The sequence below is a fragment of the Aquarana catesbeiana genome, linkage group LG04 (genome assembly GCF_042186555.1).
Source record: "Aquarana catesbeiana isolate 2022-GZ linkage group LG04, ASM4218655v1, whole genome shotgun sequence".
Lineage (NCBI taxonomy): Eukaryota > Metazoa > Chordata > Amphibia > Anura > Ranidae > Aquarana > Aquarana catesbeiana.
Window position 1 is genome coordinate 235,357,600 of NC_133327.1, and position 207,294 is coordinate 235,564,893.

The following is a 207,294-nucleotide window of genomic DNA, read 5'->3' on the forward strand; positions in this document are numbered from 1 at the left end:
TGTGAAGTACTTCACTAAACCTGTATTTAAATGAATGATTGGATTGAAACCCTCAGATGTGCTTCAATGGATCTTAGGAAGGGCGTAAGCTGACTAGCCCGAGACGTAATCCATCCATCCATCCATATCTGAATCTACTCATGTCTGAAACTGTGTAGGCATTTCTTGCCTGTGATACTGCTTGAAAGGATTATACTTGCTTTGTAAATCTCTCCTGAAGATGGGGGCGTGGCCTGGACGGCAATGGGATAAGACGTGTGTGAGCAACGTTCCGTCCGTGGTAGATCCTGACACACATATCCTGTGACCCCAAACGATATCCTGAGCTCCACATCAGAGTCACGGGGACCCGCTGTGCCTGCCGAGCCATGTCGCCACCAAAACGGAACACCGCAGCCTCCTCATCCCTGGAGCGATATCGTAGGACAGAGCGGGACGGAGAGGGACAAGATGGCGCCGCCTCCACTGCACACTCTGCCTCTCACACAGAGCATGAGGCGGCCGACACAGCGCGTGTCCTAGAGGCGATCTCCCTCTGCCAGTCCACACTTACTACTAAGCTAGAAGAGGTAAAGGTGGACATTTCACTCATAAGGCAAGACATGACTAAAATTCGAGAACGGGTCACTGAAACTGAGGCCAGAATTAGCCGGGCAGAGGACACCTTATACCCTCTCCAACACTCTCAAGAGGACCTTAAGCGACAAGTCCAACTATTGGCACAGAAACAAGACGACTTGGAGAATCGCGCCCGCAGATCTAACTTGCGCTTTATCGGCCTACCTGAAGGATCAGAAGGTACTGACCCAGCTACCTTTCTAGAAAAGCTCCTTATTGCAACCTATGGAAGAGAGGCTTTCTCCACCACGTTTGTGGTGGAGCGCGCACACCGCATGCCTGCTCGCCGACCACCGGAAGGAGCCCCACCACGCACCTTCATTGCGAAGATGCTGAACTTCAGAGACCGCGATGCAGTCCTTCGCTTGGCCAGAATTAAAGGCAATATCCCGTTCCAGACAGGATCTGTTGCAGCATTTCCCGACTTCTCTGCGGAGGTGCAGAGGCAACGCTCCAGATTCACGGAGGTCAAGCGACGCCTACGAGTACACCACATCAAGTATGCCATGTTGTTTCCGGCCCGTTTACGCGTGGTGGGAGAAGACCGCGCATATTTCTTTGATGACCCAACACTTGCATCGGAGTGGATCGACAGGCGGGATGAAGAGAGAAACAGACCAGCCTAAAGAGGATACCTCCATCTACAGAGGACTAGGTGAGACTTTGTGCCCCCACATATTCCATTATCGTTTTACACACATACAGTACCCCTAATTAAAGCCCCCGGCTTTACTGGAAGCGGTTCAGCAACACTTGATAATACCCTACAGAGACAGAGCCCCGCTGGGCGTCTCCCAGGTGCAGGCCTCACAACACACTTTGCACCTTCAATGCTGAGGAGACTTGTTTCTGCATACACTGCTCAGAATGCACTCCCTGAACCCCAATATATAACTCTGTGCCATCCTGCCCGAAGGTACACACGTTCCTATCTGTACCCTCATGCCTTTACCTCAACGAAGGAAGAGACTGTATCCCTCTATCTGGTCTTCCCATCCGGCCATTTGGGCCTCTAAAAGATGGTCACAGCCATGTTTGCACCAAGAGTGATGAGAGAGGAGGGCACGAGATCACCAGCTCAACTTAATAGCTATGTTCTACACTGTGTTTTATGGGGAATATGTTACCTATTACTATATACCACATATGGGCGTAAAAATGGAATTCATATTCCTAACAAGTGTTCTATAAACATACCGTCTAAAAGACCGTTGCTGGACTATCAACCAGCGAATTATTCGCCCTCACCACTAGAGTGGTATATTGGCACCGGCATAGTCAAATAGGCTTTAGCCGGTGTCAATACAGTTAGAGTGTGCCACTGGGTACCACGGTGCCTACTAGTGTTCACTCAGGTTATGGGTTTTATGCTCCAGCCAAGTTTGGGAGGCTGAGAGCAGGGAGGGGGGAATGGGAAATGTTATATATGCGTTCACAGAGCATGCATTTGGATATGTTGGATTATAACAGCACTGATTGTTTATGGTACTACCTGATTCTGAGATTGACTATAGGGCGGGACATGATGTACGTTGGAGCTGGGCCTGTCCTGGGAAGAATTGTCCAACCACACCCGTATACGCTCCCCTACGACACATATGACTAATGTAAGGTTCCTAACATGGAACGTTCGGGGAATCCGTGACAAAATTAAGCGTACGGCAATCTTCTGTTGCCTCAAGTCCTACCGTGCGGACATAATTGTGCTAGTTGAAACGCACATAACAGGCCAACTACAAGTGGCGCTGAAACGCCCATGGATAGGGTGGGCATATCATGCTACGCACTCCTCCTACTCCCGAGGGGTTTCTATACTCATTGCTAAAACTACCCCATTTGGCATAATTTCAGTGCGGACGGATCCTCAGGGCAGGTTCATCTTCCTACACTGTACTATCAGTGGTTCACAATACTTGATCCTTGCCTTTTACATACCCCCGCCTTATAACTCTGCTATGGTCACAGAAGGTTTATTGTACATGTCACAGCACCCTGCTATTCCAGCTATTTGGCTGGGGGATTTTAACATAGTTCTTAACCCTACCAGAGATAGATTGCAATCTTCCCAGAACGCTCAAACCTCAGACAGCACTAGATTTGGGCGACTAATGTCCGAATTCTCCTTAATAGACACATGGAGATCTAAATACCCGAATACCCGGGCCTTCTCTTGCTTTTCGGCAACGCACTCCACCATGTCCCGCATAGATCTCATTTTAATCTCAGAACTGCTCCTCCCACTCCTAATAGACTCAGGATACCACACTAGATCTCTCTCAGACCACGCTCCTTGTTGGGCTACTTTACGCCTCACCGTACATACGGGAACCCGCACATGGCGCCTCCATCCCTTCTGGCTGTCTGCCTTGAAAGATCAGGAGGATATCCAGGAGGAATGGCAATATTTTTTCAACCACAATAGGGACACCGCCTCGGTAAATATGGTATGGGAGACATTTAAAATACACGTCCGCACAATTCTTTCCTCACGCATAAACAGACTAAAGGCTTCATCTAAAGCTGCACTTCACATTGCCTCTGAAAAAGTGGAAATAGCAACTAAAGAATTCAATTTAGACCCCACCCCGGCTACGGTATCAATACTTAAACTACATACCCGAACTCTGAATCAGCTACACTTCGAGAAAGCTAAACAAAAACTTTTTTTCTCAAGACAACGGGTATTTGAAATGGGTGAAAGAGCGGGTAAACTATTAGCATACCTGGCCCATCAGGACACTAATCCACCGGTGGTGGTATCCTTGCTAGACCCACATAATGCTCCCTTGACAGACCCCATTTTGGTAGCATCAGCATTCCGAACATATTATGCCGACCTTTACTCCTCTAAAGTTAATGTCATCAGACAGGAGACACAGACATTCCTGCATGATATACCGTTCCCCCAGATCTCAGAACCCCAGATGGCAGAAATGGAGGCCCCTATCACTGCGGATGAGATTGCAATTGCGATCTCGTCCCTAGCCCCAGCAAAAGCCCCAGGCCAAGATGGCATACCCTTAGATTTTTATGCAGAATACTCTGAGATACTTGTCCCTGAGCTGCTCAAACTATACAACTACATTTTTGAATCTGGCTCCCTGCCTGAATCCCTCCGACGGGCAGTAATTATAGTGATCCCCAAGCCAGGAAAGAATCCCCAATATCCGGAATCATATCGCCCAATATCATTGCTCCAAGCAGATATCAAAATTCTAGCAAAAGTTTTGGCCATTAGACTTAACCAAATTATTCTCTCCATTATTCACCCTGACCAGACGGGATTCATGCCTGGAAAGAATACGGCCATGAACCTGCGTCGGTTATATATGAATATTCAAGCGACTCATGAAAACATAGGGGATCGTGCAGTGGTGGCGCTGGACGCCGCCAAGGCATTCGACTCCGTCGAGTGGGAGTATCTGTGGGAATGCCTTAGAAGGTTCGGGTTCGGGCCCCGATTTATTAAATGGGTACAACTACTATATTTCTTACCAGAAGCTAGTGTGCTTGTGAATGGAACTATATCAGACCCCTTCCCGCTGGAACGCGGCACCCGTCAGGGATGCCCACTATCCCCACTTCTGTATGCTCTAGCTGTCGAGCCCCTGGCCATCTCTCTCAGGGTGCACCCAGGAATTAGAGGACTCAGGGCTGGCAACCTGGTGGAGACGGTGAGCCTGTACGCTGATGATATGCTTTTATATCTGGAGGATACTGGCCCGTCCCTCCAGGCGGCCCTAAAGACCATAGAGGAGTTTGGGAAACACTCTGGACTTAGTATGAACTGGTCCAAGTCGCAAATTATGCCCCTAGATCTAACGGCACCCACGCGACAATCAGCCTCCCTCCCATTAATTAGAGTTGCTTCAATCAAATACCTAGGTATAATAATTACTAGAGAACCCAAGGAATTCATTGCCAACAACATAGAGCCTTTATTTATATATTTGAAATCCCGAACACAAGCCTGGACTAGACTCCCATTGGGTGTGATGGGGCGAATCAATCTTTTTAAAATGATTCTACTCCCAAAATTTCTTTATATACTATGGAACTCACCACTACTTATCCCCCTAAAAACTTTCAAAGCCCTAGATCAGATAGTCAATTCATTTATATGGGGATCCAATAGACACAAGCTAGCTTGGAACACCCTAAAAAACCCCACCTCCGATGGAGGAGCTGCCCTCCCGGATCTACATGCATACTACATAGCGGCACAGACCTCACATCTATTTCATCTACATAAAACAGACAAAGATAGATACCAAGCTCTAGTATGTAGGAAATCAAACAAAGATATAGATTCCCCCCTACAAGTAATTTTCAGAGGCAGGGAGGGTAAGGGAAGAGGCACGACACAGAACCCTCTGCTACACCAGCATAAAAGGGTTTGGGAGATCGCGCTTAAACTAACCGGAGCTGATTTTTATCACTCACATACACCCTTATGGTACAACCGCCAAATGCAAGAACTAATGCACCTACCTGGTGCTGCAACGTGGGCTACAAAGGGAATCACATACTTATTCCAGGTACTCACACCTCTAGGAGTAAGACATTTCCAAGCACTTAGGGAGGAATTTGACCTACCTGAAAGCATGCTGTTTAGCTATATGCAGATGAGACACGCTCTACGGGCCCAATTCATAGATGGTTTTCCCAACACACAGACACTGCCTATGGTTGAAGTGATCATAGGCGAAGAACCAGCTAAATTGACATCCAATCTTTATAGCATCATACGAGCGCGCTCAGTAGCAAGAATTATAGACAGTGCTAAAAATAGGTGGGTAGAGGACATTGGCCCAATAGAGGACTCGGAGTGGGAGGAAGCACTGGAGAATGTCAAGAAATCATCCCCAACACTCTCCGACCGGTTGACCCAGTTGTACATTATCCATAAAGCCTACCTTACCCCATCACGGTTGGCCAAATTCTCACGCGACCAGGATCCCAACTGTCCAGGGTGCTCAGCCAGTCCATGCACTTTTGTTCATCTAATATGGGAATGCCCAAACATCCAGCACTACTGGACACAGGTTATAAAATTTTTGTATGACCACATGGGCTCACCCTTACAACTTGATCCCAAGTCATGCCTTTTAGGCATTTTGCCTGACGCTGAAACCGAAAAGTATTTGGCAACTTTCCTCCACGAAACTCTGTTCTGTGCCAGAAAAGTGATTGCCAGACACTGGATGAGGTCTAGCCCCCCCACAGTCCGAGCTTGGATTGGGGAAATAAACAAAACATTGCCATATAAGCAAGTACTATACAGACACAGAGGGTGCCCAGCCAAGTATAATAGAATATGGGATAGGTGGCTCAACTCCGGTGAAACTTGTATTGAATAATCGCATAACCAAAGGTAACATTGACATTTACAGTACTCATACTATACTGACTACTTCGTAATGTTAAATGTATTACCCAAAAGAAAAAGTGGACGTGGTCTAGAAGACATAGGGAAGAATAGAATAATAATCCGTGCATGGTATCTAGGAACACTAATACCAATGTGAACCCCTGATATTTCCTTTTTTTTTTCTGTGTTTGCACTAATGTACCTTGAACAATCTGTATCTTGGAAACAACTGTATTCCATACATGTATGGCTGCTTTCTTACTTGTTTTTCACTGTTGACAATCAATAAACATGCTCTTGTTTAAAAAAAAAAAAAAAAATCTCTCCTGAAGATATTGTGAAATAAAGCAAAGAAGTTTTTAAGTGCAGCAACCTCTTGGACTTTTTTTCTATATACAAGGTTGGTGGGAAGACCTGATTGCTGGCACTAAACTGTAAGCAGAGTGAGGTTCTCCTCTACAAGTGAATATATTTTTCCCCTGGGAACAAGCACCAGCTACTATCAAGGAATCATTGCAAGGATGGCAACAGGTGGCTCATACTCATTCTCTGAAACAGAGGCTTCAAGGATCTTCACTGACACCATGGGATCCAGGGATTTTCTGATCCAGTCCTCCTCTATACAACTTACCAGAAAAATGGAGAAACTAATGCAAAGAGCCATCACTATGGAACTTCACGAGGTAACGTTAGCCGAATACTATAAGTTACAAATGATACCTAGAGGGCTGAGGGTTCGTCTGACTCCAACCCTCTTTTCACAGAACAAGGATTTTAAAATCAAATTTGCCCAGATTCTCAATAAATGTTCCTTTGATATCATGACATTAACTGTGCAATTCTTGCAACAAGAGAGGACTCTCGTACAGCAGGAGATTGCTGAACTTGAAAGACAGTTACAACAATCCTCTAATCAAGAGGAACTACAGGAATTCAAGAAAACTAATAATGATAAATTAGAAAGATTTCGCACCAATATTCAATTCCGTAAGCGTACAAAACTTGAACGAGATCGTGAAGATTATAAAAACGATCGTGTCTACAATTGGACTGATCCTACATATTACCATTCAAAGGGCTACAGAAAAATACAACAAAAAAATCTGGCTAGCTCAAACTCCTCTATGACATCTACTGGATCATCCACCAGTGTATCAACTACTTCTTTTTTACCAGGGAACCTGACCGAATCCGGACCAGGAGGGGCGGTCGGCGAACAAAGAAAAGACACAGCAGGGGGTGTAACCACCAGATGCCAGAACCGCCAGAGACATTAGATGAAAACCTGGTACATAACATTTCTTCTATTGTTTTGTCTAAAACTGAACTAAGTGTTTTGAATAAGGGTTTGGGCTTTTGCCCTAAAGAGAAAATAAATGATTTTGTACTTAAAAAGAATTTTTATAGATTTTTTAGACAATTAAGATTTAAAGCGTACTATTCTGGTGTGTCCACTGCTACAACTAAAGAATTATCAATATTATCAATCAAAAACATGGGTTTAAAACCAAAAAGCACTAAAGTACCACCCACTTCATGTACTGCTGTAGAGGTATATATAGAGAAAGTGGAAAATGACATAAAAAAATGTTTGTGTGATAGAGATAAGAGAGACCATATACCTCACAATCTAAATAGAGATGAGATTGCAGCGTTAAACTTCTTGTCAGTCCGGCATGATATCACTATCAAGCCGGCTGACAAGGGGGGAGCTATTGTGGTAATGGACACATCCATGTATGAAAATGAAGTAATGAAACATCTTAGTGATACTCTTACTTATAAAAGACTTGATTGCTGTCCTGTTTTTAAAGTACAAAAAAGGATAAAAACAACCTTAACTAAGGCAGTTAAACAAAAAATCATTGATGATGAAACTATGGAGTTTTTGATATGTGAATATCCGGTTACACCGGTACTGTATATGTTACCAAAAATCCACAAAGACCCCAAAAATCCCCCGGGACGTCCCATTGTATCAGGGATGGAATCTGTGATAACACATCTAGCACAATACCTGGATAAGTGTTTGACACCATTGCTATTAAACACTAAATCATTTATAAGAGATACTACTGATTTTTTGTCAAAAATTCAAGATATAAACTTGTCATCAGATTCCATCCTGATATCATGGGACGTCTCTAGTTTATTTACTATCATTCCACATGATTTAGGAATAGAGGCATGTCAGCGATTGTTAATTCAATCAGGCATCTACAAAACCGAATAAATTTCATTTCTGCTTGACCTTTTGAAAATTACTCTTGAGGAGAACTATTTTCTTTTCAGGGATACTCATTTCTTGCAACTGAACGGAGCAGCGATGGGTTCAAATGTTGCACCCCCATATGCGAACGCATTTATGAATATGATAGAGACGTCCTTTATTTATGTCAATGATTTATTTTTAAAACATTGCCAATGTTGGTACAGATTTGTGGACGATATTTTCGCTATATGGGATGGTAACATGGAAAGCCTATACGTATTTGATAAATACATTAACCATTTAGTACCTGGATTAAAGTTTAACATTGAAATTGGTAAAAATGAGATCTCCTTTCTTGATACTCTTCTTAAATTGAACAATGGGCAGATTACTACCGACTTATATGTGAAATCCACGGACCGTAACCAATTGCTACATGTTAATAGCTTTCATCCCCCAAACGTTTTTTCATCCATCCCAAAAAGTCAGATGATGAGCGTACAGCGGATCGTGAGTGACCTGCTGTTCCGTGATCAGAGACTTAATGAAATAAAAAACAAACTTACTAGTAGAAGATACCCGCAAGCTTTAGTTAATATCGATTATTCTAATACAGATTATAATCGATCACCCCGAAAGGAAAACAAGAGAATCCCCTTTATTATGCAGTATCATCCCTTCTCCAACAAAATCAACCAAATTGTCAAAAGACATTGGAATCTTTTAAGATCCAGTTACCCCATGGTACAGGAATTCTGGAATCCACCCATGTCCTCCTATAGAAAAGGTAGAACGATACGAGATCGATTGATTAAATCTGATCAACCTGTGGCTGCAGCAGCCAAACTAACCTTTCTGGGACCAAAAAATCTGGGATCGTATCCCTGCTTGTCATACATACAATGTAACTCTATGATTAAAGGTAAATACTTTACACATCCACATAGGGGTTTCAATATCCCCATATGGGGTTACTATACATGCCAATCCTCATATGTAATTTTTGCCATAAAGTGCCCGTGCGGTTTAGTTTATGTAGGGGAGACTACACAAAAAATAAAAGATAGGATAGCGAGACACAAATACTCAATACAAGATAAACTAACCCAATTACCGCTGGCGAGACACTTTTTGGAATTCGGCCACAATGTATCACAATTAAAATATATGGTCCTAGAAGGTATTGAAAAAAATAGGAGAGGGGGCAACCGTGAATTGATTCTAAGGAAAAGAGAAGTATACTGGATACATTTTTTAAATACGATTGCTCCATATGGCTTAAATGTTGATTCGGATCTTTATTTATTTGTTTAATTGTTGGAATAAGCATTTAAAAGTAGCCAGATAAAATAACTTTATGATGGGGATATCTTTTTGTTTTTACTCATGAATGCATCATTTCCCTGCATTTTTATAGGTATTCCGAATATATTAAAATGCGAGTGAGGAGAATGAGAGATTTGACACCTGTTGCTTATCCTTGCTCTAATGGCATGTTATAGATAAATATATGCATATATAGATGTTAAATGGTATGCGATTTGAACTAATTAGCCATATTGATTCCATATGTGAAGTACTTCCCTAAACCTGTATTTAAATGAATGATTGGATTGAAACCCTCAGATGTGCTTCAATGGATCTTAGGAAGGGCGTAAGCTGACTAGCCCGAGACGTAATCCATCCATATCTGAATCTACTCATGTCTGAAACTGTGTAGGCATTTCTTGCCTGTGATACTGCTTGAAAGGATTATACTTGCTTTGTAAATCTCTCCTGAAGATATTGTGAAATAAAGCAAAGAGGTTTTTAAGTACAGCAACCTCTTGGACTTTTTTTCTATATACAAGGTTGGTGGGAAGACCTGATTGCTATATATATATATATATATATTGTACCTTAACTTCAGTCCCTGTCCTCAAGGAGCTTACAATATAAGGTCCCTAACTCACATTCATACATACACATACTAGGGCCAATTTAGACAGGATCAAATTAAAGTGGAAGTAAAGTTCCACACATTACTTTTACCTATAGGTAAGCCAATAATAAGGCTGACCTATATATAGGTAGTGTAAATATCTCCTAAACAGGTACTGTTTAGAACAGGGATCGTCAACCCCCGGGCCGCGGCCCACTAACGGGTCGTGGCCCTTCTGCAGCCGGGCCGTGAGTGCGGGCAGCCAGCAAGAGACATGCTCCGCTGCTGGCATGAGAGAGCTGGGTGGACACTGGATAGAAGAAGCGAGCGGGCGGGCAAGCAGAGATGATATCATCTCTCTCCGCCCCTGCATCACTGCTCTTCCGTCCTCACAGCCAGTGTTCTATCTCAGTGTCGGAGGTGCGACGGGGAGCAGAGAGATGACATCATCTCTCACTGCCCACCCCACTGCTCTCCTGCAGCTTCTCGCTGTGAGAAAACTAACTGTTCAGCGGTGCAAATTCCCCACTCCCCGGACAGCTAATCAGGAATGGCCGAGTGCCAGAGAGTGACAGCCGAAGGAGTCCCGGACCCTCCCTCTGCCAGGTGAGACCCACTGTAGCATGAGGAGGGAGACACCCTGCTACATCCAGAGGGGCAATCCCGCAGTGAATTGATGTCATCAGTGACAGGTGAGCTGTGTGCTGGGACTTGTAGTTCACCCCCTCAGCTGTCTGCCTGACATACCACAAGGGGCGCTCCACTCACTCCGCATCTGGTGACAGACAACGTGGCAGGTGGCGTGGCAAGTGACATTCCACATCTGGTGGCAGGCAGCGTGGCAGGTGGCGTGGCAAGTGACATTCCACATCTGGTGACAGGCTAGGTGGCATGGCAAGTGACATTCCACATCTGGTGGCAGGCAGCGTGGCGTGGCAAGTGACATTCCACATCTTGTGGCAGGTGGCGTGGCAAGTGACATTCCACATCTGGTGACAGGCAATGTGGCAAGTGACAATCCACATCTTATGGCAGGCAGTGTGGCAGGTGATGTGGCAAGTGATATTCCGTATCTGGTGGCAGGCGACAGTGGCAAGTGACACGCTCAGGGCTCCCACTGATTCTACACTATGGTGAGTTGAACTATTTAATTTAGTACTACAATGTAATAATAGAAAGAATGAGCTTCAATCACCCTGACACCATATTAAGCATGGTGCCGTGATGATTGAAGCGCTAACACCAGCCATTGCCCGCGAAAAATCGCGACCCCCCTCCCCCCCGGTCCTTGGCACAATTTTCTTCCACGCAGCCGGTCCCCGGTGACAAAAAGGTTGGGGACCACTGGTTTAGAAGATATTTACATTGCATGCAACCAGTGACGTCACTGGCGCATGCATTCTGAAGTAACGGCCAGCCTTGCAGTTCCTTCCGAGGCCTGTGCCATAGTCTGCGGCTCCTGCAGGAGTGACGTCATTGTGGCTCTGGCTTGTCACAGAGCCTGGAACCCGCGAACCCAGAAGCAAGACAGGTGAAGATGGGAGCCTGCTGCAGCTCTGAGATCTCAGTGCGCGGGGGGGGGCTTCATTTTAAGGTAAGTTTAAAGCATTTGTTAACCTAAAAAAAATAAAAAATAAAGATCCTTTTCCTTTAACCATTTCCTGCCCGCCATATAGCAAAATGATGGCCGGGAAGTGGTTTCATTATCCTGACTGGGCGTCATATGACGTCCAGCGGGATATGGCGCGTGGCAATCGGTTGTGTGGTGTGTCAGTCTGACTCACCGCATCTCCAATCAAGGTAAAGAGCCTCTGTTGTAGGCTCTTTACCACGTGATCAGCTATATCCAATCACAGCTTATCACAGTGTTGTAAACAGAAAGAGCTGTATATCGGCTTTTCCTCCACTCGTGCTGACAAAAGCAAGTAGAGGAGTAGAGGAGAGCCGATCAGCTGTTCTCCTGACAGGGGGGGTCTGCGCTGATTCATTATCAGTGCAGCCCCCCCTGAGGATGTCCATACATGGCCACCAAGTAAGCCCATCAGGGATGGCACTCTGTGCCCATCAGTGATGTCTGCCAGCGCCTCTGATCAGTGCTGCCTATCATTGCCATCTATCAGTGCTGCCTATACGTGCCCTCCAGTGCCACCTATGAGTGCCCATCAGTGCTGTATATCAGTGCAGGCTCATCAGTGCCCATCAGTGAAGGAGAAAACTTACTTATTTACAAAGCTTTGTAACAGAAGCGAAGAAAAACTTTTTTTATTTTTCAAAATTTTTGGTCTTTTTTTTATTTGTAGTGCAAAAATAAAAACCCCAGGAGGTGATCAAATACCACCAAAAGAAAGCTCTATTTGTGGAGAAAAAATGAAAAAAATTGTTTGGGTACAGCGTCGCATGACCGCGCAATTGTCATTCAAAATGTGAGAGCTCTGAAATATGGTCTGGGCAGGAAGGTGTATAAGTGCCCTGTATTGAAGTGGTTAAAGCATGTTATACAGAGCACAGTGTGGTGTCATTTGGCCCCCTGTATATCCTGAAATACCTGGCTGATCCTGCCTGGTTCTTCCCTCCCCCCTGTAAACTGACCATGGTACATCATGGCTTTTGAGCCCTGACACCATGGTCAATTTTTTTTTTTTTTAATACAAACGTTTTTATTTAGGGATAGAGAGAAGACAAAACAATTCAGTTATATATATATAAAAAAAAAACATACATCACAAGTTGGGATGCAACCCAAGTGACAAACATAGATCGAATAAAGACTCCATTTTCAGATTTGGAGTCATACTTTGGTGTATCGCTTGTTCATAGTGGGGGGAAAAAAAAACAAAAACGTAGGAAATAAAACAGTATAAAACATCCGAACATCAAAAGAGAGAGAAAAAAAAAACACTCTGTATAATAGCAGTATGATGATGTAAACGGCCAGGGGACAAATGATTCCACTTGTCACCACTACAGTGGTTATATACTGGTGGGGCCTATGAGAGTCTTCAGGAATCGTATGGGCGTTGCATAAAGTCCTTTGGGGGGCCAAGAGTAATAGTGATGTAGATGGACGTAGGTTACAATGTATCACCGTAGGAAGTCCAAACGGACCATTTGTTATGATAAACATGCAAGGTGTCCAGTATAATGTGATGGATCCTGTACATTAGTTTAATGGATTCCATTCTCTGGAGCACCTGGGCCCAAAGTATTGTCGGGGAGCACCAATTCATGGCTATGGCCCACAGGATAGCAAAGAACAATGTATTTACCAATTTTTGAGTGGGGGGGGGGGCACATCTGAGATAGGTGTGAAGAGCAAACACATTGGGGCTGTCAAAGTGACCATGGTACCTGATATCTGTGCTACCCTGGAGGCCGCCTGACTCCTTATGTGCTTCAGCTGTGGGCAGCTCCAAAAAGTGTGGAGCAAAGTTCCTGAGACCTGGCATGCCCTAAAGCAAGTGGCTAGAACTCCAGGGTAAAATGTATGTACTCTAACTGGGGTGAGGTACCATCTCGTGAGTAGTTTAACTACTGTTTCTTTTATGTCCACGGAGCGAGAGCATTTGTGCATGTTACTCATCATGTCCGACAAGTCCTCCATAGAGAATACTTGGTCTACATCAGTTTCCCAACGGATCATAGCTGTTGATTTCTCCGGAAGTTTTATTTGATTGACATGTCTATATATCATAGAGATGGTCCCCCGTACTCTGGAAAAATTAAGGCATATATTTTTATATTGGGAGAATGTGGGATTACCATTCAACGAGAATAGAGATTCAAAGAAATGTCTTATTTGGAGATATCTATAGAACTCAGTTCTCCGGATATCAAACTATTCTTGTAGTTGCGTAAAGGAGCAAAACTGTGATCCGTTTGTTAAGGCTCTTAATGTGGTGAGGGTCCTAATTTCCCACCAGGGGAACTCATTGGGTAAATCATAGGCGAGGGGGAATCTCTTGTCTCCTAAGAATGAGGATAGGAGGGGTCTGTCTGATTGTAGCTTAAACTTCTGATGGTATAAATTCCATAGGTGGATAGTTTGACCTACAATGTTATTTAGTGCGCCGATCGCCGATTTCTCTGGGTTTTATTCCAGTTTGCCATAAGAGCCCTGGTATATAGAATGGGCGAGCTGAAATCATTTCAAACCATAACCAGGGATCATAGTGGGGGGGGGGGGCATGCCACTGGGCTGCTTGCGAGCTAGTTGCACTCCCAGGTATTGCAGGGAGTTAGCTGTAAGGGTGATACCAAATGAGTCTTTAATGCTAGTGGAGATATGAGGTGGGATGTTGATGGGGAGAGCAGAGCATTTTGTTAGATTCACTCCCAACCCAGAAATGGTGTGGAAGTCTTGTAGAGTAGACATTAGGTTAGGGAGGGAAACTAATGGATCTGGCAAGAACATGAGCACGTCGTCTGCATACAGACTCATTTTGAAATCTTCCTCCCCTTTTGTGTATCCTTTTATATTTGGGTTAGTGATGATTGCCCTGGACAACGGCTCTATGGCCAGGGCAAAAATCAATGGTTACAGTGGGCAGCCCAGTTTGGTTCCTCGGCTGAGCGGAAAGTACAGGGAGGAACAGCCAGGGAGTTTGATTCGAGTGTGTGGGTTATGGTATAGAAATTCCCCCAGGAAACCGAATTTAGTCAGGACAGCATCTATATAGGGCCAGAGGACGCTGGTGAAGGCTTTGTGTATATCTAAGCCTAGAATTAATACTTTGCGGGAACTGATATCTGCATCTTGTATTATATTAGCAACTAGGTGGATATTATTGGTGATCTTTCTTGTGGCGATAAAGCCGGTCTGTTCTGGGCCTATTAGTGTAGAGATAATGGGCGCTAGTCTATCAGCTAATACCTGGGCTAAAATCTTAGTGTCATTGTTAAGATCAGAAATCGGTCTGTAATTTTGTGGTAGGAAATGGTTCTTAGGTTTGGGACCATAATCAATTTATGTGCCTCTGTCATCTGCTCTCTCCTCTGTGCTCCTCTCTGTCCTATCCCCCCTCCCCTCCCTGCCTGTCAGCTCCATGTCTGTGCCCACCCCCCTCCCCTCCTGCTGTTTAAATTAGGGTTACATTTACAGTATCCTCTTGGTTTATTCAGATAATGTGTCTTGTGTCTGTGCCTTATAGAAATAATGCAGCTATATACCTGGTTAACAGCGCTGATCGGCGCTCACGTGACCGCAGCCTCTCTCCTCTATCCGCCTGACAGCTGCAGCAGGGGATTCTCTGCCCCGCCCGCTGCAGCTGGCAGGCCAGGAGAGGCGGCGGGTCATGTGAGCACTGATAAGCGCTGTGAAACAGGTATACACCAGCGTTTTTTTTTATAAGGCACAGACACAGGGGCACAATATATACATAAACAGAGAGGATACTGTAAAGTGTACTTAGTGGATTAACAACCACTTTAACATAATGTGCTAGTATGTGATCCATACTAGCACATTATGCCTTTACTTTGCAGGGTGTAAAAAAAAAAAGAAGTCCAACGCTTTCCAACCGCTTTACCCTAACAGTATGTCTTTGGAGTGTGGGAGGAAGCTGGAGTACCTGGAGGAAAACCATGCAAGAACAGGGAGAACAAGCAAACTCCAGGCAGATAGTGCCATGGTTGGGATTCAAACTGATGACTCTAGTGCTGCTACGCAGAGTGCAAACCACTTAGCCATTGTGCTGCCCACTATATTTGTATTGTATGGTATCTGAGCCACACAAGATGTAGATTTTGTTTTATATGTAGACTGTAAAAGTGTGGATATGTAAATGCACGCAAAAATCATGCTCCTTTGTGCGCTGTATGGCTCTCTGGAAACATGTGAATTAGATCATTCCAAAAGATTTTTTTTACATTTTGGTTAGAATGAATAAAGGTTAGAACCCCTGCCAAGTTTTACTACTATCCTCACTTCTGTGTCGGCTTGTTTACATTAGCTTCATCCTCTGAAGATTGATTTGTGGCAGATCACTTTTCAGAGAGTGTTTCACAGGCAGTGGGGAGGTGTTATGTGACCTCCTCACTGCTTGTTTTAACCCTTAAAAACCCACACAACAATGCAAAGCATCACAGCTGTGGCATGCATATACCCTCGCCTGCTTTCTTTGCATCTTAAAGTGGTTGTAAAACTCAGACATGAAATATGAAGAAAGCATATCCCTCTATAGTGTGTATTTGTCTCAATCAAGAGCATTGAGTGTCATTTCTGTCTGCTGCCTCATTCCTTTGCCATCTGCAGGAGTCAATTCTGACAAGTTTTTCTGACACCAAGAGAAAAAAGGTTACAGAGGAAGAACCTCCAGCTGATTGACAGCCTCAGCTCTGTTCCTGTGTTAAGAGGGGTGTATCCCTTCCCTCCAAGCAGCGATCAAGAGCTCTCCTCACTAAGCTCTGCAGAGTGTAACATCAGCTTTCTGCCCCTTTTTTTCTGACTGCTCAGAGAAGCTTTATAAATTCTGGAATTTAAACAGATGTAGAGAAGAATGCAGATAAACAAGTACAACTTATGTAGGAGGATTTGTTTAATCTCTGTGTATCAGCTGAGGCCAGTCACTTCACTAGGTATATGGAAAGGTTTACAACCATTTTAATGTCCAGGAGGCAGCGCAGCTTCTATATCATGTGACCGTTGTGATTGGCTGACACACTGGTCACATGATCAGGAGCCTGTGCCATTGGCTCCCAATCAGATGTCTTGACCAAAAACTGTCTGACAGTTTATTCAGTGTGCTAGGAGCGCATTCTCAGCACAAAACTTTATGCCGCCGTGGATGTATATGTGTGGTGGCTGAGTGTTAAAGCTTTTTTGCCGCCACATACATACAGTATCTCACAAAAGTGAGTACACCCCTCACATTTTTGTAAATATTTTATTCTATCTTTTCATGTGACAACACTGAAGAAATGACACTTTGCTACAATGTAAAGTAGTGAGTGTGCAGCTTGTACAATAGTGTAAATTTGCTGTCCCCTCAAAATAACGCAACACACAGCCATTAATGTCTAAACCGCTGGCAACAAAAGTGAGTACACCCCTAAGTGAAATTGTCCAAATTTGGCCCAGTGTCAATATTTTGTGGTGGCCACCTGTCATGAATTGGTATGACCAGACTGTGTGGATTGCACAGAGAGAACCAAAAACACATGTAAGTGAATAATTAAGTTTATTTAAGGATAAGTGATAACAAGATATAAACACCTCCAATATAAACAGTGAACAACCAACCAAACAGTGAACCACAAATAACAATAACTATATACAATATAAGGGAAGTACCGCAATCTTAAATGTAGCCAGGCCAGGGTCATTCACAAACATAAGGCAGGCCGTGGTCATACACAGGAAATCCGCAGATGGGGGAAGGTGTAAAGGGATCAGGCTACAGGGCAGGGATGCAAGGTAACAGGGGGGACAGGATCAGGATCAGATGCACAGGGTAAAAGGATCAGGTACACAGGTTACAGGTTGCAGAATCAGGTTCACAGGTCGCAGGTACGGATCAGGGAACGAGGAAGATGCTAGGGCGATGAGAGCAATCATCAGCTGGGTATTTATATGAATGCCTGTAATTAGCCTCAAGTGACACCTGAACGCAGGAGGTGCTGTCTGCTCCACAGTGCCCGGAAACACCCGCTGGTGGACACTGGTATTACAGCCAAAGGATCCAACAGTGCCACCAACAGGGGAATCCAGGGGCGGACTGACCATTCGGGCACACAGGCACTGACCAAGGGCCAGGGTCAGGGGGGCCCCATGAGTGGCTCAGTCTGCCCCTGGATGTGCCCACAGCTTATCATGCAGGATAGGGGAAATGTATGCACCATGGAGGCAGTGAGCTATGTCATCCCTGCCTGCAGTTGATGAGGCTATATGAGAGGACTCGGGTGCTGGCCGGATTACAGAGCGATCATGGAGCCATGAGGATGATAGCAGTGACAGGCGCTCCAGCCACCTCTCCTCCTGGGGAATTCAACAGAGAGGCGGGGCCACAGTATACATCCATGCCGCGGGGGAAAGCCAGTGAGAGACCTGGAGGCTGCAGAGTGAAGACAGAGTGGAGTCATGTCGGAGATGACAGCCACCTGACATGCCTTGTGTGCAGCAGCGGGTCAGTGTGTCTATAATCACCAGCCAGGCTAACTGAGAGTTCCCTCTTGCTCAGTGCCCATCTACCAGGTGCTATTCCCTAGTACACTGATATCTGTACACTGAGTGCCACTGAGTGTACAGATATCAGTGTTGCATATAAGGAATAGCTCTCAGTATATAGATATCAGTTTTAAGGAAAAGCACTCAGTATATAGATGTAAGTTATATATAGGGTATAGCACTTGGTGATATTCCCTATGTGTTACACTGACATCTATACACTGAGTGCTTTTCCCTAACACTGATATCTATATACTGAGAGCTATTCCTTATATGCAAAACTGATATCTGTACACTCAGTGGCACTCAGTGTACAGATATCAGTGTACTAGGGAATAGCACCTGGTAGATGGGCACTGGGCAAGAGGGAACTCTCAGTCAGCCTGGCTGGTGATTATAGAAGAACTGTCTCCTATGTCTCTTAACTCTGGTATGCTCTTACTGCTGCAACTCCAGCTAGAATTGCATTACTGAAAACTCTCTCCTATGTCTCTTAACTCTGGTATGCTCTTACTGCTGCAACTCCAGCTAGAATCGCATTACTGAAAACTGTCTCCTATGTCTCTTAACTCTGGTATGCTCTTACTTCTGCAAATCCACCCAAAAACTGAAACACTGCTGTCTGCTTTCTGCTTTTTTTATGTGTCTCTAATAATGCTGGTATGTTTTTCTTACTTAACTGTGTGTAGACCTGTCCACATTACAATGCTTTATTATCTCCCTTGTCTTACCCAAAATTATGGCCCGTTTAACTTTAGTGCCCTCTTGCTAGTTTGTTTTTGAATTAGGAATTTTGCCCTGTTAACCAGCCAGGCTTTATTACCTCCTGAGTGATAACTGAAATCCACCCACACCCCACCCCTATCAGTATAAGTATAAGCTTCTCATCTCTTCTCTTGGGAAGCATTTGCAGGGGGCACACATTTGCAACTTGGCTCTTTCTCAAAGTGGCGATTTCTATAAGTGGAGTGCACTTCTGACTCTGCACTTCAGCGAATGCACAAAGCGAAGGGACACAAGATAAACACTTTGAAAACCACCACACAGACATCAGGTGACCTTGTTTACTCCTTTAGCTCTTTCTCCATGTAACATGCATTCTCTACCACTCCTTTTGACAACTCTGTCCTCTATCCCAAGACTATCTCTCCTTCACCCCTCTTCTCCCCCCAACAGCATATATATATATATTACCATCACTTCTGTCCTCTCCTTATTACTGCACCCACCAACTCCTGCTAATTCTAAATCCACACACACTAAAAATCTCCAAGACCCTGGGGCATGTCCCTTCATATAAATCCCACTCCCATATTACCTCCCTCACCCTCTTGCTTCTCCTAACCTCTGGAGATATATCCCCAAACCCTGGGCCTCCATCATCATTTAACTGTACCCCATGCATTCAACATCCCTATTAATACTAACACTCCTGCCACTTCCAAACTTCTCAGCCTAACATCCTCCTTTGACCTGAAGCAGTGGATACATGCTCCTACTCACTCAGAAGGCAATATCCTTGACCTCATTTTCTCTCACCTTTGCACTCCATGCAACCTCTCTAACTATCCATTGCCTCTCTCTGATCACCACCTTATTAGTTTCACTCTCTCCCTTTCCTTCACCTCCTCTCCCTCCAACCGCCTTAAAGTTACCCGCAGAAACCTACGTCATCTCAACCCTTCTCTTCTCTACTCTATCAACAACCTCTACGACAAAATCTCACCCCTATCCTGCACCAACCTAGCCACTTCTGTCTACAACGCTTCACTTCTAGCCTCACTGGACTCACTGGCCCCCCTCACTACACACAGAATAAAGCCCCGACCCCTTCAACCTTGGCAAACAGATGATACTAGAAGTCTGAAAAAACGTAATCGTGCTCTTGAGCGCCTGTGGCATAAGACTAAGTCTCAGAGAGATTTCAACCAATATAAATCTGCCCTCCAAAAATATAATTCCAGCCTCCTCTCTGCCAAGCAGACCTATTTTACCACTCTCATTAGCAACTTATCATCCCGTCCAAGTCAACTCTTCTCCACCTTCAACTCTCTACTTCGTCCTTCACCGCCTCCACCCGCTAACTCACTCACTGCCCAGGAGATCGCCAATCACTTCAAACAGAAGATTGATACAATTTGCGCGGAGATCTCTACTGTCCCGATACCCTCCATGCTTTACACTTCATGCCCACAGGCACAGTCATTACTTTCCTCTTTCAATCCCACCACTACAGACGAAGTTGCTAAACTACTTGTTAATGTCCACCTTACCACCTGCCCTCTGGATCCCATTCCCTCACAAATGCTACATTCACCCTCTGGCCCTATGCTACACTCTCTAACCCACATCTTCAATCTCTCCCTCTCATCTGGCATCTTCCTCAACTCTTTAAAACATACACTTGTCAGACCCATACTTAAAAAGCCCTCACTGGACCCATCCAATCTTAACAACCTAAGCCCCATCTCCTTGCTCCCCTTCTTATCCAAACTGCTCGAACGTCTGGTCTACAACCGACTGAGCATCCACCTCGCTGATAATAACCTTCTTGATCCCCTTCAGTCTGGATTTCGTCCTCAACACTCCACAGAAACTGCTCTAACAAACGATCTACTAACGGCCAAAACCAATCGACACTATTCTGTACTCCTACTCCTGGACCTCTCTGCTGCCTTTGATACGGTTGACCACCCCCTCCTCCTCAAAAAACTACACGCCTTTGGTCTCCGTCACTGTACACTTCGCTGGTTCTCTTCCTACTTATCCAACCGCACCTTTAGTGTTTCTTACAACTCTACTTCTTCCTCTCCTCTTCCTTTCTCTGTTGGGGTCCCCCAGGGTTCTGTTCTTGGACCTCTGTTATTTTCAATCTACACCTCCCTGGGTCAACTGATAGCCTCCAATGGCTTCCAATACCACCTCTACGCTGACGACACCCAAATCTATTTCTCTACCCCTCAGCTCACTCCCTCTGTCTCCTCATGTATCACCAATTTACTATCAGATATACAATCTGGATGTCACACCACTTCCTCAAACTCAATCTATTCAAAACCGAACTTATAATTTTTCCTCCCCCATATTCCCCTTTCCCCTGATCTCTCTGTCACAATCGATGACACAACTATAAGCCCATCCCCACATGCCAAGGTTCTAGGTGTAGTCCTAGACTCTGAACTCTCCTTCAAGCAACACATCCAATCACTCGTCCAAATCCTGCCGCCTCAACCTCCGCAACATCTCCAAAATATGCCCCTTTCTAACCAATGACACAACAAAGCTCTTAATTCACTCACTGGTCATCTCTCACCTTGACTACTGCAACTCCCTTCTCATTGGCTTACCTCTACATAGTCTATAACCTCTTAAATCCATTATGAATGCTGCTGCCAGACTCATCCACCTTACCAATCGCTCTGTGTCTGCCCCTCCTCTCTGTCAATCCCTCCACAGGCTTCCACTCCGCCAAAGAATTAAATTCCAAATTCTAACAACTACGTACAAAGCCATCCACAATTTCGCCCCCAGCTACATCACTAGCTTAGTCTCTAAATACCAACCTACTCGTTCTCTTCGTTCTTCTCAAGACCTCCTGCTCTCTAGCTCCCGCGTCACCTCCTCCCATGCTCGCCTCCAGGACTTTTCCAAAGCCTCTCCAATCCTATGGAATGCCCTACTCCAATCTGTCCGCTTATCTCCTACTCTCTTAGCTTTTAGACGATCCCTGAAAACCCTTCTTTTCAGAGAAGCCTATCTTACCCACACTTAACAACAACTGTATTTTAATTTTTTCCATCAGCTCATCCCCCACAGTTATTACCTTTTGTTTCCACTTGACCCTCCCTTCTAGAGTGTAAGCTCTAACGAGCAGGGCCCTCTGATCCCTCCTGTATTGATTTGTATTGTAAGTGTACTGTCTGCCCTCATGTTGTAAAGCGCTGCGCAAACTGTTGGCGCTATATAAATCCTGTATAATAATAATAATAATAATATATGCTTTTTTTTTATTAACTGTGGTGGTGAAATCACCTCCGACAGCGCTGGAGTCACGGCTTTATGTATCGTGGAAGCAAACGCTGTTGTTGTCAAGATAAATAAACCCATGCTGCAGCTGAATGGCGTACCTGCTAAGCAAATGATGGTTAACAATAAAACAAGTAACATTACAGTGTAACAGTAAGACTTGCCATACCTGCAAAGCAAATACAATAAAACATAGTAAAAATAAAAATTGCAATCTGTGCCTAAAAAAATATATGCCGAAGCATGGGGCCAATCCACCCCTATTGTTAGGAGCGAATCGCTCCTCCATCCCTGCTGCCCCCATGCTTTGGCATATATGCTCTTTTTTTTAACTGTGGTGGGTAGGGATGAGCTTCGTGTTCGAGTCGAACCCATGTTCGACTCGAATATCGTCTGTTCGCCCGTTTGCCGAATTGCGAACGATATGGGCCGTTTGCGCCAAATTCGTGTGGCGCGTCACGGCCCATAATTCACTGTGGCATCGCAGTGCATTGCTGGCTGATGATTGGCCAAGCATGCACTATGACCCGCATGCTTGGCCAATCACAGCGCCGTCTGAACAGAGAGCCGTAATTGGCCAAAGCCAAGGAGGCTTTGGCCAATTATGGCCCAGGGGATTTAGCACACGCCCCACACTATATAAGGCCGCCTGCACGGCGGCCCTGTGTAGTGTGTGTTCCGGCGTTCATAGATAGAGAGAGAGAGAGACAGACAGTGTCATTTGATTTGAGTTAGATAGATTAGGCAGAACAGTCAGTCAGTTAGCTGCACATACAGTGTATTGTGTATAAATATATGCATCCCAGGTGTTGCATATATATATATATATATATATATATATATATATATATATATATATATATACACTGTATTCAGTTTAGCTAGATCCGTTCCTGTTATCTTCTTACTGACAGGCAGGCTTGTCTTGTTACAGTATTTACAGCTACCTGAAGAAAATTGCTGGTGTTCTTTTGATCCTATTAGTACCACAGTCAGGCAGCTAGACTATTTAGAGTTAGTGCAGTGCGTCCTGCTCACAGTGTTCAGCTAAAACTACAAGTTAGTGGGGTGCGTCCTGCTCATAGTGTTCAGCTAAACCTACAAGTTAGTGGGGTGCGTCCTGCTCACAGTGTTCAGCTAAACCTACAAGTTAGTGTGGTGCGTCCACCTCACAGTGTTCAGCTAAACCTACAAGTTAGTGTGGTGCGTCCTGCTCACAGTGTTCAGCTAAAACTACAAGTTAGTGGGGTGCGTCCTGCTCACAGTGTTCAGCTAAACCTACAAGCTAGTGGGGTGCGTCCTGCTCACAGTGTTCAGCTAAACCTACAAGTTAGTGTGGTGCGTCCACCTCACTGTGTTCAGCTAAACCAACAAGTTAGTGCGGTGCGTCCTGCTCACAGTGTTCAGCTAAAACTACAAGTTAGTGCGGTGCGTCCACCTCACAGTGTTCAGCTAAACCTAGAAGTTAGTGCGGCGCGTCCTGCTTACAGTGTTCAGCTAAAACTACAAGTTAGTGCTGTGCGTCCTCCTCACAGTGTTCAGCTAAACCTACAAGTTAGCGTAGTGAGACCTCTGCACAGTGTTCATCTAAAGCTACAAGTTAGTGCAGTGCGTCCTGCTCACAGTGTTCAGCTAAACCTACAAGTTAGTGTAGTGAGACCTCTGCACAGTGTTCATCTAAAGCTACAAGTTAGTGCAGTGCGTCCTGCTCACAGTGTTCAGCTAGATCCGTTCCTGTTATCTTCTTACTGACAGGCAGGCTTGTCTTGTTACAGTATTTACAGCTACCTGAAGAAAATTGCTGGTGTTCTTTTGATCCTATTAGTACCACAGTCAGGCAGCTAGACTATTTACAGTTAGTGCAGTGCGTCCTGCTCACAGTGTTCAGCTAAAACTACAAGTTAGTGCGGTGCGTCCTGCTCACAGTGTACAGCTAAAACTACAAGTTAGTGCTGTGCGTCCTGCTCACAGTGTTCAGCTAAAACTACAAGTTAATGTGGTGCGTCCTCCTCACAGTGTCCAGCTAAACCTACAAGTTATTTTTTTTCGAGCTCTGCACAGTGTTCAGCTAAAGCTACATGTAGAAGGTTGGTGGTGTTTTCCTGATACTATCACTACCGCAGGCAGCTAAAAAAGCTACAAGTTAGTTTTTTGCGAGCTCTGCACAGTGTTCAGCTAAAGCTACCTGTAGAAGGTTGGTGGTGTTCTCATACTACAGGCAGGCAGTTGATTTTGCTAGCTGCAGTATCAGTACATATATATATATATATATATATATATATATATATATCCCAGCTTAGTGCAGCTACAGGCCATTAGTATGTCTGGAAGGCCAAGAAGGAGAGGCAGACAGTCACAAGCCAATAAGAGAGGGCAAGCAGGCTCTGTGTCTAGTGCTGGTCATGGAGACGGTGCATCCTCATCAGCACGTGGCCGTGGGACACGCTTGGCCTTTTTTTCGGCAGCTGGCCGCGTTGAACCCCAACATGCGGAAGACTTGGTCGAGTGGATGACCAAGCCGTCCTCATCCTCCTCATCCTCTCTCACCCATGCCCAGGGTACTTTGTCTGGCAAAGCAGCGGCCTCTTCCCTTGGCTCAATGTCATCAGTGACTCCTTCCCTAGCCCCACCATGTCCTCCTGAGGAGTCCCTCGAACTGTTTGACCACAGTGTTGGGTACATGCTCCAGGAGGATGCCCAGCGTTTGGAAGGCTCTGATGATGATACTGAGCTCGATGAAGGCAGTAACGTGAGCACGGACAGAGGGGGTGCCCAAGAAGGACAGCAATCTGGCAGTCATGCTCCCCCTGCTGCAGCATACTGCCAGGTTTGCTCCAGTGATGAGGACGGAGGGGATGATGAGGTCACTGACTCAACGTGGGTGCCTGATAGGAGAGAGGAGGAGGAGGAGGCGGCACATCACCAACGAGGCAGGATGCCCTCCAGGGGCCAGCCTAAGGGCAGCACCTTGACTGCATCACACCCCAAAGCTCCACATGTGCAGGGCGCTGCAGTCTCTGCGCGTTATTCAAAAAGTTCTTTGGTGTGGGCCTTTTTTGAGACGAGTGCATCAGATCGCACGGCTGCTATTTGCAACATATGTCTCAAGCGTATCTCGCGTGGTCAAAACATCTCCCGCTTGGGTACCACATGCTTGACCAGACATATGTTGACCTGCCATGCAGTTCGTTGGCAAGCGTATCTAAAAGACCCACACCAAAGAACAAAGAGGACCTCTCCTTGCTTCTCATCAGCTGAGATCTCCAACCCCACTATACCTTCAGTCCTCTCTGAGACCTGCACTGAGAGGAATGAAGGTGTAGAATTAGGTGTGTCACAGCCAAGTACTTGTGGGCAATCTGCTTTTGGTACACTGACGTCAGATTGTACCAGGCAAATTTCCCTGCCCCAGCTGCTGCACCGCCAAAAGAAGTTTGCTCCCAGCCATCCACATGCCCAGCGATTGAATGCTAGCTTGGCAAAATTGCTAGCACTTCAACTGCTGCCTTTTCAGTTGGTAGACTCTGCCCCCTTCCGTGAGTTTGTGGAATGTGCGGTTCCTCAGTGGCAGGTACCCAAATGCCACTTTTTCTCATGGAAGGCGATTCCGGCTTTCTACCGGCATGTGGAAGGCAATGTCCATGCCTCGCTGGACATGGCGGTCAGCGGTAAGGTGCATATTACCGCTGACTCATGGTCCAGCAGGCATGGACAGGGGCGTTACCTAAGTTTCACGGCGCATTGGGTGACTCTGCTGGCAGCTGGGAAGGATGCAGGACAAGGTACAGTATTGTTGGAGGTTGTTCCGCCACCACGCCTCCAAAATGCTAATGATTGTGACACACCTCTCTCCTCCACCCCCTCCTCTTCTTCTTCCTCCATGGCCTCTTCCTGTGCTTTGTCCTTGGAACCAGCGGTGCTCCGTAGCCGTTCAAGGGGCTACGCAAGTACGCAGGCCAAAAGATGCCATGCGGTGCTTGAGCTGGTGTGCTTGGGGGACAGGAGCTACACTGGGGCAGAGGTTCTGTCAGCTCTGCAGGGGCAGGTTCAGAGGTGGTTGACGCCATGCCAACTTAAGGCAGGAATGGTGGTTTGTGACAATGGCACCAACCTCCTCTCTGCCCTCCGACAGGGACAAATGACCCATGTGCCCTGTTTGGCTCACGTTCTTAACTTGGTGGTGCAGCGGTTCTTGGGCAGGTACCCGGGCTTACAGGATGTCCTGAGGCAGGCCAGGAAAGTCTGTGTGCATTTCCGCCAGTCATATAATGCCAGTGCTCGGCTGACAGACCTCCAAAAGGAGTTTAACCTGCCCAAGAACCGCCTAATCTGTGACATGCCCACCAGGTGGAACTCAGCGTTGGCCATGCTGCAGCGGCTGCACACGCAGCAGAGGGCCATCAATGAGTACCTGTGCGACTATGGCACCAGAACAGGGTCGGGGGAGCTTGTTTTTTTTTCCCCACGCCAGTGGGCCATGATCAGGGATGCATGCACTGTCCTGTCACCATTTGAGGAGGCAACGAGGATGGTGAGCAGTGACAGTGCATGCATCAGTGACACTGTCCCCCTTGTCCACCTGTTGGAGCACACGCTGCATGGAATAATGGACAGGGCACTTGAGGCAGAACAGAGGCAGGAAGAGGAGGACTTCCTTAGCTCTCAAGGCCCCCTTTATCCAGACAGTGTTCCTGCGTGCCCGCCGATCACACAGGAAGAGGAGGAGGAGGAGGAGGAAGATTGTGTCAGTATGGAGGTGGAGCCTGACACTCAGCATCAGCAGCAGTCTTTAAGGGATCAGTCCCAAGAAACACATGGACTTGTACGTGGCTGGGAGGAGGTGGCTGCGGACCATGTCGTCCTTAGTGACCCAGAGGACTCCCGGACCGAATGCCTCAGCAAACCTACGCTGCATGGCCTCCCTGATCCTGCAAAGCCTGCGTAAGGATCCTTGTATTCGTGGTATCAAGGAGAAGGACCAATACTGGCTGGCAACCCTCCTTGATCCACGTTACAAGGGTAAGGTTGCGGACCTTATCTTGCCATCGCAGAGGGAGCAGAGGATGAAACATCTTCGGGAGGTCTTGCAGAAAGGTCTGTGCAACGCGTTCCCAGAGACTGGGAGGTTACAAACTCCTGTTTCTGGACAACGTGTTGCTGAGGCTTCGGTCAGTCAAAGAAGGAGCGGTGGAGTAGGTGGCCGTCTGACCGATGCGTTCAGACAATTTTTTGGTCCGCAGCCCCAAGGTATGATCGGCTCCAGTAACCATCGCCAGCGTCTGTTTTACATGGTGCAGGAATACCTAGGGGCAAGATCTGACTTGGACACCTTTCCCACCGAAAATCCTCTGGGTTACTGGGTCTTGAGGATGGATCACTGGCCAGAGCTTGCACAGTATGCAATTGAGCTACTGGCCTGTCCTGCATCCAGCGTTCTTTCGGAACGCACATTCAGTGCTGCTGGAGGCTTTGTAACCGATCACAGGGTGCGCCTGTCCACCCACTCGGTCGAACGACTGACCTTCATAAAAATGAATCAGTCTTGGATCACCACCAGCTACCAAGCACCTGATGCTGAGGTAACCGAATAATTTTTTTTGAAATCTCAGATCCCTTCAAAGACTGCCTATGCTGATGCTGAGTGACTATCCCTGAGTAATTATCCTCTTCCTCCTCAATCATCACGCTGATAGCTTGTAAGAACATTTTTGGTTCTGGGCGCCACCACCAGTGCCTAAGGCCCAATTTTTCAGCCCCTGTTTAACAGGGGCGTGTAATTACAATTTTTGATGCAATACTTTGCAGCAGGGCTCGTTTCTGCGTTACAACTAGAGTATCTGTGAGGGGTTGCAGTGTTGTGGCACCAGCACCAGTGCCTAAAGCCCAATTTTTCAGCCCCTGTTTAACAGGGGCGTGTTATTACAATTTTTGATGCAATACTTTGCAGCAGGGCTCATTTCTGCGTTCCAACTAGAGTATCTGTGAGGGGTTGCAGTGTTGTGGCACCAGCACCAGTGCCTAAGGCCTAATTTTTCAGCCCCTGTTCAACAGGGGCATGTAATTACAATTCTTGATCTAATATTTCACAGCAGGGCCCATTTCTGCACCCACCAAGAGCGAGTGAGGACTTACAGTGTTGTGGCACCACCACCACCAAAGGCCCAATTTTTCTGCCCTTGTTCAACAGGGGCATGTAATTACAATTCTTGATCTAATATTTCACAGCAGGGCCCATTTCTGCACCCACCAAGAGCGAGTGAGGACTTACAGTGTTGTGGCACCAGCACCACCAAAGGCCCAATTTTTATGCCCTTGTTCAACAGGGGCATGTTATTACAATTCTTGATCTAATATTTCACAGCAGGGCCCTGTGAGGGCTTACAGTGTTGTGGCCACAACAACACCTAAGGCCCAAATTTCTGCTGAGTATATAGGGCAGGCCCCTAATTTCAAACATCTAAGTTACAAACGACTCCTACTTGCAAACGGAAGGGGACAACAGGAAGTGAGATGAAATCTACCCCTAGGAAGGGAAATTCTCTCCTGTAAGAATTAATATGGGAAAAACATTTCTCCTTTCCACTGATGCTTTCCAATCCTTGTTCCACAAAAAAACCCAAATTTTCAAAAAACATTTGTCATTGGGACAAAAAGTGAGGTGAAATCTTCTGAAGAGGAGGAAAGACAGCAAAACAAATGTCACAGGGGTGATAACCCTTCCCTATGTTTTCCAAAAAGCTTAAAAAAGATTTTTTGGCTGGAGCTAAACACGTTAAAAATGTACCCGTTAAAAATTACAAACAGATTCTACTTAACAACAAACCTACAGTCCCTGTCTTGTTTGCACTGCCTGTATACTGCTGTTCAGAGTATATAGGGCCTGGTGGCCCCACACCTTTCCTTATTTTAATTTGGGTGCGGGGTTCCCCTTAATATCCATACAAGACCCAAAGGGCCTGGTAATGGTCTGGGGGGTACCCATGCCGTTTGTCTCACTGATTTTCATCCATATTGCCAGGACCCGACATTACATTAAACCCGCAAGCAGTTTTAAATGAGATTTTTTCCTTTAAAAATTACATTTTGTGCAGGGACTGTTCTAAACACGGGAAACACGTGCCACTTTACAGGCATACTATAGACACACCCCAGGTATGATATTTAAAGGAATATTTCACTTTTTTTTTTTTTACTTTAAGCATCATTAAAAGCACTGCTCCCGAAAAAACGGCCGTTTTTAAAAGTTTTTTTTGCATCGATAAGTCCCCTGGGGTAGGACCCGGGTCCCCAAACCCTTTTTAGGACAATACCATGCAAATTAGCCTTTAAAATGAGCACTTTTGATTTTCGAACGTTCGAGTCCCATAGACGTCAATGGGGTTCTAACGTTCGTGCGAATTTACGGTCCGTTCGAAGGTTCTGGTGCGAACCGAACCGGGGGGTGTTCGGCTCATCCCTAGTGGTGGGGAAATCGCCTCCGACAGTGCTGGAGTCACGGCTTTATCGTGGGAGCAAACGCTGTTGTTGTTAAGATAAATAAACCCATGCTGCAGCTGAATGGCGTACCTGCTAAGCAAATGATGGTTAACAATAAAACAAACATTACAGTATAACATACCTGCAAAGCAAATACAACTAGAAAATGCATTTCCTGGGGAAAATGCGTGGGAATGCTGAATAGCTAAATTGCTAAAATGGCCGCCATCAAAACTGCCCCATCATACTGCCATCAAAACTGCCCCATCATACTGCCATCAAAACTGCCCCATCAGAATTGCCCCATCAAAATTGTCCCCATTAAAACTGCCCCATCATATTGCCACCATCAAAACTGCCCCATCAGAATTGCCCCATCATATTGCCACCATCAAAACTGCCCCCATCAAAACTGCCCCATCATATTGCCACCTTTAAAACTGCTCCATTAAAATTGTCCCCATCAAAACTGCCCCATCATATTGCCACCATCAAAACTGCCCCATCAGAATTGCCCTATCAAAACTGCCCCATCATATTGCCACCATCAAAACTGACCCATCATAATTGCCACCAATAAAACTGCCCCATCATAATTGCCCCATCAAAACTGCCCCATCAGAATTGCCCTATCAAAACTGCCCCATCATATTCCTCTATTATAAATCAGTACATGGTGTGTCTGTCCCCTCCCCCGGGCTCTGTAATCAGAGCTGAGATGCTCCAGCCACCTCCCCCCCTGTGTATAACAGAAGCTTTGATAAACATGGCAACAAAACAAACACAGTACACTCTATTAATGGCTAAAATTTCCTGAAATGACCTCTAAACAAAAAGCTTTTTCTCAAAAACTGTAAAAGATATCAAACTGAAAAGATATAGCCAGATAGCTGAATATTTTGTGAACATTTTAAAGTTTGTTTGGTGTCTCTACGTGAAAGTATGAAGGAGCTGAAACTTTTGGGAGCGGAAGAAGAATTTAAGGATTTCAAGCATGCTCCCATTGACTTCAATGTTAAAAAAAAGTGATAAAAAGCTTAATATTTTAAAAAGTATAAATGGTAGAAAAAAAGTTGAAAAAGAGCACACCTCAGCTAAAAGAGACGAACATTTTGATAGTTGAATTGTTTTAATAGCTGAAAGTATGCAGAAGTTACGCAGAACCAAAAAACGAACGGAATAAAATTAAAATTAAAATTAAAAATAAATAAAATTGAATAACAATAGTGGGACTGCTAAAGCAGTCCCACTAATAAAACATAGTAAAAAATAAAACAGAGAGAGAACGATGGATATAGAACAATAGTGAGCGAACAGTAGAGCGGACAGTAGAGAGCGAACATAAGAAAGAGAACAATAGAACTTTCTGAATAAGGGTGACACCAAGTCCCACACAATCTTACCAGCGCTCCCTATGTAGCCAGGGCAGTTCTCCAGCTGTACGTGACTATCTTTTCCCTCGTAAACCATAAAACTATATGTATAGCCTGTTGCCCTGTCACAGAGCTTATACATCTTGACCCGGTATCTGGCACGCTTGCTGGGAGGATACTGTTTGATAGACAAGCGGCCAGAAAACTTAATCAGGGACTCGTCAACGCAGACAACTTGATCGGGAGTAAACAAGGCTCCAAACTGTTGGTTGAAGTGGTTTACGAGGGGCCGAATTGTGTAGAGGCGATCAAATCCAGGGTCACCTCGAGGACGACAAAGTTCATTGTCGCTGAAGTGCATGATCCGCAAGATCAGCTTGTATCGTGTCCTGGTCATGAAGGCAGAGAACACGGGCATATGATGAATTGGGTCAGTGGACCAATATGACCGCAACTCACTCTTTTACGTTATGCCCATGAGGAGGGATAGGCCCAGAAAGGTCTTAAATTCGGAAACCGTAATTGGTTTCCAATCTCTGGCAAGGGTCAGCTGGGGATTAGCGGCAATGAATTGACCAGCATACAAATTGCTTTGGTCCACAATAGATCTATAGAGATCTTTGGTGAAAAACAGCGAATAAAAATCAAGTGACGTAATATCAACTGTTTCCACCTGAATTCCGGGTTGGCCAGTGAATGGGGGAAGTACGGGTGCTGCAGAAGTGGTGGGCTCCCAATTAGGATTGGCTACTGCAGCAGGAAGGGCACTGTGACAAACCTAGCCGGGACAGAGGCTGTTGGAGAGGACTGAATGCAAGCCTGTTGCCTTTTGATTATGGGCCCTGGATTTTCAATGGAACAATACTCTTTGTGAAGTGAATTAGAAATCCCGTCTGAACTGTACTAATAGGACTCCGTCGTGTATATATGTATATATTGTATGTTGTTTGATTCTGTTGGGGACTCCTTACTGTAGATTTGTGTCCCTGAAGAGAGAGGGGGGATTCCTCCAGCAGCCCCCTGCTGATAAGAATGATTCATACTGTTGGGACACATCCTGTGAGGAGATGCTGGTGTCATCAATTCCAACTACCTGTGTTTATGTTAATTAAAGGAGCTGATCACATTGTCCTCTATACAATGTAGGAGACGGGACGACTCCTATTGGAGCTGCAGCTATTGTGTTTATACTCCTGTGTGAAGCTCGGTGCCCACAAGTCTGTCATCTGGTCTGGGTACATTTTTTAGTTAATTAGTTCATGTTAATTATGTTAATTAGGTTACAGTTGTATTGTTAGAGGAGGTTCCAACGGCATATAAAGTCTTGTAACTTTGATTCATAATAAACCAGTTCTGATGTACTCCAAGACTGGTGTTGTCTAGTTCTTGGGGGTTCCTATAGCCAGATCCATTGGGCTCGTGTTCCAGAACTTAGGAAGCGGTATACTGACGGAAGCACTCAAGCGGAGTGAGGGGACGTTCCGTGACATTGGTGGCAAGCAGCGGGAAAGCTTCCTGCAGCCTGGGAAATTTAAACCTCCACCTGGATCCAAGATTAGGATAGCAGACTTAAGTCACCCCAGCGGAGATATGGACCTGGCATCAGAATTCCCGGGGCTGCTGCGAATCATCCTTTCAACATACACCAGGACTGTGTCTGAGGATGAATACCTGGAGCTTAGGCAGCAAATTCGGGTGGAGCTCTGGATTGCAGCCCTCCATCTCGCTGGTATAAAACAGGGCAAGTGCTTTCCAACCCAAGAGCAACGGGCCAGTGACCAACGGGCATTGCGGATGGCATTCCTGGGAGAGCAGCCCCAGGAGCAATGGGTGACTGAGTTGGACAGGTTGGTCCAGCAGGAGATAGAGCTGGACAATCGTTATCGGGCTCTGCAATGGCACGCAGAGGAGGGATATTTAGGGGAGACGACAGAATGCTCTCCAGAGGGATATGACTTTGGCGGCCCTGGATTGCCGTGGGAGAACCTTACAGATCTTTTTATGTTTGGCGATGAAGGGGAACCTGACCTCGAGGATCTGAGAGAATATAGAGAGTCTATGCTCGGTCTTGCAGGGGTCTCAGAGCTCAAACCTGATCTGGACCATTTGCTAAGGAAGGAACAGCATCTGGAAAGGGCATACAGGAAACTGCTAGAACAAGTTCAGCAGCATGCCAGAGAATCGGCAGTGGAAAATCCGGAGATTGCCGTCCCTAAACCTGAAGTACTGACAACAGGGCAGAGCTCTGCTAACCTCTGCCCAGAAATGATAGCATCTTCTGGGTTCCATGGACAGGAGATGGTGAACCTCTATCCCCAGACATCAGTTGCAGAGACATAGGATTTGATAGACTTTTCTGCTGAGGAAGAAAAACCTGATGAGCCTCCAGCAGAAGATCTGCTATCAGGGCCAAAGTTCACTGTGCTCTGCCCAGAACCAACAGTGGCTTCGGCCTTCTTGAGAGAAGAGGTAGTCGGCCTTTCTCCCACAACACTGACAGGGACATGTGATTTTCTGCCAGCAGCATCTATGGAGTTAAAACAAACTTCTCCAGCTGAAGATCTGGTAACTGAACAGAGGGTCCAAGACCTCTGTCCCACACTTTTACCAATTCCAGAGACTGGGGATTTAATAGACGTTTCTGTAGAGGAGGAGCCACCTGGCAAACCCCCAGCAGAAGTGCTGGCAACCGGACAGAGGGTCCAAGACCTCTGCCCCACACCTGCAGCAATTGTGGAGGCCCAAGGTGAGGAGGTGGCAGTCTATCGCGAGCTGCAGATCAGGATCCAAGGAGAAAATGCAGTCATCACCTCACAACTGCAGCTTGATCTGGTGTCGGTTGATGGGGCTTCAGTCCCCACCTGTATACCCCAGGGATGCTGGGTAGTCGGCCCAGATCCCCAACAGCAGGATGGAGTGAGCCCAGTCCACCTGTCTTCTCTCCAGCGGCAGAAAGGACTCCAGGGAGAAGGGCCAGTCCGGGCCTCTCCCCAGCGGCAGATATGTTCTCTGAGAGAGGCAGAGGATGGCTGGGTGAGTAATACTCTGTTTGGAATAATTTATTTGGGGTACTGTGTGGGTACAGGCAGTAGAGGACTGGAACTATGGACTAACTTCGGAGTCAACCCGTCTGAGGTCTCCTCCTGTGTTAGTCTCCTGCCGAAAGGGGAGAAATGTGACAAACCTAGCCGGGACAGAGGCTGTTGGAGAGGACTGAATGCAAGCCTGTTGCCTTTTGATTATGGGCCCTGGATTTTCAATGGAACAATACTCTTTGTGAAGTGAATTAGAAATCCAGTCTGAACTGTACTAATAGGACTCCGTCGTGTATATATGTATATATTGTATGTTGTTTGATTCTGTTGGGGACTCCTTACTGTAGATTTGTGTCCCTGAAGAGAGAGGGGGGATTCCTCCAGCAGCCCCCTGCTGATAAGAATGATTCATACTGTTGGGACACATCCTGTGAGAAGATGCTGGTGTCATCAATTCCAACTACCTGTGTTTATGTTAATTAAAGGAGCTGATCACATTGTCCTCTATACAATGTAGGAGACGGGACGACTCCTATTGGAGCTGCAGCTATTGTGTTTATACTCCTGTGTGAAGCTCGGTGCCCACAAGTCTGTCATCTGGTCTGGGTAAATTTTTTAGTTAATTAGCTCATGTTAATTATGTTAATTAGGTTACAGTTGTATTGTTAGAGGAGGTTCCAACGGCATATAAAGTCTTGTAACTTTGATTCATAATAAACCAGTTCTGATGTACTCCAAGACTGGTGTTGTCTAGTTCTTGGGGGTTCCTATAGCCAGATCCATTGGGCTCGTGTTCCAGAACTTAGGAAGCGGTATACTGACGGAAGCACTCAAGCGGAGTGAGGGACGTTCCGTGACAGGCACTATGGGCTCAACGGGCCTGTCTTTGTCTTCTTCTTGGTGGCAGCGGGACACTACTCGTGCTTGCCACCTCGCCAGCTTGAACTGCACTTATGGGACTCGCCGCTTCACCAAGTGTTACTGCAGTGCTGGATGTACGACCAGGATGTACTAGGCCGCTGGTGCTTGCCAGTTCACCAGAAGGATGAGTGGCGCTAGTGCTGGCTCTCTGCTCCATACGAGAGCCCTGCAAGTTCTTGCACCTCAACGACAGCAGAAGAAGAACAGGGTCTGGTACGCCTGACCTTGGCAGGGACCTCAACTCCGTCGTCAGAGCTATCTGTCAGGGTGTCGCTGCTGTTTAACGGTTCGTATTCTGAGCCTGAATCTGACAGATGAGTGACTTCCTCTTCACTATCTGTCATGCTCAGAAACGTGTAGGCCTCTTCACTACTGTACCTTCGATTTGGCATTTTGGTCTCTAAATTTACTGGTACAGTAGTTAGACTCACAAGAAAAAAAGCACCTGACTGTCAGCAACTGCTTCAAATGCTGCAAAAAAAACTGTTAGCGTTCACAGGGATCAGGCCTGACTCTGCGAACGCTGCAGTTATGTGTTTTGTGTTTTTGTAAGTGACAGTGATCGATTGATACTGCACTTGGGTGGGCTGGGCGGGGGGGCTAAACGCAGGTGCTAGCAGGTATCTGGGCTGATCCCGCTAACACTGTGTTTTTGGGAACCTTAAACTGTTGGGTACGCTAGTATAGATCTGATCAGATCAGATATCGATCCGTTCAGACACTATACTACTAAGGGAGGCATATGGTGCATGTGTAGGTGTTAGCGCTACTGGCACTAATCTGACGCTGCCTCGGGCGACGCAGACCCTATCTGATGCTAAAACCTAACTTTGATCACCTGCCAGGTGATCAGGGGGTTAAACCTTTATTGTGTTAATTACGGCAGGGGACCTGATGCTATAAAAAATAAACTAGCTAAACTGTGTCACCCGTGACACTTATACAGTGATCACTGGTGACAGGGGATGATCAAGGGGGTTAAACCTTTATTAGGGGGGTTTGGGGGTCCCTAGACCTATCTGGGCCTAAGACTAATTACCCTAATGCTGATTTTTTGTCACTAATGACACCAGTACAGCGATCAAAAAAAAAAAACCCGGATTCCGGACTGGGTGACACAATGACAGGGGGGTGAAGGGGTTAACTGGGGGGGTGATCGGGGGGGGATATGTGCCTACGTGACCTGGTGTCAGTGTAGTGTTGGAGCACTTACTCTGGGATGTCTTCTCTCCTCGGTCTGGAACGGAAAAGACCGACACGAGGAGAGATGACATCACTTCCCCTGTCAGTGTTTACAGTTAGACAGGGGAAGGATCTCATTCGCCAGGACCGATCACCAGGTCTAGGCCAGATTTCACTGGAGATTAATCGGTTCTGGATCTAATCCGATCGCTGTGGCCGGCGGGGGGGTGCGCACGATGTATAGCTACGATGCTTCGCACAGCTGGGCCAACCTGCCTCAGTTGGTCAGGAACCGGTTAAAGTATCTGTAAACCCTCACCTTATATAACAACCCATACAGTTTAAAATAGAAATGAAAGGTAAAACATTTGTGTATAGATATAAAATATATATATATATATATATATATATATATATATATCTTTTTCCCTTTTTTTTATAAGTGATCACATTTCCTCTGTTCTCAGCTGCATAGAGAGGTGAGGGAGGAGAAACAGCAGCACACTGGTCTTCCCAGTGAATGGCTGTGCAGGGGAGTGTGCCTGATAATCTGCAAAGTGAAAGGGCACATATCTTTAAAAACTATCTGATACAGAGTAAATTACAAACTCTAAACTCTGACAGTGTGCAATCGCTGAACAACTTATCACAAAAGAAGAGTTACTAAAAACACTATTAAAAATGTAAAATCTGGCAAAAGCCCAGGACACCGATGGATTTACATCCTAGTACTATAAAACAATTTAATAAAAAGACCCCCCTTAGTGACAATCAATTCTTTAAGCGACTAATAAAATATACTGGATTCTTTCCTTTTGGCTTACATAACTGTTATACCAAAGCCCAGTAAATATCCCACAGAGTGCTCTAATTATAGACCAATTTCACTCTTAAATATTGATTTAAAACTTCTCGCTAAAATTGTAGCAAATCATTTAAGGCCACTACTAACAAAGTTAATTGGAGTGGAACAATTGGGCTTTATGCCAGAAAGTGAGGCCAGGGACAATATTACAAAAGTTTTGAATCGAATACATCTAATGATATCTCATTCATATAAGATAAAGGGCCTTCTCCTCTCAACTGATGCAAAGAAGGCCTTCAATAGGGTGGCTTGGGACTATATGTTTAAAACTTGTGAGCATAAGGCGTTTCTGCCACCAGCCAAATGAGATCTGTGAACCAAGCCCTGCATGGCCAATCCGGAGCCACTAGAATGACCAGAATACCTTCCCGCTGTATCCGTGATAACAACCAGGGAAGGAGCTTCAACGGTGGAAATACATAAATCAGGGAGTACTGGTGCCACCAGAGCATCCACCGCAACTGCCCATGGGTCCCTGGACTGGGCGAACAAACTTGGGAGCCTTCCAATTAAGTGAGATACAAAGAGGTCGACATGCAGGGTGCCCCAACACTGACAAATTTCAAGAAAAACCTCGGGGTGCGGGGACCACTCATTCTGATCCAGACTCTTGTGACTGAGATAGTCCACCTGCCAGTTGCCTACTCCTGGAATGTGGACAGCAGATAGGCCCAGAACATGCCGTTCCACCTATTCGAGGATTCGGGACACCTCCAGGGCCGCTGTAGAGCTCCTGGTGCGGCCCTGATGGTTGATATAAGCCACCGTGGTTTGATGGGAAGACTGGACTCTTCCAGAGCCCAGCAGCCCTGGATAGAGGAATGCTCCAACACACACCCCCACCTGAAGAGGCTGGCATCCATGGTGACAATCCACAAACTGAGGGGAGGAATGGACTTCCTGTACAGAAGTGGAGAGCGAATCCACCAAATCAATGATGCCTTGGTCAGGCGAGAAAACCGGTTGGGAAGGTCTAAGGACCCTGGAGCTCTGTTCCACTTGGTCAGGATCTCAATGGTCTGGCATGATGTTGGGCATAAGGAACTGCCTCGAAGGAAGCCACCATGAGACTCAGAATCCTCATGCAAAACCAAATGGACTTTGCCTGCAAGGAAAGAAAGGAAAGACGGTAATCATTAAAAATGCAACTTCTGAAGTTTTTCCAGAGGGAAGAAGAAGTTTGTCATGGACGTGTCCAGCGAAAGTCCCAGATAATCCAGACCTGGAGGGAAGCAAGACCAAGCAGGAAGGTTGGGGACCCATCCGAGATCCTGCAAGGTCTTAATTGTGACGGACAGATCTCTCTCCAAGTCCGATGGTGGCGACAAATGTGGATGTGAAAATAAGCATCCTTAATGTCAATCAAAGCCAGAAGTTCCCCCTGGTGCACGGAGGCTATGACTAAGTGCACCGACTCAATGCGAAACTTTCGCACCCTTAGGAAGGAATTTGGGTCCAGAATCGAATGAACCTCGCCCATCAATGAACGATAGAGAAAGTGGAAAGACATCTCAGAGAGGACAAAGACAGAAAATGTTGCTACTTCTAAGCTTACATATCATGCCAGTGACCAAAAGGAGCAGGTGCAGGCAGAATGGAACGTGTCCACGGTTCTGATAGAAGTCTGAATCACAAAGACCAGATGTCAACATTTTCATAAATCTTTATTGTTCCACCTCCACCTGTGCACACTAGAAGCCTCTTCCTGGGACCCCTCTCCTCTAGAACATTTTACCCATTTGGTGAGTCATACAATTCCTACCAGTCTCTTGCAATGTGTCAGAGGTGTGAGCTCCCAGGCAGTATGCACAACGGCACCAATAAGGTTTCATATCGGTTTTCAGCCGTTTTCAACAGTTTTTTAGCTACAGTACACTTCAAAGTGTATGTAGAGTCATAACTAAAGTTTTGAATACAGCAGGAGATCAGGATATTCACTTCTTGTGAGGAGAAATCTCTCCAAAGTGAAGGGAAATCTCCTTTTAGTTGTCACAAAACAGTTGCCCCCTTTGGAAAATTTCCCCTCACCTCTTTCAAATGGATTCCCCAACACTTGCTGTTTCACAGACAATGGTCACCAGGGCAAATATAAATTGTGAATCTCTCCAGCGGGGACAAACAGCAATATAAAAGTGACAGGGGTCCTAACCCTTCCCCACTCCATCCAAAACTAAAAAAGTTTTGTCTTTATTTACACAAAGTATCAGCGGGAAGTTATAATTTAGAGTTAAAAAAATAGAATCAGGTAATATTCCAGGGATGGGGTAACATCTGTGTTGTTTAGGACACACCCCCATCCAATCACAATCCAAACACACTGCAGAAAAATGGGGCATTTACATTGTATATTTTCAGGCAGTAATAGAAGGAGGGACATCCTCTGCAAAGCCAAATATGACAACCCTCACCATCAGGTGACAACACAAAACTAATAACCTCCTATATAACCTCTCGTCTAGAATGGAGTCCAGTAAACTGACATAGCACCCTGATACACAGAATTCAAATTTATTGAGAATTTCCAATGCCATCGAGGACGTCATCAGGCTGGCTGACCTTCTTCCTCTTCAGGCTGGGAAAGAGAGGCTGGATTTTAGTCATGGGGCTTTGGAAACGAGTTAAGGACATCATCTATAATACAAGTGTCTACCTAGCTATACCACAGAACCACACTATAAAGAGAACCTATACTATAAAAATGATGCAGAACTTATACCAGTGTTCAATAGATTAGAATTGCCCAGAATTTTCTTTTTGTTATGAGAGCATAATTATATTTGTCTAGGCCAGGGTCTACAAACTTCTCAGCAAGCACAAGGGCCACATCATATATTTTACAAATACCCTGTATGTGTGGGCTAAAAAAAAAAGGAATCAGGGTCCCCATCAGTCCCCTCTTAATCAGGGTTCATGGCAGAGTTGTCCTTCACATTTAAGGTCCCCATCAGAGTCACCCTTACCAAGACTCTCATCATGGCTGTAACAGTATGGTGGAGGCTGGAAGGCAGAGCAGGTATAAACCAAGGAAGTTTCATCGCCCTGGTAGTGTTGGGGCAAGCACGTCATTGGCTGCTAAGACACTGGTGTACCTAGCAACCAACAGGTATGATCACAGTTCAGCAGGAGAAACCTGGGCTTGAGATTGGGGTGGAGGTGGGGGGGGGGGGGGGCTGGATGGCTAAGGCCCTAAAGCAGAGACCATTGGTAACCTCTTCTGACTTGAATCCTCAGTTTGTGTACATTGGGGATGCCAGTGTCTAAGGTGTTTGTCACGAGTGAAGATGTACTCTGAGGAGCTCCACTGGAGGCATCCATGGGCTGAACTACCAAAAGCATTATGCTTTGTCATAGATGATATTAAAGATTCTATTCACCAGGTGTCCCACCTTACGCTTATGCTTGTGCATATGTGTAGAATCCTGTTGATAAAAAATTGGTCAGCTTAAGCACCATGTAAAAACCTTCTAACTGGGTTCCCTTTTCATGGGGAGCGACTATTTGGAGAAGACTTGGACAAATATATCCAAACCATTTCTAGTAAGAAAAGTACTCTTTTGCCAGTCAAAAGAAAGTATTAACGCCCTTCATTTAAACAGGCTCTTTCTCCTACGCCAGAGGCTACTGCCTCTAGGTGGTGGCGACGGCCTCCGCCGTCAGACTCTAGAGGAAAATCTCAGAGTCAGACCCAGGTTCAAAAGAAATCCTGGGGTTGGAAACCTGCAAAGCAGAATCCTAAAGCCTCATCATGAAGAGGCAACCCCCCTCACCAAGGTGCGGGGGAAGACTTCTGCAGTTTTCAAAAGTCTGGAAAGAGGAAATTCAGGACAGATGGGTCATCTCCACTGTAACGCTGGGGTACAAGCTGGAATTTCGAGACTTTCCACCGTCTCGCTTCCTGAGGTCAACCGTTCCCAAAGATCCAGAGAAAAGACAATCTCTGTTTCAGGCACTAGGCCGATTAATATCTCAAGGGGTGATCATATAGATCCCCACAAAAGAGCAAGGTTTGGGGTTTTATTCAAACCTTTTTATGGTACCGAAACCAAATGGAGATGTCAGACTCATTCTAGATCTAAAAAATCTAAATCAGTTCCTGAACATCTGCTCCTTTCGCATGGAGACGATCAGGTCAGTAGTTTCTATCCTTCTCGGAGGAGAACTTCTGGCATCAATCAACATCAGGGATGCATATCTGCATGTCCCTATATTTCCCGCTCACCAAAAGTTTCTACGGTTCGAGTTAGAACAGCAGCATTTTCAGTTTGTAGCCCTGCCCTTCGGGCTAGCCACAGAACCCCGGGTGTTCACCAAAGTGCTGGCCCCACCTCCGGCCAGGTTAAGGGCATAGGGCATAACAGTCGTAGCGTACCTAGACGATCTATTGCTAATAGATCAGTTGGGGGCTTGTTTGGAGCAAAGCATATGCACTACAACCAATTATCTGGTAAGTTTGTGTTGGATTCTTAACCTAGATTAATCTTCCTTAATACTGCTAAAACGGCTGGAGTACTTGGGTCTGATCACAGACACAGCCCAGGAAAAGGTGTTCTTGCCTCAGACAAAGATTAACTCCATAAGAGAGCTGGTGCAGATGGTCAGGTCAAATGGCGATCCCTCCATTCGCCTTTGCAGGAGGTTGCTAGGAACTATGGTGGTTTCATTCGAAGCAGTTCCCTACGCCCAGTTTCATTCAAGACTGTTGCAAAACAGTATCCTGTCTGCTTGGAACAAAACAATTCAAACTTTAGACTTGTCAATGCAGCTGTCCCCAAGAGTGTCCCAAAGCCTCACCTGGTGGTTACTAAACCCAGAATCTGCTGAAAGGAAAAATCCTTCAGACCAGTCATCTGGAAAGTGGTAACGACGGATGCCAGCCTTTTAGGCTGGGGAGCAGTACTAGAAAAGACAACTGTCCAGGGACAGTGGTCAAGAACCAAAAGAACCTTGCCCATTAATATCCTAGAGATTCGGGCAGTACGTCTGGCTCTAAAGGCCTGGACTTTCAGGTTACGGGATTGTCCTGTCAGGATTCAATCCGACAATGCCACAGCTGTGGCCTATATCAATCCGCAAGGGGGCACCAAAAGTCTCTCAGCACAGAGAGAGGTGAACCATATTCTAACTTGGGCAGAAAGGAATGTTCGGCAGTCTTCATTCCGGGAATAGAGAATTGGCAGGCGGACTACTTAAGTCGCCAGCAGTTATTCCCAGGGGAATGGTCTCTTCACCCCGACATATTTCGGGCTGTTTGCCAAAGATGGGGGACTCTGGACGTAGATCTTCTAGCGTCCAGGTTCAACATGAAGTTAGTCAACTTTGTGGACAGAACAAGGGATCCACTTGCATGCGGAACAGATGCATTGGTGACCCCATGAGATTAGTTCTCACTGATCTATGCATTCCTCCTATTCAGTTGCTGCCTCGACTTCTTTGCAGGATCAAGCTGGAAAGAAAGCCGGTAATTCTTATGTTACCAGTATGGCCCAGAAGGTCATGGTATGCAAAAATCGTAAAGATCGCAGTGGAGGGACCATGGTCCCTCCCCACCACGGCCAGATCTGCTCTCACAGGGACCGATATTCCATCCTTCCTTCCTAATGGCTTGGCTATTGAAACCCACATTCTAAAGAAACGTGGGCTTTCCCGGTCACTTATCTCTACCCTGATTAATGCAAGGAAGCCAGCTTCCAGAACTATATATTATAGAGTCTGGAGGGCTTATGTTACCTGGTGTGAATCCAAGGGTTGGCACCCTCAGGGATATATCATAGGCAGAATTCTTGCCTTTCTACAATTAGGGGTAGAAATGAAATTGGCCTTGAGTACTATTAAGGGCCAAGTCTCAGCTTTATCGGTCTTATTTCAAAGACCACTTGCTACACATTCTTTAGTCCGGGGTTTTATGCAAGGGGTAACGCGGCTTAATCCGCCCGTCAAACCTCCCTTGAACCCTTGGGACGGCCATTTGAACCAATACAACATATTCCCTTATGTCCTGTACACACGATCTGACATTGATCGGACATTCTGGCAACAAAATCCATGGATTTTTTCCAACGGATTTTGGCTCAAACTTATCTTGCATACACACGGTCACACAAAGTTGTCAGAAAATCCTATTGTTCTGAACGCGGTGACGTAAAACACGTACGTCGGGACTATAAACAGGGCAGTAGCCAATAGCTTTCGTCTCTTAATTCATTCTGAGCATGCGTGGCACTTTGTGCGTCGGATTTGAGTACACACGAATGGAATTTCCGACAACGGATTTTGTTGTCAGAAAATTTTATAGCAAGCTCTCAAACTTTGTGTGTCAGAAATTCCGATGGAAAATGTGTGATGGAGCCTACACACGGTCGGAATTTCCAACAACAAGGTCCTATCACACATTTTCCGTCTGAAAATTCGACCGTATGTACAGGGCATTAGTCCTTCGGACATGGAAGTTGGTATTTTTGGTTGCTATATCCTCAGCAAGGAGGGTTTCCGAATTGGCTGCTCTTTCTTGTAAAGAGCCATATTTGATTTGTCATGAGGACAGAGTGGTGTTACGCCCTCGTCCACACTTTTTGCCAAAAGTGGTCTCAGGTTTTCACCTGAACCAAGATATTGTCCTGCCATCGTTTTTTCCAAAACCATGTTCCAAGGAAGAAAAGTCACTACATTGTCTTGATGTGGTGAGAGCAGTGAAAAGCTATTTAAAGGCAACTGGTCAGATTCGTAAGACTGATGTCTTATTTATTCTGCCAGAGGGTCCCAAGAAAGGACAGGCAGCGTCAAAATCCACTGTCGCTAAGTGGATTCGGCAAGTGATAATTCAAACTTATGATTTAAGGGGTAAGATTCGCCCTTTTCAAGTTAAGGCGCACTCTACCAGGGCAGTTAGTGCTTCTTGGGCAGTGCATCATCAGGCTTCCATGGCTCAGATCTGGAAGGCCACAACTTGGTATTCAGTGCATACATTCACAAAATGTTATCAGCTGGATGTAAGGAGGTATGAGGAAATTACCTTCGAGCGCAGTGTGCTGCAGGCAGCAGTATAGATCCTGAAGTTTTGGGGTACCCTCCGGGTTGTGTCTCTCTCCCCTCAAGTAGCATTGCCATGGGACATCCCATTAAGTAATTACTTAAGGTTCTGTGTCCCATGATGTACAATATAGAAAATAGGATTTTTATAACAGCTTACTTGAAAAATCCTTTTCTTGGAGTACATCATGGGACACAGAGGTCCCTCCCCTCTTTTTTGGGATTTAAGTATATTGCTTTGCTACAAAAATTGATGTGCTCCTGGAAGGAGGAAGGGTTATATAGGGAGTGAACTTCTTGGATTGGGTATAACCAGTATCCATCACCTGAAGGTGGCCTATAACCCTTCTAATCTAACCCATGTAGCTTCTGTGTTCCCTGGACATGTCTGTGGGCCTCCATCCCTTTTAATCTTACAGTGCAAGGGGGAACTCTGCGAACCCTAATGTAAAGGGGAACACTGATGTAAAGGGCAATGCTGCAGACTCTGATATAAGTGGGAACTCTGATGTAAATGGGAATGCAGTGGACTCTGATATAAGGTGGTCTCTGGTGACCAGAGCACCCCTTACTTCAGAGTTCCTCCTTAGATCATGCTCTGCAGCCTTTTCCTTTATATCTGAGTTCCCATGCACCGCAAGGGAGAATCCTGCAGACTCTGATGTAAAGGGAAATGCCGGAAACTCTGATGTGGGGGTGGGAGACCCTGGTGACCAGAGACCACTTTCCGCAGAGTGAATACACTAAAGTAAGGGGGGTGTTTACTAATCTAAGGTGAAATCTTTATATCGGTGCCCCTTACATTATTGCATTTACTTCCCCCCATTACATCAGTGACCGCCCCCCCCCTTCAGACTGGCCTGACGGCGCTGTCACCAACCTCCTCTCAGGTGCATCGTGCAGGGCTCAGTTAGACGGCTCCAAGTTGGTGGCTCTGGTTTCATTCTATAGTCTCTTCTCCACAGTCCATACATGTCTGACTCCTCCAGTAATCCCCATCCCGGCGGCGTTCTCACTCTTGATTCCTCTCCAGACTTCCTTTCAGAGACTGCAGACATGATAAAAGACAAGAGATAGTCAGAGATTGCAGACATAGTACACAAGATGGTTAGAGGCTGCAGACATAGTACAGGAGGTGGTCAGAGGATGCGCACAGGATACAGGAGGCGGTCAAAGGATGTGGAAATGGTACAGGTGATGGTCAGAGGATGCGGACAGGATACAGGAGGCAGTCAGAGTAAGTGGAAATGGTACATGTGGTGGTCAGAGGATGTGGAAATGGTACAGGTGGTGGTCAAAGGATGTGGAAATGGTACAGGTGGTGGTGGTCAGAGGATGCGGACGGGATACAGGAGGTGGTCAGAGTATCGACTCTTCTGCGCCTGCGCCGTCTCGCTGTAAGAATAGCTGATGTTAAAATCAGCTGTTCTGCTGTTACGTACGGTGCATGCGTTGCGCATGCGCAGTTCAGGCCAGGCACTATCCGATGGGGAGCACTTCTCGACCGAACACCGGCATACTGCGCATTTCATTGATTCGCTCCACTCCGCTGAACGATCACTGCACACTAACACTCAGGCATGTACTGGCCAGTTTCCCGGTAGGCCGATGGCTCAGTGGGCTGGTTTTAGGGTGCCATTTGGCATGTCTGTCCCGGGTACCTTCATTCTGGAACAATACAGTGTCCCGGAATGAAACTAACACAGCCAGCCACCCTACCAGCTACATTGTACTAACTGGTTGCTGGCGTCTAGCAACCAGTGACATCACACACACACAGTGAGGCCCTGGCATTCATAGCAGAGGAGGCCCTGGGGACAGGGACCTCTTATCCCGTGGGGACAGGGACCTCTTCTCCCCTAGGGACAGGGACCTCTTCTCCCCTGAGGACAGGGACCCCCTTTTCCCCTCTGGACATGGGCCCCCTCTCACCTGGGGACAGGGACCCCCTTCTCTCCTGGGGACAGGGACCCCCCTCTCTCCTGGGGACAGGGACCCCCCTCTCTCCTGGGGACAGGCACCCCCTTCTCTCCTATGGACAGGGGCGCTCTGGGCCACTCATCTGGGGAAAGGGACCCCTTCTCTCCTGGGGACAGGGACCCCTTCTCTTCTGGGGACAGGGACTCCCTCCCTTCTCTCCTGGGGACAGGGACCTCTTCTCTCCTGGGGACAGAGTCCCCCCTTCTCCCCTACGGACAGGGGCCCTCTGGGTCACTCACCTGGGGACAGGGACTCCTCCTCTCCTGGGGACAGGGACCTCTTCTCCCCTGGGACAGGGACCCCTTCTCCCCTGGGGACAGGGACCTCTTCTCCCCTGGGGACATGGACACTACCTCCCCTGGGGACAGGGACCCCCCTTCTCCCCTGGGGACATGGACCCCCTTCTCTCCTGGGGACAGGGACTCCCTTCTCTCCTGGGGACAGGGACTCCCTTCTCTCCTGGGGACAGGGGCCCTCTGGGCCACTCACCTGGCGACAGGGACTCCTACTCTCTTTGGGACAGGGACCTCTTACCCCTGGGGACAGGGACCTCTTATCCCCTGGGGACAAAGACCTCTTCTCCCCTGGGGACAGAGACCTTTTCTCCCCTAGGGACAGGGGCCCTCTGGGCCACTCTCTTGGAGACAGGGACTCCTCCTCTCCTGGGGACAGGGACCTCTTGTCCCCTGGGGACAGGGACACTATCTCCCCTGGAGAGAGGGACTCCCTTCTCTCCTGGGGATAGGGACTCCCTTTTCTCCTGGGGATAGGGACTCCCTTTTCTCCTGGGGACAGGGGCCCTCTGGGCCACTCACCTGGGAACAGGGGCCTCTTCTTCCCTGGGGACAGGGACAGTATCTCCCCTGGGGACAGGGACCTCTTCTCCCCTGGGAACAGGGACACTATCTCCCCTGGGAACAGGGACCTCTTCTGCCCTGAGGTCAGGGGCCCTCTGGGCCACTCACTTGGGGACAGGGACTCCTTCTCTCCTGGGGACAGGGACCTCTTCTCCCCTTGGGACAGGGACCTCTTCTCCCCTTGGGACAGGGACCTCTTCTCCCCTGGGGACAGGGGCCCCTTCTTACCTGGGGACAGGGACCCCTTCTCACCTGGGGACAGGGACCCCCTTCTCACCTGGGGACAGGCACCCCCTTCTCTCCTGGGGACAGGCACTCCCTTCTCTCCTGGGGACAGGCACTCCCTTCTCTCCTAGGGACAGAGTCCCCCCTTCTCCCCTATGGACAGGCGCTCTCTGGGCCACTCACCTGGGGAAAGGGACCCCTTCTCTGCTGGGGACAGGGACCCCTTCTCTCCTGGGAACAGGGACTCCCTTCACTCCTGGGGACAGGGACTCCATTCTCTCCTGGGAACAGAGTCCCCCCTTCTCCCCTAGGGACAGGGGCCCTCTGGGCCACTCACCTGGGGACAGGGACTCCTCCTCTCCTGGGGACAGGGACCTCTTCTCCACAGGGGACAGGGACCCCTTCCCCCCTGGGGACATGGACACTATCTCCCCTGGGGACATGGACACTATCTCCCCTGGGGACAGGGACCCCCCTTCTCCCCTTGGGACAGGGACCCCCTTCTCTCCTGGGGACAGGGACCTCTTCTCCCCTGGGAACATGGACACTACCTCCCCTGGGGACAGGGACCCCCCTTCTCCCCTGGGGACATGGACCCCCTTCTCTCCTGGGGACAGGGACTCCCTTCTCTCCTGGGGACAGGGACTCCCTTCTCTCCTGGGGACAGGGGCCCTCTGGGCCACTCACCTGGGGACAGGGACTCCTACTCTCTTTGGGACAGGGACCTCTTACCCCTGGGGACAGGGACCTCTTATCCCCCGGGGACAAAGACCTCTTCTCCCCTGGGGACAGAGACCTTTTCTCCCCTGGGGACAGGGGCCCTCTGGGCCACTCTCTTGGAGACAGGGACTCCTCCTCTCCTGGGGACAGGGACCTCTTCTCCCCTGGGGACAGGGACACTATCTCCCCTGGAGAGAGAGACTCCCTTCTCTCCTGGGGATAGGGACTCCCTTTTCTCCTGGGGATAGGGACTCCCTTTTCTCCTGGGGATAGGGACTCCCTTTTCTCCTGGGGACAGGGGCCCTCTGGGCCACTCACCTGGGAACAGAGGCCTCTTCTTCCCTGGGGACAGGGACAGTATCTCCCCTGGGGACAGGGACCTCTTCTCCCCTGGGAACAGGGACACTATCTCCCCTGGGAACAGGGACCTCTTCTGCCCTGAGGTCAGGGGCCCTCTGGGCCACTCACTTGGGGACAGGGACTCCTTCTCTCCTGGGGACAGAGTCCCTCCTTCTCTCCTGGGGACAGAGTCCCTCCTTCTCCCCTGGAGACAGTGACCTCTTCTCCCCTAGGGACAGGGACCTCTTATCCCCTGGGGACAGAGACCTCTTCTTCCCTGTGGACAGGGGCCCTCTGGGCCACTCACCTGGGGACAGGGACTCCTTCTCTCCTGGGGACAGGGACCTCTTTTCCCCTGGGGACAGGGACCTCTTCTCCCCTGGGGACAGGGTCCTCTTCTCCCCTTGGGACAGGGACCTCTTCTCCCCTGGGGACAGGGGCCCCTTCTTACCTGGGGACAGGGACCCCTTCTCACCTGGAGACAGGGACCCCCTTCTCTCCTGGGGACAGGCACTCCCTTCTCTCCTGGGGGCAGGCACTCCCTTCTCTCCTGGGGACAGGCACTCCCTTCTCTCCTGGGGACAGGCACTCCCTTCTCTCCTAGGGACAGAGTCCCCCCTTCTCCCCTATGGACAGGCGCTCTCTGGGCCACTCACCTGGGGAAAGGGACCCCTTCTCTGCTGGGGACAGGGACCCCTTCTCTCATGGGAACAGGGACTCCCTTCTCTCCTGGGGACAGGGACTCCATTCTCTCCTGGGGACAGAGTCCCCCCTTCTCCCCTAGGGACAGGGGCCCTCTGGGCCACTCACCTGGGGACAGGGACTCCTCCTCTCCTGGGGACAGGGACCTCTTCTCCACAGGGGACAGGGACCCCTTCTCCCCTGGGGACATGGACACTATCTCCCCTGGGGACATGGACACTATCTCCCCTGGGGACAGGGACACTATCTCCCCTGGGGACAGGGACCCCCCTTCTCCCCTGGGGACAGGGACCCCCTTCTCTCCTGGGGACAGGGGACAGGGACTCCCTTCTCTCCTGGGGACAGGGACTCCTTCTCTCCTGGGGACAGGGACCTCTTCTCCCCTGGGCACAGGGACACTATCTCCCCTGGGACAGGGACCCCTTCTCCCCTGGGGACAGGGACCTCTTCTCCCCTGGGGACATGGATACTATCTCCCCTGGGGACAAGGACCCCCCTTCTCCCCTGGGGACATGGACCCCCTTCTCTCCTGGGGACAGGGACTCCCTTCTCGCCTGGGGACAGGGACTCCCTTCTCTCTTTGGGACAGGGACCTCTTACCTCTGGGGAGAGGGACCTCTTATCCCCTGGGGACAAAGACCTCTTCTCCCCTGGGGACAGAGACCTTTTCTCCCCTAGGGACAGGGGCCCTCTGGGCCACTCTCCTGGAGACAGGGACTCCTCCTCTCCTGGGGACAGGGACACTATCTCCCCTGGGGACAGGGACCTCTTCTCCCCTGGGAACAGGGACACTATCTCCCCTGGGAACAGGGACCTCTTCTGCCCTGAGGTCAGGGGCACTCTGGGCCACTCACTTGGGGACAGGGACTCCTTCTCTCCTGGGGACAGAGTCCCTCCTTCTCTCCTGGGGACAGAGTCCCTCCTTCTCCCCTGGAGACAGTGACCTCTTCTCCCTTAGGGACAGGGACCTCTTATCCCCTGGGGACAGAGACCTCTTATCCCCTGGGGACAGAGACCTCTTCTTCCCTGTGGACAGGGGCCCTCTGGGCCACTCACCTGGGGACATGGACTCCTTCTCTCCTGGGGACAGAGACCTCTTGTGACCTCTGTGGATAGGGGCCCTCTGGGCCACTCTCCCGGAGACAGGGACTCCTCCTTTCCTGGGGACAGGGACCTCTTCTCCCCTGGGGACAGCGACACTATCTCCCCCGGGGACATCAGTGACCCTCCCTCAGACTGGCCTAATGACGCTGTCACTGACCTCCTCTCAGGTGCACTGTGCAGGGCTCAGTTAGACGGCTCCAAGTTGGTGGCTCTGGTTTTATTCTTTAGTCTCTTCTCCACAGTCCATACACGTCTGACTTCTCCCATAATCCCCATCTTGGCAGTGCTCTCAATATTGATTCTTCTCCAGTCTTCCCCTCAGAGAATGCAGACATGATAAAAGACAAGAGATAGTCAGAGATTGCAGACAGGAGGTGGTTAGAGGCTGCAGACATGGTACAGGAGGTGGTTAGAGGCTGTGGACATGGTACAGGAGGTGGTTAGAGGCTGCGGACATGGTACAGGAGGTGGTTAGAGGCTGCGGACATGGTACAGGAGGTGGTTAGAGGCTGCGGACATGGTACAGGAGGTAGTCAGAACATGTGTACAGGATACAGAAGGTAGTGAGAGGATGTGCACAGGATACAGGAGGTGGTCAGAGTATGTGCACATGATACAGGAGGTGGTCAGAGTATGCAGACATCTAGAGGGAGCACACAGAGGGGTCAGTCATGTAGGAGGAGCACACAGACGGGTCAGTCTTGTAGTGGGAGCACATCCATGTATCCATGTAGGGGGAGCACACAGTGGGGTAAAGTCCTGATAAGAGCTGTCACAGGAGGGCTCTCACACAGGACACATTTCAGGCAGGGCGGTGAGGTTGGCACACTCAGGGTGATCAGGCAGGGTGGTGAGGTTGGCACACACAGGGTGATCAGGCAGGTCGGTGAGGTTGACACACACAGGGTGATCAGGTTCCTGTTCTTAGTGGAGGTGGGGTCCCTTTCCCCAAGGGGGATGGAGTCCCTGTCCCCGGGGAAATGGAGTTTCTGTCCCCAGGTGAGATAGGATCCAAGTCCCCAGGTGAGAAGGGGTCCCAGTCCCCAGGGGAGAAGGGAGTCTCTGTTCCCAGGGGAGAAGTGGTCCCAGTCCCCAGGGGAGATAGGATGCCAGTCCCCAGGGGAGATGGGTGTCCCTGTCCCCAGGAGAGAAGGGGTCCCAGTCCCCAGGGGAGATAATATTCCAGTCCCCAGGGGAGATAATATTCCAGTCCCCAGGGGAGAAGGGGGGTCCCTGTCCGGTGGGGAGAAGGGGGGTCCCTGTCCAGAGGAGAGATGGGGGGGTCCCTGTCCCCAGGGGAGAAGGGGGTCACTGTCCCCAGGGGAGAAGGGGTTCCTGTCCCCAGGAGAGAAGGGGTCCCAGTCCCCAGGGGATATAAGATTCCAGTACCCAGGGGAGAAGGGGGGTCCCTGTCTGGAGGGGAGAAGGGGGGTCCCTGTCCCCAGGGGGGAAGGGGGCCCTGTCCCCAGGGGAGATAGGATGCTAGTCCCCAGGGGAAAAGGAGGGTCCCTGTCCCCAGGGGAGAAGGTGGGTCCCTGTCCTTAGGTGAGTGGTCTAGAGGGTCCAGGGGAGATGGAGTGGGGTATGCAAGCTCTTGGGAACAGGGATCTCTGATGGGCTTTCTTAAACAGCAGTGTAGGTCACTTACACATACATAGCTATTCACGGCCCCACCCCCGTGTCAATCCAAGCTCCCCTGACAAATACGCTGCTTATGCAGGAGGCCCGCCTCCTTCCTCTAGAGCAGCCTAGGGGCAGGGCTGGATGCAGTGCTGCTCCTGACGTTATTAAGCCATCAGTGTTCCCAGAGGAGTTCTCCCTTACATCAGTGTTCTCAGAGGAGTTCTCCCTTACATCAGTGTTCTCAGAGGAGTTCTCCCTTACGTCAGTGTTCCCAGTGGAGTTCTCCCTTACATCAGTGTTCGTAGCGGAGATCTCCCTTACATCAGTGTTCCCAGCGGAGTTCTCCCTTACTTCAGTGTTCCCAGCAGAGTTATCCCTTACATCAGTGTTCCCAGCAGAGTTCTTCCTTACATCAGTGTTCCCAGCGGAGTTCTCCCTTACATCAGTGTTCCCACTGATGTAAGGTGGGTGCAATTCTGCCAGCACTCATATGCACTCATATGTCTATTTCCCAAAGACAACCTCTGGATATGACGCTGAGCATGTGCACTCAGTTTCTTTGGTCAACCATGGTGAGGCCTGTTCTGAGTGGAACCTGTCCTGTTAAACCGCTGTATGGTCTTGGCCACTGTGCTGCAGCTCAGTTTCAGGGTCTTGGCAATCTTCTTATATCTTAGGCCATCTTTATGTAGAGAAACAATTATTTTTTACAGATCCTCAGAGAGTTCTTTGCCATGAGATGCCATGTTGAACTTCCAGTGACCAGTATGAGAGACTGAGAGCGATAACACCAAATTTAACACACCTGCTCCCCATTCCCACCTGAGACCTTGTAACACGCAACTAGTCACATGACACCGGGGAGGGAAAATGGCTAATTGGTCCAATATGGACCTTTTCACTTAGGGGTGTACTCACTTTTGTTGCCAGCAGTTTAGACATTAATGGCTGTGTGATGAGTTATTTTGAGGGGACAGCAGATTTACACTGTTATACAAGCTGTACACTCACTACTTTACATTGTAGCAAAGTGTCATTTCTTCAGTGTTGTCACATAAAAAGGTAGAATTAAATATTTACAAAAATGTGAGGGGTGTACTCACTTTTGTGAGATACTGTGTGTTATATGGTCAGTGGGAGGTTAAAATGGCATTACCTATCAAAGATAGATGAGGTCAAAGTTCAGTGATATCTTTCATATATAATACCATTTGAAAATCTCTAACCTGGCAATTTGACAACAATTCACACCTTTAGCCACAAATGCAGACTTAAAGGGGCAGTGGTTGCGGAAGGGGTGATAAAAACATACCTCCTCTGTGTGTTTTTGCTGCCCCTCCACTGCAATCTAAACCTTGGGGCCTCTTTCATATGGGTGGCCTGAGAGTTGTAAAAGCATGCAGTTGAGCCATGGTTTTACCGCCCTCTGACCACACACTACCATACAAAGAGAGGGGGCTGTACACCGGCTGCAGCAAATTTAACACGGTTTGTTGAGCCACTGCCAGACTATGGTTGCCACCTCATCCCTTTAAACCCTAGCACATATTAATTACACAGGTTCTGAGGCTGATTAAGGTGGTAATTAAACTCACTTGGTGCCTTATCTACATTAAGCTAGCCTCAGAACCTGTGTAATTCATGTGTTCGGGTTTAAAGGGATGAGGTGGCAACCCTATGCCAGACAAACTATCCCATTTAAGTCAATGGGGCTGTAAACACAAGCCAAAGGCTTGGTTTGTGGTTGTGGTGCATTACTCCTATTAAAATTCGATAGCAAAAAAAAAAAAAAAAAGAAAAAAATACAGGCATTTAGGACAGGGCAGGATTGCCTCCTGAATATGTGGCAGCGGCTGTTTATCCACCCTCTTTAAAGTGACCCACCTTGGATTGCTTCTTAGAGGCTGCCCAAGTGTAAATTTGGCCTTCTATAGATTTCTCCTCACTTCCTGTTTTGGGGACAAAGTTTTACCAAACAGGAAATTAGGGAAAATCTGCAAAAGGACCTCGGATGGCAATACAGCGCTGGCCTTTCCCTTAGGACAGTGTTTGTTTTGCTGGTGGAGATCTGTCCTGACTTCCTGTACAGAGGACAATCTCCTCCCCAGACAGGAAGTGAAGGAATCTCTCCACTTGCCATGGGCCCCAATCTTTCCCCACTCCACCCATAACTAAGAAGTCCACTTATGTGTGTGACGATGATTTCCAGCCTGGTTATAGATGGGAAGACGGGCATTTGTGTCAGGTCTATAAAGAAAATAAAAGTTAGCCCTCTCTATAAATAGGCATTACTGGCAGAGTTAGCCCCCTCCCTCCCAGGACCCAGAGCTGGTGTGATCTGCTATTGGATTAAAATAGCATCATCTGTCCTGCCCTCCCATGCCGGGGCCGCTGGGTGTACAGTCACACAGCATTGTTTGGGAGCAGCAGGAATGTGAAGATGGCTGCAGACCTGGGAGAGCTGCTTGTCCCTTACATGCCCACCATCAGAGTGCCCAAGTCAGGGGACCGAGTCTACAAGACGGAGTGCGCCTTCTCCTATGAATGCCCTGTGAGTGCCTGTCCTCCATGCATTGCATGCCTTGTGTGCTCCTTCTCCCATCACCTACTTACCGCATGTCACATGTGGGCAGCTGTCACCTCTCCCCGGTGCCCGCACACCCCTACACGTGGGATGGGTACACCAACCTTCCCTGCTTCATAGCGATCGCTGTGTGCAACACTAGGACAGGTGAACAGGGGCCATGGACATGTTGTCAGCTCTCAGAATGTGTCCTATATGGATCCTGTACTGTGTACTGCATGGATCTTATACAAAGTCCTATATGGATCCTATACTGTGTACTGCATGGATCCTATACAAAGTCCTATATGGATCCTATACTGTGTACTGCATGGATCCTATACAAAGTCCTATATGGATCATATACTGTGTACTGCATGGATCTTATACAAAGTCCTATATGGATCATATACTGTGTACTGTATGGATCTTATACAGTGTCCTGTACAGGTACTATACTGTGTACTGTATGGATTTTATACAATGTCTTACATGGATCCTATCCTATACTGTGCACTGTATGGATCTTATACAATGTCCTACATGGATCATATCCTATACTGTGCACTGTATGGATCTTATACAATGTCCTACATGGATCCTATCCTATACTGTGCACTGTATGGATCTTATACAATGTCCTACATAGATCCTATCCTATACTGTGCACTGTATTGATGTTATACAATATCCTACATGGATCCTATACTGTTGTCTGTATGGATCTTATACTGCGTAGTGTATGGATCTTATACAATGTCCTACATGGATCCTATACTGTGTCCTGTACAGGTACTATGCTTGGTCCTGTATGGGTCCTATACAGGTCCTATACCATGTCCTAATTGGATCCTGTTTTGTGTTCTATGTGGATCTTATACTGTGTTCTGTATGAGTCCTATACAATGTCCTGTATGGGTGATATACCTTGTCCTGTATGGATCCTATACTGTGACCTGTGTGGATTTTATACGATGTTCTGTATGAGTCATATACAATGTCCTATATGGATTCTATACTGTGACCTGTGTGGATCTTATACCATGTCCTATATGGATCTTATACCGTGTCCTGTACGGGTCCTATACCATGTCCTATATTGATCCTATATTATGTCCTGTGTTGATCTTATACCATGTCCTATATGGATCTTCTACAATGTCCTATATGGATCCTATTCCGGATCCTATATTGGGGGTTATGTATGGGTCATATAAAATGTCCTATATCATGTCTTATACCGTGTCCTGCGTGGGTCCTATATCGTGTGCTGTATGGGTCCTATTCCTTGTCCTCTATGGATTTTTTTTACCATGGCTTGTCAGGATCCTAAATGGTGTCCTGTATGAATGCCATGCCAAGTCTTGTACAGACCCTATACGGTTTTCTGTATGTCTCCTATGCCGTGTCCTGTATGGGTTTGGAATTGTGTCATATATGGGTTCTGTACCCTACCTATATGGATGATATGTCCTGTATCTATCCTATACAGTGTTCTGTATGGGTCCTATACAATGTGCTATATCGTCTTATACTGTGTCCTGTATGGCTCCTATACTGTGTCCTGTATGGGTTCGGTATTGTGTCATATATGGGTTCTTTACCCTACCTATATGGATGCCATGCTATGTCCTATATGGATCCTATACAGTGTTTTGTATGGGTTCTATACAATGTCCTATATTGTGTCTTATACCTTCTCCTGTATGGATCCTATACAGTGTGCTGTATGGATGCCATGCCAAGACTTGTACGGACCCTATACTGTTTTCTGTATGTGTATGGCTCCTATTCTGTGTCCTGAATGTATCCTATACAGTGTCCTGTATGGATGCTTAGCCATGTCCTGTATGGACCCTATATTGTCCTGTATGGATCTTATGCTGCAGCCAGAAAGTCAGTACACAGCAATGACAGGCTGACTAGAGCCATAGCCGTTCACATGTGTCTGTGCATCTTGCGATTAGGAATAGATGATTGACCGTGAATGCAGACCGGCTTCCTGGGAGCGGCTGTTCACAACCACCTGTGATTCCATTCCGCTGAGGACCCTAATCGCAATTGTGAATGAGGCCTCAGAAATGTAAGAATTCCTTTTTTAATCATTAGAATGAATTCATGTGTGTACTCATATACATTTTATACATGTTTACATGCAAGTACAAGTATATCACGCAAAAATACTCATCTAGAAGGCAGGATTTGGGTAATTTTATGTCGCTGAATGCTACTCTATTCTCAGGTGTGAATGGGGCCTAATAGCTGCTTTAAGATCGGTAAAAAGCCATACGGTTATGAAAGCAGTGTGTTTTTTTATTTTTTGTTTTTTTGATATGTTTATTTTTTTACGCCATATGTAAGGTCATATTTCTCCTCTATTCCTGTTTTGGCAGCAACAAAAAATTGTGGATTTAACCTCACTTTCATTGCCAGTGACACTGGTGATCAGAGCAATTAGAGAGAGTGATACAGGCAGCAATAAAAACCTGAGAGGGGTACTAACCCCACCCACCCCTATCCAAATCTAAAAACAAAATTACCTTTTAGTTCTACTTTATACTGGGTGTGGTTTTACCCAATGCTGTTGCTTTTGGTTGTCAATAAGCTTTGAAAAATGCTGAATAATTATCACATCAGTTTTGGTGCTTCTGAGGTAATTCAGAATTCACTGCAGGTGTGGTTAACTTATCCTGTTATGTGGGAGACTGTCCTGTTATGTGGGAGACTGTCCTGTTATGTGGGAGACTGTCCTGTTATGTGGGAGACTGTCCTGTTATGTGGGAGACTGTCCTGTTATGTGGGAGACTGTCCTGTTATGTGGGAGACTGTCCTGTTATGTGGGCGACAGATGGTCACGTTATGTGGGAGACTGTCTTGTTATGTGGGAGACTGTCTTGTTATGTGGGAGACTGTCTTGTTATGTGGGAGACTGTCTTGTTATGTGGGAGACTGTCTTGTTATGTGGGAGACTGTCTTGTTATGTGGGAGACTGTCTTGTTATGTGGGAGACTGTCTTGTTATGTGGGAGACTGTCTTGTTATGTGGGAGACTGTCTTGTTATGTGGGAGACTGTCTTGTTATGTGGGAGACTGTCCTGTTATGTGGGAGACTGTCCTGTTATGTGGGAGACTGTCCTGTTATGTGGGAGACTGTCCTGTTATGTGGGCGACAGATGGTCACGTTATGTGGGAGACTGTCTTGTTATGTGGGAGACTGTCTTGTTATGTGGGAGACTGTCTTGTTATGTGGGAGACTGTCTTGTTATGTGGGAGACTGTCTTGTTATGTGGGAGACTGTCTTGTTATGTGGGAGACTGTCCTGTTATGTGGGAGACTGTCCTGTTATGTGGGAGACTGTCCTGTTATGTGGGAGACTGTCCTGTTATGTGGGAGACTGTCCTGTTATGTGGGAGACTGTCCTGTTATGTGGGAGACTGTCCTGTTATGTGGGAGACTGTCCTGTTATGTGGGAGACTGTCCTGTTATGTGGGAGACTGTCCTGTTATGTGGGCGACAGATGGTCACGTTATGTGGGAGACTGTCTTGTTATGTGGGAGACTGTCTTGTTATGTGGGAGACTGTCCTGTTATGTGGGAGACTGTCCTGTTATGTGGGAGACTGTCCTGTTATGTGGGAGACTGTCCTGTTATGTGGGAGACTGTCCTGTTATGTGGGAGACTGTCTTGTTATGTGGGAGACTGTCCTGTTATGTGGGAGACTGTCCTGTTATGTGGGAGACTGTCCTGTTATGTGGGAGACTGTCTTGTTATGTGGGAGACTGTCTTGTTATGTGGGAGACTGTCTTGTTATGTGGGAGACTGTCTTGTTATGTGGGAGACTGTCTTGTTATGTGGGAGACTGTCCTGTTATGTGGGAGACTGTCCTGTTATGTGGGAGACTGTCCTGTTATGTGGGAGACTGTCCTGTTATGTGGGAGACTGTCCTGTTATGTGGGAGACTGTCCTGTTATGTGGGAGACTGTCCTGTTATGTGGGAGACTGTCCTGTTATGTGGGCGACAGATGGTCACGTTATGTGGGAGACTGTCTTGTTATGTGGGAGACTGTCTTGTTATGTGGGAGACTGTCTTGTTATGTGGGAGACTGTCTTGTTATGTGGGAGACTGTCCTGTTATGTGGGAGACTGTCCTGTTATGTGGGAGACTGTCCTGTTATGTGGGAGACTGTCCTGTTATGTGGGAGACTGTCCTGTTATGTGGGAGACTGTCCTGTTATGTGGGCGACAGATGGTCACGTTATGTGGGAGACTGTCTTGTTATGTGGGAGACTGTCTTGTTATGTGGGAGACTGTCTTGTTATGTGGGAGACTGTCTTGTTATGTGGGAGACTGTCTTGTTATGTGGGAGACTGTCTTGTTATGTGGGAGACTGTCCTGTTATGTGGGAGACTGTCCTGTTATGTGGGCGACAGATGGTCACGTTATGTGGGAGACTGTCTTGTTATGTGGGAGACTGTCTTGTTATGTGGGAGACTGTCTTGTTATGTGGGAGACTGTCCTGTTATGTGGGAGACTGTCCTGTTATGTGGGAGACTGTCCTGTTATGTGGGAGACTGTCCTGTTATGTGGGCGACAGATGGTCACGTTATGTGGGAGACTGTCTTGTTATGTGGGAGACTGTCTTGTTATGTGGGAGACTGTCTTGTTATGTGGGAGACTGTCTTGTTATGTCGGAGACTGTCTTGTTATGTGGGAGACTGTCTTGTTATGTGGGAGACTGTCCTGTTATGTGGGCGACAGATGGTCACGTTATGTGGGAGACTGTCTTGTTATGTGGGAGACTGTCTTGTTATGTGGGAGACTGTCTTGTTATGTGGGAGACTGTCTTGTTATGTGGGAGACTGTCTTGTTATGTGGGAGACTGTCTTGTTATGTGGGAGACTGTCTTGTTATGTGGGAGACTGTCCTGTTATGTGGGCGACAGATGGTCACGTTATGTGGGAGACTGTCTTGTTATGTGGGAGACTGTCTTGTTATGTGGGAGACTGTCTTGTTATGTGGGAGACTGTCTTGTTATGTGGGAGACTGTCTTGTTATGTGGGAGACTGTCTTGTTATGTGGGAGACTGTCTTGTTATGTGGGAGACTGTCTTGTTATGTGGGAGACTGTCCTGTTATGTGGGAGACTGTCCTGTTATGTGGGCGACAGATGGTCACGTTATGTGGGAGACTGTCTTGTTATGTGGGAGACTGTCTTGTTATGTGGGAGACTGTCTTGTTATGTGGGAGACTGTCCTGTTATGTGGGAGACTGTCCTGTTATGTGGGCGACAGATGGTCACGTTATGTGGGAGACTGTCTTGTTATGTGGGAGACTGTCTTGTTATGTGGGAGACTGTCTTGTTATGTGGGAGACTGTCTTGTTATGTGGGAGACTGTCTTGTTATGTGGGAGACTGTCCTGTTATGTGGGCGACAGATGGTCACGTTATGTGGGAGACTGTCTTGTTATGTGGGAGACTGTCTTGTTATGTGGGAGACTGTCTTGTTATGTGGGAGACTGTCTTGTTATGTGGGAGACTGTCCTGTTATGTGGGAGACTGTCCTGTTATGTGGGAGACTGTCCTGTTATGTGGGAGACTGTCCTGTTATGTGGGAGACTGTCCTGTTATGTGGGAGACTGTCCTGTTATGTGGGAGACTGTCCTGTTATGTGGGAGACTGTCCTGTTATGTGGGAGACTGTCCTGTTATGTGGGAGACTGTCCTGTTATGTGGGAGACTGTCCTGTTATGTGGGAGACTGTCCTGTTATGTGGGAGACTGTCCTGTTATGTGGGAGACTGTCCTGTTATGTGGGAGACTGTCCTGTTATGTGGGAGACTGTCCTGTTATGTGGGCGACAGATGGTCACGTTATGTGGGAGACTGTCTTGTTATGTGGGAGACTGTCTTGTTATGTGGGAGACTGTCTTGTTATGTGGGAGACTGTCTTGTTATGTGGGAGACTGTCTTGTTATGTGGGAGACTGTCTTGTTATGTGGGAGACTGTCCTGTTATGTGGGAGACTGTCCTGTTATGTGGGCGACAGATGGTCACGTTATGTGGGAGACTGTCTTGTTATGTGGGAGACTGTCTTGTTATGTGGGAGACTGTCTTGTTATGTGGGAGACTGTCTTGTTATGTGGGAGACTGTCCTGTTATGTGGGAGACTGTCCTGTTATGTGGGAGACTGTCCTGTTATGTGGGAGACTGTCCTGTTATGTGGGCGACAGATGGTCACGTTATGTGGGAGACTGTCTTGTTATGTGGGAGACTGTCTTGTTATGTGGGAGACTGTCTTGTTATGTGGGAGACTGTCTTGTTATGTCGGAGACTGTCTTGTTATGTGGGAGACTGTCTTGTTATGTGGGAGACTGTCCTGTTATGTGGGCGACAGATGGTCACGTTATGTGGGAGACTGTCTTGTTATGTGGGAGACTGTCTTGTTATGTGGGAGACTGTCTTGTTATGTGGGAGACTGTCTTGTTATGTGGGAGACTGTCTTGTTATGTGGGAGACTGTCTTGTTATGTGGGAGACTGTCTTGTTATGTGGGAGACTGTCTTGTTATGTGGGAGACTGTCCTGTTATGTGGGCGACAGATGGTCACGTTATGTGGGAGACTGTCTTGTTATGTGGGAGACTGTCTTGTTATGTGGGAGACTGTCTTGTTATGTGGGAGACTGTCTTGTTATGTGGGAGACTGTCTTGTTATGTGGGAGACTGTCTTGTTATGTGGGAGACTGTCTTGTTATGTGGGAGACTGTCTTGTTATGTGGGAGACTGTCCTGTTATGTGGGAGACTGTCCTGTTATGTGGGCGACAGATGGTCACGTTATGTGGGAGACTGTCTTGTTATGTGGGAGACTGTCTTGTTATGTGGGAGACTGTCTTGTTATGTGGGAGACTGTCCTGTTATGTGGGAGACTGTCCTGTTATGTGGGCGACAGATGGTCACGTTATGTGGGAGACTGTCTTGTTATGTGGGAGACTGTCTTGTTATGTGGGAGACTGTCTTGTTATGTGGGAGACTGTCTTGTTATGTGGGAGACTGTCTTGTTATGTGGGAGACTGTCCTGTTATGTGGGAGACTGTCCTGTTATGTGGGAGACTGTCCTGTTATGTGGGAGACTGTCCTGTTATGTGGGAGACTGTCCTGTTATGTGGGCGACAGATGGTCACGTTATGTGGGAGACTGTCTTGTTATGTGGGAGACTGTCTTGTTATGTGGGAGACTGTCCTGTTATGTGGGAGACTGTCCTGTTATGTGGGAGACTGTCCTGTTATGTGGGAGACTGTCCTGTTATGTGGGAGACTGTCCTGTTATGTGGGAGACTGTCTTGTTATGTGGGAGACTGTCCTGTTATGTGGGAGACTGTCCTGTTATGTGGGAGACTGTCCTGTTATGTGGGAGACTGTCTTGTTATGTGGGAGACTGTCTTGTTATGTGGGAGACTGTCTTGTTATGTGGGAGACTGTCTTGTTATGTGGGAGACTGTCTTGTTATGTGGGAGACTGTCCTGTTATGTGGGAGACTGTCCTGTTATGTGGGAGACTGTCCTGTTATGTGGGAGACTGTCCTGTTATGTGGGAGACTGTCCTGTTATGTGGGAGACTGTCCTGTTATGTGGGAGACTGTCCTGTTATGTGGGCGACAGATGGTCACGTTATGTGGGAGACTGTCTTGTTATGTGGGAGACTGTCTTGTTATGTGGGAGACTGTCTTGTTATGTGGGAGACTGTCCTGTTATGTGGGAGACTGTCCTGTTATGTGGGAGACTGTCCTGTTATGTGGGAGACTGTCCTGTTATGTGGGAGACTGTCCTGTTATGTGGGAGACTGTCCTGTTATGTGGGAGACTGTCCTGTTATGTGGGAGACTGTCCTGTTATGTGGGCGACAGATGGTCACGTTATGTGGGAGACTGTCTTGTTATGTGGGAGACTGTCTTGTTATGTGGGAGACTGTCTTGTTATGTGGGAGACTGTCTTGTTATGTGGGAGACTGTCTTGTTATGTGGGAGACTGTCTTGTTATGTGGGAGACTGTCCTGTTATGTGGGAGACTGTCCTGTTATGTGGGAGACTGTCCTGTTATGTGGGAGACTGTCCTGTTATGTGGGAGACTGTCCTGTTATGTGGGAGACTGTCTTGTTATGTGGGAGACTGTCCTGTTATGTGGGAGACTGTCCTGTTATGTGGGAGACTGTCCTGTTATGTGGGAGACTGTCTTGTTATGTGGGAGACTGTCTTGTTATGTGGGAGACTGTCTTGTTATGTGGGAGACTGTCTTGTTATGTGGGAGACTGTCTTGTTATGTGGGAGACTGTCCTGTTATGTGGGAGACTGTCCTGTTATGTGGGAGACTGTCCTGTTATGTGGGAGACTGTCCTGTTATGTGGGAGACTGTCCTGTTATGTGGGAGACTGTCCTGTTATGTGGGAGACTGTCCTGTTATGTGGGAGACTGTCCTGTTATGTGGGCGACAGATGGTCACGTTATGTGGGAGACTGTCTTGTTATGTGGGAGACTGTCTTGTTATGTGGGAGACTGTCTTGTTATGTGGGAGACTGTCTTGTTATGTGGGAGACTGTCTTGTTATGTGGGAGACTGTCCTGTTATGTGGGAGACTGTCCTGTTATGTGGGAGACTGTCCTGTTATGTGGGAGACTGTCCTGTTATGTGGGAGACTGTCCTGTTATGTGGGAGACTGTCCTGTTATGTGGGAGACTGTCCTGTTATGTGGGCGACAGATGGTCACGTTATGTGGGAGACTGTCTTGTTATGTGGGAGACTGTCTTGTTATGTGGGAGACTGTCTTGTTATGTGGGAGACTGTCTTGTTATGTGGGAGACTGTCTTGTTATGTGGGAGACTGTCTTGTTATGTGGGAGACTGTCCTGTTATGTGGGAGACTGTCCTGTTATGTGGGCGACAGATGGTCACGTTATGTGGGAGACTGTCTTGTTATGTGGGAGACTGTCTTGTTATGTGGGAGACTGTCTTGTTATGTGGGAGACTGTCCTGTTATGTGGGAGACTGTCCTGTTATGTGGGAGACTGTCCTGTTATGTGGGAGACTGTCCTGTTATGTGGGCGACAGATGGTCACGTTATGTGGGAGACTGTCTTGTTATGTGGGAGACTGTCTTGTTATGTGGGAGACTGTCTTGTTATGTGGGAGACTGTCCTGTTATGTGGGAGACTGTCCTGTTATGTGGGAGACTGTCCTGTTATGTGGGAGACTGTCCTGTTATGTGGGAGACTGTCCTGTTATGTGGGAGACTGTCTTGTTATGTGGGAGACTGTCCTGTTATGTGGGAGACTGTCCTGTTATGTGGGAGACTGTCCTGTTATGTGGGAGACTGTCTTGTTATGTGGGAGACTGTCTTGTTATGTGGGAGACTGTCTTGTTATGTGGGAGACTGTCTTGTTATGTGGGAGACTGTCTTGTTATGTGGGAGACTGTCTTGTTATGTGGGAGACTGTCTTGTTATGTGGGAGACTGTCCTGTTATGTGGGAGACTGTCCTGTTATGTGGGCGACAGATGGTCACGTTATGTGGGAGACTGTCTTGTTATGTGGGAGACTGTCTTGTTATGTGGGAGACTGTCTTGTTATGTGGGAGACTGTCCTGTTATGTGGGAGACTGTCCTGTTATGTGGGCGACAGATGGTCACGTTATGTGGGAGACTGTCTTGTTATGTGGGAGACTGTCTTGTTATGTGGGAGACTGTCTTGTTATGTGGGAGACTGTCTTGTTATGTGGGAGACTGTCTTGTTATGTGGGAGACTGTCTTGTTATGTGGGAGACTGTCTTGTTATGTGGGAGACTGTCTTGTTATGTGGGAGACTGTCCTGTTATGTGGGAGACTGTCCTGTTATGTGGGAGACTGTCCTGTTATGTGGGAGACTGTCCTGTTATGTGGGAGACTGATGGTCACATTATGTGGGAGACTGTCCTGTTATGTGGGAGACTGTCCTGTTATGTGGGAGACTGTCCTGTCATGTGGGAGATGGTCCTGTCATGTGGGAGACTGTCCTGGTATAAAGGAGTTATGACAGAGATGATCACATTACGTAGGAGACTGTCCTGTTATGAGAGAGATTGTCACGTTATGTGGGAGACAGTCCTGTTAGGAGAGAGATGGCCATGTTATGAGGGAGACTGTCATGTTATAAGTGAGAGATGGTCATGGTATTTGGAGACTGTCCTGTTATGAGAGAGATGGTCACGTTACGTGGGAGACTGTCCTATCATGACAGAGATGGTCATATTATGAGGGAGACTGTCTTATTATCTCTGTTATGAGAGGGACTGCTCTGTTTACAAACAATGGTGGCCCCCAACAATACATGTGGTGATTTGTTCCCATAAATCCTTTTTGGCTGCCATGATCTGGGATGCCCATATCGGTATTGCTAAGCGATACATGAGAACCATTCCCTACACTCAGTGTGCTGAAGGGCAACCAGTGATTGTAGACTTTTCTCTGTGCCACCATCAAGCGACAAAATACACAACCTGGAAACAATTTTGGTGGTCCTCAAGTGGAGTTGCAACCCAGGATTTGAAAGCTTTGGGTTATGTAAAGAATACAGACTTTAATTGCACTTGAAGTTGCTTATGGAAAATGACCCTGCATTTGTGAATAATCATTGTGAAGCATCTAGAAGAATGCAGGCTTTCGCTGGCTATCAGATATATGGTAAATATGAGGTTCTGATCTGTTCAGAGATACTCATGGATGCCCTCTGAACTTGTATCTCCAGACTGGACAACTTGAGGAAAACAACGCTCATTTTAGCCCTGAGTTGTGGACCCAGTATTTACCATCTATCTGATAGCACATAAACCCATTAGAATGGGCCTATTGTAGTTTTTTGCATAGCCCATGGATTTTTTTTTTTTTATGTCAATCAGGAAACTTCATAGCAAGTTTTGTTATTACGGCCTCAGCTGTTACTGTATTGTCATAATGCTAATGGTTACTTGGCCTCCACGGCTGCACTTTAGATTGTATATAGGAAAGATGGAGTGTGTATTATGATTTGTATACCTAGACTTTGGCCATTACCATGTTAGATGTTCAGGCACCCCAACTTAGTACCTACATAAATATCGCCCACCCCCAGCAGGTTATATTGGCCCTCCTGCACAGTGAGGCCTCAAACCATGTTTGACAAAGTGCGATTTGCCCATGGAGTGGAAACACCTCCAGATAGCCGTACAATGAACAAATTGTTAGAGTACGTTTGACCTGAGTACAGTCCTATCTTGTTATAGAGGCAATTGGCAAATATTGTACTGGTTTTAAAGTAAGATATTAACCTCACCCTGTATTTGGCACACAAATCTAGATTTTTCTTATTCAGTGATGATTTTGTAATTCCCCAAGTAGGTAGACCTGTAATAGATTAGTGCCCATTTATATATTAGCGTTGTAACATATCCGTTCCATAAGTTGCGGACGCATGCATTTTTAAACAAAACACATGAATTGCAGCACACGCAGTGCACCAGTGTGTTGCATTACAAATTATGTGGCACATCTGATTTTCTGGACATTTTGGTGCATTGATTACAATAGGATGCCTTAACGCAACACAAGGATGTAAATGGGCTCTAACCACTATGGTTCTATTTTATGTTAGTTTATGTAATGAGGATATCAAAAGAACTGTGTATATCTTGTTTTTTATTTGGTACAAATGATAGGAGCTGCATTCCAAAGCACCATAGTGCAGAGCTGATGTCAGAGGCCAGATGAAAACTGTGAAGTCAATCTGTGATAGATTTGTTGAAGTTTTCCTCCAAGTGCTTTAGATGATTTTCCCAGCAAGTGCCTCCTCACTCCTGGTTTAGTTACTGGCTCCTACGTTAACAGTTTGTACTAGGAGTGATCCTAGAAAACCTGACACTGAAATATTATTATAAAACTATGTAAACCACACAACTGATGACATACTTTAATAGAGCGCACCATTCCAAATTAGCTGGTGTATTTTTTAATACGTGTCCTGCATTTTACATCCCAAGTCCATTTTAAAAGTGACTCAGCTGTCTGGCGTTCATCACGCATGCTGCACTAGTTATTTTTATCCCCACTCTTCAGGTCTCAAGTGTCAAGCAGCAGTTTACCCACCCAGTGGAAATCCAACAATTTCGAGAGGTCTGTAGGATGGGCCAACCCTCAATGACCATTTAACCTCATTTATAACAACGCAAAATACTGAATGATCTGTTTATGTCCAGGAAAAAAGCTCAGGGGCCGTTGTAGGAAAATCAGTCAATTTGTAAAGGCTGCATATACTTTTTTTTTCTTATTTATTTTAAGTGCATGCATTTTTTTCTGATGTGCCTATTATTTATATCCAACAATTGCATGAGTTTTAGGTTGTCACGTAAACAGTTACCAAACATCATATTGACAAACTATTTACAACACTCTTCTGGTGGTATATTTTCATTAGAAAGTCCTGCACCTGTTTTATGAATTTTTTTGTGATATTGCTATCAACAGTTTTAATGTATGCTATAAATTCAGGTACTTCTTTGTGCCACTCTTAACAGTGTGTCTCTATGGCTGTGACCAATTCAGAAAGAATTACCCTCAGTTCTTAGACAAGGAAACTAGAGGTAGTAATGACCAACCACAAGGCTCCATTCACACTTGTAACATCAAAGTCGCATGACAAGTCATTCCCCATGTTTTCTAATGATAAACATTCATGTACAGTGCATCCAGAAAGTATTTAGTGCTTCACTTTTTCCACATTTTGTTATGTTACAGCCTTATTCCAAAATTAATTAAATTAATTTTCCTCAAAAGGCTACAAACCATACCCCATAATGACAACGGGAAAGAGGTTTGTTTGAAATCTTTGCAGATTTATCAACAATAAAAAACAAAACAAAAAAATCCCATGTACATAGGTGTTCACAGCCTTTGCCATGACACATATAATCACACACATAGGTTGGACTTGATAGACTCGTGTCTTTTTTTTCAACCTCACCTACTATGTAACTCAAATTTAGCTCAAGTGCATCCTTTTTCCACTGATCATCCTTGAGATGTTTCTACAACTTGATTGGAGTCCGCCTGTGAGTAGTTCAGTTGATTGGACATGATTTGGAAAGGCACACACCTGTCTATATAAGGTCCAAGTTAACAGTGCATGTCAGAGCACAAACCAAGCCATAAAGTCCAAGGAGTTGTCTGTAGACCTCTGAGACAGGATTGTATTGAGGCACATATCGTGGGAAGGGTACAGAAAACTTTCTGCAGCATTGAAGGTCCCAATGAGCACACTGGCCTCCATCATCCATAAATGGAAGATGTTTTGAACCACCAGGACTCTTCCTAGAGCGGGCCACCCGGCCAAACTGAGCAATCGGAGAAGAAGAGCCTTGGTTAGGGAGGTGACCAAGAACCGGATTGTCACTCTGACAGAGCTCCAGCGTTTCTCTGTGGAGAGAGGAGAACCTTCTAGAAGAACAACCATCTCTGCAGCACTTCACCAATCAGGCCTGTATGGTAGAGTGGCCAGACGGAAGCCATTCCTCGGTAAAAGGCACATGACAGCCCACCTGGAGTTTGTCAAAAGGCACCTGAAGGACTCTCAGACCATGAGAAACAAAATTCTCTGGTCTGATGAAACAAAGATTGAACTCTTTGGCCTGAATGGCAAGCATCACGCTGGAGGAAATCAAGCACCGCTCATCACCTGGCCAATACCATCCCTTCAGTGAAGCATGGTGGTGGCAGCATCATGCTGTGGGGATGTTTTTCAGCAGCAGGAACTGGGAGACTAGTCAGGATCAAGGGAAAGATGAGTGCAGCAATGTACAAAGACATGCTTGATGAAAACCTGCTCCAGAGCGCTCTGGACCTCAGACTGGGGCGAAGGTTCATCTTCCAACAGGACTAAGACCCTAAGCACACAGCCAAGATAAGGAGTGGCAAAGGAATGGCTATGGGACAACTCTGTGAATGTCCTTGAGTGGCCCAGCCAGAGCCCAGACTTGAACCTGATTGAACATCTCTGAAGAGATCTGAAAATGGCCGTGCACTGATGTTGCCCATCCAACCTGATGGAGCTTGAGAGGTCCTGCAAAGAAGAGAGGGAGAAACTGCCCAAAAATAGGTGTGCCAAGCTTGTACCATCATACTCAAAAAGACTTGCGGCTGTAATTGCTGCCAAAGGTGCTTCAACAAAGTTTTGAGCAAAGGCTGTGAATACTTATGTACGTGTGATATTTTTATTTTTTCGTTTTTTATTTTTAATAAATTTGCAAATATTTCAAACAAACTTTTTCACATTGTCATTATGGGATATTGTTTGTAGAATTTTGAGGAAAATAATGAATTTAATTCATTTTGGAATAAAGTTGTAACTGAAAATGTGGAAAAAGTGAAGCTCTGTGAATTTTCCGGATGCACTGTATGTGCAACTTAAAGTTGCAGCGACTTCAAAGTAGTTCATGCACTACTTTAGTCTGACTTTCATGCAACTTGAGGGCCATAGACTTCAATGTTAAAGCGCAGTTCCAGGCTTTTTTTTTTTAGTTTATTAACAGTCAACAGCTACAAAAAGTGTAGCTGCTGACTTTTAATAAACAGACACTCGCCTGTCCAGCGAAACGACCGCACGGAGCCTCGCTCCTCTCCCCCTCCCCCCTAGCACCTAGCATGAAAGGCGTACCTGAATGTTATACAATGAAACAGTTGTCCATTATCACAGAGCCAAAGTTGTATCCAAGTTGCACCCCCCAAAGTCGGAGCAACTTTGGAGTTATACAAGTGTTAATGGAGTCTAAAGCTGGTCATCTACGGTTTGGTTTTAAATTTTTTTTTCCCGACTTTTTCCTTTTAAGGAAAGAAAAAAAAAAAACTAGCAGATTCCTCTATTTACACAAAGAGGTGGATGGAGGAATTCCCCCACCAGGACATTGTATTCTGACAGCGGGGATCACACCACTGATCGACAGGAGTTGATTAAATGGCCACACAATGTCCAAATTTGGCTTTTCTCTTCTGGACCTGATGAATTTTGATCAGTGTGTTGCGATCGTGCCAACCAATCAAGACCAAAGACCAGCATCCAGAAGAAGCTGGGTAGAAGATGCCGGTGAAGGACCTCACCTCCACTTTAAGTTGGTATACAGAGACAGGCCTGGAGTGTTCATAGCGCAGCTGTGTATTAAAGAGCAGGATATGAGAAATGTTTATGTGCACAAAATTCCTCAGCTGTTGCGCCCGTCTGACTGATAGGCACCGTGGCCAGGCAGGGAGCTCAGTGTTACTGAGCTGCACTGATGACGGAGTGTCAGGCCTCAATGAAACAAATTAAATTACCTGTTTCCAATAGATAGGTACATGAATCTTTTGCAGATCTTTAAGTGAATCTTTTAAAAGCACTGAAATGCGACAGTTTCAACCTTTTGTGAGTTGTCCCATTTTGTTTAGAAGCCAGTTTTTTTGAGCAGTAGTAAAGCCCGCTTTGTGATTTTTTTTTTTTTTTTTTTTTTTTTACCTACAGGTAAGCCTATAATGAGGCTTACCTATAGGTAGTGTAAATATCTCCTAAATGTGCACCGTTTAGGAGATATTCACCCTGCATGCAGCCGGTGACTTCACTGGCGCATGCACTCTGAAGGTCCGGCATACCATCCTGGACCTTCAGAGCTTGGTGTCGAAACCGAGGGTTTCTGTGCACATGTGGAAACGTTACCGCAGCTCCGGCCACTCACAGCGCCGGAGCCCACGAACCCTGAGGAAAGACTGGGGAAGATGGAAGCCCTCTCAACGGTGACAACACGTCGCCCGATGGCTTCGTTCTAAGGTAAGTATTTCATAATGTGCTAGTCTGCGATGCTTACTAGCACATTATGCAATTGCCTTACAGGTGTTTTTTTTTTTTTTAAACTCTGCTGCTGTTTTACTACTGCTTTAACCTCTTATTTAACTTGATTGAACTAAGCATAATGGGGTTGATTGAGGCCAGGTTCACACTGGTACGACACGACAGTCGAACGGCTGTGGATCCGACTTTGCCGTGCAACTTGAAGTCGCCACCCCCTTTCCTGACCTGCCGCTGCGTGCTTGGATAAGGGTCTGGTATGGATTTTGGGGGGGACCCCACACCGTTTTTTTTCGGCATGGGGGTTCCCCTTAATATAAATACCAGACTGAAGGGCCTGGTATGCTCTTGGAAGAGAACCCGTTTTTTTTTTTTTTTTAAACTGTGGAGTTCCCCTTTAGGATCATCAGAGTACAAGTCGCATGCCAAAGTTGGATCAGTTAAAACCACGATCCGACATTGACATGTGATATTCAATGGGCTGAAGTAGGATCAAAGTCGGACCAAAGAAGTGCAGGGAGCATTTTCAAAGTTGGACCAGTTAAGACGACTCCCATAGGGAAACGTTGATTTTCACACGTCATGTGACATCAGCTCCCAATGTCGGAGCGTTTGTCGTACCAGTGTGAACCTGGCCTTAGTAGTTTTTACAGATTGTTCACTTAGCTTAGTCAATGAGGAGAAGCTGTGCTCGCTTTGAATGCATGACTGTATGCAAGGAAAATAAGAAATGAAAAACAGGGTTTGTGCTTGCACATGATTGAATGAAATGAATGTGGCTTCGCCTCATTGACTGAGCTAAGTGAACATACACTTTACAAAGTGAACATGCTCTATTCCTTTAGTAAAGGAACCTTAAATGTGTTTTTATTTAAACTGTAAACGCACATCTGTGTTAGCCTGTGTGTCCATGCACATGTAGGCGTTTACAGGCATACTAGAAGAGGAGCACTTACAGGCAGTAAAAAAAAAAACATCACCAGTGTGTTCAGGAGAGGAGCTTTTAGGCAGAAAAAAACACTTGACGTGCCTAAACGCTTGTTAACACACCTAGACGCATTTCGTGCTTGAGCATGCATTCATTTATTCCAATGGCCAGAGTAAATTCATATTTTGGCCAATGGAATCCATAAACGCTTGACCCACCTAAATGCGTGTGCAAAGCGTGGCTTTAGCCACATTTTGTTATGCTGCCTTCTGCCAGGAGTAAGGCTCGGTTCACACTGGTGCAATGCGGGAAACTCTGAATCCAGTGCGGGTTCCCGCATCACACCGGAATCATAGGCGGTTCACACTGCCCTCTGCGAACCGATGCAGGTGTCAATACAAAGTTAATGATGCCCCCAGATAGGTTTGCAGATCGCAGTGTGAACTGGGAATTCGGACAGGCATCGGATGGCGTGGGTGTGAACACCCGTGCCGTTCGATTCCAGCGCGGACCAAAAAAAAGGATCCTGCATCGTTTTGGTCCGTATGCGATGCAAATTCAGCCATACAATCTGTATGATTGAATTTGCATTGCACAGACATCGCATGTGATCTGCTCAGTAGTGTGGAGCGAATCACATGTGATGTCTGACATCGCTATAGTGTGAACCGAGCCTAAAAGACGTTCACATGAGAAATTCAAACACCTTGTATGCGTGAGCCCATAAAGTACATTTCTACATCCTCTTTTCAGTGTGAATTAGCCAGGCTTGTAACCGGTTAGCAGTGACCAGAAGCAAACAATCACAGATTTGAGAACTGAACTGCATTTAAGCACCACAAACTGAAAACACTATTTGATTCATTTTTAATATTTAAAGCAAACTCATCCATCCATGTCTTCATGCTTTATTTTGGTGAGAAATCACTTTAAAGACACACTCCTAGCACTTCTAGCCACGTCCATCTTGAGTAAGGGCAGATGATTTATGTAGCTTTTGCTACCTGGAATCCATCTGCCCTTATTTCAGGCATGGAGGAAGGAGGGCATGTTTGTCTGTGAAAGCCCCTCCTCCAGATCAAAAAAAAAAAAATGTGTATAAAGTCTCCTGGGATGTATGACATCACTTTGGCCTAGGCCAGAAACCAAGAAGTAACTGAAGAAAAGTTTAAAGTGGAAGTAAACTCCCAAGCATGACTTTTACCTATAGGTAAGCCTATAGTAAGGCTTGCCTATAGGTACAGTAATTCTCTCCTAAACGTGCACTGATTAGTAGATATTTACTTTTGATGCAGCCGGTGATGTCACTAGCACATGCACTCTGAAGGAACGGCATACCGCGCTGTTTCTTCAGAGTTCTGTGCCGTGAGCTGTAGTTCCCGCGCACATGCATGGGAGTGACAGCATCGCGTCTCCAGCCACTCACATAGCCAGAGTCTGCGAAGCCGGAAGGAAGACCGGGTGAAAATAGAAGCACCTTTAGCGGTGACCGCCCGTTGCTGGTGGGCTTTGTTTTAAGGTAAGTTTCACATAATGTGCTAGTTTGTGATGCATACTAGCACATTCTGGCATTGCCTTGCAGGATTTAAAAAAAAAAAATAACAAACAAAAACAGCAGTTTACTACCGCTTTAAAACCAGTAAATATAACATACCTTCCTATCTATTTACTAATGCTGGCAGCATAAGGATTAAAAATAGTTAAAGCCCATCTCCGAGCACATTTTTAAATTTCTTTTGCACAGCCTGACTGCTTGATTTAACTGCTTGTTTTTTCTATGGGTGAGCACAAAGTTTATACTCTCCTGATCCGCCAATCCTCTGGAAAAGCATGCTTCCCCCCGCAGTCCAGTGGTGGACTGTTCCTGTTTATGGAACGTGCTGACATCAGGAACAGTCCATTTTTAAGACTGCTGGAGTACAGGGGTGCCAGACCAGTTTTGTGCAGGAAGGATCGACGGATCAGGTGAGTATATCTCCGCTGTCCTCTCCTCTAGAATAAAACAAGCAGTTAACCTGTTCAGTGCGGGCACAGCCCCACTACACAGGGGGAAAAAATTTGCCTGGAGTTCAGCTTTAACGTTGATTGAAAGTTTAGTTCTACTTTAATGTGTATTGTAAGTCAATGTTGGTCATACAATGTTACTATAATTTACTGAAAGTGAAATTCTTCTCTAAAAAGTTACAGTAATGAAGAAATTTCTGGATCTCTCTACTTGTTTGACTTTCTGTCCTGTTCCAGGCTTTAAGCCCAGGTTCACACTGATGTTAGAAATCGTGCGACTTCACGATTTTAAATCGGCATTGCAGTCCAACTTCAGGGGCGATTTGACAGACATCTGGGCGGGTTCATGCACAGGTGTCTATTCAAATGTCCCCCGAAGTCGCCAAAATTAATCCAGGAACTACTTTTGGGAATCAGGACGGTGCCATTGCCGGCAATAGCCTGCCGATTTGGCATGGGATTTGACATGCCAGATTGGCCCAATGTGAATGTGGGCTTACGATGAAGATTTCACTTGAGAACCAAGAGACTGAGTCATACACGACTTTATCTATCGGTTAAAGTTCCCTTATAGGGATTAAATGGCTACCAAATTCAGATCTGTTACTGGGATGTGTGGACTCCCACAGTCAATATCTGATCAGAATAATCAGGGATATGAAATTATCAGTTCATGTGATAAACAAATATCACTTCGCAAGATGGAAATTGGTCCAGTGCAGCTCATGAAAACTCAGAGTTTAGATAGTCAGTACATGTAATGACAGCAAGTCCCTATCTTTTGTTAAACGGGGTATACACTAATAGAATTTTGTTCGACATTTTTCGTTGTAAGAACACGTGTTTTCCTAATCATTAGTGGAGTTAAATCGATGTTCGTTTCCTAACACAGTGACCCGCAAATTGGAAACAGCAGGATGGAAAATTTTCTCGAATGTATGAATTTCTAACGGTGTATGTGGTTTTAGTTTGGTCCATTCCTTCCGAAATCGGATGTTAAAAGCAAATGAAACCTTGAATTACTTTCAAGTGACATTCAAATGTTCTGAGAATTTTCGTACAAATTGTGTGAATTTCCTTTCAAAATTCTGTAGTGTGGCAGAGAGTGATTGCAAAGATTTATTCATCTATCTCTGTATCCAGCTCCACATTAACCTGCCATTGCGCAGTTAGATTTCTACTTGCCCTTTAAATACAGTATAAGTAGCATAGGCTTGTAAGTCCATTCTGTCAGCACAAGTTGGATTGTACCATTGGCGGGTGTCAGTGTTTCTAAGCAGCTGTTGGTATGTTCCAATACAAGCCTGGTTACTGTGCCTCTGGAAGTTTGTTGCTTTGTTTACCAGGATATCCTTTGAAATACAAATGAATAACTACACATGTATAAATGCATGCCAGAGCCTTTATGTATAAATGTAACCTTTCCTGTAATGGCTCTTTCATATAACTGTGTAGGGTAGAACAATGGAAAGAAAGAGCATACTTGTGCCATGGGGTAGATTTGATTGGCTGTGGCAAGCAAGCCTGTACAAGCCAGTGACAGGCTAACCGATATCTACGGCCGTTTGCTTGTAATCAATTGATTACATCGTCATTAATTTGTACAAGTTTGCCGCCCGTGACTGATAACATCTACTTGTGGTTCCCACTGAACAAATATGCTAATCGCTTGCCGGTGTATGGCCTTCAATGGTCTAGCTTTCCTCTGTCTCCCTATTGGTCAACAATACTGCCCATCACAATAAATAACCAGTACAGGGACATAGGTGGGATGGAGCTAACCTTAAATGTTCTGTTTCCGGTCTTTTTATTTTTTTATTTTTTTTTTATTATTGAGCTTTCAATATTTAACAGGTAAGAAAACATTAGAAGAGAGAGTTTGCATAATCTTTTAATGTTGCATATGCTATAACATTACATATAGAAAGCAACACAAGACAATCATTTAATAAACTGAAGCACGTTTTTAATCGGTTACAGCATTCAGAAGGTGCACTAGAAATAACAATTCCAGGGCTATTTCATCCCGGATCTAAAGTTGGGGACGTGATTACTTGAAGCGGACACTCACTCAAAAGTGAAACAGCTGCTTATTCAACTCCCAAGCCGTGTTTTTTTTTTTTTTTTTTTTTTTTTTTCACAGGGAGCAGATACCGGCCACCACTTCCTTAATTTTTGCCTAGGCCTTGGGCAACCCCCTACATGCACCTCCCCCCCCTGTCCACAGCCTGCTGGGACATGTCACACATCCCAGGAGATTGCAGGATCAGTGCTGCAGCACTACACAATCTCCTGTATGTTCAATGGGGAGCCAGCTGTGATTCCTCAGGAAGTCACAGTTGGTTCCCATATCCAAAATGGCAGCACCAGGGTCCCATAGCAGTAAGAAGAACCAGCTGCTAGAAGACGGCACTGGACCCTCAACCCACTGGTAAGTACCCTTTTTTTAAAAAGCCAGCTGCTACAGGATTTGTAGCTGCTTACTTTTAATTTAAACAAGTGTTTTAAGAGATACTGTACAACCTCAATGGTAAGTGACCAGGAAACCAGAAAGAAATAATATCCAGGAAAGATCCGTGGAGAGGGGGCGGTAGTAGGAGAGACAACGAGTAACCAGTGCCTATTGAAATAGGTTCTTGATAACAAAGGCCTCATTAAAGGAGAAGTACAGCCAAAGCTCGTTTGGCTATACTACAGCCGTGGCCAAAAGTTTTGAGAATGACACAAATATTAATTTTCACAAAGTCTGCTGTTTTCAGTGTTTTTTGTTCTTTTTGTCAGATGCTACTATGGTATACAGAAGTATAATCACAATCATTTAATACGTGTCAAAGGCTTCTATTGACAATTACATTACGTTTATGCAAGGCGTCAATATTTGCAGTGTTGATCCTTCTTTTTCAAGACGTCTGCAATTCGCCCTGACATGCTGTCAATCAACTTCTGGGCCGCATTGACTGATGGCAGCCAATTCTTGCATAATTAATGCTTGGAGTTTGTCAGGATTTGTGGGGTTGTTTTTGTTCACCTGCTTCTTGAGGATTGACCACAAGTTCTCAATGGTATTAAGGTCTGGGGAGTTTCCTGGCCATGGGCCCAAAATGTAGATGTTTTGTTCCCCAAGCCACTTAGTTATCACTTTTGCCTTATGGCAAGGTGCTCCATCATGCTGGAAAATGCATTGTTCATCACCAAACTGTTCTTGGATGATTGGGAGAAGTTGCTCTCACAGGATGTTTTTGTACCATTCTTTATTCATGGCTGTGTTCTTGGGCAAAATTGTGAGTGAGCCCACTTCCTTGGCTGAGAAACAACCCCACACATAAATGATCTCCTGCTTTACTGTTGCCATGACACAGGACTGATGGTAGTGCTCACCTTTTCTTCTCCGGACAAGATTTTTTCCTGATGTCCCAAACAATAGTACAGGGGATTCATCAGAGGAAATTACTTTATCCCAGTCCTCCCACCCTTTGCAGAATATCAGTCTGTACCATTCTTTATTCATGGCTGTGTTCTTGGGCAAAATTGTGAGTGAGCCCACTTCCTTGGCTGAGAAACAACCCCACACATAAATGATCTCCTGCTTTACTGTTGCCATGACACAGGACTGATGGTAGTGCTCACCTTTTCTTCTCCGGACAAGATTTTTTCCTGATGTCCCAAACAATAGTACAGGGGATTCATCAGAGGAAATTACTTTATCCCAGTCCTCCCACCCTTTGCAGAATATCAGTCTGTCCCTGATGTTTTTCCTAGAGAGAAGTGACTTCTTTGCTGCCCTTCTTGACACCAGGTCATCCTCCAAAAGTCTTTGCCTCACTGTGTGTGCACTCACACCTGCCTGCTGCCATTCCTGAGCAAGCTCTGCACTGGTTGCCCAGATCCTGCAGCTGAATCAACTGTAGGAGACGGTCCTGACGCTTGCTGGACTTTCTTGGGTGCCCTGAAGCCTTCCTCACAAATGCAGTGGACATGTTTTTTATGGGATTAAGTTCATTTTCATGGCAAAGAGGGACTTTGCAATTTATTGCATTCATCCGATCACACTTCATAACATTCTGGAATATATGCAAATTGCCATCATAAAAACTGAGGCTGCAGACTTTGTTAAAATTAATATTTGTGTCATTCTCAAAACTTTGGGCCAAGGCTGTACTGTGGATCACAGGAGTGCAGTTCGTTCTGCACTCATGTGACCCGTTTTCAGCAGACAGCGAGCTAAAGCCTGGCACAGAGCTGGTCCAGGTTTGGTAAAGTTTGCGACCATATGGTCGGGACCAGCCCTCATACCTGAACTGACACCCGGCTCAGCCTCTCAACAAGTCGCTGAGAGCTTGAGCCAGCCGCTCCAATCCCCTCCACAGCCCAGCACTCTAGTGAGCACAGGGGGGCAGAGCAGAGAGCCAGTGATTGACGTTTAACAGCTTTCTGTTCATGGAGCTGTGAGAACCGAGCAATTGGTGTTTGATCGCTCGGTTCTCAGCCTTAGAGCCGGCGGGGGACAGATGCAACATCGGATCGATGCCACATCCACGAAGGTAAGTATAATTCTTAAAAAAAAAAAAAACAATTTGCATATTTCTCTTTTAAGAAGGGTACTGTCAGAGTCTACTGGTAAGCAGTGTCTTTTGTGAAATTTGGATAGCCTATTATCCAGTGTGGCCACCAATTTTTTTAAATGTTATGCACAAGTTAATATGAGATTTAAAGCCCAACTCCTGAGAAACGTAAAATTACCCCTTGCAATGGAGCTGCGCCTACACTGCAAGGGTTAACTGCTTGTTTTGTCTAGGGGAGGGGAATTTTTGCACTTTAATTTACCTGATCCTCTATACCCTCAGCAGATGGCACTCCTCCATGCTCAGGTGTTGGACTGACTCTCAGCGTCAACTCATGCTATGGTCTTCGCATGAGTCTTAATGACCTCAGGGACTAATGCCTGCCATAGATGGTTCGAATCTCTGCCTGGTTCAGCAGGAACCAGCCAGGATTCAAACCATGTATGGGCAGGCTGAATGTACCAAGTTGACCAATCAATCAACTTGTGTACAACCAGCTTGTGGGATTTTACGCGCGATTATATGGTATTGTATGGTATAGCTGCTAGCGATAATCGCTGTCTTATCCCAGCAGGAGAGGCTACCAATACAATGGCTCGGCAGAAGGGATTCCCACATCAACGCTGTCTGTGTTGATGGGGAAATCAAGCAAATTTCTTTCCTGCAACCAATGGTTGCGGGAAAGAAATTGGTACCCTTAGAGCACTGGAGCGGTGGTGGAGATTTTCCAGGAAAAGTCAAGATTTGCATATACCTTCAGCTGCCTAGACCTGGAAGTGCTGATTTAAATCGACATGCGCTTTTTACTGTAGGAGACCATTATGCGTAGTTTCATCCTGTGGTCAGCTTAACTTGGCCAGGCAAAACTTAAAAAAAAAAAGGTTTATATTTACCTACGTACCAAAAGTTGTCTTTTGTCTTCTGGTGGTTCCTACTGGCGCTGTCGGCTCCTCCCTCCTTCGGTTGCCTTCTGTAGCAAGCCAGGTGCTAAGGGGTCACCCACATATGTAGGATCCTGTTGGCTTCCAAGCCAGGCTGTGTTTCTGTAGTCAGTAAGCCATGCCCCCTCCTCCTTACAGGAGTCTGACCGCGGCGGGAGCCTATGTCTCCATTGTCCTCAGTTTCTCCTGTGAAGGCAGGAAGTGAGAGGAGCGGTGCTGGAACAGGAAGCCAGATAAGTATTTAGGGATAGGAGTGGAGAGGACAGATAGTGGGGTACTTTTTTAAAGTAATGCAGACAAAGCATTATAGTAAAAAGATTTAGCCTTAGCACTATTTTAATGTGCACACCTTGTCCCAAGTGGTCACCTGTCATGCTGCTTTTTGTGCTTCTATGACTGGTGGGATATTCTTATGATGCAGAGCCCGGCTGTGAGTCATAAGAGTAAATATAACAAGATCTCTAAGAAATCACAGCTGTAAACAGAATTCCCTGAACACTTCTCTTCTGACAATAGGACACATTAATACGTACTACCACATCTACCTCTTCTCTCCATTTTATTAGCCCACAGGAATGCCTAAAAAGGACTTCATCTGTGATGGGGGCTGTACAGACCAGGAATGGAAAAAAAAAATAGCGAAGCGACCTAAATAGGGACCTTACCAGTAAGGGGAAAACTGATAGGAGATCTATCTTCCTCTTTTATCTGCCAGATGGACAATCCCATGGTACTGGAAACTAAAGCTGGGCTATACACTGCTCAGATTTTGACCGAATGAGCCAAAAATCAAGCAATGGTTGGCACTGCCCAACACCACCCATCTTTCCAAACTTTAATTGAGAAATCTAAAGAGCTGGGCAAAAAAAAAGTTGACTGCAACCAATTAGCTGCAGTCACAGTTTGGGTATTCTGACAGCCGCGGGTGCCAGCTGTGAGGATACAGTAGCCAACAGCAAGAAGATTCATCCATCCACACTGTTTAGCATGGATTCTGAAATTATGAATTTTTCTTGTTTGGCCCACTGGGCTGAAAGAAAAAAATCTTTTGCTGCGTACACACGATCGGACTTTACGGCAGACTTTGCCCGGCGGACTTTTCGACGGACTTTACGACGGACTTTCTGAATGAACGGACTTGCCTACGCACAATCCACCAAAGTCCGTCGAATTCGTACGTGATGACGTACAACCGGACTAAAACAAGGAAGTTCATAGCCAGTAGCCAATAGCTGCCCTAGCGTGGCTTTTTGTCTGTCAAACTAGCATACAAACGAGCGGACTTTTCGACCGGACTCGATTTTGACGGATTGATTTAAAACATGTTTCAAATCTAAGTCCGTCCAACTTTTGAGAAAACAAAGTCCGCTGGAGCCCACACACGATCGAATTGTCCGACGAAATCCCGTCCGCCGGGCAAAGTCTGCCGTAAAGTCCGCTCGTGTGTACGCGGCATTTGTGTGTGCCAGTTTAAGGACTAGTGCTGTTTGAATGTCAGTTAAATCCTAATTAGTGCATTTTCTTTAAAAGATTACCCATCCCTTTAAGTTATTAAACACGTATCTGATATTGAATTATTATAGACAAGCTCCACCCAAAAGGGGAAGGTCCGCTTGTTTGCACCTTCTCCCCTCCACTACCACGTTGGCACTTTTTTTTTGGGGGGGGGGGGGGGAGCATGTACCTAGTTTTGACAGGTACTCGCTTTCACCTCTGGGTAAGATCTCCATGGCGATCTCTGAGTATTACTGACCCTCCTCCTACCCCCCCTGCCTTCTGAGACACACAGAAGTCCCAGAAAACGGCAGGACCATTAAGAAAGTGCAGCATGACTCACCCATGGCAGTAGGAAACCAGCTGTGAAGGCTGAATTGAAGATGCCAGCGCCTGCACCCGAAGCCAATTGAAGAATCAGCTTGTGTGTGGACATCGCTCAATCCCAGGACAGTTAAGTGTCCTTATATTAAAAGTCAGCAGCTACAGTATTTAGTAGCTGCTGACTTTTAACTTTTTTTGCCCAGACTGGAGCTCCTCTTTAACCAGTTGCCTCCCGCCCACCGTCAAATGACGGAGGGACGGTGTGGCTCTCCTTCTGGGTGGACGTCATATGACGGCGCACCAGAACGGCCGCTGCCGCACGCCTTTGTGGGCACACAGCATTGCGATCACGGCTGCACCATGTTGCTAGGACACGGCGCAACCCTGATCTCTATAAAGAGCCGCTGACGTGGCTCTTTAACCATGTGATTGGCTGTGTACAATCACAGCGGGTCACGTGTAAATACGGAAGTGCCGGTAATTGGCTCTCATCGCCTCACACTGACAGAGTGTGTGGCGAGGAGAGCCGAACAGCGGCATCTCCTCGCAGGGGATAGCAAGACAGGTAACCAAGACACTGATCATCAGTGCCCTGATTACAATAAAGCGCCACCAGTGCCACCAATCAGTGGCCATTAGTGATACCAGTCAGTGCTGGCTATCAGTGCCACATATCAGTACCAATAAGTGCGTCATATTAGTGTCTCCTAATCAGTGCCCATAAGTGCCACCTCATCAGTGCAGCCTCATCAGCACACATCAGTGAAGGAAAGAAAATAATTATTTAGAAAATTTGGTCACAAACTAAGAAAACTTTTTTTTTTTTTTTTTTTTTTTTCAAAAGTTTCGGTCTTATTTTTTTTTTTTGCAAAAAATAAAAAACCAGCAGTGATTAAATACCACCAAAAGAAAGCTCTATTTGTGTGAAGAAAATGATAAAAATGTCACATGGTTACAGTGTAGCATGACTGCGCAATTGTCATTCAAAATGTGACAGCTCTGAAAGCTGAAAAATAGTCTGGGCAGGAAGGGGGTGAAAGTGTCCTGTATTGAGGTGGTTAAGTTGGGATACAGGAGCACATATACTGCAGTGCTGTGTCATTACCTATTTTACATCTTTTCATTTTATTTTTAGTTTGGATAGAGCAGCGACAAATTACAACTCCTGTTTGGATTGAACTGCTACCTGGGGCTCTGTTAGAGAGATTTTGCCTCACTTAGTGCTCATTCACACCCGTAACGCAGGTGGTTGAGCTGTGGTTTAATTGCCCACCTAAAGGACATGCAGCTACGCAGGGCTGTAGAATAAACTGCACAAGTGTAAATTAAATCACATGCCCTATTCGGCAGGTGGTATGACATATGTCAGAACAAGCCATTGCTGTCATAGTGGCAAGTTTCTGCTGACAGGAAATGAAGGAAAATCTGCAGACACAGCAATAGAATGCTGACCTGAAAAAAAAAAAAAAAAAAAAAAAAAAAAAAAAAAGGGGATCTTGCCAGAAATTCAGTGATCTTGTAAATGTTTGTGGCCTCTACCTGTGCTGCACTGAAATCTTAAAGTATAACTAAAGGCAAAACTTTTTTTGTTTGGACAGAGTGGAGAGGGGTTAGAACACCTGTCAGGTTTTTATTGCTGTCTGTGCCCCCATTAAAGAGAGTCACCCTCTCTATTTGTCCTGTTTACCATTATCATTAACAGTGAAAGCAAAATAAAATTCCACATTTTGGATTGTTCTCATAAAAGTAATGGAGGGGAAATCTTTCCAAAGGGACACTAGTTCAAGTGACCTGGGGGTCCCCAATGGATTCCCTTATTTTGCAGAGATTTCCTCTCACTTCCTGTTTGGCTATGGGACAGGGAGTGAAGGTAAATATCCACAATAGGACACAGATGGCAAAAAAACCTAAATAAAAAAAATAGTTTTGCCTATAGTTCTACTTTTAATAATTGTTAGCCCTGCCACTGAACTGAAGAGCACCTCTGCACTGTGTTTTGGAGATGAGGTTAAGGCTTCATGCACACTGGCATATTAAAATACTCCTATCTATGCTCAAAATTTTTGCCAGGAGCTGGCAGAAAAAAACGAGCATTAGGGTCCAGTTCACACTACATGGAGTCCAGTGCCTTTTCTTTTTTTTCAAAAATGCATGAAAAGTAGGATATGTGGTTTTCAGTGACATAGTTCACACCAGTGTTTGCAGTTCCAGTGCGTTCCAGTTCCAGAAAAAAAGTAGAACATGCTGCATTTTTGCTGCACTGGACTGTACTGGAACGCTGTAAAACACATCAAAAACGCACTGGAATGTACCAAAACGCACTGAAACACATGTCCATATAGAAGGCCAGTTAACACCATATGTAGTCAGTGCATTTTTTTTCTATAGCAAAAAGGCATGGAAAGTAAGTTTTATGGTTTTTAATGGCATAGTTCACACCAGTGCTTGCAGTCCCAGTGCGTTCCAGTACCAGAATAAAAAGTAGAACATGCTGCATTTTTCCGCCACTGGACTGTACTGGAACGCTGTAAAACACACTGGAGCACACGTCCTTATTTGAGGTTAAGAAAAAAGAGGGGGACAAAGTACACTGGACTGCATAAATGACACAACAAACGCACTTGAACGTGTAAAAACGTGTCAAAATCGCACCCGGACTGCGTTTCTATGGTGTGAACTGGCCCTAAAAATGCTTTTATAGGTCGTAATTATGTGTGTTTATGTGCATTTACAGGCATTTGAATAGGTGATTAGAAGCATATGTGTGAACTCATTCTACTGGCCAGAATGGTTAATTATTATAGCTGTTTGAATGAATTTACATGCATATATGTTTTTCTCATATGTGTGTAAGTTATGCCAGTAAGCTCCTCTCCAAATGTAGGTTTGGGGCTTTTTTTTTTTTTTTTTTTTGTTCTAAAATAAGAATCTAAGTGCCACAATGTGCATGCACAGAGGCATTCAAAAATTGAAAAATGCCTTTAAAAAATGGTGTTTGTTTTTTTTCTGCCCATGTGCACAAGGCCTTAGAGGAGGTATTCTGTAGTCAAAACACACTTCCTGTTCTAAGTGACAACACTGCTCCTTCATGGACACAGCACAGAGAGCATTGTTAGTCTAGGACAGAAACTCTGCAATTCAGAAATCCTGGACACTCCTTAGAAATCTGTTTTGCAGTAGTGCAAGTTTTGACACATTCATATACATGTCGGTAAGGGGTATATAAATCTGTTTAAACTGACAGAAGTTTTGCAAGAATCTATTCTGCGAAGTGGAGGGAATTTACAGGCAGAGAAGCTATTTAGAGAAGTTAGGAATTAATTTGTATTGTATCAAATATCATTTCCAGAGGAACTTTAAGGCTAACTCCAACTTTTAGTGTGTGTCTGTGTGTGTATATACAGTGGGGACCAAAAGTATTCAGACCCCCTTACATTTTTCACTCTTTGTTATATTGCAGCCATTTGCTAAAATCATTTAAGTTCATTTTTTTCCTCATTAATGTACACACAGCACCCCATATTGACAGAAAAACACAGAATTGTTGACATTTTTGCAGATTTATTAAAAAAGAAAAACTGAAATATCACATGGTCCTAAGTATTCAGACCCTTTGCTCAGTATTTAGTAGAAGCCCCTTTTGATCTAATACAGCCATGAGTCTTTTTGGGAAAGATGCAACAAGTTTTTCACACCTGGATTTGGGGATCCTCTGCCATTCCTCCTTGCAGATCCTCTCCAGTTCTGTCAGGTTGGATGGTAAACGTTGGTGGACAGCCATTTTTAGGTCTCTCCAGAGATGCTCAATTGGGTTTAAGTCAGGGCTCCGGCTGGGCCATTCACGAACAGTCACGGAGTTGTTGTGAAGCCACTCCTTCGTTATTTTAGCTTTGTGCTTAGGGTCATTGTCTTGTTGGAAGGTAAACCTTCAGCCCAGTCTGAGGTCCTGAGTACTCTGGAGAAGGATTTCGTCCAGGATATCCCAGTACTTGGCCGCATTCATCTTTCCCTTGATTGCAACCAGTTGTCCTGTTCCTGCAGCTGAAAAACACCCCACAGCATGATGCTGCCACCACCATGCTTCACTGTTGGGACTGTATTGGACAGGTGATGAGCAGTGCCTGGTTTTCTCCACACATACCGCTTAGAATTAAGGCCAAAAAGTTCTATCTTGTTCTCATCAGACCAGAGAATCTTATTTCTCACCATCTTGGAGTCCTTCAGGTGTTTTTTTTTTACCAAACTCCATGCGCGCTTTCATGTGTCTTGCACTGAGGAGAGGCTTCCGTCAGGCCACTCTGCCATAAAGTCCCAACTGGAGGAGGGCTGCAGTAATGGTTGACATTCCACAATGATCTCCCGACTCCATCTCTGGAGCTCAGTCACAGTGATCTTTGGGTTCTTCTTTACCTCACTCACCAAGGCTCTTCTCCCCTGATAGCTCAGTTTGGCCGGACGACCAGCTCTAGGAAGGGTTCTGGTCGTCCCAAACTTCTTCCATTTAAGGATTATGGAGGCCACTGTGCTCTTGGGAACTTTAAGTGCAGCAGAAATGTTTTTGTAACCATGGCCAAATCTGTGCCTTGCCACAATTCTGTCTCTGAGCTCTTCAGGCAGTTCCTTTGACCTCATGATTCTCATTTGCTCTGACATGCACTGTGAGCTGTAAGGTCTTATATAGACAGGTGTGTGGCTTTCCTAATCATGTCCAATCAGTATAATCAAACACAGCTGGACTCAAATGAAGGTGTAGAACCATCTCAAGGATGATCAGAAGAAATGGACAGCACCTGAGTTAAATATGAGTGTCACAGCAAAGGGTCTGAATACTTAGGACCATGTGATATTTCAGTTTTTCTTTATTAATAAATCTGCAAAAATGTCAACAATTCTGTGTTTTTCTGTCAATATGGGGTGCTGTGTATACATTAATGAGGAAAAAAAATGAACTACGCCACACGTAGTGATTAGTTTGTGCCCAGGCACAACCCGGGTGGCAGTATGGTTTTTTTACATTTGTTGCATGTTGTAGTGCCATACTGTAAAAACGACTTAAAAAGGAACTACAGTAATAAGTTACAGGTGACTGTACTATTAATGAACATGTAGGGTTTTCGTGAATCTGGTGCATGGCTTCCAATTACATACTCTCTGCCAGAAATGTGGTTCAATGATTTATCTCCAGATTGTTCTACTAGTAAGATCACTGGGTGAAAATAGAAGGGGGGAAAAAAAAATCTTCAGTTTAAATACGTTTTTAGGCTAGGTTCACATATGTGCGGGTCAGGAACGCGTGGATAATAAAGTGCGTTCTCAACCTGCACAGAAATGTGCTGCTCTTTAGCAGACGGGGATGGCATTCATTTTTATGTGGTTCTGTGTTGGGCATTTAAAATGTTTCTTGTGGGTACAGCAGCTCATTCAAATGAATGGGCTGCTGGACCCGTGACATGCTCAGCCTTAACCAAGGCTAGATTCTTTCGCCCCTGCAGTTCCCGTTTTGTTCTGAGTGATGTACACAGACCATTCCTTTACTGCTGCTTCTCACCTTTCAGTTCCAAGTTGAATGTTATGGGAAGAATGGTAGGGGGGAACTAGGGAGGTTCTTTCCTACTGCCTGCAGCAAACTGATGACATTGTTTCATGTATGGCACCCCCAGCAAGTTTCTGGTGTTACTTTTTAATAAATATAGGATAGGCCTTTATGGTCTCTGTCAGGTATTCATGCAGGCTAGTAAACCTCTGATAGGTCCAGTTTAAAGAAAAAAAAAAAAAAAGATTTAAAAGAGAAAAACTGTGAGTGTATGTTTGTGTATACCTGAGCGCAGGAATCACATAAAAGACCTGGGAAGATTATGGAAAGTTTAACTCCTTAAAGCATTAGTAAACCGCAGCAAAAAAAAAAAAAAAAATTGGGCCCCAGCAATTTGTCATAATGTACCGCATACTAGCATAATATGACAGACTTACCTGGAAAAAAAAAGCTCTCCAGCAGCATGCTGTCACCACTGTAGGCGCTTCCATCTTCACCCAGTCTTCCTTCTGGGTTTGCGGGCTTTGGCAGTATGAATGACCGAGCTGCGATGATGTCACTCCCGTGCATACGCATGGGAGTCCCTGTTTATGGTACAGGGCTCTGAAGGAACGGCACTGGTCTGCCATTCCTTCAGAGCGCATGTGTCGGTGACGTCACTGGCTGCATCTAAAGTAAATATCTCCTAAACGGTGCATGTTAACAAAGTTTCCCATAGTCCCTTAGCTGGACATAAGGCTGGCACAATCTGGTTTCGATTTAAAGTAGATCCAGCATGCCCAGGCGGGGTAAGCTCATCCTGTGCTGTATAGATCAGCTTCTCCAGTTCCCAAGACCCTATCCAACCTCGTGAGCCACTCGTTTAGGGAGGACACTGAAGTATTACTCCAGTGTGTGGGGACACACATTCTGGAAGCGCTTGCCGTATGCATGGCCAGGGCTTTCAGGTAGTGTTTCAAGGTCAGGAAGGTATGGTGAAGCAGATATTGTGATGGAGAGAAATCCAGATTATAGGTCGTAATTTCTGTTATAGTCTGGTGTACCCTTTGCCAATATGTTTGAAGTATCAGGCATTGCCATGAGATATGCAGCAATGAACCATCATCAACCAGGCAACACCAGCAACAATTCGATACTGAAGGATAGAATTTGAAGGAGAAAGGGCATTCTGTACCAACAGGAGCAAAGTTCATATCCATTTTCTTGGATACTAACATTTAGTTTATGCGTTTCCAATCCTCATCTGAAGAATGTATCCCCAGTTCTGTTCTCTAGCTTTACATGCTTTTCTAGTATTGGTGGGAAGATCGGATGTCATGGAAGAGTGGGTGGCTAAGACAAGGTGTCACAGCGAGGATCCTCAGAGACATAGTCTTGAGGATCTTGAGGGGGTCAGTTCTCTCCTATAAAGTGGACGAAGGGCAGGTTGATTCAAGAAGTGGCTAATTTTAAAGTAAGCTCACAAAGAAAACGGGTTGTTTGGTGACCTGGTCAGTAAGTCTGTAAGTCTGTTCTGTCTCGAAACAGGCCCTGCTTGAGAAAGTGCTTTGCAAAAATGGTCAACTTCACCCATTGGTCCATCAAAAAAAAGAATCCAAGCGACCATGGGGGGGGATCCTTTGTTGTGTTGAAGCAGTGTCAAAATTCGTGTTTTTGCCCATTATTTTGATCAAAACATTTACGGTTCAATGTGTTTTTGCAAAATTACAGATTTTTATCCTTTTACATACCCTTTTTTATTGATGACCCTTGTGCTATTTTTTGCCCAGGGTAGAGCCACTCAAGGCCATCTTTAAGGCAGGGCAAAAGGGGCAGCTGCCCTGGGCCCTGTCATTGTTGTGGGGCCCAAAGCAGCTGCCTCATACTTACCAATTATCCTGGTTTAAATTCCCTCGTCCCTTGAGGTTTAAGTCCCTTGCTGTGTCCTGATATCTCAGTGTGAAGTCCTGCTACTAATGCTGCCCAGCTCTGCCCTATTGTTCTGTACAGATGACTCACCTGCAGACCCTGTGTTTACATGTAAATGACCGGCATTCATATGTAAATAGCAGCAGCATTCATATGTAAATAGCTGCATCCGGCGGCATAGACATGTAAATAAAGGTGGCTTTCATATGTATATCATGCCCCCTGCAGTGAGGAGATGATGTGCTGTAAACTCTAGCAACCAATCAGTGAGCAGTATTACTGTACAGTAATCTCTAGCAACCAATCAACAAGCAGAAATCATGTGCTGTAACATCTAGCAACTAATCAGTGAGCCGCAATGTGTGCTGTAACCTCTAGCAACCAGTCAGTAAGCGTTAATGATACACTGTAACCTCTGGCAACCAATCACAATCGCTGCCTGATCTGATACAGTAAACTGATTTTAAGTCTATCTGCTATTTAATGTATGTCTCAGAGCAGGTGGAGAGCGAAATTGTATGGGGGGGGGCCAAGAAAACGTTTGCCCAGGGTCCAATCAATATTATAGACGGCCCTGGAGCCACTAACCGTAATTCTGCCACTGAGCAGGCCTAACGGTTTATTTCCATACAACTGTGCAAACAGATGCGTTATTCGTAGACTGTGAGGAGGGTGTCTGTTCAGGTCAAAAGTTTGGACACCCCTGATATAGAGTATTAAATCACTTCAAAAAATCCTGATGCTTTTAGAAGGGAAAGTATAGTGTATGTACTAAAGGTTAAACATTTGTCATATTAGAAAGCCCAGAATGGTTTATAGTTTCATTGAAACACCCTTTACGTAAGCTGGTTGTGCATTTCAAAGTTGAATTTTCACTGCCACATATCTTTAACGTGTATTTCTAAATGAGGGTTTTAGAAAAGAAACTGTAAACCATTAAACTGAAAACGTGACATGTAAGTACAGTATATAAATTTGTAACTATTAAAAAAGTTAAATACATTTAGTGAAAGCCATTACAGTTTGCAGTGATAACCTATCACAGTTTAATATTGTGTTTGTGCTGGTAATGTTGTATTTGGTTTGCCCTTTCGGTGAAGTTTGTCTTTTTTTCTTCCACTTTCTATAGTTATCCGAAGGCGGTCTGTACGTGTGCATGAGCACATTCCTGGGGTTTGGAAGAGAACACGTGGAGCGACATTATAGAAAGACAGGGCAGTGTGTTTATATGCACTTGAAACGTCACATAAGACAGGTAAGATTACTACAATGATCTATGCCTTTAAATGAAAGACTATTATGAAGCAAAATACCTGTGTGGGAAGCCTCATGTGCTGCCATTGTTTGATTCCTGGTGTGTACTAGATTTAGGCAGTGATGTTGACTGTACTTAAAGTAAAGCAAACAACTCTTTTTTTTCATTTTAGATAAAGTAGGGAATATTTTATAGTTAAAACCCCACTCAGCTTTTTTTTTTTTTGCCCTCTCTGTTTTGTTGACAAGATTTTCCTTCGCTTCCTGTTCTGTGTAGTTTGGAGACTCTGATTGGCTACCTTAGCTTGAGCTCCCAAGAAGAGCTTTGCCCCACACAAATCCAGCCCGAAATTGTCTAACAGAGGAGGAAGTAAGGCAGTGGCCCAAGGCCTTCCAGCAGATCTTGCTCAAGGGCAGATGTGAGTTTTTAGAAGAGTCGGGGAACAGCACTGTAATGGTAGCCTCAAGTGGGACCAATGGACTAAAAGTCTACTTTTAACTTTAGTTCTGTTTTAAAGAGGAAGTAAACCCTGGTGGGTTTGCCTTCCTCTTTATTTCTCTGCAAAGGTTAAAGCATAATGGGCTACTATGCATCGCATAGTAGCCCATTATGTGTCACTTACCTGAAACCGAAGCCTGCGATGTCACCATTGTCCCCACTAGCAGGGAGCGCCCATCTCCGCCCCTCTTCCTTCCGGGGCCGCAAACTCCGGCTCTGTGACTGTCCGGAGTAATGTGACCTCACTCCCGTGCATGCGCGCGGGAGCCGCCAGTCACAGCATGACCCCTTTTAGAAACGGCACAATGTGCCCTTTCTAAAGTGCGCATGCGCCAATGTCATCTGCACTCGGCTTTTTCGTAAATATCTCCTAAACCGTGGAGGAGGATATTTCCAGCACCTACAGGTAAGCCTTAATATAGGCTTACCTGTAGGTAAAAGTGGTTGTACAGGGTGTACAACCACTTTAACTAATTTCAGTCCCCTCTTTTTGTTCATAAAGCTATTTGGCTCCAAATTCTATTTTATTTATGTTTTAGTGTGATTGATTTAGCTCTTGTAAATTCTAAGTTGTACAGATCTGCTTTAAAGCGGCCCTAATTATATTGCAGCTTACCAACTCTTAGATGTGATGGCTGTAGTAGTTTTCTTTTTTTTAGGCATTCTTTTCTTTATTCTCACCTGGTGATCCAGACAGTAAGCCTGTTGTTTTTTCAACAGAACAAGCTCTCCTGCAAATGTAGAAATTTGATTGTTGAGATAAACCATTTACCATTGACCGGGGTGCTTGCAATTATTAGCTTTTATTTATTCATGCAAAACCTTTATCCCAAAAGAAAAAACTGTTGCATTAACTGCTTGTGTAACTGCAGTGCATGTGGGAGTTTGGCTTCAGTTTGTTAGTGTATTTAATTCTGCTAGTCTATCTAACACTGTTGCTTCCAAAATTTCTCCTTCATCCATAGTGGGGGCACTCTGATACAGGAGGTGTGTTACTAGCAGATCACCAGGTGAAAACAGAGGGGAAAAGTCCACAAAAACACTAATGCAGCCACCATGTCTGAGGATTGATAAGATATAATATATAAAAATTTTTGTTTTTGGGTTTAATACTGCTTTAAATCATTTATCAGTCCCTACTCCTTTTGGTTTCTAAAAGTATTTGGTGCTCATCCCTAGTGTTTTTTTATGTATATTTTAGTGTCAATGTTTTATTCCCCTTAAATCCTTTTTTTTTTTCAGTAATGTGTAAAATGTTGACACCATATAAATGTATTTTAAAAAAAGTAGTTTGTTTTAGGTTGGCCATAGAATTTTGTTCAAAATTGTCATTGTAAGGCTTCATTCCCATGAGGCGGATCCGCTACCACGGAGTCCGCCTCTGTCCGCCAGTTCAGCGGGAGATCTCTCCGTTGATCTCCGCTGAGCCGGCGGATGACAGGTCCCTCTCTGCTCATTGAGCGAGGAGGGGCTTGTCGAGCGCTGCTGGTTGCTATGGAGAGATCGGACGAAAACTAACAGCATGTCCGTTTTTATCAGATCTCACCCGATCCAATCCGCCAGGGACGGATGCGAACGTATCGCTATCCGTCTGATTTTAGCGGATCAGACCGGGTCGGATGTCAGCGGACATGTCACCGCTGACATCCGTCGTTCCATAGGCCAACGTGGAGTGCCCGTTCAGGTCCGCCGACAAAACTGACAGGCAGACCTGAACGGTCCGACAGTGTGAAAGGGGCCTTATGCCCTGTACACACGGTCGGATTTTCCGATGGAAAATGTGTGATAGGACCTTGTTGTCGGAAATTCTGACCGTGTGTAGGCTCCATCACACATTTTCCATCGGATTTTCCGACACACAAAGTTTGAGAGCAGGATATAAAATTTTCCGACAACAAAATCCGTTGTCAGAAATTCCGATCGTGTGTACACAAATCCGACGCACAAAGTGCCACGCATGCTCAGAATAAATAAAGAGATGAAAGCTATTGGCCACTACCCCGTTTATAGTCCCGACGTACGTGTTTTACGTCACCGCGTTTAGAACGATCGGATTTTCCAACAACTTTGTGTGACCGTGTGTATGCAAGACAAGTTTGAGCCAACATCTGTCAGAAAAAATCCTAGGATTTAGTTGTCAGAATGTCCGAACAAAGTCCGACCGTGTGTACGGGGCATTAGAATGTTTGTTTGATTTTCTAACGATGAGTGGGGTCAAATCATCGTTCCTCTTTGACCACTGTGATGAAAATATTCGAAGGAGCAGGATGGAAATTTTTACTTGACTAAATTAATTCATTTCAGTGGATGTGGTTTTTGGTTGGGGAAGTCCATTTGAAAATAGAATGTTAAAAGCAAACTTTTTTGAAGTACTTGGGATTACATTTGCCAAGTCATTGAATGTACTAATCAGAATTTTCATATAGATGTTTTTATGACAATCTACTAATGCATGGCCAGTGTTACTTTGCTAATGACTTGGTAGGGGGTCTGTGCTGTCTTGGGACACTCAGTGCTTTTTTACAGTTGTAAATTAGTTAATTGGTTCTTCACATGTTTAAACCCTTATTTGATGTGTTTGGTTGGCCAGATTTAAAGTGTCATTAAAAACTATTAATAAATGCTGTATTACATACTCACTCAATCACAATGGGATTCATTTTCTGTACTCTGCAAAAAACCTGGTTGATCCTGCTGTTCTCTTTCTCCCCCTCCTGTCCGTGTCCCCACTGCAGTTGTGGATTTTGCAGAGCAGTGCTGACAGCTAGTGCACATGCTCAGTTTTCAGTGTATTTTCTATCCTGAGCATTTCCTCCTTGATCACATACAAGCAGCCCATGTGACTATAGAGTCACACATGTGGGCGTATACACAGTGGTAAATGACAAGTCAGTCCCTGCCTCCTCTTCCGTGCCCACTAACCAGCTAAACACAACGGGGTGGGATATTACATTTTGATTGATGGAGGCTTCACCTCCCTTTTATTCTAAGACACAGGCTGGATGTGTGTGAACACAGCCTGTGACTACCAGAAATCAGCCCACACCATGGTATTGCCAAAAGCAATAAAGATTTGATTTATATCGACAGTTTCTCAATATTAATTTATTTTTACTCCGCATCTTTTTATTTATTTATTTATTTTTAACATGTGAATGAATAGCAGCTCCTCCTGCTTATGTTTCCCTGCAGACTGCCTGGGAAGGAGTTGGGCCATGTGACCGCTGTATATCTTTTAGAGAAATAAAAGGGTTTCGATTAATAAGAAAAAAAATATATAATAATTAGTGTGCCATGATCCAGAAAAAAACAAATAATGTACATTTAAACAGTGTGTGATTAGTATCACTTTAAGCTAATAATTTATGGAATTATTTACATTTTGAAGCATGTCACATTGAAGTGACATACTCTGAAAACACTCTCTGATGTGCAGTTTGTTTGTGTCTGTAAAAAAGAACAGCTGCAGATGATGTATATAAGGCGCAGCAAATGGTTATACCATCAACAACAGTTGGGTTGTTTTTTTGTAACCCATTAGGGAGATTCTAAAATGGTATCCTAGTCCTGAAGGTGTTAACTTCAGCAAAACAAACCTGTGTTTGTGCTACTGAAACACCGGAAATCTAAGAACTGGAGACCAGTTGCAGTCTCTCCTGAACTTTCCACTTGCAGGCAGATTCTTGGCTTGTAGCAAAACCACCTGTCACAGTTTCATGTTATAAAAACAACTCCTAATCCTTCCTAACCTTATCATTATGAACTGCACAGGGCATCACAACACAAAGGTAGATTGAACTGTTATGTAGTGCACATGGGAACAAACAAAGAGTACCTTGGGATAAAGTGCCCTATACACAGAGGTTGATTTCCTAGAGGCAAATAGGCTGTTCGCTTTTCAATGGGATTTTCCCTTAGCTTAGTGAATGTGGCGAAAAATGACTTTGTGAAGAATACCCAATCACATGCAAGGAAGAATTTTTACAATAAAACTAAACAAAAAATTGGATTTTTGCTAGAACATGTTTGAATGATGGAAGTAAGCTACGTTTTAAAATTTCCTTGCAAAGCAAACAGCCTGTTTGTCTTTAGTAAATGAACCCCATTGTGTGATTCTGGAAAACAGAATGGATTCGTGCTCCAATACACAGAAAGGGGATAGCAGTGTTTTTGTGTTTTGTAAAAGAAGTAAAAACTTGTAGGACTTTAGGAGGGCACATATGAGTGATACAGGTCAATAGAGATGAGATGGCCTCTATTTTATTATTCCCAGTGGTGGCTGATGGAAACATTTTTTTTGGGGGGGGAGCAGCAAACAGTATGCCACTCCACCAACATCCGACCCCCCCCCCCCCCCCCAGGGGGTCGGTTGGTCGGTGGCACTTACCCCATCACCAGTGGCTTCCCCTGCTCGGCAGTCTCCCGTTCTCCTGCTCTCCAGGCGGCGGCTTCCCCCTGCTCAGCGGCTTCCCGTTCTCCTTCTCTCCACGGCGGTGGCTTCCGTTTCCTCCCTCTTCCTCGGTGGCCAATCGGGAGTCTTCTCTTTTCGGCCAATCGAAAAATGGGTCTCACACCTGCTTCTGATTGGCCGGATTGAGGATCAGTGTTTCAATAGTGAATATTCATTTGCTCTTGTAACACACCTGGGTGGGCTCCAGGTTGCATGCGCTGCGACCCGAGCCCATCCTATTTTGAAGCCCATTAGACCCTATTTGGCTCTAATCAAGTGCTTCAAAAAAATCCCCTGCAGCTGTAATTCATGCGTCCAGTGCCCCGAAAGGGGCCGGACGCATCAATAGGGGGTTGCCGCCACGGCAATGGATTTATGCTATGCATGAATATATCCATTATGCATAAAGGGGGGTGGCGTGAGAGAGGGGGCGGCGGTGCCCCTAATGGACGGGCCGCCACTGATTACTCCTTACAGGCGAGGGTTGATTATGAGGTGGTGCTCATTTCCCATTGTATTAGCTTCACTGGCAACTACTCATTTCTCTGCCAGACACTTTTTTTTTCTTGCAACACACTGGAACATGTAAAACTAGTGCACATGTAAATCTGGCAATAATTTGTCACTCCTTATGATAGGTGTATGAAACGCTCTAGAGCCGGTGCACGCTCATTGCTGGCATGTATGCTGGCAAACACTCTTTACCACCACAGACTGGTCATGACTCCCCTCACCAACCTAGACTGAAGTATTGCAATCTAAAGTGATTCAGTGCCACACTTGTGTTCCTCTATATAGACTCATAAATAAAGATACAAAAATCTGTTGTGCATTAAATGTATAAAGCAAAGTCCTCATATATAGTTCCAAAATTCAAAGAATAAAATAAAAAAGTCCACGTGTATGTGCTTCACCACACTATCTTCCTGAAAGTGCTCCTTTATGTTATACACCGTGTGTAACCACCACCATTAGCAGCTCACCTCCCATTATGACCTATGGGTAAGGCAAGGCTGAAGGCCATCCACCCAATTGTGACCCTCCACCAACTGATCAGCACATGAACATCCCTGAATATGTGATCAGCCATGATATCCAGCAACCAGATTTATCACTACCAACACCCCCTTCCCCAAGGTGATCAGTATTTCCAACTCACTCTGCCAACTTACGATCTCTCCCAAGTAAATTTGTTTCAAGAGGGCCAGGCCAGAACATGGAATATTGCAGACATTTTCAAATTCAGCGATTGTATGCAGTAACCTATGGCAACCAAATTATTATTCCCATGGCTAGTAGTAGTAGTTGGTCACATTCAACTGGAGTTACAGTATTCTGTTGATGTTTTGCAGCTTATCCACAATGCTCAATTTTAGCTCTAATGAGTGTTGGGAACATACCCCACCACAGAGCCCCACCCACAAAGATAGTCCATCAGATGGCACTGAGGTGCAGAGGATATGGAAAACGTGCATTAATGTATGAAATATTGTATGCCTGATAAACACCCTATCCTATATCATAGCCCATTTGATTGCAAGGAAAAGGGAAATTGTGACACATTGAGAGAGTTTTGGGACTTGAAATGAGGCATAAGACCTGTAAGTCAAATGTCTCCATCCCTTTCTCTTTTTTGCTATATTAATAGGGATGGAGACATTTGATTTACAGGTCTTATGCCTCATTTCAAGTCCCAAAACTCTCTCAATGTGTCACAATTTCCCTTTTCCTTGCAATCAAATGGGCTATGATATAGGATAGGGTGTTTATCAGGCATACAATATTTCAATATTAAAACTCTTTCTTAATAGATTAGGGATGGAAGCATGCATGGAGAGCAAACCCTGACACAGACACTTATGTGTCACAATTTTCAATTTTCCTTCCCACAAAAAAAAAAAATCACTTGTTTTTGGAGAGAGCTCAAAAACAATGTCTACTTACATTTCAAGTTGGGTATCCAGAATTATGCCATACCAGTTAGAAATCTCATTAATAAAAATGGTAGCATCACAAAAATGGTAGCATCACCCAATAAGCATTGAGGCTCGGTTCACACTGGGGCGACTTGGGATCCGACTTGTACGCCCTCAAGTCGCCCCAAGTCGCTCCAGAAATAGTTTCAATGGAAGTTAACGCTAGCGTCTTAATAGACACTACTGAAGTCGCTCCGACTTCAGAGCGTACTCCCTGTACTACTTTGATCCGACTTTGATCCGACTTCAGCCTATTGACTATCATTGAAGTCGGATCAAAGTCGGATCGCCGTCTCGCATGATCCGACTTCGGCATGCGACTTGTGCTCAGATGATCTTGAGGGGAACTCCGCGCCAAATTTTAAATAAAAATCCGGCATGGGTTCCCCCTCCAGGGGCATACCAGGCCCTTGGGTCTGGTATGGACCTTGAGGAGAACCCCCTACGCCGAAAAAAACGGCGTGGGGGGTCCCCCCCAATCCATACCAGACCCTTATCCGAGCACGCAGCCCGGCCGGACAGGAATGGGGGTGGGGACGAGCGAGCGCCCCCCCCCCCCCTCCTGAACCGTACCAGGCCGCATGCCCTCAACATGGGGGGTTTGGTGCCTTGGGGGAGGGGGGCGCGCTGCGGCCCCCCCACCCCAAAGCACCTTGTCCCCATGTTGATGAGGACAAGGGCCTCTTCCCGACAACCCTGGCCGTTGGTTGTCGGGGTCTGCGGGCGGGAGGCTTATCGGAATCTGGGAGCCCCCTTTAATAAGGGGGCCCCCAGATCCCGGCCCCCCACCCTATGTGAATAGGTATGGGGTACATGGTACCCCTACCCATTCACCTAGGGAAAAAAGCGTCAATAAAAAACACAGTACACAGGTATTTAAAATAATTTATTAGGCAGCTCCGGGATCTTCTTCCGACTTCGGGGGTCTCTCCGGCGTCTTCTGCCGGCTCCACCGCTATCTTCTGGCGCTCTTTTGCCAGCGGTGGTCCGGACCTCTGGATCATCTTCTTCCCTCTTCTCTTCCAGAGATGTTGACACGACACTCTCCCCAGCCAGAATGGTTTCTGTGCGCTCTGCAAGGGACTTATATAGGCGGTGACCCCGCCCCCTTATGCCGTCACAGTCCCTGGGCATGCTGGGTCTGTGACGTTTTAGGAGGCGTGGTCACCGGGTGATGACCACGCCCCCTTATGACGGCACAGCCCCAGCATGCCCTGGGACAGTGACCTCATAAGGGGGCGGGGTCACCGCCTATATAAGTCCGTTGCGGAGCGTTCAGAGACCATTCCAGCTGGAGAGAGCGTCGTGTCAACATCTCTGGAAGAAAAGAAGAAGGCAGAAGTCCGGACCACCGCTAGCAATTGAGCTGCAGAAGATAGCGGAGGAGCCGGCAGAAGATGCGGACACCGGGAGGAGACGGCGGAGAGACCCCCGAAGTCGGAAGAGGACCCCCGAAGTCGGAAGAAGATCCCGGAGCTGCCTAATAAATTATTTTAAAAACCTGTGTACTGTTTGTTTTATTGACGCTTTTTTTCCCTAGGTGAATGGGTAGGGGTACCATGTACCCCATACTCATTCACATAGGGTGGGGGGCCGGGATCTGGGGGCCCCCTTATTAAAGGGGGCTCCCAGATTCCGATAAGCCCCCCGCCCGCAGACCCCGACAACCAACGGCCAGGGTTGTCGGGAAGAGGCCCTTGTCCTCATCAACATGGGGACAAGGTGCTTTGGGGGGGGCGCGCACACTGCCCCCCCCATGCCCCAAAGCACCCCCCATGTTGAGGGCATGCGGCCTGGTACGGTGGGGGGGGGCCGCCAGCGAAGTCGCCCGTCATGGAGGCGACTTGAAGTCGCCTCGTAATTTGCCGAAGTCGTGCCAAAGTCGCGCTGAAGCCGCGTTGAAGTCGCGGTACAAAGTCGCGTTAAAGTCGTGTTGCCCATGTGTGAACCGACCCTAAAAGGGGAGAGGGAAAAAGAAAGGATACCACCTTTCTGAGCATTGTGCATGAGATGTGTTGGTGCAGTGGCGGAAGTGTCTACATGCACACCATGCCTTCTGCTGGGTGGTTACAAGCAGTTATCCCAGCATCCAAAACTAGGAGAAATTGTTAATCGTTTGTTTAGAGTGCTAAAGAGTTTTCCATTAAAAACTGTCTATCAGAGAGCAAGCTCAGGTCTTCTGTAGGTACAGCATATAGTGTAGAAAGTGCCAGACTAGTTTCAAAGACTTTCTATGCCAGACTTAAATTAAATGTGAGAACCTATTTCAGTTGAGTGCAGCTATAATTTCTTGTCCTGACATTGCTCCTTTATTTTCAGGTTGTTCATTTTAGAATTATTGTTCATTCGTGATGACATTTGAGCCTGTTAAAGAATAATTTTCTATCATGCTCCTTCAAGCTTTCTCATCATGGTGGTAAAAAATGAATGTCGATTTGACCCCACTAACCACTAGAAAATTGAACGAATGTTCAGAAAATACTAGTGTATGGCCAACTAAGTAACTTCCAGCACTGCACAGTCCTCAAAACAGTTTGCGTAGGGAACCCTTACATAGTTACATAGTAAGTGAGGTTGAAAAAAGACACAAGTTCATCAAGTCCAACCCATGTGTGTGATTATATGTCAGTATTACATTGTATATCCCTGTATGTTGTGGTCATTCAGGTGCTTATCTAATAGTTTTTTTAAACTATCAATGCCCCCCGCTGAGACCACCGCCTGTGGAAGGGAATTCCATATCCTTGCCGCTCTTACAGTAAAGAACCCTCTTCGTAGTTTAAGGTTAAACCTCTTTTCTTCTAATTTTAATGAGTGGCCACGAGTCTTATTAAACTCTCTTCTATGAAAAAGTTTTATTGCTATTGTGGGGTCACCAGTACGGTATTTGTATATTGAAATCATATCCCCTCTCAAGTGCCTCTTCTCCAGAGAGAATAAGTTCAGTGCTCGCAACCTTTCCTCATAACTAAGATCCTCCAGACCCTTTATTAGCTTGTCCTTATTTCTCCATTCAGGAAATCCTTTCCCATCATCATCTTTGTACAGGTAAAGGGGTTTCCCAACTGTGTGAACTTGTGCAAATAACTTCTTCCAAAAGGAGAAAGGTCTGAAAGGTGTAGGGTAGAAATAACTGCTCATTATGTGTTCTACTTTGATGTTTGTTAATCTCTTGATTTGTTACTTTTGCATTTGCAATATTTTGTAATTGAGACTTATAGTATTCTGTACTTGTATTTGAGAGGCTGGTTTACTAAGTGAGTTGAGAATCTCCACCCAAAAATCACATGAACATTCACTTCTTTTATCCAGTCATGTTAAAGCAGATTACTGTTCAGGTTGAATGCCCAATCATGTACACGTAGACTAGACTAAAATTGGCCAGAATATTTTAACAGCTTTGCTATGGCCAAGTGTGGAGAATTCTCACCATTAGGTGTCCTAGATGTACACGGGACGCTGTTAAACGTGCGTTCAGAGGCAGTTGGATGCTTTTTTTTTTTCTACTGCCCCTGAACTCATTCAATGTTATCCTATGTGACCATGTACACAGTCTCGCTTATTGCCGTTTTTTTGCAGTTGCGTTTAACAGCGTTTCTTTGGAAGCAAAATAATGGGTTCAGACGCAGAAGATTTCCACGTTTCAGATGTTAAACTCGGCTAAACGCGGGTACCCGCAATTAGATGCGTTTTCGTTTATAAGTGATGTGATTTTTTTTTTTTTTAAGCTTTTTTTTGTATAACTTTAACTTGTTTTTTGTAATTGGATCATGCCACTATTTGTTGTACAGTGTATGTTGTATTTGTATATTCCAAATTGCTGTATGTCTACTGTTGCAGTCATTTTGGTGTTGACGTTATACCTAGATTATGGTGTTTATGGTTATATGAAAATCAGAGTATTTTAAGCAGTAAGATCATAGGCAAGAATTTACATTTAATGATTGTCCACTTCAGTGTTTCGCAATACTAGTAAATAGCAACAGGTTATGTTTTTTTAGTTTGTTTTTGGAAAAACAGTTTAATCCACTGTTGGATTAATAGCTGTGCCCATCAAGGGTAATCCTCAAAATATGACGTGCTGGGTGCTCAAACACCCAGATGAGAAGCACAGGTTTAAATGCATACCAACCAAAATTATTGTAGGGCTTATATTATTTTGTTTTTTTAGAAAGCAACTGGAGCATCTGGTGGAGCACTACCGAGACAGATCAATAGCAAGCTATTTTTAGGTAAGCAGAATTATATTTCCGTAATTGCATTTTAGTACTGACTGTTCAAATACGTGGAACAATTTTTTGTGTATTTTTAGAGCTCACAGCAATCCAATATTCCTTCCCACCTTTACAACTTTCTATTGGGTAGAATGGGAATGTCCCACTGGCCAGTTTACAGTCCAGATGTGAAATACATTTATGGTTGGAGGGTGGTCCTGTGTAAACAGAGTGGAGGCAGGACAGAGCTCTGAAGGTACGGCACGGGTATACCATTCCTTCAGAGCGCATGCACCAGTGATGTCACCAGCTGCACACCAAACACTGCAAGTGTAGGAGATATTCACTGTACCTACAGCCTTATTATAGGCGTACCTGTAGGTACAAGTTAAAAAGTGGATTTTACTTCCACTTTAAAAGTAATTTACATTTTTTAAATATTTTTTAATGACATTCGCCAGGTTGTTGACTGTACCAAGAACATTTACTCTAAAATCTACTAGTGTATGCCCAGCTTAATTATGCATGAACCTTTTTCCAGCTGCCTGATACTTGTAGTTCCTAAATGTTTGGATGACTTTATGTGGGTCAGTAGGTGCAGAGAATAGTTGCATGATAATTGCTATAAAACGTATAGGAGCAATCTAAACATTAACTGTTACTAAACATGGGCCATGTTTACATCTGAACTCCAGATACGTTTTTTTTTTTTTTTTTGTGTAGATATGTTGGTCCAGCTTGGACAGTAAATATACATTGTCTTGTTGGAATATTAATAAAGTCTCTATGGATTTTACCTCAAGTTGTACCGAGCTGCCGGACCTTATATCTTTATACTTATTCCATGAGTGTGGGGCTGCTGTGGAAGTGAAAAATCACTATAGTAGTCACCACTGCTACTACAGTGATCACCGTGGTCTTTCAGGTCCTGAGCCGAACAGCTGCTCCTCTGCATAGTGAACACAGAGGTTCTCTCACTCTGCAAATGGTGCACAAGGTGTTTGGACAAGGTGGAGCTTGTGGCATTACCACCACACCTCTCTGCCTCGTTCAATCAGAGAATGCCTTGTATTATTGAAAAAAATACAAAGTGTTCTGTGAATGCCAGCCTTGCTGAGTGAGCTATCCCCTGTGTTCACTATGCCAAAGGTCAGCTGCTGAACATAGGACCTGGAAGACCCCCAATGATAATGCTATATTTGGTATACAGAATATGTACTTACTTTAGTCCAACCTGAACTAATGTACCTATGCAGTAAAAATAATACCTAGAGTTCAGCTTTGATTGAACCAGTACTTGGCTGAGCTGTTTTAATCATAGCTTTACATTTGAATGTTGAACCAGGTTTGAGGGCACCTCCAGATATTTATCATTTAAAACCAGCTTTCCACTTCCTCTCTACAGTAAATCCTTGTGATGTAAGGAGGCATTTTTCAGTAGAAGAACAACAGGAACCTTTCTTATCTTGAGTCCCATAAGAGAACTAATAATAGCTGCAATGATGGCCACTTGTTAGCTGATCTAAACCTGCTGCAGGCATGTCCAATTAGTCACTGCTCTTGTCTGCCTCTGTTGTGTTGTTTTTTCCCAGAGTTCACTATTACCTAGAAGTCTATCAGCTGTTCTACTTGGACAACAAATCCAAAAAGTGACAGTTGCTCATGTCAGTTTATAAATGGTGAAAGGTGCATGTGAACGCAATTAATGAAAAGTAATCCCGGCACTACATCCTGCTAGCTGGCATTGAAAACTTAAAGGGGTTGTATACCCTAGTGTTTTTTCACCTTAATGCATCCTATGCATTAAGGTGAAAAACCACCTGGCAGTCACCAGCCCCCTGTTTTACTTACCTGAGCCCCTTCATCTCCTCAGCGGGGAGCGATGTCCCTCTCTCCACAGGGTCCTGGCTCTTGATTGGATAGATCGATAGCAGCGCAGCCATTGGCTCCCGCTGCTGTCAATCAAATCCAATCAAGAGCCAGGATCCGCCCAAGTCCGGCATTCATGTCTGTGGACCCAAATGCTGGACTTGGGAGCGCGCCTGCAAGGTAACCCCCCTCGGCAGAGCGCTTCTCCTAGGGGGTTATCTGGTGCGGGGAGGAGCCGCAAGTGCCGCCGGGGGACCCCAGAATAGGATGTTCAGGGCCACTTTGTGCAAATTGAGCTGCACAGTGGAGGTAAGTATGATATGTTTGTTATTAAAAAAAATTAACTATCCTTTAATATCACTTTAACTATAAACTGTTTTCTAACATTTAGAGATTTTTATTGCCTATATTTGAAAATCTATATGATGCCACACTGCCATGATAATACACCTCTGTAAGGCCCCGTTCACACTTGAGTGTTTTGTAACTTGAAGCTAAAAAATGCTCAGCAAGCAAAAACCTATTTCCTGACGCATCATGGCAGCACACACATTGGGTTGTGACTTCGCCTCCACAACCTGATAGGACTGGTTAGCTATAAGTTTTGAAGAGGAGTCCACCTTTGCATTCTCCTTTTTTTTTCTCACCTGTACGGATCGACTGGTTAGAACTTGAAACCCCTTACCGATTCGCCCCAGCTAGGTTCAGCCTCTCCTAGTTGGAAGCCCTGACTGTACAGTCTCTAAACGAGCTTTATGCAGGGACCCCCACTCTGATGGTCTCAGGGGTGTGCTTTTTTAATCACATTTTACAAAGCCTTAAACAGGTTTTAATTATATGCAGCGGTCTCCACCTTTTACCTTCTAAGGTTTCTGTTTCCTGCCCCCTTGTAGGTTCTCCACTGACTTACTTTTACTTGTCATCCTTAGTTTTTTCTTTTTTTTTTTCCTCCCTTCCCCTCGTTTTGGGTCCGCTGGGCACTGTAGTTCCTCGCCTGCCATCTCCATCATGGCGGCCAACTTGGACTCACGGCACCAGGAAGTGAAACAGCCGGCATCCTCTTTTCGCCAGCATCCAAAATGGCGCCGGACGCCTCGGATCGCTACTGCGCATGCGCGGCCATGACATCAGCGCCGCGGCGACGGCGGTCTATTTAAAAACGGCATTTGGCATTCAGCATGTCGTTTTGAGGGTGACCACCCTCCACCCCAATCCTGCTCTTCATTTGCTGCCTTGTTGCCTCAACTCTGCCACCTGGATTCTGGTAAGACATACTCTCTCTCTTTTCCAGCACTGACTACCATTCATTCAAAAAAAAAAAAAAAAAAAAAAAAAAAAAAGGGGGAATTCTTTTCTTTTATTCCCTCTCTAGACACACTCTACTCTCTCCTATGGAGGCCGCTGCCCCAGCAGACCACTCACGGACTACAAGGTAAGGGGGGTATGATGGGTAAGTAATGAAGAGGAGAAAAGAGAGCATTGCCACTAATACCATCTTGTACTGGTAGTTCCGGCAGGTCATCAAGGTCATCGCATTCTAAAAGAAAAGAGCGTTCACCTTCAAGGCACTCTCATTCTCGGAGAAGTCATTCAAGATCCTCCCATCATAGAGATTCAACATCTTCTCACCAGCAATGAGATGAGCAGCGTACCCGTCCTGCGACCAATACCTGCTGGGTTTGCAGAACGCAAGCTCTACCTGGGAAACTGGTATGCCAAACATGCTTCAACGAGGCAACCCGTGACAAAGAAGCTGACGCAAGGGAAGCATCCAACAAAATAGGAGAATCAGTGAAAGAATCTATTATGCAGGTAGCAGCATCCGAATCAATTAGACAATCTACTTCGGCCTCAACTTCTTACGAACCTCAAGACCAAGAGGATTCACCAGAGGAGGATGAAGTCCTAACACCCACTTCCTTTGACTTCGCACTAATAGACCTTTTTGCGAGATCAGTAAAGGAGGCGATCGGATGGGAAGAAGAAAAGGATGCTCCTTGTAAACTAAGGAAATACTTTCCTAAACTGAAAAAAGATCCCGAAACTTTTCCATTTATTGATGAACTCGAAGAACTAATAAAGGACGAGTGGCAAAAGCCAGATAAAAAATCTGGTCAAAACAATAGGCTAGCCAAGTTTTACCCTCTAAGGGAACCACGGTAAAGCCTCTCATCTCAGCACCTGTGGTAGATTCTTCATTAATGCGCTTGGCGCGAAGTGTAACTCTACCAATCGAGGATGCTGTCACCTTCAGAGGCGTAATGGATCGAAAGATAGACCTCGAACTTAAAAAAGCCTATTCAGCAGCAGGAGGAGCCTGCAGGCCGGCAGTTACACTGGCAGCAGTCGGCAGAGCTATCACCAGCTGGACATCTAACATTGAAAAATTATTGCTAGAAGCAGCAGACCAGGAGAAAATCACATCCGCTCTACAGGAACTTAGCCTGGCAGGAGACTTTGTGGCAGAAGCATCGGTGGATATCAGAAGATCCTCAGCGAGAGCAATGTTGGCATCAGTAACATCCAGAAGAGAGTTGTGGCTAAAGCCTTGGGTCACCGATGCGACTTCAAAATCCAGTAGAATCCCATATGACCGTACAAACCTATTCGGGCCTAAGCTAGATTCTGCAATCTCGAAAGTTACGGGAGGTAAATCGGGTCTCATCCCTTCTGATAAAACAACAGAAAAACCCACCGTTTAGACGTCATCTGCCCGAAAGATATCGAGAAGCAAGGTCTTATAGGCCAGGGAAGCAATTTAAACAAAATTGGCAAACTCCACAACCATCTTTTGTGAGGGTGCAGAAACCCAAAGCCCCCAACTCAGGAGATCAACAAAAGTCATTTTGATGGCACGCAAGCCCAACCCGTAATAGTGGGAGCGAGGTTGAGGCTATTTGCTCACGTATGGATAGACCTTATAAGAGACCCCTGGACGATATCAACCATCAAAGAGGGTCACAGATGGACATTCAAACACAAGCCACCCAAAGAATACTACAGAGTTACCAGAATACCATCTTCCCTCCCGAAGCGAAAACTTCTAACCAAGTATATCCTGGAATTACTACAAAAATAGGCAATTGTAGAGGTTCCACGGGAACAGAAGGGCACAGGATTTTATTCTACTCTTTTTTTCAGTAACAAAAAAGACAGGAGACTTGAGGCCGGTACTCGACTTAAAAAGCCTCAACAAAACGATTCTAGTTGAATCTTTCAAGATGGAAAGCCTTCAATCAGTACTACTAGCAGTAGGGAAAAAAGATTGGATGCTCTTGGTCGATTTGTCCGACGCCTATTTGCATATTCCCGTGCACCAAACCTTCCAGAAGTACCTACGCTTCGCAATAGGCTGCCAGCACTTTCAGTTTGAGCCTCCCGTTTGGGATATCAATGGCCCTAGGGACCTTTACAAAGGTCTTGCTACCGGTAATAGCGCATCTGAGGGAGAAAGGATTGAGAGTCCTACACTATCTCGACGACATACTCCTCCTAGCTGACAGCCAACAAACTCTGCTGTTACATCGAACAATACTAATTTCCACACTCCAACAGTTTGGCTGGATAATAAATTGGAAGAAGAGCAACCTGGTTCCGGCACAAAAAATCATTTTCTTAGGTGCCGAGATAGACACCAGTTCCAACACGGTTGGACCTCCCCAAGCAAAAATCGAACCGCTGGTCCAAAAAATAAAGAAGCTTCTGGCAGCAGAGTACCTATCGGCCAGAACATGTCTAAGCATCCTGGGTTCAATGTCTTCCACCTTTCTAATGGTCCAATGGTCCCAATGGAACTCGAGAACATTCCAAAATTCGTTCCTAAGACAGTGGAACGGGTCATCAATGAACCAGCGGATCATGATCAACCCGGCAGTAAAGAAGTCTGCATGCTGGTGGACTCGAATCAGCAACCTAACACGCAGTCGTCTCATAGTACCGCCACTACCAGATATAATCACCACAGATGCCAGCCTCCAGGGGTGGGGAGCACATTCTCAACAACAAGGGGCACAGGGTCGTTGGTCCTTTCACCCACAAGGTATAGTTTCAAACATTCTGGAACTCAGGGCTGCCTGGCAAGCTCTCTTAACATTCGGACCACTCCTCGCAGGGAGAAACATTCTCCTACGCATGGACAACATGGTGGCTGTAAATTACGTTCACAGACAAGGATGTACCCGGAGTAACACGCTCATGGAAGAAGTTCGCCCTATAATCGAATGGGCTCAAGTTCATCTGACGGATTTGAAAGCAATATACGTCCCGGCAGTACAGAACCAACTCGCGGACGACCTGAGCCGAATATTTATATCAAACAACAAGTGGTCCCTCAATCTTCAATTTTTTGCTCTTCTTACTCGCAAATGGGGGATTCCCGATATGGATCTGGCAGCAACTCCACAGAACAGCAAATGTTCCCGGTTCCTAGCGAGAGCCACTTATCCAACGGCGGCAGGGATCGACTGTCTTCCCCACCCATGGAGTTTCCAATTGGGATATATTTTCCCTCCGATTCCCCTAATAGCCAGATTTCTGGCCAGGCTGAGGAGATCGACATCCATAGTCATAGCAGTGTTGCCGTTCTGGCCGAGGAGGCCATGGTTTGCGACCATCTTACAGCTAAACACAGAAGAGCCGTTTCCGCTCCCAGTGACCCCAGATCTGCTCTCACAAGGCCCATTCCTACATCCATCACCGGAACGGTTACACCTAACGGCCTGGGAGTTGAAAGGGAGAGGCTACTAGACCAAGGGTGTTCACTTAGAGTAGTGAACACACTTCAGCAGGCCAGGAAAGGGACAACGAACAACACATATAACAAAATCTGGGAAAAATTCACCGCATTTGCGCAGCAACAGTCTTGGGATCCACGATCTCCTTCAGTCTCTCAAGTCCTAGAGTTCCTACAACTAGGACTGGAGAGAGGACTAGCTTCAAGCACTCTCAAAGTATAAGTCTCTGCACTGTCTGCAATGACTGGAACCAAATGGGCACTGGATCCGCTCATAATTCAATTCCAGAAAGCATGCCTGAAAATAAGGCCACCAAGAAAACCAACCTTTCCGACTTGGGACCTATCGATTGTGCTAGAGGCTCTGTCAAGAGAACCATTCTTCTAGAATCCATATCCTTATGGGATCTAATGTTTAAATTATCTTTCTTGGTCGCAATAACGTCTGTCAAAAGAGTTTCAGAGTTGCAAGCTCTACTAATCAATCTTCCAGTTTTTCTTACTAGTGAAGGGGAACCACATTCATTGGACATTAAATCTGTTATCTCCACCTACTTAGAAACTACCAAGCAGTTCAGAAAGACTGAAAACCTTCTAGTTATACCACATGGTGCATAAAAGGTCAGGCGGCCTCCTCAAGAACAATAGCTTTTGGCTAGTAAAAACCATCCAAAGAGCATACCAAATTCGGCTACTCCCAATACCGGACGGATTAAAGGCCCACTCGACTAGAGCGGTAGCGACCTCCTGGGCAGCATACTGTAGAGTGTCCTCAGAGGCCATTTGTAAGGCAGCAACTTGGTCTTCCAGAAACACTTTCATATCACACAGAATAGACCCGACTCAATTAACTACGGTTGAGTTCGGAAGATCAATCATTCAGAATAATTCTTATATACCATGTACTTGAGTAAATAAAATCTTCTGAAAGCACCCACCCATGTAGCAAGTTATTTCCCAATGTGTGTGCTGCCATGATGTGTCAGGAAAACGGAAAATTGTATACTCACCTTTCCGTAATTTTCCTTTCCTGACGCATGCCATGACAGCACACAGAATCCCACCCTTCTAAGGTGATAGTTACTAAGAATGCAAAGGTGGACTCCTCTTCCAAACTTATAGCTAACCAGTCCTATCAGGTTGTGGAGGCAGAGTCACAACCCAATTTATGTGCTGCCATGGGATGCGTCAGAAAGGAAAATTACGGAAAGGTGAGTATACAATTTTTCGTTTTGTTTTCAATAGCCCTTATTCACATCTGAGTGTCCTGTCCTTTGTACCAAAACCTGTCTCTCAAAAAAAGTACATGAGCTACTTTACAGGCAGAATTGAGCATTTTTGTCCCCGTAGACTTCAATGGAAACACCTGAAAAGCAAAACATAAGCTTTTTTTTGTTGTGCATTTTCTGCTCAAACAGCAGCTCTCTGCCCCTCTTTCAGTAACACTCCACATGTTTTAGTTGAAAAACACCTGAAAACAAACAAATGACAAAAGCTGCAAAAACGTGCAATTCTGCTAAAAAGAAAAAAAAAAACGCTTGGAAAAAAAAAAACTTGAAAACGTGATGCTTAGGTGTGAATGTAGCCTAAACTGTGGTCCCTATTCATATATCTGAACACCCAAACTGGTACTGGATCAATAAATGCATTCAGTGTAGCGTTTCCTTGGAGGTGGCCAAAACATTTCTAAAACGCAATAGCACCCGAGGAGGCCTGCCTCAATCAAGGCAAATGACGACCCCCATGAAGACATGTTGTGTATGTCTGCACCAAATGCAACACGTGACAACCACTTATAATTATAACGAGCATGGTAAAGGTGTATATGGGTGAGGCAATTCAAAACAAGGTCGGGCTACCTTAAAAATGAGCCCGTTGTCAATTTATTCATTTTTGTATACACCGATCAGCCACAACATTATGACCACCCACTATCGGGAATTTATCCCCCTGTTTAGCTCAGGCACCAGTTGAAATCGGAGCTTAGCCAGGAGGACATCTCCTGAATGGGCAAAGGGACATATTGTATATTTAAAAACATTGGGAGTTAATGGAATGTTGCAGTTTTATCCTGTCATAGCTATCAATAGTGGGACAGGCACAGGAGTGCGTGAGAGAAGCTAAATCTGATGCTTTGCTGAGATTATGGTTTTCAGATTTCTTTTTTGGTCTTATGGTATATTAGAAATGTACCAGCAAATGGTAAGAGCATACTTGCCCTGGATGTCCACCTGACCTTAACCAATCATTTCACCCCCCCCCCCCCCCACCTCAACCCCCACCTCAGCCCCCACCTCAGCATACTCCACAATCTTGCAATCACGGCTAACTGCCCTGCCAAGCTGGAAGGTTTATCTTGCTGTCCGCGCTTGCGCAGAAGCTTCCTAAAGACTTTTTTAAGACCATATCTTGCCTTGGGAGAAAGACCCATAGACGCTCCCGGCTTCAGACAAAAGGTTACACCTTATATTTTTTATTATTTTTTTTGTGAAAAGAGGTTTAGATCTTCTTTTTTTTTTTGTTTGTGTTGGTGGCTGCACAGGAAGTGAGAAGTACCTCCACAAGGGAAACTTGTGGGAACTTGTGGGAACCGCAGTAAAAACATGTCATAGGTTTAGGTTTTGGGCTGCTAAAAATAAAGAATATTGGCTGGAGCTAGGTTTTAACTTGTTTTACTTTTAATTTACTTTTTGCAAAGAAAAAACTTTTTGTATCTTAGTTTTTCACCAAGTAATAGAAACGAATAGGCATTTTGATCAAAGGCCTAACCATAATAATATATTTGTGTTCACTGAATAACTGATTTGTATTTCAGACCTTGAAATTGATCCTGATTTCAACAGTGATGACTATGAGTACGAAGATGAAGCTAAACTTGTTATATTTCCAGACCATTTAGAAATTGCTTTGCCCAACATAGAGGAGCTGCCAGCACTGGTCAGTGAAAGTGTGCTGTTTGTTGAATTATGAAGTAAAGTTTATTAAGAACCTCTTCTGTTGTGCAAGAATACTTATAAACCCTAAAAACGTTGCAAGGCCCAAGGAGTGTCTGTATCCTTCTAAAAGGTTAGAATTACATTCATTGAAAGTTTAGAAAATTATCAGATTGTGTTATTAATAAAAAAAAAAACTATTGCAGTACATCTCTGCAATATGCACATTTACATATATAAGAATACGTATTGATCTGCCAGAAATGCATTCAGCTCCCCAGTTCCTGCTGTGGGCTGAAAACACAGCATTTTTGTGGACTGAATGGTGTCAGCCCTGTCTTGTTGTCCTTAGATACATAAATACATTTCGACCCTTCTTCTTTTTTTTACATCTCCAAAACATAAGGACTGATATTCCCAAGATAGGAACAGGGAGGGCTAATTGAGCTCCTTGAGATAACAGAGGAAATGTGGGCAAGACACATAGAAAAGAATCGCCTTTTAAAAAATAATTTAAAATTATTTGCTTTGCAGTGCAACTTATAACATCCAAGTAAAATATATAACACCAACATGTCTGAAAAAAAAAATGGAATCACTGGGTTGGAAAAAGGATCACCCCCTTATATCAGTATTTTGTTGGACCACATTTTGCTTTAATTACAGCCTTTAGTCTGTTGGGATTTGTCTCTACTAACTTTGCACATCTAGGCTTTGCAATATTTGCCCACTCTTTTTTGCAGAACTGATCAAGTTTGGTTAAATTTGATGGTGACCGTTTGTGGACTGCAGTCTTCAAGTTATTGTACAGAATTTCAATGTGGTTTAAGTCTGGGCTCTGATTAGGCCATGCAAGGACATTCACCTTTTTCTCCTTCAACCACTGTGTGGTCATTTTTGCTATGTGTTTTGGGCAGGGCCATCTTAAGAGCATTATAGGCCCCAGGGCAATACAGTGCACTGGGGCCCTGTCTACACAATCACGCACAAGAATAAAAATGCAAATTATCAATAAGGCTATATCTCTTGGTACTTCCAAAAAAATCAGTGTTTAAACATTAACACAACGTTTGGACAATATAACACGAGTTTGATGGGCACAGTGGCAGCGTTTGATGGGCACAGTGGCAGCTTTTGATGGGCACAGTGGCAGCTTTTGATGGGCACAGTGGCAGCTTTTGATGGGCACAGTGGCAGTGTTTAATGGGCACAGTGGATGCTTTTGATGGGCACAGTGGCTGCGTTTAATGGGCACAGTGGCTGCGTTTAATGGGCACAGTGGCAGCTTTGATGGGCACAGTGGCAGCTTTGATGAGCACAGTGGCAGCTTTGATGGGCACAGTGGCAGCTTTGATGGGCACAGTGGCAGCTTTGATGGGCACAGTGGCAGCTTTGATGGGCACAGTGGCTGTTTGATGGCCACAGTGGCTGTGTTTGATGGGCACAGTGGCTGTGTTTGATGGGCACAGTGGCTGTGTTTGATGGGCACAGTGGCTGTGTTTGATGGGCACAGTGGCTGTGTTTGATGGGCATAGTGGCAGCTTTTGAGGGGCACGGACAGTGGCTGTGTGATGCACAACTTGAACTTACTTAAGTAGACAGTGTTAGACTTACTTGAGGCCGCCGGCCTGGTGCAGTACAGTGTGTCACAGCAGCAAAGCAGTGCCAACTATCAAGGGCTGTCTTTCCGCTCTGCTCCCTCTCCATGCTGTCTGAAGAACATGGCGGAGGTGGGCGGAGATTGTTCACTAGCAGCTGGGGCGGCGTGCTATGAATGCTGGGGTGGCTGCGTCCTCTGACTGACATCACTGATTTCTAGCTAGACGGCGGGTGGCTGGCGATTCTAGCAAGTGAGCAACCAGTGCAGTCAGTCAACTAAAGCAGCAGATTGCAGAGCTGAGGATCGGCCCTGGATGGGGCCCTCCAGACAAGTGGGGCCCCCGAGCAACTGCCCAGCGTGCCCAGTGGAAAAAACAGCCCTGGCTTTTGGTCATTGTCATGTTGGAAGGTAAACCCTCTTCCCATTGACAACTTTCTGGCAGAGGGCAACAGATTTTCCCCAAGCATTTGATGGTATTTTGCCCCATCCATTTTTTCCTCTATCCCGACAAGTGCTCCAGTCCCTGCTGCGGAGAAACACTCCTATAACAGGATATTACCACCTCCATGCTTTATTGTAGGAATGGTGTTATTTGGATGGTGATCTGTATTGGATTTCCACCAGAAATATCATTTGGTGTTGAGGCCAAATAACTTAATTTTAGTCTCATCTAACCGTAACACCTTTTTCCTTGTGGCCTCAGAATCTTCAAGGTGTGTTTTGGCAAAGCTTAGTCATGACTGCATGTGGCCTTTCTTGAGAAGTGGCTTTTTTCTTGCAACTCTCCCATACAAGCCACATTTGTGGAGAATTGGTGATATTGTTTTCACATGTACACAAATGATCACTCTTTGTCATAATTTCCTTCAACTGCTTCAGAGTTGCTGTAGGCCCCTTGGTAGCCTCTCTGACCAGTTTCCTCCTGGCTTTTACATGCAGTTTGGAGTGACATCCTGATCCAGGAAGGGTTTGTGTTGTACCATATGCCTTCCACTTCTTAAAGCGGAGTTCCACCCAAAAGTGGAACTTTTGCTTTAACCACTTCAGCCCCGGAAGATTTTTCTGCTTAATAACCGTGTCATTTTTTGCTATGCGGCACTGCGTCGCTTTAACTGACAATTGCGCGGTCCTGCAACGTTGTGCCCAAACAAAATAGACGTCCGTTTTTTTCCCACAAACGGAGCTTTCTTTTGGTGGTATTTGATCACCTCTGGGGTTTTTATTTTTTGCGCTATAAACAAAAAAGAGTGACAATTTAAAAAAAAAACAATATTTTTTACTTTTTGCTATAATAAATATCCCCAAAAATGTTTTTTAAAAACAAATTTCTTCATCAGTTTAGGCCAATATTTATTCTTCAACATATTTCTGGTAAAAAAATCGCAATAAGCATATATTGATCGGTTTTCGCAAAAGTTATAGCGTCTACAAAATAGGGGATAGATTTATGGCATTTTTTTATTTTTATTTTTTTTTTACTAGAAATGGCGTTGATCTGTGATTTTTAGCAGTACTTCAACATTGCGGCGGACAGATCGGACACTTTTGACACCTTTTTGGGGCCATTGACATTTATACAGCGATCAGTGCTATAAAAATGCACCAATTACTGTGTAAATGTCACTGGCAGGGAAGGGGTCAATACTAGGGGGCGATCAAAGGGTTAAATGTGTTCCCTCTTGAGTGTTTCTTACTGTGGGGGGATGGGACTGATTGAAAGAGGAGACATATCGCGGTTTGTAATTACTACAAACAGCAGATCTGTCTCTTCCCTCCTGGCAGAAAGAGGATTTGTGTGTTCACACACACAGATCCCCATTCTGGCTCTCGTGCCTGTGATCATGGGTGGCCGATGGCGATCGCGCCCGCCGGTCACACGTATTGGGTCCCCAGCCTTGCAGCAGGCGCGTGCGCACCTGCTATGGCTCTTAAAGGAGCCGACGTACCCATACAGCGATTCGCAGGAACGTGCCACTTTGCCGACGTATATCGGCGTGAGCCGGTCGGTAAGTGGTTAGTGACTTCTGGCTCCCTGGCATGTAATTTTTTTTGGGGGGGGGGAGAGCGGGTACCTAGTTTTGACAGGTACCCAGCTCCTACTTTCGCTCGGCCTGCCTAGGTGACTCGAGCGGAAGTTTTCCTATTCCCCTCCCTCCCTGCAATCTTCTGGGACACGTCACAGGTCCCTGAAGATTGCCCAGCCATTAAGGAGGTGCAGCACATCTCGCGCATGTGCAGTGTGCACCAAGCTGTGAAGCCGCAAGCTGTGCCCACATTAGTGATGCCGGCGCGGGGGAGAGAACCGAGGCTTCGGGCGGCCGCATCGCTGGATTGTGGGACAGGTGAGTGTGTGTTTAATTCCAGAAAGGGCTGGAACTCCGTTTTACTAATAGACTTCACTGTGCTTCTAGGCATTGATAAAGCCTTTGAAATGTTTTTGTATCCATCTCCTGACATGTGCCTATCCACAACTTTATCCCGGAGATCTTTTGACAGTGCCTTGCCACCCATAGTTGATTGTTTGCTTCAGTTGCACTGCCAGGGACTGAAATGCTCCAGGAAAGCTCTTTTCATGCTAAGCTAATCAAAATGACCACAGCTAATCACAGTTGACAGTCAAATGGCTTTGTGTGCCATTGTTAAGGTGATTAGCTGCAGCTGATTGAGTTTGCAAGTCATTTTTAGGAGGGGGTTGATCCTTTTTCCAACTAAGTGATTCTGTTTTTTAACTTTTTTTTTTTTTTTTGACATTGGGTTATATTTTTCATTTGGATGTTGTAAGTTGCAGTAAATACAGCTGAATAAAACAAAAACTGTGTCTGTCCTAATTTCAGGCTGCAAAGCAACAAAATGTGATTATTTTAAAGGGGGTGTTTTTTTTTTTTTTTATACTCATCATAACAAAACCCTTCCAATAGCAAGTATTTCATATGCCGCTCCAGGCGATATCAGGCTCCACACTCTAGGCTCAGCTCATCTCCACCTAAGTAATCAATTGTACCCGCAACAGGAATGTCGTATATCAAAATGCAAAATAATACTCTTATTAAAATAGCCAGCAGGAGTCCTGTTCTGACATGTTTCACACTAGGCACATCGCTTTCTTCAAGAAAGTACTATGCCTAGTGCTAAACATGTCAAAATAGACCTTGTTCCTGCTGGCTATTTTAATAAGAGAAGAGCATTATTTTCATCTCAGTGTGTAGCATTCCTGTTGCTGGTACAATAAAACTTCTAATATTTACCAGAGCAAATGTAGCAATTAATAGAAGCTCATTTGTTAGCATTTGCATGCACTTTAACAAAGAACAAGCAAAAAAAGAACAATTGGGAAGAACAAAAAAACCTCTTTCTGCTGGTTCTCCTTTGTTGTAATGGGCAATATGGAGATACACAAACATACATTTTGTTACCCTATAATAGTTCTGCATAGGGTCTACTGTACTAGCTGATTGCTGAGTTTATCCTTGGCCTTTATTTGGAAGAAAGATGATATGGGGGTCATAATTGCTTGTTGCTGAACTATAATGCTGTTCCTCTAGCTTCAGTACTTAGAGTCAGTGACCAAACAAAATGCATCCAGTGAAGTAAGAACCTCCTCTGTCTGCTTGCTATAGGCAACAGACAAAGTTTGAATGATCTTTTTGTTAAGATAGGTGGAAACATCCTAGTAATTAAAGTGATTTGTAAACCTATATATTTTTTTTAAAATAACTAACTTGTTACACTACCTGCTCTGTGCAGTGGTTTTGCACAGAGCAGCCCCAATCCTTCTCCTCTTGGGTCCCTCGCTGGCGCACCTGGCTCCTAGCCCCTACTGAGTGCCTGCCTACCATAGCAAGTTGTTTGCTATGGGGACACTTGTGCAGGCTTGCTTCCAAGCTGCACTCTGTGTGACCATTGAAACGAAGAGCGCAGCTTGACTCTGCCGCCCACCCATTCCTCACTGACTGTGATTGACTGCATAGCAAGCCAATGGCTCTCACTGCTGTTTCTGAGCCTATGAGGAAGGAGAAAGCAGAAAGAGATGCTGCTTTCAGTCACAGTGCTGGATTGAGATCATGCTCAGGTAAGTATAAGAGGGGGGGCTGCACTCAGGTTTTTTACCTTTAATGTAGAGAATGCGTTAAGGTATAAAAAACATTTAGCCTTTAGAACCACCTTGAGTTAACCCACTTTTTGAAAAAAAAAAAAAAAAAAACATAAGAAATCATCATTTTTGTTATGTGATTATTACTTTTCTTTCCATTTCCATTTTTCTTGCCTCTTTGCACAGGTTACTATTGCCTGTGATGCTGTACTAAATTCCAAGTCCCCATATAGAAAGTTGGAACAAGAGTCATGGGAAGACGAACTACAAGTGTCAAAGTTTGCAAATAATCTTGTACAAATAGACAATGGAGTGAAGATTCCACCAAGGTGAGTTATGTAGATTATGTCTAACATTTAGCCCATGTTACCCAAGGTTGCTGACCATTGACCAATGTGATCACATTTTTTTTTCCCAACTAGTTCTATTGAAGCTGATAATAGAGGCTGATGAGAGAAGCTGGTGTTTTAGGTTGCAGAACCATTGTTCAGTCTGAACCTACCAACTTAATGGTGCACAGACAATGCATCTGTACTCTATTGATGTTCACTGTTGCTGACCCATATTATAACCATTAAGAACATGTCAGTGTGAGTTAGAAAAGTGCTATAGATGTATGTATAACTAGGCAGATTCTCTTCAGACCAAAAGTTGCTACATTTCTTACTGATAATCTGGCAATCTGATAATTGCCTAAACATATGTGGTCGCTGGTCTCATACGTTGTACATGAGCTAATAGTGCAGAACCATAAGCCTCGTACTGAGCTTTATCACATTGATTGAATAATGTTACAATTCTACCCTACTCATGGTTAATGCTTCTTTATAAAAAGAATGTTATGCATTAAACAGCTGAAATCGAATCTAGGTTCATTGTCTCATCAATGTGACTTTGGTGTTTTGAGGTCACATTTTTGAAACTCCGGGGGAGATTTACTAAAACTGGTGCACTCAGAATCTGGTGCCAATCATCTTCTAACTTCAGCTTGTTCAATTAAGCTTTGGCAATAAAACCTGCAACATGATTGGTTTCTAAGCAGAGCTGCACCAGATTGTGCCCGCTTCAGTTTTAGTTAGGGTTGTCCCGATACCACTTTTTTAGGACCGAGTACAATTACCGATACTTTTTTTCAAGTACTCGCCGATACCGATTATCGATACTTTTTTTTTAATGTCACGTGACAGTGTTTTTTTTTTTTAACAATGCTTTTTTTTTTTTTTTGTTAGGGGGGGGGGGGGTGGACGGTGTCTGTGTTTTTTATTTACATTTTTATTATTTTTTTACAATAATATTTTTTTTATTATTTATTGCAATATGTGTTTTTTTTTTTTTTTGTTTTTTTTTAATCAGCCCTGTTGGAGGGCTTTGGTGAGATATCAAGGGTCTTAACAAACCCCTGATATCTCCCCCTTGAGACAGAGAAAGAGACCAAGGATAGAGATTTCCTAGTCCCTTTCTCTGCAGCCTCAGTTGCACGGAAAATGAATGGAGAGAAGACAGCGGCTCCTCTCCATTCATAAACTGAGACATCATAATCACAGGAGGTTACAATGTTTCAGTTATGTGAATGGACAGAGTCAGCTGACTCTGTCCATACAGAAAAGGAAGAGTACATGGAGAGGGGCAGCAGAACGGAGGGGGAGAGCAGCAGAACGGAGGGGGAGAGCAGCAGAACGAAGGGGGCATGGAGGAAGAGGGGGACAGCAGAACGGCATGGAGGAGGATGCGGTGACAGTCAGCGGTGATCGTGTGTGGGAGAGTTACAAGCACCAATCACCACTGTATAAATTTCACTAAAGCAGCTGAAAGCCGCTGGGGGAGAAGCTTGTAACTCCCCCACGCACTTATCACCGCTGACTGTCCAGGTATCGGGTGAAGCATCAGGAGAATTTGCCCGAGTATAAGTACTCAGGCAAATGCTCGGTATTGGGACAACCCTAGTTTTAGTAAATGACTCCCACTGCTTGTTAACAAACGTAGACCACAAATATTTATATTTCCTGCAGTGGCTGGAAGTGTGCGAAATGTGATCTTCGAGAGAACCTGTGGCTAAACCTGACAGATGGCTCAGTGATGTGTGGACGATGGTTCTGCTCAGGCAGTGGAGGGAATGGTCACGCATTAGAGCACCACAAGCAAATGGGATATCCATTGGCTGTTAGGCTTGGATCAATTACACCTGACGGAGCAGGTATGTGTCAGTTGCCCTAAAATTTATCAGTGTTTGCTTTAAGATTCTGATAACAAGATTGGTTAAGGATATCGTCCACTTGAAGCAAGAGAAGTCACTATGACAACCAGGGAACACGCATTCTCTGGCATTTTCACAAGAAGAACTCATCAATGGCAGCCTCCATGTTCCTTTCATAGCAGGTTTGGTTTAATGCACGTTCATATGACTAGGAATGCAGACTGCCACTTGTATTTACTATTATATTTGACCACATGCCTGTAAAGCATACTGTACTTTTCCTGAAGAGGAAGTGGGTTTGCAGCTGTATACCACCTTTCTTGAAGAAAACACTTCACTAAGTTGTCTCTGGCGGTGGTCATCTGGGCTCTCAAAGTTAATATTTACTGAGAAAGTGTGGAGCCTGCTTCAAAAAATACTTATGAAATGGTCTGGGTACACCTGTATTATTCTATGCAGGATCATGTAGCAGGTTCTCCTATTGCTTACCCCCCCTCTCAACTTTCAATATTTGCCGTCACATCCCCTCTACTCTATTTGCATGCTGGGGCTCAATTAAAATGTTCTGTGTAAGCTCCACATCAATGCTGGGCTGTGCTTACACATAGTTTAGGACTTTATCCCTGCCCTTATGTGACAGTGCATGGACTTGGCAGTGTTCCAGTGTCACATGGTTCCTCATATCTAGAAGTACCGGTGATTTCACTGCTGTGGGTGAACAGGCCAATGGGGTAGCAAATAGTAGTTTAGTGCAGCATAAGCAGTATGGAAAGGGGCACCTTTTAAGTGAATCTGTTGCTTTTGCCTTGTGTTGGCCAAGTACAGGTTCACTTCAGTTCTTGCCAAATCACTGACCTTGCAGATTTAAAGTTCTGACTTTATTCCCTCCAGTGGGTGAATACGATGGTGTGGGAGTGAATTATACTTTTGCTTTGGTTCAGAGAACAGTTCAGGAGGGAGCAAGTGAAAGGACATTTTGTGCAAAAAATGGAAATTATCAGGGGCACCTGGCATAACGGTTCTGATTCTTAGTACAAGTATTGTAAATAATGTTTAGTGTTATGCCTTGCATGTCATTATGAATATCATACAGTGATATGAAAATGCAACCCATCATTGAGGAATCAAAGGGCTGTAACTCTGTCATGAATAGTAGGGGGGACTCCTGTCAGGTATAAAATTCAGGCCTATAGGTACCTGCCATTATACCCAAGTGTCAAGCCTGACAAGCAAAAGTCCAACACTTGCTATGATGGGTTGCCTCACTAACCAGCAGGTATAATGGGAATAATTTGAAGCTGTAAGGGGTATGTCCCTGACTGCAGTTTTTGTTTTTTCTGCTTTATTCTGCACATTACTGAGATATTATAACAGAAACAGTTATCTGCAACTGTAAATGTATGCATCCCAGATTCTCAATATTATCTGAGATACATTTTAAATATGTGCATTTTTCTTTCTTGTAGATGTGTACTCATTTGATGAAGAGGAAGCTGTGGTGGATCCCCACCTTGCCAAACACCTTGCTCATTTTGGCATCGATATGTTACAGATGCAGGGGGTATAAATCAGTACAGTGTTTTTTTTTCACATGTGTGTCTGACCTTTCCTGACATCTGTGTAACTTCGGCTTATATATGATATGAACTTTACATTCTGGTGATGAATTTGGGTCTTTGCTGTCTATTTTAACCATAATACTGCCTTTTTATCTAGGGAAAGGTAGAGCTAGCTTTTGTTCTTGAGATGTGGAAATAACACTATGATACCTAAAGTTTCTTTTTCATTCAAAACATTCATTATCCTTTAAATTTACATTCTATTAAATTCAAAAGCGCAAACAGGCATGATATCTTGAAAGCAGTCACCAAAATGTGCTGACATGCCCTATAAAGCAATCCAGGAGTTCTGAAATCCATGGCACTTGCTTTATTCAATTTTGGAACAGCTACCATGAGTAAGTGTGCAAGCCTACTCCCTCTTGTCTCTTGCATCTCAGAATTGGCCAATGAGGCTAGACCTCATAGTTTGGGGCCAATCATGATGCTTCCCTAGGTGGGTGTGTGTGGAGGGGATGCTTTTGACCACAGGGGCTGGATTTTCAATGTCCTTTGCCTGTTTAGCACTTGTAAGATGCCCATAGGGTCATTTGAAATGCTGTTGTTGAAAAAAGCCTCCCTCCCCTGGGGCATGCAAAAATGTGGCGGCAGATAGTTATACTGGCGATTGCTTAAAGTGGAACTTCTCTTCCTTTAATTTTTTGGGGGAAGGGTGGGGGCTGATTCAGATTGTGTTTTTTTGTTTTTTTTTGGGGGGGCTTTTTCCTGGTGGCTGCCACTGCGGGTTTTCTGATGTGTCCTTTTCCCAGAACCCCTTTTAAAACTCCAGTTACATCTCCCAGAAGACTGCAGATGCCCATTCAGAGTGGCTGGTGAGTGTGGCTAGATGCATGATTGGGGGCTGGTATGCCTGAACCTGAAAGAGGCAGCCAGCTGAGGGGGCTAATATGGCGGTGCAGGACAGCTTGTCACCCAAACAGCAGATTACTGCAGGAAAACGCTGGATTGGCTGAGCAGATGAGTGTGTTTTTTGAAGAGAACACAAAAGGTAGGAGGAGATGGGAGTTAAATTCCTTTTTAAGGTACAGTGTTAGTATTATTAAAGTCTTACATTGTACCATAAATATGCAGTAATATTTGGGCTGCATGTCTATCAGCGGGCGTTACTTTATTTCAGATATGTTTGACAAGTTTAAAGAGGTACACCTACCTGAAACAGGTCATTTTCTACTCCCTACAGAAGGGCAAAATCCGCTTTCAGGCAAAATCTCAATATATTCCTTTTAAAGGCAGATAATTTGGATCATCTTCATTCTCCACCCTCTCCACATAATAGTATGTTGATAATCAGCAGGCAAGAGACTGAAAATCTCCCCATGATCTATTAGGGGCCCAGTCACACTTCACTTGTCTGATTTTTTTTTTTAGAAGATGCATTTCACAATGAAACCAATGAAGACTAAAACAAATGATGATGCAGTTTGATGGATTTCAAAGAAAAATGCATCTGCCAAAACAACAATTGTGACTGGGCCCTTAGACCTGCTGGTTTTCTGAGAGCGCTGTAAAGTTTGTATGGATGGAAATCTTCTCCATTCCATTGTAAACCGAAAATCTATTTGGGATTCAGTTCTTCTTCAAACTAATATATCAGTAAAGATATTTAATGAAGACTGTGAATCCTTCCTTTTAATGGAGTCTTCCGTGTGTAAACTTGTACAAGGATCAAAACCTTGTAGACGTATTAATACTGTATGCGCTTTTCATTTTCTTTCTTTTAAATGTTTTGATTGTGTCTGAATGGTGCCTTGTCATTCGTAGACAGAGAATGGCGTTTTGGATAATGAAGTTAAACCAAGGGTCAGTGAGTGGGAAGTCATCCAAGAGACTGGGCTGAAGTTGAAGCTGATGTTTGGCTCTGGCTACACTGGTATTAAGAACCAGGGGAACAGCTCCTACCTCAGCACTGTGATGCAGGTTATCTTCAGCATACCAGAATTCCAGAGGGCGTAAGTGTCATCATTACTTTTTCCATAGATGTATGTGCAATCAAATTACCACGATAAAAATAAACCAGAAGCTCATGAGCTGAACATTTCTAGAAGAATAACTTTTCTGCTGTATAAACTATCTTTGCTAAACCAATTATCAACAAAAAAGTCTGTTGATAATTGTTCTGTGTATTATCAGTTGGATATTAAATGTCTGGTATAGTAGATGCGTTCATAAAAAGTGTGATGATGATGATGATAATAATATGGGAGTTTGACATCTATGATGTATGCCATATCTCAGGTTTGGCCAGAATGCTTCATTGTAGTTGGTCATATCTCTTTCAATTAGGGCTGCCTACAAAATAATGTGGAAAAGCAACACCTTAAGGCTGATTTTTGAAGTTGAGAATTTCCACACAGTAAATTGTGTTAAGATTCACTTCAATTATCACATCAAGTCAAAAGCAAATTCCTGTTTTCTTATTTCACGTGCACATGACTGAATAATTGAAGTGAATATTGAATTTATGCCAAATGAAGTGGATGAGGAGATATTTGTTGCAGCTCACTGGAAATGTGTTGCCATTCAAAATGCAACTTTTATTCTGACTCCTAAAATTTTAAGGAAATGGGAGCAATTCAATACCATTAGCACTTCTTCAGTTGTTTTCCGTACTTTTTTATTTTTACTTTAAAATGGGTAATGGGCTAATTTTAGTATCCTGTACCCCAGTCTGTGTTTGTTATATTTTATATATGTAGCTAATTGTTTGATTAAAGTAGATCTAATACCTAACTGGATGGCCTTTGCTTTGCTAAAGCACTCTGTTTAATAAAGCGTTGCTTTGTATTTTTCCATAAAAGTTTTCACATTTTCTACATCCCAATGCAAAAAATGCAATGTCAATCCTTTATTGCATCTCAGTTTGATCTTCAACCTCTTTCAGTGACTTCCTATATGCTTGCACTTGCTCTGTGTTTGCTGTACATCATTGCTCTGGGCTAGCTTCCTGACTGTGACATACCTGTGCAATGTGTGTCAGCATGGATGCTTTTAATCCTTCACCAGAAGTGGGTGTGACAGTGTGACAATGCATTTGGGACACGGTCGTCACACCATAACGGGAAAATGTATACAAAGACATTTATGGCAGGATCACCAAGTATTTTTTAATGAACGCTGCAAGTTTAAAACTAGTGAAAACAACTTTTGAAATGACATGCAATTTTAATGATATGGTTTAGGTCTACTTTAACGAAAACAATGAGTTCTTCCTCTGGACCTGTTTTTCCTGACATTGGTAGATGGATGGGTCCTGTAGGCAACTATGAGATCTATCTACCCCTAACATGATTGCTCAGGCTGACCATAGATTGAAATTCGGCTGGTTCAGCATCAGTACAACCAGCCTCTCAGGGGTTTTTTTTTCGTGTGATCACTGCCTGCGGCTATACCTGCCTGCAGTGATGATTGTATTCTGACGGCTGGAAAACACAATAGCACAGTGGGAGGGATTCTCAACTGTGTTGATGGAGGAATCATGCATTTTTCTTTCCTTCAACCTGTGGTTGAAGAAAAGAAAATTGTATAATGTATGGCCTGCTTAAAGAGGTTGTTCACTCTGGGGGAAAAAAAATTAAAAGTCAGCAGCTACATATTCTGTAGCTGCTGACTTTTAATAGAAGGACACTTACCTGTCCAAGGATCCAGCACCATCCTCACCTGGACTAGTCCTTCACCAACCTTCGGGATCCTGGCGCCGGCATTATAACTGTGGGCATCTGGCTATGCTGCTTGGGGCTTCACAATGCGCAAGCCATGCTGTGCTTTGTGAATGGCCCGTAGTCTTCTGGGACTTATGATGTGTCCTAGAAGACTGCGAGGAGGGAGGAGAACTGCTGCTCAGATCGCCTAGCTGGTCTGAGCGGAAGTGGGAGCGGGGACCTGTCAAAACTAGGTAACCCCTTCCCCCCAGAAGAAATGACATGCCAAATGAGAAGGGGGAGGACTAAAAGAGGAACTTCCCCTTTTGGGTTGAGTTCTGCTTTAAGCCTCACCTCCTGCTTTTACTGTTGCCATACCATTTCATGGGGTATGCACATTATTATAGCATCTTCCCATTTACTAAGGAAAAATGTAAAGATTGACCATCATTAAAAATATTTCAGAATGCTAAAAAAAAAAAAAACAATGACTTACCCTAAGCATTAGTTTCATCTCACTATATACCAAGATTAAGATGAAGGAATATTTTTTGGTGTTGGAGGGACACTACATCTACTTCACTGTTTAGGCGCAGTTTCCGCCATGTTATTTATATTCCTCACAATGTAATTAGAGGAATAGTCACACTACTGAAAGCTGACGTTGGTAAACATATGACTGTAGACTGACCTAAAGAAATAGTGTAACATTAGGATGACTGACCTACCATGACAAGATGCTTGGCAATGAAATATAGTATACAGTTGCAGCAAACAATCTTGAACCACCACATGCTGAACATCTCAGAGCAGATCATTGATCTTTCCATTGCTGTAGATCATTTAGATGAAAATTAATCTTCAATTATCTTCTATTGATGGCGATGCCTTGATTTCCTTCTGAGTTTCAGGATTTTTCATGACACTGAGTATCTTGTGGAGGTTTTTATGTGTGTGTGTTAGTTATGTTACTGCAGTGCAGAATTTGTGCGCAGAACGCAATTATTATTATTAGCTGTGTGTATGATGAGCAGTAGGTTGTCCAGGTATTGCTTGTGATGACATGCGATAATTTCATGATGCTGTGTGGAGCATTAACTGTAATACTTTATATGGTAAGGCTAGGCAGACACTTGTTGCTCCAGCTCCCTTACTCTGGCATGTAGCTTTTACCGGGTTTAATACAACTTGGGGAGCTGTGACAAGCATTCCTCAAGAGTTCCCGACTATGCCCACTGTCCACCCCCTTCATTCATAGAACCATACTACAGCATCTATGAATGAAATAGGATCTACCGTATAAATGAAGGAGGCAGATTTTTCATGCAGTTGTCCTCCATTCATAGAACACGCTTTAACTACTTCATCTCGCACACCTGTACACCCCATATAAATCAGAGCAATGTTTGCGTGCATTTCTGATATAAACCTGTTTGTTTGCAATAATTTTGTTATTACTTAAAAGAGCAGTATGAGTGTGTATGTATATATATATATATGTGTGTGTGTGTGTGTGTGTATGTGTGTATGTATATATATATATATATATATATATATATATATATATATATATATATATATATATATACACACACACAGGCAGTCCCCGAGAGTTACGAACGACTCCTACTTATGAACGGCCTCAAATGCCGGCCACTTGTGCTCCACGCTGGTCCTGGATACCTCCGGACACATCCCATACTGCAGTATTACATGTACTGCATGGCCAGAAGAGCCCCAGATAACATAACAATCTCCCGAAACATCTCACATCCATGCACAGGCAGAAGTTACACTTACAAATGCAGTGTTCCAACTTGCAAACAAATTCCACTTACGAACAAACCTACAGTCCTTATTGTGTTCGTTACTCAGGGACTGCCTGTATATGTATGTATATATATATATATATATATATATATATGTATGTATGTATGTATATGTATATATATATGTGTATATATATATATATATATATATATATATGTATATATATGTATGTAAATGTGTGTGTGTATATAATATAAATATATATATATATATATGTATGTATGTATTTTTAAGAAACATACTTACTTAGTTGGATGCTGCATCTGTCCCCCGTCGGAAGCTTTGGCTGTACTTCTCCTTTTAAAAGAGAAGTCCAGGATTTTTTTTTTTTTTTTTAGGAATCCTACTTACCTAGGTGAATGCAGCATTGGTTTGATGTTGAATCTGTCCCCCGGTGCCTCTACACTGAGAACCGAGCGATTGAATACGGCTGATTGCTCGGTTTTCAGAGCTCCATGAGCAGTCACAGCTCTCTGCTTTGCTCCTTCCTCGCTCATTGGAGCGCTGAGCTGTGGAGAGGGCGGGGGCGGCCGGCTCAGGCTCTCAGTGGCGCGCTGACAGCCTGAGCTGGGTGTTGGTCCAGGGATCTGGCGGTTCCCGACTCGTGATCGTGATGATGCTGAAAACGGGTCAAAGGAGCGCAGAATGAACTGCACTCCTGTGATTCAAAGGAGAAGTTCAGTCAAACTAGTTTTGGCTGGATTTCTCCTTTAAGATAACAAAGTAAGCATATTTTTTTTTTTCATAATGTCTTGCAAAATATTTATACAATCCTTCGACCAAAAAAGTAACAAAACTAAAAAAAAATCAATAACCGCAGGTTGTTAGGCAGCTGACACCCTGGGCGATGTTTGTGGGGTTTTGAGGGCGGGGGGCTGATCAGAATATGATAGAACCTGGCCCCTCATGTAAATGAGTATGGGCTACATAGTACGCCTACTCATTCACCGAAAAAGTAGATCCAACATCAGTCATGGTGAACGCTGGTTGCTGGCCCAAACGAAAAGAAAAAAACCCAACGCTTGGCTTCTGCTGAATCACAGCTCCACCTCTAAATAAACAAAAGGGCAGGGCCACCCGATAACGTCATTGGGCAACCCCCCACCACAATATGACGTCATCGACCCAGCATGCCCCAGTCAATGATGTCATAAAGGGTCGGAGTCACCCAGTGACATCATCGGATGGCCCTGTGCCTTAGTTTAGTTAGCGGCAGGAGACAGCAGAGCTGTAATTTCTACGGGAGCCAAGCCTTGGTGCGGGTTGGGGTTTTTTGTTCCATTAAGGTCAGCAGCCAGCGTTCATCATGATTGAAGTTGAATCTACTTTGGCGGCCATTTATTTTTGGTTGGGGGGGGTTTGAAGAAAGGACTTGTCATTCACATAGGTGAGGGGCAGGATCTGGGGGCCCCCTTATTAAAGGAGGCTTTCAGATTCCAATAAGCCCCTTGCCTGCATAGCCCCACAACCACCGCACAGGGCCCGTTATGGTTCTTTTTTTGGGGGGGGGGTTTGTTTTTCTTAATTATTAAATGCTGGCAATTCTTTTGCTTACATTCTGCTGTCGGCGGGTAAGTGCCCGCCTGCTCCTTAACAACCATGTCGTTTACTGGTTAGGGAGCCCGCTTCTGCCAGCGTTGCAATACTGTTCAGAGCAAGCAACAAGGAACATTGCATGTGATAATTTATCAAACATTCCTATTCGGCATTGAACTCTTTGTGAATTGAGTGATGGTCACTGGGGCCAGTTAACTCTGCAGTTAACACGTTAAACGCGCTAAACACACACACACACACACACACGCACGCACGCGCACACACACACACACACAACTGCTATATTTTTTCTAAAATGGGTATATAGATGATACATAAAAAAATATGTAATTATTTCCAACCTACTTCTTAGAACAAGTCCATGGTGTGATCCTCTGTTAAATTCTTCCACATTCCTTGTAAGGAAATCTCCCTCTGCCTTGCCCTTAAGAACCTTGCGTAACCTTGGGATGAGCAACATGGTCTTTTGGCCAAACTATTCCTATGATGCAGCAGGGAAGAATTGATACCAAAGAATGGTCACCCACAGCTGACTTGCTTGCGTACTGTATATAAACTAGTTATGTATTACACACACAGCATTATTATGATGTCTATGTAGTTCAATTGGAAATACTTTTTATGTATTTTAATTGCTGTCCTTCAATGTACTGTATATTAAGAAATAATATTTTTTTTAATGAATGTACTGTATATATGTTTCAAGGTATGTAATTACTTGTGTGACAGGTGGTAAATGGAAGAACAAAGTTTGCATTTAATTAAGTGATTTTCCAATTCTCATTATGCCAATGTTTGCTTTATTTTTCCAGTTATGTAGGGAGCTTAACACGAATATTTGACTATGCTCCTCTGGACCCAACCCAAGACTTCAACACTCAGATGTAAGTACCTTTTGGCTCCTCCTCATTGTTCTTGTTTCTCTCAGTTTTAATCAATGATGTGTGTAAACTGTGATCTTGTTATTGGGTATCATCCTTTGGCTCCTGGCCCTGGACAAACTGACGTGGGATCAAAGGAAGGGCAACTATTTGTTGGGGCTCAGGGCCTCCAGTAAGGGGGTATCACCGGCTCTCCTGTATGAGGCTGAATTGCAGGGGGCCCAATGTAAAAAAGAAAAAAAAAAAAAAGGGCTTTTTACCTCGGGGCATCTGAGTAATCTCCAGTCTGCAGCAATTACAAAAAACTTTCCCTCTTTGCTCAGCTGGGGGTCTGAGGATAGAATGGGACTATTTAATGTTTTTCAGGCACTGGCAGAGAAATCCTTGTGCCGCCTCCTGTATATCAATCCACTGGGACTTTAAAGGATTACGTCATCAGGACTATTTTACAGTTTTCAGGCACAGACAGAGTAATCCTTGTGCTGCGGTTCCTGACAATTACATTAAGGTCCTAGCCGGACTAGCGGATTGATATAGCAGAGGTGGCCAGAACTTTAATTTGTCGGAACCGCTGCATAAGGACTACTCCCCCATACCTGAAAATGATTAAATAGTCCCATTCTTTTCTTTATGTTGCCTCCTCACCACCTGTATTAACCCCTAAATACCCACAACACCATGCTGCAAGCATGTGCATTGCACACTGTTGCAGCGCAGCAGAATTCGATTGCATGGGTTGAGTTCAGCAAGTGGTATGGCTGCCGAATGCTACAGGGAAGAGAATTTTTGCCGCACCAGCCACAACATGGATACACCCTCAACCACTGCCTTTGCAGCTTAAGGGGGGCAGTTGGGCGGGGGTGTTGGTAAAAATGCAGCTTAACTACGTGTGTCTGCTGCCCACAAACAAAAGTGTAAACGTTGCCTTATTGCATGTGATATGATAATGTGCAAGATGCTGTAACCCCTGGCAACCACTCAGCAGGCTATTCTATGTACATTATCCACTCCTGACTCCTGCATTCTGTACATTTTGCACTTCTGACCACTACACTCAATTCATTACATACTCTTGACCCCTGCACTCTGTACCTTACACACTCCTGACCCCTAAACTATGCACATTCTAACTCCTGACCTGCTCTCTGTAAATTACACACTCTTTACTCCTGCACTCTGTACGTTACACACTCCTGACCATTGCACCCTATAAGGCACACACTCCTGCACCATGTACATTACACACTCCTGACTCCTGCACCATGTACATTACACACTCCTGACCCCAGCGCCCTATAAGGTACACACTCCTGACTCTTGTGCTCAGTACATTAAACATTGCTGACCCCTAAACCCTGACTCCTGAAGACTGTGCAGTACATGTTCCTGACACCTGCATTTTGTATGCTATATACACATATTTGATCCCTGTGCTCTGTAGAAGTTTTAAACCCCTACCACTGTTGAGCACAATTCCTTTTCTGCTGGCTGCCTACAGGCTGGGGGGCGGATCAGATAGACTGTCTGGGGCCCCATGATTTCTAATAGCAGCCCTACTGGAGATAAATGGTAAACTAAAGCTCACCTATTTACTTCATAGCTCAATTTGAGGTGGGAAGACTGCTGTAGCTTGCCACAGTGGCAAGTGCTCCCGCTATGCAATCTGACCTCCTAGTTCATCCTTCCCCATTGTTAACAGCTCTGTGTTCCCCTGTGCCACTGCTGCTATCTTTTCCTTCACTTTTTGATTGGCATCTTCTTTCTTTGGCTGCTGGGTGGCCATTACTTCTGCGCAGCATGCTGGACGCACCCGCCTCCATTGTCTGCATTTTACATCTCCATCTTGCAGACCGGTATTGAGTTTCTTTGGCAGATGAGAGCTACAAAGTTTCTTCTACCAAAAAAAAAAATCTACCTTCTGGCATTTTTACCCATTTTAGTTCTGCTTCCAGTGCAAAGGGTAAACTCACAAGTCAGAGCTGTATGAAATGGATTCTGATTCTTGTTGTAGTACTTTCACAGTTTTATCTCACATGGATATATTTTGTGTTAGATATTGTGTTTAAAATTAAGAAGGCAATATACAAAAACTTAAAGTCTCTTTCAATATTGCAGCAGCGCTCTAACTGCTCAAACAAAGGCAGGTTTAATAAGTTCAGTTCATGCATAGGATAATGTGGGCAGTGGAGAAGATCACTTTCACTGCATTCCGTGTAGGGTACTTCCACCATGTAATAACACCGCGTGAGGTATAACTTCCCCTATGGGGATGCACTCACCGGAGATATTGAGCCATAGGAGAGAAATGGAATGTCCACATAGTGTGATATTGTTTAAAACATAAAAACATTTATTCCAAAAAAGCCCCCCTTAACCATATATGCGTACCAAATTACAGTGACCGTAAAGCAAAAAAAGCACTGTGCCTGTATGTAGCTCCAAACGCCAGCTAAACGAAAAGGACCTCCGCTGTGTACAGCAGCGGTATGCTTCTTGGTTCCTCAGCTGACGCGCCCTCAGACGAAGTCCAGAAGTGAACGTGATCTATTGGAAGTGGCATATGCGCTCCACGAGCTGAGGAACCAGGAACCATACCGCTGCTGTTCACAGCGGAGGTCCTTTTCGTTTAGCTGGCGTTTGGAGCTACATACAGGCACATTTCTCCCCTATGGCTCAATCCGAGCGCCAAATAGCGTGACTGACACCTGGTGGACGTTCAAGTTGGAGCAGCGGAGAGGCTTTTTATAAACCAGGGCTCATTATAACTGTATTTCTGGTGAGTGCATCCCCATAGGGGAAGTTATCCCTCACGTGGTGTTATTACATGGTGGAAGTACCCTACACGGAATGCAGTGAAAGTGATCTTCTCCACTCCCCACATTATCTTATGCATGAACTGAACTTATTAAACCTGCCTTTGAGCAGTTAGAGCGCTGCTGCAATATTGAAAGAGACTTTACGTTTTTGTATATTGCCTTCTTGATTTTTTATGTGATTTTTAAGCAGCTGCTTTTAGTAATTTTATGACATATTTTTACATTTATATTGTTATAAATTATTTTATTACTATCATTAACAGTTTATCACAGGAATTACATATCCTTAGGCTCAGAGTGATGTTTTATTAGGTGGACATAATTTATAGAAAAAAACATCTTCACTTTTAGATATTGTGTTTAGTGAAGAAGTTCAACATTTTTTAAATTAAAGTTTTTTTTAAAAATAAAACCATCTTAAACTCTATTAAAAAATGGATATAATGCTATATGTTTAACAATAGTTAAACATAAATTATCCAAGCACTTCCGCACACATATTAAATGCACACTCAGTCAAGTATATTAGGCAACATTTTATGAGAACTTGAGCAAAATTGAATTTAATAAGGCGTTCAGTTATTCATTAGTTGTAACTTTCATATGAACAATATGCTAATACCATTTGTTCTTTAACTGTAACCGCATTTATTAAGATTTACAAAATTGAAGCTGAAGTTTATTGGGGGGGCAGGGATACAGCACCAAGCACATTGTAGACAACTATACTAGGACTTCTGTAACTGGCAGAGAGGGCAGTAGGGGGCGGGCGAGTGGTGCACCTTTCCTCAGCAGCAGAGGTTGCTATTGACCTTCACAGCTCCAGAAGCCATTTAGGGCAGTATCCGGTGGCTTTGAAGGACGCACTGAATAGAACATTTTTTTACAAAAAGCAGCAGTAGGATGCGGGCGAGCTGTGCAACTTTTTTCAGCAGCAGAAGCTGCTATTAACCTTCACATCGGTTCAAGACAGAATTTAGTGACTCTGAAGGAGGCTCTGATTAAAAAAAAAAAAACCTTTTTTACAAGAAGCAGCAGCCTACTGCCATACACTTCATTACATATAACTAAGATGCTGTTCACCCTCTTAAAAAAAAAAAAAAAAAAAAAAAAAAAAAGCTTCGGCTTTAAAGGATGGAAAAGGACCTGGGGGTCCTAGTAGATGATAGGCTCAGCAATAGCATGCAATGCCAAGCTGCTGCTAACAAAGCAAACAGAATATTGGCATGCATTAAACGGAAGCAACTGCAGAGATAAAGTGATATATCTCCCACTCTACAAGACTTTGGTCCGGCTGCACCTGGAGTATGCTGTCCAGTTCTGGGCACCAGTCCTCAGGAAGGATGTACTGGAAATGGAGGGAGTACAAAGAAGGGCAACTAAGCTAATAAAGGGTCTGGAGGATATTAGTAATGAGGAAAGGTTGCGAGCACTCAACTTATTCTGTGTGGAGAAGAGATGCTTATGGGGGGGATATGATTTCAATTTAAAATTTATAAATACCATACGGGTGACCCCACAATAGGAATAAAACTTTTTTTGCAGAAGGGAGTTTACCAAGACACATGGCCACTCATTACAATTAGAAGAAAAGAGGTTTATCCTTAAACTACGTAGAGGGTTCTTTACTGTAAGAGCGGCAAGAATGTGGAATTTCCTTCCACAGGAGGTGGTCTCAGAGGGGCGCATCGATGGTTTCAAAAAACTATTAGATAAGCGCCTGAAGGACCACAACATACTGGGATATACAATGTAATACAGGGGGTCCCCGACTTACGAACATCCGAGTTGCGAATGACTCCTACTTACGAATGGGGCCCGAATGACGTCACTGCCGGCTGAATCTTCCTCTCCTTGCTGGAGTGAGCCGTTCCTCCGTTCCTGGCCTGGCTGCGGGCCCCCCTCATCATCCTGCCTGCCCATCCACAGGCCTGATACAGTCCGGTGGCCTGCCAGGCCGCTAAAACTGCCTGTCGTGGCCAAGGCCCTGTCCTGCCTAGTGAAGCCTCCAGGATCCTCGGTCTTTTTTGTGCCGCTGCCCTGCGGAGGTGCACCGCGGCCGGCCGGCCTGCCTGGACTTGGACTGCTGCTTTCACCATCCATCTCCCTGCTGTGCCATACAGTGTACCTCTCTCTGCTGTCTCCTGTCCCTGCCGCCATGAAAACAGTGAGAGGGGAGAGCTGTACTCAGCTGTGCACAGTGCTAGGACTCCTGTTTTGGCGGTGACAGGGTCAGTAAAGAGAACCTGTCACCTCCAATTGCTATTACACAGGGAATTGTTTTCTCCTGTGTGATAGCAATAAAATTAAGTGAAAATTGATGATAAAAAAAACAAGAAATACAGTAATAAATAAAATAAAAAAAGTAATTAAAAATAGTTAAGAAAAATAATATTAAAAATAAGAAAATTGTACAAAAATAAAAAAAGTAAACGACAAGCTACAAATAAATAAAAATAAAAAAACTGATAAAAAAGTAAAAAAAAAAAAGAAAGAAACAAAACATATTTGAACTAACTGTGCCGCCCCTGCCATCTGGTTGCCTTTCTCTGTTGATTTGGGTTCACTTCCTGTCTCTGAGACTGGATTTGCACTTAAAAAAGGTACTGTTCCGACTTACAAACAAATACGACTTAAGAACAAACCTACAGTCCCTATCTTGTTCGTAACCGGGGACCCCCTGTACTGATATATAATCACACACATAGGTTGGACTTGATGGGCTTGTATCTTTTTTCAACCTCACCTACTATGTAACTATGTTAGAATTGTCATAGAATTGTAATAGTGTAAAATAATGACATTTATTAATTGGAATGAAAACTGAGTAGTTTTCCCTGGCTCTGCTGTGTACTCATTTGTTTGTGCATTCTATGCACTTTCTGCACTGATGTATACTTTATTCTTACTTGTTCCAGCAGCCTGCTCATATAAATAAGAGATTCATTCAGGAGCTAGCAGACTGGCATCAACATGATTACAGTGTATTTCTCCTGCAGCAATGGCTCCTGGCCTCCACTAGAGGGAGCAAAGGGGAAGAAGAGAGAAGGACTCCACATTGGGTTAATATATGAACAGTCCATCTCTTCCCTCAGCTCCTTATAGTGGAGGTCAGGAGATGCTGTAAACACACTAAGCTGGTGGCATTTCTGCTTTAAATTCTTGATGATTGGCAAAACAAGTAGCCCTTGTTGTTGACTTATTTAAGAAAGCTGCATGCACAAGTGAGAATAAAGCATATGTGTAGAAAGTGTACTTTTTCCTTTAACCAAAACCTCTTATTCACTGTAAAATGCAGAACTTCCCAGCATTCAATCTGCAGACCTTTTATAGATGCCCCACATATGTATTGCTTTGTTTTTCTACATTTTCAAAAGCATCTATTTTTATTAAAATAATTTGAACAGTGCAAGGACATGAAAAAAAAAAAAAAAAGACAAGTACTGTAATCTGTGGAAAGCATATGATCTAGGTTTCTCTGACTCGATGCACATACAATCACCATTTAACAGAGTATATGCAATCCCATACAATATGAGTGTGCACTGGACTATTGTTCTACAATCCGCTAATATATATGTATTTGTATTGATTGTAACGTAAAAACATGTGACCAAAAAAGTACCACCAGCCTCTGAGTTTAAAATTCTTTTCAATAACCATATTGGTTAGTAGTGTGTAGCGAAAGATAAGAAAAGAGAAGTTATACTGAGGAGAGTGGAGGAAGCAAAGGAACATACAAGACAAAAAGTGGAGGTGAAATCTATATTGAGCTTTCCTATACCCTTGGACACGGTCTGATTAAAAAAACAAAGAAATAAAAAATATCTCAAGATTTTTATACAATGTGATGGCCCTCACTAATGACCAATATTTCCATTTTTTGTGTTCCAAAATAGGGCCAAACTTGGCTATGGTCTTCTCTCTGGACAGTACTCCAAACCTCCAGCAAAATGTGAAATCATAGAACAAGTGATGAAGGAAGAACACAAGGTATTTTATGTGAAAACGGTAGTTGACATGATCTTCAGGAGAGTGGAAAATGTTGCACAATGTTATCATAGAGCCAGAGAGAATCTGTTATGTTTGTAACTATTTGCCCCTTGGAACCCATTCAGAGCTTTCCAGTGTATTGTGTTGCTGGAACACAGATGTTCACATTCTCTTTACCTGCATTAGACTGTTGCTGCGCCAGTCATTGTCAATGGCACCCCAAAGCATTAAATCAATGTATTTCAGACTACTGTATGTTGTAGTGCCCTGTGGTATTATAATGAAGTATGTTTCATTTTGGTTCATTCTGCTGTGTTGGCAGCTCATTCAGTTAAATTGTCTTAACCCAATATGTGCCATGTCCACTGCAAGGGTAGATTTTGTCTAATTTCCGGAGTTCAGCTTTAAGAAGATTGTGCAATTAGATGCATGTGACTAAATTTACAGTTGGGGTTTAAAGTGTATGTCTATTCCTGGAATGCAGTTCTAACTCTTTCCTACTCTATTCAGAAATTAAAAAAACAGTTTTGGTAGGGCATACTCCATAAATGAGTGGGCATAGCATTTGGCAGTTTAGTGGTAATTTAGCAAAATTACACACTAAAATAAGTTTTTGTTTTGACCATACTTATACTATACCATACTAGGTGGGTCATAGGAGTGCACTTATTTTTGCTCTCCTGTTACCCAGAGTCCATTAATTACTGGCTATTGCCCATTGTTAGCTGACATGACAAAGCCGCTCCAGGCACTGGAAGGATCCCGACCATATTCTCAGGATCCACCCAGCTGCCTGATTGACAGATGGCTCTGGCTCTCAGCTCAGAGCTGGAGCCAAAGCAAGCTGTGCCAGCCCCCTCTCGAGTCTAGTGCTCCAATGAGTGCAGGAGGAGCAGAGAGTCACAATCAATGCTCACCACCCTTAACATACTTAAAACAGTGTGATCACACTGATGCTGCAACATAGAGATGAGTGAGGATGTTTGTTTTTTATATACCCCAAGCTTCTCCTTTTAGGGTCCTTTCATTTGTGACGCCTGCAATCCGCTTGCTCAGCAGGAATCTGTATGATGATTTCCGCTGAGCAGGCAGGTGACAGGTCTGTGCATAAGTGGAGTGGACACGGACACAGCCTGCTCTCCTCTATGGGCAGTCCAATGTAAATGGCCCACCTATACCTTTAAATCCAACTGCCATCTGGGAACAGATCCCCATCTGTCTATTTTTAGTGAATCGGATTGGATGTAGGCGAGTGTAAATGGACGCAAGTCTGTTTATACCCGCAGCTCCATTGAGGACAATGGAGGTTCCCATTGAGCCTGCCTGAAAAATTTACAGGCGGACCTCGTTGAAGTGTTTGTGTAAAAGGGGCCTTAAAGTGGTTGTAAACTCTCAAAAAAAAAAAAACAACCTGCAAGACAAAGGCATAATGAGCTAGTATGCATCGCATACTAGCTCATTATGAAATACTTACCTTAGATCGAAGCTGTTGCAGAGGTCCCCGTACACCTCTGTGACCAGCGACATATCTCCCGGAGTTATTTCTGGGTTCGTGGGCTCCGGCCCAGTGATTGGCCAGAGCCACAATGATGTCACTCCCGCGTGCAGGAGCCGCGGGTCACGGCACAGCTCCTGAAGAAATGGCACAAGCGAGCTGTTACTTCAGTGCTCATGTGCCGATGACATCGACACATGCAGATACAGTGAATATATTCTAAACGGTGCAAGTTTAGAAGATATTCACAGTACCTACAGGTAAGCCTTGTTATAGGCTTACCTGTTGGTAAAAGTGGTTGTACAGGGTTTACAACCACTTTAATGTCAAAAGTACAGCATTGATGTTTGAGTGCGTCAGCCATACCATAGTCGTCATGCAGCTGCAATCATATTTATTAGGAAGATGGATCTTGGCCTTAATCCACATTCCATTGGCAAAAATTTGCTTAGTGAAGTGTTTCTAGGACGATTAGTGAAAACTAGCCTGGAGAATCTGGGTAATATTAGGAATGTTCACATCTTGCCACATGGCTAATTGATTTGTGCAGATCTTTGAGGGGGAGTTGTTGGTGCCCATAGGAATGAGCTTCATTATAGTGTAAGAGACTCGATATGCCTGCTCAAGAAGCTTCTCGGTCTGAGAAAAAGTCTCCAGGAATGATATTTCACAGAATGGGGGTGGGTAAGATTTCTTGGCAGCAGGAAGATAAACAAAAATAGCCTTTCTTATCTCTGGTTTCATTAATGCATAGATGGCTTATTTTATTACATTTTCCTTTCTTTGGGTTTGTGTCATGCCGTCCCATTTTCCCTGTTAGGTGCTTGTTAAATTATTTTCCTGTGCGTAACCTGTCAATTTTTAAATCACTGTTTGCTCTTTTCATATAACGAGAGGCCATTCTAGGACACAGTTGGTGAGTGATATGCCTTGCATTCCCCTTCTTCCTCCCTCAATGTGCTATTAATGTCTTTAGTATTGATAACACAACTGTGTTCTGTAGAAGGCAGGGAAAGTTCATTTAACCTGTTCATTTCAAGAGCAACTACAGCTAACAGATTCATAATCTTCACCTTTTACCCGCATTAGAGGAGCATGCATGAGTAGTTCTTATCAGGATCCATACACTTTATTGCTGATGTTTATATAGTGCTTTACATACTGTACATTTACATTTAGTGCCATTGCATACCATTTACATACATACCTTTTACATTACTATATTTACTTTACATACATTTTGTACCAGGTACATTTAGATTGTAAGCCCCCAAGGAGCTTACAATCTAAGGTCCCTAACTCCTGCCCCTACATGCTAAGACCAGTGTAGACAGAAGCCACTTAACCTACCAGCATGTCTTTGGTGTGTGGGAGGAAACTGGAGTACCCAGAGGAAAATCATGCAAGAAAAAGACACGAGCTCCATGCATTTAGTGCCCTGGCCGGGATTTAAACTGAGGACCCCAGTGCTGCAAGACTGATGTTTAAAGCTGGGTACACGCTATACAAATTTTGTCCATTTCCTGGGAACTGGATGAAATTCACTACATGGGTTGCCCTGTTGGTCCGCCCAACATCCTTTGATTGAAAAAAAAATCGAATATTGAGAGCCAAACGACTGTATCCAATCAGATGCAGCCGCTGTTGCGGTATTCTGACAGGTGCCGGCTGAAGCTGTTACAATACAATAGCTACAGCGGCAAGATTCTTCCATCTGTATGGTGTGCATGGGTGGAATCTGTTAGATCATTTTTGTTTGTGTGTGTGTGTGTGTGCCCGATTTTATTTCTGCATAGAATGTGGTGGGCTCAGTAACCCAGTCCAGAAGTAACATCTAGCTATATGAGTGCCTTCACCACAAATTCCAATTCCTCTTTAATGAGCAAAGTCTTGTTCATGTTGCTGCATCATTTTAAAATAAAAAAAATCGAAAATTGAGAGCAAGAACATGGCAGGTGGATGAAGCTGGGGATGAAGAGGTAGTGCTTCCCCTAGACCAGGGGTCTCAAACTGGTGGCCCTCCAGCTGTTGCAGAACTACAATTCCCATGAGGCATTGCAAGCCTGACAGTTACAAGCATGACTCCCATAGGCAGAGGCATGATGGGACTTGAAGTTTCACAACAGCTGGAGGGCCGCCAGTTTGAGACCCCTGCCCTAGACATTTGATGACAGAATGTAAAACTCAAATATTAGTTTTAAAGGAACTGACTTTTTCTATAAAATACTGTTAACAGTAATTACTGAAGGATCAGTCTTACTTATATCGTTTCAGATTCATTTGGATCAATTTAAACTAGTTGGAGACATTAACCATTTTTTCGTACAGCAGGGGCAGGGCTAAACAGGAGTAGCTAGACATATATAATGTACGTTAAAGGGGTTGGAAAATCAGAAGGTTTTTTATCTTAATGCGTTCTATGCATTATGATAAAAAACCTTCTGTGTGCAGCTGCCCCCCTAATACTTACCTGAGCCCCATCTCAATCCAGCGATGTTGCACGAGAGTCTTGGCCGTTCAGGACACTCCCTTCTCATCTCAATGAGGAGAGAAAGGGGGTGGGGCAGAACCGCAGCTCCGTGTCTGAATGGATACAGAGGAGCCTCTCGGCTCAGGCGCCCCCATAGCAAGCTGTTTGCTGTGGTGGCACTCGGCAGGAGGGAGGGACCAGGAGTACCTGCAAGGGACCTGAGAAGAGGAGGATCTGGGCTGCTCAGGTAAGTATAACTTGTTTGTTACTTTTAAACTAAAAAAAAAAAGACTTTAGTATCACTTTAAGAAATTGGCTTTATGCGTAATTCTCCAATCTGTGCTCTAGCAGCACAGTGACAGAATAAGACCTCATGCACACAGGGAGCCGTACAGTGTGCGGAGCACTTTCCCAGGACCCACTGCTGCCCGTTGAGATGACTTGAAGATGCAGCTGTACATGGTTATGCGCTGGGGGTTGCGTAAAGCACCTGCATGTGCACAGACATTTGCTTCCAATACACACTATCTTCATGGAGCATGCATCCATGTGGGTGATTTACACAACCCCCACTATATAACTGCATGCAGCCACATCTTGTAATTGATCTCAATGTGCGATTGTATGTGGCAACAGTGGGTCTGGGGACAGTGATTACGCAGGCTCTGCACACTGTACTCTCCTGTACGGCCATGTGCATAAAGCCTAAATCACTTAAAAACTGTCACATATACTTTGATAAATGAGAGGCAGCTGGATTTAAATCTAATTGTAGTCTCTCCCTGCGGCTTATCTTTAAAAATGAATTAGAAGGCAGTGGCAAGTGTTCTCAGCATGCAGCCAAATTCCTGTAGTCACTATTTAGGGGTAGATTAGATCATAAAAGGTATTGTGTTGTTGCTGGCAAATGTTTAGTCGATAGAGTTCTTCTATAGATTCTTTTAATTTGAAATGCATTATTTCCACTTAGAATGCTATGCTTTTACTTTATATTTGTTTTGTTTAGGTAGATAAGCTGCAACCATTTGTATGCTTAGAATAACCAAACCTAAAAATGTGCTTATTGTCAGCCTGTCCACCTAGTCTGTGGTTGGGATCATTTCCTATTAGGACCCCATGTACACAGGGCATTTTTACAGCTGCTTTTACCAGTGTTATGCCCTGTACACCCGGTCGGACATTGATCGGACATTCCGACAACAAAATCCATAGATTTTTTCCGACGGATGTTGGCTCAAACTTGTCTTGCATACACACGGTCACACAAAGTTGTCGGAAAATTCGATCGTTCTGAACGCGGTGACGTAAAACACGTACGACGGGACTATAAACGGGGCAATAGCCAATAGCTTTCATCTCTTAATTTATTCTGAGCATGCGTGGCACTTTGTGTGTCGGATTTGTGTACACACGATTGGAATTTCCGACAACGGATTTTGTTGTCGGAAAATTTTATAGCAAGCTCTCGAACTTTGTGTGTCGGAAATTCCGATGGAAAATGTGTGATGGAGCCTACACACAGTCGGAATTTCCGACAACAAGGTCCTATCACACATTTTCCGTCAGAAAATCCAACCGTGTGTACGGGGCATTAGACTTTTATTTTTTTTGCAACTTTTTTTGTTATTCAGTGTGTCCATGCACACACAGGCTTTTAGGAGCTGTAAGTGGCTTAGGTGTTTTCAAGCTGCAAGAAAAACCCCAGGGCCAGCGCCTTCTGAAGACCAGCGTTACAGCTGTAAAAACGTCTGACACTGCTAAACGCTGGGTACAGTGTTAAGCCACGTCAAGCATTTTTTTTGACATGCCAAAATCAATGGTCCCCTTTGAGAGCCGTCTTAACTGATCCAACTTTCAGCCCGTTGATTTAAATGGAAGTCGGATCATCATGATCCTACTTGTGGCATGCGACTTGTGCTCGAAGGATCTTGAAGGGGAACCGCACGCCCTTCAGTCTGGTATGGATTTCGAGGGTAAACCCCACATAAAAAAAAAAAAAAATGGCGTGGAGTCCCCCCCAAAAAATCCACACCAGACCCTTATCCGAGCATGCAGCTCAGCAGGTCAGAAAAGGGAGACGGACGAGCGAGTGGGCCCCCCCCTCCTGGATCGTACCAGGCCACACTCCCTCAACATAGGGGGGGTGGGTGCTTTGGGGCAGTGGGGCTCTGCGCCACCCACCCCAAAGCACCTTGTCTTCATGTGGGACAAGGGTCTCTTCTCAACCCTGGGCGGTGGTTGTGGGGGTCTTGCGGGCAGGGGGCTTATTGGAATCTGAAAGCCCCCTTTAACAGATCCTGCCCCCGCCATGTGAATGAGTATGGGAGGTACATTGTACCCCTACTCATTCACCCCAAAAAAAGGCAGTTTAGTATAAATAGCAAGAGACGATTTTGACAAGTCCTTCTTCAACATACCTTCTTCCTCCAGTCTTCTGCCTCCGGTGGTGAGTTTTTCCCTTGGTCTTCTTCCTCCAGGCTTCACCCTCTGCTGCTGTCTTTTCTCCGCAGCTGCTGTCTTCATTCTCTGCCAGTTCTTTTATAGCCATGGGGCGTGGCCATCCGGTGACATCACTGAGACCCCGCCCCTTGCAACGCCATGTTCCGTCACAAGGCATGGCGTTTCCCCTCAAAATCCATACCAGACTGAAGGAAACCATTGATTTTGACATGTCATGCTCTGTAGTAAGAGCGGAAAATAGAAGATGTAGAGAAACGTTGCTAAACGCTAACGCGAATAAACGCGCATTAACACCAATGCAAAAAGCTACTAAAAGCACATTTTTACAGGTGCTATTTCCTGGCGTCAGTAGTGGCTTTGCAGCTGTTTTTTTTTCTACCGCCCTGTGTGCAAGAGAATATATAGGGTTTTATATATACAGTATTTCTTAATCAGTTACTTTTTTTTATTTAGAATAATGGCTTACAACTATTATTAGTTTACATTTTCATCCAACTGGTGTATCTCTATGCTCTTTTCATGTATTGTTTAATATAATTTTAGCTGCTTTTCTACAAACAGCTTGTTTACTGAGCACTATAACTCAAATCTCCATACATATGATGGAGACCAGTCACTACTCTCTCTCCTTGTATCCACCCCCTCCTGTATTTATCTGTAGGCAGCCTGTAGTGGGAGGACCTGCTGGGTCCCACCCGTAACTCTACTCTCTACTATTTACTATCTACTACTACTCTACTATCCGCCCCTCCTGTATTTATCTGCAGGCAGCCTGTAGTGGGAGGACCTGCTGGGTCCCACCCGTCTCTATACAAGTTATGCGCAGCATAGTGATGCTGTCATTGCTACTTTTATATGATAATATCTGGATCTGCTAAAACTTTCGGTGCACATAAAAAGGAATTTAGTGAAATACATTTTTTGTGGTCACAGTTCAGCTTTAGGTGCTGTGGGAAAATTGTCTTTTGTTTGTTGAAATACTGGTTCTTAGAAGAAGAGCAAGGTGAAAAAATAGGGGGCAAATAGTGTTACTTGTCAGCTGGCACCCAATATGAATACTGGTGTTATATTTTTGATCTGTAATCCTTTTTTATGTCTATTCATTTTTTCTGTGTTGCTGAGTTTATTTTGTATGCATGGAGATAGCATTAGTACAGATTTGCTAGTATGACTTTACATTTTAGAACTTTAAGAGAACACGCACCACAGTTTTAGTACCCTGTGCAATAATAAATTCTGCTTGGATTATGTAAATGAAGAATATGTAGGCACAAAATGTTTTGCGTAGGTCCTTTGGGAGATGAATCAATGAAACTTTCTACAATATAGAATGCTGACCACATAGCAATTATCCATGTATTATGAAACATTTTTAAAGGTAAAACAACCTCCACATTGCAGTAGTAGTCAAATTCCTGTCCTCTCAGTATTTATTTATAGCACAGTAAGTTGGAAGTGCTCAAATGTCCTGATAATCTGATGCAGTTATGTTGACATTCGCAACACAATCCTTTGGAAAAAAAGATACTTATTCTTGTAGCAAGCTCCAGATGAAGCTACACAAAAACAAAATCTAATGGTACAAAGACCCAACAGGTTTCACCAAATGCCATGGCTTTATTGGGGAAAATACAACAATAAAGTGTTGCTCTTTGTGGGGCATGGGATTTACAAAGGTATCAACTTTGCATATTAGAACTGTTGTGTAGTCTAAAGCTTGGCCATACATTATACAATATTCTTATTTAATTCCTTTTAGATTTACCTTCAACTATGTAGTGCAAGGGCCTGCCTGATTGCAAACCAATTGAAAGTGTTTACTGTATGAAAAAAAAACGAAAGTGTTTAGGTTTGACCTCGTATTTATATGGTTTTGGTAAATCTAAAAATGGAAAATTGTATAATGTATGGCAAAATGTATCCTCTTTTAAGTGTGTGTTGCTTTATGTTATTCTTTTAGGTTATTATAATATTTATTGTACACACATGGTATTTTCACATGTATTTAAAGGGTAACTCCACTGTTGTGTGAAAAAAAATATAGCAAGTAAAAACATTTTTTATAGCATATGCAGTTGCTACACAAACCATTTAGTAATCTATATGTTATAAAAAATTACCTTTCCTTTTCAAACTAAAATTAATTAGTTACTCCCATTCAGTAGCAGTGTCCAAAAGACACAGTGGGACAAACTGCTTTTTATTCAGAGCAACAAAAGGTATGAATCTGAAATCTTTGAAATCTAAAAGTTTGGTAAAATCTGGAGGCTCACCCTGTACTGCAAGGGTTAAATGGTAGTTTTTGCCCAGTGCACCATTAAAATACAGTTTTATCATCTTATCCCTCCCTATCGCAGGCTTCTTCCTCTCCATGTGACTGGACCCTTGCGTTGATCTCAATTGTAAAGACATGGGGAGGGGATCAGGGAGGAGGAAATATTAGAAGCTCAGTTTCAGAAAGATTGAGTTTGAGGAAGTGGTGTGACATCCATACAGATATGTCATTCAGCAAGTTTGTGATCTGTGAGGAGATTGAGGGGGTAAGTTGAGGAGTCGAGAGATAGATCTGGGTGTCGTCTGCATAGAGGTGGTATTGGAAGCCATGGAAGGTTATCAACTGGCCCAGGGAAGAGGCATAGAAACAGAAAGAGGAAAAGGAGCGGATGAGATGGTGTCGTATGTGACACTGAAAGTGTGTTGAGATAGGTAAGAGGAGAACCAGGAAAGAGCAGTATTGTATTATGAATAATTAATATTGCATTAGAACAATATTGTATTATGAAAGAACAATATGGTATTATGTACAACAATGTGACCAACAGTCCTGCATTGTAAATGAGGACAGCCAGGGGTCGCCCACAACCAAGGGCATTGGAGGGAACAGGAAAGTGCCATCTGCTAGGGGAGCAATGGACAAGTTAAGTAAAATTGCTTTTTAATGATACCCGAGTTAAAAAACATGCATTTCACCCTTGCAGTGTGGGGTAATTTGAGTTGGGGGGTGGAGAAGATGCAGTGCAAGGGTAATTTTTTTTTTTTTTCATTACCTCACATTTTAGATTTGATTTTTTTTACTTTCTGGTATGGTCTAATATATTAATGTTTTTCTTTTTTTTTCCTTTATTTTTTTCTCTTCTATTTTTGTGCCTTATATTTTAAACCTCAGCCAAAGGGAATTACAACTCGTATGTTCAAAGCACTAATGAGTAAAGACCATCCAGAATTCTCTTCAAATAGACAACAAGATGCGCAAGAATTTTTCCTGCACCTTATTAATCTTGTAGAGGTATTTACAATGTTTTTCTTGAATTTACTTGTGGTACATTAATTTTCTAATGTAGAAAATTATATGAAAATAATAAAAGTACTATCACCTTTTATGGGGGTGTAAAAAAAAAAAGTACGATAAATGCATTTTACTTGAAATGGAATATTTATGCATACTGCATTTTCCCAGCCTGCTGTTTCTATATTCTGGTGGAGACTTCCTTCTTTCATATTGTGAATGACAATCTATGCTTACAAGAGTGTTTAGAAGTGTTAATAAACAAATTCTTACAGATGGTTCTATCCTTGTCTGCTGATGCATTTAGTGTTTCTCAGTTCCTTTTCACTACCAATTTGCCCATTAAATTTGTTTGAGTTGTATTTAGATGATGTGCTTATTTGCTTTATAGAGAAATAGCACAGGCTTGGAAAATCCCAGTGATGTCTTCAGGTTTCTGGTGGAAGAACGGACACAATGTTGTCAGTCACGGAAAGTGCGTTACACAGAGAGAGTCGATCATATAATGCAATTACCTGTGGCAATGGAGGCTGCAACAAATAAAGGTAGGAAAACCATAGACGGTTAATTTTCTTTAGAAGTAGGGTACTGTATATGATAAAGTTAGTTCAGAAAAGAAGGATCTCCAGGATACTTTGTTTCAGCATGCTTATAATTTCTGCAGAAAATGGGGACATACTTGTACCTTCCATATTTTTGATTATTCAAAAATGGAAATACTTTTTCCTCAGATGAACTGATTGCTTATGATTTAAAAAGAAGAGAAGCAGAAAGTGCAAAAAGGCCGCCACCTGAACTTGTACGTGCCAAGATTCCCTTCAGTGCCTGTCTTCAAGCCTTCACTGAGCCTGACAATGTGGATGACTTCTGGAGCAGCGCTCTCCAAGCCAAGTCTGCTGCCGTTAAGTGAGTCTTCACAACACAACCACTTAAGCCACTAATGCATTCCATTATCTTTTAGGGTGCATAAAACTCTTCTTTTTTTTTTTTTTTTTACAATTGGAATGCGTAAGGAAAGATTAAAAAACCCCTGTGAGGTTTTTATTGCAGTCTGTGTCCCCCACTAGAGAGTTGTTCATTGTTTCTAGAAGTGAGGGAAAATCCAAAATTTTGGGTTATCACCAGAACATGGAACACATTTCAGTGGGGGTGCTTGTACTTGTGACAACTGTCTGAGAAGGGATTTCCCTCACTTTTAGATTTTTTTTTTCCTCTCACTTTCTATTGTATCTATGGAACAGGAAGCGAAGAGAAGTCTCCACAGTAGGGTTGACATGGTTTTTAACTATTCTCTACTCTATCCAAAATTAACAAAAAGCATTTTAGTTGTTAAACTTTTATATGATTTTCATAATATAGTGCTGGGAAATTGAAACCTAATCATTTAGTACAAGAGACTCCATTCACTGATTTTGTATTGTATTTTTTTATTATAAACTGTATATGGCCTTTTATGGGTTAAGTCCAACGAGGTGCATGCCACCTCATGGACTTATCAGTTTAATTTACAGTTTAGATTTTTTCTGAGTGCTGGAACTATAGCTATACTTCCGGTGCTCCTGCGCTGGAACTTCTAGTCTGCAGAGCTGTGATGGACTGGCCAAGCATGTCTCCAGACTTAAACCCTATTAAGCATCTGTGGGACATCCTCAAACCGAAAGTGGAGGAGCACAAGGTCTCCAACATCCACCAGCTCCGTGATGTCATCATGGAGGAGTGGAAGAGGACTCCAGTGGCAACCTGTGAAGCTCTGGTGAACTCCATGCCCAAGAGGGTTAAGGCAGTGCTGGAAAATAATGGTAGCCACACAAAATATTGACACTTTGGGCCCAATTTGGACATTTTCACTTAGCGGTGTACTTACTTTTGTTGCCAGCGGTTCAGACATTATGGCTGTGTGTTGAGTTATTTTGAGGTGACAGCAAATTTACACTGTTATTCAAGCTGTACACTGACTACTTTACATTGTAGCAAATGACATTTCTTCAGTGTTGTCACATGAAAAGATATAATAAAAAATGTGAGGGGTGTGCCTCACTTTTGTCTTTTGTAAGATACTGTGTGTGTGTATATATAAAAGTATTGGGACGCCTGCTTTCACACACACAAGAACGTATGGCATCCCAGTCTTAGTCCGTAGGGTTCGATATTGAGTTGGCCCACTCTTTGCAGCTATAACAGCTTCAACTCTTCTGGGAAGGCTGTCCACAAGGTTTAGGAGTGTGTCTATGGGAATGTTTGACCATTTTTCCAGAAGCACATTTGTGAGGTCAGATGAGAAGGCCTGGCTCACAGTCTCTGCTCTAATTCATCCCAAGGGTGTTCTGTTGCATTGAGGTCAGGACTTTGTGCAGGCCAGTCAAGTTCCTCCACCCCACACTCGCTTATCCATGTCTTTATGGACCCTGCTTTGTGCACTGGTCCAAATCATTTGGTGGAGGGGGGATTATGGTGTGGGCTTGTTTTTCATAGGTTGGGTTTGGCCCCTTAGTTCTAGTGAAGGGAACTCTTAAGGCATCAGCATACCAAGACATTTTGAACAATTTCATGCTCCCAACTTTGTGGGAACAGTTTGGGGATGGCCCCTTCCTGTTCCAACATGACTGTGCACCAGTGCACAAAGCAAGGTCCATGGATGAGCGAGTTTGGAGGAACTTGACCAGCCTGCACAGTCCTGACCTCAACGCGATAGAACAACTTTGGGATGAATTAGAGTACAGACTGCGAGCCAGGCCTTCTTATCCACATCAGTGCCTGACTTCACAAATGCACTTCTGGAAGCATGGTCAAAAATTCCCATAGACACACTCCTAAACCTTGTGAACAGCCTTCCCAGAAGAGTTGAAGCTGTTATAGCTGCAAAAGGTGGGTCAACTCAATATTGAACACTACGGACTAAGACTGGGATGCCACTAAAATTCATGTGTGTGTAAAGGCAAGTGCCCCAATACTTTTGGTAATAGTGTGTGCGTATGTATGTATGTATATATATATATGTGTGTGTGTATGTGTATATATATATATATATATATATATATATATATATATATATATATATATATATATATATATATATATATATATACACATATATATATTTTCTAAGAGTAGTTTCACTGTAGGAGTTAAATATGGTATTTTAGCCTGGACTGGCTCCGTTTGCATTGGTTTCTCTCAGAATACTCAGAATACTGCAAAGTGGATGATTCAGCGGGCTTGTGATAAATTAATAGGGTCTATACTGATGGCTGTTCTCTCAAAAGTCAACTACATGGTAACGCGTTGTTTAATATAATTATAATATGGTTGCTCAAACCCTAACACCACCCTTTGGTCAACTTCTGTATTGTTGTCTGATCTTTTGTATTGGTTCTGAGCATGCGTGTTTGTACTTTGGATGAAAGTCCTATGGACTTGTGTACACACGATAGGATTTTGCACCATAGGACTTTTGTTGCCGGAAAGTTTGCACAGCCAACATTTGTTCGATGAAAACCGATAGAGCGTACACACGGTAGGATGTTGCCTTGAAACAGCTCATTTGCATGTTTGTTGTCAAAAAGTCCTATCGTGTGTATGGGTCTTAAGTCGTATTTTCGGAGGAGGTTGAGCAGTTTGGAGATGGAGACAGGCCATGGGGAGACAGACGTGAAATAACAAGTGCTGTTTTTGTACCCTGAATAAATGCTTTCAGAGTAGTATGTTTTGGACGTGAGAATATGACTATGCTATTGTAGGGTTGAATGTTTTCATTTATACATATTGTAACAGCATGTGACATGTTAAATAAGCATATTTTAAATCGTAATTCTTTGGAAATGGCTTTTCCTATTCGCACATTTCTTTCTTCTTATTTTGTGTTTGGTTGTGTGTATGTACAGTGGGGATGGAAAGTATTCAGACCCCCTTAAATTTTTCACTCTTTGTTATATTGCAGCCATTTGCTAAAAACATTTAAGTTCATTTTTTTCCTCATTAATGTACACACAGCACCCCATATTGACAGAAAAACACAGAATTGTTGACATTTTTGCAGATTTATTAAAAAAGAAAAACTGAAATATCACATGGTCCTAAGTATTCAGACCCTTTGCTCAGTATTTAGTAGAAGCATCCTTTTGATCTAATACAGCCATGAGTCTTTTGGGAAAGATGCAACAAGTTTTTCACACCTGGATTTGGGGATCCTTTACCATTCCTCCTTGCAGATCCTCTCCAGTTCTGTCAGGTTGGATGTTAAAGTTGGTGGACAGCTATTTTTAGGTCTCCCCAGAGATGCCCAATTGGGTTTAAGTCAGGGCTCTGGCTGGGCCATTCAAGAACAGTCACTGAGATGTTGTGAAGCCACTCCTTCGTTATTTTAGCTGCGTGCTTAGGGTCATTGTCTTGTTGGAAGGTAAACCTTCAGCCCAGTCTGAGGTCCTGAGTACTCTGGAGAAGGTTTTCGTCCAGGATATCCCTGTACTTGGCCGCATTCATCTTTCCCTCGATTGCAACCAGTCGTCCTGTCCCTGCAGCTGAAAAACACCCCACTGCATGATGCTGCCGCCACCATGCTTCACTGTTGGGACTGTATTGGAGAGGTCATGAGCATTGCCTGTTTTTCTCCACACATACCACTTAGAATTAATGGCCAAAAAGTTCTATCTTGGTCTCATCAGACCAGAGAATCTTATTTCCCACCATCTTGGAGTCCTTCAGGTGTTTTTTTTAGCATACTCCATGCAGGTTTTCATGTGTCTTGCACTGAGGAGAGGCTTGCGTCGGGCCACTCTGTCATAAAGCCCCGACTGGTGGAAGGCTGCAGTGATGGTTGACTTTCTACATCTTTCTCCCATCTCCCAACTGCATCTCTGGAGCTCAGCCACAGTCATCTTTGGGTTCTTCTTTACTTCTCTCACCAAGGCTCTTCTCCCCCGATAGCTCAGTTTGGCCGGACGACCAGCTCTAGGAAGGGTTCTGGTCATCCCAAACGTCTTCCATTTAAGGATTATGGAGGCCACTGTGCTCTTAGGAACCTTAAGTAAGCAGAAATTTTTTTGTAACCTTCTGTGCCTTGCCACAGTTCTGTTTTTGAGCTTTTCAGGCAGTTCCTTTTGACCTCATGATTCTCATTTGCTCTGACATGCACTGTGAGCTGTAAGGTCTTGTATAGAAAGGTGTGTGGCTTTCCTAATCAAGTCCAATCAGTATAATCTAACACAGCTGGACTCAAATGAAGGTGTAGAACCATCTCAAGGGTGATCAGAAGAAATGGACAGCACCTTAGTTAAATATGAGTGTCACAGCAAAGGGTCTGAATACTTAGGACCATGTGATATTTCAGTTTTTCTTTTTTAACCACTTAAGGACCGGACCATTATGCTGCCTAAGGACCAGAGGACTTTTTCCAATTTGGCACTGCGTCGCTTTAACTGCTAATTGCACGGTCATGCAATGCTGTACTCAAACGAAATTTGCGTCCTTTTCTTCCCACAAATAGAGCCTTCTTCTGATGGTATTTGATCACCTCTGCCGTTTTTATTTTTTGCGCTATAAACGGAAAAAGACCGAAAATTTTGAAAAAAAATGATATTTTCTACTGTTTGTTATAAAAAAAAATCCAATGAACTCAATTTTAGTCATACATTTAGGCCAAAATGTATTCGGCCACATGTCTTTGGTAAAAAAAATGTCAATAAGCGTATATTTATTGGTTTGCGCAAAAGTTATAGCGTCTACAAACTAGGGTACATTTTCTGGAATTTACACAGCTTTTAGTTTATGACTGCCTATGTCATTTCTTGAGGTGCTAAAATGGCAGGGCAGTACAAACCCCCCCAAATTACCCCATTTTGAAAAGTAGACACCCCAAGGAAATTGCTGAGAGGCATGTTGAACCCATTGAATATTTATTTTTTTTGTCCCAAGTGATTGAATAATGACAAAAAAAAAAAAATATTTACAAAAAGTTGTCACTAAATGATATATTGCCATGGGCCTATGTGGAATTGCACCCCAAAATACATTCAGCTGCTTCTCCTGAGTACGGGGATACCACATGTGTGGGACTTTTTGGGAGCCTAGCCGCGTACGGGGCCCCGAAAACCAATCACTGCCTTCAGGATTTCTAAGGGCATACATTTTTGATTTCACTCCTCACTACCTATCTCAGTTTTGAAGGCCATAAAATGCCCAGATGGCACAAACCCCCCCCAATTGACCCCATTTTGGAAAGTAGACACCCCAAGCTATTTGCTGAGAGGCATGTTGAGTCCATGGAATATTTTATTTTTTGACACAAGTTGCGGGAAAGTGACAACGTTTTTTTTTTGCACAAAGTTGTCACTAAATGATATATTGCTCACACAGGCCATGGGCATATGTGGAATTGCACCCCAAAATACATTTAGCTGCTTCTACTGAGTATAGGGATACCACATGTGTGGGACTTTTTGGGAGCCTAGCCGCGTACAGGGCTCCGAAAACCAAGCACCGCCTTCAGGATTTCTAAGGGCATAAAATTTTGATTTCACTCCTCACTACCTATCACAGTTTCGAAGGCCATAAAATGCCAAGATAGCACAAAACCCCCAAAAATGACCCCATTTTGGAAAGTAGACACCCCAAGCTATTTGCTGAGAGGCATGGTGAGTATTTTGCAGCTCTCATTTGTTTTTGAAAATGAAGAAAGACAAGAAAAATGTATTTTTTTTTCTTTTTTCAATTTTCAAAAGTTTGTGACAAAAAGTGAGGTCTGCAAAATACTCACTATACCTCTCAGCAAATAGCTTGGGGTGTCTATTTTCCAAAATGGGGTCATTTGGGGGTGGGGGGGGGGTTGTGCCATCTGGGCATTCCATGGCCTCCGAAACTGTGATAGGCAGTGAAGAGTAAAATCAAAAATTTACACCCTTAGAAAGCCTGAAGGCAGTGCTTGGTTTTCGGGGTCCCGTACGCGGCTAGGCTCCCAAAAAGTCTCACACATGTGGTATCCCCGTACTCAGGAGAAGCAACAGAATTTATTTTAGGGTGTAATTTCACATATTCCCATGGCATGTTTGAGCAATATATCATTTAGTGACAACTTTGTGCATAAAAAAAATTGTCTTTTTCCCGCAACTTGTGTCACAATATAAAATATTCCATGGACTCGACATGCCTCTCAGCAAATAGCTTGGGGTGTGTACTTTCCAAAATGGGGTCATTTGGGGGGGGTTTTGAACTGTCCTGGCATTTTATGCACAACATTTAGAAGCTTATGTCACACATCACCCACTCTTCTAACCACTTGAAGACAAAGCCCTTTCTGACACTTTTTGTTTACATGAAAAAAAATTTTTTCTTTGCAAGAAAATTACTTTGAACCCCCAAACATTATATATTTTTTTAAAGCAAATGCCCTACAGATTAAAATGGTGGGTGTTTCATTTTTTTTTTTTTCACACAGTAATTGCGCAGCGATTTTTCAAACGCATTTTTTGGGGAAAAAACACACTTTTTTTGCCCAAATGTTTGATGAAATAAAAAAGATGATCTTAGGCCGAGTACATGGATACCAAACATGACATGCTTTAAAATTGCACACAAACGTGCAGTGGCGACAAACTAAATACATTTTTAAAAGCCTTTAAAAGCCTTTACAGGTTACCACTTTAGATTTACAGAGGAGGTCTACTGCTAAAATTACTTGCCTTCTGACCTTCGCGGTGATACCTCCACATGCATGGTGCAATTGCTGTTTACATTTGACGCCAGACCGACGCTTGCGTTCGCCTTTGCGCGAGAGCAGGGGGGGACAGGGGTGCTTTCTTTTTTTTTTTTTTTTTTTCTTTATTATTTTTTTGATTTTTTTTATCTTATTTTTAAACTGTTCCTTTCATTTTTATGTTTTTTAATCATATTTATTGTTATCTCAGGGAATGTAAATATCCCCTTTGATAGCAATAGGTAGTGACAGGTACTCTGATCAGCTCTATGGTCAACTGGCTGAATCACCGGCTGCATTTTCAGGTTCCCTGTTGGGACAGGAGAGCCAGAGAAAAACATGGAAGTCGGTGGAGGGGGGGGGGCATTCTCTCCCACTGCTTGTAAAAGCAGTCTAGAGGCTAATTAGCCACTAGGATTGCTTTTACATGAAAGCCGACCGCTGGCTGAAAAGAATGATACCAAGATGATACCTAAACCTGCAGGCATCATTCTGGTATAACCATTCAAAGTCCAGCAACATACCAGTACGTTGCTGGTCCTTGTTGGGCATATATTGTAAACTTTTTTTTCATGCAGCCTGTGGGCTGAACGAAAAAAAGATATTGATTGGTGGGTATGCCCACCATTAGAATACCTCCCTTCATCCACCCACTTCTAATGATGGGCATACATGCACCGTTTTATATATGCCGAAGCATGGGGGCATCCTCCCGCAAAAGGCAGGAGAAAATCGCTCCTCCACCCACTGCTGCCCCCACACTTCGGCATACATGCTGAAGTATGTAACTGTGGTGGTGAAATAACCTCTGACAGCACTGGAGTCACGGCTTTATGTATCGTGGGAGCAAACGCTGTTGCTGTCAAGATAAATAAATCCGCGCTGCAACTGAATGGCGTACCTGCTAAGCAAATGATGGTTAACAAAAAACAAAGTAACCTTACAGTATAACAGTAAGACTTACCATACCTGCAAAGCAAATACAAAAAAAAACATAGTAAAAAATAAAACATTTAACGCAACCTGTGCCTACCTAAAATATATATATGCCGAAGCATGGGGGCATCCTCCCACAAAAGGCAGGAGCAAATCACTCCTCCACCTACTGCTGCCCCCACGCTTCGGCATATATGCTGAAGTAGGTAACTGTGGTGGTGAAATCACCTCCGACAGCGCTGGAGTCACGGCTTTATGTATCGTGGGAGCAAACGCTATTGCTGTCAAGATAAATAAATCCGCGCTGCAGCTGAATGGCGTACCTGAAAACAAAAAAATGGTTAAAACACAGTAAACTATAAAAAAAATTACATACCTGAAAAGCAAACATGATAAAACATAACAACAATAAAACATTGCAGAATAGAATACAGTAAAAAAGAGCAGAACAATAGAGAGAAAATAGAGAGAGAGAGAGAGAACAATAAAACGACAACTATTTTTGGTTTTTTTATTTTATATATTTTTTTTTTTTTATAACTGTAACTTTTAAAACTGTAACGGTTCCAGGTTTTGGTCTCTCAAAATGCGATTGCATCTTGGGAGACCCTGTGAAAGTGTGTCTTAGTCTGTGCAATGCTGTACCCTAGGGTAAAACTCAACTAGTGTATGGTAGTGCTCAAAACATTCACCAATGCAAAGACCAGGATTGCCAGGACAGGAGGGACAATAATACCGGGTGTCATGCCTAAATCCGCGCTTTCTGCAGACACAACATTTTCTTTGGGGGGCTCGTTGGGTAGGGGTACTCGGGAGGACATATTGAAAATGCCTCTCATGCAGCCGGCTTACTGCATTTGGTTGGGAAAGGTGAGGTGGAGCACCGTCTGGAAACAGAAGGGCTCTGACGATCTCTTCCTGGAATGTAAGGAAGGATCCAGTCCGTCCTGAAGCTCTGTATAGCACATGAGCGTTCAGCAAAGCCAATTGAAATAAACAGACACTTTTTTGTACCAGCGTCTGGCCTTACGGGCAACTAGGTATGGCGCCAACAACTGGTCGTTGAGGTCCACCCCTCCCATATTTTGGTTATATTCGTGGACACAGAGGGGTTTCTCCACAACACCGGTTGCCGTAGTAATTTGGACCGTCGTGTCTGCATGAAGGGAGGTGAGAAAGAAAACATTCTTCTTATCCCTCCACTTCATAGCGAGCAAACTATTACACTGCAAGCAGGCTCTCTCCCCCAGCCTAAGACGGGAATCTACAACCTGCTGGGGAAAGCCCCAGCGATTAGGTCGGACGGTGCCACGTGCTCCAATCTGCTGATCAAACAAGTGACTAAAAAGTGGCACGCTCGTGTAATAATTGTCCACGTACAAGTGGTACCCCTTTCCGAATAAGGGTGACACCAAGTCCCACACTATCTTGCCAGCACTTCCTATGTAGTCAGGGCAGTTTGTCGGCTCTACGTGACTATCTTTGCCCTCGTAAACCATAAAACTACATGTATAGCCTGTGGCCCTGTCACAGAGCTTATACATCTTGACCCCGTATCTGGCACGCTTGCTGGGATGGTACTGTTTGAATGACAAGCGGCCAGAAAATTTAATCAGGGACTCATCAACGCAGACAACTTGATGGGGAGTAAACAAGGCTGCAAAACATTGGTTGAAGTGGTTTACGAGGGGCCGAATTTTGTAGAGCCGATCGTATTCAAGGTCTCCACGAGGACGACAGAGTTCATTGATGTTGAAGTGCATGAACCGCAAAATCTGCTCGTATTGTGCCCTGGCCATGGAGGCAGAGAACACGGGCATATGGTAAATTGGGTCAGTGGACCAATATGACCGCAACTTACTCTTTTTATTCAAGCCCATGTTGAGGGAAAGGCCCAGAAAGAGCTTAAATTCGGAGACCGTAATTGGTCTCCAATCTCTGGCAAGGGAGGACTGGGGATTAGCGGCGATGTGTTGACCAGCGTATAAATTGCTTTGGTCCACAATAGATCTATAGAGATCTTCGGTGAAAAACAGTGAATAAAAATCCAGTGGCGTAAAATCAACTGTTTCCACCTGAATTCCGGGTTGGCCAGTGAATGGGGGAAGTACAGGTGCTGCAGAAGTGGTGGGTTCCCAATTCGGATTGGAGAATGCAGCAGGAAGGGCACTATGGGCACGACGGGCCTGTGTTTGTCTTCTTGGTGGCAGCGGGACACTACTTGTGCTTGCCACCTCACCAGCTTGAACTGCACTTATGGGACTCGCCACGTCACCAAGTGTTACTGCAGTGCTGGATGTACGACCAGGGTGTACTAGGCCGCTGGTGCTTGCCAGTTCACCAGAAGGAATAGCGGCGCTAGTGCTTCTCTGCTCCATACGAGAGCCCTGCGGTCCTTGCACTTCAAGGACAGAAGAATAAGATTGGGGTCTGGTACGCCTAACCTTGGCAGGGACCACAACTCCGTCGTCAGAGCTATCTGTCATGGAGCCGCTGTCCTCTACAGGATCGTATTCTGAGCCTGAATCTGACAGATGAGTGACTTCCTCTTCACTATCTGTCATGCTCAGAAACGTGTAGGCCTCTTCACTAGTGTAAAGGAATATATAAAACACACAGCGCTGTGATGCTAATTGTTGATAATTACACATAAAACCAAGTGAGGCTGCTATCAAAAGAGAGTGTTTTCAGAGTCACTTAAAAAGAATAAATAATGATATTTGAAGCGCTTCACAATGTGCAAAAAAATGAATATAGATGAATAAAAATAAATAAATATAAATAAATAAATCCAGCGGTGAGTAAAATTTCCTAAAAAATCCAGCAATCAAAATAGTGTAAAATTATAAAAAATTATTAAAAAATTAGTGCCACCAAATGTGTAAAAAAATCCACATAAAAAATCAACATAAAGATAAATATATAGGGATGTATTCAGAAGGATCAATTATACAAGTGTAGAATCCGATTGGTATAAAGCTTTGATCCGGTCCCACTAGCAAAGCTGTTTAAAAACACTTGCTTAATTAAGGTGCTCATTGACATTTATAGTAACAATGTTTCTTTTGCTTCTGTTCACAACCAATGTGAGAATCATAAACAGATCTCATTTAACAGGCAGATAAGAGAAAAAAAAAAAAAAAAAAACAATCATTGTGCAATAGTTAGGATACCAAGGTACACAGGCAAACTTCAATCCACTCACGTGTGCCTTATAATGATAAGACATATGCAGGTTTTGCTATAGCAGTCAGCCGCCTTAGACAGGAGCAGATTCACTGCAGTACACTGTGTGATACTGCTGATCTGCACAGAGCGTCCTTGGCTCCTCCCACGCATTGCATCACAGTCACGTGACTTTTTCAAGGATAATACAAGCTCTGACGGACTCAGCTTTATAGCCCAACAGCAGAGTGGTTGCCATGGCTACAGCGTGAGTTAATCATCATCCTGCTTCCTTCATAGACTTCAATCCTGTTAAAACCTACTTTTATTAGACATGTAATTCATATGAATATCGTTGGTTTATCAAAACCACGATTCCATGTGTAAAAAACGCAGTGTGTAAAGAATAAAAAATATATGTATTGATATCTCTAATCACGTTTACTTCTTCAGCTCCCTCCAGTGGTCACAATTGGTATAACATCTCACAGAGGGAATATATAGCAAAGCATTGTCTCTAATGGTTTTGATAATTGACCAGTGCCCCATAATATCACAAAAATGGGGTATCCACATGCTCTGCTCATAAATGTATGGAAAACGGAGTAAACAAGATGACATGATATATATGTATATAAAATACACATATAATAAATTAAAATAAGGTATGATATAAGAAATAGGGAAATAATATTAAAATGTAAAATTAAAATCTAAAAATTCCATGATAGAATATTGCAAAAATGGATGACCATTATTTATATGCTAGAACTGAACCAAATATTGCCACTCCAATACCAGTTTTTTCTGAGTGGCAATATTTGGTTCAGTTCTAGCATATAAATAATGGTCATCCATTTTTGCAATATTCTATCATGGAATTTTTAGATTTTAATTTGACATTTTAATATTATTTCCCTATTTCTTATATCATACCTTATTTTAATTTTATATATGTGTATTTTATATACATATATATCATGTCATCTTGTTTACTCCGTTTTCCATACATTTATGAGCAGAGCATGTGGATACCCCATTTTTGTGATATTATGGGGCACTGGTCAATTATCAAAACCATTAGAGACAATGCTTTGCTATATATTCCCTCTGTGAGATGTTATACCAATTGTGACCACTGGAGGGAGCTGAAGAAGTAAACGTGATTAGAGATATCAATACATATATTTTCTATTCTTTACACACTGCGTTTTTTACACATGGAATCGTGGTTTTGATAAACCAACGATATTCATATGAATTACATGTCTAATAAAAGTAGGTTTTAACAGGATTGAAGTCTATGCAGGAAGCAGGATGATGATTAACTCATGCTGTAGCCATGGCAACCACTCTGCTGTTGGGCTATAAAGCTGAGTCCGTCAGAGCTTGTATTATCCTTGAAAAAGTCACGTGACTGTGATGCAACGCGTGGGAGGAGCCAAGGACGCTCTGTGCAGATCAGCAGTATCACACATCTGCTCCTGTCTAAGGCGGCTGACTGCTATAGCAAAACCTGCATATGCCTTATCATTATAAGGCACACGTGAGTGGATTGAAGTTTGCCTGTGTACCTTGGTATCCTAACTATTGCACAATGATTGTTTTTTTTTTTTTTCTCTTATCTGCCTGTTAAATGAGATCTGTTTATGATTCTCACATTGGTTGTGAACAGAAGCAAAAGAAACATTGTTACTATAAATGTCAATGAGCACCTTAATTAAGCAAGTGTTTTTAAACAGCTTTGCTAGTGGGACCGGATCAAAGCTTTATACCAATCGGATTCTACACTTGTATAATTGATCCTTCTGAATACATCCCTATATATTTATCTTTATGTTGATTTTTTATGTGGATTTTTTTACACATTTGGTGGCACTCATTTTTTAATAATTTTTTATAATTTTACACTATTTTGATTGCTGGATTTTTTAGGAAATTTTACTCACCGCTGGATTTATTTGAGTATTTATATTTATTTATTTTTATTCATATATATTCATTTTTTTGCACATTGTGAAGCGCTTCAAATATCATTATTTACTCTTCACTAGTGTACCTTCGATTTGCCATTTTGGGCTCTAAATTTAGGGATACACTAGTGAGACTCACAGGCAAAAAAGCTCCTGACTGTCAGCGACTGTATCAAAACGCTACCAAAAAACTGTTAGCGATCGCAGGGATCAGGCCTGACTCTGCGAACGCTGCAGTTATGTGTGCTTAGTGTTTTGTAAGTGTCAGTGATCGATCGATACTGCACTTGGGTGGGCTGGGCAGGGCTGGGCCGAGGGGCAAAATGCAGGTGGTAGCAGGTATCTGGGCTGATCCCGCTAACACTGTGTTTATGGGAACCCTAAACTACTGGGGACGCTAGTATAGATCTGATCGGATCAGATCAGATATCGATCCGCTCAGATACTATAGCACTAAGGGAGGTGTATGCAGCGTGCGTGGGATAGATCTGATCGGATCAGATCAGATATCGATCCGCTCAGATACTATAGCACTAAGGGAGGTGTATGCAGCGTGCGTGGGTGTTAGCGGTACTGGCGCTAACCTGACGCTGCCTGGGGCGACGCAGACCTTGTCTGACCCTAAAAACTTAACTTATATCACCGCCAGGCAATTAGGGGGTTAAACCTTTATAAGGTAATAAACGGCGGGTGCCCTAAAACTATAAAAAACAAACTAACTAGCCAGTGTCACCCGTAACACTTATACGGTGATCGCTGTTGAAAGGGTTAACTAGGGGGCAATCAAGGGGTTAAAACCTTTAGTAGGTAGTATATGGGGGTCCCTGTCACTATAAAACACTGACAGCGAACCTATATACTTACCTCCCTAACTAGCGTCACCTGTGTTACTAATACAGCGATCACTTAGCGACACTGGCGACGGGGGGTGATCAAGGGGTTAACCTTTATTAGGGGGGTACCCCAGACCTAAAGGGGCTAACCTAACTGCCCTAACACTTATAACTGTCACAAACTGACACCAATGCAAAAAAAAAAAAACTGCTATTGGTGTCAGTGTGACAGGGGTGATCGGGGGGTGATGGGGGGGGTGAAAAGTGTGCCTGGCGTGTTCTACTGTAAGTGTAGTGTTTGTGCACTTACTTGGATGTCTTCTCTCCTCGGCGCCGGAACGAAAAGACCGGCTCGAGGAGGGATGACATCACTTCCTCTCCCTCTGTTTACATTACAGAGGCAGAGGAAGTCTGTCATTGGCCAGGAGCGATCGCGAGGGGGGAGCCACGAATGAGTGGCCTCCCCCTCACCTTTGATCCCTCCTGACCTGAATACAACCGCCGCAGGCCCCTGGGGGGGGGGGGGGGGGTCCAATCGCTCCCCCCACCCGCGGGAAGGCAAGGATGTATATGTATGTCCTTTTGCCTACCCGTGCCGCTCTGCCGACGTACATCGTCGTGCGGCGGTCGTCAAGTGGTTAATAAATCTGCAAAAATGTCAACAATTCTGTGTTTTTTTTTTTTTTGTCAATATTGGGTGCTGTGTGTACATTAATGAGGAAAAAAATGAACTTAAATGATTTTAGCAAATGGCTGCAATATAACAAAGAGTGAAAAATTTAAGGGGGTCTGAATACTTTCCATCCCCACTGTATATACAAAAAATTACAATATAAAACTATTGTTAAAAAAAAATAAAATAAGGTATTTTATGGATGATTATCAAGTGAAAGTTCTGTTACTGAGGCCATCATTGTCAGGATTTTTACTTTCTTTAGGGATTAATTGCTTGTCTCTTCTTTCTGGATTATTTATAAAAGACAGAGGTCTTATCTAGGCCACCACTTCATAGCAGTATCATGTGCTGAGATTCCAGTGTTCTGTGTGCTCTGATTGAAGACTGATCAAAAGTCTTTCAGAGATGTTTGACTTGATGTATTTTAGGCTTCTATAACTTTCGCTGACCCATGTTTTTGGCTGTCCGGTGAAGATAGAAGTAGAATGTTCTTTGATACCAAAAGTATTTTCAGAGAAAACAAAATTGTTGGTAAACGTTGTAGGCATTAATCATTTAGGAATGTATTTGATTTACTTATGTTTCTTATCTGCTATTTAAGGGAAAACTACCCCGTTTTGTACTTGCTTATACCTTATATATAAAGATTGCAACCACCCCAACCTATAACTAGCCTTTGCAGTAAGGTGCACATGGAAGGGCAACGCACATCAGAAGCAAACAAAATGTTCTCAGAACTCTTACCAGCTAGTCTGCAAACAAACCAAATTGACCCTGTCTAATAATCAGTGGTGGCTGGTGCTCAAAATTTTTTGGGGGGCGCAAACAAACTGAAATATGCTGAAAGCCCCCCCCATCAATTGCAGCCTCACTGTGCCCATCAAATGCAGTCATTGTGCCCATCAAATGCAGTCATTGTGCCCATCAAATGCAGTCATTGTGCCCATCAAATGCAGTCATTGTGCCCATCAAATGCAGTCATTGTGCCCATCAAATGCAGTCATTGTGCCCATCAAATGCAGCCACTTGTGCCCCATCATATGCAGCCACTTGTGCCCCATCATATGCAGCCACTTGTGCCCCATCATATGCAGCCACTTGTGCCCCATCATATGCAGCCACTTGTGCCCCATCATGTGCAGCCACTTGCGCCCCATCATGTGCAGCCACTTGCGCCCCATCATGTGCAGCCACTTGCGCCCCATCATGTGCAGCCACTTGCGCCCCATCATGTGCAGCCACTTGTGCCCCATCATGTGCAGCCACTTGTGCCCCATCATGTGCAGCCACTTGTGCCCATCATATGCAGCCACTTGTGCCAATCAAATACAGTGTGAAAATAGCGAAAATTCATTTGCTATGCCACACAACAGGATGGGATCGGAACGCAGTGCTCTGCACTCCGAGCCCACCCTTTTTTTGAAGCCTATTAGAGCCTCTGCCTCTGGGTCTGACCTAAGACCCTGCCTATCCCTGCCATAGTATTTAAATTTTCCGGCACCCTGAAAGGGGCCGGGCACATGAATAGGGAGGGCGGCGGAGGTGTCGGGGGGGTGGGGGGCGGTGCCTGTGCACCCACAATGCATGGGCCGCCACTGCTAATAATTCACGTTAAAAACAGAGGGTTTAATTTCACACATTTGCAAATATATGTGGGACCTGCAGTGCCAATGTCAACACTCTTCTGTATACTGTGGTCCTAACTCAAAATAGTTTTGAGAGTCTCCAAGTTGGAGCATATATAGCAGTGGATAAATTAATGGCAAGTTTGCCTGGAGCAGTGTTTCTCAACTCCAGTCCTCAAGGCGCCCCAACAGGTTATGTTTTCAGGATTTCCCTTAGAAGAAACAGATGTGGCAATTACTAAGGCAGTGAAACTGATCAAATCACCTGTGCAAAATAATGGAAAGCCTGAAAACATGACCTGTTGGGGCGCCTTGAGGACTGGAGTTGAGAAACATTGGCCTGGAGGGAGCCCACTCCTCAATAAAAGCATAGGGACACATTGGATGCCCAGCAAGCGCATAGTGGCAGCTAAAAGCTTCCAATGTCCTCACACCAAATCAGCACCACAAGCTACAGTATATATAAAAAAAATGGCAACCACACAAATTTATAACTAGACTTTGCAGTAAGGTGCACGTGGAAGGGCAATGCACATCACAAGCAAACAAAAATTTCCCAGCACACTTACCAGCTCCTCTGTAGTCTTGACATGGGCATTGCAGTTGACACATATTTGCAAATGTGAGCTACGAAACCCTCCTTTTTTTAACGTGAATTGTAAGACACGGTCAATTTGATTTGTTTGCAGGCTAACTGATAAGTGTACTGGGAAATTTGCGTTTGCTTACTTATAACATATACTCACTTGGAAATCTGGATTGTCACATACATTTCTGCTGTCATCCACTGCTGGTCAGTCCTGCAAAAATGTAATCTCTAGCAAACTAGAGTAACTAGGACTCACAGGGCCCCACAGCAAACTATAAGACCCCTCGCCATACAGAAAAAAAAAAAACATGATTGAACAACACTCAATTATCACAGTCATGCGGCACAAGCCCTGTGCTACAGCATGTATTTACAATAGCAAATCTTGTTGTAAATACCCTCTAATACTGGTGGCCACCAGGACAAAGTATGTTTCCTTGCATTGATGGTTAGTGTGAGGAAGAATTCCCCTTTACATTGGTGGTCAGTATGAGGAATAATTTTTTCTTTTGTTGGTACTCAGTAAAAGAAAACATGCCCCCTTAAGTTGATGGTAATTATGAGAAAGAATCCTCCATTACGTTGTTAGTATGAGGAATAATGCCCCCTTATGTTGATGGAGTGTAGGAATAAAAATGATTTCTTACATTGGTGGTCATTAGAAGGAAGAATGCTCCCTTACCTTGGTGGTCAGTAGAAGGAAGAATGCTCCCTTACCTTGGTGGTCAGTAGAAGGAGAATGCCTCCTTAAGTTGGTGGACAGTAGGAAAAAGTTTTCGCATTGGTGGCCAGTAGAAGAAAGAATGGCTCCCCATGTTGATGGTCAGTAGAAGGAAAAATGCTCCTTCATGTGTTTAATCAATAGAGAAGCACTCCCCATACCAGGGTCATCTTAATGACTGCCCTTCTTAAGCACTGTGCAGGAGTCCCAGGTACATGGGGGGGATCCATGATCAAGCTCAGGTAAAGGGGAGTGAGCGCTATGTTGGGGAGGGTGGGGGGGTGCACTGTCACTCCTGTCGGAAGAAGCAGTGGCTGGCTTCTTCTCACAGGAGAGGGTTCAGCTTTCTCCTCCCTCCTGCAGGGGGCAGGATAGAGACGGCACTGAGGCTAAGAACTCACCTCAGTCTCCGCACAGGAGAGGAAGGAGGAGCTGCCTTCATGCCCATGGGGGAACCTGATGTATAGGGGAACAGTGATGGGGAAACCTATTGTATGCTATTAAGATGGCACTGCCCCGTACATGGTTGGTAGGTAGGAGTAAGTAGGCTGTTTTAAAGAAAAAAATCATCAGCGACAGGATTACTGTATAACGTGCAAAATTGACTAGCACACCAATGGATAAGACCTCAAATTTTTACTGGTGTCCTAGTTGCAATAACAGCATATTAGGCCTATTGGAAACATTACAGAATCTTTTTCTATGTGCTAAATATACTGTTATTGAAAGTAAGACCTTCGTAAAAATGTAAGGTTTATACCTATTGGTGTGATGCCCATTTTTGCCATTTTGCAGCTGCAGGGAGGAGTGGGGGGAGGAGGAGGAGAAAATTTTCCATGACTGTGCAAATCACGGCTCACCCATCGCTAATCTACTATCCCTGATCACCGGCAGGCCATGGAGTACACAGAGATGAGGGGTGTGGAGATCTGTCCTGTCCATCCTGCCCAGTGATTGCTGTCAAAGACAGACCTGGCCTTCACACACCGGACTTTTAGCCCACAGCAAAATTCACTTTCTTCTAAATAAATGAAAATCCTTGCACTGGCCCTGCTGCCAGTGAATGTGACTCTGGCTATATTCCCTCTCTTGCTTCTGCAGATAATTGTGAACACCCTAGGTGCATCTGGTGTGTTTTATTTTGCCTTAACTATATTGAAGTATGTTGAATCCTATGCACAAAGGGGAATGGTCCTGGGGCCTCTCCAACTTGCGATCTTTAGCAGGTCAGGGTGGCCTGCAGAATTCCTCCTGGAGGACCTGTTGCCGACAGCCAGGATTGTTGTCCCCCTCTTGAGTTCAATCACTCCTTGATGTCTTCTTTAGTCCCCCAGGGTGTGGCTCCCTCTTCTGCTTTATCCAGGAAGAGATTTATTTCAGCTATGTTGAATTTCATGACCAATATCTGTCTTGATAGCGGATTTAGAGCGTAGGAGTCCCAAAAGTACTTATACGTCCTTGTCCTCCAGGGTCTTCCTCTGACATGCCTGCAGCAGCCACAGCATGGTCGACTGTGTGTGAGAAGCCACGCTTTTTTTTTTTTTTTTTTTTTTTTTTTTTTCCTTTTGTAAGAATTTGTGCCTAAGGAGCCTTAGGCACCGCAGGCTGCCTGTGACAGCTGGCATCCAGCATTGTGCAGGCTGCCTGTGACAGCTGGCATCCAGCATTGTGCCTAAGAGCTAAAATGGTCAGTTCCTGGGCTTGCAATGCTTTCACAGACCACTCCAAAGGAGCTCTTTGTGAATGTAAACACAACACTTGGGAGTGTGATGACACCACAAGTGAGGTCATTGCAAACCCATTCACTACGGAGGGTTGGGCAGAGCTGTCATAGCTTTTTCCAGCCTTCTACACAGCAACTGATCACTACTATAGTGATCTATTGTAGGCTGCTTGCAGCCAGCAAAAGATGACTGATGTCTGACCTTGTGCAGGCTCTCTGTCAGAGAATACAGGTGAAGCATGTTATGGCTAGTCCTTATCACTCACAAAAGAATGTCTTGTCCAAGTGTCTCAATGGGACCTTGAAGCAGATGTGGAGTATGCCATTTGATTTGCAGGAAAGGGACTGGGAATGATATTTGCCTCACCTGCTGTTTGTCTGAAGATGGGGTGCCCCAGGAGTCTACAGGCTTTTCATCATATGGCCAGTGAGAATATGCTTAGACCTAACTCAAGAAACTTGGAGAGGGCAACATTGCTGGCCCCAAGGTCTCTATAGTAGATTATGTGTAAAGGTTCCAGAAAAAATTGGCTACACTGGCTGGGATGGTAATGCTAGTGAGAGATGTATAAGGTGGGTCAGAAGATGCACTGTATGTTTGTTTATTTCTCTATACAGGAGAACAAACTGCAGACATCATGGGAGGGGCCATATCTAATCAAAAAGCACCAAAATCATTTTACTTATGTGGTTAGTTTGGGAGAGGAGGTGGAAGATAAAAAGCACTCTATGTGAACGTGCTTAAAGCAGATCTGTGGTAATAGTGTTCTAGGAGCACTCCTGTCATTGCTCCCAAACTGCTGCAATCTTAGATATCTGCACTTTGCTTTATGTCAATGATACAAAACCATATCCAAGGTGTGCAGTGTGCAGTTTTGCAGCCTCTGCATCTTTCTACATCTGTAGTTTTTTTTCTTCAATGTGAATAAAAGAATGTATTGAACACATTTTTGTCCCAGTACATAGTCTTTTACACAGTTCTTGCTCCCCAAAGGAGCTCACGATCTAATCACCCTTCCACACATAGCCCAATTTTGAAAGGAAACTTGTGGGAAGAAATCACCACAAGCATAAGGAGAACATACAGATTTTATGCACATAGCATACTTGGGGAACCCAGGACCCAGAGTTTGCACACAAGAGTGCTAACCTTTTAGTTGCTGTGATTTGGTGGGTGTCCACAAATAATTCACTACCAATTTATGCACCTGTCTCTTCGTAGTTTACTTTTTTCAAAATAAAATGAGAAATGTCCTCTCTGCCACAGGGCAGGCATTTGCTTTGGGCGACGGCGCCGCCCACAGCAGAAGGGCAGAGGTGGATCATTAACCGCTTTCGGTGGTTGTACCGCCCCCCCCCCACACCCCTTCCGTCTTCCATGGCTCTCTCGAGCTCTCCCATCCCACCGGGAGATTTGAGCGACCAGCCGGTGCATGTGCTGGCTGTCGGCCTCGCACGCACGCAAACAGCGATTGTCCTACACATGTGAGGTATCACCATGAATGTCAGTTCATGGGCAGTAATTCTATACATGGCACTTGGACTAATCATGTCTTGGGGTCTGATGAGGAAGCCACAGCTGTTCACTGTGAACAGCTGCAGCTTCCCCATCAGACCCTGAGACAAGAACGGTATACTGCGGCTGGGGTGGGACATTGGGGTGCCCGGTTTTAGTCTTGACTAGCGCAGCACAAAACCAAAATACACCACTGTTCTGCCAAATAATACCAGACTGGTATTACAAAGGGTTATCGCTAAGGGATAGGTGTGTTCCACATGGATAGCTCAGGGTCATGCACATTTAGGACCCTTGCTTTGTGTATATTATCTTGAATGCCCCCCAGCATCAGGCAGGTGCTTCAGAAGGGAGGCTCAAATTAGGTTGTGCCATCCAGATACCAATGGGGTTGAGGAAAGGGGGTTTAGAAGTGCAATATAGTTGATGTGTAAAGGATTTCTTTAGACTACCCCTTCGGAGGAAACTCCCTGCTAGCTTACCAGGTTTTTATAAATGGTTGAAAAATAAATATCAAGGATTTGTTCCCTACTGTACTAGATTTCATTTGAATCAAATATATAAAGTTGAGATGGTAAAGGTCTTCTAGATCTCTCTGGGTCCTCTAGCACTATAATCTAAATGAAAATTTTAGATCTTTAGAGATTCGTGTGCGAGGTCTTTACTAAAGCAGTACTAAGATTTGATGTAATCCTTACTTATTGTGCCATCCAGTTCTTGAACACAAATGTGGAAGTATGCCACTGTCAGTGGGCAACATCTGTTTTAAGGCCAGACACAAGGATTGTTTGTGTACCCGCAAATAATAAGTATCTAGGTACTTAGATTAGGTTATAAGAAAGGTGAAGGGATAAATAAATTAGGATTACTTTTATTTATTCAGTGGGAAGCTTTGCAGCTGTGGGGGTGCCAGCTCATATATGTGGTATGTAGGCCTGGTATTTTTAAGTGGAAGACATTTTTAGCTGTTTAAGTAAAAAAAAACATGCATAAAAATGTGCAGCTCTAGACATAGCAGAGTTATGCCCTGTACACACGATCGGAAAGTCCGCCAGCAAAAGTCCGATGTGAGCTTTTGGTTTGAAATTTCAATCGTGTGTATGCTCCATCAGACTTTTGCTGCCGGAGCAAAAGATTGAGAGCAGGTTCTCTATTTTTCCAACGGAAAAAGTTCCTATCTGAAATTCCAATCGTCTGTAGCAATTCCGACACGCCAAATTCCTACGCATGCTCGGAAACAATTCGAAGCATGCTCGGAAGCATTGAACTTCATTTTCTCGGCTCGTCGTAGTGTTGTACGTCACCGCGTTCTTGACGGTCAAAAGTTCAAAGAACTTTTGTGTGACCATGTGTATGCAAGGCAAGCTTGAGCGGAATTCCGTTGGAAAAAGCATCCAAGGTTTTTCCGACGGAAATTCCGATCGTGTGTACGGGGCATAAGATTGTGAATGCAAAATTAGTGATGGTGTTGATTTTAATCATTCATCCTTCTAACTAGCAACCATTTCATAGCCAGTTTTTTGTGTATGCTGTTACAGCTTGCATTATTTTGTTAACTGCGACTTCAGATACTATTCATGATTATATTTTAACATTGTGTTTTTTCTTTCTTCAGGACTTCTCGTTTTGCTTCATTCCCTGAATACTTGGTAATTCAAATTAAGAAGTTTACATTTGGCCTTGACTGGGTGCCCAAGAAACTTGGTAGGTAACACTTTCAGTTATGTAAACAGTGTGGGATATGCACTCATTTGGTTGGTATACATGTTTTACAGCATTTCTTTGATTTTAGATGTCACAGTGGATATGCCAGATATCCTGGACATTAACCACCTACGAGCAAAAGGTCTGCAGCCAGGTGAAGAAGAGCTGCCAGACATTGCCCCCCCTATTGTTATTCCAGAAGATCCAAAAGGTATGTGAACATATTTAGCGCTTTGTCTGCTGTCAACAGTGATGAAAGCATGTATTTAACATCTAAACCTATGCGCCTAAGATGAAAATTATACGTGGAGGCATTTCACTAAGCTGTATTGGCTATTTTAGTTGTGTTCTTTTTATTTAACAATAATTGTTTAATCAGATTTTTTTAAATTTTGCATACATTATTATATATGTGCATATTTTTTGGGGATGTTCTCCTCAATAGAAACCATATAGGACTTTGCTTTTGTATTTTTCTCTACATGTACATACGGACTAAGCTGTCCAGCAAACGTGAAAGAGAATGGAACAAGCTAAAATACTTACAGTATTTGCATGGTTTAAAACCTTACTTTAAAATGTTTGTGCTACTATTTATGCACCTTTGGCAGTGTTACATTTTATCCTAACCTCTGTCACTTTTTCTGGACAACTTGATCTGTATGTAGATGCAGATTTGAATAATTTAATGAGTCTTTTATGAATGTCATAAAAGTTTGTTCTGGACTTAATTTAATTCAAATATTACTTTATTTTATGTTTTTCAGATCGTTTTAGGAACCAATTCATGGAGCGTACGTATTTTTATCCTCTGACTTTTCTCTTTGTATTTACTTGCAATACACCATGTCATTTTATAAGTATAAGAAGGGTTGACTTTGCCAGGGTTCTCACCATCACACAGAACGACATAACAGGTCAGCCTTCTAGCACTGAAGTTGCTCATCTTGGGCAATACAAGCTTTCTGCCTATTTGGAGCACTGTCTCTCTCAGAAAGACAGTATCCTATTTACTTCTCATGCGATGACGGTCTGGTTATTGTATCTGTCTATAGGTCTGAAAGACCTTAACATCAGACCCCTATGTCTACACATGCTGCTCCTGCAGTAGTTAATTTCTATCAAAAGTTAGTCTGGTCAGTGCGCACCAGGACATATACTCTTCCAGTGTCTGCACACATATGTTGCTCCCTCACAGCACAGCTATCCCCCAGGGTGGGAGGAGCTCTGGCTGGAAAACACTCAACTAAGGCTTGTGGGTTCTCGTAGTTGTGGTGGATCTCCGTTACCAGGATTTTTCTTTTAAACTTGTGGTAGCTGTTGTGACTTTGGTCCATCACCCAGTAGAGATCGCCTGATACTTTTCCACCAGCAGGAGCAGTAGCAACTCTGACCAGTGTATGTAATGTAATTTATATGTTTAAATGTCAATGTGGACTTCTTTATATTATGGAAACCATCCAGCAGGTAAAGGAAAGAATCGATAGACCTAAGTATACCATCAAGAATAATCAGATGGATCTGCCATTATCGGGACACTTTGTAGAGAAATCGCATACATGGGGGGATTCAATAAATCCAATACGTTATTTTTCTGGTGCTGTGGCCATTTGAAATGGCCTGTGCCAGATTCAAAAAGCTCTGTAACCCATTTCGATAGCTTTAGCAACATGTGCGGCAGATTCAGGTACTTCTTAATAGTGCCAGTTTTACAAAGGGTGCTATTACTGCACCAAGTTCAAAGATGATTACTTTGTTGATAACGAACCTGGAGGTAATTAAGACCAACTGTAAGCTAGTGCCTGTCTCTGTATAGTGTATAGCAGGTGGCATATTTCTCTATGCTACCCTCTCCACAACTATCAGTGGTTAGGAAGGCTGGAGGCTCCATATCCAACAGCCTTCTAGTGACAATGACAGTGGCTGAAACCTGATGGGGAGCCTGAGACACTAGTTCCCCATCAGGTCCACTCTCTCCTTGTGGTTGACAGCAGGCAGTAGGCATATTTTATAGTCAATAGCAAGCTCTCCATTGACTAAGGATCTGCCTGCTTTCAATTACAAGGTAAGTGGACCTGATGGAAAACTAGTGTGTCTGGATTACCATCAGGTTCCACCCACCCAGCTTCAAATCTCTGCAGTGGCGAGGGGGGAGCTCAGTTGCACTGAGGACAGTGTATTAGTATGTACACTCCAGCCTCAGTGCACCTCCACATTCGGTGCATGCCCCAGATTCACGTACCTGTTTACTGCAGGTGAAGGAATCTGTTGCCTTCATCAACATTTGTCACATTCGAATTCTAAAGAGTACCTACACATATTCTGTACTGTAATCCCTGTTTAGACATCTTTTTAAATTTAGAAATGCACTACATTAACCTCCATGTCAGCAAGCTGCCACATTGTGGTTTGTAAAATATAAAGCTTTCAAATGAAATACTGTTTTACCTAAATATAAATAAATATACAAATAGTTTTACTGATTATTCACTCTAAAAAGTACTGTACTACAACACTGTATCCTTTCTCTTTATAGTCCTGTCAATATTTAGCCAGTGTCTACTTTTTCTCCTTTTTCTCTTTTCTGTTGCAAGTCTGCATTTAATCTTTCCATTTTGTCACTTCCACCAACAACTTGAAAATAGTTTATAACTTGTCTCTCTGGACAACAGTTCCAGTTTTGTGCAAGCATCTGTACAACAAAGAACAGATGAAAATTAAATTGAATTGCATAGTATTTACATTTCCTAAGAAAAAATTATGGTTGACAAACTGCCTCAATTTCCTTTAACAAAACCTTTTCTAAGCTCAATGATCCTTATATCAACAGCCATTTAAATTTTGATTACCCCTAACTATCACAACACAGCTTGGAGCAGAGTTCTTTAAAAATCATGTTGCTTATTTGTATTGTCATGAATAATGAAAAAATGCTGGACCAATATTTTGTTTTGTTTTTTTTTTTGTTTTTTTTTTTTTTACTTCATTGCATGTTTTTACTTAAAGTGGAACTGTGGCCTGGGCGTTTGGCAGCAGCTCTTACCATAATGTGCAAATATGCTATGCTTATTTGCCAAATATTGCTCGGGACCTGCCCTTTCCAGCATTGACAGCTCAATGAACCCTTATTGTTGCTCCATTTCTTCTGCATTTCAATGTTTCCCTCTTAGGTCTTTGGACTGCCACTGATGATGTAATTCCTCCCATGCATGTTGGAGTTACATAATCCCATCTCCTGGTGTTTGAGAGTGGGCCAGGAGTGTGCACTGCACATGAGCCACAGGCAGTGTACACCACACTAGGATAGTGAGAAAAGCGTTTACCGGCAACGGGATATGTAATGTATCTTCAGCCAAAAAACGCAACTCCTACAAACTCTTTTTGGCGGGGTTTGTTCCACTTTGTCGTTCTATTTTGCAGGAGGACAGAACTTGTATAGAAATACCATGTAGACTTACAAACAAAATCTGATGGTGACAGCATTGTAGATGTTACCCTTGCCCCATATGAATGCTTTGACAACACATCCCTTTATGTCTGCCTCAATAATGCTACATAAAAAGGACTTGGCAGCACTTTGTGGTTTTAGCACTAAAAATGTTCTAAAAGTATAGCAACTCTGGAAAAAAAAACCTTTCTTGTAATAAAGCAAAGTATGGAGTGTTGTATGACTTTCACACGTCTTTGTGTCATACAGTGCCTTGCAAAACTATTCACCCCCCTTGGCATTTTTCGTGTTTTCTTGCCTCACAACCTGGAATTAACATGGATTGTTTGAGGATTTGCATCATTTAATTTACAAAACATGCCCACAACTTTGAAGATTTTTTTTTTTTTTTTTTTTAATGTGAAGCAAACAGCAAATAGGACAAAATAACAGAAAAAGTCAATGTGCATAACTATTCACCCCTCTAAAGTCAATACTTTGTAGAGCCACCTTTTGCGGCTATCACAGCTCCAAGTCGCTTTGGATAACTCTCTATGAGCTTGCCACATCTTCTTACCACTGGGATTTTTGCCCATTCCTCCTTGCAAAACTATCACAGCTCCAAGTCACTTTGGATAAGTCTCTAAGAGCTTGCTACATCTTACCACTGGGATTTTTGCCCATTCCTCCTTGCAAAACTGCTCCAGCTCCTTCAAGTTGGATGGTTTGCGCTTGTGAACAGCAATCTGACCACAGATTTTCCATTGGATTGAGGTCTGGGCTTTGACTAAGCCATTCCAACACATTTACATGTTTCCCCATAAACCACTCAAGTGTTGCTTTAGCAGTGTGTTTGGGGTCATTGTCCTGCTGGAAGATGAACCTCCGTCCTAGCCTCAAATTCACAAACAGAGTAGTACAGGTTTTGCTCAAGAATATCCCTGTATTTAGCACCATCCATCTTTCCCCCAACCCTGACCAGTTTCCCAGTCCCGACTGCTGAAAAACATCCCCACAGCATGATGCTGCCACCACCATGTTTCACTGTGGGGATGGTGTTCTTTGGGTGCTGTGATGTGTTGGGTTTGCGCCAGACATAGCGTTTTGTTTGATGGCCAAAAAGTAAAATTTTAGTCTCATCAGACCAGAGCACCTTCGTCCATGCATTTTGGGAGTCTCCCACATGCCTTTTCGCAAACTCAAAACGTGCCATTTTGTTTTTTGCTGAAAGTAATGGCTTTCTTCTGGCCACTCTGCCAGAAAGCCCAACTCTATGGCTTATTGTCGTCCTATGTACGGATACTCCAGTCTCTGCTGTGGAACTCTGCAGCTCCTCCAGGGTTACCTTAGGTCTCTGTGCTGCCTCTCTGATTAATGTCCTCCTTGCCCGGTCCATGAGTTTTGGTGTGCGGCTGTCTCTTGGCAGGTTTGCTGTTGTGCCATGTTCTTTTCATTTGGTTATGATCGATTTGATGCTCCTAGGGATCATCAAAGATTTGGATATTTTTTTTTATAACCTAACTCTGACTTGTACTTCTCAACAACATTGTCCCTTACTTGTTTGGAGAGTTCCTTGGTCTTCATGGCATTGTTTGGTTAGTGGTGCCTCTTGCTTAGGTGTTGCAGCCTCTGGGGCCTTTCAAAAAGGTGTGTATATGTAATGACAGGTCATGTGACACTTAGATTGGACACAGGTGGACATCATTTCACTAATTATGTGACCTCTGAAGCTAATTGGTTGCACCAGAGCTTTTTATGGGCTTCATAACAAAGGGGGTGAATACGTACGCACACGCCAATTATCAGTTTTTTATTTCTGAAAAATAGTTTTATGTATATATTTTTCTAATTTTACTTCACCAACTTAGGCTATTGTGCTCTAATCCATCACATATAACTCAGATTAAAAAACCATTGAACTAAAGGCTGTAATGTAATAAAATAGATAAAAAGCCAAGGGGGGTGAAAACTTTTGCAAGGCACTGTAGTTGGCTGTCTGTAGTGAGTGAGCATCATAATACCTAGTTCAAATATACTTGCTCCGTTTACACTTCCTCTAGTTCTTTTAAGGTATTGAGTCAAATTTAAAGCCAAACTCTAGGAGTATATGCTCATAAAAGACTCTGTGGGTCAGCGATGCTTCACATCCCAAAATGGTCTGGCTGCAGGGGACAATGCAGTCCACTGTAATAGCATTGGCTACATACAGTAAGTAGTGTTGGCTTCTGGAGGGGCAGGAGTGACTTTGCTGTGCTGCTGGAAAAAAAAAAAAGCGTATCAAAACTTCCATTCCTCTGCTACTCAAGCGCTGCCTTATATTTTTGTCAGTGAATACTAGGCAGGCTATGATTTGCTAAGGTGGAGAGGGCCTGATGATGTCACGGTCTCCACCTCAGCCAATCAAAGACTGCCTAGTATTTACTGCCAAAAATACAAAGCGGTTCCTGAAAGGCGGAGGGACGGAAATCACGATGCTCTTTTGTTTTCAGCAGCACAGGGAAATCGCTCCTCCCTCTCCAGAAGTCATCATTGCTTACTGTATGTAGCCAATGCTAGTACAGTGCCTTTGTGGCATCCTCAACAATCAGACTATTTTAGCATGTGGAGCACTGGATTGAACTAAGCTGGCCTATACTGAGTCTTTTGTGTGCATATATTTTTCTTAGGAAGAAGCGGTGCAGTAATTTTTTTTTTTTTTTTTTTTTTTTTTTTAAGGCTTGTGTTTAATATAGATAATATTTTTTATTTACATAGTTAATTTAACTGTCCTCCTTTGCAGTAGTGACTTTGTTTGATGTTGTTGCCATTTAATTACCATCTATCAACTGTTTGTTTATTCAAATGCTCCTTTTTCTTGAATTCCTATTTAAGATAGATAAAGCCCACTTATTGAATACCCAGTCTAGTAAGAGAGATGCTAAATGGCCTTTCTGACACCTCCATGCAGCTCCTGACATAGATGAGTCTTCAGTGATGCAGCTAGCAGAGATGGGCTTCCCTCTGGAGGCATGTCGGAAGGCTGTGTATTACACTGGAAGCATGGGGGCAGAATTGGCGTTCAACTGGATAATCGCACACATGGAGGACCCCGGTCAGTATAATCAGTATATTGTGAGGGCTGCACTTTTGTTTACTGGTTAGTGTGAGCTTATTTTCTGTGGCATTATAGCTTTGGCTTAGACTGACCGAGTTGTAAAAAGATTTCATAGTGCTTCTAATAAAATGTACAAATGTTTTTTGATCTCTGATGTCATCAACATCATTAGCTACTATCTATACTTTGGTGGTTGTAAAGTGTTCAGCTGTTTCCTAATTCCTTTTCATTTCTTTACTAGATTTTGCAGAACCATTAACTATTCCTGGCGGTGCTGCTAATTCATCTGCACTGCCGTCATATGGACAAACTGCTTTGGCTAACCAACCTCCAGAAGAGATTGTTGCCTTGATCTCCTCTATGGGTTTCCAGAGAAATCAGGCAATTCAAGCACTAAGGGCAACGGTATGTTTTTAATATGAGCCTAAACAGAATATTTTCTTACTACTGTGAAAAACAACTAGATAACTAAAATTATATCTCTTTCCACTATAGTATAAATTTCAGAGTGTTTAGTAGAATGACTACTTCTTATATTTCAGTTAAGTTAAACTAAACCCTCTTATTCACCATCTTAACCTTTACTTAAATCTGCCATTGCCATAGTGTTTCACTGCCTTACCCCAGCCTATAACAGAGTGACAGTTTTTTTTTTTTTTTTATTGGGTCTGTGAGGGGAGAAGTACTGATTTTTATCGGTACTAGCTCCAGCTTCTGCAATCCTTGCAGAAGCGTGGATGATGCTGCTTGCCCCGCCCTCTCCCCTTCTGCAGCAGGAGGCTGCAGAACCATTCACAAAGTGCCCCCCAAAGTTGCCAGCTGTGGTTCCTCAGGAAGCCACAACTGACTTCTATATTCAAGATGGTGGCACTAGGGACCTGCAGTGGTAAGGAGAACCAGCTGCGGAAAGACAGTGCTCATCTCCAGAAACTGGTACAGTAAGTACTGTAGTAATCTAATTGCCACTTTTGCTGGATCACTTGGTCTGATAAAGGAAGTTTGAAAAATAACAGACTTACTGGCTGGATCACCAGGTGAAAAAATCAGGAAAAAAAAGGAAACCCTCAGCCACCACATCTAAGAATTGGTAAGTTGCAATATAGTTAATTTTTGTTATAGGTTTAAAATAACTTTAAGGGCCGTTGAAGCAGACATCACCACCTTATCATGCAACTGGATTTAAAGTATGGGGTATATAAAAAAAAAAAAACCCTTATACTCGACCTAGGTGGATGCAGAATCGATCCAATGCTACATCTGCTGCCTCTGCACTGAGAAGTGAGCGATCAAACACAGCTGATTGCTCAGTTCTCCTCTCTGCTCTGCCCATCCAACACTCACTGGAGCAATAGGCCGAGGAGGGGAGAAAGCAGCTGACTCTGTCTCCCAGATGCGCAGCTGAGAGGCTGAGCCAGCTGCCTGTCCAGACATCTGGGTAGATCCCAGCTGTAAGGTCAGGATCTTTCCCCAGTCAGCATTTTTCCAAGGACTGGCTGAGTGACTTCAGCTGACAGCGGGCTTTAGCTCAAAAAGAACGTTTATTTATTTCAGTTACAAAGATTTGTAAGAGAAATCAGAACTAATTTAGGAATACATTAGTATTAGGAATGTCTTGAGCCAGGTACATATAGTGCCAAGAGGCGCTGACAGTGCTTAAAGCAGAATTCTAGGTATATATATATCTTACATACACACTGTGTGTGTATATAACACATTAGGTTTCTTAGTAATCTTTTTTGCTGCAGGATTCAGATTGGGAGAGGGGCCTTCACTACTTTTAGCCAATCAATCTTGCTCTATGTACATGTGCTTTTAGAAGGGAGATTGTCATCAGTCTGTTGCTGCTCCTACACTGTCCAATCACTGGTTGTGGTCACGGAGATGTCTAAACCGTCTTACATAACTGCAGTAGAAAAAGGTCAGGTCATATACCTAGCTGTGATGGCTGATATGGTTGGTGATTAGCCATTCCAGCTGCCATCTTCGAATCGTGGGAGGAAGGGTAGGGACTTGTGCTCCCACTCTCCCATACTTGAAAGCACCTGGTATTGACAATGCAAGGGCTTGGTGATTGTCCACTTTGAGCAGCCAGTGCTGCATTATGTAAAGAAGGGAGGGGAGTCATAAACTCCCATCCCCTGAAATACCAGGTATTTTACTTTTCTCTGGTGGGAGCAAAAATAGGTTAGTGGGAGCAGTAACGGGTGCATATTTTAAGTGGCACTATCACTTTTCCCTGTAGTTTCACTTTAAACCTACATGCACATGGGTATATGAATAAATGCTCCAAGCACGCTGCCAGAAGTTGGCACACAAAAATGCCTCTAATGTCATGTTTTAACACACAAATTGTGTTTAGATGCATGTGAATGTAAACTCATTCTGTTGGCTAAAATATTAATTTGTTCTACCTGTTCTAACTGCATACCTGGGTACCTGCATAATGGTGTACTTAATTACCTGCGTGGTTGCATAGTGGTAGACCGACATGGTTTTCAGCCTGTATCCTTGGGGGACTGTGTATTCGGTTTTTGACAAATATAGGTACTACATTATTTACCTGTTATACAAGTTAAATGGCTCCAGAAAGGAAGAGGCAGCCAGGGGAGGCAGGTGTACCGCCCTCAGGTCCAGTGATCTGGTGGTGTTCACATCTCCCAATTTGACCAGTGGTATCAGGTGTATCTGAGCCACTGTGGTGTTTGGCATTTCAGTGATTTTTGACACGTTAGAATGTCATTCGAAAATTTTAGCGGAGCTGCAATGGACTGCGGCCGCATCACCCTGAACACGCCTATCCTCAGAGCCTAAGCAGGATCGAGCCTGGTTAGTACTTGGATGGAAGAATGCCTGGGAATACCAGGTGCTGTAAGCTTTTTCCCCTCCAGAATGAGGGAGGCATCTGAGGCTGCTGTGTTTTGAGAGTGTCTTGAGCCAGAGGATCTTAGGACAGTCTCTGAGGTGGTTTGCCCTTTTGCTTTGTGTTGGCTCTTTGAGCAGAAGTTGTGCCTCGTTATGGTAAACACTCAACTAGTAGTGGCCCCAAAACCAAACCAGGACATGATCTTAAGGCACTTGACAAAATTCTAAACATCCTTCTGTTCAGATGGGGTTGGTCCGATCAGTGATGGTCCCTCCACAGGAGGTAGATTTTGGGTGTCCATAGTCATCAATGGCGCATATCTTCATGTGGCACTTTTTTCCAGGCTCATCATTGGTTTCTGCGATTAGCAGTAGAAAGTTGCATATTTCATTTTGTGACACTGCCCTTCAGGCTGGCCACAGCCCCCCAGGGTTTTACAAAGCTCCTAGCCCCGGTACTGGACTTGCTGAAGATGCAGGGGGTGTTAATCTCCTCAATAATTGTGCCTTAATAATCATCCTCAGGGAGCAGTCGATTCCAGATTTAAAGCGAAATATAGGAAGCAAAGGGTATCCTTCGATACATCTCTACAGGAGGAAATTATATCTATGTTGAAGCAGTTCCCTACGTGCTGCTGTACTCCGTTTGTTTTGTAGAGGAACATTCTCCCTGTCTGGAACATGAAGGTCCAAGCATTGGATTGCCAGAGGGCTCTGTCCCCGAAGTATTGCAGAGCTCAAATTGGTGGTTGGTTGATTGGAATCTGGAGAAGGGGGAATTTTCCTTCCTGTGATATGGAGGATGATAACCACTCATGTAAAAAATTTTGTGAACCTTAAGCAAATATAATCAAGGTTGCTGCTTAACACCGACTGTGTTCCCACATATAAAAATCAAAAATAATCTCTAAGCATCAATGGCATGCCATGCCACATAAGCTCAAATGTGGGTTCCCCACACTCCTCAGACAATTGCTGGAGATGCGGGCAACCACAAGGCACAATGCTCCACATATGGTGGGAATGCCCCCTATATCACACCATACTGGACACATCAAGAAACTTGATCACTCAAATCACTGAAACGAAACTGCGTTTAACACCTGAATGCTGTCTACTTCATATAAATTCCAGAGCACTGAAGAAATACAAATGATCCCTTACCAAACACATGCTTAATGCAGCCAAATCTCTCATTCCCTTGCACTGGAAATCTGTCTCTGTGCCGACAATTAAAGACTGGCTTCTAAGAATGAATGATATTCATGATATGGAGAAATCAATTGCAATTGCACATGAATCTACCTCTCAATTTCATGCTACTTGGACAACTTGGTTCTTGTTCAAATTATCTAAAAAATATCTGAATCTTCTGAACAAATAAACCAGTTTTCTACCATAATCCACACTACGAACATTCTTTTACCCTTCCAGCTACTGTTCGCATTACTTTCGGATTGAATCAAACTATCGTTGACTAATTTTTATCTCTAAAGTCCACCGTCCTCTTCCACATGACTCAAACCTCTACCCTATTTTTCCTTTCACCTCTTTCTCCCACCTGGGACCTATCAGTTCCTATTTTGAGATAAGCAGAGGAGCTTAAACTCTGGCTCCTCCCACAACCTCAATATGCTGTTATAGACACCTTTCCTATATGTGTTCTATGTTGATTAATGGTTCCTAACTTGGTGGTCACATGATAATACATGTAATTGAAGTTAAGCTATTATATTATTTGACCCATAGTATTAATGTTTTTGCTTGCACCTACCCTCTGTCCCTCTGTAAAACTTGAACCAATATGTTTTATATTGTTCTATTTTGACAACAGTATAATTGTTGAATGTATCACTTATTTTCCTAATAAACCTCACTGATGCAAAAAAAAAAAGAAAAAATGTAAAGAGCTACCTATCCAGCTAGCTCAAATGATCACATGTAAGTCACTCACATGATACATTTTAATGACACAAACCGATATGAACGTGACGGTAATGGTGATGACACCTCAAAGGTCAACAAAAATCCAAAACAGCAATTGAAGTTTATAGTGACATATTACACTTGTGAACCATTAGATGTATGCTCAAAAATAACATGCAGTAGAAATAACCGTACCAACTAAACAATCTTAATTCGATAATATTGAACGTCCTTATATAGAAGTGATCATAAAGTCTATTCACTTAGTGCACCTGCTCATACACTCTCTGTGAATAATCAGAAATCCAATAATAAACTTCAGTGCAAATCTTGTGCTTCACTCGAAAAAAACAAAAAGGGCCCTCCACCGGTCAAACTATGTGCTCACGTCCAGGGGAGGTTCACAAGTGTGATATGTCACTAAATACTTCAATTGCTGTTTTAGATTTTTGTTGACCTATCATCACTACTACTGTCACATTCATATCTGTTTGTGTCATCAATATTTATCACATGAGTGCATGTACATGTGATCATTTGAGCTAGCTGGATAGGTAGCGCTTTACATTTTTTTTCTATTTTTAATAACCACTGATGCCAGTCTTTCCAGCTGGGGGGGCTGGTTTGGAGGTGGTTACAGTTCAGGGGACTTGGTCTCCACAGGATAGAATACTGCCCGTCAGTATCTTGAAACTTTGGGCTATACACCTGGCTCTGGATTGCTGGACGAACCAGTTGCACAGGTTTGGGGTCAGTGTTTATCCCGACAGTGCCACTACAGTGGCATATATCAAGCACCAGGGTGGCACCTGGAGTCGAGCGGCTCAGGAAGGTGAACCACATTCTGTCTGGGGCAGAATAGCATGTGCCATCTGTCGCCAGTACATATTGCAGGTATAGAAAACTGGCAGGGTTTTTTTTTCCGGTTGTGAGAGACTAATACTGGGACAGTGGTCCCTGCTTCTCGAGACGTTCTCTGCAATCTGCCAGTATTGGGGAACTCTACAAATGGATCTACTGAATTCCAGGTTCTACAACAAATCATACAGGTTGGGTCTGGGACAGGAGTCCCACTAGCAATAGGGGTAGATGCACTGGTAACACCTTAGGGACTAGTTATCCTTAGTCTATGACTTCCCACTGATTTAACTACTGCCGCTTCTTTTGTGAAGAATCCGGGAGTTTGTACACTGTTAATAGTGTTAGCTGGCCTAGCCCAGAATGGCTTGGCACACCGATATAATGGGGGATGCTCCTTGGACACTTCCAGTCTAGGCAGACCTAATGGTCTTGTGTCCTGTTATCTCCATGCTATTAAGCACCAGGAAGCTGATTTCAGGGAGCTTTTATTACAGGACTTGGAAATCCTATATGGCTGGTGTGAAGCCAGGAAGTGGCACCCATGGAAATATGTGAGTGAGATATTTTTTTTTTCTTTCTCCAATCGGGAAAGGAAAAGAGATTGGCCATAACTATCATTAAGGGTCAGATTTCATCTCTATCTAGAGACCATTGTTTTTCACTCCTTTCGTGCTTCATGCAGGGTGTAACGCAGAAAGTCTCACCTGTCAGGCCACCCTTGTATCCTCGGGACTTAAACTTGGTTTTGACTGTCCTTGCAGAAGCCACCTTTTAAACCAATTTGAGAAACTCTGTTAGTCCTTCGAATCGAAAGGTGACTTCTTTGGTTACTATCACTTCGGTAGAAGAGTGTCAGAGCTGGCGGCTCTTTCATGTAAGGAGCCGTTCTTGGTCTTGCATCGTAAGGTGATGTGGCATCCTCATCCATCTTTCTTTCCTAGAGTAGTTTCTGTTTCTCACTTGAATCAGGACAGTGTCTTGCCATTCTTTTTTTCAGAGGCAGAGGAAAGATTGCTGCATACTCTGGGTGTGGCTCAGGTGGTCAGGATGTACTTGAGTTGTCGGCGCAGGTCAGGAATCCTGGTTTGTGCTGCCAGAAGAACCCAGGAAGGGCAGGTGGCAACCAGGTTATCTATTTTTCATTGAATCCATCAGTTAATCAGTCAAGCCTATGGTTTGAAAGGGCAAGTTCCCCACCCCTTCTGGTGAGAGCACTCTCTACCAGATGTATGGGGACATCTTGAGCTCTTCGCCATCAGGAGTCAGTGGCTCAGGTTTCCAAGGCCGCTACATGATCTTTGGTTCATACATTCACAGGGTTTTTTCCATGTGGTTGTCAGAGCTGCGGAGGATACTGCCTTTGGCCACAGTATATTACGGGTGGCAGAATAGGTCCTTCTCGGGTGTCGGTTTCTGTGATTGTGTCTCCCTCTCCTCAAGTGTATTGCTTTGGGACGTCCCAGATAGTAATGATTATAACCTGCTCTGTATCCTGTGATGTACGATGAAGCAAATTGGATTTTTTTCTACATACTTACCTGTAAAATCCATTTTTTGGAGTACATCACATGACACAGAGGTCCCTCCCCTCGTTCTGGGAATTCATTGCTTGCTACAAACCTGAGGTACTTCCTGTATAGAAGGGGTTATATAGGGGAGGACTTCCTGTTTGGTTGAACTGCCATTGTCCATTCACCTATGGTTGGTGCATAACCCAGATAGTAATGTTTATAACCTGCTCTGTGTCCTGTGATGTACTCCAAGAAATGGATTTTACAGGAAAGTATGTATAAAAAAATAAAATAAATTTTATGCACCTGAATGCTGCAATTTGCCAAAATGACACAATGTGCCTAATGGCAATTTGATAACCTAGACCTGCTTTTAGAGATGTACAAAAAAAGAAGATAATAATAATATAATAATAAATCCTTAATTGCAGAATAATAATCTTGAGCGCGCTCTGGATTGGATTTTCTCCCATCCTGAAAGTGAAGAAGAATGTGCAAATACTTCACAAGCCATAGATTCTGAGATTAATCAAAATGGAATTCTCACCAACAATGATGAAGGTTCTCGAATTAAAGATGGAAATGGAAGTAAGTATAGTCCCAGTTGGCACTTTGGGCAAGAAGGGAGTAGAAACCTTGCTTCTCATATTGTGCGTTGTACTAAAAAGTGTTAAACAATTGATTGCATGTTCCATAAATTACTCCATACTCCTCAGTTTCTGATTGAAATTTGGCACTGGAGTGTAAAGGAATGAGTTTGTATATTTTTGCTCATTGCATGGGGAATAAACAAAAAGAAAATGTTTTTAGAACTTTTGTAAATACATTCTCTGTAAGTAGGAAATATTGCTCCTGACAGTACATAAGTGGAAGTCTGTTTAGTTTATATTGGCCCACCTCAGTAATCTGAAAGAACTACCTCAGACATGCCGTAGAGCCTCAGGTGTTCAAAATAGTTTTATTTTACAATATAGAACATCAAACATTTGGATTTCTCTTCAGGAGCTGTCCAATATCATTATTATTCACATTACTTTTAAAGACTGCTGACACAGTTCTGGGAATCTATGCCTGCTGTATTTGGACTTCCTGCTGCTAAGACATACTGCAAGTCAGTGTGAGAAAAGCGGCTGTGGCTTAGGCCCAGTCGTGGTACGTCTTACATAAATCATCACTTTCTTATTAGATTACTTTCTAATGTTTACTTACAATTATACAGACTATAATTTAGTTTAACGGTTCCAGAGTTCTGCAAAAAAAATAGCGCTGTAAACCGACACCCTCCTTACTGACAGTTCTTTTTTACGTGATACGGATATAGTTACAAAACACAATTAATGCTAACAAACATCAAACTACTGGCAGATTTGCACTAATTAGTGATTTGACCTAACTAGCCTTCTAAGATCAGAATTAAAAGAAAAGCATGGGTATAAAAAAAATGTTATATATAACCGAACAATTAAAGACCGCTGATCGCTCAGTTCTCGGTCTCCAGTGAGCAGAGAGCTAGTGACAGTCAAACTGCTCTTGGCTCTGCCCCTCCAGCGCTCACTGGAACACTGGGCTGTGGTGGGGTCGGTAGTGGCTTTCTCAGACTCTCAGCAGTTCGCTGAGAGGCCAAGCCAGCTCCTGGACCAGCTAAGCAACGTCAGTGGACATTAACCTACTTTCGGCTGAATATATGTGCACTTAGTTCTGCACTCCTGTGACCCACGGCAACTTCAGAAGCCAAGCATTTGTTCATCCCCTTTAGGTGCTCCTAGTGATCAGTTGAGACCCATTTACTTTTCATATTCTTATTGCTATGGCCTCGTGGATGGCCTTACAAAATACCGTTCGCATTTCCTGTCCCCCAAAAGGATCATGCTGTCTAATATCTCTGCTACACATACAAGCTTTTGACTTGTGGGAGCAATATGGACAAACTTTCCTTAGCCAATGTTTACCCTATTTATGACGTTTATGTGCATATATGCAGCAGCAGGGCAGGTGGGCCTTAACACCCAAACTGGCTAAATGCATCACTGTCTTTTTCTGGAGCATACTCTACTGGCACCCATAAAACTGTAACCAAGCTGTCATGACCGCTCATTGTAGAGTATTGATGATTGTCAGCTGGCAGGATGGGCTCCCAATGACATCAGCACTGTAGAGCCAGTCACAGTGCCCTCAGGATCCCCTCCTATAAGCCGTGGGCATCACAGCCCATTTAAAGCACCAGCTCCTGCCAGCCAGAAGGGGTTAAATTACTTACTACATACCACATAATAAACTCTATTCTTCAAGACCTAGTTATTTCCCTTTTGGGTGCAGCTGCCTTGCCTCTCCCACAGCAGAGAACTACAAGTCAGTTTCAACCTATATATAAAAGACATCTCAGCCTTTACTGCAACAACCATTTTGATTTCTAGGGTTAGTGGTTTCAGATCAGGGCTTAGATATTGACTTTTGTCAAAAGGCCAATTTGCAGACTTTGGTAACCGTGCTGTTTAGCTTGGTTGGGTTGCATGTTTTGGGAAGAGAAGAAGCACGTTTGAAATCGCTTAAAGGGTACATGAAGGTACCACTTTTATATACACTGGGGGAATGGAGAGGTTCACGTTAATATTGTTAATAATAATATTGGTGTCAGTGCTAATGTGTGTCTGTGTTCTCACAGAACTGAAAGTGAGCAGTGCCTCTGCTGCTTTCAGCTTCAAACACTTTTGTAGACTAGAGAATTTTCTCTCCATAAGGCTTTAGGGAACCTTGTATGCAGGCCAGGGTATGTAAAATACAAACAATTATGGAGCAGAGACTGACTTGAATACATTCTATTTGTATAGAGGTGCTTGTTGCGTGATTTACACTAACTTTAATATATTTCTTTTTTATAAAATATATCCCTTTTTATATCTGATAACCAACATATACTTTTTAGGATATGAACTCTTTGCATTTGTCAGCCACGTGGGAACATCTACCATGTCTGGGCACTATGTTTGTCACATCAAAAAAGAGGGAAGGTATGTATGACATTGAAAGGACTTTTTAACTTTTTTAAAGTGTACAAACCATCTACTGTGTGTATCAGTTTTTTGTTAGTTTTTTTTTGTTTTTGTTTTGCTTCTAAAGTGTAGAGGAGGCTTTTTAGGATATGCACAAAGACCTTGTGGTTTGTTACATGTCTTAAATATTTTAAGATTTGTGAACTAATAAGAACCTTAAAGTGCAGAGCCAACTTCATTAGACCAATGATCTTTTTAGCTGTCTGTAAGGGTAGCATTCTGATCATTACTGTAAAGGAGACATTCTTACTACAGACACCAATGAGTTGGTTTTAGCAAATGTTCCCAGAGACTTAAAACCTTTTTTTCAAGGGGTCGTCTGTGGTAAAAACAGTAAGGCTGGATTCACACTGCCACATGGAGTGGCTCACAGCAGGGGTCTGATGCATCCCTCTACTCTGTTTCAGGTCAGATTTCAATCCAAACCAGACCTGAAATGGACCAGAAGACACAAAGGACTCCTGTGCAATTCGCTCTGGAGATGTGTGAACCGGCTACATAGAGAGCTAGTCACAATCTCCTGACATGCGAATTGGATGCATCCAATTTGCAATAGTGTGAACCCAGACTGAAAAATAAAGGCATGTTCAGATGCACCCTTCTATTTATCCTGATATTGTTGCCAAGACTGAAATAGAGGTAAAGTCCAACATTTTAACTGCCTTAGATGTTTGGACGTATACTGTATGTCCAGAGAGTGAAGGGTTTCAAACAAGCTCATGGTTGTTTTGCTCAGTTGGCTCCAAGCTGTCTCGTAAAAGGGATCCGGGTGGCTGTAGAGCAGTCCGATCACTTTTACAGTGCGGGAGGTGTGGGCACCCCCTATCCCCCATTCCCCCCACGGTTCCCAGGCTCTCACGCTTATCTCTGGTGCTGGAACCACATCAAACACATCAAATGAATAATGGTGGGAGGAGATCGAGGAAAATCTGCTTTAATAAATGGTGAGATCAAATGGATAGTGGTAGGAGGAGATTGAGGAACATCTGCTGTAATAAATAAATGATAATTATAATAAAAATAATAATAAAAAAAACTTAAAGTAACCCCCTCACCTTGCACAAACCTGAAAATGCAAACATGCGCACGTGCATGTGAACAGCGATTACGCCACACGTTATTTTTTTGGGTGAACGTCCAAGTGAGAGCAATAACTATTGCTCCCTCATTTATGGTTTGCTCTAAATTGATTAGCTGTAAAGGCATTTAAAATGTCACCTGTTGATCATTTTGCACATGCACACAGGCTGGACACATTTGGTATCTATTAACTCTACTATACCTCATCTGTTATTGTAACAAAAAAATTTGGAGATTGAATTGTGTTTGCATACAAAAAAATTCATTTGAGCGTATTTTTTCCTAATCTAATAAACAGCTGTGCAAATATCATGTGACATAAAGAAATGCAACAACTATATTTATATTCTACATGACTTCTGCTTTCAGAAAATATATAATGTTCTGTAATTTTATAGGCAAAAATGCAGAATTAAAGTGTGCAAAAATGAAAAAAGTTAAAAAGCTAAATTCACCTTTCATGAAAAAAATAATAAATGCACATAATTTTGCAGAAAACAAAATGTGCATTTATTATTTTTTCCCCAAGGAGCCTGCAAAGCATTGCACCCACAATCAGTGGATCACAGATTCCTGCATACAGGTCCTATAGCTTTCTACTCATACCTCTGTACCGGCTTTCAGTTAGAAAGCTGCAGGGCTTGTAAATGAACTACAAGGGCACTGATCAGCACCCTTGCAGTTCATTGAGAACTACAAGCCGCCTGCTGCAGTGGAGATGGGACTTTTAGTGTCTTCATTCACAGACTCATGCTGATGAATGATGCAACTGTGTGAGTGAAGCCCTACACGGTGGCACTGATTTTAAAATGTGAATGCAGGTGCGTGGAGAGGATCCCCCGTCATCTGTAACAGGGGTGAGGGGGTGAGCGGGGCACCAGCTGGAACATGTTACACCCTAAACACAGGTGTGACATGTGTATATATACAGTATGTTACACTTGTGTTTAGGGTCTAACTTGTAATATATGTTCCAGATGGTGCCCTGCCCTACCCTTCCCTTGTGACAGAGGGCAGGGGATCCTCTCTATCTATATTTATTATATATATATATATATATATATATATATATATATATATATATATATATATATATATATATATATATATATATATATATATATATATAATGACAGAGCACAGAGTTGTGAGGATAGGCCCACCATCCTAGAGATTACAAATTAAATAACAAAAAAAAAATCTCCCAAACATGGGACTTTACAGGTGCATGATACTACAATGCATATGCATAACTGTTAAAATTACATCCATTTATTCCATTCATATATAAACATTAAAAATGTGTCAAGACTTCATCCAACATGGTTTCTTTTTTGTGTACAGAAATATAATACATACAATTTTTTATTTTTTTTTTTTTGGACTAATTTGTTTCATAGCTTATTGTTCTCACCCATATATATACCATCTGCCTCCTTTTATCATTGTTAGGCTACTTTCACACTGGGGCGGGTGGGCGTTGGCAGTAAAGCACCCCTATTTTTAGCGGCGCTTTACCGTCGTTTTAGCGGCGCTATTCAGCAGCTAGCGGGGAGCTTTTAACTATTGGCCGAAAAAGGGTTAAAACCGCCCGCTACAGTGGTGCTTTGCTGGCGGTTTGGCGGCCATGCCCCATTCACTTCAATGGTCAGGGGTGCTTTAGGAGCGGTGTATACACTGCTCCTACAGCGCTGCAAAGATGCTGCTTACAGGACTTTTTTTACCATCCTGCAAGCGCACCGCTCCTTTTTAAAAGCCTTCGGGCTTTCACACTGGAGAGACAGGTGAGACTCTTTACAAGCGCTATGCAGGCGCTATTTTTAGCGCTGTAGCGCCTGTAAAGCACCTCAGTGTGATCATTTGTAGGTTCAGAATGGGTATTTCAAAGATTTTGTCATGATGTAGACATTTTTGTTAATTAAAAAAAAAATGTATTAACAAAAATACGTATTGATGTTCTAACTGAATTGATTGAAGACTGATTGATTGTCTTTTAATAATTTCACAAAACCTGAAGAATTGGGGTATTTGTGACTCACAAAACGCATCATGACAAAATCGTTGAAATCCCCCCCTGCTAGAGCCATTTTGAACCTACAAATGATCCAGTTCTAACAATAGTAAAGGAGACAAGTGGTGTATAGTAGGGTGGGAAGAACAATAAGCTATGAAACAGATTTGTAAAAAAATGTGTTAATGTGATTGTAAAGGCAGAAGGTTTTTTATCTTAATGCATTCAATGTATTAAGATAAAAAACCTTCTGTGTGCAGCAGCCCCCCTAATACTTACCTGAGGTCCATCTAGATCCAGCGATGTTGCACGAGAGACTCAGCTGCCCGGGACTCGCCTCCCCTGAGAGAGCAGCGCTGCACCATTGGCTCCCACTGCTGTCAATCAAAGTCAGCGAGCCAATGAGGAGAGAAAGGGGGTGGGGCCGGGTCGCGGCTCCGTGTCTGGACACAGGGAGCAGTGGCTCGGCTTGGGTGCCCCTATAGAAAGCTGCTTTCTGTGGGGGCACTCATCAGGAGGGAGGGGCCAGGAGCCCCAAAGAGGGACTGAGCAGAGGAGGATCAATGCTGCTCTGTGCAAAACAACTGCACAGAGCAGGTAAGTATAATATGTTTGTTATTTTTAACGAAATAAAAGGAGACTTTATTATCACTTTAAGTAATTCTATCTTTGTACAAAAAAAGAAGCCATGTTGGGTGAAGTTTTGTTACTTTTTTTTATGTTTTTATATGAATTGAGTAAAGTGATGTAATTTTAAGACCCCTTTCACATGGGACGGACTCTGATTAGATCAGCAGGGGATCTGTCCACTGATCCCCTGCTGATCAAAGTAGAGCGGGCAGATGACACATCCATGTCTGTTCAGTTTCTGCAGAGCGGACACTGACAGAGCCCACTCCTCTTTATAGGCAGCTTGGACTAAACAGACTCCGTTACCTGTTTACATCAAACTGCCCTCCGATCCAATTCTCCTAGAGGGAGGGGGACAGATCCCCTTCCGTTTGTTTTTTAATGGATGATCTGGCCCTTTGTGTGAAAGAGGCTCAACTGTATTATGCATTGTATTATCAAGTTCCTTTTTTCGCTGATTTTTTTGTTATTGATTTGTAACATGTTCCAGAGTTGAACCTATCTTTTAATTTTTCTCCAGAACAACTCTTCCAATTAAGACACCTGTTCCAGACACAAGTATCTAAGAGGGGAATTTCCCTCACTTGGAGAGATTTCCTCAAGTTTCCCATTGCAACTTTAGGACAAAAATTAACCACTTCAGCTCAGGAAGGTTTTACCCCTTCCTGACCAGGCCATTTTTTGCGATACAGCACTGCGTTACTTTAACTGACAATTGCATGGTCGTGCGACGCTGTACACAAATAGAATTGATGTCCTTTTTTCCCACAAATAGATCTTTTTTTTGGTGGTATTTGATCACCTCTGTGGTTTTTATTTTTGCACTATAAACAAAAAAAGACTGACAATTTTGAACAAAAAAAATATATTTTTTACTTTCTGCTATAAAACATATCCAATACAAAAATTTAAAAAATCTAATTTCTTCATCAGTTTAGGCCAATTTGTATTCTGCTACATATATTTGGTAAAAAAAAATCCCAATAAGTGTATATTGATTGGTTTGCGCAAAAGTTATAGCATCTACAAACTATGGGATAGACTTAGGCCACTTTTACACTGAGACGCTTTACAGGCGCCTCTCCTGTTACTCCAGTGTGAAAGCTCGAGCTGTGCACTTGCAGGAAGCTAGAAAAAGTCCTGCAAGCAGCATCTTTGGGGTGGTGGTGGAGTGGTGTATATATCGCTCCTCCACCACCCCTGCCCAATGAAAAAAATGCAGTGACGCTACATGGTCAGTATTTACCCCTTCTTCGACCACTAGTGGGGGTTAAAAGCGCCCTACTAGCGGCCGAAAAGCGCTGCTAAAACAATGTTAAAATGCCGCTAAAACTAGCGGCGCTTTACCGCCGGCGCTCTCACCGCCCCAGTGTGAAAGTACCCTTTTGGACTTTTTATTTTTTTTAATGGTTTTTACTAGTAATGGCAGGAATCACAGATCTCTCTCTTCCTGTCTGACAGAACGACGGTCTGCATTGTTTACATAGGCAGACCACCGTTCTGTCTCTCCACGGAACGATCGCGGGTGGCCGGCGACCACCAGACCCGCTGATTGCTTGGCTCCGGTGGCATGTGCCCCAAAGCCGATGGAAGAAATCACGTACAGGTACGTGCTTTTGCGCTTAAGTGGTTAAAGGGAAATTTTCTTCAATGGTACACATACAGCAAAAATAAACTTGTAGAAGTGCTAACCCTTTCCAACTTTCATCCAAAATTTTAAAAAAAGTCTTGGATATACATACACTTCAATGCATTTTAAAAATGTAAATTTTCTGCCTTTTGTTTTTCAGATGGGTTATTTACAACGACCATAAGGTTACATCATCCGAGAGACCACCTAAAGACTTGGGCTATCTATACTTCTATCATAGATTACTTGGCTAAGATTTAAGTGAAGGCTTAGGCCTATAGAAAGCCATAGACCGTTCATACCAGCTAATGCAAAGATAAACAAAAGAATGTCTGACTGCCAAAACTCCAGATGAAATCTAAAATATTTATAGTTTATTTATAGAGAGAAAAAGATGCTTTATTACGTGTTAAACTGGAAATTTCTACCGCTGGAAAACATAAGTTGGTTGTGTGCAATGTATTATGAATGAGTGATACCTTCTACTTTACTGCAAATGAATGTTTTTCTTAGGGGCATTAATATCTGGGATATTTTTAGTAAGAAACAAAAATTGGCACCTGGTTTTACAGCACATTGGAGTTGATGTAGAAAAGGAGTAGAATGTTCTCACTGAGCCTTGAACCATCTAATTACATGCAATAGGAATTCCTATTATCTTCAATTCCCCTTCACATGACTGCATATTTCAAGTGAATGCATGTACAGGGCTAATAAAACTTCTACTCCTTTAGAAATGATCGCCTTCTGTTCAGCTGTAATTATCAAGGAATGCTCAGCAGGTGGCACTGTCTTTCTGTAATTCTTTATACAGTTACAAATGCCCACAAAAGCCTTTAAAAGTTTTATGAGTATTGACTAAAGGTTCATTGGATATACCCATATCATAAATGATGTACGGCATTTTTTTTTTATATTCTAGATAGTCCTATATCTAGAGCAATATGTATCCATTTCTTATTTTGTCACTTTAAGGATAACCTTCACAAGGCCTTCTTTGTAAGTTTTGTACTTTGCCGGCAAAGTTATACTTTTACTTTTAAAATTAGACACTAGTTTACTTGTGCATCACAGAAATTTCTTATGATTCCCTTACTCTGTTCATAAGTAAGGAGGATTATTCACCAACCAAAGACATCATACGGAGTTGATCAGCTTTTGCCACTATTTATGAATGCTTCATGTTGCCTGTAGTGTAGGATTACTTGCTAGCTAAGCACAACATGATGAGTAACCCAAAGAATAGGTTAATTTTAACAGCACCAGCACTTTTTGTCAGTCTCCACTGATTTATTTGCTTCTATTAATTCTTTCTACACTGCTGCTGGAGTTTTTCCCTCTGATCAGCAGCTATCTGGTGTGGACTCCTTCAGCCTAGTTTGTGGTGTCCTTTATGCAGATCTCCTGGACTGAATGTTGCATGCATGGCCTGGGACCATTTGGTCACTGAGTTCAGTATAGGATACCTTACAGATTTACTTTTGATAAGTTAGCTGTGAAGTGCTTTCCAGGCCAAGAGCTGCTGGCACTGAGAGGGCTGGTCGAGCTAAGCACTGGGAACTATTCATCCAACTTGAGGTTGTGACTCTTACCATTGGTATATATGTTGCCTTATCACAATGCAACTGCAACATATCCTGCTGTATTGGATGTTCCCCAGCTTGCTCTCTGTTGACAGCTCTAAGGCTGCTTGCAGTGTGCCTAATGATAATACCAGCATCTGAAGCCTGGAGTCATACTGTCATCTGCTGTTAGTCTATCTTGACCTTGGCATCCTCATAGGCTTTGTCAGGTTTGCCTGGATCCACTGCCATTTGACTGAAAAATTTTCCACGGACATTCAAGACTTTCTGACCCAAGTTACCCAGTTATTTGTTAACTCTGATTGCTCCCACTCCCTCTGCAATAGATTGCGGCTTCCAAGCCATAGGCTGCAGAAACTCTGTCAGATTACTTTGACTGATGAGCATACCCTTACAGTTCAGAAGCTGCCCAACTCTCCAATTCTATATGAGACTCTTGGAGCTGATCATAACTTGAGGTAGTCCCCTTCACACAATTTAATTCCAGATATCTGCAACGCAACAATCTGTTGTCGGTCTTTTCTCTGGACAGACTGATTTAGTTAACCATCCCTTGGTGGCTTCAGAATCCAGCTCTGGATTCCGGGAAGTCCTTTTGTTCCCATCCTTTGGAAGATTTTCAAGGCAGATGCCAGCCTGTCAGGCTGTTGAGGGGGACCTTGTCTGTGCAGAGGACTTGGTTGTCAGAGAAATCACATTTGCCAATAAACATTCTGGAGTTCCTGGTCTTTCCCTTTTTGGTCTTGCATAGGTGCAATGTAATGTTGATACCTAAGGTAGTTTTCTGCCATTCACCTCTATTAGGGTATTGTTCTCCCATCCCTCTGTCTGACTCCAGTTCATCAAAAGTAAATATCCACTGTCTGGATGTGCTTCTGGCTGTGCATGTAGTTCAGGCTCTTTGAGTCTCCTTGCCTCTGCTTCTTTCAGAAAGAATGGACCCCTTTTTGTTATGCTGGATGTACCCAGAAAGGGTGCCCCAACTTCTTGTTTCAAAATCTTTTGGTTGGCTCAAACAGACCATTGCTCAAGCTTTATGGTCTTAAAGAGGAAGTAAACCCTGATGGGTTTTATGTCGTCTTTTTTTTTCCCCTGCAAAGTAAGAGCCCAATGCATACTAGCACATTTTGTTGCGCTTACCCGCAAATAAAGCCCGCAATGTCCCTGCTGGTGGCCGCAACCATCTTCACCCCTTTTCCTTCCAGGGCCCTGGACTTCGCCTTTGTGACTGGCCGGAGTCACGTGACGTCAATCCCACGCATGTGCACAGGACCCGCTGGTCGTGGCACGGGCCCTTTAGAAACTGAACGATTGTGCCCTTTCTTCAGTGTGCATGCGCCGATGACGTCAGCACAAGTGTATGTGGTAAATATCTCCTAAACTGTGCAGGTTTAGGAGATATTTCCAGTACCTACAGATAAGCCTTATTATAAGCTTACCTGTAGGTAAAAGTGGTGTAACTAGGTTTACTAACACTTTAAGAATTTTCCACTTTTATCCGCCAATTTGCACTCTACTAGATCTGTAGATGCAGTTACACATATATGATGCTCCCCACCACCCCTTCTAATAATTTACTCACAGTTCCTCAAATTACCAAAATATCGCTCACTAGATCCCACAGCCATTTGTCAAAATGTTCTCCGAGGGGCCAGTGCATGAGCGCTCTGCACTCCCATTCCACGTTTAAATAGCAAGAATCAACAAAGCGGAATTTAAGTAGAGCAAGAATTTTGCTACTTATTATTGGGTATTGGGAAGTAACAATCTGTCACAACTTAGATCATTTTAGCCAGTACAATCTTCTCTATGATGTCATAATAAAATGATAGATGATTCGCCACCTACTAGGTGTATAGGTTGGGATATGGGTCCCTCGGACATTGGTAAGCCTATGAAATGACATTGGCATGGCAGCATAAAACTGTGCTGAAGGCCTCTTTAGCTTTTGTGACCACACCAAAATGTAGGAGCTGAGCTCAAAAACCCTAGTTAATCTGAGTTGATGTACCCTCTGTTTAGAGTACCGAAAAATGCAGTATTGAAGCAATGCACTCCAAATATTGCAGCTCACATAGATGGCTGAAAGTTGTTTTCTTCTGATGTACCATTGAGGTATAGTGTAATGTTTGCAGAATATGATGTGTGCAAGGTACTAATATTGATGAAAGTGATGTTTTGTGTGTGTGTTTGAGTTTATACATTGTAAAGTATTGTTATATCATTTTGATAGATGCTTAGATTTGTCTGGCAGTCCTGTAAGGCACAATCCAATCTTCAGTTCTTTCACAGAAGACAGGATTGATATCTGAAGGTCTTTGCTAAACATTAGTCATTTCTCTTGGGATACTGTGGCTGAAAGTACATACCCTGCATCTGATGTTACTGCATTGACAGAGAACAATGATATTTCCCTTAATATTAGAACAAGGTTTTTTTTATAGCTGTGTAATACACATGCTGATTTGTAAATCCTCAGGCATAAGATATTTAGTCCTAGCTATGTCGTTAATTAGATAAATCAATACAGAACATTAGTTCCTCTCATTTTATGGTCTGTTCCTGTTTTAGGTATTTCCTTATTCTGGCCAGTAGTATACAGTCAACCCTCCTAATACAGAGGGGATGTTTTTTAAAACCTGGTGCAAACATGCAGCAGTTGCAATAGTGCCTTTTAAAACCCTGTATATCAGCTAGTATGAAATTAAGACGGGACTGTATAATCATTACTGGGGTCATGCATATATTGCAGAAATTCTGCAATAGAAATTGTGCACGTCATGGTATTGCCTATTAATAGTCTTGTGTATGAATGCTTTCTGGCATCCTTATGTGATACGTGGTAGGGGCCCACAAAGAACTAAATTACATAGGGGGTTATTTACTAAAGACAAATCCACTTTGCACTACAAGTGCAAACTACAAGTGCAAAGTGCACCTGAAATTGCACTGAAAGTGCACTTGGAAGTGTAGTCACTGTAGATCCGAGGGGGACATGCAAGGAAAATAAAAAACAGCATTTTAGCTTGCACATTATTGGATGATAAAATCAGCAGAGCTTCCCCTCATTTCAGATCTACCCCTCAGATTTACAGCGACTGCACTTCCAAGTGCACGTTCAGTGCAATTTTTTCGTAAATAACCCCCATAGTGTGTAGCTTAACAATGCCAAAGCCAATAAACTTACAACCTTAAAGTGACTCCATCACAACTAGGCTACTGTGATGATACAGAATATTCAATCTTACATCATAATTGTCCAGATTTACCATTAAACTTTTTATATTTGCCTGTTTATTTGGCATCACTTACTTTAGGCTCAATTCACAATTTTTCATAAAAGTTAGTATTCGATTTGAAAATTAGTCACATGACTAAAAATAAAAAAATCTGTATATCTGTAAATTGAGCCTTTTTGCCTGAACCTGACTCATGGTGCTGAGTGTCAGGAGTCAGAGAATTGCTGTTATTTCAGCTGCTTAACCGCATGTTGATAACCGGGTGCTAGGTACTTTTTACCTCTTATTTTCAGAGCTTAAAGTATCCGCAGCTAAATAAGGGGGTAAATAGAATGCTTTCAAATGTAGGTCTGCACGATAGTAATATTTTGCAACTAAATGTTTAGATTCTTGAATAAGCCCAATTTTGATTGGTTAACTAGTACTCAATTTTAAAAGTAAATGTCCTGCCTAAGAACAGACTTCACATGATGTCTGCTGTTGGTGGTACTGCCCGGAAAATCCTCCTTGTCCTTTTTAGTTTCACTTTTTTTCTGGGTTCTGACTTCTGCTCTAAGCCCTTCCAAACTTCTGTCCTAGAAAGTGTTTTGGCTGGTCAGGAATATAGGATTGCACTTCATCCCCCTATACTCTGTAAATCATCAATGACAGTCATTTGGCAATTCTATATGTTGCATTAGTTTATGTATTACTTTGTAATATGCCATGTTATATCAGGGCTTGAGTGTGCGGAGCCAGCATCTTGGAAATTTAGGAGGCAATGCCTCCCCAAAATGCATAATATTCACCTGGATAATTTTTTTTTATATAGAGCTTCCTATTTCTCTCATAATAAATTTACCAATTCATTAAAGTTACAGTACTGCCCTCTCTCATCCATGCCTGGTGCCAACTATGCTTGGGCAGTAAACAAAAGGACATAGCTAATTTAAGAAAGAAAAAAAAAGATAAAGTTTTTAAGTAGAGCTCCAGCCAGATCTTTTTTCTAGTTTTGGGTAGATCACAGAAGATTTAGATGAAGGTTTGACATTGACAACTGTTAAAGCTGATCTATCCTGTCACTTTGGGAGCATTTCATTGATAGGCACACAGTCAGCTGTAAAATCATGGAAGAACATCTAACACTGCCATTCCATCCTGTTTAAAAAAAAAAGTTTTAGCTGGAATTATATTTTAAATGTATGCAGCCAGGAGTGCATGTCATACACTTGCACAAGGATAAGTGAAATGATGCACAAACTGCACTGTGAGAAACACCAATTGATTTAATTTCTTTCATTGTTAAGACTCATATGGGGTTATTTACTAAAACTGGAACAAGCAACATCTAATACAGCTCTACATAGAAACCAATCAACTTCCAGGTTTTATTACCAAAGCTTAACTGAACAAGCAGAAGTTAGAAGCTGATTGGCTACAATGCACAGTTGCAGCAGATTCTAAATGCTCCAGTCTTAGTTGATCTTCCCACACATAAAGTGAAGCATTTTTATATTCTTTGCTACACATATCAACCTAGTATGTTCTTAATTTTCTAATTTTGCACTTGGAGAAAGAAAATGAGAATGTGGTAGGCATTCTTCCCCTAGATTCTATATACCATGAGTCTGTCAACATTTTTGTGTCTACTGTGGCACTATTGTAAAGGCTGAGGGTCTTTTGCATGAACTATGGCATTGTTGTACATAGCCTGTCTATTGGTACTTGGATTACTCTAGGCCTGATTCTTTTTTTAGCCCAGTGGGTGAAGTCATCTCCCTCTCTGATCAGTATCCTTATCAGAATATTGGCATAACAGAGTTATTCCTGCAATCATGTTTTAAGAATAAAGACACACATTTTATATTAGAAAACGTGCTCTGTGGCCCTATTGTACTATGCAAAATAAGAGTTCAATTTTACTCATTGACATCAATTTGATGTTTAGCACAATTGTGTTTCTTTATTAGATTCTTTTTTTTTTTTTTTTTTTTTTTGCATATGAGGAAGTGTTACCTCAATGAGATCCTCAAACTTTTAAATTAAAAGATTTTCACACTCCTAAAAGTGGTTTGAGTTTTTTTATTTGAATGAATGGAATCATGCTATTATTATTATTATTATTATTATACAGGATTTATATAGCGCCAACAGTTTACGTAGCGCTTTACAACTTGATAGACAGTACAAATACAATACACTTTAATACAGTAGGAATCAGAGGGCCCTGCTCCTTAGAGCTTACAATCTAAGAGGGAAGGTCAAGAGATAAAAGAGGTAATAACTGGGTGATGTGCTGATTGAGAAGATAAATGTACAGTTGTTAGGTGGGGGCCAGATAGGTTTCTCTGAAGAGATGAGTTTTCAGGGGTCGTGTGAAAGTGGATAAAGTCGGAGAAAATCGGACGGATTGCGGTAGAGCATTCCAGAGGATGGGACAGGCTCTGGAGAAGTCCTGAAGGCGAGCATGGGATGAGGTGGCAAGGGAGTTTGAGAGCAGGAGGTCTTGGGAGGAGCGAAGAGAACGATTAGGTTGGTATTTTGTGACTAGGTTAGAGATGTAGCTGGGGGCCAGGTTGTGGATGGCTTTGTAAGTTATAGTTAGTATCTTGAATTTAATTCGGTGACTGAGTGGCAGCCAATGGAGGGATTGGCAGAGGGGTGTAGCAGACGCTGAGCGGTTTGTGAGGTGGATGAGTCTGGCAGCAGCGTTCGTGATGGACTGAAGTGGGGATAGCCTATTTAGAGGTTGCAGTAGTCGAGGTGGGAGATGACCAGGGAGTGGATTAGAAGCTTTGTGGTGACATTGGTTAGGAAGGGGCGTATCTTGGAGATGTTGCGGAGATTGAGGCGGCAAGTTTTGGATAGTGATAGAATGTGGGGTCGAAAGGTTAGTTCAGAGTCTAGGATTACACCTAGGACCTTGGAATGGGGATATGGGTTGATAGTTGAGCCGTTGATATTGACAGAGAAATCAGGGAAGTTTGCCCTTGAGGGAGGAAATATGCGCTCGGTTTTAGATAGGTTGAATTTGAGGAAGTGATGTGACATCCAGGCTGATATGTCTGCTAGTAAGTTGGTAATGCGTGAGGAGACAGATGGAGAGAGCTGGGGGGTGGAGAGATAGATTTGGGTGTCATCAGCGTAGAGATGATATTTAAAGCCGTGGGAGACAATCAACTGACCCAAGGAGGTGGTGTAGATTGAGAAAAGGAGAGGTCCAAGAACAGAATCTTGGGGGACCCCAACGGAGTAAGGAAGAGGAGAGGAGGAAGTAGAGTTGTAAGTGACACTGAAGGAGCGGTGGGATAGGTAGGATGAGAACCAGCGAAGAGTACAGTCACGGAGACCAAAGGAGTGGAGTTTTTTGAGGAGGAGGGGGCGGTCCACTGTGTCAAAGGCAGCAGAGAGATCCAGGAGAAGTAGTACAGAATAGTGTCCACTGGTTTTAGCCATTAGTAGGTCATTTGAGAGTTTAAGGAGAGCAGTTTCCATGGAGTGTTGAGGGCAAAAACTGGACTGAAGGTGATCAAGAAGTTTATTCATAGTCAGATGGTCGCTTAGTCGGTTGTAGACCAGTCTTTCAAGAAGTTTGGAGGAGAAGGAGAGTAAGGAGATGGGACATAAGTTGTTGAGATTGGTGGGGTCCAGTGAGGGCTTTTTAAGTATGGGGGTGACTAGCGCATGTTTTAGAGAGTTTGGGAAGATGCCACAAGAGAGGGAGAGGTTGAAAATGTGAGTTAGAGAGTGTAGAATTGAGTCAGAGGGTGAGCGTAGCATTTGCGAGGGAGCAGGATCCAGGGGGCAGGTGGTTAGATGAGTGTTAGATAAAAAAGTTTAGCAACCTCAGTAATAGTAGCAGGGTTGAATGAGGGAAGTAATGATTGTATCTGTGGACATGGGGTGTTGCATGGGGGAGGTTTTTGCGCATTGGCAATCTCCTCATGAATTGTATCAATCTTAGTTTTGAAGTGATTGGCAATCTCCTGGGCAGTGAGTGAGTTGGTGGGTGGAGGCAGTGGAGAACAGAGTAGAGTGTTGAAGGTAGAGAAGAGTTGACGTGGACTGGATGCAAAGGTGTTAATGAGTGTGATAAAGTAGGTCTGTTTGGCAGCGTGAAGGCAGGAATAGTATTTTAGGAGGGCAGATTTATATTGTATGAAGTCTTCCTGGAACTTAGTCTTATGCCACAGGCGCTCAAGAGTACGGCTACGTTTTCTGAGACTTCTGGTGTCATCTGTTTGCCAGCGTTGTAGCAGTCGGGGCCTAATTCTGCGTGTAGAGGGGGGCAAGCTTGTCTAGGGAGGAAGACAGTGAGCTGTTGTAGATGAAAGTGGCTAGGTTGGGGCAGGACAGAGTTGAGATTTTGTCATAGAGGTGATCAGTAGCAGAGTAGAGAAGAGAAGGGTTGAGGTGGCGAAGGTTTCTACATGTAAGACCCCATTCACACAGGGGCAACACGACTTGCAGGTCGCCTCAGCGAGGCGACCTCCAAACGACTGCCCGGGCGACTTGCAAAACGACTTCTGTATAGAAGTCTATGCAAGTCGCCCCAAGTCGCCCCCGAAGTCGTACAGGAACCTTTTTCTAAGTCGGAGCGACTTGCGTCGCTCCCCTTAGAACGGCTCCATAGCACAGAACGGGAGGCGACTTGTCAGGCGACTAGGTCGCCTGACAAGTCGTCCCTGTGTGAATGGGCTCTAACTGTTAGGCGGTTGGAGGGAGAGGAGGTGGAAGACAGGGAGAGAGCAAAACTAATAAGGTGGTGATCAGAGAGTGGGAGTGGATTGTTGGAAAGGTTGCACGGAGTGCACAGATAGGAGAAGACAAGGTCAAGGGTGTTGCCGTTGGAGTGGGTTAGGAGCCTGTATCCATTGCTTCAGGTCAATCGATGAGGTTAGACTGAGAAGTTTAGAAGTAATAGTAGTGTTAGTGTTAACAGGGATGTTGAAGTCCCCGAGAATAATTGTGGGGATTTCAGAAGAGAGAAGGGTAGCCAGGCAGAGAAGTCATCAAGGAAGGCTGATACTGGTCCAGGGGGCCGGTAGATGACAGCAATTCTTAGAGAAATGGGAGAGAATAGACGCATGCAATGTGCCTCAAAAGAGGAGAGTGTCAGAGAGGGAGGTGGGTGAAGTACCTGATAGGTGCTGCATGGGGCTAGAAGGATTCCCACTCCACCTCCCTTCCATCCACTTGGTCTGGGGGAGTGAGTCCAGAGAAGGCCCCCATGGGAGAGGGAAGCAGGCGAAGTAGTATCTGATTCATGAAGCCAGGTTTCAGTAATGGCAAGTAGGTTAAAGGAATTTGTTATAAAGAGGTCGTGAAGGGAGGTGAGTTTGTTGCAGACAGAATGTGCATTCCAAAGGGCACAGGAAAAGGGGGGGCTAGTTTTGGAAAGCGGAATAGAGACCAAGTTCTGTGGGTTGCGGCTCCTGCCAGAGGGTGTAGGGGGATGGGAGTGTTGGGCAAAGAGAGATGATGGTGGCCCAGGGTTTGGGGATATGTCGCCAGAGATTAGAAGCAGGAGGGTGAGGGAGGTAATGTGGGAATGTGATTTATGTGAAGGGGCATGTCTCAGAGTACTGGAGGTTTTATCAGTATATGGATGTAGAATGAGCAAGAGTTGGTAGGAGCAGTAGTAGGGAGAGGACAGAAGGCAGGGTGATATGTATAAGCAAGCGGGTGGAGATGGGGGGTGAAGGTAAGCGAGTTTAAGGAGAGAGGACACGAATGTCAGAAGCATTGGTAGAGAGTGCATGTTACAGAGTGGAAGGAGAGCTTAATAGAGAGACAGGGTCACCTGCAGTCTGTTAGCTGCTTTCCAGTGCAGATTGCTATATTTGTTTGCTTTGTGCAGTTGCTGAAGTGCAGAGATTGAAGTGCATATCACTTGTAGAAAGAATCACTTAGAGATAGAAGCCATTGCAATGTGCTCCCCCAGCAATGTGCTGACCCCTTAAGGATGCTCAAATTTATACTGTTATAAGGGTGGGGTTGAAGTTCATTAATCATGAGTGAATATAAGAATGCCTAACAATCAAAGTGGCCTTTTTGCTTCTAAAGTCAGAATAGCAAGAGGCCAGAGGCCATTACTGTGTTTTTATCTATATCCACTCCTCCCCTCACAAAGTCACTGCAACCATGATGGAAATGTCTTGAATTTCTGTAACAGAAGGCACAGAGAACTAAACTTTTGCCATTAACAACCACTAAGATTTCAGGTTTCTATATCCTAATGCAGGGTACACATGGGAAATGGAGTATTAAATAACATAGTGTTTTTTTCTTATTCATTAAGGAACATAGGATCAGAAGTATTTCAGAGCTAACTGGGTTATACTGACACCTACAGGAGCAATTGAACACCATCAAACAAAAAAAGCATATAGCCAGTCAGGTATATCCCCTCCCTCGGAAAAGGGAGTTCTAGAAAGATGGGTGTTTTTTCCCTTCAGGGAAAGGTTTTGGAGTTTCTTACTAGACATTTGTTTTTTTTTCAAAAATGTCATTGTTACACTGTGAAGCTCAGCTAGAAAGCCATACCTGGACCTAGCAGGAATGAAGATTGTGGGGCTTGGCTTATGTGACCATTGAGCACCGGGCTGCTCTTGTGATGCTCCCAAGAAACCTAATGTACTCGTTTGATAGAGGCAGGATGTTTTAGGAGTCCAGGACTGCGCACAGCCTCTGGTATGACCCAGTCCCTGAAGACTTACTAGTTTGTATGCCCATAGATGAGTGAAGATAACCTGAAATGTGACCTTTGGGCATTTGGCTCTACATGTGCAGAAGGTGAGATTAGCTCTCTTTTGATTTGGTGATTCTTAGACTCCCAAAAGCTGCAAAAGTCCATCACTGACTGAGTATACAATCGCACATGAAGGGCATACCTCACTTGTTGCAAGGCCATTTTTTTTACCTAGGAACTACTCCATAGAAAGAATTTTGTATTTTTTTGAAGTCTGGCTTGGATCAACATTTGGCCCCTTGGTACTATTAAGGGTCAAATTTTGTCCCTTCCTATCCTGTTCCAAAGGCCTCTTATTCTTTAGTTAAAGTGGAACTAATGTTTGTGACTTTAGCTCCAACAGTAAGACACTTGAGAGGTCCCTCCCTGGCATCTTCTCCCCAGCTTCTTTCAGATGTCGGCCTTCAGCTATCTTGTTTGGGACGTGCATGATGACGTAACTGCTGTGCAGGAGCTCAGTCATCCCGGCACACAGGCACAGTGTCGGAATGTATACTGAGCTGTGTATGAGCAGCTCAGTATGCAATCTATCAAAAATAGTGAGCAGACACGTAGGTTTATTTTATTGCAGAAGAGACATTGCATGTCTCTTCTGCAATAAACACCTTGCCTACTTGCATTTTTTTAAAGCAAGACTTGTATTCTGCTTTAAAGCTTATTACAGGGTGCCTCCTATATAGCCCCATCTGCAAAAACCACCAGTGTCTCCCTGGGATCTGAATCTGGTCCTCTAAAAACCACCTTTATATCCCTTTTATGCATAAGGTTGTTTTTCTTGTTACTTAACCTCTGCAAGGCTTGTATCCAAGCTAGTTGTTTTGTCTTGTAAAGAATCATTCCTGTTATTCTTCAAGAATAAGGTTGTCTCGAAGTCCAGAACCTCATTTCTTAAGGTAATTGTATGCTTTTCACCTCAACCGGTACATTGTGCTTCTCTACCTCTGTCCAGATCCCGATGCATCCAAAGGAGAGTTTTTTCTAAGAGAGTTTATCTTGCAGCCCCTACTTCTATTAGAAATGTTGACTTTTTGTCATTCCTGATGGTACCCATAAAGGAGAACCAGCTTCTCTCACTACCCTCGGTGGCTCAGACAGATCATCATTCAAGCATATCGGTTTATAGAACAGGTTCGTTTAAAGGCGCGCTCTAGTAAGTCTTTTAGTGCTTCTTGGTCTTTTTGTCATCAGGCATCTGTTTTTAAGATTTGCAGAGCTGCCACTCGGTCTTCTCTTCATGCAATCTCTTAAAGTGGATGTAAACCCTCACATATACCCAGTGACTTGAACAGGCCTCGGATGATACACAGGGATAAAACAAATCACCCTGCATAAGTTTTACATGTATATCTGCTGTCTTCAGCTTTATATACTTTTTAGAAAGTTCAAATTGTGTTTGATTTTCTCTTCCTGTTCAACACTGCAGTGAAGTCTAGGCATACAGCCAAGACAGCTGATTGAAGGAAAGGCACACACCCCCTCCTCATAGGTAGAGACTTTCAGAGCTTATCTATAGCATCCTCCCCAACACAAAACTCTGGCTGCTTTTATCATATGTGATGGAGAACTTGTCAGGAGTTATCAGGCTGATAGCAGAAGAATGGAGCAGGAGACAACTACGGAACATAGTGCTTTGAAGAGAGATAACAAAACATTGCAGATATATGTGCCCAGCTCAAATTTCATGAATCGGGTTTACATCCACCTTAAGTTTTTAACAGGTGGATGGTCAGGCCTCAGCTGATGCAACCTTCGGGCTTAAGGTCATTCAGACATCTCTTTGAACTGTAGACTGCCCCCAGTTTTTACTGGCGGACCTGATCGAACACTTCAGTTTCCTCTGCCGACATTCGATCTGATCCTGTCTGCTAAAAACAGATGGATGGGGATCCCATCCATCTGGTGGATCGGACGGCAGTCGGCTGTAATTAGACAGGTGGTGCATTTACAGCCGACCACCCATAGAGGAGAGTGGGTTGTGTCCCTTCTGCATAAGCGGAACGGACACGGATCAGCCATCTGCCTGCTCAGCGGGCATAGGCGGACTTAGAGCCCGCCCCATGTGTAAGGGGACTTAAACTAAACCATGATGGGGAAGGGTTTTACCTGACTGGCTAATGGCTTTTTTTGCCAGTGTCTAATGCCTTTTTTAGATGGCGGTATAACCAAGTTTTCACTGAATTACTTCCTGTGTTCCTTAAACTGATAATAAACTGTTACATAAGCCCACCGAAGTCACTAGCCTCAGGTTATACACAGTGGTGAATTAAATTCTTACATAAGCAGTATCTGTTTATCTGGAGTCTTCTCTCCTCTACAGCCAAAGTACACAGACAGATTTTTTTTTCAGCAGCCAGGAGGCAAGGATTTGAATCTGATGTCACACACAGCAAAGAACACAGCACTGAGCTGAGTGTAATCTGAAACCTGGGTGGAGGGAATTTACACAGCCTCATTGGGAAACATACTGTGTGCTGGGGGGGGGCTGTTTCCAAAGATTGCCTAGTGTCAGAAGTGACTCATGCAGAGGAAGGAGCGAGCAGACCGGATCCACACTTCTATGGTCAAGTGCTATGGACTAACGCAAGAACACAATATACTGTATGAGTGTGTTCATTTTTCATTCCCGTTGTTTATGACCACTTTAATGTTCTCCAAGAAGCAGGGACAGAACGAAATGAAAAACTGACAGGGAGTCTAATCGTTAGGAGTGTATCTCACCATCCATTATTGCATTTCCATGACACACTTCTACACCTCCTATCAATGCAATTCCAGGATTGCCGGTATGTCCACGTACTCCTATAAATTAGCAGCACCACACTATTGAGGTCATCCCTGTGCTCTCCCCTCCTGTAGGCATGTTCATAGTGTTAGACTGACAGAGCTGTGCAAAGCAGGAAAGTTCAGGTGGGCTAATGCCCCGTACACACGATCGGAAATTCGTCCAGCAAAAAACGATGAGAGCAAACGTGTGTATGCTCCATCGGACTTTTGCTGGCGGAATTCCAGCCAGCAAAAGATTGATAGCATAGTCTCAATTTTTCGGTCGGAAAAAGTTCAGATCAGAAATTCCGATCGTCTGTAGCAATACCAACGCGCAAAATTCATACGAATGCTCGGAAACAATTCGACGCATGCTCGGAAGCATTGAACTTAATTTTCTCGGCTCGTTTTAGTGTTGTACATCACCGCGTTCTTGATGGTCAAAAGTTCTGCGAACTTTCGTGTGACCGTGTGTATGCAAGCCAAGCTTGAGCGGAATTCCGTCGGAAAAACCATCGAAGATTTTATTGACTGAAATTCCGCTCATTTGTATGCGGGATAAGAGTGCTGATCCTCCCTCTCCCTACCAGTAAGCTATTACATTGGAAACTTCATGTGTTTATACTTGATTCCAATATACTGCACATGTATTTACTGTATTTAGACCTCATGCAACCTGGACGTTTTTACAGTTGCTGTTTTTGGCTTAAGGCATTTTTTCTGCAGCCAGTAAACTCTCCAGCATGCTATCCTACTGTGAGTGTCCATGCACACATAGGCTTTTATCAGCATTTTTTTTGGTATGGTCATTTTCTGGCTGGAAAAAACCCCAGAACTAGTGGGTTTGAAGAGGAGGTTCTTTTTAAGCTGTAAAAATGCAAACGCTACTGCAGCTTTCTACTGTAAACTCTACTGGCATTTTTTTTAACATCCAGTGTGCATGAGGCCTTATACTGAATACTCAGTTGAACTGAATGGTGTTTGGCTAATCTGCCTGGAGTTAAAATTTGTTCCAAAACTGGTGCCTTTGGTTACAGCACATTACACCTAGCACTACTTCATCCAATAAGTCTGCATGAGACAAAGCCCAGACTAAGGCTAGCCATAAATGCATCGATTTCTCCCATTAAGGCCATGGGCTGAACAAGAGAAATCTTAAACATTCCTTAATCCATGCTAAACAGTGTGGATGGAGATATCTCCACTGCCGGCTTTTGTACTGAAATATTTCATAGGATGCAGTCACTGTTCAGCTGATAATTTTCCACCAAACACCTTCAATTTTTGTAATCAATATTTTCAAACCTTGTGCTGATGGTGCCACCCATGGTAGACCTACCTGCTACACTTCTCACCCTCTGCTGTGCTTCTGGAGCCAAAAGGTAAAGCTCTTATGTAAAGAGGGTGATTGGGAGGGCCTGTGATGGGGCTGTATGATGGGGGCTTTGTGATGGCGGACTCTGTGGAGATGGAGTAGTTCTGTCATAGGGTTACTCTGATGTGATGGAGGGCCTTTTTCTGTAGGGAAGCCTCTGATGTTTAGGGGGCTTTTGACGTGAAGGGGGACTAGGATGTAAAGGGGAGGGGCTCAGATGTGATGGGAGGACCTCTGATGTGAAGAGGGGCTTCTGATGTGGAGTTAATTTCATTAAGGTGGTTGTATGCATCATCCCAGGCTCAGGTTGCCCATTGATAAGTACAATTTAAGCTTTTTTTAACATTTAAGACTGGGGTGCCTTTAAAATGGTGCATACTTTTACAGGGTGTCACGACTAAAGAAAAAAGGTTGAAAAATGCTGCTCTAGGTAATGCTGCTTTATTCCTGTATTTCTATAACGATTGAATTTGTGACTAGCTGGCACCATGTCATATATATTGAAAGCCCATAGACTGATTTACATAAATGTACTGTACATTCACTCTGCTTTCACTATTGCTGAGGAATAGTAAGTTTTGGAAAGTTCCTGAGTCAAGCTAATATGTTCTTCTAAAGTTCCTGAGTCAGGTTACCTGCCTGGAATTCTTCATTAACTCCCTTGACTATGTGAAGAACTATCGTTGCTTGCTTTCATTTGTAGAGCCACGTCAAATGCATTCAGGCTGAAGAACATTTTCATAGATTGTGATCAGACTGCCAAAAATCCTAAAGGAAGACACAGTGACAAACATCGCCGCAGAATGCAACATTTAATGAAATGCCACTTCTATTTTGTCACTGCTGCTTTTAAACTCTGTTCACTGGAATTTGTTATTGTAATTTTAGTTTAAACTGCATGAAAAAAAAAATATATATGTATATCTATCTATCTCTATCTATCTATCTATCTATCTATCTATCTATCTATCTATCTATCTATCTATCTATCTATCTATCTATCTATATCTCTCTCTCTCTCTCGAAATATCTCTCTCTCTCTCTCTCTCTCTCGAAATATATATCTCTCTCTCTCTCTATCTCGAAATATATCTCTCTCTCTCTATCTCGAAATATATATATTTCTCTCTCTCTATCTCGAAATATATATATCTCTCTCTCTCTCTCTATCTCGAAATATATATATCTCGAGAGATAGAAATATATATATATATCTCGAGGGGAGAGAGAGAGAGAAATATATATATATGTCGAGAGAGAGAGAGAGAGAGATATATATAATATATATCTCTCTCTCTCTCTCTCTCTCTCTCTCGAGATATAGATATATATATATATATCTCGAGAGAGAGAGAGAGAGAGATATATATATATATATATCTCGAGAGAGAGAGATATCTCTCTCTCTCTCTCTCTCTCTCCTCTCTCTCTCTCTCTCTCGAGAGAGAGAGAGAGAGAGATATATATATATATCGAGAGAGAGAGAGAGAGAGAGAGATATATATATATCGAGAGAGAGAGAGAGAGAGAGTATATATATATATAATCGAGAGAGAGAGAGATATATATATATATCGAGAGAGAGAGAGAGAGAGAGAGAGAGATATATATATATATCTCGAGAGAGAGAGAGAGATAATAGATATATATTATATATATATCTATATCTCTCTCTCTCGAGATATATATATCTCTCTCTCTCTCGATATCTCTCTCTCGATATATATATATATATATATATATATATATATATATATATCGAGAGAGAGATCGAGAGAGAGAGAGAGATATATATATCTCGAGAGAGAGAGATATAGATATATATATAAATATATATATCTATATCTCTCTCTCTCTCTCTCTCTCTCGATATATATATATCTCTCTCTCTCTCTCTCTCTCTCTCTCTCTCTCTCGAGATATCTCTCTCTCTCTCTCTCTCTCTCTCTCTCTCTCTCTCTCTCTCTCTCTCTCTCTCGATATATATATATATATCTCTTGAGATATCTCTCTCTCTCTCTCTCTCTCTCTCTCTGAGAGATATATATAGATATCTCTCATCCGAGATATATATATATATCTCTCTCTCGAGATATCTCTCTCTCTCTCTCTCTCTCTCTCTCGGTTCTCTCTCGAGATATCTCTCTCTCTCTCTCTCTCTCTCTCTCTCTCTAGAGATATATATATATATATATCTCTCTCTCTCTCTCTCTCTCTCTCTCGAGATATATATATATATCTCTCTCTCTCGAGATATATATATATATCTCTCTCTCTCTCTCTCGATATATATATATATATCTCTCTCTCTCTCTCTCTCGAGATATATATATATATATATCTCTCTCTCTCTCGAGATATATATATATATATATCTCTCTCTCTCTCTCTCTCGAGATATATATATATATATATATATATATATATCTCTCTTGAGATATATATATATATATATATTATATATATATATATCGAGAGAGAGAGAGAGAGAGAGAGAGATATATATATATATCTCGAGAGAGAGAGAGATATATATATATAAATATATATATATATATCTCTCGAGAGAGAAGAGATATATATATATATATCTCGAGAGAGAATGAGAGATATTATATATATATATATATATCTCGAGAGAGAGAGATATATATATATATATCGAGAGAGAGA

At 43.8% G+C, this 207,294-nt stretch overlaps 1 protein-coding gene and 1 pseudogene across 1 annotated transcript; both read left to right on the forward strand.

Annotated features, from left to right (window-relative positions):
* The first annotated feature begins 38,225 nt into the window (after positions 1–38,225).
* LOC141141223 (uncharacterized) lies at positions 38,226–50,451 on the forward strand (annotated as a pseudogene).
* A 3,616-nt stretch (positions 50,452–54,067) lies between these two features.
* On the forward strand, positions 54,068–195,770 carry USP13 (ubiquitin specific peptidase 13). Its single transcript, XM_073626270.1, has 21 exons — positions 54,068–54,288; positions 88,975–89,100; positions 100,196–100,256; positions 109,655–109,776; positions 115,649–115,791; positions 117,472–117,656; positions 119,123–119,217; positions 121,037–121,224; positions 127,113–127,184; positions 133,897–133,990; positions 143,582–143,701; positions 144,093–144,246; positions 144,433–144,607; positions 166,761–166,849; positions 166,938–167,060; positions 167,617–167,643; positions 173,224–173,367; positions 173,612–173,775; positions 180,962–181,118; positions 183,454–183,538; positions 189,092–195,770. Exons 1-21 carry the CDS (start codon positions 54,178–54,180, stop codon positions 189,183–189,185), a joined length of 2,529 nt encoding a protein of 842 aa, XP_073482371.1. The 5' UTR covers positions 54,068–54,177; the 3' UTR covers positions 189,186–195,770.
* The last annotated feature ends 11,524 nt before the right edge of the window (positions 195,771–207,294 follow it).

Coding starts and splice junctions, on each gene's coding strand:
- USP13 (XM_073626270.1), top strand. CDS start 54,178: ATGGCTGCAGACCTGGGAGAGCTGCTTGTCCCTTACATGCCCACCATC. Junction 144,247..144,432: donor GGAGGCTGCAACAAATAAAG/GTAGGAAAACCA, acceptor CTTTTTCCTCAG/ATGAACTGATTGCTTATGAT. Junction 166,850..166,937: donor CTGGGTGCCCAAGAAACTTG/GTAGGTAACACT, acceptor CTTTGATTTTAG/ATGTCACAGTGGATATGCCA.